This window comes from Spermophilus citellus, assembly GCF_964194105.1.
Source record: "Spermophilus citellus genome assembly, chromosome: 9".
Classification (NCBI taxonomy): domain Eukaryota; kingdom Metazoa; phylum Chordata; class Mammalia; order Rodentia; family Sciuridae; genus Spermophilus; species Spermophilus citellus.
The window spans coordinates 58136687-58362807 of record NC_138191.1 but is presented as its reverse complement, the minus strand read 5'-3'; the positions used below and the strand labels follow the sequence as shown (position 1 = coordinate 58362807).

Below are 226121 nucleotides of genomic sequence, written 5' to 3'. Positions count from 1 at the left end.
TACTAGGGATTAAACCCAGGGCCTTGCACATATTTAGGGCACTTAAAAAAAAATAGCAAATAGGGGCTGGGGTTGTGGCTCAGTGTTAGAGTGCTTGCCTAGCAATAAATGAATAAAATAAAGGTCCATCAACATCTTTTTTTTTTTTTTTTTTTTTTAAGTAAGCAGAGGTTAAATCTAAGCCCATTGGCCAGGAGTGGTGGCACACACCCTGTAATCCCAGTGGCTTGGGAGTCTGAGGCAGGAGGATCACAAATTCAAGGCCAGTCTCAGCGACTTAGTAAGGCCCTAAGCAACTTAGTGAGAGACTGTCTCAAGAAACAAGAAGGCCTGGGGATGCAGCTCAGTGGTAAAGCACCCCTGGGTTTAATCCTTATTGCTGATAAAAAAGAAAAAAATGCCCACCAAGAGCCCTCCTAACACAAACACACACACAAAACAAAACACCCTTTTTTGAGGGGGTTGTTTTGGTGGTGTAAGGTATTAGACTCAGGACCTCTAGCACTGAGCTATATTTCCTTAGCTGCCTCATACTTTTTTAAAAAAAATTGAAATTGGGGAGGCTCACTAAGTTGTCAAGGCTTGGCCATTAACTGGTAATCCTCCCGCCTTAGTCTCCTGAGGCACAGGAATTACTGGTGTACACACCACACCTGGCTGTAAAAATAAGTTTAATGGGGCACAGTGATGCACACATGCAAACCCAGCCACACAGGAGGCTGTGGGCAGAAGATGGAGAGTTTGAGGACATCCTGGACAACATTTTTCAAAATAGAAAGAGCTGGAGATATACCTCGGTGGTTAAAAAGTGCCCCTGGATTTGATCCCCCGTTTAAAACATTAAAGAATTGTTATGAAAGAAATTAACATTTTCAAAAGTTTTACTTTTCATGTAACATAGCATTTTAGAAAGATTTAAGGGCTGGGGATATAGCTCACTTGGTAGAGAGCTTGTCTCGCATGCACAGGGCCCTGGGTTCAATCCTCAGCACCACTACCACCAAAAAAAAAAAAAAAAAGATTTTAAAAAACAACTCCTGGATATTCTGTATATAAGTCACTGATTTATACAGTTTGATATATCACTTTATAAGTAAATTGATTATTAGATTTACTCAAAATGCAATTTAAATTTAATAACAGCATCTAGAATTGATAGTGGGTTGTAATCAATATTGTTTTAATCACTAATTAACGTATTTGTCTTTGACATTAGTGGATGTAAGGTAATCTTTCCTATACAGAATTTGCGTAAATACCTTATAAATACATCTTTTCTTTGAGGAGACGGAACTTGTGGGAGAATTAGGGGAGGCAAAGCCGGTTGACTCATGTAAGACTTAAAGAGGCTCTGTTTGATTTCTACCAAGTTTTCCAAAATCTAAAAGTATTCTATGACAAGTCCCTTGTGAAATTATACTAATTATAATTTTGTAGAACCTTGATTTTGTTATTTTAATTCCAGATATAAATTTCCTGGTGAAGAATTACATCTTTGGAAACCCATTTTTGATACCTGTTTATAAATCACAGTTTGTTCTTTAAACAACTTTAAGCCAATTTAAGACCAGAACATTAAAATGCCTTCTTATTGAAGGGTTTTCTAGAATATATTAAATATTTCATACTTTTAAAATCATTTTTGGCAGGATAGTCTTTCCTAGTTACTGAGATTATGAACATTGAGTATTGTGTGTTACTGTAATATGGTTGTGTTCACAGGGAGCTGGATGTGGATACAAGAATCATCCTTAGATTGTGATTTTTTTTATATTTGTTTTTTCATATATATTCTGTGGGAGTCTTCATGTTTGTTTATATTCACAGTGTACTTAGTGGTTTTCTTTCCCACCTAGTTTCTAAACATTCATAATCTGCTATAGACTGGAAAGGATTTAAGCAAAGTTTTCTGGACAAAGAGTACTCATGTAAATAAACGTTTAAACCTTAGTTAACCTACAATTATGATTTCTTTAGACTTTGAGAGTTTATTTTATAAAGAAAAAGTACATGGCTTTTTAAAAAAAATTTACTACTCAAAAGGGCTTTTTTTATTTTGTTGCTTCCTACTTTATGAAATAGAAGGAGTTGAGGTTCTAGAAAATTGACAGCTGGATAATTGAGATATGACTATAATGTAGAGTAAGTTGACTATTTTGTAGTTCCCTATAGGACTTCACATTACTTTAAGATAACAAAAATTCCCTGGCAGCTATAGCACCATGGTTTTTATTAACTGGTAGCTATAATAAGACTATAGCTTGAATTATTTCATGTGTTCTGTGTGTGATGAGAAAGAAGAAATAGTGTTTTGCCTAGCATGAACCTAGGTAAAAGTAGTACTGCCAGGTGTGGTGGTGTATTCCTGTAATTCCAGCTACTGGGGGGATTGCAAGTTCAAGGCAAGCAAGATCTTGTCTTAGAGTGTTTTTTTTTTTTTTTTTTTAAAGCTCTGGGGAATATAGCTCATCAGTAGACTGCCTGCTTAGTATGTGCAAGGCCTTCTGTCCAATCCTCACTAACACACACACACACACACACACACACACACACACACAGTATCATTTTAAAGAACAGCAAGTTGACATGACATGGTTTTATTTGCATATTTCATAGTCCTAAGCCCAAAGGAACAGAGAGGAGATACGGTGTTTTAGTAGTAATTCAATATTTACACTACTGTATAGATTACATGAATTGTAATAATATTAGTAATTTGGTTATTTAGTATCTTGCAAAAATTATCTGCAATTAGTTGACCACTTGTCAATGAAGACCATGTCAACTTTCAGAGGATAATTTTTATTATTTTATTTCACTTAGTTGTACATGACAGCAGAATGCATTTCAATTCATCATACACAAATGGAGTGCAACATTTCAATTCTCTGGTTGTACTCACCATTCATGCAACTGTACATGTACCTAGCGTAATGATGTCCATCTCATTCCACTATCTTTCCTACCGGCCATTAACCCCTCTCCACCCTTTCAGTTTTGGAAATGGTTAGATGAAAAATTTTGCACTCTTGTATTATTTAATCAAATTTAGCAGTATTACTTTAAATGCTGGTATTGTTTGGCTCTGGAATGTCCCCTAAAGGCCCATGTGTTAAAAGTGTGGTTTGTAGCCCTTGCTACTATTGGGAGATGGTTGAACCTTTCAGAAGTAGGCCTATTGGGAGGACTTTAGGTCAGAGTTGGGAGTAGCTTTGAAGGAAATAGTGGGACTCCAGCCTCTTTTAACTCTTTCTTACGCTCTTGCTTCCTGACCATGAGGTGATTGGTTTTCCTCTGCTACATGCTTCTGCCTTGGTATGTTGCCTCACACAAAGCAGTGGAACCAAATGATCATGGACTGAAACCTCTGAAACCATGGGCCAAAATAAACTTTTTTTATTCAGTTGATTATGTCAGGTATTTGTTACAGTAAAAGAAGGTTGACTAACAGTTGGTACTGAGAGGTTGGGTCATTACCATGATTAAACCTGATGATGTGGAAAAGCTTTTGGAATTGTTTGGCAGGATGAGTTGGGGAAAGTTGGGAGAAGCAAGCTAGGAAACACCTAGAATGTTGTCATCAGATCTTAAATTCTTTTGGGGGCTTTTTGGGGAAGGTCAGAATGCTGATAAGAATGTGGACAAAATGGGCAATGCTGATAGTTTCAAATGGAAATAATTCTTGGAAATTGGACTAGTGGTTACTTGTTTAAAGCCTACATTTTGTCCATATCCTGAGACTGTGGGAAACATGAGTTTAAAAGTGAAATAATTTATCTGGTGGGAGAAATTTCAAGGTAGCACAGTATTCAGGTAGTGGAATAGGGGGAATGAGGGGAAAGAAAAGGGTGGGGGAAAGGGAACAGGGTCTGAAATGGAGTAAATCAAATTGCATACATGTATGATTTTGCCAAAATGAACCCAACTACTACTTACAATACAATGCTCTTAAAAAAAAAAAAAAAGGAGCAAATAGATAAGGGGAAATTTGTGTTTTGACCAGAAAGGGGCATATCTAAAGGTGAACCCAAGGAGTGAATGACTGCAAGAGAGCCAAATGCTTTAAACTGGGACAATAGAAAGAATGCCTTATGGGCACCTCAGGAAGATTTTCTAGGACACAATCCTTTTGAGAAGAAAACCCTAGAGTATATATCATGTAGGGTAAAAAGTACTCCCTTTCTGCATCTAAACCTGACTGGTAGGAAACAATGCTATTTTGTTTCTAATTTGTTGCTTCTCTGCTTAACCCCAATTTGTTGTGTCTTGGCTGGCAACAAAAGAATTACTGAACTAGTTACAAAGAAATGAAAATGTGTTTTAGAAGAATGGGGCAATGTAAGCAGGGAAAACAAGGGAAGAGATCTTTTATCCTCACTGCACCCCCCCCAAAAAAAAAAGGTTTTACTATTTCCTAAGTATGATATAAAAATAGTGCTCAGGGCTAGGGTTGTGGCTCAGCGGTAAAGCGCTCGCCTAGCACGTGCGAGGCCCTGGGTTCCATCCTCAGCACCACATAAAAATAAGTAAATAAAATAAAGATATTAAAAAATATATATTTTAAAAAATAGTGCTCAGTGAAAAAAGTCAGACAACACAAAACTAAGATTCAAAAAGTTCTCCCAGTTGTACAAATCCAGAGGTGGTGATATGTTTAGCTTTAGCCTCCTAGATTTGTGTTCCTGTTAATTAAAAGGAATATTCATGTTTTGAAACTTTACTTTTCATTTAATAATTCAGTGTGCCTAACCTGTGTATCAAGAAATGCTATGTTCTAGATATTATGTGGTGTAGTACCCTCTGCCTTGGCACACATTATATAAGAATTTTAATAATTCTCAAAATTTTCTTATTCTAAAATATTAAAACTTGCTTTGGGTGTATTGTGATGAATGTAGCATGTATTATATGCTGTAGGGATATAAGAGAATTGTACCCTGATCTTACCTTGGGTGGCTAGGCAGGAAATAATTTCCTTTGATAATACATGCACTGTCTACATAATATTTTCTAGACTTTTCCTGTTCTAGATAAACTGTTGTTATTTATTCTTTGCAGTTTGGCCAAGGATATTTCCCAGCATATTTAAAAAATTTATGTCCCTTTGCAATTTAAGAATTGAGTATTTTATATTACACTTAACAAACTGCTTCTCAACTACATGTGCTATATATGCTTTAATTTTTGAGATCCCTTTCAGAAAAAACTTTATAGATGAAGGAATCAATCATCCTATGTTCAAATTTTTCCTTTAGTGTGTATGCCACAATTGTCCCCTGAAAAGTCAATAACCACTTCTTTAGAGATTCACAAAATGATGACTATAACATTTGATAAACAGGTTTGGTCTTTCCATGGCAATGTTCTAATAACCACTTCTAATGATGACAGTCTTTTAGTAATCATATATTATGATACACTTCATCATAGTATAACTTCTGGGTAGTATTTTAGAATATGGAATTGCTTCAAAAAGGAAAACAGTTGAAACTTTATGTGAAAAATGATCAGGTTCAATTCCCCAAGTTCCCTGAAGAACTTAGTATTCACCTTTCTTCTTACAACAGTAACTAAAATCCAACTGATCTAGCACCTAAAATGACAGTTTTTCAATAGGTTCTTTTTGATTTCATTATAGTCTTTATTCATTCAGAAATATGTATATACCAATACTTTAATGCCTGTTTCAGTTATAAAATACTTCTGCCCCAACATTTTTTCCACAATAATTATAGATTCATGGGAAGTTAATCAGTAAAAAAGAATGTACAGGGAGATTCGGTATTTTTCTTTATACAATTTGTTCTAATGCACTATTATGTAGTATATAGTTTTATGGAATTTTATCTCGTCTGTGTAACCAGTGTCAAGAAATGGAATGTTCTACCACAATCCCCCCCTTATACCATCTAAATAAGCTGACAGAAATCTTTAGGTGTCTCTTTCTGCATTCAGTTTTTTTTTTTTTTCTTCTTTTTGTGGTGCTGGGCATTGAACCCAGGGCCTCCTGCATGTGAGGCAAGCACTCTACCAACTGAGCTACATCCCCAGCCCTCTCCATTCCATTTTATGTTTGGGCTTCTGAAAGTCTTGTCATAAACTGAAGCCATCCCTAATCTGTCTTCCATTCCTAGCACATAGCAACCACTAATCTATTTCACATCTCTAAATAGAAATAATATTGTAATTTTTTTTCTTTTTTTGATGGTGCTAGGGATCGAACCCTGGGCTTTGTGCATTTGAGGCAAACACTCTACCAACTGAACAGTATCCCCAGCCCTGTAAACTTTTTGAGATAGGCTTTTTTTTTAGGAAAAATAATTCCTTTAAGGTCAATCTAAATTGTTGCATGTATTGAGTTTGCTCCCGGAACAATGGCAGCTCAATGTTTGACTCCCAGCAACACATGTGCATGCACACATGTGCATACAGAATTCCTTTGAAATACTGCAGAGTATTACATAGTATGAACATACTAAAATTTAATCATTCACTTATTCAAGAACATATGGGTTGTTTTCAGGTTTTTGCTATTGAAGTCAGGTGGAAGAGATAAGGCTAGACAGATAGGGAAATGGGCCCCTGATTGACTTCCTGAGCAGAAGAGCACAAACAACAACTGTAATTTTTTGCCAAGAAACTTGTAAAAAGGTTGGACCATATAAAATTGGGATGAATGTGACTTGGAGTCACAGCCTCTTCAAAGAAATAAAAATGCCCAATCAATATTTTGATTGGACTAAAAGCTGTATGAGTGCCTTATGGACACTGAGTGCCTTACTCAGGATTGGGCAGGGTGCTGCCTTTCTTAAATCTATAGGGACACAATAGCCATCCACTGTTTTCACCTTCTGCTGTCCATGAATTTTATTATTTAAATTTGTGAGACAAGCCATCTGACAACACACTCTCTATTACACTATTACAAATGAAGCTGCTTTGTGTTCAGGTTTTTATTTGAACAAAATTGTCATTTCTCAGGGATAAGTGTCCAGGAGTACAAAATGCTGGGTTGCATTTTAAGTGCATGTTAAATTTTATAAGAAACCACCAAGAGTATTTTCGAGAGTGGCTCTACTATTTCATACCCAATGTGTGAGTACTTCAATATCTTGCATTCTTTAGCAAAGCAACCCTAAAATGTATCTTCTGAAGTTCTGGTCTCTAGCTTTCTCCTACAATGCCAATACTAATCCTATTAGAATTGAATTCAAGAGTAGAAAGGTTAGGTGTAGTCCAACCTCCCATTTGATACTGTATGTACAAATAATCACTTTTATAACATTTGATGATTATTACTATTAATCTTAAACTTACAGTATTGGGGGCTGGGGATATAGCTCAGTTGGTAGAGTGCTTGCCTTGCATGCACAAGGCCCTGGGTTAGATCCCCAGCACATCAAAAATTTTTCAGGAATTCGAAATATAACGTTAAGTGAGTTTTTTTTTTTTTTATCAGTGTTGGATAATTCTCATTGTTCATTTTACTGCTTCCCCATTTTCTTAGCTTATATAGGAAGAAGACACTAATACACCTAAGACTATTTAAATGGAAAAACTCTAGTAAAAGCAGTGTTTTTGTTTTTTAAGTTCACATTATTAAACTGTTGATTCAGTAAATACCTTACAGGGTTTTTTCCTGCCCTACATCTTCTCGTCTTTTTCTTTATGTAGAGACTTTCTTAATATACTCTCTTGCACATAATATTATTCTAGGCCTGAATTCTTGAATCTGTGCCCTTCTCTGGACATAAATTTTAATAAGTGTATATAGCTCTAGTTTATGATACAAGGCTTTCAGAAGTCCAGGCAAGGTCCAGGCTCATACATGCTATATTTTAACAAGTTTTAAGATAAATTTAAAATATTTCTACAAATGAAGAAATAGGCTAAAAGGAGTTTGATTTCCTAAGATCACCCAGTTAGCAAATGTTCACAGGTAACTTATAGAATTCCATATTGTACTGAATAAAAAGTAAGATTTCTGAGCCCTCTTCCAGACTTTATTAATTCCTGGGACAGAGGAGTGGAACAAATTCCCTGGTGGTACATGTCTGTAATCCCAGTGACTAAGGAGGCTGAGGTCGGAGTATCCCAAGTTCAATGTCAGTCTTAACAAGTCAGTGAGACCCTGTCTCAAAAAAATTAAAAAGGACTGTGGATGTAGCTCAGTGGTAAAGCATTCCTGGGTTCAATCCTTAGCATGAACAAAAATCCCAAGAAAACTGATGATTTTTGCCTCTTTATATTTTGAGGCTCCTTTAGGTACAATGAATGTCTAGGCAACAGATAAAAATGTACACACATAAATAGAACACAAACTTGTATAATATAAAGAGATGCAAGGAACTATGGGTATTTAAAATGGGACTGGAAACCCATTTAACTTAGATCGAGATCATGGAAGGATTTAAGGAGTAGACAGCATTTATAATAATTGGTAGAAAAGATTTTCTTTGAAAATATTTTTATTCAGTTTAAATCCCCGGCAACTCCACCAAAAAAAAAAAAAAAGGTGATTTTTATTATACTTGGTACTCGTAGTCCATTGCTCATTTAAGATGGCTGTTCACAAATATAAAGCAAAACTGTGCATTACACTTCAGATGAAAAAATCATTACATGCTGATTAATTTCTTTAGAAACTTCAGATAAAGATTTTCATTTGAAAAGATATATGATCACATGTACTCAGTTTCAATTTTAAGATATGTTTAAGAAAAATAAATATACTTGACATGAAATTACATTTCAATTTGTAGTTTCTTTCAATGCTACTTTAAAACAGTTATTTACTTTCTGTATGTTGACATTCAAATGAAAAACAGCACTTTAATAATGATCTAAATGCAACTCAGAATGAACTTCAGGCCTTAAATATTATAGTACTTTAAGTTTATATAATTAATAAGCAAAGACAAAATCAGCTCTTAAGTGATAAACATAATGTTAGCATAGTTTTAATTTAGAAAGTGACATTAGAAAATGACATGAAACAGATAAAATGCCTTCTAAAAGATTTTTGTTCTTCATTTATAAATTTTAATTTTTTGAGCCAATATAGGTAACATGCTTGTTAAATATTTCACTCTTCATTTTGTTTTGTGTCTATAAAAATATAATTGTCCTTAATAATCCTAAATTCTTTGTTTTCCAAATAAAGCCACTATTATATGGTGAGTAGTTACTGAATCATAGGTTTAAAATCAGTGGCAAAATCACCTATGTAGAAGGTGATGTAACAACTCAGTTTAGGTAAGAAATTAAGTACGGTATACAGTAATAGCCTTATATAAGAGGTAGAATTTTTTAATCACAGTTTTATAGAAAAGATGCAGTAGTTGTATCTGTACCCTGCTTTGTTATTTATGGTACTATAAGTATGCTTCTCATTATGAATTTGACAGAAAGGAGAAAAAGGAGGACTTTTTATTAAGAATGATCTTATTGGCCTTTGTTCTGCATGGGCTTCTCTTAGAGAACCTGAAATATTTTCTTGGCCAAATAAGGTAATTAATTATATATGGCATTTACCTCATTTTTAAAGAGGGGATGTGGCTCAATGGTAGAGAGCTTGACTAACAGGCATGAGGTCCTAGGTTCAATCCCCAATACCAAAGGAAGAAGAAAAAAAAAAAAAAGAAAAAAGAAAAGGTCTCTGAATAGTTTCTAGCCTTCTATTTTTCTAGGGCATAAAAAGTAGGGAAATGTATTTTTTTCCATACCACTGAGTGTAAGTTGTAAATGGAATCACTAATTTTCCTGGGTACTGTTATTGCTTGTCAAGAATTCCTGCAATGTAAATATAACCTATATATTGATGGGTTCTATGCCCAAATTTGTATGTGTAGTACTAGAGATTGAACTCAGGAGCAGTCTACTGCTGAGCAACATCCCTAGCCCTTTTTATTTTGTTCTTCATTTTGAAACAGGGTCTCACTAAGTTGTTAAGACTGGCCTCAAATTTGTCAACCTGTTAGCTCAGCCTCCTGAGTAGCTGGAGGTGTGCACTACCACATCCAGCTATGCCCAAATTTTTCAGTTGTTTCTAACTCATATTTACTATAATACTATCAATGGGTATAACTTAAAATTTGTTTGTTTTATGATGAAGTTAAATTACTATTACTTGAGTAAGATTATATAGACTGTGATAAAGTAGAATAGGAGTTTTTTTATGTATGTATGGCTTATTTAAATATTAGGTGTTTATAACTTGGGACTGTGTTTCTAATCCTTACTTCAACATAAATAAAGTGACTAGAAATGTATAATAAAAATTATAATAAATGTCTACACTCAGTACTAAATTTTATGGTAGAGCTTATGTTTCATAAATTGTACCTGAATACAAATAAAAGACAATTCAAAACAGAAAAGTTATAGAAAATAAAACCCACAAATAGTTTCCTCAGTTAACTGGAACTTAACCTCTAATGATTTATTTTAGGATTGGCATATCATGATAAGTCATCAGATTCCAGATATTTATTTATTTGCAGTTCCATTTAAGTGAACATTATTTTTGGATCAGATATCCTTAAATTGTTTCTGATAACATCCAGAACTCAGGAGAAATTTATTTACATTAGGACCATATCCTTTTAAGCAATATTTCCTTCACAATTGTTGGTAATAATGTATAACTGAAGTCAATAATCATGTTAGAACTAACATAACACTGTTGATAGATAATATAAAAATAAATTTATTTTATCTCATATTTACTGTTAAAATTCTATACCTTAATTAAGGTCTAGACAGAATGCATCCTTATGGATGCTGACCAACCTTTATCTGTAGAACACTTTTAATTCTATATCTTTATTTCAAAGAGAAAACTTGTCCTAATTTTAATGAGAAAGTATGCTTTTGCAGTTTCAAGACATTGAATTAACAAAATGTCAACTTTTGGGAATGTAGGCTAAGTATATAAAACTAATACATTTGTTAATATTTTACATTGAAATATACTTGGTTTTAAAAATTCTAAAAATGTTTGTTTCAGAGCTGTTTCTATTTATCTTTTAGGAGAGATGCATATGTAAAGAGGAAACAATATATTCAATTATATAATTCTCACATGATTTATATAACTTACTATATTAAAAACTTTTACATTTGATTTGTAACTGCCACATTTACAAAGAAGTTGTGGGCAAAAGCAGATTTTTGGTGTTGCATTTAGACCCAATATTCATTTCTTTAATTCACTGTGACATATGAAAAATTTTTTCAAAATTAGGAAAATACAATTATTAATATGGCTTCATTCAATTAAACTTATCTTTTATAAAATATTCCTGGTATACACTTAAAAACAACTGAATTGCTAAGACTATTTGCACAGAAAGTGAAAACTTTCCTTTCACATTAAAATGATACTTGTTTTACACTTAATGATAAAACATTTTGGAAAAGACTACTAATGGTACCAGTTTATTGCATTTTTATGCCTTTTTTTCTCAATGTTAAGTAATCCAGTGGAGTTTTAAGTTCTATTTTTCCTCTTATCTTCAAACAGACTCTTCAGCATATAAACCTGAATGGCTGACACCACTACCATGACCACTAAATTAACCATAGACCAGAAATTGACTCTATCAAAATTGCTTTCTTGTATGTTTCGATCACGAGCTTCAAATGCTCTAAGCAGAGTTTGTATATGACCACTTTTGCTTAGTCTGGACTTGATGCTGTTGATGGATTCCTGAAGATAAAGAAAATTATTTTACTATAAAAGAATATTTCAGATATTTTCAGTGAATGATATGCTTTATGCTAAGTTTTTCAATCTAAATACAATTTCAAGATAGACAGGTACTTGGTTTAATTAAGGGATAGCTATTTTATTACATAAAGAAGCTGTAAGGTTATATAATAATTCTTCTGATGTATTTAAATTATTGTGTTTATAGCTACTTTTAAAAGGAACAAAGATACTATTAGTTGATAATAGATAATATGAAATAGATAATATGAGTGGCATTTTGAATAAATTATCTTTTTATCCTTTACAACTATTTTTTTTTTTTTTTTTTTTTGGTACGAAGAGGGGTGGGGTACTAGGTATTAAACTCAGGGGCACTCTACCACTGAGCCACATCCCCAGCCCTATTTTGTATTTTATTTAGAGATGGGGTCTCACTGAGTTGCTTAGCACCTCGCTGTTACTGAGGCTGGCTTTGAACTCAAGATCCTCCTGCCTCAGGCTCCTGAGCTGCTGGGATTATAGATGTGCACCACCATGCCCAGCTCCATGTTTTTATCTCACAAAGGAATAGTGAAATTAGAAAATATTCCATTTTTAGATGTGCATACTATACAATCAAAATCATAATCAATATTCCAGTATCATATTCATAAAACAAGTCTAACAAAGATGTACTCTAAATTGTACATTTTCTGAATAAAATATTTTTATAATAGAGTCCTGTTGAAACAAGTTATTAAAAATGATACAGCTGGGCACGGTGATACAAGCCTGTAATTCCTGTAGCTTGGAAGGCTGAGGCAGGAGGATTGCGAGTTCAAAGCCAGCCTCAACAGCACCAAGGTGCTAAGCAACTCAGTGAAACCCTGTCTCTAAATAAAATACAAACTAGGGCTGAGGATGTGGCTCAGTGGTCAAGTGCCCCTGAGTTCAATCCCTGGTACCAGAAAAAAATAAATAAATTAAAAGAATAAAAAATAAAAACGATATAAAGGCCATATGAACAGAAAGTAAGATTGAGATTTAAAATGTCAAACTGTTTATGGCAAAGGTAAGAAAATACTAGAAACATATTTTCTTGAATAATAAATACAAAATGCTTAGTTATCAATTTCCATCACACAGTAAGGCCTTTGAAATTAATAATTTTTATTATTTTATTAAAAATCATACTAACCAAAATGTCTTCTAGTTTCATCTCCAACATATCTGTGCCAGTAATATATTTCTTCCAGTCTTCTTGTTCTTGTGCCTGTTCTCCCATATTATCCAGGATTAATTCAAAGAAAATTACTTTCTCAGAAATAGTGCTGAATGTATTGTCAAAGCAGAACATGTAGTCACCAACTTCAGTCTCAACCCTGTATTAAAAAAAGTGCATATTTTCAGTTATCTATATTTCTACTTGGGATCAAAGGAAAAACAACTAAAGGTAAAAGAAAAGAAACAACATGGTTTATAAAAATTGAACAGCTTCCTAATAGATTTCCTTAGTATTAAAAATAATTTTTAGTTTCTTGGGAAAAACCAGCCTGGACATATATACATTCAAGTAACTGCATCTGTTTTTGGAACATAAAATATTAAAAACCTGAGTATATGATAATGCAAATAAACTTAATTCTTTATAAATGTTAAAGGCTAATTTTATCATGAGTTTGTGTATAAACATGTCTTCCAACCTATCTTTCAAGTGAAGTTAATCTGTAAACTGAGTTTTGTTTTCAAAAGTAGCAATGAAATGTCTATACTAAGTGCTTTCTTCCAGTACTCCTAACTAAATACATTTTTATAATACAGTTTTCAACGGTTAGAGATGAGGCCTACAGTCAATAATCAGAATTTTACTCCTAGTGGCATTACCTTTACCGAATAAATGCCATTCATATTATTACCTCACATTCAAAAGAACTGGTAGTTTTTTCCATGGTTCATTCATTCATTCATTCATTCGTTTGTGCGTTTCCTTCCTTCCTCCCCTACTGTGGACCCCAAACAACAAGAAAACAAACAAGAAACAAACACCACTTCTTTGAAAGACCAGCAAAATTAGTTTACATTCTTATATCATTGAAACACCAGTTATTCAGTTAATTATTTCAAAAGAAACTGTTGATTACACTTTAAGAAACTGGCCAAAAACCAACTCAAATACTCTGGTAGGGCAACTGAGTTCATAAAACCTACCCTAAGACAACTACTGACTCAGATGCTATATGATCTAAAATTCAGTCAGAGTAACTGTAAATAACAAAGAATCTTTAACAAAATTCAGTGTACTTAATGTGTACATTAATCTTTTCCCACATGAAACTTTTCTTTATTCTAATGAGATTTTTAAAAAAATATTTTTAAGTTATAAATGGGTCTTTTATTTATTTTTTTATATGCAGTGCTGAGGACTGAACCCAGGGCCTCACACATGCCAGGCAAGTGCTCTATCACTGAGCCACAACTCCAGCCCCAATTCTAATGATATTTCTAATAAAGGTTTTGATATATCTAGCAAGTTTCCTATTTCCTTAGATGAACTTCTAAACCTTCCCATTTGCATTTTATTTTAATTTCATTTATTTATTTATGGTACTGGAGATTGAACTTAGGGTCACGCAAACACTGAGCCACATCCCCAGTGCTGTTTTGTATTTTTTATTTAGAGATGGGGTGATGGGGCCTCACTGAGTTCCTTAGCACCTCGACGTTGCTGAGGCTGGCTTTGAACTCTCAATCCTCCTGTCTCAGCCTTCCCAGCTGCTGGGATTAGAGGCATACGCCACTTGGCCTGGCTTTGCATTTGATTTTATATTATGTCATTTAATTTTCTTTTGCAGTACTGGGGACTGCAAAAGAAAATTAAATGACATAATATAAAACATGTTAGCTACCACTAAGCTCTATCCCTAGTATCCTAGCTACATTTTAAACTGTTCATCATCTGATTCTATTTACTTTCTCAAGAAAGGCTTCAACTGGAATTGGGGGACTTAAGGAGTTGGGGTGTGAGGTCAGAACTGCTATGGATTAATATTTCTAATCTTTTTGTGGTCCAGTGTTACATTTGTAGCCTTCAAATATCCTTTATTTCATCATTTTTATTACACTGGACATTACCTTTTGTCTTAGAATATCTTTTCTATACAACACTATAAAAATCATGCTTGAGAAAGGGAGGATCCAAACTATACTTTTCAGTTAAGATCTTCAGTGAAATTCAGATTAATTTGAGGGCAAGTGTCATATATCAAAGGATGCTAAGTGCTTACTGCAACTTGAAAAGGCATTTCCTGAGGAAAACATTCTATCACAGAAGTCACCATGGCTAAGTTCTGCTGTTAACTTATTGATTTTTATTTAAGCATAACAGATAGCAATGTAAACAGATGTTAACATATGTACTATAAATAGTAATAGTCAATACTTGTATATATACCTTCATAATTCACACACTCCTTTTACATATTTTATCTCTTTTTAAATACTTTTATTTATTTACTTTTATGTGGTACTGAGTGCTGAACCCAGGGCCTTACACGTGCTATGCAAGTACTCTATCACTGAGCTACATCTCTAGCTCCACATATTTTATCTCTTAATCCTTATCAATATTTGGAATTAGGCATAATTGGCCTTTTTCAGGTAAGTAAAATAAGTTTTAAATAAGTTAAGATACTTGCCTATGATCACATAGATGAAGTTTGTTTTCTGATTTTGAAGTTAATTCATCTTTCTATAATACAGCTCAGAGATTGCGTGCATTCTTTGCAATTGCCTCAACTGTGGCAAACTTTTCTTTTGAGCACTTATTTTACCTTTGGAAGGAGCTGAGCAAAGACTGGTGAATACAATGGAGAACAATTTTAAAAGGAAAAAAAAACATATAAACAAACTATAAAGACATGAATCATGAATATTAAGTTACCCACATGTGGGACATTTCCCAGAGGTACACTTTCTATTATTCTCTAATTTATTCACACCAACAATATAACCAATTAACAAAAAATTTCTGACAGCATTTATTCAGACCATGTATCCTCAATGGGTGTGATATTGCTCAGAAAAGAGCAAAATTTCTTTAGCTAATGGCTAATTATAATGGTTTATGACCCTTCAACGTTCAATCCTATCTGAATTTTATTCTTTAAAAATTCAATTTCTCTCATTGGGTTTTTCTAGTATCTTACAAGCAGCATGAAATCATAGAAAATACACAAAATGTATGCAATAACAGTACTATAAAGCAATGAAAATTAGCAGTTTTTGGGAGGACTTTCAATTAATTGACTGCTTGTTCCTGAAATCATACTGCAGAGGTGGTTTACAATATGCCTCTTGATTGCCACTGGATCCTATGTGAATATTTATGTTTAATCCTCAATGCTTCTCTGGGGAATTAACAAAAATGAGTATATTTTGTTATTTAATTCTATAGAGGTTATTTAACCCATCATTAATCATGCCAAATCCTGAAAAAACTATCAATAATATCTGAACAAATAGTAGCTAGTTAAAATTCACTGCCCTTATTAAGCAAAAATTAATTTCTGGGGCTGGGGATGTAGCTCAGTGGTAAAGTGCTTGCCTAGCATGCACAAGGCCTTAGGTTCAATCCTCAACACCATACCCATGCACACACACACAAATAATTTTACTAAAAATCATTTTAAAAAAATTAATGTAATTTTCTAATAATTTTACTTTTGATGAAAAAATGTTTTGAATGCTTTTAAAAATTTTTAATTACATTGCTATTCTTATATATTTATATAAACTGCTTTGCATTGTATAGTTGATATATTACTATATATGAGCAAATAAATTGCATGAAAAATTACTCATAAAGTTAATTTAGCCAAGTGTTGTGGCATGTGCCTTAATCCCAGTAATTCCTGAGGCTGAGGCAGAAGGATTACAAGTTTGAGGACTGTCTCAGCACCTTAGCAAAACCCTGTCTCAAAAAAAAAAAAAAAAAAAAAGGCCAGGTGATGGCACATGCTTTTAATCTCAGTGACTAAGCAGACTAAGCAGGCTGAGGCAGGAGGATTGCAAATTCAAGGCCTGCCTTCAGCAACTTTGCAAGGTCCTAAGCAACTTTGCAAGACTTGTCTCAAAATAAAAAATTAAGGCAGGCATGGTCGCATATGCCTGTAATCCTAGTGGCTTGAGAGGCTGAGGCAGGAGAACTGCAGTTCAAAGCCAGCCTTAGGAACTTAGCAAGGCCCTAAGCAACTGGTGATGTGGCTCAGTGGTTAAGTACCCTGGGTTCAATCCCTGGTACCAAAATAAAATAAAAAAATAAAAAAATAAAAAAAAAAAAGGGCTGGGGAAGTAGCTCAGTTGAACACCCCTTGGTTCAATTCCCAGGACCACACACACAAACACACATAAACACACACACACATAAAAGAAAAGTTATATTTAATCTTAAGAGCTTTCTGTTTTAATTGAATTTAGTTTTGATGTTATTAACTCAACTTTAGCCATTCTTACCCACTAATAAGAAGAGTAACCTTTGCATAAAGTGCAGATATATATGTAGTACATAACCAGATAAGCAATGTATCTGTGGTATTAAAGTTTCATGACATGTTAAGTAGGAAAAAATGTCTAAAAAGGCTTCAAGTGGGGCAAGAAAGTACAAATGAAAAGGTTGAGAAATACTGACTCAGATGTATGAGCTTCAACAGGTATGTTAAAAACAAAGATGCCTTAATACTTTAAGTCATTCCTACATTATTTTTTCTAAATCTATGTTAACAACTTTTAAAAAGGAATTTTATGACAAATGATGCAAAACACTATCCAACTAAAACTGCATGAAGTTCATCCTTGGTATGTAAGGGTGGTTCAACATACGGAAATCAATAAATGTAATTCATCACATCAATAGACTTAAAGATAAGAACCATATGATCATCTCGATAGATGCAGAGAAAGCATTTGACAAAATACACCACCCTTTTACATTCAAAAAACTAGAAAAACTAGGGATAACAAGAACTTACCTCAACATTGTAAAAGCTATCTACGTTAAGCCTCAGGCGAGCATCATTCTAAACAGAGAAAAACTGAAGGCATTCCCTCTAAAAATCTGGAACAAGACAGGGATGCCTTCTTTCACCACTTCTATTCAACATAGTTCTTGAAACACTGGCCAGAGCAATTAGACAGAGGAAAGAAATTAAAGGAATAACTATAGGAAAAGAAGAACTTAAACTAGCACTATTTGCTGATGATATGATTCTATACTTAGAAGACCCAAAAACTCTACCAAGAACCTTCTAGAACTAGTAAATGAATTCAGCAAAGTGGCAGGATATAAAATCAACACCCATAAATCAAAGACATTTCTGTATATCAGTGACAAATCCTCTGAAAAGGAAATGAGGAAAACTACCCCATTCACAATATCCTCAAAAGAAATAAAATACTTGGGAATCAACTTAACCATTTGACCCAGCTATTCCTCTTCTCCAACTATACCCAAAGGCCCTAAAAACAGCATACTACAGGGACACAGCCACATCAATATTTATAGTAGTACAATTCACAATAGCTAAATTGTGGAGTCAACCTAGATGTCTTTCAGTGGATGAATGGATAAAAAAAAATGTTGTATTTATACACAATGGAATATTACTCAGCACTAAAAAAGAATAAAATCATGGCATTTGCAGGGAAATGGATGGCATTAGAGAAGATTATGCTAAGTGAAGTTAGCCAATCCCCCCCAAAATGCCATATGTCTTCTCTGATATAAGAGGGGTGACTCAAAATGGGGTAGGGAGGGACAGCATGGGAAGAAGATTACCTCCAGATAGGGAATGGGGGTGGGAGGGAAAGGGAGGAAGAAGTGGAATAGCATGGATGGTGGAAGGAGACTCTCATCATTATACAAAATACATGTATGAAGATGTGAATTTGGTGTCAACATGCCTTATATACAAACAGAGATATGATACATTGAGGTATAAAGGTGTAATAAAAAATAATAATAAGAGCTCATGTATAATGACATAATTTGGTGTGAACATACTTTATATACAGTTATAAAAAATTGTGCCGTGAATGGATAATTATGATTGTAATGCATTCCACTATTGTCATGTATGTAAGAAAGAAAATGCATAAAGTTCTAGTAGAATGAAGAGTGAACACAAACAGTTCAAAATGTTTAAGTTTTGCTGTGAATCAGGGTAGTACTAACTCAGTTGCCTAGGAAAAAATGCATTCCAGGCACTGCTAGACAGATTTTGCTTATGCTATTTAATGCTCTCTTTAGAGACCTTTTAAATTTACTTTTTAGAAATTGTTTAAAATTACTTTTTGTTTAAATTTACTTTTTAGAAAGTAGATTTTTTAAAGGTAAAACCTACTCAAATGTCCTAAGACTTTAGTTGCCTTTACAAAAAATATAACTAAAGACAAAAATTTTGTTTAAATTTACTTTTTACAAAGTAGGTTTCTAAATTTGGACTGCCTGGGTTTAGATGTGGGTTTTCTATTCATTAGTTGGTTGCTATTCACCTTCAGCAACTTCTTCTATGCCTCATTTACTCATTAGTAAAATGGTATTATTATTATGTACCTTTTAGAATTGTGATGAATAAAAAAAAAAGCTAATACATGAAAAGTACTTAGACTACTGCACTGGCATATTAAAAGAATTCAACAAATATGAACTATTTTAAATGAAAGTCTTGATCTTGCAAGTGTTGTGCAGGGATCCAAAGTATCAATGGCTTCCAGCAGAGTTAAGGTGAGCACTGCCGGCTCTTCAAATGAAGGCCTTGAAATTCTAGACTGGCTCTGAGGAGTCTATTGCTTTTTCATGGATAGGAATGATTTCTAGAGGAACTTGATCCTGAGCTTGGGACTCTTGGCTGCAGGAGTTTGGCTGGCCAGAAACTTGAGTGACATTGACCTAATGGCACAGTCAGCGGTTTAACCAGTAGACAAATGGAATTCCTGTGTTGCACCTAAACCTTCCAAAAACAGCCTACAATCTGTGACTGGCACAAGGTATGCCCTGATGGCAGCTGAAGTTGGATTCACAGGGCACCTTCATCTTCCCCTTACCTGGCTGAATTCCACTCTCTGGTCAACATTCAGCCTCTGCCAAAGTGTTGCCTCTGTTCTGTAAAATTCTGTACATAGTTCCTAAGTTTCTGCAGGGGGTGATTTTGCTCTTGTTCCAAGGAATAATGATGGTGTTATAACAAATACTTGAAATAAAAATCACACAAAGATAAAAAAAGAAAAAATAAAGTCATCTCCCAATGGCTTAATTAGAAGTAATTCTATGGAATAAAGCAATATAATAATTTTCCCCCTAAGAGTTAATTATGATTTATCACTGAAGGAGACCAGTTAATTGGGAAGAAATAAAAAAATGACAGAAATTTTTTATATTCTGAAACTTAGAAGATGAACCACTACTATTCATCTACTAATGTTTTATACAAATATTTCCCCATGTTCTACATAGGTAAAATATCATTAAAAAGCATTTTAAATTAGTATCCTAAAAAATTACAGTTGAGACTTGTTTTTCTTTCATTTATTTAGTGTTTATTGAGTATCAATTACATGCCAGGCACGTTGGTTAATAAAGACCAATAATTATAATAATAGCTAGTCCTTAAAATAGTGCTATGTGCCAGGGATGTTCTAAGCATCAAATGGTAGAAAGCAAGAGTTTGGGTTCATCCTGTCACTGCCCTGAACATGCATCCCTGCAGACTTATTTAACTTCTCTATGGTCCTTGTTTGTAAAATCAGAATTGGGAATCAATCTATTTTGTAGTAGGTTGGAAAAATTAATTTAGAAGATTATAACATGCCAATCTTAATTTATGGAAAGATATTCCATATTTGTTCTTCCTCTTTCTGTAAACTCAGAGTTTAGTTTTAACACAGTAATGATACTGACTAAAGAAAGTGCTATAGTAAAATAATAAAATAGAAAAGGGAAATATATCAGTGAGATGAAAAGAGAGAAGTGAAATATAAGAAGAGAATATGTCAAACTCTGAACTTAAACAAGCAATTTCTGGTGTGAATCAGGGTAGTACTAACTCAGTTGTACGATTTCTTATTGGTCAGATTTTGCTTTTAAACCTTCTAATTATTAAAAAAAGTGAGTTCTGAGTAAAACAATCAATTTATACACACACACACACATACACTCAGATCATTGCTTTAAGAAAACTATGGACATACATGATATAGCTTAGCAGTTCAAGAAATCTGAAGACACAAAACCTGGAACAATACCTTTACAATTAAAATGAAAAGCCTGTGCTAGCCAGAAAAAAAATGCCACAGTATGTTGAAGGTAATACCCAGGAATACTAATCTAGTTAAATACAAAGCAAAGAAAAAATTTAGGATCAAAACAAAATGCCTCGGGGTGGGTGGGGGGCTGGGGTTATGGCTCAGTGGTAGAGTGCTCGCCTAGCACGAGTGAGGCCCTGGGTTCGATCCTAAGCACCACATAAAAATAAATAAATAAAATTAAAGATATTGTGTTCAACAATTAAAAATATTAAAAAAAAATGCCTCAACAAAAAGAAAAACGCTAGTTGCAGCTACTGGGGCAGTTGAGGAAAGATCTTATGAGCACAGGGATCAGGGTCATCCTGGTCAACATAGCGAGACCCCATCTCAAAGGGAATCTGGGGGAAGCAAACGAAAGAAAGGGTAATGGAAGACGTTTTAAGTTTAGAAGATGGTCCACCATCAAGGACTGTTTAAAATCACGTGAAGTTATCTAATATTGATATTTAGTACTGAAAATACTAAATTTCTCAGTCTTCAAGATAGCTCACTGGTATTATTCAGCCAAAAGAACTCAAAGAGATTACTTACGCGTGAACTCCATCTGATTTTCTTTGTTCAAAAACTAAGGTTTTGCCTTCTGGAGAGGCAAGGTAGAAATCAATATCTAATCCAGCTCCATCTAAAACCTACAGATGAGCACACAAGAGAAAAATATATATTATAAATTCTGAAAATAAAATATAATGTAGATCATATGATGTAATGAGAAGGGAGCTGAAAGTTCACCTAGTTCAATTCCATTCATTTTCAGAACTTGTGCTTTCCCTATCCATTCCCATTGCCATAACCTAAATTTAGGCCTTATGGAGGTAACTAAAATAAATATTTCCACAACAGTGGCTTTATTGAGAAGACTCATACAGGGGACAGAAATAGAAGGCAGTTCACACTTGATTTTAGCTAAAAGGCCAAGAAACAATTAGAGGGCAGTTCAAACGCTAGGCCTTTTACTTAAAATTTAGGCAATTTAAGTCAGGTGTGATGGTGCACGCTTGTAATCCCAACAGCTCAGGAGACTGAGACAGGAGGATTTCGAGGTCAAAGCCAGCCTCAGCAAAAGTGAGGTGTTAAGCAACTCAGTGAGACCCTGTCTCTAAATAAAATACAGAATAAGGCTGGGGATGTGGCTTAGTAGTTGAATGCCCCCTCAGTCAATTCCTGGTACCCCACCCCCGCCACACACACAAAAACCAACAACAACAACAAAAAACCTTAGGCAATTTAAGACAAGCCTCCAGGCAGCTGGGGAGGCTGAAGTGGGAGGATCACAAGTTCAAAGGCAGCCTTGAAATTTAACTGAAAGAGCTGGAGATGTAGCTCAGTGGTAAAGCATCTCAATAACACGAAGAAGGGGGAAGGGAAGGTGGAGAGGGAGAAGATTCTAAATAACTTCTTGAGTTTGTTTCCTCTTCAATTAAAAAAAAAAAAACAACATTAGCTACTTAATTCAAGATTCCCATGATCTGACCCCAGTTGACTTCTTTATTCTTTTTTTTTAAATTTTTTTTAAGAGAGAGAGAGAGAGAGTTTTTTTAATATTTATTTTTTTTAGTTTTCGGCGGACATAACATTACTCTAACATCTCTATTTGTATGTGGTGCTGAGGATCGAACCCGGGCCACACGCATGCCAGGTGAGCGCACTACCGCTTGAGCCACATCCCCAGCCCAGACTTCTTTATTCTTTAACATATTTTTCTACTACAACACAAATTGAATATTCCATCTATTGGCCAATGATCATGATTTGTTCCTTTATAACCCTCAAAGGTCCTTATGAGGGTGATGATAGTGATAACAGCAGATAACAATTATAGTTTCTGCCACACATTGTTATAAGTGATTTATGTGGATTAATTTATTCCTTATAAAATTCTGAAAGGTAAGTCCTATTATTCTTTTTTCCATAGGTTTTTTTTTTTAATATTTATTTTTTAGTTCTTGGCGGATACAACATCTTTGTTGGTATGTGGTGCTGAGGATCCAACCCGGGCCGCACGCGTGCCAGGCGAGAACGCTACCGCTTGAGCCACATCCCCAGCCCTCCATAGGTTTTTAAAAAATATTTATTTTTAAGTTTTAGGTGGACACAATATCTTTATTTTACATTTATGTGGTACTGCGGACCGAACCCAGTGCCTTATGCATGCTAGGCAAGCACTCTACCACTGAGCCACAACCCCAGCCCCTTTCCATAGTTTTTTATTGGTACATCATAATTGTGCATAGTAGTGGGACTTGTTGTACATATTTATATTATTCTTATCATGAAAAAAAACCCACCAAACCTCAAACTGAGGCATACGAAGTAATTTTTCCAAGGTGATAAAACAAACAAGTGGCTCAGTCAAAATGTGAATTTGGTAATCTGTCTCCAGATTAATTTTTTGGATTTGAATTGGGGATTGAACCCAGGGCCGCCTCCATTCTAGGTAAGTAACTGTTCTACTACAGAGCTATATCCCAAGCACCCATGCCCACCTCCTAATACCTTTTAATTTTAATTTGAGAGAGGGTCTTAAACTAAGTTGCCCAGGCTGGCCTCAAATTTGCAATCCTCCTGCTGCAGGCTCCCAAGTAGCTGGGATTACTGGCATGTGCTACCTCACCAGGCTTCAGAATAATTTTTATTTTTTGATACTAAAGATTAAACCCAGAGGTACTTTACCACTGAGTTATATCCCCAGTCCTTTCTATTTTAAGGCAGGGTCTCACTAAATTACCTAGGGCCATGCTAAATTGCTAAAGCTGACTTTGAACTTGTACTTCTCCTGCCTCAGCCTCCCAAACTGCTGGGATTACAGGTGTGCACCAGTGTGTCCAGACCCAGAGTAATTATTATTATTTTTAAAATATTTATTTTTCAGTTGTAGTTGGCCACGATACCTCTCTCTCTCTCTCTCTCTCTCTCTCTCTCTCCCCCTTTCTTTCTGGTGCTGAGGATTGAACCCAGGGCTTTTCACATGCTAGATGAGCCCTCTACTACTGAGCCACAACCCCAGTCCCCAGAGTAATTATTAATGAGTATATTGTGTTGTCTCTAGTGTTCTTATGGACTCCTGAATGGTTCCTCATCCAACTGTACCCATTTTCTTCAAGAGCTACCAGCTTAAGTTCTCTGAAAATGGTCTCTGCCTCCCCCTAACCCTATCCCCCACCTAGTTCTTGTATATTCTTTCCTGTGTTCCTACAGAAGCCATGCCTGTCCTCTTTGATTCGTAATCATATATTATCTGGGATCAAAGCATCTTTATGATGGGTGAAAAATTTTTTACATTGCTCACTATTTTTATATTTATAACTCTAAGGGCATTTACAATATTACCAATGTTTTGATTTTGTCACTGATGCAGATATTTAATAAATCCATCTTTTTCCCATCTTATACAAATTAAAGTGTCTTAATGTTTCCCTGTAGAATCTTTCTCTTGTCTTCCTCTCTTTCATTTCTCTCCCTGCCTTTTCTATTTTGTATTTATAGCACTTGTTAAAAATGAAAAAAAAATCTATTTGGAACATAACAGCCTCTTAAAAAATAACCAACACTCAATGGCTATTCTTTTTCATAAATAACACTATTTTATTTTTCTTGTTGGTTTTAATGTAATCTTATAAAAGATCATTCTCAGTAAAAACTATTTCTGCACTCTTAATGGTAACAAAACTGGTTTCAAATGGCTGGTGAAATATACATAATTCTTTATTTAAATGCTAATGAAATATAAAATATACATAATAAAAATAATCCATAAGACTGGAGGAGCTGGGGACGTAGCTTAGTTATAGCACTTGCCTAGCATTGGTAAAGTCCTGGATTTAATCCCCAGTACTGCAACAAACAAGCCAAAACAAACAGCCTCAAAACACCATTTTCAGATTGAAGAGTAATTTCTGGAAGATATTCACCGAACAAAGTGTATATGTAGCCACCAATATTAATCAATTTCAAAATTCTTAAAACAGATTAGAGAAACACCAAATATTTGTTGAAATTGAGATGTTCTCATTTTCACTCACTACTGGTTTTTCTTGGGAATCAAGTTCTATAAAAATAGTTAACAGACTTAAAAACATGTGTCCTCAGATAAATATACTATGTATCCTCAGAAAAATTCAAGAAGATACTATCCATGGGCTGGAGTTGTGGCTGAGGCCCTGGGTTAGATCCTCAGCACTGCATATAGATAGAATAAATAAATATCCATCGACAACTAATAAATATTTTTTAAAACAGTAAAAACAAAAGAATATACCATTCATAAAAAATGAAGATGTTGCTGGGCACAGTGATGTATTCCATAATCCAAGCTACTCAGGAGGCTAAGGCTGAAGGATCACAAGTTTAAGGCCAGCCTTGGCAACATAGCAAAACCCTGTCTCAAAATAAAGGGGGGTGCAGCACAGTGGGGATGTGGTTCACTGGTAGAGTGTCCTGAGTTTAATCCCCAGCATCAAATAAAAATATTTTTTTCTTACAATTTAAAACTCTGTAAGGATTATAATGATCATGATGACAATTATTTTAATTAAAATGAATGAATTAATGAAGAATAATCAAAACTCTCAACCAAGCCCCAAGTGTTCGTATGAGTATGGGAAAAGATGTGGAAGAATTCATATTTAGGAGAATGACAAGTATCCATAAGATCATATGTAATCCCCCCTTTCTCCATGAGAGTGACAGATTGTTTTTTCTTTCATTTTTATACCTTTGACTTATTCTAACAATAATGTATATTACTTTTTCTGGGGGGTGGTACAGGGGATTGAACTCAGAGGCACTTAACTACTGAGCCACATTCCCAGCCCTTTTTTGTAGTTTATTTAGAGACAGGGTCTTGCTGAATTAGCACCTTGCTAAATTGCTGAGGCTGGCTTTGAATTCGCTATCCTCCTGCCTCAGCCTCTGGAGCTGCTGGGATTATTATAGGCATGCACCACCATGCTGGGCTATGTTTTAATATGTATTTTTTTTAGTTGTAGTTGGACACAATACATCTATCTATCATCCATCTATCTATCTATCTATCTATCTATCTATCTATCTATCTATCTATCGTGGTGCTAAGGATTGAACCCAGGGCTTTGCATGTGCTAGGTGAATGCTCTACTGCTGAGCTACAATCCCAGACCATGGATGTATATTATTTTTATAACAGGAAGTAAGAAAGTTAAAAAAATATCAGTTAATGAACCAGGAAATAAAATATTCAAAAGCCAATTTTTTGTCAAAGCTCATTAAAACTTTATCTAGTTTCTACATACACATATAACATTAGGTGAGTATACCTGCAGATAAAATGGAGATAGGATATTCCAAATGGTATTAGGTATAATATTATACTAGTAATTTTTAAAAAATTAGATGAAATAGACAATTTGAAGGAAAAATACTGAAATCTGACACAAGATAACAAAAAATTTAAAAGTCTAATAAAAATAAAACAAATTTGACATAGCTCTTTTCTCCCAAAGACTTACTCAATTATATAAGTTCAGTGAAAATTTGGTTCACCATTGTTAATATTTTTTTAATTAATTTATTTTTTTATATATGACAGAGGAATGAATTACAATTCTTAACCATTTTTAATATTTTTAAGTACCTATTATATACTATGTATTGTTCTAAGCTGAGGGTATATTTTCTTTTAATATTTATTTTTTCAGTTATAGTTGGACACAATGCCTTTATTTATTTATTTATTTTTATGCGGTGCTGAGGATCGAACCCAGGGCCTCGCACTGCTAGATGAGTGCTCTGCCACTGAGCCAAACCCTAGCCCCAAACTGAGGGTATATTTTCTATAATATTTCTGGAGTGCTTATTAGGTGTCAGACACCATGCCTTTTACATGTATTAATATATTTATTTGTCATAAGAACAATAGGAAGCAAGTGATTATTGTGGTTATGTGTATAGGGAAACTGGCACAGAGAATTCAATACTTTGTGGCCAAAATGATCTTTTTCAAAACACAAATCTAATCAGATTAACCTGTTTAAAATTCTTCAATTGCTCCCTAATACTCTGTAAAAGATCCATATCTAACAAGGGTATCCTTAATCCGTATCCTTAAAAGGCCTTACATGGTCTGGTCACTACTGATTTCTCAAAAATAGTCTTGTACCACTTTTTCCTCATTGTACTGCCCTCATTTCTTCCAAGATAGACTGTCTTCTTCCGAAGCTCCTAGGCACAAACTATTCTTCTCACTCATTGTCTTGTTCCACTCACCTGCTTATGCCTAGAAACCTGCTTATTCCACAGGTCTGAACTCCACTTCTGGGATGTCTTCCCTCAATTTCCAGATGAAATTAAAAAAAAAAAAAATTCCTCCTATAAGCACATTCAAGACTCCTGTGCTTGCCTTCATAGCACTTATTAGAGTTACACTTTCAAATTTATTTGAGTAATGTCTATCCCCATACTTGACTGAAGAACTACAATCCTAGCCCCATGGATTATATTTTTACTAAGTTGTATACCTAGCACATAGGATAGTGTTGACACACATTAAGCACTTAACAATGATATAATTTTTAAATGAGTGATCCATTTTATTCATAAGATGTAAGTATGGGAATTAAAAGATTTCAAGAATTTACGTAATATAAAGTGGGGCTGGTCAATTACCCAGAAATAAATCTCCTAAAACCTAAAAGTAAAAAATGATTAAAAATTTTCAATAAATGCTGGCCGCAGTGGTGCTTGTCTGTAATCCCAGCAACTCCAGAGACTGAGGCGGGGGACTGCCTTGAGTCCGGCCTCAGCAATTGAGCAAGACTCTCAGCAATTTAAAGAGACCCTGTCTCAAAATTTAAAAAAAAATAATAAAATTAAGGGTTGGGGATGTAGTTCAGTAGTATAAAGCCTGGGGTTCAATCTCCAACACCAAAAAAACACACAAAAACACACCAGTATGTAACCTGTAGTACCAAGGACAACATTGGAATGTCTATTTAATATTAATAAATACTAATTTAAGGTTCAGAAAATGATACCCCAAAGTAAGTAAAGACCTGAGAAGCAAAGTTTGTCTCTAACCTTCTTTTGTCCTCCTGTTTTTTACCCATTTTTCCCTGAAGTAAGCCATACAAACTAGAATTCTTTCTACCTACAGTGGGGCATGAAAACTAGAACCCCTTTATCCCATAATTAGCTGTAAGACCTAAAATATTTTTCTAATTTCCTCTCATGTTTCTGTGTAAGAGTTGAACATAAAGAAATTCACTTATCCATTTTACTTGACTGTAAACTCCCATTCTAGAAAGAGTCGTACCCCATAACCAGAAGGAAGAAATGTTACATAAAATCCAGGAAGAATCAGACAGGCCTTACTGGCCCCACTACCTACCCCCCCAATCTATTATTATTAGATCATACCTATTTGTCCAGTCATATTTCTATATGGCTTTATCAAACCTAAGCATAAATGTGAATAATACTCTCTGGATTTTTGGTTTTCAATTTGAAGGCTCCTGTGTTATGTTAAACTATGATCAAATGCCTACTTCTCCTATTGATCTACCTATGATCTACCTACTGTCAGTTGACTTCAGGGAACCTTTAGGGGGAGAGAGGAAATCTCCCAACTGTAAGATAAAAATCAGTATCTTGTAGCTATTGAGAAATTAATTGTGGAGTTGGAAAATGTAAACAAAGAGTAAAGATAATCCTCACCCTACAAATCCCTTTAACATTAAGATTATAGATATTGGGGCCGAGGTTGTGGGTCAGTGGTAGAGTGCTTGCCTAGCATGCGTGAGGCACTGGGTTCGATCTCTGGCACCTCATACAAATAAAATAAAGGTATTGTGTTTACAACTAAAAACATATTAAAGAAAATATTACAGATACCAAATGACATAAACAAATTATTTAGAGCTAGGCACAGTGACTCACACCTGTAATCCCCGCAGCTTGGGAGGCTGAGAGAGAAGGATTAAAAGTTTGAGGCCAGCCAGCCTCACCAATTTAGCAAAGCCCTATGCAACATAGTGAGACCTAGTCTCAAAATTAAAAGGATGTGGCTCAGTGGTTAAGCAACCTTGGGTTTAATTCCTGGTACATACCACCCCCCCCAAAAAAAAATTTTTGGAAGAATGCTTTGGAGGAATAAACAAGTCACTTTAAGAGTGACTAAAGATGTCAAGTATAAAGCTAAAGCAAGCTATGTAACTCCAGAGTATAAATGTAAAACTAACATTCACTGAACATTTACCATGTGTCAGGGATGTCTCTGAGCATTTATTAACTCTTCTACTCCCCCAAAACAGACTCCATGAGGTAGTAAATATTATCTCCATTTTGCAAGTCAGAAGTAACTTGTTTAAGACCTCACTAGTTGCAATTAAGAGTCAAGATTCTGAATCCAAGCTCTGAACCCAAGAAGTTAGTAGTTAAAATAGAATTCTTCCCTAATATGTGGATAAATACTGAGGTATTTTTAGATGTTGATGGACCTTTACTTTATTCATTTATTTATATGAAGTGCTGAAGATCAAACCCAGGGCCTCACACATGCTAGGCAAGTGGTCTTCCACTTCCATTGGGCTACCACCCCAGCCCAATACTGAGGAATTTTTGATCAATACAAATTGTTTTCTTTATAGACTCTTTCACTAATCTCCAAGTTGGTTTCCTTTCCTCTAATTTTGCTTCCCTTAAACCCATCTTTCACAATGCATCTAGCAATCTGCTTCAATCTTCTTTAAATTTTTTTTTGTAGTTATATGAATAGAAAGCCTTTATTTTATTATTTTTTTAATGCAGTGTTAAGGCAAATCCAGTGCCTCACACATGCTAGGCAAGCATTCTGCCACTGAATTACAGCTCCAGCCTTTCAATCTTAAATGGCATACAAAACATGGGAACTGTTACTCTGCATGGCACGCAAGGCTATGGTTCATGACCCATGATCCAGCCTCTTGGCCTCTCCAATTTCCTTTTCTGCTTTTCCTACCCTAAACTTTTAGTCTTAAAATCTAATAAATTTTAAAACTTAAACTTGTTTTGTTTTAAAACTTGTTTTAAGTTTTAAAACTTGAAACTTGTAATGTAATACAAGCTCTACCTAATATAAGCCTACCTCTAAATTCTCCTACTATGCATTTTCAGGAATATGTGTCTATTCATTTTGTTCACTTTATGGAAATACCCTCATTTCTTGCATTCATGTCTTATTTAAGCAAGTTTCCAGATTTTGATTTCTTTTCTCCAGGAATCCTTTTCTGAAACTCAAAGAAGTGGCCCTCTGCTAATAGCACTCGACAATATTCTATTGAACTTATCTATTTATAAACCAGTAACCTTTAATTAAGCTCCTTGAAAATAAGGACTCTCTTTTTTACTTTTACTACCCCCCTAACACCCTACAGAATTCTTGGCATATATTAACTGTTCAGCAAACAATTTGTTTTTTTCTCCAGGTGCTGGGAATTAAACACAGACCCTTGCCCAGGGCATACAAGCAATCTACCACTGAATGACACTCCCACTCCCTTATGGTTTAACTTCTGAACATTACTGGAAATCAAGAAATGTTAAGTTCTAGTCTTATTTTGATAGCTAAACTATATGACTTTAGATACTTCACTCTCTATGCTTATCTTAGACACTGATAATCTAATCCTAAAGTTCCTTCAAATAAAAATTCTATATCACTTTTTATTTTTCTCTATGTGTAAGAGTATGCAGTATTTAAAAAGAAATACTCTATCAACTTAAAAATTAAATTTGATTATGTTATCTGTTAAAGATGAAACAGTGCTACCAGTAAACATCAAAATTAGCTCGTGGGGCCAGGCATGGTGGCTGAAACCTGTAATCTCTGCGATTTAGGAGGCTGAGGCAAGAGAGAAGCCCAAATTCCAGGCTAGCCTCAGCAATTTAGCTAGGTCCTTAGTAACTTAGTAACCTTAGTAACAGGACCCTATCTCAAAATAAAAAATAAAAAGGGCTGGGGATGTAGCTCAGTGGTAAAGCCCCTGGGTTCAATCCCCAGTAGCCCCATCCCCCAAAAAACAATAAATTGAAATTTACCCTTTACTAGAGTTACACATAAATTAAGGAAATTCCTTGCAATGGAGTATTAAGCAGGAACTAAAAAGAAAACAGACATGCGGAAAATGCTGACAATGTTCAATGAAAGGTTATAAAGTTTTAATAAACGATTTGATCTTATTGTATTTGAAAATAATGAATATATAACTGGGATGGAAATCCACCACTAAATAAGGCAATAAATAGCTCCTTTCAAGATATTTCAAAATCGCACTCAGTGATAATCACATATTCATAATTCCAAAATCCTTAAATGCAACAAGAACAGGGAACATTAATAATTTCCGAATTGGGTGACAGTGGTGGGAGTGACTCAAACAAGTGTCATCATTCTGTCCAATGATAAAGAACGTGTATCTGTCCTGTACTGTGTTAAATTCTTAGTACTGGAGCGTACACTAGCTAGAAAAACGGTTGGAGAGTTAAGAAATAAAAAGTAAAGCCACCAACATCATCACTTCTGGCCTCTTTCCGACCAGAGGAAAGGGAAGGGGGCGGGTAGTCGTCAATTCTAGGAAGGACCAAACTTCTGGGTCCCCGACACTGGCGGGAGCTTCGTCTCGTGCGCCTGCGCGGCGCGGGCGGGCTTCCCCCGGTGGCCCTCGCCCCTTCACCTCCCTGGCGGTCGGCAAGTTCCTAAGGGGGTGAGGCGACAACGCGGTACAGCAGGGCTAAGGGAAGGAGGCTGGCTCACTCGCTGCACTTACTTGATACTCGATCTCCAGCGAGGCCTTCAGGGGCATGGGCTGGTAGAAACACTCTTTCTGCCCGGCCGGAAGGGTGAAGGTGAAGTCGCTGTCCAAAGAGGGAGTGAAGCCGGCCGCCCCCGGCAGCAGCTCTGGGGTCAGAGTGGCCAGGAGGAGCACAGGGAAGGGCAGCCAGATCTTGTCTCCCATCCCTGCTGGGGCGAGCTTGGGCTGAAAGTGACGTGGGAAGTGTAGATACTGGCGCCTCAGCTCCGCTTTTCTTCCCTGGACTCCTCGTGGCAGGGAGACTCAGAATATGAAGAAAGTTCAGGTGGCGGCCGCGGCGGCGGCAAACGTGCTGTGTGAAAAGTGCTATCCTCCAAAGGGTAGGGACTGAGGGCGGGGCTAGCACTCCTTTTCCTCCCCCCCCCCCCCAGTCCCAGCCTCCTCACGCCCAGCGTCAGGGCCGTCAGCCTCATCCTCAAACCGCCGCAGGTTCTCCTTGCTTCCCCACACCAATGGGCGTCTTGGCTATAATTGTGGGAAATGTAGTCCCGGAAAAGCACGGGGAGCGGGCTCTACGGCTCTAGCTGACCACGATCCCCGGCAGGCCCTGCGATCGCGACGTTACGCTCGCGGAGTCAGCGCGGGGGGCGGGGCTGCGGCCGAGGAGGCGCGTCCCAACGGTTCCCGCGGCTCTTGGAACTCGCTTGGGTTCGCTCGTTCTCCTTTTGGTGTGTTTGAGGCTTCCACGCCGTGGCCCGGGAGAGGGTCCGAGGCCTCCGAGCGCAGACGTGTCGCGCGGCCCTGCGGTGGGCCTGTCCCCAGCTGCGACTTGGGTGGTGAGCGAATGCCCCTTGGCGGGTGGAAACCAGTTTTGTTTCCCTCCGGGCACCTTGGACGCGCTGGGCCCGGGTCCTCGCTCTTGCTGAGCATGCCGCTGTGCAGGGTTGTGTTTGATTTGACAAGAGATCCGAGGCTGTCAAGTTTTGCTCCTCTTCTTTCAAGTGGACGTAGGATCAATGATGTTAAGTTGAGCGTTTTCCTGACAGGATAATACTATAACAAAACGATGACCTCTTTCCACAATGGGAAATCTTTTCCGACTGCAGCCCGATCTTACCAAAATCACAGGGCATAAAGTAGGCGCTCGAGACGAGGCTCCCGCCAGTGTCGGGGACCCAGAAGTTTGGTCCTTCCTGGAATTGACGACTACCCGCCCCCTTCCCTTTCTTCTGGTCGGGGTATAAAATATACCCCTTCCTGTGGTGGGCATGCGTGTGTACCTATAAAACAATTAATTAGGGCTAAAAGATGACGTCGTCTGGGCTTCTAGGTAGGATGATGTACCCTCCCACGTACGTGCAGGCAATGAAGATAGGTTTTTTTTTTGTAACTACTGTTAAGTTGAAGTGAGGAACAATCTTTATTTGACAGTAAATGATCCTCTAGAAAAATGAAAATGTTTGAACATCAGATGTAATCATTGCCACCTCAAAAAAGTTAGAAAATTCTTATATGGAAATACACAGATGTTGATCATAAAACTTGACTTAAATAAAAAATACAGCATCAAACAGCATTTTTTTTTTTGAACTTGTCCAAATTTTCTTTACCTTTTTCTCCACAATTTTACAGGGGACTAGAGATGCTGACTAGATAAAGCAGGATGGAAACCTGATCATTGAATTTTGTTGGGGAAGTTTGAACAGAAACATTTGTGGAAACAGAGAGGAAAGAGGATAAAAACAGTTTGTCTGCTAAGATTACAGAGAATATTTAATTTCCTGCCCCAACTTTTTCCAATAAGGTGAGAGTTTTTTTTCCCCCCTTAACCTTTCACCCTATCTCTGAGAGATTTTGAGTGTGGAATTAAATGTAGCAATTACTTTAGAGAGATGAGGGGAAGGAAAGGCAGTTTAGTATTCATCATTTATATGTACATTTATATGTACATTCAAGACTGTAATGTACAGTCTTAAATATAATACATAGGACTTCTAGCCTTTTGGACCTCAGGATGTGGTCAGAATTTTTAAAAGGGTGATAAAAGAGGTGCTACAATGAAGAAGGTAAGTGGAATCTGAAACAGGAATGAATTGTAAGATTATACAGTAAAATGTATAGGAGTAGTAGGGATTCTAAAGCTTTAGTTTCTCATTTTAATAATTCCAATAATAAAAATGTCTTATGATGATTTTTTTTATGTGTGATGGAATTTAGTAGCATTTCACAACCCTAGAAATACTCAACAGTTGAAGAAATAAGTTTCTTTTTCTTTAATAGTTGTATGAATTGAACTTCCAGATGTAATTTTGATCTCTGTGGTTTATGACTTGTCAATTCGACTGTGTGTATGTGTTTAAATTTTATAACCATTGTGAATGGGAGGAGGGGATAACTTTTATCTGGTAATGAATTGCCTTCTAGGACAATATGAAAGACTGTACTGATTACATTTTATCAGTGATTATGAAAATTCAAATACCTCATATTGAAATTGACATAATAGAGTAGTAAAGGGGCTGTGGTTGTAGCTCAGTGGTAGAGCGTTTGCCTCGAGTACTTGAGGCCCTGGGTTCGATCCTCAGCACCACATAAAAATAAATAAATAAATAAAAATAAAGATATTGCGTCCATCTACAAGTAAAAAAAAAAAAAAAAAGTAGAAAAGAATAGTTGAACGTAATTAAAAGGTCTTTGGATCTTGCTGACCTGGATTAAAATCTTGGTTTCACTCTTTATGTGACCTTGAGCAAATTAATTTGTCTCTGAATTATACCTTCTTCATCCTTAATGTGGAACAAAAATACTTATTTTACGCACTTATTAAGAAGTCTTAAGGGCTGGGATTGTAGCTCAGTGGTGGAGCGCTTGCTTAGCATGTGTGTGAGGTACTGGGTTTGATTCTCAGCACCACATGTAAACAAATAAGTAAAATAAAGGTCCATCAACAAATAAAAATGCATATTTTTTTAAAAAAGAAGAAGGCTTAATGTGCTTAGAAAAGAACGACTGTAATGACTAGACCCTGCTTAAAATAAAAAATCAGTCCACTCAGATTATATTGAATTATCTTTCATGACTTTACACTACAGAGAAATTTATTATTATTGTGTTTGTTTTGTTTTAAATCACCATGAAAGATTTCACAACATTCGAAATAGAAAAATAATGAATTAAATTCCATTACTGTGAGAACCTTTTGACTGACACCACGGAATCTTTCAGGCAAGGTACAAGAATTTTTTTTTTTTTTTAAGAAATGGCATCTAGTTCATCAGACTACTGTAATAAAGACAATGAAGAAGAAAGTTTGCTTGCAAATGTTGCTTCCTTAAGACATGAACTGAAGATAACAGAATGGAGTTTGCAGAATTTAGGGGAAGAATTATCCAGGTAAGTAAAATCACATATAGAATTCAGAGTGTGACTTTAATTTATGAATGTAAAATGTTTAGGTTCCATTATTACGTATTGTGGGTTTTTTTAAAGATTTCTTAAAATGATAAAACTGTTTTTTGTATATCTTTATTTTATTTATGTAATTATTATTTTTTTAAATATTTATTTTTTTTAGTTGTAATTGGACACAGTACCTTTCTTCCATTCATTTATTTTTATGTTGTGCTGAGGATTGAACCCAGGGCTAGGCGAGCGCTCTACCACTGAGCCACAATCCCAAACCCTTATTATTATTTTTTTAAAATATTTTTTTAGTTGTAGATGGACACAGTATCTTTATTTTTATTTATTTATTTTTATGTAGTGCCAAGGATCAAACCCAGTGCCTCATGCATACTAGGCAAGTGCTCTACCACTGAGCTATACCCCCAGCCCTATATATTGTGTTTTTAATATGCCTCTGGAATAAGATATAATTTTCTATGCATTTTTTTTAGGTATTTATTTTTTAAATTTTAGGAGAATATAATATCTTTATTTTGCTTCTATGTGGTGCTGAGAATCAAACCCAGGGCCTCAAGTATGCATGCTAGGCGAGCGTGCTACCACTTGAGCCACATCCCCAGCCCCTACTATGCGTTTTAATATAACTCACAGTTTAGAAAAAAAGGATATTAGAGAATAATTTACATATTAAAAAAAAAGTAATGGGTTAGGAATAAAAGCATGAAATAGTGAGGCATAGTGAGTGGTGAGGCACAGTAGTGCATGACCAAGGCAGGAGGATTGCAAGTTTGAGATCAGCTTGGGTGATTTTAGTGAGACACTATCTCAAAAAAAAATGAAAAATGCCAGGAAGGTAGCTCGGTAGTGGAGTGCCTTTGTCAATCCCTAGGACTGCCAAAAAAAAAAAAAAAGTATACAGTGTATATTTGGAGCTTTATATTAATCTTTCATTGCTGTGACATTTTTTTTGAATCCTAAGTAACCTTAGCATAGATACTCAGGAAGTACATAGATTGCTAGTTTAATGTTAATTATGGTTTATTTATTTGTTTATTTGGGAATAAAATTTTTTAGTTTAGACAGGGTCTTACCAAGTTTCTGAGGGCTTGTTAAGTTGCTGAGACTGGCCTCAAATTCATAATCCTTCTGCCTCAGCCTCCCAAGTGGCTGGGATTATAGGGTGTGCCGCTTGGCCTAATTATGGTTTATTTAAAATTTAGTTGGAATGTTGCCTTACATTTATAACTATAGATACAATTTTAAGCATCATTTCTGAGTATTTCTTTTTCTTTCCTTATTTATTCTATAGGAATTTGTAGTGACTACTTAAACTATCTAAGAACTAAAATATACTTCTCTTTTTGTCTCTAGTGTTAGTCCAAGTGAAAATTCTGATTATACCTCTAATCCCTCAAGGACCGAAAGGCTCATTTTGGAAGATCTTGTTCAGCCTAGCCACCCAGGACTTTCGAACTACTCATCTTATAAAAAACTTTGTAAAATGTCTGGTAGTAGTACTGAATTTCAAAAAAGTGCAAGAGATAAGGTTATTGTTTTTAGATTGTCTACTTAAGTAGTTTTAGTTTTAGACTTATATACTTAAAATGTGTTTTCTTTAAATGCCTGTTCAATTTTCTGTACTCTTTTTACTATAGGGTTCAAGAATTAAAAATGCATTTTTTTTTAATGTTCTAACAAGAACATAGTTATCTTGGTGTATTACTTTATTTTTAAACTTCTATATTTGTTGCCTTTTTGTAGTTTAATGTCTTCTTTTCTCAAGTAAATTATAATTCCCTTGATTTTAGTATTATGCCCAATAGATAACAGATAATCAATTATTAATTAACTAACATATATTCACAATTTAGCTTGAATCAGGTGCTATGTGGTGCTATGGCACTATTCTCCTTTCATTATGCCTAAGTTTGTCAGTGATGTTAGAAATCTTTTCCTGATCTGGAAATCTGTTCCTCTCTTTTACTGTATCTCTTTCTTACTCAACCCTTTCACTGACTTGCCCTCTCTTCTTCCTGTTTATCATGTCCCCATTCCCAAAATTCATGTACATAGACAAGGTTGCATATACATATCATATGTTTTGATAAAAATTTGCTCTTTCTGTTTCAAAAAACCATTCTTTGAGAGATTTTTCTGTAAGGATGCTGCATAATGAAACTATTTGAGCCTACATTTCAGAAAATAAATTCAATTCCATGTCTACAAAGAGTATGTAATTTTGGGACCTTTGATCCCTATCCTGATTTGAATTACTGATAATTCTTATTGTATATATTATATGTGTATAATCATTATGTTTTACCATAAGTAAAATAAAAAGATAGGTCACAAGTTGGAAAGAAAAAGCTTTTAGTAATACCTATCAAAGAGAATGGGTTAATCTATAGTATACATAAAGCTCCTTGAGAGTGAAAAGAAAAAGATAGTAACCCAGTGGTCAAAAAACATGAATGGAAAAGGAAATACAAATGATCTTCAGGCAAATGGATGAGTGTTACATTTCACTTACAGTAAAAGAAATTCAAAATGAAACTGAATTTAAGTACTAGTTGTTACTAATCATATTGTTAAACATCCAGATGTTTGACACTGTCTTTTGTTTTGATATTTGGAGGATATACATTGCTGGTGTGAATGCAAAATGATATAATCCTTATGGAGAGGCATTTGGCAATATTTACCTGCAAAACTATCCTATAGGTACATCTGTGTGAGTACAAAATGAGTCAAAATGAGTCATTAGAAATAACTTCAGTGCCCAGTGAAAGGTGATTGAATAAACTATGGTTCATTCATGCAATGGAAACTTTATTTAAGGGAAAATTTTTTGAGTTTCTCTAAGTATTGATTATGGAGAGATTGCCAGTATATATTGTTCAAGTAAAAAATGCAAGGTGCAGAATAGAGTATAAAATATCCTCATTTTTGCATAAAGAGTCAAGGTAGGTGGGTAATTTGTATTACTTGTGTAGGCATGTGGAATCACTAGAGTACTAAATAAGAAAATTATGAAAATGGTTACCTATCTACTAATGATTGGCTGGACTCTTCTGTGTATGTTTTTTTTTTAAAGATTTTTAAAAAGATGGACATAATATCTTTATTTATTTTTATGTGGTGCTGAGGTTCAAACCCAGTGCCTCACCTGTGAGAGGCAAGCACTTTACCACTGAGCTATAACCCCAGCCCCTTCTGTGTATGCTTTTTCTATTGTAGTTTTGATTTTGAATTGCCTAAATATATTACTCAAAAAAAAAAAAAAAAGAAAGAAAGAAACCAAAACTAACGAGGTGAGGTGGCAACATCTATAAGTCCAATGGTTTAGGAGACTGAGGCAGGAAGATTGCATGTTCAAGGCCAGTCTTAGTAATTTGTCAAGCCTTAAGCAGTGTAGTGAGACTGTGTATCAAAATACAAAATAAAAAGGGCTGGGGATGTAGCTCAGTGGTAAAGCATTTCTGGGTTCAATCCCCAGTGTCCCCTTGCCAAAAAAAAAAAAATACAAATATTGTTTTGAAAAATCACAACCCCCATGAAAATTAAAATGTTTGTTAAGAAGAATATATTAAAAATACACATAATAAGGGCTGGGGCTGTAGCTCAGTGGCAGAGCACTTGCCTGGCTCATGTGAGGCACTGGATTCAAGCCTTAGCACCACATAAAAATCAACAAATAAGGCTGGGTGCAGTGGCTCACACCTGTATTCCCAGCAGCTGTGGAGGCTGAGACAAGAGGATCATGATTTCAAAGCAATTTAGCAAGGCACTAAGCAACTAAGTGAGACTCTGTCTCTAAATAAAAATACAAAATGGGGCTGGGGATATGGCTCAGTGGTGGAGTGCTCCTGAGTTCAATCCTCGGTACCAAAAAAAAAAAAAAAAAAATCAACAAATAAATAAAGGCATGCTATCCATCTACAACTCTAATTTTTTAAAATAAATACACAGAACAAAAAATATTTTAATCTGTTATTTCTCTTTGTTGGTCAACATTTGGGTTCTTTTTATTTACTCTTATGGACAATGTAGTTCTGAATATTTGTATTTGTATATCAGGTGCAAAAGTGCAAATGTTTCTATCAAATTTATACTCAGGAGAGAGATTGTTGATTTTAAAATATTCAATTTTATTGAATAATACCAGTCAGTTTAACAAAATAGCCACTGTTTTCCAAGTCATATTTAATGCATGACAAGCAGTAGAAGAGAGAGTAATGATGTCTCAAGTATTTTCATCAGTAGTCAATAGATATTTTATCTCTTTTTTTAGCTTTTAATTTTGATAATTATGTATCATTTTTCATTTTATGTAGTCCTTAACTAATTAAAAATAGATTGTTCTTTTTTATTTTTCAGATGTCTTTTTCATCTCCTGTGGATCAAGAAATTAAAAGTCTTCGAGAGAAACTTAATAAACTTAGGCAACAAAATGCTTGTTTGGTCACACAGAATCATTCTTTAATGACTAAAATAGAATCAATCCACTTTGAATTAACACAGTCAAAAGCAAAAGTATGTATTTGAAATAATCAATATGCCAATAGGAAATAAATGAAATCATTTTCATCTATTTGAAAAATATTTGAAAAATATTCTTTTTATTGCCTTAATATACAGCAATTTTTATTATGATACTACTGATATGTTAAGAAATTGATTTTAGCTGGGTGCGATGGTGCATGCCTGTAATCCCAGCATCTTGGAAAGCTGAGTCAGGAGTTTCACAAATTTGAGACCATCCTCAGTAACTTAGTGAAGCCATAAGCAACTTATTGAGCAAAATAAAGAGTGCTGGGGATGTAGCTCATTTGTAGAGGACTCCTGCGTTCAACCCCAATAATCCCTCTGCAAATAAAAAAGAAAATTATATCTTAAAATGATTTAGGGAAATTTATAGTTTTTACATTTAGAGAAATCAACTCTTAGAATTACCAGAGTGTAGTATTTCTTATCTTATTATTTATCTTCCTTTTTAAAGAGAATACACTGTCATTGTTGAAACCTTAAGGAGTAGAAGAAAGGAAGAAGAAAGATCACTCAAAAGTTTCTACCATCTAGAAATTACCCTACTGGTTGATTACATAGTTGAATCCAGACCCTTCTTGAATAGTTTTGGGTTTTCCTATCGTTTTTATTTCATGTATAGTCAGAGTTTTTGTTTTCTTCTTTTTTTTTTTTTTTTTTTGATGGTACTGGGAATGAACCCAGGGCCTCACGTATGTTAGTAAGAAGTCAAGCTCTTTACCACTGAGCTATTCCCCTAGCCCAATCTGAACATCTTCTGATGGATTTACTTAGCTTTTTCACTGATCATTTTTATGGTAGCATTATGTTTTATTGTGATTATTCCATAACTTAGTTGATGATTTTCCTATTCGAGTGGTTCGAAGTTGAGTGAGCTCAGTGGTGTATGCTTGTAATCCCAGTGTCTTGGGAGGCTGAGGCAGTAGGATCATAAGTTCAAAGCTAGCCTCAGCAATTTAATGAGACCCTAAACAACTTAGCAAGACTCTGTATCAGAATAAAAAGGGGATGTGGCTCAGTGGCTAAGTGCCTCTGGTTTCAATCCCTGCTTCCAAAAATTAATAATAATTAATAAAAAATCGAAGAACTCAAGATGTCTAAAATTAGAAATATGGTAAATTACATTATGCCTATAAAATGGGTTGCAACAAAAATCTTTTTAAAAATAATGAGATAAATATATCGGTACTAAGAGGCAAAGTTATTTGAATTACACAGAACATTAGGAGGTTCAAATGATATAACGTATGTAAAGACACTTAGGGTAATATCAGCACTCAAAAACATACCCAGGCTGTGGAAGTAGCTTAATGTTAGAACACTGGTCTTGAATATATGAGATTGTTGGGTTTCATACCCAACTCTTCAAAAAAAAAATCTATTACTTCATATATTTAATGATAGAAAAACACTACAGAGCAAAACATGTACAAAGTTCCCAGTTTTGCTTTTTATAAAAAGTGCATAAATATATGTTTGTATGTATATAGTTATACATGTGAAATATGTAAGGATAGAAAGTCTATTGGTAACTTCAAGAGGAACTGAAAGGTCAGAATGGGGCTTTCATTATTTACTTTTATGGTCTATTTGTCTAATCCTTTTTGTAGTCTATATAGTTTTAAGTAGTGGAGTTACGGGAAAGTATTTTTCTTTTCTACTTAAATATAAAGACAAATGACAAGGAGCTGGGGCTGTAGCTCAGTGGTAGAGCGCTTGCCTAGCATGTGTGGGGGGCACTGGGTTCAATTTTCAGCACCACATATAAATAAATGAACAAAATAAAGGCCCATCAGTGTCTAAAAAAAATTTTTTTTTAAATGACAAAATGTTGTTCTTTTCCCAGCTTAGAAAATAGTGTAGTAATGAGCATAAAACTTCGTTGGTATTTGGGATTGTTTCTGGGATAGATTCCCAGAGGCAGAATGAACAAATTATAGGGAACAAGTGTTTTTTAGTCATTTCCTGCATTCTACTTTTTGTTTTTGTCCCCTTGAGGTAAAAAGACCATTTTTCCTGATTTCTTATGAGGCTTATCTTTTCAATATATTTGCCCATTTAGATTTCTGTGATTTGTCTGTTCACTGTTTCTGTTTATTAAAAATGTTTTTAATTTTCTTCAACTATAATCTCTTTAAACTTGTAAATGCTTACTTAAACTCAAAAGAGATATAGATGGTTTTGTTTGTTTTACAAACTGGGCATTTAATCAAGGGATACTCTTGTCACTGAACTATATCCCCAGCCCTTTTTATTTTTTATCTTGAGACAGAGTCTTGCTAAGTTGCTAAGGCTGACCTCGAACTTGTAAACCCTCCTGCTTCACTCATCCCCTAGAGTCGAAGGTGTGTATTACCTTGTCCAGCTAAATAAAAAAAGAGTTTATTAACCACTGAACTAATAAGACTTTAACCTTTTCTTTAAAAGGACTTAAACACAACAGTTTTAAGTGGTAAGATAGGTAATCTCAACATTTTTTAAATTGTGTTTTAGATTACATGTAGTGTATAGGGCCAAAAAAGTAGTTTAGGGAAGTTGTCTTTTCCAGGGCAGTTCACATGTTTTTTGGTTTGTTTGCTCTGTGTGTGTGTGTGTTTTTCGGTATTAGGGATTGAACTCAGAACCTCTCTATTACTGATTTACATCCATATCTGTTTTATATTTTTATTTTTTTCTTTTGGTACTGGAGATTGAACCCAGGGACACTTTATCACAGAGCTACATACCATGGCCTTTTATTTTTTATTTTGAGATGTGGTCTTACTAAATTGCCCAGGCTGGCCTCAGCCCCTTGAATCACTGAGATTACAATGATTACTGAGCCTACTTAAAATTAATTTTTAAAATATTTATTTTTTAGTTGTAGTTAGACACGATATCTTTATTTTATTTATTTTTATGTGGTGCTGAGGATTGAACCCAGAGCCTCGCACATGCTAGGCGAGTGCTCTACTGCTGAGCCACAATCCCAGCCCTAAAATTAATTTTCAAATCATAGAAACTCAATTTTTTATGGTTTGATGTTTTATATTTAATATTCTAATTTATATGAAATTGTTTCTAGATGATGTCAGTAGATAGTCTTCTCCCCACTTGCCTACAGATACTAATCAGTTACATTGGGATATTGAGGATATTAAGGGTAATGGCAAGACCTCACATGCTGAGACTGTTTTGTAATAATGACATGCCCATCTAAATGTTGATTAAAGGAATAGATAGCATTACATTTGACCAGTGACTGAGGAGTTCTGTTGAACCCCCTCATCTGACAGGGAAAAGACTAAGGACCAAATAGATTAATTTATTTTATAAGAGAAAGTGCTCTAAAAGTTGTTTTATGTCTTAGATTTCAGTGCTTGAATCTGCTCAGCAACAGGCAGCCAATATCCCAATATTAGAGGAACAGATTATAAATTTAGAAGCAGAAGTTAAAGCTCAAGATAAAGTTTTGAGGTAAGTATACCTTTTTATAACTTTAAGATTTTTCATTTCCACTTCTTTGTTATATCCTATTAAATCTTGTCCCTCCCCCCACCTCCAATAAATTTATAATAAATGTCCCAGGTAGTGTGCAGGTATCTTAGAACTTATTGAACCTAATTGTAGTCAATCATAACTCCTCTTCACTGTAGATTACATGTAGTATATAGGGACTAAAAAATAGTAAATGTAAATTGAGGGGTTTATTTACATGCTTTTATTAAATATGAATTAGTTCATTTCTCATTGTATAGTAATACATACTCAGTCCTTCAATAAAGTTCAAGAAATAAAATATAAGAGATCAGGTACTTTATCATTTGTTTTTCCTACCTTGGATAAATGGAAAATACATGTATACTCACTAGCATATTATGCTATTTGATTCTCAGAGTGTAGTTCTGGGATTAGCAGTATTAGCATCATGTGGAAACATGTTAGAAATAAATTCTCAGGTCCTATCTCAGATTTACTGAACCACAAATCATGGGAGGTAGGGCCACCAAATCTTGTGTTTTAACAAGTGCTGCAGATGATTCTGATTTATACTAAAGTTGTTTTTCAAGTTCATCAGTTTTGTAATTTTCTTTGATATATAAAATTTTATATATTTTGTAGATATATATAATTTATATTTTTATACATATAAAATTTAACTTCAACACATTTAAAATAATTCTTTGCTATTTTATAATTTTTTAAAATATTTATTTTTTAGTTGTAATTGGACACAATACCTTTATTTATTATTATTATTATTATTTTTAAAGAGAGTGAGAGAGGGGGGAGAGAGAGAGAGAGAGAGAATTTTTTTAATATTTATTTATTTTTTTAGTTCTCGGTGGACACAACATCTTTGTTGGTATGTGGTGCTGAGGATCGAACCCGGGCCGCACGCATGCCAGGCGATGCACTACCGCTTGAGCCACATCCCCAGCCCTATTTATTATTTTTATGTGGTGCTGAGGATCAAACCCAGGGCCTCACACGCGCTATGTGAGCACCCTATCGCTGAGCCACAACCCCAGCTCCTATAATGTTGTTTATTGTGAATTTGTTCCCATTTCATTCATTGTTAGTGTTTGGGAAGGTTACTGAATTTTTTTTTTTTTTTTTTTAAAGAAATAGGCTCTTGGGGCTGGGGTCGTGGCTTAGTGGTAGAGCGCTCTACTAGCATGTGTGAGGCCCTGGGTTCAATCCTCAGCACCACATAAAAGTAAAATAAAGATATTGTGTCCAACTACAACTAAAAAATAAATATTAAACAAAAAAAAGAAAGATATAGGCTCTTGGTATATTGTCAAGGGTGGTCCCAAACTCCTAGGCCCAAGTGGTCCTCCTACCTCAGTCTCCTGAGTAGCTGGGATTAAAGGCAAATGCTAACCACACCTGGCTTGATTTTTTCATAATGTAATTATTTTGTAATTGGACTATTTCACATAATGTTGTTATAACAGTTTTTCATTCTGATTCTTCTTAGTTTTCTAGGTAGTTAATGATATTATCAGGAAATAAAGGAAATTTTGTTTTTTCCTCTCACTATTTGTACTTCTTACTTTTTCACTTTTATATTTTGTATTGGGTAGCACTGTCAGAAACATTGTTGGATGTGGAGGTGATAATAACCATCCTTTCTTTTTCTCCCACATTTTTTTTATTGGTGTATTATAGTTGTATATAATGATGAGATTTGTTACATATTCATACATACACAATATAACGATAACATTTGGCCGATATCACTTTCTAGCACTGCCCCCCTCCCTCCCCACCCCCACCCCTTGGTAATCCTTATTTCTGAGCTATGTACTAATGGTTTCTAGTATATGACCATGAAATGTGAACTTTTACTTCAGATATATTTCTCATTTGATGGAAGCCTTCTTTTGTTCCTTATAAAACTCTTAGTTAACAAGTTATAAATATGCTTTTTCCTTTATCTCACATATTTGTTTCTCTTAACTCTCTGACTTAAATAATAGAACTCCTAATGTTGCATTATTCTTACATATCTGTTTTAATTACTTTAAGTCTTTTTAATGGTACTGGGGATACAGCAGTAGAGTGCCTGTCAAACATGCATGAGACCCTGGGTTTGATCCCCAGCACCACCCACACACACATAAAAAAAAAAAAAAATTAAATTAAATTTATTTTGTAGAGAGGCAGAAGATAAATTAGAGCAGAGCCAGAAAATGGTGATTGAAAAGGAACACAGTTTGCAAGAGTCCAAAGAGGAATGTATAAAGTTGAAGGTAGACTTACTTGAACAAAGTAAACAAGGAAAAAGGTAAGTGTTCAGAAAGCGAGGTACTTTCACATGAATTTGTTTATATATGGGGGAAAAAAAGCCAATAAAGAAAGGACTGAAAATCAGAGAGTAGAGGGAAGTTCCTTTGTGGGAAGAGTAAAGATTCAGAGTATAGATTGAGTAATTCATCTTGGATGAGAGGAAGGTCGTGCATTTATTTACACTAGAAAGAATGTGATGTGAGTAGGTTTAAATATATAAAATGTTTTAGGTATGGGGGTTATATTGATCAAGTTCCAGCTCAGTATTCTCAGTTAAATTTGAGAAATATGAGGAAAGGTGATGGTTAACTTAGAGATGAAATAGCAAGGTGAGGCTTAAGCAGTGCTTGGTGATAGTTGGATTTTATTTTTGTTGTTTTGTTTAGAGTTTTGTATCTTATAACAGTGGAGGTTACTGTTTATTAAAATACCTTTTAGAAATTTATTTGAACAAGTCACAGAATTTATTTGGTACTTTTAATATTTTAACAGTGTAGTAGTTCTGTAATACCTAACCATTGAAAATTTACCATCTAACACACTACTTCTCTAATCTGTCTTTTCCAGCTTAGGAGGAAATATTGCCAATATACAGGAATTTATGTATATTTTAGAGTTTGTTTTGTGTTATACTTTATTTTTTATGTTGATGGGGTATGAAAATGATCATAGTATAGTCTTCATTCTTCATTTTACAGGTTAAGCCTAATAATCTGTTTTACTATTAAAGAAGCTTCTAATTATTACTTGTAATTAAATAAAAATTACTTTGAGGCTGGGATGGTGGCTCAGCGGTAGCACACTTACCTTGCATGTGTGAAGCACTGGGTTCGATTCTTAGCACCATGTATAAATAAATAAAATAAAGATCTATCAACAACTAAGGGAAAAGATATTTTAAAAAATTACTTTGGAACCTAACTATTCAAATATAGAGCATTCTTCACTTGTATTCATTATCTCTTTTTAAATTTTAGAGCTGAACGACAAAGAAATGAAGCATTATATAATGCCGAGGAGCTGAGTAAAGCTTTCCAACAATACAAGGAAAAAGTGGCTGAAAAATTGGAAAAGGTAAAAAGGCAGTTGTACAAATTCAATGTTTTGTACTATGCTCATATTCTGAAAATGAAAATAGTTACAAGCAGAATATGTTTATTTATGGTTAAAGAAGAATACTTTTATGATTTTATTCATAGTAAAATCATTTAAATAATTTTCAAAATTTATATATTTTTCATATAATTTCTTTCTTTTGTTTTTTTAAATGGGGGTGTTGCTGGGCTATCTTGAATCTGTGATCTTCCTACCTCAGCCTCCCAAGTAACTGTTTTCAGGCATATATGACTGTGTCCAATGAAAGAAAGATTTTTTAAAAATATTAATTAAGGATACTATTAAATACATTTATTGTCAGGATAAACTTTTTTTTTTTTTTTAATCCAAGAAGATTAGAGTAGGGACACAATACAGAGAAGTATGGTATGAGTTGAGGTTGGAACTAGAGAGGTAGAAGCAGGAGATTCATTCTCCTCACCTCCTGAAAATGAAGGCCAAGTAGATTATGTAGCCTTCAACTGGTCTCCTTGACCTACCAGCCCAAGAGGAGCCCACTTCCCCTGATGCATGGTTGCTTAAACTGATCCCATATAGGAATATAATGACTTCTTTTTATTATTATTTTTTTTCTCCTTTTTTTTATTGGTTGTTCACAACATTACAAAGCTCTTGACATATCATATTTCATACATTAGATTGAAGTGGGTTATGAACCCCCAATTTTACCCCAAATGCAGATTGCAGAATCACGTTGGTTACACATCCACAATTTTACATAATGCCCTATTAGTAATTGTTGTATTCTGCTACCTTTCCTATCCCCTACTATCCCCCCTCCCCTCCCCTCCCATCTTCTCTCTCTACCCCATCTACTGTAATTCATTTCTCTCCTTGTTTATTTCCCCATTCCCCTCACAACCTCTTATATGTAATTTTGTATAGCAATGAGGGTCTCCCTTCATTTCCATGCAATTTCCCTTTTCTCTCCCTTTCCCTCCCATCTCATGTCTCTGTTTAATGTTAATCTTTTCTTCCTACTCTTCTTCCCTGCTCTGTTCATAGTTGCTCTCATTATATCAAAGAAGACATTTGGTATTTGTTTTTTAGGGATTGGCTAGCTTCACTAAGCATAATCTGCTCTAGTGCCATCCATTTCCCTGCAAATTCTATGATTTTGTCATTTTTTATTGCTGCATAGTACTCCATTGTGTATAGATGCCACATTTTTTTTATCCATTCATCTATTGAAGGGCATCTGGGTTGGTTCCACAGTCTAGCTATTGTGAATTGTGCTGCTATGAACATCGATGTGGCAGTATCCCTGTAGCATGCTCTTTTAAGGTCTTCAGGGAATAGTCCAAGAAGGGCAATAGCAGGGTCAAATGGTGGTTCCATTCCCAGCTTTCCCAGGAATCTCCAAACTGCTTTCCAAATTGGCCGCACCAATTTGCAGTCCCACCAGCAATGTACAAGTGTACCCTTTTCTCCACATCCTCGCCAGCACTTGTTGTTGTTTGACTTCATAGTGGCTGCCAATCTTACTGGAGTGAGATGGTATCTTAGGGTGGTTTTGATTTGCATTTCTCTGACTGCTAGAGATGGTGAGCATTTTTTTCATGTACTTGTTGATTGATTGTATATCCTCCTCTGAGAAGTGTCTGTTCAGGTCCTTGGCCCATTTGTTGATTGGGTTATTTGTTATCTTATTGTCTAATTTTTTGAGTTCTTTGTATACTCTGGATATTAGGGCTCTATCTGAAGTGTGAGGAGTAAAAATTTGTTCCCAGGATGTAGGCTCCCTATTTACTTCTCTTATTGTTTCTCTTGCTGAGAAAAAACTTTTAAGTTTAATTAAGTCCCATTTGTTGATTTTTGTTATTAACTCTTGTGCTATGGGTGTCCTATTAAGGAATTTGGAGCCCGACCCTACAATATGTAGATCCGAACCAACTTTTTCTTCTATCAGACGCAGAGTCTCTGATTTGATATCAAGCTCCTTGATCCATTTTGAGTTAATTTTGTGCATGGCGAGAGAAAGGGATTCAGTTTCATTTTGTTGCATATGGATTTCCAGTTTTCCCAACACCATTTGTTGAAGATGCTATCCTTCCTCCATTGCATGCTTTTAGCCCCTTTATCAAATATAAGATAGTTGTAACTTTGTGGATTAGTCTCTGTGTCCTCTATTCTGTACCATTGGTCCACCCACCTGTTTTGGTACCAGTACCATGCTGTTTTTGTCACTATTGCTCTGTAATATAGTTTGAAATCTGGTATCGCTATACCGCCTGATTCACACTTCCTGCTTAGAATTGCTTTTGCTATTCTGGGTCTTTTATTTTTCCATATGAATTTCATGATTGCTTTATCTATTTCTACAAGAAATGCCGTATAATGACTTCTTTACATTTATTTAATATCTTATTAAATAAGACTTCATGATAGCCAGGCATGGTGGTGCACTACCTGTAATCACAGTGCTTCAGGAAGCTGAGGAAGGAGGATTGTGAGTTCAAAGCCAGCCTTAGCAAAAGTGAAGCTCTTAGCAACTCAGTGAGACCCTGTCTCTAAATAAAATACAAAATATGGCTGGGGATGTGGCTTATTGTTCAAGTGCTCCTGAGTTCAAGTTCAAGTGCCCCTGTTACAAAAAAAAAAAAAAAAAAAGACTAATAAATCCTGTATGGAGAAAGGTCATGAGTTGGATATTCAGATATTGAGCTCAGAACAGGTCTAGTAAAGAGATACCAATATGGGATACTTCCATCTTGGGATAATAATCAAAGAGAACTCAATGATTCTGTTAAAGAGAGCAGAAAAAAAAATCTTTAAGAAAGGTAGAGTAATAAGATTCAGAGTACGGATAACCATAGAGTGTTCACTTATTAAATAATTATCAAGTTCCTTTTACATGCCAGGTTCTATGCTAGTCTCTGGGAGGTTCAGTTATACGTAACACATAATGCCTCCCTAGGGGTCACAGTCTAGTAAGATTTGCAGGTATATAGACAAATAAGTTTAGTATTTTAGAAAGTACAATAAATTGTTTGGTATGGTTGGTGACATAAAGGGAGATTTAACAAAGTGGTGGGCTCAGAAGAGGCTTCATGGAGGAGATATATGAGCTGCTAGAGTATTTCAAAGATGATGGCATATCATTAAATAGTTTTAAGCCGAGGAAATGATCAAACACATGTTTCAGGTTGCTCATTCTGATATCACTGTGAATTGTATTGGAGAGATGGATGCAAGTCAAGGACACTCGAGAGACCAGGCAAGAGTTACTGAAGATGATGAATATGTATAGAGAGATATGAGAGCTGTTAATCAGTGGCATCTAGTAACCACTTGAATATATTAGGAGCAGACAGAAAGAGAGAAAAGTATACTATTGTTAGGTTGCTAGTTTGAGTGCATCATGAATAAAAATACATAATTTGGGGGAAAAGATGAATTCTATTTTGGAATGTCTATAGAATATCTAGAAGTAGATATTTGTGTCTCCCAATCTTGTCTTAGACATTGAAATCTGGACTAGAACTGCATTTTAAGAATCGACAGTATTTAAGAGCTGGGATTGTGGCCCAGCAGTAGGGTGGTTGCCTAGCACATGTGAGGCGCTGAGTTCGATCCTTAGCACTACATATAAATAAATAAATAAAATAAAGGTATTGTGTCCACCTCCAACTAAACAATAAAGATTAAAAAAAAAAAGAAGAAGAATTGACAGTATTTGGGCTGGGGTTGTGGCTCAGCGGTAGAGCACTCGCCTAGTTCGTGCAAGGCCCTGGGTTCGATCCTCAGCACCACATAAAAGCAAATAAAATAAAGGTATTGTGTCCAACTGTAACTAAAAAAATAAATAGTAAATATTACAAAAAAGAATTGACAGTATTCAAGTGGTAGACGGCTTGGATATTGACAGAGGAATTTTGTATATGATAAGAGGATAAAAAATAGGTGGAAGAGCTTTTGAAATATATTGAGAAGAGGTGATTAAAAAAAGAAAAATCATCAAAGTCTAATAAGAAAATCCAATGCAATAGAGCGTTTTTAATGATCATCTTCAGTGCCAGATGTTGCAAATTTGTCAAGAAGGATGAAGAATGATAGAACTATATAGAAGGCACAATCTTAGAAGCGGGAAAATGGGAAGGGAGGTAGTAGAGGTAGTTTTAAAGATATATCATTATACAAGGTAAAGAGTCAATAAATGGTGGTGAGGGGAGAGGATAGAAATATAGAAAGAAGCTGATTAAGAGTTTTTAGAAATAGGGATACCCTGAACACCTTAGTAGGTTTCATAGGCAAGGGTCATTGGAGTGTGTGGCAGAGGGAAACTGAGAGTTCTGGAAGCACAGGGAAATGAAAAACAGCACAAGAGTCTGAAGGACATGAAAGATGATATAGTCCATTTTTAATGAAATAAAGATATTTTTGTTCCTTAGAGGAAAAAAGTGATAAAAATGAAGGAAAAAAAAGTTTTGGGTGGAAGGAAGGAGGAAAATTTAAAAATACTGAATTAAATGCCTTTGGGCTTATAAGTTAAGGTGTTGCTTAAAATGATTTGTATTGCCTGAGGAGACTTGGGGTGAGTGCTTAGCATAGTTTTAGCAAGGGACAAATAAAGTTTCAAAGAGAAAAAGGAAAAAAGCACAGTAAAAAATGAGTTATTAATAAAAGGAAGTAAAGAAAAAAGGTCTATTAAAATACTGCCATGGCAGCTAAAGAATAAAAAAGTTTAAAGGGGAAGTTATTGACCATATCAGGTACTAATATGGAGGAAGATTTCATTTGCCATTCTTTTGTAATAAAACTGTAAATACCATTTAGCAGTATAAAATATTAAGATCTCATTAGATACTGAAATCTTAAGTATGAATTAATTAGATCACTGTTATGAAAGCCTTGGAGAAGGTCCTTGTGGGAATGGAATATCTTAGATGGATTCTTAATAACATCTGTAGGGGAATATCTTAACGAATATCCTCAGGGAGAGAGAGGAAAACTTCTTTTTATACTTTATTTTTTAAAAATCTTTATTTGATTTGCTCATTTATTTTTATGTGGTTCTGGGGATTGAACCCAGGGTCTCACATATGTGAGGCAAGTGCTCTACCCCTGAGCTACAACCCAGCCCCATCTTTTTATGCTTTCCTTAAGATTATCAATTTTTAACTCTGCTGAGTAAAACCCCTATACTTGGGTGAATATAACCAAGGGTAACAAAGGAAGTAGGGCAGATATTCTAGTCCTTCACTGCTCTTGCTCCAACCTGGGTGCTTGAATTTTATGTTTTACATTTCAGACTGTTATTTCAGTGGGAGTATTTTGTGACTAATCTTTCAAAAAGTACTTCTGAAATATTTGCACTGAAATTAGCCTTTAGTAATTTGGGAGCAGCCTTCCTACTTGAGTTGCTTGCTTTGTACAAATGAGACCAGAACATTTATGCTTTTAAGTGACAGTGCAATTGCCCATCTGTAAGTAGCATCCTCCTTCTTGTCTTTCATTACTCCCAGGAACTTCACTTTGCTTCTTTGCACTGTAAGTCTGGGGACTTAAAACATGAAATCACTTAGTTTACTCTCCTGCTTGTGAAATACTACCTACATTTTTAATTTGAAACACCTAAACTCATGACCATATAAGTAGTTGTACTTAACAATAATTTATTGTTTTAGGTTCAAACTGAAGAAGAAATATTAGAAAAAAATCTAGTTAACTGTGAAAAAGAAAATAAAAGACTACAAGAAAAGTGTGGTCTATATAAAAGTGAACTTGAAATTCTGAAGGAAAAATTAAGGTACAGTATTGCAGAAAAAAGAATTTTTGTGTGGAGATGGAAAGAATTAAAACATTTAAAAATAAGATTTTATATACTATAATTATGAACTTAGATATGTAGAATGATAAGCTTTGTGCCTGAAACACTTTTCTAGGTATAAAGTTACAATTTTAAATGCAATAAAACGTGTTAATGGTAACATAGTTGTAAATGTACCATGATGTTGATTAACATATTTGCTTTGCATATATAGTTAGAAAAAATTAACAGACATAATGATTTATAGTAAGATCACATTAACTAATAACTAGTAAAAATGTTTAAAAAAAAAAAAGAACTTTGGAAATCATGAAGAATAACCTTGTCCACCTTCTTGTTATTGTTATCACCTTGTAGTTGTTGGGTTTTTTTTTAAATATTATTTTAGTTATACATGGACACGATATCTTTATTTTGTTCATTTTTTAAATTTTTTATTTATTTTTCTTTTTGTGTGTGTGTGTGTGTTTATTTATTTTTATGTGATGCTGAGGATTGAACCCAGTGCCTCACACGTGTGAGGCAAGTGCTTTGCCACTGAGCCACAACTCCAGCCCTATTGTTTTTAGTTTTTTTTTAATTTATTTTTTAGTTATTGATGGACCTTTATTTTATTCACTTATTTATTTGCAGTGCTGAGACTTGAACCCAATGATTCACACATGCGAGGCAAGTACTCTACTACTGAGCTACAACCACAGCCCCTATTGTTGGGTTTTTGTTTTTAATTTTGGTACTGCAGATTGAATCCATGAGCAACATCCCCAACCCTTTATTTTTTATTTTGTGACAAGGTTTCACTAAGTTACCCAGGCCAGCCTCAAACTTCAATTCTTCCTGCCTCAGCCTCACAAGTAACTGGAATTATAGGCTTATACTACCATGCCCAGCAGTCCTCTTGTTTTATAAGTGAAGAAACGGAAGCCCAGAGAGTGACTAAGGTCAGAAAGATCAAATATGAGAACCAAGGTTTTCTGACTCCTGTACATTCTCTAGGATATCATGTCAGCCTCTTAGAACTAATTTCCATCATCATTTCAGAGGTTAATATTAATCAGCCCTTATAATTTCAGACTGTTAATTTAAGGGTGTGATAGCAATTAAAATAATTGCTTTGTCTAATTTTAACATTTTCCTTAAGTAGTACATGTAGTATTTTTGCGTGGTAGAAGAGGTAACGATAGTTTTTGTAATGGTTACTTTTATATAACCAGAATATTTCCTATCATCTGATGCTATCAATTGCACGATATATTTAGGAAAAAAATACTATTAATTGTACTATGATACAGTGCTTTATCACTTAAATTTTTATTTTATACTTTATGATAAAGAATTTTTAAGACTTTTCTTCTAATACTGGATATCTAGTTCAGGGCCTCACACATGCTAGCCAATCAGTTTACCACCGAGCTATCTCCTGAACCCCTTAAAAATATTTTTTAAAATCATATTACTTGCATAAAGAGGAAAATACTGTAGCATGCTCAAGCCCTGCATTCAATCCTTAGTACTATTTTTTTAAAAAGAAAAATATAAATGAAATAAATTGCTTAAGATGGTTCTAAAACTTTACACTCAGAGATTGACCCTTCAAAGTGTCCACAGTATCTTTCTTCCTTGTGTCATCAAGAGTACTGCTGATACAGTATTTCTTGAAAGAATTCTTATAAGAACTAATAAGCACTGATGCTGGGCTCTTAAATTGATATTGCAATTTTGCTGAGCCAATTTTGGTTCTACATAATTTTGACTCTATTGCCAAGAGTTTTCATATATATAAATCTTTTTTATTTTCTTATTTTTAATTTTTATTACTGGGGATTTAGTCCAGGGGCACTTTATGACTAAGCTACATCACCAACCCTTTTATTTTTTTTTTATTTTGAGACAGTCTCTCTAAATTGATTAGGACCTTGCTAAATTGCTGAGGCTGACCTCGAACTTGTGATCCTCCTGTCTAAGTCTCCTGAGTTCCTGAGATTACAGGTTTATGCTACACTGCTCCTGGCTTCCTCTATATATCTGACTCACAGCTGAGCATGCTGTAATCTCAGCTTCTTGGGAAGCTAAGGCACAAGGATAGCAAGTTTGAGGCCAGCATACGCAACTTAGTGAGGAGACTCTTGTCTCAAAATTTAAAAATAGAAAGGACCAAGAATGTGATGGAGCGCCTCTAGGTTCAGTCCTCAGTAACACACACACACACACACACACACACACACACACACAAAAGTATCTGATTTATCACCTACCCAACTGTTCCACACAACTATTTGTTTCTGTGGGCTTAAAGTGCTCCATTGTTATCTCCTGGTTTTTCTTCCCATTTACAGAAACCCATTCTCCTAGTTTTGCTGAAGGCTCTATTGTTGTTTACAAGTGAATAAGCAATGTAACTACATTGTAACCCTGCTTAGCTGACAACTCTTATTAGAACTATTGATTATATAATTTCAGAGATGTTAAAAATGTGAAAAAAGGGAATTGACAAAATGCAAAAGCAGTTCTGATCATAAGGTTGTTCCCATGGTTAAGTTTTTTTAATAGGTAAATATATATATATATGTGTGTGTGTGTGAAATATATACATATATGTGTATGTGTGTGTGTACGCGCGCACTCGCGCGCATGTATATGTAATTGAAAATATTAGTGCCCTAATAATCTGTTACAGGTAGATTTTAACTTTTGTCCATTGTGAAGAGTTCATGATTTTTCCTTACCCTATCCAAAACTATTTTTTTTTTTTTTTTGGTGTGGGGTTTGAACCTAGGGATGCTTTACCACTAAACTACATCCCCGATTCTTCTTCATCATTATCTTCTTCTTTTCTTTTTTAAATATTTTTTAGTTGCCAATGGATCTTTATTTGTATGTGGTGCTGAGAATCAAACCCAGTGCCTCAGGCAAGTGCTCTACCACTGAGCACAACTCCAGCCCCTTCCAATTCTTTTTATTTTTGATTTTGAGACAAGGTGTCTCTAAGTTGCTTAGGGTCTTGTTAAGTTACTGAGACTGGGCTTCAAACTTGGAATCTTCCTGTCAGCCTCCTGAATTGTTGGAATTATGGGCATATGCTGGGCAACTTACCCAGCTCCAGAACTTTCTCTTCATGCTGCAAAATGCTGTTTCAGGAATTTTGGAGTTAGATTTCTTATACTACATATTTAGAAAGGGAGCAGAAATGATCCCAACATAGTAGGTAGTCTTGTCCTACCTGTGAGACACTGGGCAATTCTGTGCCTCAGTTTTCTCAACTATAATAGCAAGTAATATCAATGTCAACCATAAGATGATGTGAGTCCCTGCCGTGCAAAAAGCAGGAATTTAGTCAGGCCTCATTAGTGCGTACCTGTAATCCCAGCTACCAGGAGGCTGAAGTGGGAGGACGGCAAGTTCAAGGCCAACTTAGCAAAACACTGTCTCAAAATAAAAAGAACTGGGGATATAAGCTCACTAGTAGAGGTTTTCTGGATTTAGTCCCCAGTACTGCACATCTACACAACCATACACACATACACACAAAAATAGGCAATACTTAGATATTAGAATTAGCTTCAAAATTTTTTTTTTAAAGAGAGAGAATATTTGTTTTTTAGTTCTTGGCGGTCACAACATCTTTGTTTGTATGTGGTGCTGAGGATCGAACCCGGGCCGCACGCATGCCAGGTGAGCGCACTACCGCTTGAGCCACATCCCCAGCCCTCAAATTTTTTAAAATTGTTATTTTTAAGCTGATATATTAAAACACAAATATTGTATACATTAATAGGGTTCTACGTGATGTTTTGATACCTGTGTACATTGTATAATCAGAATATACTTAATTCTCCAACATCTCTCTTTTTTTTTGGACTGGGGAATTAACCCAGGAGCACTCTGCCTCTGAGTTACATTCCCAACCCTTTTTATGTTTTGAGACAAGGTCTTGCTGAATTGCCCAGGCTGACCTTGTAATACTCCTGCCTCAGTTTCCTGAGTCACTGGGATTACAAATGTGCACCACTGTGCCCAGCACTACATTCATCTCTTCCTTATGGTGAAAACATTTCAAAATGCTTTCTTCTAGCTTTTGAAATATGCAGTGCTCAATTATTATCTGTACTCACACTCTTGCACAATAACATATTTGAACTTCTTACTCCATTCTAACTACAAATTAGTACCCATTGATCAGCTCTGTTCTTCCCCTTCTCTACTCTCCCCAGACTCTGGTAACCACCATTATACTCTAGTTTCCATGAGATGAACTTTATATTCCACATGTCGGTGAGATCATGTGTTATTTGTTTTTCATGTCTGACTTACTTCACTTAACGTAATGATCTATATGTCTATCCATATTGTTGTAAATGACAGGATTTCATTTTTTAAAAAATTTTTTTTAGCTGTAGATGGACATGAAACCTTTATTTTATTTATTTTTACATGGTGCTTAGGATTGAACCCAGTGCCTCACATGTGCTAAGCAAGCACTCTGCTGCTGAGCTAAAACTCCAGCCCTAGGATTTCATTTTTTTTAAATTTTTTATTTTTTAGTTGTAGGTGGACACAATATGTTTATTTTATTTTTATGTGGTGCTGAGGATCGTACCCAGTACCTCATGCCTGCTAGGCAAGCGCTCTATCTCTGAGCCACAACCCCAGACCGGATTTTATTCTTTTTATGGCTGAATAATATTATTTTGTATATATACATTTTCTTTATGCATTCAGTAGTTGATGGATATTTCATTTGTTTCTATTTCTTGATTACTATGAGTAGTTCTGTAATAAGCAGATGTGTCTTTGACATACTTATTTAATTTCATTTGGATATATACCCAGTGGTGGAATTGATGGATCATATTGTAGTTCTGTTTTAATTTTTTTTATATTTATTTTTTAGTTTTAGGTGGACACAATATCTTTATTTTATTTTTTTTATGTGGTGCTGAGGATCGAATCCAGTGCCTCACGCATGCCAGGCGAGCGTGCTACCACTTGAGCCACATCCCCAGCCCCCTGTTTTAATTTTTTGAGGAACTTTCATATTGTTTTCCATAATGGCTGTACTAATTTGCATTCCCACAACAGAATGTAAGAATTCCTTTTTCTCTATGTCATCATTAGCACTTGTTATCTTTAGTTTTTTTAAAGTAGTCATTGTTAATGGGTGAGATGATATATCATTATGGTTTTGATTTGCATTTTGGGTGCTTTTTATGATGGTGAACACCTTTTCATGTATTTGTTGGCCACTTGTATGTCTTGTTTTTAGAAATATTTGTTTTGATCTATTGCCCATTTTTTCAAAAATGAGAATTTTTTTTTTTTTGGTATTGAGGTTTCGAAGTTCCTTATATATTCTATATATTAACCCCTTTTCAGATGTATAGTTTGCAGATTTTACCTCCATTTTTTGGGTGGTCTCTTCACTATTGATGGTTTCCTTTGCTCTGCAGAAGCTTTTTAGTTTGATATAATCCTATTTGTCCATTTTTGCTTTTGTTGCCTATGCTTTTTTTGGAGGGGGTGGTTACCATGGATTGAACTCAAGGGAACTCGGACACTTGAGCCATATTTCTAGCCCTATTTTGTATTTTATTTAGATACAGGGTCTTACTGAGTTGCTTAGTGCTTTGCTTTTGCTGAGGCTGTCTTTGAACTCACAATCCTCCTGCCTTAGCCTCCCAAGCTGCTGGGATTACAGGCGTGTGTGTGCCACTGATCCCGGCTTGTTGCCTATGCTTTGAGTTTTGTTTTTTTTTTTTAATCCTTGTTCATTTCAGTGACCTGAAGTGTTTTCCCTGTTTCTTTCTAGTAGTTTCATTGTCTTGGGTGTACTGGTGAAAGATAAGGTTCGAGTTTCATAGTTCAGCATATGGACACCAGTGTTTTCCAGCACTGTTTATTTGACTGCTTCTTCTCCAGTACATATCCTTGGTGGCTTTGTTAAAAATTAGTTGACTGTAGCAGGTCGAGGTGGTGCACACATGTAATCCCAGCAGCTTGGGAAGCTGAGGCAGGAGGATCACGAGTTCAAAGCCAGCCTCAGTGAAAGCAAGGTGCTAAGTGAGACCATGTCTCTAAATAAAATACAAAATTGGCCTCGAGATGTGGCTCAGTGTTTGACAGCCCCTAGGTTCAATTCCCGATACCCTCCCCACAAAATTAGTTGACTGTAGATATGTGGATTTACTTTTAGGCTTTCTATTCTGTTCCATTGGTCTATGTAGCTGTTGTTATGTCAACATCACACTTTTGATTACTATAATTTTGTAGTGTATTTTGAAATCAGATAATATAATGCCTCTTGTTTTGTTCTTTTTGCACAAGATTGATTGGGCTATTCAGAATAGCAAGAAATTTGGTTATTGAGCTTTTTCTGGTTCCATATAAATTTTAACATTGTTTTCTCTATTGTTATGAAGAATGTCACTGGTAGTTTAATTGGGATTACATTGAATCTGTAGATTGCTTTGGGTAATGTAACCTTTTTTTTTTTTTTTTTTTGAGAGAGAGAATTTTTTTTATTAATATTTGTTTTTTTAGTTTTTGGTGAGCACAACATCTTTATTTGTATGTGGTGCTGGGGATCGAACCCAGCGCCCCATGCATGCCAGGCAAGCGCACTACCGTTTGAGCCACATCCCCAGCCCGTAATGTAACCATTTTAACAATATTGATTCTTCTAGTCCATGAATACCTTCCATTTTTTTTGTGTGTGTGTGTTCTCTTAAATATCTTTCATCAGTATTTTATAATAATTTTCATTGTAGAGATCTTACACTAATTCAGTTAAATTTATTCTTAGGTATCTTTTGGTAGTTATTATAAATGGGATTGCTTTCTTGATTTAGATTTCAGATTATTCACTGTTGTCATTATAACTATGCTACTTGAGAGCTGAGGAGTAGCTCAGGGTGCTTACCTGGGCATGAGGCCCTGGGTTTGAGCCTTAGCACTCAAAAAACAAAACAAAACAAAACAAAACACCAGAGGAATAATAGTGCTACTGATTCTTGTGTTGATTTTTATATTCTGCAACCATGCTAACTTCAGTAATTAGTTCTAATAGTTTTCTGGTGAAACCTTTGGGGTTTTCTATATATAATAAACTCATTCATCTATAAAGAGTTACATTTTGACTTCCTTTTTCAAATTTGGATATTCTTTATTTCTTTCTCTTGCCTGATTGCTCTGGCTAGGAGTTCTAATACCATGTTGAATAAAAGTGATAAAAGTGGAAATCCTTTTCTTTGTCCAAATCTTAAAGAGAAAGGCTTTAGCTTTCCTTCATTCAGTATAATGTTAATTCTTGGCTTATTGTATATGGCCTTTATTGTATTGAGATATGTTCCTTCTACACCTGTTTGCTTAGCAGTTTTATCATGAAGGGATGTTTATTTTTATCATATCTATTGAGATAACTAAAAAAATTAAAAAATTTAAAAAAATAAAAAATAAAAAAATAAAAAAAATCAAGAGCTGTGTAATGTTTTGAACAACCAATAAAAAAAAAAAGAGATAACTATGTTATTTTTGCCCCTCATTCTATTAGTATGGTATATTTGCCTATGTTGAACCATCCTTTCATTGCTGGGATGAATTCCAATTGATTATGGTGAATAATCTTTTAATGTACTGATGTATTCAGTTTGCTAGGGTTTTTTTTTTGGGCGGGGGCGGGTACCAGGGATTGAACTCAGGGGCACTTTCCCACTGAGCCTTAACCTGGCCTTATTTTGTATTTTATTTAGAGACAAGGTCTCACTGAGTTACTTAGCACCTTGCTTTTGCTGAGGCTAGCTTTGAATTTGGGATTCTCCTGTCTCAGCCTCCTGAGCCACTGGGATTATAGGCATGCACCACCATGCCCAGCAGTTTGATAGGGTTTTTGCATCAATGCTTTTGTTTTTTGTTTTCAATTCTTGGGCATTGATCCCCAGGGGCATTCTACCACTAAGCTGCATCCCAGCCCTTTTTATTTTTTATTTTGAGATAGGGATCTTTTTAAGTTGCCAAGGCTATCCTCAAATTTATGTTCCTGAGTAACTGGGGTTACAAGTGTGTCCCACCATGTCTGGCACTTCAGTATTTCTGTACTTAGAGTATGTAAATATGATTATTAAAAATGAATGCACATTTTATTTTCATTTATTTTTTATAGGCAGTTAAAAGAAGAAAATAACAATGGAAAAGAAAAATTAAGAATCATGGCAGTGAAGAATTCAGAAGTCATGGCACAATTAACTGAATCTAGACAAAGTGTTCTGAAGTTAGAAAGTGAGTTAGAAGACAAAGAAGAAATACTGAGAGAAAAATTTTCTCTGATGAATGAAAACCGAGAATTAAAGGTTCGTGTTGCAGCACAGAATGAGAGACTAGATTTATGTCAGCAGGAAATTGAAAGTTCAAGGGTAGAACTGAGAAGCTTGGGAAAAATGATATCCCATTTGCCAGTAAGTATGTGTGAAAAGAAATGTACTGTACTTGTTGTATCATGGAAAAGAAAAATTTTACTCAAGTGTTTTATGAGAGAACATCATTTTGGAGTTGCTTTATTAGCTTTTAGTTTTGTTCTTACTTGTCTGTACTTTGGCACCAATTTCTTTTCTATTTAATTCCTATTTTTGCCTCACATTTACCTTTCTTCTTCTGTACCCTTTCCTTCTTTCTTTTTTTTTTAAATAGATGAACAAAATGTCTTTATTTTATCTTTATGTGGTGCTGAGTATTAAACCCAGTGCCTCACGTGTGCTACATGAGCACTCTACCACTGAGCCACAATGCCAGCCCTATATACTTTCTTTTATATATGATGCCATATATAAGAATGGCACATTTTTTAAAATATAGCTTTATTAAAATATCACTTATTCTGTAAAATTCAACCATTTGAAATGTTAGTAATTTTTAGTAAATTTACTAAATTATAAATAGTTTTCTATTTGCAGTACTGGGCAAATTTCCTGCATTGTGGTATTTGTTTTAAGACTCTTAATAAACTTGCTAAAAATCTTATAATAATCACCACAATTCAGTTTCAAGTTTCTGCCATCCCCCAAAGATCTCTTGTGTCCTTTTAGAATTAGTGCTCTACCTCCACCACATACCCTTGGGAAACTACTAATAATTTCTGTTTCTATATATTTTTCCTTTCTGGCTGTTTTGAAGAATGAAAACGTAAAAATATGTGGTCTTTTGCACATATTTTTTCTATTATTTTATATTTTTAATATTTTTGAGGTTCATTCATGTTGTACATATCAGTTTTTCATTTCTTATTTATTTCTGAATAGTATTTCATTTCATCTGTTTACCAATTAATGGACATTTGGATTATTTCTACTTTTAGGCTATTATGAATAAAGCTGCTGTGAACATTTTCATAGAAGTCTTTGTCATGTTTTTATTGCTCTTGGGTAGATATCCAAGAATAGAATTGCTGGGTCATGTGGTAAATTTATGCCAAATTGTTTTCCAAAATGGCTACACTGTTTTACATTTTCACCAGCAGTATATGAGAGTTCCTGTTTTTCTACATGCCTGTCAACACTTGTCATTGTCATTTTGCTTAGTGGGTATGAAGTAGTATCACACTGTGGTTTACATTTTCATTTCCTCAATGGCTAATGTTTAGCAACTTTAAATGTAGTTATGAGAATGACATGGAACTGGTTTGGGGGTATAACTCAGTGGTAGAGTGCTTGCTGAGTATTTGAGAGGCCCTGTATTAGATATTAATTATTTGCTAGGATTTTTTTAAACATTTTTTCTTTAGTTGTAGGTGGACACAATATCTTTATTTTATTTTTATATAGTGCTGAGGATCGAACCCAGTGGCTCATGCATGGTAGGCGAGCGCTCTACCTCTGAGCCACAACCCCAGCACTAGGATTTTTAATCTAATGTTTGCTTTTGAAATTAGAAAGTAATCATATACAGATAACTTTCATTTTAAATTAAAATTTTCATATGTGCTTAGAGTTAAGAATTATTTGATATATGACTATGAAATTGATATGATAATATATACTTGATGCTATGTTTCATGAAGTGCTAAGGATGATATAGTTTGAAAAAGTGAACTTTTTTACTTCTGGAGTGTGTAATTAGCTTAGTATTTGTAATGTAGCTTAGCATTTGCAAAATATGGGACACATTGCTCTATCAACTTCAAATGTTTTTAGAATAAATTTTATAGGTAAAACCTTTATATGTACTTTGTCAGCTCTATTCTCCCTCTAAATGCAAAAGTAGCAACTATTCTGAAATTCTTTTGTATCCTTTTCATCCTTAATTTAAATGTTGCCACATATAAATTTCTATATAAATACATATGTTGTTCTCTCTCTCTCTCTCTCTCTCTCTTTTTTTTTTTTGGTACTTGGGATTGAACCCAGGATCCCAAGTTACATTCCCAGTTCTTTTTAGTTTTTGTTTTGAGACAGGGTCTCACTAAGTTGCTTAGGGCCTTGCTAAATTCCTGAGTCTTGCCTTGAACTTGTGATCCTCCTGCCTCAGCCACCAGAGCTGCTGGGATTACAGGCGTGCACCACCATGCCCATACATTTCTCTCTCTCTATCCGTCTACCTATACACACACACACACACACACACACACACACACACACACATATATTTAAGTGTATATTTACTTGTAGTTGGACACAATCCCTTTATTTTATTTATGTATTTATGTGGTGCTGAGGATCGAACCCAGGGCCTTGTACATGCTAGGTGAATGCTCTACTGCTGAGCCACAACCCCAGCCCTTCTTAGTATATTTTTTAAAATACTTTGTGTATCAATGGAATTTGTTGTTTTACTTGGTATTGTAAAATGTAACCATATTAATTTATGTAACTCAAGTTTATCTAACTATTATACTTTTCCAATTATCTGAATTAATTATAGGTTTTCCATTAACCAAATGTTTCCTAATGTACTTGTACATTTTCCTATTGATGGACATTAGGTTGCTTCTATTAAATTTAGACAATTTTTCAAACTTAAAGAGTTCTGAATAAGAAAACAATGGCATCCACATGTGTATTACAATTTACAAACATTTGTTTTTTAAACTTGTAGTTAAAAAGAGAAATACTTGGTTTTAAATCATCCATTTCTAAGCACCAGATGAGTAGTTTGTCAAACAAAGAAGACAATTGCATTGGCTGCTGTGAGGCAAATAAATTGGTGATTTCAGAATTGAGGTATGTTTTTCATATTTTGAATTTACAACAAATAGAATGGTTTTGTTGGAAATTAAATGAAGGTGTTTAGTTGAGAAAATTAAAAAAATACAGAAAGAGGATTGGGATTGTGGCTCAGCAGTAGAGCACTCGCCTAGCGAGGCCCTGGGTTTGATCCTCAGCACCACATAAAATAAAATAATTAAAAAAAATACAGAAGGAAAAGTTCAGAGAGTATTATAACAAATACTGATTCCACAACTAAGATTTGATTCTTCTTAATATTTTGTGATATTTGTTTCAAATCTCTTTCTCTAAATAAAAAATAAAACATTACAGGATGGATAATACCCTTTGATCCTTATTGCGTATCTAATTCTTCCCCTGCTTATCCATTATTATGAATTTGTTGTGTATTTTTCTGTCCATATTGTGAACATTTTTTTTTCTCTTATACACAAATAAAAGTGAACTCTATAGTTGCAGTTTTGCTTTTCTACTCAACATCATTTAAAAATATTTATTTGGTACTGGGGATTGAACCCAAGAGTGCTTTATATCCCCAGTCATTTTTGTTTTTTTATTTTGAGACAGGGTCTCACTAAGTTGCTTAGGGCCTTGAACTTGGAATCCTCCTGCCTCCTTAGTTGGTGGGATAAAAGCATGTGCCACCATGCCCAGACATGCCCACCATGCCCATTTAAAAAAATTCATCCATGTTGGGATAGGTAGAGTGGTTGATCCATGAATAGATTTGGGTGGTTAGTTTGATCTTAATAATTAGGATTTTTTTTCTAGAATGGTGTCAATTTATCTATTCTTTTATTGATAATTACCTTATTTCTAGTCTTTTTCTATTATATAGTTACAAAGAAAATCCTTATACATGGCTCCCTACACATATATATGAGAGCTTCTCTAGAATATATTCCTAAAACTCATATTTCTAGGTTGTAGGTCATCTATATTTTACTAGTTTTACTAGTTTCAATCAAGTTAGAAAGTAGCTAAACTAATTTATAATCCTACTGTTTATATATAAAAGTTTCTATATCCTGCCTAAGAGTTAACTAATATCAGAATTTTAAAATTTTGCCACTTTGAAAGGTGAAAAGTAGTATGAGATATTTTTTACAGAATTACTGTCATATTGGATTCTTTTGTTTTGTGCCAGGATTAAGCTTGCAATAAAAGAGGCGGAGATTCAAAAGCTTCATGCAAATCTGACTGCAAACCAGTTATCTCAGAACATTATTTGTAAGAATAGCCAAGAAAGTGGCAAGTTGACTACTTTAGAAACAGAACCTGTAAAACTAGGTGGTAGTCAAGGTGGTGAGTATATATTATTGAATTATTATTTTTCAATTAATTTTTAAAATTTATATATGACAGTGGAATGCATTATGATTCTTATTACACATATAGAGCACAATTTTTCATATCTGTGGTTGTATACAAAGTATATTCACACCAATTCGTGTCTTCATGTGTGTGCTTTGGATAGTAATGTCCATCACATTCCACTATTATTTCTACCCCCATGCCCCCTCCCTTCCTCTCTCACCCCTCTGCCCTATTTAGATTTTGTCTATTCCATGCTCCCCCTAGGGAGCACTAGATCCCACTATGAATCAGCCTCCTTCTATCAGAGGAAACATTCGGAATTTGTTTATTTTAGGGATTGGCCAACTTCACTTCACATTATCTTCTCTAGCTCTATTTACCTGCAAATGCCATGATTTCATTTTCTTTTATTGCTGAGTAATATTCCATTGTGTATATAATGTTGAATTATTTAATAAATGGTAATCAGAGTTCTTGGCAATACTATTTTATTTTATTCTTTGGACTGAAATACTACAGTACTGGGGATTAATTCCAGGGTTATTCTACCAGTGAGCCATGTCTCCAGCCCTTTTTAGTTTTAATTCTGAGGCAGTGTCTTGCTAGGTTGTTGAGGCTAGCCTCAAACTGGTGATTCTCCTGACTCCTAAGTAGCTGGAATGACAGATGTGTGCCATTGTGTATAGCTGATCTATTTCTTTAAAACACTATCATTAAGGTGGGTATGGTAGCACATGCCTATATCCAGCTACTCAGAAGCCTGAGGTAGGAGGATTACAACTTTGAGGCCAACCTCAGCAACTTAGTAAGACCCTGTCTCAAAATTTAAAACATATAAAGCCTTGGGATGTAGTTCAGCAATAGAGTGCTTGCCTAGTATGTATGAGACACTAAGTTCAACTCCCAGTTCCACAGAAAACAAACAAAAGAAACAAATTAACAGCTGTTTGGTTTCTGTTAAGCACACTTGATAATTTGTTATGAGTAATTATGTTCTGGTAAGAGAGCAAATTATTTCAGAATTTTTGGACTTCGCATTATATTTTTAAAATATATATATATATTTTTAATATTTATTTATTTATTTATTTTGAGAGAGAGAGAATTTTAATATTTATTTTTTAGTTTTCAGTGGACACAACATCTTTGTTTGTATGTGGTGCTGAGGATCGAACCCGGGCCGCATGCGTGCCAGGCGAGCACGCTACCGCTTGAGCCACATCCCCAGCCCCTTAAAATATATTTTAATGAGCTGGGCGTGGTGGTGCATGCTTGTAATACCAGTGGCTTGGGAGGCTGAGGCTGATCATGAGTTTAAAGCCAGCCTCAGCAAATGCGAGGTGCTAAGCATCTAAATAAAATACAAAATAGCCTGTGGTTCAGTGGTCGAGTGCCCCTGAATTCAATCCTCGGTACCAAAAAACCAAATATATTATTGAAATAAAATTTAATAAAATCCAATAAGATGTGCTCATTTTAAATATAAAATTTTGGTAAGTTTTGCTACAAGTGTGTTTTTTTTTAACTTGTTTATACTCTCGGTACTATCACCACAATCAAGACATAACATTTCCATCAGAATTCTTTTTATTCCTTCTCACATTACTTATAAAGGCTCTCCTTCTCCTCCTCCTCCTCTTCCTCCTCCTCCTCCTCCTCCTCTCACTCCCATTCCCAAGGTTTCATGTATGCTAAGCACATTCTTTACCACTGAGCTACCCCCCTCAGCCTTGATTTTATTTTTTGAAAGTACTTTGAATATGCAATGGACTATTACTCAGCATTAAAAAAGAATAAAATCATGGCATTTGCAGGTAAATGAATGGAGTTGAGAATATTATGCTAAGTGGAGTAAGCCAATCCCAAAAAACCAAATGCTGAATGTTTTCTCTGATATGAGGATGCTGATCCATAATGGGGATGGGGTTGGTGGGTAGCATGGGAGGAAACTTTAGATAGGGCAGAGGGGAGGGAAGAGAAGGGAGGAAGCCAGGGGCGTAGGAAAGATGGTGGAATGAAATGGACATCATCACCCTAAGAACATATATGAAGACACGAATGGTGTGACTCTACTTTGTGTAAAACCAGACATGAAAAATTGTGTTATATATGTGTACTATTAATTGAAATGCATTCTGTTGTCCTATATAACAAATCAGAATAAATAAATAAATTTAAAAACAAAAAAGAAGAAAGTACTTTGAGACTTTGTTTATTGGCTGGCATGTCTTAGTGTTCTAATTGCTCTTGAAAAATTGTTTATTCTGTGATTGTTGGGTGGGATTTTTTTTACTATCAATCGTAAGGTTGTATTTAAGTTTTCTTTATCCCTAAGGATTTTCTGTGTATTTATTCTGTCAATTACTGAGAGACTGGTATTGAAATCTTCAGATATATCTGTATGTGTGTTTATTTATCCTTTCAATTCTGTCAATTGTTGCTGCTTGTATTTTGAACATATTATATACATATTATTTGAGATTGTTATACCTTCTTCTTGAATAGACCCTTTTATTATATTAAATGTCTCTTTTAGTTCTTAGTAATACTTCTTGTAGGAACGCTGCTTTGTTTGAAATAAATATAGGCCCTTCAGTGGTGGTTTTTTTTAATCATTTTTTTCATCCTTTGAATTTGTGTCTTTATAGATAGTGAGTTTCTCATAGAAAGCATAGAATTGGGGGCTAGGGTTGTGGCTCAGTGGTCGAGCACTCGCCTATCATGTGTGAGGCCCTGGGCTCCATCCTCAGCACCACATATAAATAAATAAAATAAGGCTAAAATTAATAAAATAAAATTTTTTTAAAAAGCATATAATTGGGTCCTGCGTTTATATCCATTCAGTCAGTTTTTGTGTTTTAAGTAGAATTTTATTGGGGTGTTTAGATTGCTTATAGTTAATGTAATATTGGTATTTGGAGGGTCTAATCTATCATTTTTTAATGTTCCATTTTATTCATTTTTTTTGCCTTTTTTGGGGTTCAAGTATATTTTAGCATCTCATGTCTTATTTCCACTCTTGATTCATACACTATACTCTTTGTATACTTTTACTTTTTTTAGTGGTTGTTTGCCCTGGGTATTAATAAATATCACAATCTATCTTTAAATACAAAGGGCTGTTAGCATTAGAAGTGACATAAAATTATGTATCTAAGTAATTAGAATGGGAAGAGAATGATGTGATTAGCAGAGGGAATGGTGGTCATTATAGGTAGTGATAAATATAATGTGTCATATAGTCTAACATCTAAGAATAGAGTCAATGTCATGGATAGCTTAGAAAGTAAAATATTGTGGAGATGGGGGATTGATGGGAAATAGCCTCTTATCCAACCCTTGAGGGCAAAGTGTATCTCTCCTTGTTTCCATATGTGTATTCTTATATAATCACCTACATTTTGCCTTTTAAAGTGCTCTTGAAAATTCAGGTATTGTGGAGTAGGAGAAGGTATAATGTTTATAATGGAGAGAAGACATAGTCAGAAAGCTACCTGTGATAAACCTTAGTAGTTTTTAAAATTTCAGTGTATTTTCTTCAGCTAGTTTGTAAGTAAGGAATATAAGACTAGAAAGGGTTCACTGTGTGTACCTTTTGAACCTGTATCTACAAATAGTACATAAAAATATTCTTAATGGTTGGATGCAGTGGCATACCCTATAATCCTGTGACTTGGGAGGCTGAGGCAGGAGGATGGCAAGTTCGAGGCCAACCTTAGCAATTTAGTGAGAACTTATGCAACTTTGTGAGACTCTTTCTCAAAATAAAAAATAGAAAGCACTAGAGGTGTAACTCAATGGTAAAGTACCTCTGGGTTCAATCTTCACTACCCCTTTAAAAAAAAGTTCTTAAACTCAAATTGTCCTCATAAATTTTATGATTATCTTTAGTTTAGGGGAACAAAGCAACTTTTTTAAAAAATAAAGCATTTTATAATTATTTCTATTAAAAATAGTATCTTAAAAAGTGGGAAGCATTCTTAACTTTCTGGTATAAGGAATAGTCTTTAGATACCTAGTAAAATAAATGATTCAGAAGAGCTTTTTCACTCATTGTTATATATTTAACTTAGAAAGTGCTTTATTTACCATTTCCTTATTGCATGTCTCCTTCTACATTCTTTTTATTCTTTAAATCAGAAACTAAACTTTATGGTTAAATATTTCAACTATTTATATTTATTTTTGTATTTGAAGTTTTATCCAGAAAATTTTTCCTTTTGTGTTCATCAACAGAAATTATAAAAGACCGCAATCAACAGACTATGAACAAGCAATATGAAAGAGAGAGGCAAAGACTTGCTACTGGAATAGAAGAATTACGTACTAAGCTGATGCAAATAGAAGCTGAGAATTCTGATCTGAAGGTTAACATGGCTCACAGAACTAGTCAATTTCAACTGATTCAAGAGGAGCTTCTAGAGAAAGCTTCAAACTCTACCAAACTAGAAAGTGAAGTAAGCTTCAAATTAGCTGGGCACGTGTACTAAGTTTGAAGATAGAAAATACCTTGTGGGATTTTGTAACAATTTAAGTCTAGATTTATAAATTTTGCAAAATGGTACCACATAGATATATATTGGGGACTGAACCTAGGGGTACTTTAACACTGAGCTCCATCCCCAGCCCTTTTTATTTCTTAGTTAGAAACAGTATCACTAAGTTGCTGAGGCTGGCCTTAAACCTGTGATTCTACTGCCTCACCCTCTGAGTCCCCTTCAACCATGCCTCTGGATTATAGGCATGTGCCACCGTGCCAAGCTTTAAACTATTTTAGAAATTATATTTGGAAACATGTTATTTTAACTTAAATTAAAATAGGAACATGCTCCCTATTGGCTAAAAGGTCCTAAATTTGGTGAAACTAATACTGCATTGCAGTTTATTATTTCTTCCACAGTATAAGTTGGCAAGGTAAATGCAAATTTACAAGAAGAGAATTTGGGGTCTGGGGCTGTAGTGCTTGCCAAGCATGTGTGAGGCACTTGAGTTCAATCCTTAGCACCACATAAAAAAATAAATAAAGCATGCTGTCCATTTACAACTATAAAAATTTTTAAAAAAAAAAGAAGAGGAGAATTTGGATTATGTAGTTGAAAGAAAAGAAGTGGTAGAGGATTTAAAATTTTAGCAAACATCAGAACTATTATGGTAAGATTGTAATCAATGACTGAGTCAGTTTCAAAACAGGAGATGGAACCTTTATTCACCAGCAAAAAGGCAGACTGCAAGTCTGCACTCCTCTAATCCCTAAGGGGATTAGAGCGAATCTTTTATAGTTCAAAACCACAAATAAAGCATATCAGTACATTTATCATAAGTGGTTGTGGCTATGATTCCTGAACAAAATCATGAGGTCTAAAATCATAAGCAAATGGGAAAGTGGGTCAAAACGACCCTAATTGAATACAATTTAAAGAATGGTTACTAACGTCTAGACAAACATTCTATGCAGTTATGGTACATTGCACAAGTTTAGTATATAAGGACAGAAAGAACAGTTTTACCATTGTGTTGCCGGTATGCTATGCTAAGCAAGCCTTGGTGGGTTCAGAGGTGGGGTTTTCCCATGAGAGAAGTCACAACATGGAGTCTTAAGGTAAAATGGAGTCTTGTTTAGTCATTGCCCATTATAGCTTGGCCCATAATAAAGCCACCTAGGAAGCCTCTCAAACATGTACATTTCTGGGTACTATTCTAACAATTTTTATTCAGCAGGCTTTGGGTATGGCTCAGAAATTTACATTTTTTTTAAAAACTGCATGTGAATCTGATATAGATATACTATGGATTGTATTCTGAAATGTTTTATGAATATCTGATCTTGATTTTCACTTAGGAAAGGATAAGGATGCCTCATTAGGTAATTGCAGACCAGGATTACATGGTATGTATTAGATACTCAACCTTCAGGCTTACGGATGAAGCCTGCGATTTTTTTTTAAATTTATTTTTTAGTTTTTTTAGGTGGACACAATATCTTTTATTTTTATGTGGTGTTGAGGACCGAACCCAGCGCCCCGTGCATGCCAGGCGAACACGCCACCTCCACATCCCCAGCCCAGGATTTTTTTTTTTTAATATTTATTTTTTAGTTGTAGTTGGACACAATACCTTTATTTTATTTATTTTATTATGTAGTGCTGAGGATTGAACCCAGGGCCCTGCATGCACGAGGCAAGCACTCTACCGCTGATCCACAACTCCAGGCACCATAAGGATTTTTTTAAAAATATTTTTTTTAAATATTTTTTTAGTTGTAGATGGATACAATATCTTTATTTTCATTTATTTATTTTTATGTGGTGCTGAGGATCGACCCAGGGCCTCATGCATGCAAGGCAAGCTCTCTACCACTGAGCTACAGCCCCAGCCCAAGGATGTTTTTTAAATGTCTAATTTTGTGTCTTAATGTTTATAGTCAAGTCCATGGAAAAGACTTGTAAGATAGGAAATTCAGTTAATAATCGAAAAGGAGATTTAGTGTATAATTACAGGCTGCCACTTAGAAAATTCTCAAGTACTGAGATTAATAACTTAAAAAAAATAACAGAATAGTCTTGTTGAACATTAAAATTCAGAAACAGAAAAAGAAGAAAATAAACATTGATAATTCTACCACCAGAAATAACTACTGTTAACGTTTTGCAATATTAATTTCAATCTGTAAGAACTACTTTTAAAAAAATGGGTTAGGAAAAGGTAGAGACCTCTGAATTCAGTCCCCAATAGTACAAGGAAAAGAAAAAAAAAAGAAAAAAAGGATTAGGATGCAAATTAAATTACTTATGTATTTCCTAATGGAAGGAGTGATATGATATGCCTGGCTTCCTTTCACTATTTTTTTTTTAATTTTTTTTGTAGTTGTAGATGGACAGAATGCCTTTATTTATTTATTTTTTTTTTGTGTTGCTGAGGATCAAACCCAGTGCCTCACACATGCTGGGCAAGTGCTCTGCGGCTGAGCTACTGCCTCAACCCAACACTATTTATTTTTTTTCTAAATTGTCACTTGTTTTAATAATTACATGAATTAAAAGGTTATTCACTTTGTGCCTTAATTGTTTATTACCATAAATTTGCCCTATTTATCTAGACACAATGTATTTAAACTTCAAAAAGAGGAGCAAGTATTTGATTTTAGGATGTATATTCTTAAAAAATTAATTTTATACTTTATTGTATTTTCAGATGACAAAGAAATGCTCTCAGCTTTTAACTCTAGAGAAACAGTTAGAAGAAAAAATAGTTGCTTATTCATCAGCTGCTGCAAAAAATGCAGAACTTGAACAGGAACTTATGGTAAAATTTACCTTTTTGCTACAAGTTTACTCTGACTTTTAGGTACTGGTGATAGCTTGTTTGTTTTTGTATCATTACTATAAAACATACTAAGTAGGAAATTAAAAATTCTACTGAATTTCTTGTCATTCTTTTTTTTTTGTTTGTTTCTGTATTTTCAAGTTAATAGGCTAATACAACAAGTTGTTATTCAAGTTTTGTCTTTTTTTTTTTTTACACAATACCTTTATTTATTTATTTATTTTTCTGTGGTGCTGAGGATCGAACCCTAGCATCTTGCACATGCTAGGCGAGCGCTCTATCACTGAGCCACAACCTCAGCCCCTCAAGTTTTGTCATTTTTATCTTAATAAAATTAAAATAGTATTTTTTTAATATGCTTCTTTTGGGGTGTGGTATTAGGGATTTAATTCAGGGGCACTCGACCGCTGAGCCACATCCGTAGCCCTGTTTTATATTTTATTTAGAGACAAGGTTTCACTGAGTTGCTTAGCACCTTGCCGGTGCTAAGGCTGGCTTTGAATTCGTGATCCTCCTGCCTCAGCCTCCCGAGCCACTGGAATTACATAGTGTGTCACTGTACCTGGCTTAGTTATATTTTAAACCTGTTTTATATTTCTAGGAAAAGAATGAAAAGATAAGGAGTCTAGAAACCAATATCAATACAGAGCATGAGAAAATTTGCTTAGCCTTTGAAAAAGCAAAGAAAATTCATCTTGAACAACATAAAGAAATGGAAAAACAGATTGAAAGAGTAAGTAATGCATAGTTAGTGATGAAGAGAACCTCATTACTAGCACAGTATTGGTTATTTTGTAGGTGAGGAAACAAGGACAAAAAACTTAGCAGCACTATAATTATAATCTCACTTCAGATCCATTTTATAATGCTCATTTTTTGTGATGCTAGGGATTGAACGTATGGTTTCATACATGCTGAAAAAGCATTCTACCCTTGGGCTACATTTCTGACCCACCAATGCTTTTCTTTTTTTTTTTTTAACTTTTTTTTTTTAATGTGTGTGTGTGAGAAAGAGATAATTTTTTTAATATTTATTTTTTAGTTTTTCGGCGGACACAACATCTTTTTTTTAATATGTGGTGCTGAGGATCGAACCCGGGCCGCACGCATGCCAGGCGAGCGCACTACCGCTTGAGCCACATCCCCAGCCCCACCAATGCTTTTCAATACAATATGCTTTCCATTTCAACTGTAATCATCTTTTTAAAAAAATATTTATTTATTTATTTTTAGTTATATGTGGTGCTGAGGATTGAACTTAGTGCCTCATATGTGCTAGGCAAGCATTTTTCCACTGAGCTCCAATCCCAGCTCGGGGCACTCTTAATGTTGAGTTAAAGGTAAAAATGTTATTGGGGCTGGGGTTGTGGCTCAGCGGTAAAGTGTTTGCCTAGCCATGTGCAAGGCCCTGGGTTCGAACCTCAGCACCACATAAAAATAAATGAAATAATGGTATTGTTTCCAACTACAACTAATAAATAAATATTTAATTTAAAAAGTAAAAATGATATGATACAGAGAACACAAGACTAAATAAAAAATAGAAAATTTGAATGAGCAAATGGAGGTGACAAGAAGAGTGTAAGCTTAAGTATAGAGCAGTAGATATTATTTTCTCTGAGTAAGAGAAAGAAAAACAAAAGATTTGAGAAAAATACTGAACAGAGTTTAAAGAACATTATCAAACGTTCTAACATTCTTGTCATCGTAATCCTAGAAGGAGAGGAGCATGAGATTTGTGCAGAAAAATATTTGAAAAAATAAGACTGATAGCTTTACAAATTTGATCACAGAAAAAATTTACATTTTCAACAATATCAAAGAGAATAAAATCAGAGAAGACTACTTTCAGACACATCAAAATCCTTGCTGAAAACTTAGAAAAAAAAATCTTTAAAGCACCAATTGAAAAAAAATAAATGAATAGCAGGAAGACCAGTAGAACAGAGGAAGTGGAAAGGGGGGAGGAAGGGAAGAAGGAAAAGTGGAAGTACCAAGGAACAAACTGAAGCAAATTATATTCCATGCATGTACGTATATGTCAAAATGAGCCCTAGTCTTCATTTTTTTTTTGAGAATTTAACTTTATTTTATCTTTATTTTAACTTTATTTTATCTATTGGTTTTGTATGGTACTGATAATTGAATCTAGGGCCTTACCTTTGCTATGCAAGCACTTTACCTAAGAACATAAAAAAAGGATACAGCTCAGTTGGTAGAGTGCATACCTCATATGCACAAGGCCCTGGCTTCAATCCCCAGCACCACAAAAACAAACAAACAAACAAACAAATAAAAAAACCAGGGCTGGGGTTGTGGCTTAGCTGTAGAATATTTGCCTTCCACGTGCGAGGCCCTGGGTTCGATCCTCAGCACCACATATAAATAAATATGTAAATAAGTAAGTTGATAAATACATACATACATTCATACATACACACACAATAAAGGTATTGTGTCTAACTACAACTGTAAAATAATATTTAAAAAAAAAGAAAAAACCTTGAAAGCAGCCAGAGATAAACATAAATAAATAAATAAATAAATACGTGTACACACACACACACACACTCTAAAGGTATTGTGTCCAGCTACAACTAAAAATTAAATATTTAAAAAAAGAAGAAAACCGACGGAGGGTCGCATTGCCTGATCTGCGGACCGCCCCGCAGCTGGAGTCTGTGCCGCGCGCTCGGAAGCGGCGAGGTGCCGGAGCAGGAGTGCAGCGATGCGGATTCTGGGGGCTCCTGCCAGTGGTGCAATGGCCGTGCTTAGTGCTGAGTTCCGGCTTTGAGACAGAGGAGAGAAGCGGTCCAGTTCGATTCTCGACACCGGTCGGACCACGGAGGAGGACAGCAGCCGCCATCTTGGAGAGCTGATGTAATCATCCCTGTTTTCTACTGATCTCAGCTCATTCAGCTACGGAACAGGTGATTTCAGGCTGGTATTTGCCTGCGTCTCGCAGACAGATCGCTCAGGCTCGGGGCTGGAGAACCTGTGGAGAATACTCCTTGGGGCTCGCTCCTGGCAAGGCATGCGCCGGGCTCTGAGCGGCCGGATTCTGGTTCCCCGGGCTGCTTTGGCCCAGGGCTGGGGAACCTGCGGAGACTGCGTGTTGAGACCAGCTCCAAGTGGAACGTGGGCTGAGCTCGGGGCGGCTGGGCTCTGACTCCCGGAACAGTTTTGGCCCGGGGCTGGGGAGCGCGCAGGGACTGTGTCTTTGAGCCTGCTCCCAGTGGAGCGTGCACCGAGCTCGGAGAGCTTGGAGCGGCCAGGCTATGGCTCCCGGGGCAGCTTTGGCCTGGGGCTGGGGAACCCGCGGGGGTCGCTCCTTGGAGCCTGCTCCTAGCGGAGCGTGGCCGGGATCGAAGAGGCCGGGTTCTGGCTCCCGAAGCTGCTTTGGCCCAGGGCTGGGGAACCTGCGGTGACTGCTTCTCGGTCCGGGTCCTACTGGGTGCTGTGGGGGCCAGGGGGGCAGAGTGGAGCTGCTGCCTGCGCCCAGAGCAGGCCAAGTGACCCGCCGGCGTGGTATCACGACACCCCAACTGCAGCTGGGGCCGAAGAGAGTAGCCGCCCACGCCTAGAACAGGACCAGCGACCCGACTGCGCGGTAGCCAAGTCACCCCATTTGGAGTAGGGGCTGTGCAGAGCCGCCGTCTGAGCCTGCAAGGTAGGCAGACCTGCGACCCACTGGCAGGACAGGCCCGGTAGCCTGCCAGCGTGGTGGACAAGTAGCACCGAGGCAGTCACGTCACACTGGTTGGAGTGGGGGTGGAGCAGAGCCGCCGCCCGTGTCTGGAAAAGGCCCAGCGACCCGTTGGAGAGGCAGTCAGGTACCCCCACTGGGAGTGGGGTCTGAGCAGAACTGCCGCCCGAGCCCGCAAGGTAGGCAGACCTGTGACCCACCGGCGGAACAGGCCTAGAGGCCTGCCAGCATGGTAGACATGTCACACCAATTGGAGCAGGGGCCGAGCAGAGCCGCCGCCCACATCCGGATCAGGACCAACGACCCGAGGGTGTGGTAGTTAGGTCACCACAATTGGAGTGGGGGCAGAGCAGAGCTGCCACCCGCGCCCGCAGGGTGGGCAGACCTGCGACCGACCAGCGTGGTAGACAGATCACCCTAATTAGAGGAGGAGCACAGCCACTACCCGCCCTGCAAGGGAGATTTCCCAACTATACAAGAGCAATATAAATAAATAGGGGGAAAATTTCAAAAACACAACAGTTTCACCAAGCAGAAAGAAACGCGAGCAGTATGAAAAGACAAGGAAAGAAAGGACCACAAGCAATGCAGGTCAACTCAACTTTAGAAGAGGTAATAGCTGCAACAGATGGAATGTCAGATAGAGTTCAGGATATACATGCTTCAGATGATCTGGACTCTCAAGGAAGACATGAGACAGCAAAATCAGACAATGAAAGATCACTTTGACAAGGAACTACATAAACAAATCCAGGAAGTAAAAGATAATTTCACAGGGAGATAGAGGTAATAAAAAACAAACAAATAGAAATCCTAGAAATGCAGGAAGCAATAAACCAACTTAAAAATTCAATTGAGAATACTACCAGCAGAGTAGATCACTTAGAAGATAGAACATCAGACAATGAAGACAAAGTATTTCAACTTGAAAAGAACATAGACAGCTCAGCAATCTGCTAAGAAACCATGAGCAGAACATCCTAGAAATATGGGATAACATTAAAAGACCAAACTTAAGAGTCATTGGGATACAGGAAGGCACAGAGCTCCAAACCAAAGGAATAAACAATCTATTCAATGAGATAATACGAGACAACTTCCCAGATTTGAAGAATGAAACAGAATCCCAAATCCTAGAAGCCCACAGGATGCCGAATGTGCAAAATCATAAGAGATCCACACCTAGACACATTATAATGAAGATGTCCAACATACAGAATAAGGAGAGAATTTTAAAAGCTACAAGAGAAAGGAAGCAGATTACATTTAGGGGTAAACCAATCAGGATAACAGCTGATCTCTCAACACAGACTCTGAAAGCTAGAAGATCCTGGAATAACATATTTCAAACACTGAAAGAAAATGGGTTCCAGCCAAGAATCGTGTATCCGGCGAAATTAAGCTTCAGGATGGAAGATGAAATTAAAACCTTCCACAATAAACAAAAGTTAAAAGAATTCGCAGCTAGAAAACCATCTCTTCAAAACATCCTTGGCAAAACATTACAGGAAGAGGAAATGGAAAATAACATTGAAAACCAACAGTGGGAGGTAGGACAGTAAAGGGGGGAAAGTAATCAAAGAGGAAAACAAATCAGGTTTAGTAACATTAATAAACAAATATGGCTGGAAGAACAAACCATATCTCAATAATAACCCTAAATGTTAATGGCTTAAACTCACCAATTAAGAGACACAGGCTAGTTGAATGGATCACAAAACAAGACCCAACAATATGCTGCCTACAGGAGACACATTTGATAGGAAAAGATATACATAGACTGAAGGTGAAAGGTTGGGGAAAATCATACCACTCATATGGACTGCGGAAACAAGCAGGAGTGTCCATACTCATATCTAATAAAATAGATTTCAAGCCAAAGTTAATCAAAAGGGATAAAGAGGGACACTACATACTGCTCAAGGGAACCATACACCAACAAGACATAACAATCATAAATATATATGCCCCAAACAATGGTGCAGCTATGTTCATCAAGCAAACTCTTCTCAAGTTCAAGAGTCTAATAGACCACCATACAATAATCATGGGAGACTTCAACACACCTCTCTCACCACTGGACAGATCTTCCAAACAAAAGTTAAATAAGAAAACTATAGAACTCAATATCACAATTAACAACCTAGACTTAATTGACATATATAGAATATACCACCCAACATCAAGTAGTTACACTTTTTTCTCAGCAGCACATGGATCCTTCTCAAAAATAGATCATATATTATGTCACAGGGCAACTCTTAGACAATATAAAGGAGTAGAGATAATACCATGCATCTTATCTGATCATAATGGAATGAAACTGAAAATCAACGATAAAAGAAGGAAGGAAAAATCATGCATCACTTGGAGAATGAACAATAGGTTACTGAATGATCAATGGGTTTTAGAAGACATCAAGGAGGAAATTAAAAACTTCTTAGAGTTAAATGAAAACACAGACACAACATATCGGAATCTATGGGACACATTGAAAGCAGTTCTAAGAGGAAAATTCATTGCTTGGAGTTCATTCCTTAAAAAAAGAAAAAACCAACAAATAAATGATCTCATACTTCATCTCAAAATCCTAGAAAAAGAAGAGCAAAATAACAGCAAAAGAAGTAGAAGGCAAGAAATAATTAAATTCAGAGCTGAAATTAATGAAATCGAAACAAAAGAAACAATTGAAAAAATTGACAAAACTAAAAGTTGGTTCTTTGAAAAAATAAATAAAATTGACAGACCCTTAGCCATGCTAACGAAGAGAAGAAGAGAGAGAACCCAAATTACTAGCATACAGGATGAAAAAGGCAATATCACAACAGACACTTCAGAAATACAGAAGATAATCAGAAATTATTTTGAATCCTTATACTCCAATAAAATAGAAGATAGTGAAGGCATAGATAAATTTCTTAAGTCATATGATCTGCCCAGATTGAGTCAGGAGGATATAGGCAACCTAAACAGACCAATAACAATAGAGGAAATAGAAGAAACCATCAAAAGACTACCAACTAAGAAAAGCCCAGGACCAGATGGGTATATAGCAGAGTTTTACAAAACCTTTAAAGAGGAACTAACACCAATACTTTTCAAGCTATTTCAGGAAATAGAAAAAGAGGGAGAACTTCCAAATACATTCTACGAGGCCAACATCACCCTGATGCCTAAACCAGACAGAGACACTTCAAAGAAAGAAAACTACAGACCAATATCTCTAATGAACCTAGATTCAAAATTCCTCAATAAAATTCTGGCGAATCGGATTCAAAAACATATCAAAAAAATTATACACCATGATCAAGTAGGATTCATTCCTGGGATGCAAGGCTGGTTTAATATACGGAAATCAATAAATGTTATTCACCACATCAATAGACTTAAAAATAAGAACCATATGATCATCTCGATAGATGCAGAAAAAGCATTCGACAAAGTACAGCATCCCTTTATGTTCAAAACTCTAGAAAAATTAGGGATAACAGGATCATACCTCAACATTGTAAAAGCAATCTATGATAAGCCACAGGCCAGCATCATTCTGAATGGAGAAAAATTGAAGGCATTCCCTCTAAGATCTGGTACAAAACAGGGATGCCCTCTCTCACCACTTCTGTTCAACATAGTCCTCGAAACACTGGCCAGAGCAATTAGACGAAAGAAATTAAAGGCATAAAAATAGGAAAAGAAGAACTTAAATTATCACTATTTGCAGACGATATGATTCTATACCTAACAGACCCAAAAGGGTCTACAAAGAAACTATTAGAGTTAATAAATGAATTCAGCAAAGTGGCAGGATATAAAATCAACACGCATAAATCAAACGCATTCTTGTATATCAGCGACAAAGCCTCTGAAACGGAAATGAGGACAACTACTCCATTCACAATATCCCCCCAAAAAATAAAATACTTGGGAATCAACCTAACAAAAGAGGTGAAAGACTTATACAATGAAAACTACAGAACCCTAAAGAGAGAGATAGAAGAAGACCTCAGAAGATGGAAGAATATTCCCTATTCATGGATAGGCAGAACTAACATCATCAAAATGGCGATATTACCAAAAGTTCTCTATAAGTTCAATGCAATGCCAATCAAAATCCCAACGGCATTTCTTGTAGAAATAGATAAAACAATCATGAAATTCATATGGAATAATAAAAGACCTAGAATAGCAAAAACAATGCTAAGCAGGAAGTGTGAATCAGGCAGTATAGCGATACCAGACTTCAAACTATACTACAGAGCAATAGTAACAAAAACAGCATGGTACTGGTACCAAAGCAGGCGGGTGGACCAATGGTACAGAATAGAGGACACAGTAACCAATCCACAAAACTACAACTATCTTATATTTGATAAAGGGGCTAAAAGCATGCAATGGAGGAAGGATAGCATCTTCAACAAATGGTGCTGGGAAAACTGGAAATCCATTTGCATCAAAATGAAACTGAATCCCTTTCTCTCGCCATGCACAAAAGTTAACTCAAAATGGATCAAGGAGCTTGATATTAAATCAGAGACACGGCGTCTGATAGAAGAAAAAGTTGGCTATGATCTACATACTGTGGGGTCGGGCTCCAAATTCCTCAATAGGACACCCATAGCGCAAGAGTTAACAACTAGAATCAACAAATGGGACTTACTCAAACTAAAAAGTTTTTTCTCAGCAAAAGAAACAATAAGAGAGATAAACAGGGAGCCTACATCCTGGGAACTAATCTTTACTCCACACACTTCAGATAGAGCCCTAATATCCAGAGTATACAAAGAACTCAAAAAATTAGACAATAAGATAACAAATAACCCAATCAACAAATGGGCCAAGGACCTGAACAGACACTTCTCAGAGGAGGACATACAATCAATCAACAAGTACATGAAAAAATGCTCACCATCGCTAGCAGTCAGAGAAATGCAAATCAAAACCACCCTAAGATACCATCTCACTCCAGTAAGATTGGCAGCCATTATGAAGTCCAACAACAACAAGTGCTGGAGAGGATGCGGGGAAAAGGGTACACTTATTCATTGTTGGTGGGACTGCAAATTGGTGCAGCCAATTTGGAAAGCAGTATGGAGATTTCTTGGAAAGCTGGGAATGGAACCACCATTTGACCCATCTATTCCCCTTCTCGGTCTGTTCCCTAAAGACCTAATAAGAGCATGCTACAGGGACACTGCTACATCGATGTTCATAGCAGCACAATTCACGATAGCAAGATTGTGGAACCAACCTAGATGCCCTTCAGTAGATGAATGGATAAAAAAAATGTGGCATTTATACACAATGGAGTATTACTCTGCATTAAAAAATGACAAAATCATAGAATTTGGAGGGAAATGGATGGCATTAGAGCAGATTATGCTAAGTGAAGTTAGCCAATCCTTAAAAAACAAATGCCAAATGACTTCTTTGATATAAGGGGAGTAACCAAGGACAGGGTAGGGACGAAGAGCTTGAGAAGAAGATTAACATTAAACAGGGATGAGAGGTGGGAGGGAAAGGGAGTGAGAAGGGAAATCGCATGGAAATGGAAGGTGATCCTCAGGGTTATACAAAATTACATATAAGAGGAAAGGAGGGGTAAGAGAAGAATAATACAAGTGGAAGAAATTATTTACAGTAGAGGGGGTAGAGAGAGAAAAGGGGAGGGGAGGGGAGGGGAGGGGAAGGGGGATAATAGAGAATAGGATAGACAGCAAAATACATCAGACACTAGAATGGCAATATGTAAATCAATGGAAGTGTAACTGATGTGATACAGCAATCTGTATACGGGGTAAAAATGGGAGTTCATAACCCACTTGAATCAAACTGTGAAATATGATATATTAAGAACTATGGGGCTGGGTATGTGGCTCAAGCAGTAGCGCCCTCGCCTGGCGTGCGTGCGGCCCGGGTTCGATCCTCAGCACCACATACAAACAAAGATGTTTTGTCCGCCGAGAACTAAAAAATAAATATTAAAAAAATTCTCTCTCTCTCTCTCTCTCTCTCTCCTCTCTCAATCTCTCTTTAAAAAAAAAAAAAAGAACTATGTAATGTTTTGAACGACCAACAATAAAAAAAGGAAAAAAACTTTGAAAGCAACCAGAGATAAACATTGTAACTAGGGAACAAAGATTAAAATTACTACACATTTCTCATCAAAAACCATGGAGTGGGAGCTGTGATTGTGGCTCAGCAATAGAGTGCTTGCCTAGCATGTGCAAGGCCCTGAGTTTGATCCTCAGCACCACATAAAAATAAAATAAATATTCAAAACAAAACAAAAAAAACATGGAATGGTACAGTGGTGCATGCCTATAATTCTCACAACTCGGGAGACTGAGGCAGGAGGATTGCAAGTTCGAGACCAGCCTCAGCAACTTAGGCCCTAAGCAACTTAGGGAGACCCTATCTCAAAAAATAAAAAAGGACTGTGGTTATGGCTCAGTGGTTAAGCATCCCTGGGTTTAATCCCTGCTACCAAAGCAAACAACAACAACAAAACCCTCGGAAATAAGAAAACAGAAGAGTAACCTTTTTTTAGTCCTCAGAGAAAATTCGTCACCTTAGAATTTCATATTTAATAAAAATAATTCTCTAGGAATGAAGGTAAAATAAAGATAATGTTATATATAGGACATTTTAGAGAATTTGTCACAAGACTTGTTCTAGAAGAAATACTAAAGATAGTTCTTCAGGTAAAAGAAAAATAATACAACAGGGAATCTTAGGACCTCAGAAATGAAAAGCTACAAAAATAGTAAATATTTGAATAAATTACTTTTTTGGTACCAGGGATTGAACTCGGGCACTCGACCACTGAGGTACATCTGCAGCCCTATTTTGTATTTTATTTAGAGAGAGGGTCTCACTGAGTTACTTAGTGCCTTGCTTTTTGCTGAGGCTGGCTTTGAACTCACAATCCTAGATAAATTACTTTTTGACAAAGTATGTTGGTATAATATTTGTGAAAACTACAATATAAAGGAAGAGGGTAAAGAGACTTATTTTCTTGTAAAGTTCTATTCGACATTTACTTTGGCAGAAATACTCTGAATAGACTGTGAAAGGTTAAATATGTACATTATAATCCCTACAGCAACCAAGAAAAAAATTGTTGAGATAAAGTAGAAAGATACAAAATAAAATGGAAATCTGAACATAGCCTAATAATGAAAGAGACTTGTGGAAGAGAGAAGCAAGTGAAAAAAAAAAGTATAAATACCAAAGTAGACTTCAGATCATAGAAAATTATCAGGAACAAAGAGAGACACTGCATAACAATAAAAGGCTCAATTCACCAAGGTTATGTAACAGTCATAAAAGTATGTATACTTACCAGTAGAATTTCAAAATGCATGAAGAAAATTAAGAAGGCTGAAAGGAGAAACTAACCCAAAATTAAAGTTGAAGATGTCAACATTACTCTTTTCTATAGTTGTAGAACAAGTAGACCAAAAAACCAACACCACCAAAAAATTAACATATTTCTGGGCTGGTGTTGTGGCTCAGTGTAGAGCAGTTGCCTGGCATGTGTAGGTCCTGGGTTCAATTCTCAGCACCACATATAAATAAATAAAAAAAGGTCCATTGCCAACTGAAAAAATTAAATAAAAAGAAAAAAACATTTTATTTCTAATAATTTTCCTGTGTACATGTATTACTATACCATAGTGAATCCCACCCTTGTGCATATCCATAAGAATGGGTTCCTAATTAAAATAAGATATATTTTATATAAATTCATTTTGATATATGTATTTTTAATTATATCAAAATGAATTTTTTTTAATTATATAAAAATGAATTTCAGTGTCATGTATAACTAAAAAGACCAGTAAAATTTAAAACTTTCAGGCTGGGGTTGTGGCTCAATGGTAGAGCTCTCGCCTAGCAAGCGCTAGGCCCTGGGTTTGATCCTCAGTACCCCATAAATATAAGTAAAAATAAAGGTATTGTGTCCAACTACAAGTAAAAAAATAAATAAATAAAATTTTAAACTTTCATATTTCTGTATACTAGCAATGAACAATTGAAAACCAAGAACTTAAAAATAGTACTATTTACAATCGCTCCAAAAATATAATGCTTAATATAAATATAACAAATATGTAGAGGATCTATATGTGCAAAATGTTGAAGAAGACCTAAGTAAATGAAGAGAAATACCATTTCTGTGGTTGGAAGTATTTAGGGAGTCAACCTTAAATGGATCTATAAATTTAATGTGTTCCAATCAAAATTCGTGTTTTTATAGGTACATAGCTGGTTTTAAAATTCATAATGGAAAGGCAAAGGAACTAGAACAGCCAAAGCAAGTCTAAAAAAGAACAAAGTTGGAGGACTTATGCTGCAGGATTTTTATTAAAGCTCTAGTAATCAATACAATATGATATTAGCAAATAGGTAGGTACTGAAGAACAGATTAGAGTCTAGAAATAGACTCAGCTGATGTGATCATTTGATTTTTCTTTTTTTTGCAACGATGGGAATTAAACCAGGGGCCTTGTACATGTAAGGCAAGTGCTCTACCACTGAGCTATATCCCCAGCTCTGATCATTTGATTTTTGATAGAGGCACAAGGGCAATTCAAAAGAGTTAAGTCCTTCAACCTGTGATGCTTGAATAATCGGACATCCAGATACAAAATAATGGATCCTCGATGAATGTATACCTTAATATGAAAAGTGCTTAGAAATGGGTTACAGACTGGGCTAGGAACATAGCTCAGTTGGTAGAATGCTTGCCTTGCATGCCCAAGGCCCTAGGGTTCAATCCCTGGCACCACCAAAAAAAAAAAAAAAAAAAAAAAGAAAAGAAATGGGTCATAGATTTTAATATAATTTTTTAAAAAACTGTAACACTCTTAGAAGAAAGTACTCATGACCTCAGGTTAGGATAAGAGTTCTTAGGTATGATACTAAAACCACCATGAAAAACAACAACAGCAACAACAAAAAACGGATAAATTGGAATACACCAATACTAAAGAGTTTTATGCTGTGAAAGAAAATGAAAGATAAGCTAGGGTGGAGAAAGTATTTGTAAATCCCATTTCCAGCAAAAACGTAAATAAAGAACTCTCAAAACTTGTCAATAAACACGAGTTTTTTATTTTTAAAAAATGTTTCCACTTTTTTTTTTAATACCAGTGATTGAACCCAGGGGTACTTAACCACTGAGCCACATCCCTAACCCTTTTTAAAAATATATATTTTATTTAGAGGTAGGGTCTTAATAATTTGTTCATGGTCTCACTAAATTGCTGAGACCAGCTTCGAACTTCTGTTCCTCCTGCCTCAGCTTCTTGAACCACTGGGATTACAGATGTGCGACACTGTGCAGGCTCACATTTTTTATTGGGGCATTATAGTTGTACATAATGATGGGCTTTGTTACATATTCATACATGCACACAATATAATTTGGCCAGTATTTCTCCTTTTTCTTTTCTCCTTCCTCCCTTTCCTCTATTCTGATCTTTCTTTGATTTTCATGAGATTCTGCCCCTACCACCTTTCTTTTCCTTTTTTCTCCCTAATTTCCACATATGAAAGAAAACTATATGACCCTTGACCTTCTGAGAGTGGCTTATTTTGGTTATCACAATGTTTTCAATTTCCGTTCATGTTCTTACAAATGACATACTTTCATTTTTCTTTATAGTCGAATAAAACTTCATTGTATATATACATATACCACATTTTCTTTATCCATTCATCTGTTGGTGGACGCCTAGGCTGCTACAAACATGGGTATACTTGTATCATTATACTATGACAACTTTAATTTTTTAGGATGAATACTGAGGAGTCAGATAGCTAGGTCATATAGTGAAGACTATTCTTAGTCTTCGAGGAACACACACACACACACACACATATATATATATATTGTGGTACTGGGGATTGAACTCAGGGACACTTGACCACTGAGCCACATCGCCAGCCCTATTTATTTATTTATTTTTATGTGGTGCTGAGGCTGGAACCCAATGCCTTACACATGCTAGGCATGCTCTATTGCTGAGCCACAACCCCAGACCCTCAGCCCTATTTTTTGTATTTTACTTAGAGACAGGGTTTCACTGAATTACTTAGCGCCTCAATTTTGCTGAGGCTGGCTTTGAACTCATGATCCTCCTGCCTTAGCCCCCCAATCTGCTGGGATTACAGGCATGCACCACCGCACCCAATATAAACATTATTTTTAATAGCTTCATTTTATAGAATAGTTGCCATTTGAGTTGTTCCTGTTCAGAATTATGACTTAATATTTTGTCAACTTTATTGTAAAGCTGTTTTCCATATTTTAAATTATTTTATAATAGGTCCTTAAAAAGTGGATTACTGATTTAGAAGATAAAAAATATCTTTCAAATGAGTTCATCCCTGAGGGTTTCTTCAGTGATTAATATGAGAGTGGCAGAAATTCTAGGAAAACATTATATTTGAAATTTCCATTGGAGTTAATTTCAACCCTCTTTTTAAAAATTTCCTTCTCCTTATTTAATAGGATCCAGAATTTATTTTCCTTGTTTGCTTACTAGGAAGTTTAACTTGCAAATACTACTTTTTCAATATTATCTTATATTGCTTAAAAAGCCTCTAATTTTTGATGTGTCCTTTTGTTGTTTTCATTTGCTCATTTTCATTTCAGAATTCTTTGGTTTTATATATTCCTGTTAATCCTGTGGCTGCCATATTCTTATTGTATGGATGGATGGATGTGTGATATATATAGATCGCTAGATATAACATCTTTTATTTATTTGTGTATAGCTACATGATATATATACATAAATATATGCATATTGAGTAATTTCATATTTTGTTCCAAGTTTTTTGGAACTTGGATGATGCCAATTATAGGTGAAGTTGTGGGGAGTGAGAAATCTTACATACGTCTAATGAATGTAAGAATCTTGATTCACTTTGAAAAGAAATACCTACTGAAATTGAAAATGTGCATCTCATTATTGGGGATTGAACCCAGAGTCTCATAAATGCTAGGGGAACAGTCTACCACTGAGCTACATCTCTAACCATTCATTTCGTTTTTTTAATAGGAGAAAATGTTTGAAACATTTTAAAAATATAATATGAAAATTAATCCTGATTTTATGTTTAGCTTGAAGCTCAACTAGAGAAAAAAGACCAACAATTTAAAGAACAAGAAAAGACTATGTCGATGTTGCAACAAGATATAATATGTAAACAGCATCATCTTGAATCACTAGATAGACTCTTGACGGAAAGCAAAGGGGTAAAGTCATCTTTATAAAAGTATTAATAGTTTTATCTTTCTATGACATATGTTAATTCTAATCAAATCACTTGTGTAATAACCTTTACAAATGTAAAAATGTTTACTCATATTACTATGTTTTTCCTACTTCTCCCTCCACACCTCCCCACCTCCCGTTTTTAGGAAATGGAAAAGGAAAATATGAAGAAAGATGAAGCTTTGAAAGCATTACAGAATCAAGTATCTGAAGAAACAATCAAGGCTAGTATGCTAATACTTTTTGTTTTTCTTATTGAAGACAGTTCACACATAAATTATAAAAATTATATACATAAATGTTGATTAATTGTTGAAGATTTGACTTGATTCAGTGAACTTTGTTTCTGTTGTTATGTTTACTTTCTTTCTTTTCTAGTACTGAGTATTGGACCCACGGTGATTTAGCATTGAGCTATATCCCTCATTCTTTTTTTTTTTTTTTTGAGACAGGGTCTTGCTAAGTTGATGGAGTTCTCACTAAGTTGCTGAGACTGACCTGGAATTTACAATTCTACCTCTGCCTCCTGAGTTGCTGGAATTAGAGGAGTGCACCACTATGCCCAGCAGCATATTTTCTTTACATTGAATTTTAATCTTAATCATTTGATAGTTGATAATGTGATTTATGGATTATCTAGCCTATTTGGTCCTATGATTTTTTGAACCATTAAAAAATTGTCTTTTGGGCTGGGGACAGCTCACTTGGTAGAGTGCTTGCCTCATATTCACAAGGCCCTGGGTTCAATCCCCAACTCCACAAAAAAAAAAAAAAAAAAAAAAAAAAAAAGGTCTTTTAACTTTAGCTATAATTGCAACTTATTAGCATTACCAGTAAAGAATTAACAAAGCAAGTAAATCTAGTTTTGCTTCTTTTTACCAGTTCTGCTGTAAGGTTAATTAAGTGATAAATCCATAATTTTCAGCTAAAATATGGATTTGTGGCTAGTATATCTTAATGATTAAAAACATGGACCAGTTTGCTGAATTACCTTGGGTTTCACTTTTGGCCTCAAGATGCCTGTTAACTGGATATAACTTAGTTTGAGATTATTTAAGGTATCTGAAATTTAATTTTTTCCTCTCTAAAATAGGGATAACAACACCTCAGAAGAATAGCAGTGTATTAAACAAAACTAGATATATAAAATGCTTAGCATATGCTAAGTTCAAAATTTAATAACTAATTATTATACAGTATCATCTCATTTGTGATTTCACTTTCCATGGTTTCAGTTACATGTAGTCAACTGCAGTTCAAAAATATTAGAAAAATTGAGAGACAATTCATGAGTTTTACATTGTGCATTATTCTGAGTAGTATGATGAAATCTTGTATTTGTCCCCATCTGTTTCATTGTCTCTTTCTCATTGTATCCACTTAGTATGTACTAACTGCCCATTAATCACTTAGGAGCCATCTGTGCTATAAGATGAACTAGTATTATATGTTTAAGTAGCTCTTACTTTATTTAATAGTGATCCTAATCTATGAAAGTAGTGATGTTGGCAATTCAGATTTGCCCATACTAAGGTATAAAGTTCTCCTTTAAGGGAAAAGGTGAAAGTTCTGGATTTAATAAGAAATGGAAAAATATTATATGCTGAAGTTGCTAAGATTTATGCTAAAGACAAATCTATGTGTGAAATTTTAAAGAAGGAAAAAGAAATTTATGCTGGTTTACTGTAGTACCTTAAACTACAAATGTTACAGCCATACTGCCTGATAAGTACTTAGTTGAGATCAAAAGGGCATTACATTGGAGTATTTATATACAGGAAAAAATAGTATATATAGGATTTAGTACTATCTGTGGTTCTTAAAATATATCCTCTGTGGATAATGGGAAAAACTCTTATATATTCAATATTTTCTCCTTTGCATTTTTTAGAGGTTCAAATTTGATATGTCCAAATATACTGCTACCTTATTCTATCATATTGTTTTAAAAAATACATTATTTACTTTTTCCTTGGTGTTTTGTTTTTAGTTCATTTTGTGACTGTATGCCCATGTAAGTATAATTATGCTTATTCATAACTATTCCTATGACATTCTCAATTCTTTAATAGTAAATGCCATCTCAATTTATTTCCTCATGTAAGAAAAATCTCAAAGTTCATTAACATTGAAAAATCATTAGTAGTTGGGCACAGGAGAATTGCAAGTTCAAGGCCAGCCTCAGAAACTTAGCAAGGCTCTAAGCAACTTAGTGAGAGACCGTGTCTCTAATTAAAATATTAAAAGGGCTATTTATGTGGTTCAGTGGTTAAGCACCCCTGGGTTCAATTCTTGGTACCAAAAAAAAAAAAATCTTTAGTATATAAAGGTCATAGTACAGAAATTATTTCATGAAATAATCCCCCCACCAAAAAAAAAAAAAAATAGCGACTTCATTAAACTACCTAAACATCTAGGCAGTTATCTAGTAAGGTATTTCCATATATTTCAAGCCAGGTATGTGATGGAAAGAAAATTAGTAAGGGAATGAAATCTGATGCTGTATTTTATTCCCTTAATACCTTTAACAGGTTTGCTGTTTGGGTAAAAAATCAAAATAAGAAAGAAATATAGAAGCAGAATTTCCATGATTCAAGTTATACTTAAATGATTCTTAACCTCTATTATCTGTAGCATCGAAACAGAAATCTGAAGCCTACTTTTCCTGATTATGTCATTATTCCTTTTATGATTTCCGTCTATATCCCCTTGCATGCCTCAGTTGTTCTCTGCAAGGAAGTACTATGAGTTTTCTATATACAGGAAAGTTAAGAGGATGAATTTAAAGTTCTATCAATTATAAAATTATGATTAATGATAGCTAAATAGTTGATGATAAAATTCTAAACAGGTAACAAGAGACCAATAAATCAAGCAAATTATGTTGCCTCTTACACAGAAAATTGATACAGTACTTCTTAAGATTTTGTTCATTTATTTTCTATTGTTTGGAGGCTGGGAATGTAGCTCAGTGTTAGACCACTTGCCTAACATGCATGAGATGTGGATTCAATCCCCAGTACCAAAAATAAATAAATAAAGTAAGGGAGGTATTAAGGTATTTTTCTTGTTTTCTGTTTATTTTCTACTCTGGATTTTTTCCCTGCTCCCTCAAAAAAAAAAAATCTTAAGTGGAAAAATAAACAGAAGAGCTTAATTGCTGTTATTGAAGATATACAGCCTAATGCCCCACCTACTTGTCCCCAGATGGTGTATTTGAGAAGTTTCTTTGGCTTCATGCCTTTATATACATGTATATCTGTCAGTATGTTTTGATTTCGTTCATTCGTGTATGTGTATGTTTGCAAGGGATGCATATACAGTGCACAATGTATTCATATGTGATTCAGACTCTCAAGCTCTGATTAAATCAGAAAGCCCATCAAAATTTGTTTATTATTAATTTTAATTAATTTATTAATTTAAATATATTTTTAAAATTTCAAACCCTAAAAAAATTTGAAATACTACTACAGGGAGCATCTGTGTACCTTTCATCCAGATTCATTGTCCATTATACTCTAGGTACACTCACTTCATTTCTCTCTATGCACACATACATGCATGCTTATGTGTACACCTACCTCCTTCTACACAAATACTTCTTTTTTGCCAGCCACCTGAGACAAGGTTGTACATGTCATAATACTTTTAATTTTCCTGAATACATAAACATGCATTTTCTATGAGCAGAAACTTTCTGTTATGGGGTCACACTACACCTTAAAGAAGATCATAAATTCAGCAACATCATTCAATATAGTTCATAATGAAATTTCCCCAGTGTTTTGAAAATGTTCTTTATAACACTACTACTATAAGTATGGTTTATGGACTAGTAGCATCAGCATCACCTGGGAACTTGTTAGACTTGCAGAATATCTGGCTATGCTGCAGACCTGGAACTAAGGTAAATCAAATGAGATGCCATTAGTGCAAAATTTAAGGAGACACTCTTAGGATTATACACATAAAGAGCCAGTATTTGTGTGACCCTGAGAGTGAGTGCCTTTTTAAATTTTGATCTGTAAGTATTTCCCTTATCTCCCCCAAGTCCTTAACCTATTACTGAGTTAAAATCTATATTTCAATTGGATATAACCCATTGAAGCATTAAAACTTTTTAACAAGGGTCAAACCAATTGAATCTAGGGTTATCCCACCACTATGCTACATCCCTAGTGCTACATTCCCCAACCCTTTTTTTTTTTTTTTTTGAGATAAACTTTTGATCAGTTGCCCAGGCTGGCAAATGAACCCAACTGAACTTGAGCTTCTCCTGCCTCACCCTCCTAGGTAACTGGGATTATAGCCATGTTCCACCATTCCCAGTTCAAGATTCCCCTTTTAGAAATAAGAGTTGTGGGGGGATAGTAGAGGATAGGAAGGGCAGCAGAATACAACAGACACTAGTATGGCAGTATGTAAAAAAGTGGATGTGTAACCGATGTGATTCTGCAATATGTATACGGGGTAAAAATGGGAGTTCATAATCTGCTTGAATCAAATGTATGAAATATGATATGTCAAGAGCTTTGTAATGTTTTGAACAACTAATAATAAATAAATAAATAAATAAAATCCAAAAAAAATTAAAAATTAAAAAAATAGAAATAAGAGTTGCAAGGATAATTTCATGATGGAGATTAATATCTGCAAGTGGAACATTTTTTTCTTTTTCTCCTTGTCTTGTTGAGATTTCTTTGACACTTTGAAGGCTGCCTCCTTGAATGTTACTAGCAGTAAGAGAAAAAAACACTCCTCAGGTCAATTTTCTGCCAGAATTTTTTAAAAAATATTTATTCTTAAGCTTTAGGTGGATACAATATCTTTATTTTACATTTATATGGTGCTGAGGATTGAACCCGGTGCCTTGTGCATGCTAGGCGAGCACTCTACCACTGAGCCACAACCCCAGCCCTCTGACAGAATTTTTTTAAAAAGGAAAAAAGAAAAACCACTTCCAGAAGCTCAGAATTACAACAAGGAAAAGAAAGGATTAAGACAAGAATATTATTAATAGATGGGATATGGAACATATGTACAAATTGAGGAGCTTGAATTAAATATTTTCATATACTTATTAATGTCAGCATTTCAAAATATTATCTTAACAGCATTAACAATATACTGATTTGTAAATTGGTTCTTACTTTCCTATTTTTCTTGTTTAAGAGGGTTTAAAATGTGTGCTTAGGGGCCAGGGTTATAGCTTGGTGGTTGAGGGCTTGCTTGAGGGCTTGCTTGAATGCTTACCTTGCATGTGTGAGGCATTGGGTTTGATCCTCAGCACCACATAAAAAAAATAATAAAAATAAATAAAGATATTGTGTCCATCTACAACTTTAAAAAATGTGCTTAAAGACTGCTGTACCTTTTTAAGAAAATATTTTTAAGTGTTTGACTTGAAGATTCTTGACAATTGGCTCCAGTTTATCTTATCATTCTTATTATTCAATGACCATGTCCTACAATTTTATACTCTTGATAACTCTAACCTCCTTCCAGCTTCTCCATTCCCTTTCACAGTGCCTTCCTCTCTGAATACTTCCTTTTCCTAGAATGTCCTCTATTTGTCCATCACTTCTTTGTTCTTCAGTATTCCATTTTCTGGTTTCCCTTTTGTTTTCTTACAAAGAATTAGTTTTCGTAATATTATCTCTTCTGTAATAACATTTTATATTCTAACTATGACTGTATATTTACTGTTTGAAGCAGTGAGGTAAACTTTAGGAGATAAATCTGTAAAATATTGAGTGTGTAATAAGCATTTATTATATTAGATGATTTTCCTTTTTTTTCCCCCCTTCCCTTTTCCTTGCTTAGGTTAGACAACTAGATTCAGCATTAGAAATTTGTAAGGAAGAGCTTGCCTTGCATTTGAATCAATTGGAAGGAAATAAGGAAAAGTTTGAAAAACAGCTGAAGAAGAAATCTGAAGAGGTAAGTTATTTCCTTTATATGTAGCACAATTTTCATGTGATTTCTTTAAGTTTTATTTACTTATTTTTGGTACCAGGGATTAAACTACAGAGGGCATTTGCTCACTGAGCTGCATCCCCAGCCCTATGTTGTATTTTATTTAGAGATAGGGTCTCAACTGAGTTTCTTAGCGCCTTGCTTTTCCTGAGGCTGGCTTTGCAGTCCTCCTATCTCATCCTCCCAGCTGCTAGGATTACAGGCATGTGCCACCATGACCGGCCTCTTTGAGTTATTTTTAAGATACTTTATGGTGTATTTTTTTTTTCTTAGTGGTTTTGGGGATTGAACCCAGGGCCTTGTGCATGTAAGGCAAGCACTCTACCAACTAAGCTATATCCCTAGCCCCTAATATACTATATCCTTACGTAGCTGATATTAAAATGTACATTCCAAATTTTATATTCTTTAAAGAACAACCTTTATTTCAGTGCAACTTAAAATATAAAACCATGGGCTGGTGTTATGGCTCAGTGGTAGAGTGCTTGCCTAGCACATACGAGGCCCTGGGTTCAATCCTCAGCACCACATAAAAATAAATAAATAAATAAATAAATAAATAAATAAATAAATAAATAAGGTATTGTATCCAACTACAACTAAAAAATAAATATAATATATATATATATATATATATATATATATATATATATATATAGGAGCTAAAGTTGTGGCTCAGTGGTAGCGTGCTTGCCTAGCATGTGCAAAGCCCTGGGTTCGATCCTCAGCACCACATGAAAATAAATAAATAAAATAAAGGTATTGTGTCCAACTACAACTGAAAAACAAAATATTATATATATATATTTTCTCTTAAAATTCTAATTATTTATTGTTTAGAGAATCAGATAAATTACTAATATCACAGAGCAATTCTAATATAAAATAAATAACATCTAATATAAAATAAGTAATATTTAGATTTAGAGTGAAATTATTCAAAACTTTTCTATTTTGTTTTTGTTTCTTCTCATTGTCTGAAGAATTAAGAATTAGATTTAGAGCTGGGTGCTGTGGCACATGCCTACAATCCCAGCATTTTGGGGAGCTGAGGCAGGAGGATTATGAGTTCAAAGCCAGCCTCAGCAAAAGCGGGGCACTAAGCAACTCAGTGAGACCCTGTCTTTAAACAAAATACAAGAAAGAGCTGTGGATGTGGTTCAGTGGTTGAGTGCCCCGAGTTCAATTCCACCCCCCGAAAAGAGAATTAGATTTAGAAATTAAACTTTCTATATTGAAATAAGTTTCTCAGGTAATAGATTAAAGACCTTTCCTTGAGTTATCTTCTCTCTGTATCCTTAATGTCTAGCACTTTGCTTATTATGTCGAAAGAATTCAGAATTTTTCTATTTTATTTTTGTTCCTCAGTCTTGCTAAGTTGCTTAGGGCCTCACTAAGTTGCTGAGATATTGTTGAACTTATGATTCTCTCCTACATCAGTTTCCCTAGTCACTGGGATTACAGGCATGTACCACCTCTATTTACTTTTTCTTTTTTTAAAATTTTTTTTGTTCTTTTCCCCTATATTTACTTTAAAGTCAAGCTATCTAGAAGTTTAAGTACAGTACAATGAAATGTTATAAAATATCTTTATTTATTTTTATTTATTGATGGATAATATTGTAAATTATTATTTGGATACAGCTAACATTATATACATCAACGTATATATTTTTAATTTTTTTTTTTGATTGTAGGACACAATATCTTTTTTTATTTATGTGGTGCTGAGGATTGAGCCCAGTGCCCCATGTATGCAAGGCAAGCATGAGCCACAAACCCAGCCCTATAATTGAAGTTTTGCCAGTGACTAGATTACTGAATAAAATAAAATTTGTTGTTATATGATGTGACTTTCTTCGTGTTTTGGGTTAGATCTTCTTTTTTTTTCTTCTGTTTTATCATATTTAAATATTTTGCCCATTATCTCTTTAAATAGGAAAGTAAGTGTGAGACAGGATGTTCCAGTAAAGAAAAAACCATATTTAAACTTTTTTTGTAGGGACATTGGTTTGATATAAAATAAACCACTACAGAAGTGTGATCTTTAGTTTGTTAGGAGCTGATAAAGAAAACAGGTAGGGATGGGGCTGCAGCTCAGTGGCAGAGTGCTTGCCTAGCATGTGTGAGGCACAGGATTTGATTCTCAGCTCCGCATACAAATAAAATAAAGGCATGCTGTCCATACACAACTACAAAAAAACAAAAAGAAAAGAAATTAAAAAAAAGAAGAAAGAAAAAGAAAACAGATAATACTTGTGAATATTTGCACTACATTATTTTCAGGCAGACTTAAGTAAAATGGATTAGCATAAAAATGAGTATTAAAATCAGAATTAGAAATTAGCCAGTTGCCTGTAATATTAAGATTATTCCAGGTTTCCAATATCATTATATAAAGAAGCTTGAAATTTTAAAAGAGCTTCTTTCTCATCATGAGCAAAGAATATGTGGTTCCTAAGTCCTTTATGATGCTTCTGAGTGTTCATCGGCTGGATAATTAAAAAAAAAAAAAAAGAACCAAGTCATGATTCTCTTGTGCTATGTCTTGCAAGGAATTAAAATTCCTTTCTTCTGGAAAGAGTCTTTGCTTTAAAGGAATAGCTTTGTTTCCCTTCATTAAAAAAAAAAAATTATTACATAAACAATGATAGGAAAACTTTCAAAGAAAATTTATATACACCTTTCTCTGTGGTACTATCTTTTTTCATTTATCTTTTCATAATTATATTGATGCAATGTGATTTTCAAACTTAATTTCATTTTATAAAATGTTACATTTACTACTGTCTTGTAAATTATGGTTTTAAATGGACACATCATTTATAATTAGATTGATATATATCATCTTTAATTAAAACTTTGCCTTATTGTCAGAGGAGGTGAAAAATGTTATAAAATATATTTTAAATTATGCTAGGTTATTTATATTATTTTTTAAATGATTTCTGTTAGCAGGTTTTTAGGATTTGGATTATTATGGCAAAGGACAGGTTTTTTTGGTTTTTGTTTTTTCCCTTCTTAATACCAGTGCTACTAGATAGTTTTAAGAATATCTTTTAAATCAGTTTTAGAGACCAGCATATTCAAATACTAAATATTTGGAGTGAATGAGTGAAATCTCTCAGCTGATAATGTTATTCCTTGTATGTGTTTTTTGGAGCAAGAATATTCCCGGGTGCTTTGCTGGAATAGTCTTTTATAAATAACAACAATAACCTAATAATAAATATTGACTAATATTTTTGCAGTACTTCATGGCAGTGATTTATTATCACAAAGCAGAAAAAGTGCATTAGCTGAAATGTAGAGAAATCCATAGCTACCTATATTTTTCACTTCATCTAGGAGGAGTCATATAGAACATATTCCTCTCCATTGCAGTGAAATATGACAAGAGGTATAGTTTTTCTGCCTAGGGAAGACTGTTTATGATTCCGAAGTTCTGAGTTTTCTGGTTTTTTTGGTAGGGATGGGTTAGGTCAGATATGAATAATGACCAACCTGTAAGCATCAAAATAATTGCAGGCTCCCAGAAAGAAAGCATGTTTCAGTACCTCAGCCCAAATAACCTAATCACACAAGACAATCTTAAAAGATACATCTCCAGACACCAACCAGGTCCTTATAATATACCTCTCCATCAGAAAAATGAACCCCACCCTTCTATGTAATAAACTGTGACTACTATTGACCCTCATGACAATTGCTCCACATAATAAATGAAGATAATTAAGACAGATTTGACATTTTATTGCTTTTTATTTGAAACAGTTCATTGTAATGAGAAATATATGTATTTGTTAGGTATACTGTTTGCAGAAAGAGCTAAAGATAAAAAATCACAGTCTTCAAGAGACCACTGAGCAAAATGTTATTCTGCAGCATACTCTTCAGCAACAGCAGCAAATGTTACAGCAAGAGACAATTAGAAATGGAGAGCTAGAAGATATTCAGACTAAACTTGAAAAACAGGTATATATTATTGGATGGTTTTATTTTATGAAATAGAAATTTTAAAAATCATTAACAAATTTTTAGTTATAGAAATTGTTATTTAACTTTAAATATTTCACATGATAAGAAATACTCTGTATTGATATTGTAAAAATGAAGTTCTAATCCTCCATAATCTGACCTGAATATCTAATTCTGTCACCACATATTTGTTATCTAATACTGCAGCCACAATTTAGTTATAATTTAGACTTCTCTACTCAATCTCTTTTTTTTTTTGAACCCAAATATATTACCTATCTGGATCATTATTCCTTCTAATGTTGACATTTTGGATCAGCACATGGTGTGATATTCTCTAAAGAAATGGCAAAGTGTATACTAAAACAAAATTCCCAAAGGAAAATACTCTTCCTACTTAGTTCTGAGGATAAGTTATGGGACTGGGGAGGTAGCTCAGTGACAGAAGCATTTGCCTTGCATGCACAAGGCCCTGGGTTTGATCCTCAACACTGCAAAAAATAAAAATAAAAAATAAATAAAATAAGAACAAAATTATTACTTTAGTGAAAGAGCCCTCGAGAATTTATTATACTAGAGTACTAACCTTTTTTCTTTCATTCTTTGCCAAATTTATCTGAATTATTTTTTCTTCTTTTTTATTATTTTTTTATTTATATATGACAGCAAAATACATTACAATTCATATTTCACATGTAGAGCACAATTTTTTATTACCTCTTATTATATACAAAGTATATTCACACCAGTTCGTGTCTTCATACATGTACTCTGGATAATGATGTCCATCACATTCCACCATTATTTCTACCCCCATGCCCCTTCCCATTCCCTCCCACCCCTCTGCCCTGTCTAGAGTTCATCTATTCCTCCCATGCTCCCCCTCCCTACCCCACTATGAATCAGTCTCCTTATATCAGAGAAAACATTCAGCATTTGGTTTTGGGGGATTGGCTAACTTCACTTAGCATTATCTTCTCCAATGCCATCCATTTACCTGCAGATGCCATGATTTTATTCTCTGTTATTGCTGAGTAATATTCCTTTGTGTATATATGCCACATTTTTTTTTATCCATTTATCTACTGAAGGGCACCTAGGTTGGTACCACAGTTTAGCTATTGTGAATTGTGCTGCTATAAACATTGGTGTGGCTGTGACCCTGTAGTACGCTGTTTTTAATTCCTTTGGGTTTAGACCGAGGAGAGAAATAGCTGGGTCAAATATGGTGGTTTCATTCCCAGATTTCAGAGGAATCTCCACACTGCTTTCCATATTGGCTGCACCAATTTGCAGTCCCACCAACAATGTAGGTGTGTACGTTTTTCCCCACATCCTTGCCAACACTTATTGTTTGTATTCATAATAGCTGCCATTCTGACTGGAGTGAGATGAAATCTTAGAGTAGTTTTGATTTGCATTTCTCTAATTGTTAGTGATGATGAACATTTTCTCATATATTTGTTGACTGATTGTATATCATCTTCTGAGAAATGTCTGTTCAGGTCCTTCGCCCTGATTGAGTTGTTTTTTGTTTTTTGTTTTTTGTTTTTTTTTTTTGGTGTTTAGCTTTTGAGTTTTTTATATATCCTAGAGATTAGTGCTCTATCTGATGTGTGAGGAATAAAATTTGCTCCCAAGATGTAGGCTCTCTCTCTCTCTTCACCTCACAGAATTCTTTACAGATATTTCATTTCTTTTGTTTTTTCTCTTTTCAAAAGAAAATTTGCAGAAATAAACAAATTGAAAAATTTATACATTTTGCAATGTAATCTTTTTTTAAAAAAACATTTTATTTTTTTAGTTAGAGACAATACCCTTACTTATTTATTTTTATGTGGTGCTGAGGATCGAACCCAGGGCCTTGCAAGTGTTAGGCAAGCACTCTACCACTGAGCCACAATCCCAGCCCTCCAATGTAATCTTACTACATTTGTAAGATTAGTTTTTTGTCAAATGGATGATCTTTCATTATTTCAAATTTATCCTCAGCCTCTGCTGTGCTTTGAATGCCCCCATCAAAACTCATGTTGAAATGTAAGATAAGAGTTGGGACCAGATGGGACCTTTAAGAAGTGATTGAGCTGGACGCAGTGATGCATGCCTGTAAATCCAAGTCTCTTGGGAGGCTGAGTCAGGAGGATCTCGAGTTCAAAGCCAGCCTCAGAAACTTGTTGAGGCCTAAACAACTCAGCAAAATCCTGTCTCTAAATAAAATACAAAAAAGGGCTGGGGATGTGGCTCAGTGATAAAATTCCCCTGGGTTCAATCCCCAATACCAAAAAAAAAAAAAAAAAGAAGAAGAAGAAGAAGAAGTGATCAAGTTATGAGAGCTCAGACCTCAAGAATGAATGAATCTACTTATGGACTGATGAGTTATCTCGAGAGTGGGGGGTGTTATAACAGCCATTTTGGCTGTTTCTTCTATGTTCTCCTTTCACGGTAATGTGATGCCCTGTACCACATTGGGACTCTGCAGAGTCCCCATTAGTAAGAAGGCCTTCAGTTTCAGCATAGTGACTTTGGACTTTGCCCACTTCAGAACCACCTCCAAAAACATGAACAAAATAAACCTTTATTCTTTTTAAGTCAGCCAGTATATGATATGGTATTCAGTTATAGCAACAGAAAACTTCTAAGATAGCCTCTCCAGTGGAACTAAAGACTCCTTTCAGTGCATTCAATTGTGTGTCATGCAGTTATTCTGTGTTTTATTTTTTAGAGACATCTTCTGTAACTTTCCATTCCTTTCATTAAAGTCTAGACCTGTTGCTTACTAAGCCTACTATATAGCCTCACCCTGAAATATTTCTTCATCTCCTTGGTATTTGACTCCTACTACCTAAATCCTTGTAATTCACTCTGACTTTGGCAGGACTGATTATGATTCTTGTTCCTCTTAAAGTGGTTTTATTTCTGTAGTGATGTTATAGGTTTCTTCTTTTTGTTGTTGTTGTTTTCCCCTTAACTTGACTAGTTCATTTGAAAAAAAAAATTTTTTTTTTTTTTTTTGGTGGAGGCAGTACTTGGGATTGAATTCAGGGGCACTTGGACACTGAGCCACATCTCTAGCCCTGTTTGTATTTTATTTAGAGACAGTGTGTCACTGAGTTGCTTAGTGCCTTGCTTTTGCTGAAGTTGGCATTGAACTTAGAATCCTCCTGCCCCTGCCTCAGCCTTCTGAGCCACCACTATGCCTGGCCTCATATGAATTCTTTGTATGATAATTATCTTTGTTCTTTGTTTTAAGTCAATATTTTGTTCTCTTTAACTTCTTCTTTTAGAAAAAAAATTTAGTTGTAGATGGGCACAATACCTTTATTTTATTTATTTTTATGTAGTGCTGAAGATCAAACCCAATGCCTCACATGTTCTAAGCGAGCACAGTCCATTGAGCCACAATCCCAGCCCTTTCTTTAACTTCTTTAAGAGTCTACAGAAGTTTGCATCCAACAATTTCTTAAGTATAAATTTTCTTTCTGGTTTTCTTTTATATATACATTGATTCATGTTGGATCCTTTCAGATTATTACTTTAGATTCCTTGTGTTTATGTGTGTGATGTTTAATCAAGAATTCAGGAGGTAGATTTCCTTGTTTCCCTTCCCTATTTCCTGAGTACTGGAGGTATTTGGTTTGGTTTTGCTTTTGTTTTGGTTTGTTTATTCTTTGTTGGTACTGTGATCAAACCCAGGGCTTTGCACATGCTAGGCAAGCACTCTACCATTAAACTGTACCTTCTGCCCTTACTGCTGTTTTAATATTATTTAGTTATTTAGTTCTGTGAGGGGTTTTAGGAAAGCTGGGAGGATACTAAAGTCAAAAGCAAAGGTTATCTTTGAGAACCACAGTCATATAAATGTTCATTGAAAACATGAAATAACAGATTACAGAATACAGAATGAGAAGTGAGAAGATTGGCTTGGACAGATCCTGGAGGGATGTGATAAATAGAAGCCAAAGTAAATATTTTATGAAGAAAGGGAGGACATTGTCATAGGCTATTGGAATCAATGGGAAGTAAAATGGACATTAGGAAAAGTCCATTGATGAATTGGCAACTTGGAAGCTACTGGTGATTTAATCGCAGTTTATATGGAACAGACAGTTTTTCTTTAGATTGAGGTGTAAATGAGAAATGAGACAGTAATATAGAAATTGGGCTTTGCAGGGGCTGAAAGAAAGGGTGGTAGGTGGAGGAAGGTATAGGTATGAAAGACAGTTTTTTTACAATGGGAAACATGTTTAAGGGCTGTTATTTAAGAAAATAAAAATAAAATGTTGGGGTTGTGGTGACACCTGCCTGTATTCCCAACTATTCAGGAGGTGCAGCAGGACTGCATGTTCAAGGCCAGCCTCAGTAATTTACTAGGAACCTATCTCAAAAAAAAAAAAAAAAAAAAAAAAAAAAAAAAAAAAGGTCCAGAAATGTAGCTCAGTAGTAGAGTACTTGACTAGTGTTATGTGAGGCTCCAGGTTCAATTCCCAGTACCACCACAAGAGATGGGAAAGATAAAAAGAAGAAAAATACTAGAGATTGAAGATACAGGAAGGAGAAAAGAGTGTCAATAGTATGAGGTTTCTGAGAATGTGGATAGGAATTGATTCCAGAACACATAAGAAGCAATTTGACTTACATAGGTAGAAAATGACCTCTTTTATTGTAAAAAGATAGACAGGAAAAATGCAGGTTATAGAGTTATAGTCAAATGGGAATTAGGAATATTTCACTGAATTAGCCAATTTATGAAGAAAGAAAGGAAAACACACACACACACACAAGATTATTTCAAAGGTAGAGAGTGAGAAGGAGAATATTTACTAAATTATTTTTTTTCTTTTTCCATGCTGGGAGTTAAACCTAGGACCTTGTACATGCTAGGCATGCACTGTACCTCTGAGCTATACCCCAAGCCCTTTTAATTTTATTTTGAGACAGGGTCTTGCTAAGTTCCCCAGGTTTTCCTGGAACTTAAAATCCTCTTGCCTCAGCCTCCCAAGTTGGTAGGATGACAGTAATGCATCACTACACTTAGCTATTTATTCAATTCTTGTTCCTTTTTATTTACAGTTCTGGGGATAGAAACTAGGACTTTGTATGTACTGGGCAAGTATCCTATCACTGAGCTATTCCCCACTAGTCTTGTTGGGGTTTTATGTCTTATTTTAGTGTTTATGATGTTGCCACTTTTTTAAGATACATGTGAATAGAGTATCTTTATTGCTAAAAAGTAAGTTATGTTTTTGTATTTTTTTAAAACATTGCTTCATGGTCTATAATTTTGCTTTTTTTAATATTTATTTTTTAGTTGGACACAATACCTTTATTTTGTTCATTTATTTTTATGTGGTGCTAAGGATCGAACCCAGGGCCCCACACGTGCTAGGCGAGCGCTCTACCGCTGAGCCACAACCCCAGTTCAATACAATTTTGTTTTTTTAATCATTTATTTTTATTTTTAAAATTATTTTAAATTTTACTTGTTTACTTTTGAGATGGGGTCTTACTATGCCCAGGTTGGCCTCCTGTTCCTGAGGTCAAATGATACTTAACCTATCAAGTAGCTGGGACTATAGGCCACCCCTCTAATGCACAGTTTACTTTGATTTTTAAAAATACATCTGAAATGGAATAATATGGTAGGCTACTTATTTATAAAAGTGTTTTTCTTTTGACTAATGTTTATCGGTAATTTAAAATACTTACTGAGAACTGCTTTACAAGGTATCAAAGCTGGAACAAGAACTTCAAAAACAAAGAGAAAGTTCAGCTGAAAAGTTGAGAAAAATGGAGGAAAAATGTGAAACAGCTGCTCATGATGCAGATTTGAAAAGGCAGAAAGTTATTGAGCTTACTGGTACTTCCAGGTAAAATGTGAATATGTTCATTTTACTTACCTTCCCATTTTTATATCAGTAATATCTGTTTCAAAATTAGTAACCACTGAAATATTTGCATGAAGAATTTATTTCTTCATAATCTGAATTCATATAGTATTTTTTTATCTCCCTCATATCCTTCATTATGCCTTTTTTTGTATTATAGTTTAATACCTTAACCTTTCTGCTATATTGAAAGTTCTTTAAGGCAAAGGCCGTATCTAGTTTACTTTAGAATTCTGTATAACAATTAGCACAACTAGCATTAAGTCCTTATGTCTCATAGGCACTCAGCAACTGTTGTATTAAATGATGAATAACATTCAAAGTTATAGGCAAAGTTTCCTCACCTAGAGACTTGCAGAGACTCTTAACTGTATAAAGGAGGGAGTAACAATAAAAGAAAACAGTGTCTCTCAACCTTGACTGAACATTAAAATCACATAAGCAGTTTGTAAAGAATACTGATACCTGAGTCGCACATTTATATTAAATTACATGTAAAGATTATGATTTAGTTTAACTGGATTGGGCCCCGGCATCAATAGTTTAATTGGTCAATAAAGGAACCCATGAGCTGAAAGCAATACCCTGCTTCCGCAGACCCTCTTCTATTTAATCAACAAGAATTGGCATATAGTACTACACTCATAATTAGTCTACTCTTCTGCCAACAGGAGTCAAGAGTGAACTTACATGCTAGAACTAAAAACTTGTCCCCAGATTCCCTCTGCACATTGTGTTTATGGCTAACCATAGTCCTTCAAGCCTTCTTTTTCTCAGTGACAGGTGTCTACCCATTAACACAACCTTACTGTTGTTGTTTACCTTGGGTCCATGAAGACTCATCACATTATAACTTTATGTTTATACACCACAAGACATGTTAGATTTCCAGGTCAACTCTCATCCCTTCCATGAATTCCCAAAAAGATCTCCACATATTCTCCTTTTTCTCACCCCATTCCAATTCCTGAAGGACTGGAATGCACAGTCTATCTAAAAAGGCATTCCTATATTCGCTATCTCTTCTTTTCTCTTGCTGTACCAGAAACGTGATACTCCCTGAGGACATTGCTTCTTTCCCTGCAGCTCTCTGAAGTAAAACTTTTACCCATAGCTCTTATACCATACAGTCAGTGCCTGGAATAGTGTACTCTGATCCTAATGTCAATATATTATATTATCCCTCACTGTTGCTGATTCTTACAGGCCACCTGGCTTACTGCTGCTCTCTCCACCACCACTCCTGATTCTTAAAGGATTTGAGGGGTAGGAGTATTAACTGGGAATTGAACCCAGGGACACTTTATCCCAGATATACCAGACCCCCACACACACACTTTTTTTTTTTTTTGGAGATAGTATCTCTTTTAGTTAGTTGCCCAGGCTATCCTTGAATTTATGATCCTCCTGCCTCAGCCTCCAGAGGTGCCAGGATTACAGGCATGTGCCAATGTGTTTAGTTCTTAGGGGTTTCAGTATACACCTAACAGATGCTTCTGACATCTTGCCTTCTGATTTTTTTTTAATCCTCTCCTCTAATAATCTCCTCTAATAACCTCAGACACTCCCATGGTTTGCCCTAGATCTTATTATTTCCAGTATCTACAATTTCTCCAAAATTTGACAATTATGTGTCATTCCCTATAATACTCTAACAAGTCTTTGACCCAACCAGGACCTCTAATCTATCTATCAGTTCTAGCACTGTCTAATTCCATGATGCCCTCTCTCCTTTTTTTTTTTTTTTTTTTTTTTTTTTTTGTGGTGTTGGAATTGAACCCAGGGACACTTAACCACTGAGCTACATCTCCAGACCTTTTTTATTTATTATTTAGAGACAGGCTCTTACTAAGTTGCTGAGGCTGGCCTCTAACCCTCCTGCCTCAGACTCCCCAGTCACTGGGATTACAAGTGTGCACCCTCCTCCCAGCTCCTTTCTTGACTGAGTTTAAGTTAGTCATTTAAATCACTAATATGCTTATATCCGCAACTCCTTTCAGTTCCCTCTATAAAGCAGGAAGGTTGTACAATCCTGGAATCTTTCTTCTCTATATGCTAACAAAGATCATTCTAATAATAAAGATCTGAGTAAAAATGATTGATTTGGCTCCCCTGTGAGTAGTATGATCTTTTTTTTAAGTATTAAGTTGTAAATGGACACAATGACTTTATTTTTTAAATTTATTTATATGTGGTGTTGAGGATTGAACCCAGTACCTCACACGTGCTAGACGAGCGCTTTACCACTGAACGACAACCCCAGCCCTCATCTATCTATATATATATATTTGTAGTTTTTGATGGACTTTTATTAATTTTTTTTATGTGATGCTGAGGATCCAACCTAGTGCCTCACACATGCTAAGTGAGTGCTCTACCACTGAGCTACAACTCCAGCCTGAGCAGTATGATCTTTATGATGAATAATTTGATTGGTTGGCTTCATTATGATCTGTGTCAGATCATAGAAATTCCAGATTAAGTGAAGTGTCTATCCCTGGATATTCTCAATACATATGAAGTTTTATTAAGTTAAGTCAAATGCTAGCCTTGTTAAATATTACAAGGTAATACATTTGAATTTAGTGGTATGTAGAGCACAAAGAAAAATTTTAAAATATAATAGGTGAGTTAAGATTCTGAGTAGATAGCCTTAAAAAAGAATGAAATGATGGTATTTGCCAGTAAATTGATGGAGCTAGAGAATATCATGCTAAGCAAAATAAGCCAATCCAAAAAAAACAAAAGCCAAATGTTTTCTCTGGTATGCAGATGCTAATTCACGATAAAGTAGGGGCGGTGACTATGGCGGTGACTAGGGAAGAATAATTACTTTGACAGAGAGGAATGAAGGGAGGGGGAAGAGGGGGTATAGGGGAAGGAAGCATGGTAGAATGAATTGGATATTATTACCCTATGTGCATATATTATTACACAACCAATGTGATTCTACATTGTGTACAACCAGAAAAATGAGAAGTTATACTGTTTATATGATGTGTCAAAGTGCATTCTACTGTCATGTATAACTAATTAGAACAAATTTTAAAAATTAAAAAACCCTAAAAGAATGTTTGTATTTAAAAAATAACCAGAATGATGGATATAATATCTAAGGAATATCAGATTCTGCGGAATTTCAGGTTAGTTAAAAGACAATGATGTTTTTTGATGATCCAACCTTTGACATTTATGTTGATAAGAAAAACTCTAGACTAAGTGGTCCAGAGAACTAAAGCAGTAGGTTGGTTCCCATATTCTCACAACTCTAATTAATCCCACCAATTTCCTTATGAAACCAAACACAAACACGTGATTTAAAACTGAATAAAATGCCTTGTAATCAGAAATATCTTAAGAGAAGTCTACATAAAATATGGGGTGTAGGAATATGTTCTGGTACATGTATTTTTGTTGTTGTTTGTTTTGTTTTAATAAATTAATTGAAGTAGTTTATTATTTTACATTTCTTCACTCACAGATTCCAAAGTAAACAACCACTATCAAATGGAAGAAAAGATTCTCAATAGACATTTTGCTAATATTTTTCTTTATGTAATTTTCAGGCTTTCTTTAGTCAGAAACAAGTCTAATGGTTTTGAAGTTTCCAGATTACCTGTTCTATTGTTTGTTTTTTATTAGGCAAGTAAAGCTTGAGATGGATCAGTACAAAGAAGAACTGTCTAAAATGGAAAAAGAAATAATGCACCTAAAACGAGATGGAGAAAATAAAGCCATACATCTCTCTCAATTAGATATGATCTTAGATCAGACAAAGATAGAACTAGAAAGGAAAACAAGTGCTGGTAAGCAAACAGTTGACTGAGTTTAGCTCCTTGTATATTTGTACTTAAGAAGTTGAATAAAATGAGAATTTGAGGTGGTGGGGCTGGAAGGGACCAAGAGTGTTCAGTATTTTGCCTCATACAGATGAATAAAACTGGATATTCTCTTTTTTTTAAGTCAATCTTGTTTTTATTTTATTTTAAAACCGGATACTTAATTATAATTATTTAAAAGTTCTTAGTAAAAAAAATGGTTTGTATATTGTTATAAAGCTATTCTTTCCTCATAATAGTGAAGGAGTTAGAGAAGTTACAACACCACACGGAAACTGAACTAACAGAAACTTTGCAGAAACGGGAAGCACTGGAGACTGAACTACACAATGCTCATGGAGAATTAAAAAGTACTTTAAGACAACTGCAGGAATTGAGAGATGTACTACAGAAAGCTCAGTTATCGTTGGAGGAAAAATATACTACCATAAAGGATCTCACAGCGGAACTTAGGTAAGTTAAATAATAAGAACTGAAAAAAAAAAAAAGAACTGATATCACAATTACAGGTATTTCTTTTATTACTCTGAATCCTTGGGTGATACAATAAAATTTATTATTGAATTCTAGGTTTCCAAACTTCTAACTGCCTTTGGTTTGCTGTGGCCCATCTAGTCAACTATCCCATGTTCCATCTAATTGATTCAGCTGTTGTTATTGGCTGCTAATACTTCTACCCTTATTTGGATCATTTTACACTGGCTGTAGTGGCAAAGAGAAGGAAAAAAAGGAACAGTTGGGCAAGCATATAGCAGTGGCTAATAGCAAATTATTATTAGTAGTAGTATTACTCTTTATATTAACTCCATATTTTATGTTAGGACTGTGTCAGGGACTTCATATATGTTCTCACTCATTTCCTTACAACATATATACTTCCACCTTTTTTTTTTCTTTTTTTATAGATAAGATGATGAAGTCTTGGGCTGGGGATGTGGCTCAAGCGGTAACGCGCTTGCCTGGCATGCGTGAGGCACTGGGTTCGATCCTTAGCACCACATAAAAAAATAAAATAAAGATGTTGTGTCCACTGAAAACTAAAAAATAAATATTAAAGAATTCTCTCTTGGGGCTGGGGATGTGGCTCAAGCGGTAGCGCGATCGCCTGGCGTGCGTGTGGCCCGGGTTCGATCCTCAGCACCACATACAAACAAAGATGTTGTGTCCGACGATAACTGAAAAATAAATATTAAAATTCTCTCTCTCTCCTCCCTCTCTCTCCCTCTCTCACTCTCTCTTTAAAAAAAAAAAAAAAAAGAATTCTCTCTTGGGCTGGGGATGTGGCGCAAGTGGTAGCGCGCTCGCCTGGCATGCATGTGTGCGGCCCAGGTTCGATCCTCAGCCCCACATACAAACAAAGATGTTGTGTCTGTCGAAAACTAAAAAAAATAAATATTAAAATATTCTCTCTCTCTCTCTCTCTCTCTCTCTTTCTCTTTAAAAAAAATTCTCTCTCTCTCTCTCTTAAAAAAAGAAAAAAAGATGATGAAGTCTTGAGAAAAATATATATAACTAAATGCCCAAAGTAATACAGGTGGGGTCTAGAGAAGGGAATTAAATTTAAGTCTGTCCAACTGTGATACTATGATTAACAATAATATCATAGAATACTATCTAGCACTCATGTATACTGAGTAGAGGTGGAGAGCTAGACCACAGCCAAAGCATTCCCATAGACCCAGAAAAGGAAAAACGTTACAAAGCAGATGTGAAATGTGGAATAAAGAACAAGATAAAGAACAAGATGACCCCCCAAAAATTAGATAACATACCCTAGGATTCTGTTTCCATGTACTTATCCTTAATAAATTTCCTATGGCTTTAAATATTATCCCACAGACATTTCCAAACCCATATCTGCAGTATTGATCTCTTCCTTAAATTCCAGATTAAATACCCAACTACTAACTTGTTATTTCCACTTTGATATTTTTAAAAAGCATCTAAGGCTTGATGTTGGCCAAAATACAACTCATTTATTTCATCGTAATGCTGCACCCCTTATTTAGGTATCATGCAGTTGCTCAAACCAGAAATCTGGAAGATTATTATATCTTTCCATCTCTTTTTTTTTCAGGTCATTATGCAACATTGTTTGTAAAATGTATTTTTAAATCCATGGATTTATTGGCCTCTTTTCTTTCCCACTTTACCATGAGCTATCATCTCTCACCTGTTCTTGCTGTGGCTTCCTAATTGGTCTCCCTGCCTGCATTCTGGATTCCCTCAATCTTCTATTTTCCACAGAATAGATAACTTTTTTTGTTGTTGTTTACAAGGGATTGAACCTGGGGCACTTTACCACTGAGCTACAGCCTTAGTCCTTCTTTTTTTTTTTTTTTTTTTTTTAAGATAGGCTTTCACGGGTTGGGGATGTGGCTCAAGCGGTAGCTCGCTCGCCTGGGATGCGTGCGGCCCGGGTTCGATCCTCATCACCACATACCAACAAAGATGTTGTGACTGCCGAGAACTAAAAAAATAAATATTAAAAAATTCTCTCTCTCTCTCTCTCCTCTCACTCTTTCTTTAAAAAAAAAAAAAAAAAAAAAAGATAGGCTTTCACTAAATTGCTAAGGCTGGCTTTGGACTTTCTATCCTCCTGCCTCAGCCTCTTGATTTGCAGGGGTTACAGGTGTGCACCACTGCTCCCTGCTCAATTTATAATTTGAAACATTTAATTAGCTCATCTTATTTCCCTATTTAAACTTTCTGTGGTTTCCCAAAACATTCAGAATAAAAGTCAAACTCCTTTAGAAATGAAAATCAGAACCACAGTGAGATACCGTTTCATAGCCAGTAGGACAACCATTTTTTAAAAAAAGAAAGAAAAAAGAAAAACCAGAAAATAACAAGTGTTGGTAAGTGTGTAGAGAAATTGGAATCTTCATATATTGCTGGTGGGAACATTTAAAATGATGGTAGCTGCTGTGGAAAATAGTTTAGTAGTCTTTAAATAAATTAAACATAAAATTAACCAGATGATAGAGAACCAGGAGCTCTCTACTACTGAGTTACATTCCCTAGCCCTTTATTTATTTTGAGTCAGAGCTTTGCTAAATTGTTCAGGCTGGCCTTAAACTTAAGATCCTCTGCTTTCAGCCTCCAAAATACTTGGGATTACAGGCATACGCCATCACCCCTGGCTAAAACAGTGAAATCTTAAATTCTAGCTAATAGATTAATTTTATAAGCTCAGCTCTTTTCAAAGAAGATTTCCTTAGAATTAATTTCATATTGTTTTTAAAATATTAGTTTAAGGGACTGGGGGGTGTGGCGTGGTGGTGGAAATGGTTACCTTAGCATGCAGAAGACCCCTGAGTTCAATCCCTAGTTCCACAATAAGATAAAATTAGCTTTAGAATCTGCTTTTAAAAATGAGTACCTTTATCATGGGGTTCAATCTCCAGTACCACAAAAAATAATAAATAAATGTCAGTATCTTTATTAACATTGTTTCATGTTTCTGACTGGAAGATCATATGAAGATTTTTAAGATCAACCTTTTCATCCTCTGTAATATCAGAACTAAGAGTTCCATGTTGAAATTCTCTTAAAAGTATATTAATATTAAGCATTTTATAATATAAAATTATATATGCTAATGTTTTAGAAAGGCTAGAATTCATTAAAACTTTATTTTAAATGTTTTGTATTAGACTTTAGTACTTCATTATGTGTAAGACATTTTGAGTATAATCCCCCTGTGAAATACAATAGTTAGGGTTGGGGATACAGCTCAGGTAGAGTGCTTGCCTAGCATACAAGGAATACAAAACTTGAGAATAAATATCTCACTCTATAGTAATAAAGTCACAGCTATTACATGTAAAAGATTTTCAAATATACCCATGATCTATGTATGAAAAAACAATGGATTTTTTTTTGGGGGGGGGGAACCAGGGATTGAACCCAGGGGTGCTTAACCACTGAGCCATATCCCTTTTTTTATATTTTGAGACAGCATCTCATTAAGATGCTCAGGGCCTCACCAAGTTGCTGAAGCTGGCTTTGAACCTACTATCCTCCTGCCTCATCCTACAAAGCCACTGGGATCATAGGCATGCATTGCACCTAGCTGGATTTTTTTTTTTTAAGAAAAACTCTTAAATCAATTCAATCTTAGAGCCCTGGGAGTTATTTAACAATTATCTTAAATTGTCCATAATAGTACATTTTTTTGTTAACTATGTGTTGTCATTTTCTTTATACATCATTCCTTTAATTTGAACCCTTCAATTTGTATTAATTACATATATTTCTTTGCTTTTACTTTATAGGCAAAATAACCCTGTTGGCCTAACTTTTTAAAACTATAGTATTCCTACTATCTGCTTTGATCTGTTTTTTTTTTTTTTTATAAATTGCAGAGACTGTAAGATGGAGATTGAAGACAAAAAGCAAGAACTCCTTGAAATGGATCAGGCACTTAAGGAGAGAAATTGGGAGCTAAAGCAAAGAGCAGCTCAGGTTGATTTTTAAAAATTGTGTACACACACACAGAGACGTATATTTTTTAACCACTGAGTCATATCCCCAGCATTTTATTTTATTTATTTACTATTTAATTTTTTTGAGACAAGAGTCTCACTAAGTTGCCTTAGGGCCTTGCTAAGTTGCTGAGGCTGGCCTTGATCTTATAATCTTTTTTTAAAATAAATTAATTAATTTATTTTAACTAGGTATATATGAAAGCACAATGCATTTTGATTTATTATACACAATTGCAACACAACTTTTCATTTCTCTGATTGTACATGATGTAGCATTGTACCATATGTGCAGTCATACGTGTACCTAGGGTAATAATGTCCATCTCATTCCACCATCTTTCCTGCCCCCACGCCCCCTCCCCTTTTCTCCCTTCCCTTTGCCCAATCAAAATTTCTCCATTTTTTCCCACATCCCCCTTGAACTTGTAATCTTCCTGCCTCAGCCTCCTAAATTGCTGGGATTATAGGCATGCACCATCAAACATGCATCTTAATTATATTTTAATATATTTTTTTTAGTTGTAGATGGACATGATACCTTTATTTATTTATTTATTTTTATGTGGTGCTGAGGATTGAACCCAGTGCTTCACACATGTGAGGCAAGCACTCTCAACTGAGCCACAACCCCAGCCCTTAATTATATTTTAATGAAATTTTTTGTTATGACAAATCATATAGGGTTTCAGAAGTGACCAATTTTTGGTAAAATGTGCATTTTATATTTGTTTTATCTCTGCACATAAACGCTTTTTGAGTTAGAAATATATTATTTCTTTATTTTGATGTCTTTATAGCAACTGGTTTTTGAGAATAAGGGTTAGTTTAGCTTAGTTTCCGAGTGTTTTAATATCTTATTCTATATCAGAAGAGAATGGGATAAAAGAAGTTATTTTATCAATTAAATGTTGGAGGAACAAAAATATTTGGAAGGCATTTAGCAGTTTTTATCCAGCATAAGATGGAGTCTTAATCATTTGATTTGTTATTTATGAACAATCATTATAAGCTGGGCGCCGTGACACACTCCTGTGATCCCAGCAGCACGGGAGGCTGAGACAGGAGGATCGCAAGTTCAAAGCTAGCCTCTGCAAAAGCAAGGTGATAGGCAACTCAGTGAGACCCTGTCTCTAAATAAAATACAAAAAATAGGGCTGGGGATGTGGCTCAGTGGTCAAGTACCCCTGAGTTCAATCCCCACTACCAATAACAATAATAATAATTATTATATATGTGGGCTCAAGCCCCAGTATTAGTAATTAATCATTATTTTTCCTATTTAAAAAAAATGTTTAGGGGCTGGGATTGTGGCTCAGCAGTAAGAGCACTTGCCTAGCACAGGCGGGACCTGGGTTCGATCCTCAGCACCATCTAAAAATAAAGGCATTGTATTGTGTCCATCTACATCTAAAAAATGAATATAAAAAAATGTTTGACATGAGTTTCAATTTGTTATATCCGCTATAAATAATTCCAAAGCACATTCTAAGCATATAGATTTCACATCAGAGTAAAATTGAACAACAGTTTAATATTGCTTCTGTTTTTAGGTTACCCATTTGGATATGACTATTCGAGAACACAGAGGAGAAATGGAACAAAAAATAATTAAATTAGAGGGTAATCTGCAGAAATCGGAATTGGAACTTAAAGATTGCAACAAACAGGTAATTATTGAAAGTTTACACATCTTAAATTGTTTAAAAAATTACTTTGGGCTAGCTAAGTGATAATTCCAGCTACTGGGGAAGCTGAGGTAGGAGGATGTCAAGTTTGAGGTTAGTCAAGGCAACTTTGTGAGAACCTTTTTCAAAATAAAGACTAAAAGGGACTAGGGATGTGGTCTACCATGCACATGGATGTTAGTTCATCCTCAGTGTTGCAGAAAACAAAAACAAAACACACTAAAACTGTAAGCAATCTGGGACTGAGGTTGTGGCTCACCAGTAGAGTGCTCGCCTAGCACTTGTGAGACACTAGGTTCAATCCTCAGCATCACATAAAAATAAATAAGTAAAATAAAGGTATAAAAGGCCCAAACTTTTTTAAAAATTATTTTTATTCTAATTTGTTATATTTGACAGCAGAATGCATTACAATTCATATTACACATATAGAGCACAATTTTTCATATCTCTGGTTGTATACAAAGTATATTCACACCATTCGTGTCTTCATATATGTACTTAGGGTAATGATGTCCATCTCATTTAAAAAAAACTGTAAGCAATCATTCACATAAAACAGCTTTTTGTTTTGTTTTGTTTTGAGACAGTCTGGTCTGAAACTTCTTAGGTTCAAGTGATCTTCCTGCTTCAGCCTTCTGAATAGCTGGAACTACAGATGATGACATTGATGACATTTTTCTTTTTTTCTCCTTTTTATGTAATTTTGAGTGTAATGTTTTTTAATATCCTATAATATGTCCCCATACTACTTATAATATGTCTGAATATGAATAAAATATTTCTGGAAGAATTTGTAAGTAATTCTGGAAACTGGTTGCTTCTAAGGAAGAATAAAATAGGAAGGATACTTTTTCTTCTTTAGAGTTTGTTTTTTTGTTTGATTTGGAGGTACTGGGATTTGAACCTGGGGTCACTTTACCACTGAGCTACATCCCAGTTCATTTTATTCTTTTTAAATATTAATGCAGGCTCTTGCTTAGGCTGGCCTCAAACTTGTGATCCTCCTGCCTCAGCCTTTCAATTCACTGGGATTAAAGGTGTACACCACCACAACTTTGTCTCTATATTTTAACCTCATGCATATATTATATATAAAATTATTTGTAAGGTCATGTAACATTTGTTGTTTTAATGTACACTTTTTTCTTATACAAATTATGTTTGAAACTTTTATCTTTTTAATATATTTTAAATGTAAACATAAGCTTTTTATTTTTATTTTTTAGTTGTAAATGAACACAATACCTTTATTTTACTTTTTTATGTGGTGCTGAGGATCAAACTCAGTGCCTCATGTGTGCTAGGCAAGTGCTCTACCACTGGACCACAATCCCAACCCCCACATAAGCATCTATTTTTTTTAATTGTAGTTGTACACAATAATTTTATTTTATTTATTTATTTTTATGTAATGCTGAGGATCAAACCCAGTGCCTCTCATGTGCTAGGTGACTGCTGTACCTCTGAGCCACAACCCCAACCCCCATAAGCATCTTATTAAGCACAAAAATTCATATGCTTATTTCTAAATGATGATTGTCTTAATAATTTTTTACTTTACTTTTGATGTTTTAGATTTGAGTATTTAAAGTTTGAATTATTCAGAACATAACTATGATTGTTCTGTTTCCTTTTTTCCATTATTACATTAATAATGCTCATCTGTTTAAAATTAAGATAGAAAATTTAAATGAAAAATTGCAAAATGCCAAAGAACAGCTTCGAGAGAAAGAGTTCGTAATGCTACAAAATGAACAGGAGATAAGTCAACTGAAAAAGGAAACTGAAAGAACAAATCAAAGATTGAAAGAAATGGAGAGTGTAAGCAAAAATTATTTTCCACCTAAGGAAGAAGTATTCTTGAAAGAGTGAAATGAATATTTATGTTTTAAACTGTGAACTTTAATATATAGAAACAGTGCCATAAGTATTTTTAGGCCATGTATTTATACAAAATGCCTTAAGTTTCTTCTTTAACTTTTAAAAATATTACAATGGTTTACAATGTCTTATTTATCTTTTTATCTCCTACCTTTCCTTTACATGTTATCTCTCATGCAGTCCGCAGTACATGCTTATAATATGTACTGAGAATCTACCATGTAATAGACTTGAAGATACAGATATTAGTAAGAGTCTTTTTTGTACTTGAGGAACTCCATCCAGAGAGTGTGTAAAAAGATGATAATTGTTCATTATTAAAGCTAAATACATTGTTACCAGATGAAGTTTGATGACTTTATATCATCAGTTTGCATGTGTGTTGATTTGTAAATCCATTCATCCCACTTGCCTTTTTAAAAAGTGAATTTGTTTCCAATGTCTGTAACTTTTTCTTGTTTTTAAATACTCAACTGTTAAATCTTCAGATATAACTCTTTTTTTATATTTATTCTTTAGTTGTAGATGGACACAATACCTTTATATAATTTTTATGTGATGCTGGGGATTGAACTCAGTGCCTCATGCATGCTAAGTGAGTGCTTTTCCTCTGAGCCACAACCCAAGCCCCAAATATAACTCTTTATTGTATTGGACTCTCTCTCTCTCTCTCTCTCTCTCTCTGGCATATACATTCATAAGGGTAGCCATTTTTTTAAAAAAAATATATTTTTTAGTTGTAGTTGGACACAATATTTTATTTATTTATTTTTATGTGGTGCTGAGGTTCAAACCCACAGCCTCATGCATGCTTGGCAGAGCGCTCTACCACTGAGCCACAACCCCAGCCCCAAGGGTAGCCATTTTGACTCCTTTATTCACTCCTGTATCCCCAACACCTAGAACTGTACATATCATATAGTAAGTATGAATAAGTATTTGTTTAATTAATTACATATATAAATCAAGCAGGGTCTTTGAGAGTAAGTTTAGGCCCCAGTAGAGATGGGGAAAATGATTATTAATCCTATTATTACCAGCTCTATTATGTCTGATCTCTAACAAGGAAGGGCTAAAAATACTTATATAACATTTATATTTATTTATAACCTGTGCCTCCATTCCAAACATCAAAGCCCTAGTGATCTGTACTGGTTTCTTTCCTTCTTCGTCCTTGAAGTCAAGTGTCCTTACCTACTGTATAACCTATCTCACATGGGTGATTTAGAACTAATTTTCTTCTCTTTTTTTTTTTCTTTTTCTTTTCCCCCTCTAAGAAGCAATACTGGTTGAGTATTCCTTATTTAAAAAGCTTTCGACCAGAAGTGTTTTGGATTTTGAATTTCTTCTGATTTTGGAATATTTGCATACATATATGGGACATCTCTGTGCTTTGTACACATAGTCTGAAGATAAATTTAATATAATATTTTCAATAAATTTGTATCTGAAACAAAGTTTAATGTCATGGAATTTTCCACTTGTGGTTTCATGTTAGTATTCAGGAAGTTTTTCATTTTCAGAATATTTTAGATTTTGGATTTTCATAGTAGGGATACTCAACCTATACTTTATGAGGGATTTAATTGAATAATGTAAAAAATATTTCAGAGGGAGGAGTAGCCCCAATAACATGTCTTTATAAAGAGTGAGATCATAACCTTAACCCAGCTATGTCTATTAATGGTAGATTTTAATTATCCATGCAAATATATTCTTCATTTTTACATGAATAATCAAATATTGACTTCTTTTTTCTCTTTGTAGTATAATATATATTCTTTCATAAATGTTATATTCATAATGGTAAAGGATTATAAAGCTTGATATATTAAGTCATGCAAAATTAATCACTAATAGTTTCAGACTTATTGTACTTTTACCATTTGCTTATTAAAAATTTTTTTTCTGAATATCAGTTTCACAATGGGTAATACACACTGTATGTTAAATTTTATAGGGATTTAGTTTGGAGGGGAAATTTCACTTAGTAAAAAATAATCAGAATAAGAAGTACATTGTGTATTTCATTTTGAAACCACAAATTTCTTGTGCTTTTCAGGTTATGAAAGATCAGGAACAGTATATTGCTACTCAGTACAAGGAGAGCATAGATTTGGGGCAAGAATTGAGGCTGACTAAGGAGCAGAAGCAAACCTCTCAAACAGAATTGGTGGAGGCTCGTCGTCAACAAGTCCAAGCACAGAGAGAAATAGAAAGGCTCTCCAGTGAACTAGAAGATATAAAGCAAATCTCTAAAGAGAAAGTAATCCCTATTCTAAATAGTTTCATTATTATTGAAAGATTTTTTAAATTTTTAACACTTTGAACTGTATTATATAGTTCTTGCAAAAAATGAACCAAGTTTCAGAAAAATGTGAATGTACAGAGAATGGTTTAGTGCTAGAGCACTTGCCTAGCATGCCTGAGGCCTTGAGTTCAAATACCAGTAGTGCAAACAAAACAGTATGATTATACTTAATACCACTAAATTATACACTTAAAAGTGGTTAAGAAGGTAAATTTTATGTTTTGTACAATTTTACCATTTATTTATTTATTTATTATAGTATTAGGGATTGAACCCAGGGGTGCTTTACCACTGAGTCACATCTTGAGCCCTAATTTATTTTTATTTTGAGACAGGGTCTCACTAAATTGCTTAGGGCCTTGCTAGGCTGCTAAGGCTGGCCTTAAACAATTCTCCCTGTTCAGCCTCCCCAGTCACTGGGATTACGGGCACACATCACCACACTCCACCAATTTACCACATTTTTAAGAGGAAAAAAGTTATCTGTTATACTTTTATAACTTTGTAATTATAACTAGTAAGTCCTTCAGAACTGTTTGGACTAAACTAATAAGTTCTTGATAAATTGAATTATAAAGCCCTTTTAGACTTTCAAGAGAGTATGAGCTATTGAAGAAAAAATAAACAAATCTTTTTTGAGTAAAAGTTTTTACATTTGTGGCCACTTTTATCTAAATTTGTAATTGTTGGAAATCTTCAGTTCAGAACATTTGGGGAGGTAAAGTGCTTTTATATCTTCTCATATTTACTATGAGACTAACAATTTGTCTTAAAAAAGTATTTAGATTGGGGCTGGGGTTGTGGCTCAGTGGTAGAGTGATTGCCTTGCCTGTATGAGCCCTGGGTTTGATCCTCAGCACCAAAAAAAAATAAATTAAAAAAATAAAGGAATTGTGAAAAAAAAAGTTTACATTAAAAAAAGTATTTAGATTGATTTACTTGTGTTAATTAGACTTTGAGGAAATGTGTTTATTGATATTCTAAAATTTTAATTTAGCATAGGAACTTAAATATTTTTACCTTTAATTTTGATTAAAACCTAACTGTGCTCTGAGTCACATTTCTAAATGATTAAACTAATAAAGAATATATAGAAATTTTTATTGGAGATATATCAGATATTTGGGGGGTCTGTTAGGAAAAGGGAAGCTGTCAACTTTTATCTTATTTCTGACCTTATCAGTAGTATTTAAGTATAGTAAAATTAGATTTATTTGGTAAGATAAGCTCACTTTAAAAGTGAGTTAAGTGCAATTATTTTCTTTTTTAATTTTTTTTTTTAGTTGTTGAGGGACCTTTATTTTATTTATTTATTCATATGTGGTGCTGAGATTCAAACCCAGTGCTTCACACATGCTAGGTAAGTGCTCTACCACTGAGCCACAACCTCACCCCAAGTGGAATTATTTAAGTAGTGTTTTTAATGCCAAGTATGGTGGCATACACCTAATTTAAGCTGTTTAGGAGACTGAAGCAGGAAGATTGAAAATGAAAGGCTAGCCTAGGCAACTTAGTGAGACCTTCTCTCAAAACTAACTAAATAAATAAGGATTGAGGATATAATTCAGTGGCACAGGGGCCCTGAGTTCAATCCCCAGTAATGCTAAATAAATAAATATACATGTGTATATATGTGTGTGTGTGTGTGTGTGTGTGTGTGTGTGTGTGTGTGTGTATATATATATATATATATATATATATATATATATATATTTAAAAATGCCTTTTTTTCTGAGAAAAAAGGTAAAAAGTTTTTTCTGGTCCAGGGATTGCAACCAGGGGCACTCAACCACTGAGCCACACCCCCCGCCATTTTTTATATTTTGTTTAGAGACAGGGTCTCGCTGAGTTGCTTAGGGGCTCACTAAGTTGTTAAGGCTGTGATCCCCCTGCCTTAGCCTCCCAAGCCACTGGGATTACAGGTATGCACCACATAACCCAGTGGGAAAAATTTTTATTGCTTTGCTAGCAAAGGAGAAACAGGAGATTCCTGTCCTAGAAGCTGTGATCCTCCCCATCAGAGAGAATAGAGGGTTTTAAAAGAAGTCATATAAATACTTTTTAATATTATGTTTTAACCTCAAACTGAACGTAGATTCATATATTTGTTTTTTGATGTTATTTTTATTGATTCTTTTTAGTTGTACATAACATTAGGATTTATTTTGACATAATTGTAAAAGCATGGAATACAATTTGTTCCAGTTCAGTCCCCAGTACTTCCTTTTTCCCTTCCCTCCTCCCTCACCCTGTTCCCTTCCCTCTATTGATCTTTCTGCTATTCACTTATGGATTTTTTTTTTTTTTTGGTGTCTTGTGGATGTGCATTCGGGGGAGATTTACCAGTGGTATATTCATATATGTACAAAGGAAAGTTAGGTCAGATTCATTCCACTATCTTTCCTTATCCTATTCCTCTTCCCTTCCTTCCTTCCCTTTCATGTACTCCACTGATCTTTCTTTTATTTGTTTTTCACCCTCCACCTCCCCATTTTGGATTAGCTTCCACATATCAGAGAAAACTTCAACCTCTGACTTTTGGGGACTGCCTCATTTCACTTAGCATTTTAGTCTCCAGTTCTATCCATTTACTGGCAAATACCATATTGTCATTCTTCTTTATGGCTGAGTAATACTCCATTATGTATATATACCATGTTTTCTGTATCCATTCTTCTGTTGAAGATCACATAAGTTTGTTTCATAGCTCAGCTATTGTGAATTGTGCTGCCATAAACATCGAGTGGCTGCATCATGTAGTATGTTAGTTTTAAATCATTTGAATATATACTGAGGAGTGAGATAGCTGGGTCATGAAGTTGTTCCATATCTAGTGTTTTGAAGAGTCTCCATACTGTTTTCCAGAATGATTGCACTAGTTTGCAGTCCCACCAAAAATGATGAGTGTACCTTTTTCCCTACATTCTCGCTAACATTTATTGTTATTTATATTCTTGATAATATTGCCTTTCTTACTGAAGTGAGATGAAATCAACATTCCAACATGTTGGCACAGGAACCAACTTAACAGACTTCTAAAGCTTAAGAATTAAAATAAAAAATTAATAAGTGGGATGGCATCAAATTAAAAAGCTTCTTTACAGCAAAGGAAAAAAAGAGTGTGAAGAGAGAGCCTATAGAATGGGATAAAATCTTTGCCACCTGCTTCTTCTGAGAAGAAGTATTCATATACAGAACTCAGAAAATGTAACAGATAACTCAATCAGTAATTGGTTCTTTTTATATTAGTCATTTGATTAGAATTAGTCTTTCTTGCATAAACCATACTCATTCTATCATCTAAAGTTTATTTTGGTTTCTTTAGAGAAAGAATAAAAAGATATTTGTAAATCAAAGTATGTTATATTTTTATAGTGCTTCCCATAATAATTTTTAAAAATTTTTCTTAGTTATACACGGACACAATATCTTTATTTTGTTTATTTATTTTTATGTGGTACTGAGGATCAAACCCAGTGCCTCACATGTGCAAGGCAAGCACTCTGCCACTGAGCCACAACCCGAGCCTGTGCTACCCATAATATCTTACAACTATCTTTTTTAAAAATATTTTTTTAGATGTTGATGGACATTTATTTATTTATTGTGCTGAGAATTGAACCCAGTGCTTCACACATGTGAGGCAAGCACTCTACCATTGAGCCATATAATCCCAGCCCTTTACAACTATCTTGACTGCTTCTAATTGTGTACCAAATGTGTGTGACTCACTTATACAATTGTTTCAAAACATACAATTTACTTTGCACAAAAAAGTTTTCAGTGTTTATAATACTGTATACAATATTTCTGGGGGATATGTTCCAAGACCCCCAGTGGATGCCTAAAGTCACAGACAGTATCAAACTCTATATATACAGCACTTTACAGCTTATCTTTGGCATATGTGGCATTTTGGGGTCATTATTAAGTAAAATAAGTGTTACTTATACATAAGCACTGAAATACTATGATAACCAAGATGGCTACTAGCTAACAGGCATAAACAATAAACAATTTAAGATAGACATGATGGCTATATAGCATATATCGTGTGGATATTTTAGACAAAGTGATGATTCACCTACTGAGCTGAATAGAGCAGAATGACAGATTTCATTATGACACTCTGAACATCTACATTTAAAACTAACTTTTCCTTCCTTCCTTCCTTCATTCTCAGGGATTGAACCCAAGGGCATTTAGCCACTGAGCCACATCCCCAGCTTTTTTTTTTTTTTTTTTTTTTTGAGACAGGGTTGAAGGTTGAAGTCTTGCTAAGCTCAGGCTCATTTTGATCCTCCTGCCTCAGCCTCCCAAGCTCCTGAAATTACAGGCATGTACCACCACATCTGGCCACCTACCTTCTTTCCTTTCTTCCTTCTCTTCCTTTTCTTTTTCTTTATTGAGCTATATCCCCAGTCCTTTTCATTTTTTATTTTGACACAGTCTTGCTGAGTTGCTTAGTGTCTTACAAAATTGCTGAGGCTAGCCGCCATCTTGGGATCTTCCTGCTTCAACCTCCTGAGTCACTGGGATTACAGGTGTGGGCCACCATGTCTGTCTTAAATTATTTATGTAACTTTCCATTTAGTATTTTTGAACTGGGTTTTACTGCAGATTATTGAAACCACAGAAAGCAAAACCATCAAAAGCAAAAACCTAATTCATTTAAGGGGGGGACTTCTGTGTATAATAAAATTGCTTAATTAAAATAACAAGCACAGGTAGTATAAAGTACCATTAAATAAGTTTGGATAACAACAACTCATGGGCTGGGATTGTGGCTCAGTGGTAGAGCACTCACAAGGCACTTGGTTTGATCCTCAGCACCACATAAAAATAAATAAATAAATAAATAAATAAATAAATGTATTGTGTCCATCTACAACTAAAAAAAAAAAAATTTAAAAAACCCTCATTCTTATTAAGCAAATAATGCAACTAGTGAGCAAAAATACAGAATCATACCTAAGAAGGCACTATTATCTGCCAAAGTCCAGCATGCTGTGGTTATTAGTTTGTTTTTACAGAAAGTATTGGTTAGTGAACTTATGGTACCAAATGATACACTAATACTTTCTTACTCGTTGTCCCTGAAAAGTCTCAAAAATGTACCATTTAATTAATTGATTTTGAAGTATGTTTATATAAAGATTAAACTGCTTCTATTAATGCACTGGATTTGTTTAGCTATACTAACAAGATAAACAAATTATATAACCTTTACTCAATATGTCATTTTTTTTTATTTTAATATGTCATTTTTTAAGGAAGCACATGAAATTCACTTAGTTGAAGAATTGGGGGCTTCTCAAGTACGTGAAGCTCATTTAGAAGCAAGAATGCAAGCAGAAATCAAGAAATTGTCAGCAGAAGTAGAATCCCTCAAAGAAGCTTATCATTTGGAGGTAAAGAAAATTTTAATTTGTTATGATATCTCCCACTAAAGTGGGTTGACCTATCTGTACAAAAGTATGAGTCTATCTAGCTCTTAAGTGTTCAATACAGAATAATATATTGTGAGGTTTTTAAATTTTTTAAATATTTTTTAGTTATAGGTAGACACAATATTTTTATTTTATTTTTATGTGGTGCTGAGGATCGAACTCAGTGTCTCACACATGGTAGGCAAGCACTATCTCTGAAACCCAACCCCAGCCCCTTTATTCTTTATTTTGAAATAGGGTTTTACTTAGTTGCTTAGGGCCTTGCTAATTTGGTGAGGCTGCCTTTCAACTGGTAATCCTCCTGCCTCGGCCTCCCCAGATGCTGGGGGACTACAAGTGTGTGCTACTGTGCCTAGCTGTGGTCTTCATTGCTTATAGCTATGCACACAATTTTACATATACAGTGAACTAATATACTGTAAGATTAAGAGCTTGAGTTCCTGAACCAGGCATTCTATGTCCAATACTTGCTTATGGCTAAGCACATTTATGACCCTGGACAAATTACTTAACCTTTCTGTCTAAAGTGGGTATAATGGTTCTATCTCATAAAACTTTGGTGAGAATTAAATGAATTAATACAGTAAAGTTCTTAGACCAAAGCCTGGCCCATCATTATTATGAATTCTAAAATAGTACTTCCAGAAAACTAATTGGAAATATTTAATAGCTGACATAAACAGTTTCATGTGATGTCAGTCTATAGTGCTTTGTAATTTCCAACATTTGTTCTAATAGTAAATTAGAGAGGCAATATTAGGGCTTTTGTAATCTATCAGTGTATCATGAGCCTTTATGGACAAAGCAAGTATTATTGATTAGAATAGTATTTTTCAACTTTTAAAAACTACATTTGAAAATATTGCCCAAAATCTTTGTATATGATCTAAAAAATTTCTCTTTGAGCTTGGTCCTAATAAAACATTTTTCAATAAAATAAGGGTTGCAGATACACTTGTATTAAATTTCTTTGGTAGGGATTTGATAACATTTTTGTGAGGGATTGGTAGGTCTGTATCCAGTTCTCAGGCCAAGATCTTATAACTCTTGGTCTTTAGAGACAAATGTGAATTTTATTAGACTTAAAATAATTATTTAATTGATATTATCTACTCAGTTTAGTGACTCTCAGTAATAATTAGTTCATCTCAAGTGTTTGACCTTCACTCATCATTACACTTTTATATATGACCTTTATTCCGTTTTTATCTGTAATTATCCAGTTGTGTACTTTTAGTTTTATAATTACCTGAAATTATTTAGGAAAAATTGCTTATATAAAATAAGCTGTAAAAATTTGTTCTAGTGTTGCTGTTTAGTATTTGATGCTAATATTTTTATGTCTGTCATAAAAATGTATAATATAGTTTTCTACATTTAGATGGCTGACAAAGATTTATTTATTTTTTGTGGTGCTGGTGATTAACTTAGGGCCTCACACATGGTAGGCAGGCACTGTACTGCTGAGCAATATCCCCAGTCCAACAAAGATTTGTTTTTAAAGTGTGTGTTATTTGAATGTAAAGCTGAGAGGATACAGTATTATCGTAATAATTAGAAAAAGGGATCTTAATTTTTAACAATATTCTTTTTTTAAAATGCAGGCTTCAGAACTGCCGGAAAAGTTACTTAATAATTGCAAAACTCCTGATTTTTTGAGATAAAAATGAGATTGTTTTAACCTTTCATTGTGGAAAATTTTAAAGATATTCAAACTAGCATAGCATAAATAGTGCAAATCCTCCTACGTTTACTGTTCAGCAGTTATCAACTTGTGACCAATTTCATTTAATCCATCAATATGTTGCCCACTTCTTTAATCTAAAAAAGGGAATACTTTAGGGAATGAAAAGCAGTGTTGTTAATAATGACAATAGGACATCAGGCATAAAACCCAGAAAATAAAGAAAGAAAATAAAGGAATTGTGTCCATCTACAACTAAAAATACTTTTTTAAAAATGCCTTTATAGCCATCTTACTTCAGTTAGAATGGCAGTGATCAAGATTACAAACAACAATAAATTCTGGCAAGATTATGGAGAAACACTTGGACATTATTGGTGGGACTGCACACTAGTTCATCCACTCTGGAAAGCAGTTTGGAGATTACTCAAAAAACTAGGGATGGTGGGGCTGGGGTTATGGCTTAGCGGTAGAGCAACTCGCCTGGGTTTGATCCTCAGCACCACATAAAAATAAATAAATAAAATAAAGTTAAAAAAAAAAACTAGGGATGGAACCATCATATGACTCAGCTATCCCACTCTTGGATATTCTCGCAAAAGCTCTAAATCGGCATACTAGAATGAGGCAGCCACATCAGAGTTTATAGTAGCACTATTTGCAATAGCTAAATTATGGAATCAACCCAGATGCCTGTCAGTAAATGAATGGATTAAGAAATTGTGTATATATATGTTCAATGGAGTTCTACTCAGTTATTAAAAAGAATGATGTCATGGTATTTTCATGAATGAAAATGGAGAATATGCTAAGTGAAATTAGCCAAACTCAAGAAACTCAAGGTTGAATGTTATCTCCCCAATGGTAAGCTAGGGTAAAATAAAGGAAAGGTAGAGGAAAGGATAAGATTACATAAAGAGCCAATCAAATGCAAATTAATGAATGAATGAAAGGAAGTCTAGTAGAGGAAGGAGAAGAGAGAAGGGGAGGATGGGAGGAAAAATGGGGAGGGAAAAGGGGTGATGAAGAACTGAAATTGATTTACATGCATGTATGAGTTTGTCAGGATGAATCCAACTACTATGTATAACCATAAAGATCTAATTAAAAAAAGGGACACATTGATAATATAACATGCAAAGGTCAAAATTTAAATAAGTATGTTTTGTATAACTGAACAATTAATTATAATAAAGACCTTTTTAATACTAGATAAATTACCAATAAATTCTCAAATTTAGAATTATCTAAAAAAATGCCTTTATAATTTAATTGTTCAAATCAGGATCCAAATAGAGTCCACTGCATGTGATTAACTGTTAAGTAAATGGAAAACAATGTGTTCCTTCACTCCCTTTTTTCTACTAGTATTTTATTTGTTGAGAAATTAGATGTTTGTGTATTTAAACAGAATTTACTTTCTTTTAAGAAAAAGTGGTAATAGCCAAGTATTAGAATGTTGTTGAAACCAACTCCACCCTATTTTCATTCTTTTTTATTTTTACAATTTGGGGGCTATGTAGATGATTTCACATCAGGAGAACCATACAAAGTGGAAAATATCTGCTGACTCTCAAAAGACTTCTGTTCAGCAGCTAAATGAACAATTAGAGAAGGCAAAACTGGAATTAGAAGAAGCTCAGGACACTGTGAGCAATTTACATCAACAAGTTCAAGATAGGAATGAAGTAATTGAAGCCGCAAATGAAGCATTACTTATTAAAGTAAGTAAACATCTAAGCAATGAAACATGTCTATGAAAAAGTAAATTTATGGGCTGGGATATGGCTCAGTTGTTAGAGTGCTTGCCTCGCATGCACAAGGTCCTAGGTTCAATCTCCAGCACTACCAAAAAAAAAAAAAAAGTAAATTTATGGCCTTTTTTTCCTGTTCTTATAGTTTGTAAAGGACTTTATGGCCAATTATTGACCTGTTTGAATAAAAAGCATTTATTTAGAAGGTAAATTTGAGAAATTATTAATATGCTGTATATCATATTACCCAAAATAAATAATTTGTATAATTTATTTTTATTTTTATTTTTATATTTTTCAAACTTATTTTTTAGTTGTAGTTTGACAGAATACCTTTATTTTATTTATTTATTTTTATGTGGTGTTGAGGATTGAACCCAGGGCCTCACACGTTCTAGACAAGCTCTCTACTGATGAGCCACAACCCCAGCCATAATTTGTATAATTTAAATATAAACCCATGTAACAAATAACAATGATGTTTGAGGGATTTTTACTAAGAAAGTTGAAGCATTTTTCAAAACCAATAAAATTTCTGTAAAATTTATAAAGTAGAAGTACAAAATTATACTTAGAACTTTTTTAGTGGACTTAAACATAATTTTTAAAGTAGCCTGTTGTTATTTATTTACTGTTGTTATTTATTTGTTCATCTTGAAAGTTTGGAATTTGATTTTTTGGGAGGTGCCAAAAAAAGATGTACTTTACCAGCCCTTTATTTTTATTTTTTATTTTGAGACAGGGTCTCAATAAGTTGCCAAGGTCCTTGCTAAGTTGGTACGGTTGACCTCAGACTTGTAATCCTTCTGTCTCAGCCTTCTCAGTCACTGGGATTACAGGCATGTGCCACTGCACCTAGCTGGAATTTCAAATTTATATCAATAGAATGCATAGAGATTAAAAAGTTAACATTGGTTCAAAACTGCCAATATATAAGGTAGAGTTATCAGTGAAGTCCTTTAAAAAAATAACAAATAATAAATAACTTTTATAGCAAAATGGAAGTTATAGAAATGGAAAAACTTAACCAAATAATATGTTAGAAATCTTTCTAATTCTGTACTAACCTGAGCATTTAAATTCTTTTTTGTCATACAGTTGATATTTATGGTAGTAGATGAAAGCTGAATAGACATAGTCTAAAATTATATTTAGGGGTTTAAGGTATAATCAAGGAGTAGAGTATGTGCTTAGCATATGTGAGACCCTGCTTCAGTCCCCAGCACCAAAACAAAACCAAACAAAAATATGTTTAGGCTGAACACTCTATTAATACTTTTATTAAAATGCTAACATTCTGTTGGGCATGGTGGCACACACCTGTAATCCCAGCGGCTCCAGAGGCTGAGGCAGGTGGATTATGAGTGTCAACGCCAGTCTTAGCAACTCAGTGAGGCCCTAAGCAACTCGGTGAGACCCTGTCCTCTACATAAAATACTAAAAGGGCTGGGGATGTAGCTCAGTGACTGAGTACGCCTGGGTTCAATCCCTAGCACCAAAAAAAAAAAAAAAAAAAAAAAAAAAACACCTCTAACATTCCTAGTATTCTGGAGATGCATATGCATAACATACAAAATTAGAAAGCTTCATTGTGAAAAATCAATCTTAAAAATTAAAAGATTCTGCATCGTAATCCCTTATTACAGTAATTATTTCTGCTTACTTGCTGAATATTATCAATGAGGTTAATGCAATTTGACTGTAGATATTAATCATTTACAAGATTTTTAAGTTTATCTACTTAGGAAATTGCAAAAATAGTGGCTGTGTTTAATAGCCTTGCATGTGTGTTATGGAGATACTAGGGATTGAACCCAGGACATTTCACATGCTAGGCATGTGCTCTGTCACTGAGCTACCCTTTTTATTTTAACTTTTTTTTTTTTTTAATTTTGAGATAGAGTCTTGCTGAGTTGCCCAGGTCTGGAATTTTTGATCCTCTTGACTCAGCCTCACAAATAGGTGGGACTATAAGATGTGCCACCATGCTGGGTCAGGAGTAGCCATTCATAAATGAACCATAGATATAGAGAGATCTTTTTTTTTTTAAGTATTGTTTAGTTGTCAATGGACCTTTATTTTATTTATTATATGTAATGCTGAGAATTGAACCCAGTGCCTCACACATGCTAGGCAAGCACTCTGCCACTGAGCCATAACCATAGCCCCTAGAGAGATCTTACAATATGTACTGTAATTAGGCAGTAAAGCAGTCAGAAAATAGAATTCCTTTGTTATCTGACACAGCTCTCAAAAACAACCTCAATAGGCTTTAAAGTCTAAACTGAAGAGGAGTTTGGAAGATAAAAGAGAAAGAAGAAAGTCTAATAGAAGTGTTGAAACAGACCAAGTACAAGTAGCTATAAATAACAGGAAGCAGTTCCATTGACAGCATATATGCTAGTATTTGAGTGCAGTTGGAACATAGGCAAAGCTAAGACAGTGATGGCACACTACAGTAATATTCACACAGTGACCTTCTTTTTGGGGGGATGGGGGGCTTTTACCCGGGATTGAACTCAGAGGCACTCAACCACTGAGCCACATCCTCAACCCTATTTTGTATTTTATTTAGAGACAGGGTCTCACTGAGTTGCTTAGCACCTCACTTTTGCTGAGGCTAGCTTTGAATTCACAATCCTCCTACCTCAGCCTCCCAAGCCATTATGATTACAGGTGTGCACCACCACAGCCAGCTCACAGTGACCTTTGAGTCTTAAGAAAAAGGTTAACCAGATATGGTGGCACACACCTGTAATCCTAGCAATTTGGAAGGCCGAGGCAGTAGGATTACAGTTTCAAGGCTGGCCTTGGCAATTTAGTGAAACCCTGTCTCAATATAAAAATACATACATACATATTTATTTATGTAAATGAATAAATAGCGCTGGGGATGTAGCTTAGTGGTATAACACCCCCAGTACTTGGAAGAAAGAGAGAGAGAGGGAAAACAAAAAAAAAAAAAAGGAAAAGGTGAATTGTTTTTAGTATATTCAATATGCTTCCTTTTATTGAAAAGTTATGTTTTCCTACTTATCTGAGAAATGTTTCTCAATTATTGCAAGATAACGCATGACAGGAAAACATACTCTAACTCTAGCTGTGTACAATCCTATGTCAACTCTATAACTACTTTATTAATTGTAGCCAAAAAATGTGAACTTAAGGTTTACTATAAAAAATTCTCAAGAGCTGGGGTTGTGGCTCAGCATGTGTGAGACCCGAGGTTCCATCCTCAGCACCACATAAAAAAAAAATAGGGGCTGGGGATGTGGCTCAAGTGGTAGCACGCTCGCCTGGCATGCGCGGGGCACTGGGTTCCATCCTCAGCACCACATAAAAATAAATAAATAAATAAAATAAAGATGTTGTGTCCACCGAAAACTAAAAAATAAATATTAAAAAAAATCTTCTCTCTCTCTTTCTCTCTAAAAAAAAAAAGAAGAAAAAAAAAAGACCCCACCAAAACAAAAACTTGTCACTCTTTCTAGTCACTTAAAAGTAAGTTATTTAAGTAAAATAGTACAAAGTCCTAAAAGAACTGGAATGTGGGAGTTAAAAGTTTCATTTTGTTTTGTATACTGTGGTTATAACAGTTTCAGTTTTAGGGACAGTGTTTTTAGGGAACAAACTTAAAAATAGAAACTATCAGATTAAAAGTGATTTAAAAATATATATCTTAAATATACCTGTAAAAAAAGGAGATTCATTTAAACAGGAGGCTACTATTATTTGAGGGGGGAGGGGTTACTGGGGATTGAACTCAGGGGCACTGACCACTGAGCAATATCCCAATATTAAAAATAGAAAATTTTAATATTTTATTTAGCTTTTAGTTAAAATTAAAATACCATCCTTTTTTTCTTTTTCTTTTTTTTTTTTCTTTAGGCTTCTTGATTTTGCAGTATAGGTCTCATTCTCAGTATCCTGGTACAGCTCAGAGTACCCAATGAAAGACATAGGAAAATAACAGAAATATAATGTTTAATAAGATTGATTTATTAAAGATTATGACCCTCTAATTTTTTTCTCAAAATAATTCTAATTTACGAAAGCAGAATAGCTGATAATATATTTATTTCCTTTTAGAAATTCTGAAGGTAGTCTTTGTGTATACCATGTATCTCTATATATTTGCAGAGAAATTTTTAGGTGTAAGATTTTTATTTTTGAATAGAAATTAAAATTGTCATTAACACTAAAAAAAATTCTATAAGGAAAACCTAGTATTTATGGAATTCCATAGGCTACTTTAGACATATTTTGAATGAACATATGTAATTGTCTCAAAATGAAGCTATCTTAAATAGTAGAGTGTTTAAATAGCCCTTGGAAAATTCTTAAAGAGTTGCTGTCAAGATCTTAAGTCCTGTTCTGAGATGAAGGTTGACATAGATGACTTCTAAGAGTTTGATTTTTCTAGGTTGTTTATTCACTTAACAAAAATATACTGAGCACCTTCTATGTACTGTGTTTAATTTTTCTGTAGGAATCAGAATTAACCAGATTACAAGCTAGAGTTTCTGGACATGAAAAGGCAGAAGACATCAAGTTTCTACCAGCTCCCTTTACACCTCTACCAGAAATTATGCCTGATAGTCAAGATCCAAAGTTTACTAAACATTCTCACACATCTGTTTTCAAGTGCAGAAAACTACGTCGCTCTATTAGTGCCAGTGATCTTAGTTTCAAATCTCATGGTAATGAAGATCTTTCTGAAGAATTACTACAGGACTTAAAGAAAATGCAATTAGAACAGCCTTCAACATTAGAAGAAAACCATAAGGAACTGACTTATACCCAGTCAGACTCATTTAAATCTCACACATATACCATAGAGGATGATAGTTCTGAGAGTAATGATTTTACTACTCTTAGTGGGATGCTGAGATACATAAACAAAGAAGTGAGACTATTAAAAAAATCTTCTATGCAAACAGGTGCTGGTTTAACTCAGGTATGTATCTCATTATAAGTTGTAACAATTTGTCTCTGATAAATATAATTATATTACTTGGAAGAAAATATATACATTGAATATTATATATATATTATATATATGCATTATATATATAATTATATATTATGCATATATATATATATTTTTTTTTGAGTATCCTTATCCAAAGTGCTTGGCACCAGAAGTGCTTTGGACTTCTTCAGGTTTTGGAATATTTACATGTACATAATGAGATATTTTGAGGATGAAACTCAAGTCTGAATTTCAAATTTACTTATACTTCACATATACCCATCCTAAAAGCAATTTTATAAATAGTAATTTGTGCCTAAAACAAAAACTTCACAGTGTGGAATTTTCCACTTGTGATGTCATGTTGGTACTCAAAAATTGTCATGATTTAGAGCATTTTGGCATATGTGGCTCAGTGGTAGAGCGCTCACCTAGCATGCACAAGGCACTGGGTTTGATCCTCAGCACCACATAAATGTAAAATAAAGACATTGTGTTCACCTAAAACTTTAAAAATAAATATATTTTTTTAAAAAATTTCAGATTTTCAGGTGAAAAATACTCATCCTGTATGTATTTGTGTATGTATATGCATTTTTATTTTTTATTCTTCAACCATTATTTAAGTCAAGCATGCCATGTCATGAAAATCTTCTTGTATGTGTTTGTCTTAGATCAGTAACGGTCATATAATGTAAGTGCTAGAAAAGAATGAGAATAGGTACTTTTCTTTTGTGATAGACAAATTGAAAAAATTTAAGACTTAAAATTCACAGAAAAACAACTTTAAAGTGTCTAGGAAAAAACTACTAAATTTTAAAAGGAAGATTTTAAATTTTATACATAAAGTATAAAATATATTTGTTAAAAATATATATATTTAGCTGGGTGCAATGGCACATGCCTGCAATCCCATGCAATACACATGCCTGTAGTCTACATTATGTAAATACTGTCCTTCAGATAATGTCAGCTATTTTCAGATGCTCTTTTGCCTCATTTTCAAACACATTAAGGTAGCTTTTTAGAAAAAGATTTTTAAGAATAAACCTAAGACAAAGACTGTTGCAGCCTCTTTTCATGTCTTCATATCCCTCCTTATATTTAAAAGAGTATAATTTTCTATTCATAGCAAGAAAACTGTATAAAATAATAATAATATTAGTAGTAATATTTTGAAATTTCAAGTATTTAACAAACAGTGCAAGTGGCATAATAAGTAAGGCAATACTGAGTAACATTTTAAAAAATTAAGTTCAAAATGTGATTTGCAATAATGAAAATACCTGTAATTTCTTTTCCATCTTTTAACTTCTTGGGTTTCTCTGCTGAATAGAGCTATTGAATGTTACTATTCCCTGCATGCCTTCAAGAGTTTTTAATCAGCTTTAATTTTGTTAAAAAAAAAAGGTCTTTTGTTAATATAGAGATAGGAATTGTGAAATGTAAACTTAACTCCCTTTAGAAAAACTTGTTAATTAAGGGATAGCAATTTACAATGACTTCTACCAAATTTATTATCCATTTTATTTATATTATTCTGTGTAGATTGGTAATTGCCCTAATTGTTTTTTGTTTTGTTTTTGTCTTTTTTGGGAGGTGTACTGGAGATTGAACTCAGGGGCACTCAACCACTGAGCCACATCCCCAGCCCTATATTATATTTTATTTAGAGACAGGATCTCACTGAGTTGCTTAGTCCCTCACTTTTGCCAAGGCTGGCTTTGAACTCGCAATCCCTCTGCCTCAGCCTCCAAAGCCACTGGGATTACAGGTGTGCGTCACTATGCTTGGCACACTAATTGTTTTTATAAGACATTTTTGTACATTCTATATGTTTTTGTAGTAGAGTTTTCATTCAGTTAAATTTATGAAGTGAAAAATACAAATGCAAACAAGTCAGTACCATCATTGTCCCTGCCCATTTTCTTAAAAGACTTATGTCTAACTGGATAGCTACTATATCAATTATACAATGAAAAATGTTGAGCTATGTATAAAAATTCCTGTACTTATTAAACTGCCTAAGATTTGATATCTGCTGTAATAACTTACAACCTTTTAATAAAGCTAAGGCAAATAGTAGAAATTTTTAAAATATAACTCCATCTCGGTGAAATTTTCCCTGTGAAAGTCTGATAAAATATAGCATTTGAAACTGTGGTTGTGTTTATTAGATATTATTTATTCAGATATTTAATTTATTCATAGACATTTCTTTTTTTCTTTTTTTTCGTTGTCTGATTTTTTTTATATAAAGAATTGAACTCAAACTTTTTGAATTTTTTTATTACTATTATTTTATTTTGAGACAGGGTCTCTCTAAGTTGCTCAGGGCCTTGCTAAGTTCTGAGACTGGGTTTGAATTTAGGATCCTCCCAAGCCTCTGAGATTACAGGCATGAGCCGTTGTACCCAGCAATTGTCTGAAATTTCTATAATCTTGATCTGGATGGATCAGGGCAAGGCCTCAAACCACTTCAAAACTGTTATGGCAAGCACACTTGTGCACAGGGTCGTTGCAGACCCAAATATGTAAAGATTTGTTATCAATAAATATTTATTGAGCACCTACTATATACCAAGCACTGGGAGTATAGAAACAAATAAAAATGACCAATATCCTTTGCACATGGAGCTTACATTTTAGTGGGGTAGACAGTAAATAAGTAAATAGATATGTTATAATGCCAGAGTTTTTTTAATACTTTCAAAGGGATTTTTTAATAATTTTATTATTTTTTTAAAATACACAACAACAGTGGAATGCATTACAATCCTTATTACACATATAGAGCACAATTTTTTGTATCTCTATATAAAGTATGTTCACGTCACTTTATGCCATTATACATGTACTTTTTTTGCATTACAATTCTTAATACACATATATACCACAATTTTTCATATTTCTGTTTGTATAGAAGGTATGTTGACACCCAATTCAAGTCTTCATACATGTACTTTGTATAATAATACCAGGTTTAAAAAAAAAAGTGTTAGGAAGAAAAGCCGATAAGAAAATCGAATGGGAGCCAGGTGCCTATAATGCCAGCAGCCTGGGAGGCTGAGGCAGGAGGATTGCAAATTCAAAACCAGCCTCAACAACTTAGTGAGACCCTCAACAACTTATTGAGACCCTGTCTTAAAATAAAAAGTGGCTGGGAATGTGGCTCAGTGGTTAAGTGCCACTTGGTTCTGGGTTCAATCCCTGGTACCAAAACAAACAAACAACTTTAGATTTAGTTGGGTGTGATGACACATGCCTGTAATCCTGGCTACTTGGAAGGCTGAGGCTGGAGGATTGCAAAGTCAAGGCCAGCCTGAGTAATTTAGCAAGACTTTGTCTCAAAAATTTAAAAAGGGTTGAGAATATAGCTCACTGTTTGAGCCTTGCCTAGCATGTGGCGGTTCTGCCTCCAGTCCTCAATACCATGAAAAACAGTGACCAAAAAAGATACAATTAGAGAGATAGAGGGACTGGTCTTAAGTAAAAAGGAAGAAGTTTATTGACTGTAGTAAGAAGAAGAGCAAAAATGTGGGAATAGAAACACATGGACTAGAAGGTTTGGTGGTGGTAGAAGAATTTATTGATTAATAAACAGGGCTATTATCTAAGTTAGGATAAGGCATTGGAGATTTAAAAGCAAAGAAGGTATATGAAATAGTTAACTTGGAGAATGGGAGAGTATAGGTAGAATAGGAAAGTTTAATAGAGTTACTAGCCAGATAATTTTGTCATGTGAGACCAACCCTGTAAATCATAGGACCAGATCTGGCATTGTTTGTCCCTGCCTATTACATTGCAGAAGCAGGATTTCCCTTTCTCTTCAATTTAGTGACAACTCAAACTACCCTCACAGATTTCTGAATGTTCCCTACACGTCAGTACTGTTCCTTTCAAGAACCTCTGCTCTATTCCAATGACCCTTAGAATCAGGTGTGTAAGGGTCTATTTTTGGTAGAAACAAAGCCTAATTTGTGCAGGATAATTTTGATAAATGTAGTGACAGATTATGATCATAACAAGACATAGCATTTACTATATATTAGGCACTAAATAATTAACACAAATGAACTCCTAATCTTTATAATAGCTCAGTAATAGTACCTGCAGTGGTTATTATTATTATCCTAATAGTACAAAGTAATAGTACTTAGTAGGGCTGGAGGTGTAGAGGACTTGCCTGGCATGTGCGAGACACTGAGTTCTTGCAAAACACACACACACAGAGAAAACCTAATAGTTCTTCTGTTGTAATGAATAATGTCATTGTCCCCATTATTACACATGAGTAAACTGAGTCCCTGCTCTGTACTATACTGTTTACATTGATTGTGTTTATATCCTCTTCAGTAATTTCTGATTAAATAGATTGGTCTTGAAGCTGCTTAGTCAATTAGGGGTTAGGAGAGTAGAACTTAAAAGTTAATACACAACTGATAGAATGATTACTTATTCTGTAGGTTATTGGAATATGCAGATGTATTTGAATATCTTGTCATTTTATGTTTTATCAAGGAATTTTACCATTCCATTATCATAGAAGCTTAGTACTAAACTAAAATATTCAAAATTCTGTACCAAATTAGATTCATAAAATCAAAAGTTAAATTCTGTGCTCAAATAGTTTTGTTTATTTTGAATGATGTTCTACTGAATTTTAAATTCATTAACCACAGTCAGTACTTAGAATTTAAAGGTCACGTGGAATTCTTACACCTCATGTGCCTCAATCACAATTTTGTCAGCTCAATTTTGTCTTTGATAGAAAGGACTGGCTCTTTGGGTTGCTCAAAGCTCCGTTCATTGCTCCATTTTTTTCATCTCTACGTTGTTTACTAGACAAATGCTCATCTTGACTTTTTAGTTTTCAAGTGACTGCTCCTTGTATATTATACCTTTTTCTTAAGGGGCAAGGGTAATTGAAGACATCTTCTTGCTGCTTTTTCTGATGGGTCTCTATTTCTTTCTTCTCTAATTTCACTATTCTTTATTTTTTGTCTTTTTTTTTTTCTTTAATGGAAGGTAAGAAAATTCAGAGATAAAACTGCTATTGTTGAATGAAACTTTGACTTGCTCTACTTTTACTGTTAAATGACTTCATGGTCATTTACATGTATGTTACCTTAATAAATGTATACCACTTGTAAATTTTTTAAAAAATAAGAGATTTTTTTTTTAAATTGGAGTGTAGAGACTTGATCTGCAGTCTAGTTCTGATCTTCAGTGTATTATGCCCACTATTAAGTATGACATTACATTGATCTCTAATTTACAGGGAGGATTTTAAAACTCTTTTAAGGGCTGGAGTTGTGGCTCAGTGGTTGAGCACTTGCCTGGCACATGTGAGGCGACTGAGTTTGATTATTAGGACTGCATAGGAATAGATAGATAGATAGATAGATAGATAAAGAAAGAAAGAAAGTGTTGTGTCCATCTACAATTAAAATAAATATATATTTAATTTATATATAAATATACATAAATATATATGTCTATATATAAATTTATATAGAGAAAGACATGTATATCTTTATAACAAAAACTCTTTTAAGCCAGGCATGGAGGCGTTCACCTGTAATCCCAGTAGCTTGGGAGGCTGAGACGGGAGAATCATGAGTTGAAAGCCAGCCTCATCAACTTAGAAAGGCCCTAAGCAACTTAGCAAGACCCTGTGGCTAAATAAAAAAGGGTTGGGGATGTGGCTCAGTGGTTCAGCATCTCTGGGGTACAAAAAAAAAAAAAAAAAAAAAAAAAACTTTTAAGCCAGAGAGACTCCGTTTAAATGAAATGTGAAGAAACCAATTATGCCAAACAGATATGAAAGTAGTTAGTTTGATTAGTGAATTGTGCCTGAACTCATTCATCTCTTTTCATGGTGCTTATACAAAGGCCCTAGAATAGTCCTGAATTAATCATTAAGAAAAATAAGCAAGAATTTCAGGCACCAAGAAAGGGGAGCTCCATAGAAATTTTTGTCCTAATTATGGTGTCTTTAACTTCTTCACTGCTATACTTGACTTTTTAAATAATTGTCTTTATCTGCTATGTTAAAAAAAAATTTTTTTAGTTGTCAATGGACCTTTATTTTATTGATTTATATGCAGTGCTGAGAATCGAACCCAGTGCCTCACACATGGGAGGCAAGTGCTCTACCACTGAGCCACAACCCCATCCATGTTCAAATTTAATCTGCACTGTTAAAAAATCATTAAGTGATGAAAGTTTAAAAGTTTAGTTTGAAGTTGTCATGAGATGTTACTGCTACTCATGAGATATCGCAAGTTGTTTCCTACACATGCTGTAACTTTAATTTCTGTCAAAAATCAAATCAGCCAAGTCTATAGAGAATTTAATTCATCATCTGATTTGTGTAAAGAGCCCTTAAGCAATGCAAAGGCTGGGGTCATTATTGTTGGGCTCTATGTAGAAAATCAACTGCTCAGAATGCAGCCCTGCTCTACAATGCATTCCAAAAATCCACTGGTACAGTACTGGTTGTGGTGGCGCAAGCCTGTAATCCCAGTGGCTGGGGAGGTTGAGACAAGAGGATTACAAATTCAAAGCCAGCCTCAGCAATTTAGGGAGGACTTAAGTAACTGTGCGAGACCCTGTCTCTAAATAAAATATTAAAAATGGATGGGGATGTGGCTCAGTGGTTAAGTGACCCTGGATTCAATCTCCAGTACCAAAAAAAAAAAAAAAAAAAATCCCCTGTACAATGGAAAAAACATGGAAATTGGCACATGAGAAGGGCTTAATTAATGTTAGTTTCCTTTTTTTGTTGCAGCTCTAATACAGATTTTCTAATGGTTAATAATTCATATTCCTATCTTGGCAATTCTATTCACAATCAAGACTATAACATAGAGCTTCTAACTGAGAAAAGCTCAGAACTTAAAAAGTTATACAGTTTTGAACACAATTTCAGAGAGCTCAGAGACTTCACAATAAGAACTATTCTAATCATTTTTTTTATTAGAACAGTGGATGTTTATTAGGAATTTATAAAAAAGTATTGTTTATATTCATTTTATTCTAAAAGGGGGTTGTACATAGTTTACAAAATATGGTACATATGAAAAGCTAGAAGTGAGAAAATCGGCTATAGGGAAAGCAAAAATAGGCAAAAAATGAGATGAAGCAGGAATATAGGGAAATACCTATGTACATGATAATATTTTCAAATTCATAGCCCAGGTAAAGTCCAAGACAAAAATATTTAACTTGTATTTTTTAAATCTCCTTTTCCTCTATCTTCCTACTTTTCTTTGTTGTGCATACAAACATCTATCTTTTTCTTTCTATCCTTAAGACTTTTTTCTTTTTCATGTGCCTTTGAACTATAAGAGGACACTGATGCCTACATCTGTTACTTTTATATGCCATTTTGAGTTTTAAAATCACTTTAGTTTAATCTGTACTCCCATCTACTCCTCCAGAATTACTTGCTATCTGTATCCATGTGGCCTATTATTGACTTTTTCTGATTCTTATTTTGCAGTTGACTTAAATATTTCTCATTCTTGCTTTAAATTATGTTTCTGACTATTATAGTATACTTTTAATGTTAAATCAATATAAAAATATTTCAGATATTAATCAATTATTTTGCATTACTCTAGGGAGAAAACTTGTAATTAAAAGAAGATGTCGTGATGAAAAAAGTGGAATTGTTGGTACTGTGCTGTGTTTACTTATTATATGTAGCTCATATTGCATAGAAGCTGTTATTTATTGCTTTTGAATAAATTTTATATTTTAATTTTTTAAAGAAAGCCCTTTCTTTTAAAAGTTAATTACATTTTTAGAGAAAATTAACCCTTTTTTTGGTTTAAACTTACTGCTTTCTTTGTCTTTATTATGCAAAGATCATTGTTAAAATCTGTAATACTTATTTACATTTTTAATCATACTACTATATTATTTGCTATTTTTCTAGTAATACTTAATTTTTAAGTTAATATGAATTTAAAAGTCATTCTGTGACAGGTTCATAATTATATAATAATTGGTAACTTGTGGAGTGTTTACTATTTATCAGATATTATTCTAGGCACTTTATATTTAAACTCATTTAATCCTCATAACAACTTATGAAATAGATTATTATTTTAGTTTTATAGGTAGAATTATTTAACATAATGATAGAAGTTAATATGTTCTAAAGAAACTAAGTATCAAGAGATGAGCTTTGGGCTAATGACTTTATATATACATGGTTAGTTAGTTCTGTGATAGAATAAAAATAGTGCAGCACAAGTAAGGTGAGATGTTTAAGCCTTCATATTTAAAAATTTCTCAAGAGTCTTGATGTCTTTATACCAGATATTAAATTTATAAATGAATATAAATGTATCCTTAAAAAGTTGTATGGGATTAATATTTTCTAAGAGTTAGACATTAAAACCATTAATATATTGATATTACTATTTTAACAACACTAATTTAAAATTTGTAATTATTTGTCAGGAGTAGAATAAACTTTTATCTTCTTGTTGCTATTTACTAGTGTATTGATCCAAAGAGTCACTTGGTGATTCAGTCTTCTCTTCTAGCACTCTTATTTCCCTGTCTTTCTACCATGTGCCTTGTCACTTCTTACTCCAGGACTACTTAGTGTTAATTAATAGCGTCACAATGTATATCTGATACCTTTATAAATTTGTAGTTTCCACTCTAAGTTGGACTCTTAATTCTTGAAAAACATGTACCTTCAGGGTTCAGCTTTTTCTTCCATCCCATCTCTAAGGGCTTATTTACTTTCAGCTTCTTTCTCTGAATTCTTTCATATACTTTAGCCCCATCCCTTTGGCACCTTCTGTTCATATAAACATGTTTAAATCCTTTCCCTAGCCTAAAATAAACAAGCAAAAAAGCAAAACAAAATAGAATGTACTACCTACCAGTCAAAAAAATTCTGCCTTTCTATGTTGCATACTCTTGTTTGGTCCTTTTCACATTCCACTTGATAGTTGCCTCTCTTATTTATCACCATTTTTTTAATTTATCACCATATTTTTTAGAAGAAAAAAACAGATACAAAAAGATTTATCTTCTCATGGTCATATAGCTTATAACATCTAAAATTTGAACCAAATATATTTGCCTTTAACTTCTCTGAACATCATTCTCAGTATTTAAGTATCTCAGTATCTTTGTCTGCCTGACTCTAAAATACTGGGATCCTTTGGTTTCTACCTGTACCTCCCTTCTTATGGTACATGTCCTTCCTAGATAATCTCATCCAGTTCTGTTGCTTCAATAAGAATCTTTATGGTAATAACTCCCAGATCTATATCTCCATCTTTGCCTTACAACAGACCTTACTTTTTGCTGTTAACCCAACAATTCCCTGGATATCCTATAGTTGTAGTTGTTTTGTTTTTGTCCTTGGAGGATTGGGTGGTGGTACTGGAGATTGAACCCATGTTCTTGTGCATGCTAAGCATGTGTTCTAACACTGCACTATACCCTCAAATCCCTGTAGTTATTTTTTTAAGAAGAAAAATTTAAATTTGATTTTCCTCAATTTGCTTTTTTCTGCTTTTTTAAATTTCCATTTTGGTTTGCTTATTTTGTATCATTTTTTACCCATTCTTGCCATCAAAGATCATGATGGTGGTTATCAGATCATTCTTTTCCCTTTTTACAAAATGTAGAAAAACTACTGTGGTTCAGCCATCCATACCTGTGGCTATATCAGGGGCTTGTTATCATGTCCTTCATCTCTCAAATCTTATATTTCAGCATTCCCATTCATTATTTGACAACTTCATATCCTTTCAGTTTTATTACTCCCTAACCCCTGTTAATGTTTTTCCACATTATTAATAATTATTTTCATTTACTATTTTTCTCCAATAAAGAATCCCAGTATAGAAGTAATTTACAAATTATTTAAGAATATACACTTTGAATAGATAAACTTAGGTTTCTAACCATGATGAAATAATTGGTAATAGTCTTGCCCTCATGCCCTACATAATTAAAAAACTGGACAAAATATGTATGAAGCTCTTTCCAGGCATGGAATTGCAGGAAGCACAAGACTGTAATCCTTGAAAGAAAGGAAATATTCACAGTTAGCCCCATTATTTGCCTAGGCTCTCAAATTTGCCTACCCCCAGTATTTGCCTAGACTTATTCATTAAAACTGTGGTAATATCATGCTGAGCTAAGTAGGCATATATCAAAGTTCAGTGTTGCTACAGTGGAATTTTTTAGGCAGAATACCAGAGATAAGGAATCTTTTCAGAAAGGTTAGCCAAAGACTGAGGGTTTCCCTCAACTCCTTTGCAAAGAGCAAACCAAACATATAATGGAAAAAAAATTGCAGCTTAAAAACTGGCTACTATGTGGCTGAGTAGAAAGGAAATTACCAGAAATTTCAAAGTTCTGGGCAATGTTGGAGTTCTGACCCAGCCATAGACACAGGTAACTTGCTGAGTACCTCAGCATGCAGTTGAAATATCATAAATGCCAAAGTTTACAAATAAAACCAAGCCATTGAGTTAAGGTCACACCACTGAACTAAATCAAAGCCAAAATAGATTCACCCTAGCAAAGGAAAAACCCAAATCTAAAAGGATTAAGAAGTTCTGCCATAATTTGACTCAGTGCTATTTAAAGGAAGGCAAAATAATACTTTAAAAAAAATATTTTTAGTTGTAGATGGACACAATATTTATTTGTTTGTTTGTTTGTTTTTTTTTTATGTGGTGCTGAGGATCAAACCCAGTGCCTCACATGTGTGAGGCAAGCGCTCTACCACTGAGCTACAGCCCCAGCCCTAAAATAATACTTTTTAAAATTCCAGAATCACTATTATGTGTCAGTTTAGTGTTCAGGATGCAATAAAAATTTGCCTGACATGAGAAAAAATATTACTTCATAACCTAAAGAAAAGGCAGTCAATAGAAATCAACCCTAAATGACCCAGATATTAGAATCAGCTAACATTATAATGTAACTATTGTAAAGATTTTTTAGAGGTGCAAGAAAAATATGGACACTCTGAATGAACAAATGGAGAGGAATATTAACAAACCAATAGAAACTATAAAGTAATCAGGTGGAAATTCTAGAACCAAAAAAGGTATGATATCTCAAATTATAAAATCCCTAGTATGAGCTTAACAGAAGTTTGGAGATGACATAAAAGTCAATTGACTTGAAGACAGTTTAATAGAAAATATCTCTTGAAGAACAAAGGGAAAATGATTAAATAGATATGAACAGAGCATCTAAGACCTATAAGACAAGATGAGAAGAAAATAGGACAGGGAAAAAAGGTATTTTAGCAGTATGGCTGAAAATAGCCCAAAATGGGTGAAAAAATTACAACCAGTGGGTTAACCAGTAGATCTGAGTTCAGTTAATCATAAGTAGGATAAATTAAAAAGAAAATCCTAGGCATATAGTAGTGAAAATCTTGAAAAATCAAAAATAAAAAGAATTATCTTAAAAGCAAACAGAAAAAAAGCCTCAGGTAGGGAAACAGTGATCCAAAGGAGGATAGTTTCTAATCAGAAATAGTGAGACATACTTTAAATATAAAGACACCAATAGATTTAAAGTTAAAAGGATAGAAATAGATATATTAGGGAAACAAGCATAAGAAAGCAAGCTTAAGAAAACTTCAGGGTCATATAATATTGAACAAAGTAGACCTCAAAAAAAACCAACATAGTGCCAGAGATAAAGAAGGTTGTTTCAGCTGGATGTGATGGCTCATGCCTGTAAACCCACTGCTGTAGGAGGCTGAGGCAAGAGGATCATAAGTTCAAAGCCAGTCTCAGCAACTTAACCAAGACCTTGTCTCAAAGGGGGAGGGGCCACTAGGGATGTAGTTCAGTGGTTAAGTGCTTCTGGGTTCAATCCCCATTACCTAAAACAAACAAACAAAAAAAGTTTTTTCATAATGATAAGAGGATACATTCAGTAGGAAGATGTATTCCTAATTTGTGTATACCAAATAACAGACTTCAGAATACCTGAAATAAAAACAAATAAACTAAGGGAGAAATGGAAAAATCCACAATCATAGTGAGAGAGTTCAACCTCCATTTTTCAGTAATTGAAAGAATAAAAGACAAAAAAAAATCAGTAAAGATACAGAAGATTTGAATAACATTGACAACCAACTTATATTTAAAGAATATATTCAACAACTACATAATACACATTTCTTTTCAAATGCACCCGGAACGTTGACAAACCATGTGCTGGTCCACAATTTAGGTCACTATGAATTTCAAAAGACAAATCATCTTGCAAAAGTTCTTTGATCACAGTGTAATTAATGTAAATATTAATAACAACGTATCTAGAAAACCTTCAAATATTAAACAACTCTGCTGTATAATCTTCATGTCAAAGAATGTATAAGTATTTTTAATTATTTTTAATTGATTAGTAATACAGACACAACAGTTAAATTTGTGAGATGCAGCTAAAGTAGATTTTAGAGGGAAAATTATGACTTTAAATGTTTACATCAGTTTAAAAAAAAGGTTTACAATCAGTTATCTAATTTTCCACCCTAAGAAAATTAGCAAGAAACTACCCCTAAAGAGCAAGTTAAACCTAAAGTAAATATAAAGAAGGAAAAAAAAAAACCGAAAGTTAAGAACAAAGGTTGGTAATAGAGAAAACAAAATAATAATAAATTTGATAAAACTCTGACAAAGCTAATCAAGAGAGAATATAAATTACCAAAATTTAGAAGGAAAGAGGATATGAGTGTAGGTCCTACAGACATTTGAAAGTATAATTAGGGAATACTAATACATCTTTACATCATTAACTTTGATGGGTGAAATGAAATAATTCCTTGAACAATACAACTTACAAAAACTAATACAGGGCTGGGGTTGTGGCTCAGCAGTAGAGTGCTCACCTAGCACGTGTGAGGCCCTGGGTTCGATCCTCAGCACCACATAAAAATAAATAAATAAAATAAAGGTATTGTGTCAAACTATAACTAAAAAATATTTTTTAAGAAAGGAACTAATACAGATGAACTAAAACATCTAAATAAGCTTTTATCTGCAGATCAAGATGTATTTGCAGTTATAAATATTTCTATAACAATTACTTCCAGGGCTAGGGATATAGCTCAGTGGTAAAGTGCTGACCTAGCTTGTAATGAGGCTCTGGGTTCAATTCCCAGCACCACCAAAAAAAAGTATTTAAGGTTCAGAAAGTTTTACTGGTAAAGACTAGCAAACATTTGGAGAAGAAATAGTATCAATTTAAAACTTTTTCAGTAAAGAAAGGAGGAGGAAAAACTTACACCTCAAAATTAACCATGACATGAAAGTCTAACAGGAGCATTACATGAAAAGAAGATATCCCTTGTGGACATAGACTACAGGTCAGCCTCCTAAATCCCGCCGGCCACATGACCCATTTCTGACTTGAAAATAAAATTGTCTATGGCTGTTTTTGCACTATAACTGCAGAATTAAATAGTTATGACAAAGACTATTAACCAAGTTTAAATAATGTACTATTTGACTTTTTATTGATTTACTATTTAAGTAAATCAATCCCTGGTACCAAAAAAAAAAAAGAAAATTATATGGCTAACATTACACTAAATGTTTAAAAAATTAATGCTTTCTCCCTTAAGATGAGAGCGAGGTTGGGCTGGGGCTGAAGCTCAGTGGTAGAGCACTTGTCTTGCAGGTATGAGACCCTGAGTTCGATCCTCAGCACCACATAAAAATAAATAAATAAAAATAAAATATATTGTGTCCATCTATAACTAAAAAAATATTTTTTTAAAAAAGATGAGAACAAGTAAAGATATCTGCTTTCACCACTTCTCTTCAATTATATGAATGTACTATACAATACAATATGGTGAGAAAAAATATAAGGGAGGCAAATGATAAATGGAGAAGTAAGTATTTATTACTAATTAGTTTATTAACAAGCTCTTAAGGTGTAGATAGTATGCAAAATTAAATATATTTTAAGCAGCAAACAATTGGAAAATAGTGTTAAGTATTTACAACAACATCAAAAGTGGAGTACCTAGTGAAAAAAAAAAGAAGACTTATACAGTAAAAATTTATTGCCAAGACAAGTTAGAAGTGGATGTAGGTATGTATCATGGTCATGAATGGATAGGTGCTTCCCAATTGATTTGTAGATTAATGCAAACCCAAACAAAAATCCCAGTAAGTTTTCCCTTTTTTTAATTAAAGAAATCAACAGTCTTAACTCTAAAATTTAATTGGAAATGTCAAGGACCTAGAGGAGACAAAATAATCTTGAAAAAGAATAAAATTGGAAGACTTGCATGATATGATTTCAATAATTATTATTACGTTACAATATTAACAGAACCAAAAGGATAGTTCATATATATGTAATGGAACAGAGTAGACTACATATTTTATCACATATATAATTTAAAGTATATTCACATATACAGTCTGTTAAAATATATAGTTATTTTATTGATTTTTAATTAGGGGTGAAAGCTATTCAGTGTCGAAAAGAAAGTCTTTAGCAAATGATAATGGTACAATAGGGAAAAAAGAACTTCAATCAGTTCCCTCCTCATATTACATATAAAAATTAGGTCAGAATGGATCTTAGACATAAATATAAATACTAAAACTATAAAACCTATGAAAGAAATATGAGAATAATTTCATGAACTTAGGATAAAGAGACATATCTTAGGACCTAAAAGCATTAATTATACTAACTATAAAAGAAAAAGTTAAGGGGCTGAGGGTATAGCTCTGATAGTACATTTTTCTAGTATGCATAAGGCCATGAGCCCAAACCCCAGAACTGCAAAAGAAAAGTAAGAAAGGAAAGAAAAGAAAAAGTTAATAAGTTGGACTTGATCAGTATTCAAAACTGTGCTCATCAGAACTCACCATTAAGAAAATGAAAAGAAAAAAAAGATAATGAAATGAGTGCTATTAATATATATATGACAGAAGTTATAAGTGAAAATTCAGAGTTCACTTTAAATCAATATAAAAAGACAAATGCCCTAATTTTAAACAGGGAAAACACTGAAACACTTTCCAGAATGGATGGGAATGGTCATATACACATTTAAAAGTATCCAACTTCTTCAATCATCAAGGAATTACAAATTAAAAGCACAAAGAAATACCTACGAGAAGAGCTAATATTAAAAAGATTGGCAACACCAAATGATGTAAAACATCTGCAACAACCTGGAAAGTTATTTGGAATTTCCTTTTAATACTGTACATGCATCTACTGCTTAATCCAGTATATTTCTACTCTTAGGTATTTAGCCAAGAGAAATTAAAATATATATACCCACCAAAAAAATGAACATTAATGTTTATAGTATCTTTTTTCATCCATAGCCAAAAATTGGAAGCAACTCAGATGTCTATCAGTACAAGAATGAATAAGTAACTTGGTATATTCAGACAACTAAATACTGTAAAAACAATGAACTGTTAATATCCAGTAACATGAATAAATCTCAAAGACATATTGAAAGAAAAAAATCTACACACAAAAGTAAATAGTACAAGATTCCATTTATTTGAATTTCAAGAATAGACTAAACAGATCTATGATAATAGATACCAGAACAGTGATCGCCTCTGCGGGAAGAATTTAATGGAAAGAAGCAGAAATAAACTTTCTGGAGTAACAGATATGATTTATATCTTGCTTATGTTGTTGGCTACACAGGTATATATTTGTCCAACTCTTAATTATATGCTTACAATAGCTGAATTCTACCTCAATAAAAAATTTAGAAATTTAAACATATGAAATGGACTTTACAGTCACACAGAGGTGGATTTGATCCTATTTTTCTTTTATAAACTATATGGCCTCGAGCAATAATTAACTAAATTTAAGGCGCTTTAAATGTAAAATAAAAGTAATACCTACTTTAGAAGCATCTAATCCTTATCAGGATTAAATAAGGTGAAAAATGTGAAATACTAGTATGCTATCTGAATAGACTAAGTACTCAAAGATAGTAGTTGTTATCATTGAGGCAGTGTAATCCTGTGGTCAAGAATATGGTCTCTGGAACCAGATTAATTCTGACCAGTTTTGAACCCAGCTCGATTTCTAATTTGCTGTATCACTTTGGGCAAATTACTTAATCTCTGTGCCTTTATTTACTCAAATGTAAAACAGAATAATGGTACCTACCTCAATAATTATGAATATTCAACAAGTCAGTATACTCTTAGTCCTTTGAATAATACCTGACACATAATAAATGTTAACTGGTAGCAGCTATTATTATTGATTTCTTATTAGCCTAGTTATAATAATGGCCTGTGACTTCAAATCATTCCCTTTCCATTATCCTAAGATTTCTAGTTCTTTAGTTACACAGGAAACTACCAAACTCATTAACTGTCCTACTTTTTTTAAGGTATTGTATATTGCTAAAGAAAAGCATACAACCATGCTGTGGTGAAGACTACTCATATTTTTACAAATATCAGTTCTTTTCATAATAACAGAGTTTTAGCTGGGCCCATTACTAGATAATAACATTTCACAGGCCCTCCAGTGACTAAGTTCTTACCAGCAGAACAAGAGCAGAAATGATGTGTGCCACTTCAGACCAGGACATCAAAATTTTAAATATGTGCTTCTCCAAGGTCTTTCCCTTTCCCTAGAGCTGGAATTGCCTGCAACCAAACTTCAACCATGTGGATGAGGAAAACACCATAGGCGAAAAACAAAATAAAAGGAACGTGGGTGCCTAAGTGACCTGGAATGTGCTCCTCGGACTACTACATAAGTGACAAATAAACTTCATTTTTAAGCCACTCAATGTTGAAGATCTCTGTTAAGTAGCTAAACTTTATCCTAATTACTTATTAAGAATCAGTATGGAAGTACAGTGCTGGGCACTAAAGAGCAAGACTGAAACATTTATTCTTTTGTAAGATTTGCATTATATTGTAGTCTTAGTTTCTGCTGTATGTGGGATAAGGGACATGGAGAAGTACAAGATGCTTTGAGTGTCATATCTAGGAGGTCAGAAAGGCCTTTCTGGAAGAAATTGCTTTTACGTTAAGACCAAAAGATGAGAAGTAAAGTCAGACAAAAGGCAGGAAACCTGGGGAGCAAAAGGGTGAGGAGAGATGCCAGGTGCTATCAAAGGAGAATAAAGACAGAAAGGAAGATGTTATAAATACAGGGGAGATTACATTAAAAGATTTGGATGAAAGAGAGGATGGTACATTTGAACACTTTCACATCTTCCTTGCTAGACTGTAAGAAACACCTTTCCCTTTAATATAAAGCAACAACAGTAATTCTAGCCCCCTTTCTCATATGTCTGTAAGAAGTCCACTTCTTTTGGTAGTTCTTTTTCCCAGCCATATCTTAGAATTCCCCACAAATGCTTTATGTTTTACAGATTCACCCTGTTGTCACGTATCACCTTAGCCACAGAGGGAAAATTAGCAGTATAAGTACTCAACCCAGCCAATCTAAACATGTCATTTACTTTTCAGCTAAAAGCCATATTGGGGATACATGTATAGTAAATGAGAGCATATTCTTGTGTTTTCAATATATGTCTGATTAATTCTACCTTGTTATGATTCCATGGTTACTATGTGAACATTTGCTTCCTACACAAATTTCATTACTAAAATGAGAATGCAGTAATAGATCAGTATAAATCTTTGCTCATAAAATGCTTTACATTTGGGGTTAAATAGCCATCTTTGGTAAATTTGATTACTATGAATCAGTTTTTCTAAAGGGCTGGGGATGCATCTCAGTGGTAGAGTGTTTGCCTAGAATGCATGAGGCATTGGGTTTAATACCCAGTATTATCAAACAAAACAGTTTTTCTGAATGGTTAGATTTTTGGGGGAATGTGTGTGGAAATTTGTATATTATGTCAGTGCCTTTAAAGGAGAATCTTTTTCCTAATCATTATATTAAAAAGTGTATTTTCTAACAAATGTAATAAATATACAAAATATTATTTAACATTTATTATACATACATGTATACATATTTTTTGTGTGTATATATATATGACATATATATGTATATATGATAGCTGATAATTATTTCCAGATTTTTTTAAATATTTATTTTTTAGTTTTCGGTGGACACAACATCTTTATTTTTTATGTGGTGCTGAGCCCTGCGCATGCCAGGTGAGCGCACAACCGCTTGAGCCACATCCCCAGCCCTATTTCCAGATTTTATAAATTGTTCAAAATTGTTCAGTGGATTTATGTATTTATTTATCTATGGTGTTGGGGATAACCCATGCCTTGTGCATGCAAGGCAAGCACTCTATCAAGTGAGCTGTATTCTCAGCCCTGTGGATTGATTTTTTTTAAGTTGTAGTTGGACACTATATCTTTATTTTACTTATTTATTTTTATGTGGTGCTGAGGATTGAACCCAGCACCTTGCACGTGCTAGGCGAGTACTCTATCTCTGAGCCCCAGCCCCAGCCCCTTGTGGATTGATTTTTGACACAACAAATAGAACAAGTACACCATCAGTCCCCTCATATTTCAAAAAGCTCATTTTTCATTCACAAAAAAACTACCAACTATAAACTTAGATTGTTAAACATTACAGAAATTTGCAGAACCATAATACTTTTGCTGACCATATCCCTTAAAAAAATGTTTAAAGTTGTAGGTTCAAATATTTATATGTGAAAATAAATAACCTTTCTTTAAGCATCATTTTGTATAAAGTTATACCATTTCCATTATCAAGCTATTAATATTATTTTGTAGATCAGTAAATTTCTTAAAATGGTGGCAATATTGCTCAAAAAGTTTTGTAATTCTATAATTGTCTCATTTTGTTTTCTGTACCTATTAACATGGGTATAGGGCTAAGAACTAGGAATAGGAACAGAAATTGGGTAGAAGGCATTCTAAAGCATTCTGAAGTGTCAGGTTCTGACAATCGAATTTTTGTTATTTATGACCATGTAAGAAAATTTTTTACTTTTTTTCTAAGCAGTTTTACTGAGGCTTGGAAAATAATATTCATCTGTGAAATGTATTACTGTTTCTTCTAATGAGGATTAGGTACATAAAAATTAACATAACTTAAGAATTTATACTACTGAGTGTAAGAAATCTGGGGAAGCATGATAGCACACATTTGAATGAGGATAAAATAAGAGGTAATCAGAAGTGACTTAATTGTAGGAGGTACCAAAGCAATACCAACTACTATGGTTAATTTTTTGGTACTAGGGATTGAACCTTAGAGTGCTTTAATACTAACTTAATCTCTGCCCCCTCTCCCCCCTTTTTTTTAATTTGAGACAGGGTCTAGCTAAGTTGCTTAGGGCCTTGCTAAATTGCTGAAGTTACCCTCGAACTTGGAGTCCTTCTTTCTGCCTTAGCATCCCAAGTGGCTATGATAACAGGTGTGTACCACCACACCCAGAACTCAGTGGCAGTTCTTAATACTGATCAGGAAACTGATAGAGATGTGATACAGTAATGATGGATGACTTCAATTTTCTAAACTGCTGCTGAACATTTTATTCTGCTAAAAACAGCAAATGGTTAAAAAGCAAAATGAATAACAGGCTAATGATACAAGTAATGTAGAGAACAGTTACTTTGGATTTTATTCTGATGGACAGCTAATGGATATGGAAATAATGAAGAAGTAAACATGTCAGCTTGGAGTTAGTATCAGCTGAGCCTGTGTGACATGATCAGAAATATGCCTTCAGGTTTAGGAAATAATATTTCCAAAATTGGGAGAAAGGCCTGACATGATTTTATGAATAGTAATTCCACAATACACTATATCTTGAGAGGCATGGAAAGCTCTCAATATAATTATAAAGAAGAATAAGAATAACAGGGTGCTTTGTGATTGAATCTCAACAATTTTTAAAAATTCATATACTTGGAACTAGACTTTTCTAGGGCCATTAGATATAGGGTGTAAACTGACATTATTGCTAGAGACCCAAAGTGCCATCACTGGCCTCTCTAAATGGAGGCTTATGAAGACCAAGTCATAAATTAAGTCCAAGCCTGCATTACATACCATGATTGTGGTAGAGAATGTTCAACTAGAGTGAAATTAGCCAGTTGACTGCCATGTCAGATATGGTATCTACTTAAATAGATAAGCATAGGCTGGTACTTAATATGTAGCCATAAATCTACAAAAGCATGCTTTTCAGCTCAGCAAAAAGGATCAAAAGTTTTAAACATATTTTTGATGTCAGTAGTACATACAATCTTGTCTGAGGTCTAACTTAACTCTGCTTTTTATTAAATTGGTCTGTAGAGACTATGATTGACCTAGCATTCCAAATGCTCAGTGGTAGAGCATTTGCCTTGCATTCCAGGGGCCCTGGGTTCTGTTTCTATGCCAGTACCATTGTATTTTGATTGCTATAGCTTTGTGATATAGTTTGAAGTCAGGACATGTGATGTCTCCTGCTTTGTTCTTTTTTTTCAAAATTGCTTTGACTCTTCAGGATCATTTGTGGTTCAAATTTTAGGATTGCTTTTTCTATTTATGTGAACCTGCATATTATTTTCAGTAAAAAATTTCTTCCAATTCATGAGCATGTGCTGTCTTTCCATTTATTTATGTCTTCTCTTACAATTTTCTTTGTACAAATCTTTCACCTCCCTGGTTAAGTTTATTCCTGAGTATTTTATGTATATTACATATGTATTATGAATGTTAAATAATATTTTCAATGCTATTGTAAGTGGGATTGCTTTCTTTATTTTTTCCAGAGAATTTGTTGTTGTTACATAGAAATCCAAATGATTTTTGTGTATTGATTCTATATTCTCAACTTAACTAAATTTGTTTATTCATCCTAGCAGGTTGTGTGTGTGTGTGTGTGTGTGTGTGTGTGTGTAGTATTTAGAGTTTTATATATATAAGATCATATCATATGACAACAGAAACAAATTTACTACTTTGTTTCTGATTTGGATGCATCTTGCAGTATTTCCTTTTCTTTCAATTATTCTGGCTAGGACTTTAAGAACTATGTTAAATACAAGTGAGAATGTGTAGCTTATTTTTTTACTCATCTTAGAAGAAGCTTTACGCGTTTTACTGTTGAATATGTTAGCTGTGGTTTGGTCACATTTTACCTTTATTATGTTGAAGTGCATTTCTTCTGTACCTAATTTTCTTCCTTCTATATCATGCATTTTTATCATGAAAGAATGCTAAATCTTATCAAATGGTTTTTTTATGTGTGTTCGTCTTTTAGCCTTGATTCTGTTAATGTGGCATATCATGTTTATTCATTTATGTATGTAACCATTGTTGCATCACAGGGATAAGTCTCACTTTATCATGATGTATGCTATTGAATTTGGTTTGCTAGTTTGTTTGTTTGTTTGGAGAATTTTTTTTTTAATCTATGTTCATTAGGGATATCATGGCCAAGAGGTAAAAGAGAGTAGGAAGAGGCCAGGGTCTCACAGTTTCCTTCTAGAGCATGCCTCTAGTGATTAAAGACTTCCCACTGGGCCCCCACTTTCTAAAAGCTCCACCACTTTTCAACAGCACCACTATGGGGACCAAACCTTTCAGGACATCAAGATCCAAACTATAGCAGTTACATAAAATATCTTACAGTTGTAACTTTTTACTTTAAGCATATTATTTGATTACATACATTCTGTACTTTTCTCTCTCTTCACATTTATGTTATTCATGCTGTAATTGCATCATTTTTATGTGTACATTCAATAACAAATATAGTTATTTGAATATACTTTTAAATTCTTAAGAGTTAAAAGTGATTTATGTACCATCATCACAATATTAGAGAATTTAGAATTTGCCTATGCATTTATCTTTATTGGTGAGTATTATTCATTTGTATATTTTTGCATTAAATAGCATTTTTTGGGGCTGGGGATGTGGCTCAAGCGGTAGCGCACTCGCCTGGCATGCGTGCGGCCCGGGTTCGATCCTCAGCACCACATACCAACAAAGATGTTGTGTCCGCCGAGAACTAAAAAATAAATATTTTTTTTTTTTTAAAGAGAGAGGAGAGAGGGAGAGAGAGAGAGAGAGAATTTTTTTAATATTTATTTTTTAGTTCTCGGCGGACACAACATCTTTGTTGGTATGTGGTGCTGAGGATCGAACCTGGGCCGCACGCACACCAGGCGAGTGCGCTACCGCTTGAGCCACATCCCCAGCCCTAAAAAATAAATATTAAAAAAAAAATTCTCTCTCTCTCTCTCTCTCTCTCTCTCTCTCTCTCTCTCTCTCTCTCTCCTCTCTCTCACTCTCTCTTTAAAAAAAAATAGCATTTTTTCATTTCAGCATGAACTCCCTCCTATAGTTTTTTGTTAGTTTTGTTTGTTTGTTTGTTATGTACTGGGGATTGAACCCACAGCTACTTAACTACTGAGCCACATCCCCAGCCCTTTTTTTAATTATTATTTTTTATTTTGAGACAGGGTATCACTAAATTGTTTAAGGCCCACTAAATTACTGAGGATGGCTTTGAACTTGAGATCCTCCTGCTTCAGCCTCCCAAGCCACTGGTATTATAGTTGTGCACCAGCATAACTGGCACCATTTCTTTCTTTTATTGGTGCATTATAATTGTGCCTAATGAATAATTTGGCCAGTATCATTCCCAGTATATTCTTTCCTTCCCTTCCAGCCTTCCTGTGGTCTCTTTACTGAGCCCAAGGAATGTCCTTTAATATTCATGAGATCCCCATTTACTTCCTTTTCCTTTTTCCTCTCTACCTTCCATATATGAAGGGAAAACATATGACCCTTGATTTTCTGAGTTTGGCTTTTATTTAGTTTTTGGTGGTAAGTTTTTTGAGTTCTTTATATATTCTGGATATTAATTCTTTGTCAAAAAAAGTAGCTAGCAAAGGTTCTCTCTTCACATTATTTCCTTTGCTATACAAGATTTTTAATTTGATATTACTCCATTTTTTAAATTTTTTTTTAAATTTCAATATTTATTTTTTAGTTATCGGCGGACACAACACCTTTGTTTGTATGTGGTGCTGAGGATCGAACCCCGGCCGCGCGCATGCCAGACGGGCGCGCTACCGCTTGAGCCACATCCCCAGCCCCTATTCCATTTATTTTTGGTATTATTTCCTAAGCTTTTGGGATCCTATTAAGAAAGTTGTTGCTTGTGTCTGTATGTTGAAATGTTGACCCTACATTTTCTTTTAGGAGTTAAATGGTTTCTGATCTGATTCTTAGGTCTTTGACCCATTTTGAGTTGACTTTTGTACAGGGTGAGCAATAAGGAACTAATCTCATTCTTTATGTATGTTTAACCAGTTTTCATTTATTCAAAGGATGTCTTTTCTCCAGTGTGTGTTTTTGGCACCTTTGTCAAGGATTAGACAACTTTCTCTGTATGGATTTGTCTCTCTTTTATTTGGTTCCATTGGTCTATATGTCTGTTTTATGGCAGTACTATGCAGTTTTTGCTACTAAAGCTCCATGGTATGAAGTAGATATTGTTATGCCTCCAGCATTATTTATTTTTTTATTTTTATTTTTTTTACTTTGAATTCTTTTGGCTATTCTAGGTCATTTATTCTTCCAGACAACTGGACTGTTTTTGTTTGTGGTTCTATGAAGAATGTCATTTTTATTTTGATAGGGATTGCACTGAATCTGCATATTGCTTTCAGTAACATGGCCATTTTAACAATATTAATTCTGCCTACCAATGAACATGGGACGTCTTTACGTCTTTTTGTCTTTTTCAGCATTCTATAGCTTTTACCTCCTTTTATTACTAGGTTTGTATCTGGAGGGATTTTTGTTTTTATTTTAAGGCTATTATAAATGGGATTGTTTGCCTGATTTCTTTGTCAGCAAATTCATTATTGGTGTATAGGAAAGCTATTGATATTTGTATGTTGATTTTGTAACATGCTCCTTTGCTGAATTCATTAGCTCTAGCAATTTTGTGGTAGAGCTTTTTGGATCTTCTACATATAAGATCATATTATCTGCAAACAGCAATAATTTGACTTCTTCCTTTCCTATTTTTATTTATCCCTTTCATTTCCTTCTTTTCCCTAATTCCTCTGTTTAGAATTTCTAGTACTGTATTGAATAGGAATGGTGAGAGTGGTTATCCTTGACTTGTTCCAGATTTTAAAGGAAATCTTTTTTCCCCATTTACTATGATATTAAGTTTAGGTTTGTTTCATCTTTTAGCATATCATTGTAAGGAAGATCTAGTGGTGATGAACTCTCCAGCTTTTGTTTGTTTAGGAAAATCTTCCTCTCTCCTTTATTTCTGAAGGAAAGCTTTTCCAGATACAGTATTCTTAGTGGGCAGAGTTTTTTTTCTTGCAATATTTTGAATTTATCAACCTACCCTTACTTGACCTGCAAAGTTTTTGATGAGAAATCTGATGGTAGTCTATGGAAGCTCCTTGGAATGCAATGAATTCCTTTCTCCAACTGCTTTCAAATTTTTCTTTTTTTGTCTTTGTCTTTTTTTTTTTTAGTTGTAGATGGATACAATATCTTTATTTTATTTACTTATTTTTATTGGTGCTGAGGATCAAACTCAGTGCCTCACACATGCGAGGCAAGTGCTCTACCACTGAGCCACGATCCCAGCCCTTGTCTTTGTCTTTTTTTATTTGTTTTAATTAGTTATATATGACAGTAGAATACATTTATGGACTTTTATATATCATACATGGATGGGATATAATTTCTCATTTTTCTGAGTGTACATGTTGCAGAATCATACTGGTCATGCAGTCATATATATATATACATATACATACAGTAATAATGTCTGTTTCATTCTACAGTCTTTCCTATCCCCACATCCCCTCCATTCCCCTCCCATCATTTCCCTCTACCTAATCTAAAGTAACGCTATTCTTCCCTAGTGCCCCCCCCCCGCCTTATTGTGAATTAGCATGCACATATTAGAGAAAACATTTGGCCTTTGATTTTGTAAGATTGGCTTATTTTGCTTAGCATGATATTCTCCAACTCCAACCATTTACTGTCAAATTCCATGATTTTACTCTTCTTTAAAGCTGACTAATATTCCATACCACATTTTCTTTATCCATTAATCTATTGAGGGACACCTAGGTTGGTTCCATAGTCTAGCTATTGACAGTATAATAATAATATGTCTCAGTGTATATCTTTACAGGTACAACCTTTTCGTTTGTTTTTTTATATTTATTTTTTTATTTGCAGTTGGACACAATACCTTTATTTTATTTATTTTTATGCGGTGCTAAGGATCGAACCCAGGGCCTTGCACATGCTAGGCGAGAGTGCTCTACCACTGAGCCACAGTCCCAGCCCCTTTTTGTTTGTTTTTGATACTAGGGGTTGAAACCCAGGGGTGTTTTATCACTAAATATATCCCAACCCTTTTTTTATATTTTGAGATAAAGTCTCACTAAGTTGACTAGGCTGCCCTCAAACTTAAGATCCTCCTGCCACAATCTCCCAAGTCACTGGTAACCACTACATCCAGCCAAGTACAACCTTTTTTGGAATCTTTGGATCTCATGTATCTGGACATCTATTTTTATTCTCAAATTTGGAAAGTATTCAACAATTCTTTTTTAAAAAAATTTCTTCTAATTAACTATACATGACAGTAGAATGCATTTTGATACATAATACATAAATGGAATATAACTTCTCATTCTTCTGGTTGTATGTGATGTAGAATTACACCAGTCATGAAATCATATATGCACATAGTAATAATTCCGAATCATTCTACTACCCTTGCTATCTCCATATTTCCTCCTGTCCCTTCTATTATTTCTTTAAATAGATTTTTTCTATATATATATTCTCCTTGGATTTCTATTATTTGTGTATGCGTGTGTATTGTATGTGTAGTTTTGTTTGACGGTGTTCCATAAATTCTATAGGCTTTCTTCACTTTTTTAATTCTTTCTTTCTTTTCCTTCTCTGAATAATGTCAAGTACTATTGAAATTTTTCATTTCAGTCATTGTATTCTTCAACTCTAGTGTTTCTGTTTAACTATTATTATTGTTTTAGTGTTTCTATTTGTTGGACTTGTTTTATGTATTATTTTTTTTCCTTTGGAGTAGAATAATGATTTATTATAATGTCTAATTTTTATAATTGTTGTTTAGCATATTCTTTTTTACATTTGAATCAAATGGGGTATAATCTCTCATTTTTCTGATTGTGCAGGTTGCAGAATCACATTGGTCATATAGTCACCTATAAACATACTATGTATTATTATTAACTAATGAAATTAGTTCTCTATTTGTAGTTTACTGAACCTCTTTTAAAGGATTATTCAGTTCATAGATTTTCATTTCTTTAGAATCAGTTATTAGAGGCTTATTAGTATCTTATAGTGGTTTTGTTTCCCTTATTCTTTATGATCTTATATACTTGCATTGATGTCTGAGAATCTGAGGAAATGGTTCAGATTAGCCTTTACAGGCGTACTTTAGTAGAGAAAGAGTTTCTGGTTTTTCTCCTTGTATGGGATGGCTAAAGGCCGCATTTTGTGCTAGGCTAGACCACTAGCTAGGGACCCAGGACAGGTAGAGCTGCCTATCATGTTCCTTGGCCAAATGGGGTCACCAGCTTTACCATTTCGGTGGGAGGCTTCTGATGGGGCTCTTAGTTTATGTGCCACTATTGTCAGGAATGCTGTGCCATTGCCAAGATTTATCTGTTTCTTTTTATAATTTTGTAAATTTTTCCAATATTCAAAAATTGGGGACAAAGAAATCTGGAGGAAACCATGTAGATGGACCTATAATGCAGACCTTAGTGTTTTCATGTCAATGCCCACTAGAAGGTATCCAGTATAGAGTAAGCATCAAACAACTGAATAAACAGGATAACTTAGGTGGCTATCACCCAGTTCTTTCAGTCACCCTAGTGCTTATGGAATGGCCCCATAGCTGTAATTTCCCTGGTGAAGGAATAGAGCCTATGCTTGACTCCCTCTCACCAAGAGGGATCTGTCTACCTCTCCTGCTGAGTGTCAACAGCAGATACTATTGCTGACTCTTGATATGGTGCCATACTTCAAGGAAACCATAAAGCCCTTTCTTTGATCATAAATCTATTATGCCTATCCTTTCTGAAATACATACTCTGTATATGGGATTGCCTTCTCTGCCCACAACACTTCTACCAGCTGTCAACATTGGAGTCCAAATAATATCACCTTAGACCAACGGTCCTCGTCTGTGGCAAAGGAGGCACACTAGTATGCATGTGTTCCCAGGATCCACTATTTATACCATATGCCACATCACCTAGAAGCAACCAACCTGTTAGAATTAGAATGACCTCTTAAACATTCAGTATCCTATTGAAGATAGCTTTTACTAGAGTACTCTTCACTGGGTGTGGTATAGGCTTTGACTGATAGATTATCCTCTAGTCCCAAAAGCTAGAATATACAGGCCCAGAAGGTAAAAGGAGAAGTAGGATTGACCAATGCAATGGGTTTAGTGGCATGCTTATAATCCCAGGGATTCAGGAAGCTGAGGCAAGAGGATTTCAAGTTCTAGGTTAGCCTCAGCAACTTAGAAAGACCCTGTCTCAAAAAAAAAAAAAAAAAAAAAAAAGGACTTAGCTCAATGCAAAAGCACCTTAGGATTCAATCCTCAGTACCAAAAAAAAAAAAAGATTGACCTCCTTTTCCCATCACTTCTAATAAATCATTTATGCTTTTCATCTGTATATCTCTAGGGTCTGTTGCATTTAAAAGTCTGCATTCTGGGATGGTTTGTTAAGGGAATGCTAGCCTTGGGTATAGTAATCATTCCATTGAATCTAAAACTGTGTTGTCACTAGTTATTATTTTCAGATCATCAGATATAATTCTCAAGAATTTGCCTTCTAGTACCACCTAAGAGACATTAAAAACAAGACCTAAAGGGTAAAACTATTTCCAATAACCATGCCCAAGAACAAGAGCCAAGAATATTTATAAAATGTTCAGCATCTAATAAGCTAAGGTTCAGAATGTTTTCAATCCAAAATTATCAACAATGCAACGATGCAAGAAAATATGATCCAATAATGAGAAAATTAATTTAAACCAATCAGAGAAGATACACACAATATAATTGGTAAGTAAGGACTAAAATAGTTAAAAGTGTATTTTTTAAATTTTGTTTTAGTTGTAGATAGACAGAATACCTTTATTTTATTTATTTCTGTGTGGTGCTGAGAATGCAGTGCCTTACATATGCTAGGCAAGCACTCTACTGTTGAATTACAACCCCAGCCTTAAAACTGTACTTCATTTGTTTAAGAAGCTAGAGGAAACATTGAACATGTTCAATAGGGAAAGACAAAACACAAAGACAAAACAGTGAACTTTGAGGGAGAAAAACTAATTTTGTTTTTTAAAATCTTTTTTTTTAAATATATATATTAGTTGTAGATGGACACATATCTTTATTTTTATTTATTTATATGTGGTGCTGAGGATCAGACCCAGGGCCCGCATGCAAGGCAAGCACTCCACTACTAAGCTACAACCCCTAAAAACTTCTTTTATATTTTTTTCTGGTGCTGGAGATCAAATCCAGGGTCTCACAAATGCTAGGTAAGCATTCTGCTGTTGAATTACATCTTCAAAATATGTTTTTAAAACCTTGTTTAGAGGCTTGCCTGACTGGGGAACCAGGAGAAATAATACCAGGCTGCCCAGTCACAACAAATACAGACACAAGAAAGAGGTGTCCCTTATGAGTATATTTGTTAACACACATGCATACACTTAACACTGAATGGAGAGGGAGGATGAGACAGAAAGGACATCCTGGTAGCACAGACAAGGGATGGAATAGGAACAACAATATTTGTGTTGAAAAAATAGGTTGGATATAGTGAACAACAGATTATATATTAGAAGAAACAAATAGTATATGACTAAAATATCATAAAAATTCTGGGAAAAAGATGAATAGAGCATCAACAAGGTATGAGGAACCTTGAAGAGAATATAATTGGAGATCCTGAAAAACAAAAGATAGGAAGCAAAGACAAAGTTTTGAAAAAATATTAGAAAAACATCTCCAAATTTTGTGAAAACTATAATAGTCATTTTTACTATTTAAGTCTCTAAAAGAGAACTATTTAAAGTAAAAAATAGCCTGGCATAGTGGTACATTCCTGTAATCCTAGCAACTTGGGAAACTGAGGCAGGAGGATCTCAAGTTCAAAGCCAGCTTCAGCAATTTGGAGAGACCCTATCTCAAAAAGAGTAGGGGATGTGACTCAGTAGTTAAGCACCCCTGGGTTCAATCCCCAGTACCAAATGAATAAATATATAAATAAAATAAAGTAAAAAATAGCACTGTGTTGTGGGATTTATAATCTATGTAGAGGTACAATATATGACAGTAATAGCACTAAGACGATGAAGGAAAAAATGGAATTATGGCCATATGTCACTTAACAGTAGTGATACATTCTGAAAATGTATTATTTGATGATTTTGTCATTGTTAAACATCAAAGTGTATGCTTACACAAACCTAGAAGGGATAGCCTACTAAACAAACACCCAGGTTCTACAGTTTAGCTTATTGCTTCTTCTAGTCTGCAAACCTGTGCACCATGATATTGTATGTAGCACAATGGTAAGTATACATGTATCTAAATAAACATTAAAAGGTACAACAAAATGTGGCATACGAGATTAAAAGGCCATATCTATATAGGACACTTACCATGAATAGAGCTTGCAGGACTGCAAGCTACCTACACTGGGTGAATCAGGAAAAGTGTGGACAGTAAATGTGAAAGATATAATAAATATGTTCTCTGGATATAATGGAATTAAATTAGTAACATAATAGAAACAGGTTATTTGGTGTTAAAATTTGGATCTGGAATGTCCCCCAAAACTCATGTGTTGGAAGCATGGTCCTCAGAGAAGCAAAGTTCAGAGGTGAGGCTTTAGGCAGTAATTGTTATTATGAGGATTCTGAACCCATCCATCAAGCTAAATGGACTACTAGAAGGTAAGACTTAGTTGGAGGAATTAGGTCTCTGGAGGCGCGTTCCACAAGTTGATCTTGTCTCCAACCCCACCCACAAGCTTCCCAGCTGCCATGAGCAGCTTTCCTCCATTTTATCTTTCTGCCATGATATGTCTATCCTGGAGCCAGTTTGACCATGAATTTTGTGAAACTGAGCCAAAATAAATTCTTCCTCTGCAAAATTGTTCTTTTCAGGTATTTTGGTCAGTGTTGAAAAGCTGACTAATCTGGAAAATCCCTACATTTTAAAAAAATTAACATACTTGTAAATGAATTATGGGTCAAATAACTTAAAAGGAAGTTATTAGTAATTTTGTACTAAATGAAAATGAAAACTACATATGACTACATGTATATGTATATGCTAATGCAATATATATATAGTCATATGTAGTACTAAATACCTATATTAGAAAAGAAGAGGGGTCTTAAATCAGTAACTTAAGCTTTTACTCTAAAAAGTAGAAAATAAAGAATATATTGCTTCCCAGTGAAAGAAGAAGGGAAATGTTAAAGATCACATAGTGAATATTAATGAAACAGAAAAACAGTAGAGAAAATCAGTGAAATTTAAAAACTGGTTCTTTGAGATGGTTAACAAAATTGTGTAAATGCCAGATTGATTTTTTAAAACATACATATTACCAATATTAGGAATAAGACACATAATATCACTAAGGGTTGTAAGATTATTAATAGAATATTAAAGAAGTTTTTTAAAAGGTTTTTTAGTTGTAGATAGACACAACACCTTTATTTTTATGTGGTACTAAGGATCGAACCCAGTGCCCCCCACACGCGAGGCAACTATGCTTTCTACATCTCCATGGCTTATAGATGTTTCCCTTAAGATTCAGTATTTCTCTCTATCCTAAACCCCTGTTGCACAGGTATGCACCACTACACACAGCTGAATTTTTTACAAGTTTTTAAAGCTTTTTAATAAGCAACTCTGACTCTACCACTGAGCCATACTCCTAGCCCCTAGAGAAATGTTTTAAACTACGTAATGCTAATAAATTTGGCAACTTCAAGTGTGGAGCTCGGGATATAGCTCAGTGCTGGTGTGCTTGTCTGGTATTTAATTGGTAATTTGATATTCTATACAAACTCTTCTGGAAATTTTAAAATTTAAATACTTACCAATTAGCAGGATATAGTAGCACATACCTGAGATCCAAGCTACTTGGGAGACTGAGGCAGGAGGATCGCAATTTAAGACCAGCCTCAGCAACTTAGTAAAACCGTGTCTTAAAATAAAAAATGAAAGGGGCTGGGAATGTAGCTCAGTGTTAAAAGCACCACTGACTTCAGTCCCTAGTAAAACAATTCTTTGATTTTATGGCTTCAGTAAATTTGGAGGCAGGGAATGAAAACCTATGAAATAACATACCGTACTAAGATTTAAGATCCAAGCTAAATCTATTCCACCCACACCCTAGAATTGAACCCAAGGCCTTGCACATGCTAGACAATTGCTTTACCAATGAGCTATATTCCCAGCCCTGCCGAATGTTTCTTGATATCAGAAGTATTTTTGTAATGCAGGCATTTCATTAACTTCCTGTACAAAATGCCAATTCTCATTTTAAATGAACTAAATAGAAATATGCCACAAGACTAGAAGGAAATCAACTAAGTGTTTAGTCATTTAATAAATAAATGCATTTCTCAGTGTATTTTTCTAGTCTGGCCATAATTCCATTCACTTGATTAAGTTTGGATATCCTCATATATTGTGATTCATTTGCGATTTAATAGCTTCAGAATTTTACAAGAGTCTCTGTGTCTATAGTATTTAGGAAGATGGAGGCTTTCATTCAAGTAATTTTCCCTTGAGTAGAGACCTCAATAAGCCATTTCCTTATCTTGATAGAAAATCTGTTCATTAAGAGTACAGATCAAGGGGCTGGGTGTGGCTCAGAGGTAGAGCACTCACCTCGAACGTGCAAGACCCTGGGTTCGATCCTCAGCACCACATAAAAATAAATAAGTGAAATAAAAGTATTGTGTCCAACTACAACTAAAAAATATTTTTAAAAATAGAGTACAGATCAAGGGCTGGGGGTTGTAGCTCAGTGGTAGAGCACTTGCCTAGTATGTGTGAGGCCCTGGGTTCAATTCTCAATACCACATATAAATAAAAGTCCATCAACAAGTAAAAAAAAAATTTTTTAAAGAGTATAGATCAAATTTTATTACTAGAAAAGTGTGTGAATATGGTAAGCCATGCAAACAGTATTTGATATATCTGAATTTTAGTAAAATAAAAGTATTTTGACAAGCATTTTTTTTTCTATACTGGAAATTGAACCCAGATATGCTCTACCACTGAGCTGCATCCCCTATCCTTTTTTAATTTTTTAAGTCAGTGCCTTAGTTGCCCCAATTGCCCTTGGGCTTGAGATCTTCCTGCCTCAGCTTCCCTAGTTTCTAGGATTACAGGTTTCACAGGAGAAGAGATGTCTCTGAGAAGTACCCAGAGGAGAGGGGGAACTCAACTCAGGACGAGTGGGGTTCTTGGCATACATAACAGAAAAGAATTTCAACACAAACCAGTCAAAGGCATAGCCAGGTTTATTTAGGAAGGTAAGTACAAATTCAAGGGAGAATGTGGGCTGTCTAGAGTGAGAAGCAGCTCTGACTTGGTTTGGGGGTCCGATATTTATAGAAGGGCTATATCAGGAGCTGAACTGGAGGTGGATATAAGGTGAAGCCACACAATTTGATGCCAGTTTTCCCTGCACTGGTGTATTTCCCTTGTTTTAAAAAGGCCTGGGCCAAGGGCATATTGCTCAAGATTTATAACTATGCTTTCTACATCTCCATGGCTTATAGGTGTTTCCCTTAAGATTCAGTATTTCTCTCTATCCTAAACCCCTGTTGCACAGGTATGCGCCACTACACACAGCTGAATTTTTTACAACCTTTTAAAATTCATTTGACATATATCATCATGATCGGTATGCTTATTTTTTTCACACTTTTCAAATGTATTAGGGATCAGAGTAAGCTTCCCAAGTATGTCACTTTTGCATGAGAATTATTTTGAGCTGAAATCAATTGAGGAACAGCAGATGCAACAGAAAAAGTTCTAAAAAACAGAGCAGATGGTTCCCCTTTGTAGAGGAAATTTCTATGTACATAGAAAATCTCTATTTGTAAACATACCAGAAAGAGGACACCACCTTCAGAGAAAACTCCTATCACCTGAGATGACTTCAGTCTGCATAATAAAACTTACTAAATAATGCTTATTTAGCTCACATTTCCTACTTTCCTTCCTCCAGCCTACTCTCTACTCCAAGTCCCAAATCCCTTTCTTCACACATCATTAAAATGTTAGCTCCATGGTCTGTAATTCTCCATGGTCTGTTATTCTCTTTGGACTTTCACAACTTTTCTATGAAGCTTTCATGTGCATATGAAATAAACCTTTTATTCTTGTTAATCTTTTTTAATTTATTCATTTTTAAATTAATTTTTTAACATGCAGTGGAATGCATTACAATTCATATTATACATATAGAGCACGATTTTTCATCTCTGGTTCCATACAAAGTATATTCACGCCAATTCGTGTCTTCATACATGTACTCTGGATAATGATGTCCATTACATTGCACCATCATTTCTACCCCCATGCCCCCTCCTTTCCCCTCCCACCCCTCTGCCCTATCTAGAGTTCATCTATTCCTTCCAAGCTCCCCCTCCCTATCCCACTATGAATCAGCCTCCTTATATCAGAGAAAACATTCATTCAGCATTTGGTTTTGGGGGATTGGCTAACTTTACTTAGCATTATCTTCTCCAGTGCCATCCATTTACCTGCAAATGCCATGATTTTATTCTCTGTTATTGCTGAGTAAGCTAACCTTTGTGTATATATGCCACATTTTTTTTATCTATTTATCTACTGAAGGGTATCTAGGTTGGTACCACAGTTTAGCTATTGTGAATTGTGCTGCTATAAACATTGGTGTGGTAGTGTCCCTGTAGTATGCTGTTTTTACGTCCTTTGGGTATAGACCCAGAAGAGAGATAAGTGGGTCAAATGGTGGTTTTATTCCCAGTTTCCCAAGGAATCTCCATACTGCTTTCCATATTGGCTGCATTGATTTGCAGTATCACCAGCGATGTATTTTTCCCCAAACCTCGCCAACACTTATTGTTTGTATTCATAATAGCTGCCATTCTGACTGGAGAGATGAAATCTTAAGAGTAGTTTTGATACTCATTTCTGTAATTGCTAGAGATGATGAACATTTTCTCATATATTTTTTTTCCCTTCAACAAATATGCCCTTTATTTTTTATTTTTTTATTAATATACAAGACAATCTATTTTTTATTGGTTGTTCACAACATTACAAAGCTCTTGACATATCATATTTCATACATTAGATTGAAGTGGGTTATGAACTCACAATTTTTACCCCAAATGCAGATTGCAGAATCACGTCGGTTACACATCCACAATTTTACATAATGCCCTATTAGTAACTGTTGTATTCTGCTACCTTTCCTATCCTCTACTATCCCCCCTCCCCTACCCTCCCATCTTCTCTCTCTACCCCATCTACTGTAATTCATTTCTCTCCTTGTTTATTTTCCCATTCCTCTCACAACCTCTTATATGTAATTTTGTATAGCAATGAGGGTCTCCCTTCATTTCCATGCAATTTCCCTTTTCTCTCCCTTCCCCTCCCATCTCATGACTCTGTTTAATGTTAATCTTTTCTTCCTGCTCTTCCTCCCTGCTCTGTTCATAGTTGCTCTCATTATATCAAAGAAGACATTTGGTATTTGTTTTTTAGGGATTGGCTAGCTTCACTAAGCATAATCTGCTCTAGTTCCATCCATTTCCCTGCAAATTCTATGATTTTGTCATTTTTTATTGCTGCGTAGTACTCCATTGTGTACCGATGCCACATTTTTTTTATCTATTCATCTATTGAAGGGCATCTGGGTTGGTTCCACAGTCTAGCTATTGTGAATTGTGCTGCTATGAACATCGATGTGGCAGTATCCCTGTAGTATGCTCTTTTAAGGTCTTCAGGGAATAGTCCGAGAAGGGCAATAGCTGGGTCAAATGGTGGTTCCATTCCCAGCTTTCCAAGAAATCTCCATACTGCTTTCCAAATTGGCCGCACCAATTTGCAGTCCCACCAGCAATGTACAAGTGTACCCTTTTCTCCACATCCTCGCCAGCACTTGTTGTTGTTTGACTTCATAGTGGCTGCCAATCTTACTGGAGTGAGATGGTATCTTAGGGTGGTTTTGATTTGCATTTCTCTGACTGCTAGAGATGGTGAGCATTTTTTTCATGTACTTGTTGATTGATTGTATATCCTCCTCTGAGAAGTGTCTGTTCAGGTCCTTGGCCCATTTGTTGATTGGGTTATTTGTTATCTTATTGTCTAATTTTTTGAGTTCTTTGTATACTCTGGATATTAGGGCTCTATCTGAAGTGTGAGGAGTAAAAATTTGTTCCCAGGATGTAGGCTCCCTATTTACCTCTCTTATTGTTTCTCTTGCTGAGAAAAAACTTTTTAGTTTAAGTAAGTCCCATTTGTTGATTTTTGTTATTAACTCTTGTGCTATGGGTGTCCTATTGAGGAATTTGGAGCCCGACCCCACAATATGTAGATCCAAGCCAACTTTTTCTTCTATCAGACGCAGAGTCTCTGATTTGATATCAAGCTCTTTGATCCATTTTGAGTTAACTTTTGTGCATGGCGAGAGAAAGGGATTCAGTTTCATTTTGTTGCATATGGATTTCCAGTTTTCCCAACACCATTTGTTGAAGATGCTATCCTTCCTCCATTGAATGCTTTTAGCCCCTTTATCAAATATAAGATAGTTGTAACTTTGTGGATTAGTCTCTGTGTCCTCTATTCTATACCATTGGTCCACCTGCCTGTTTTGGTACCAGTACCATGCTGTTTTTGTCACTATTGCTCTGTAATATAGTTTGAAATCTGGTATCGCTATACCGCCTGATTCACACTTCCTGCTTAAAATTGCTTTTGCTATTCTGGGTCTTTTATTTTTCCATATGAATTTCATGATTGCTTTATCTATTTCTACAAGAAATGCCGTTGGGATTTTGATTGGGATTGCATTAAACCTATAGAGAACTTTTGGTAATATCGCCATTTTGATGATGTTAGTTCTGCCTATCCATGAACAGGGTATATTTTTCCATCTTCTAAGATCTTCTTCTACTTCTCTCTTTAGGGTTCTGTAGTTTTCATTGTATAGATCTTTCACCTCTTTTGTTAGGTTGATTCCCAAGTATTTTATTTTATTTTTTTGAGGATATTGTGTATGGGGTGTTTTTCCTCATTTCCGTTTCAGAAGTTTTGTCACTGATATACAGAAAGCCTTTGATTTATGCGTGTTGATTTTATATCCTGCCACTTTGCTGAATTCATTTATTAGTTCTAGTAGTTTCTTTGTAGACCCTTTTAGGTCTTCTAGGTATAGAATCATGTCGTCCACAAATAGTGATAATTTAAGTTCTTCTTTTCCTATTTTTATGCCTGTAATTTCTTTCATCTAATTGCTCTGGCCAGTGTTTCGAGAACTATATTGAATAGAAGTGGCGATAGAGGGCATCTCTGTCTTGTTCCAGATTTTAGAGGGAATGCCTTCAACTTTTCTCCATTCAGAATGATGCTAGCCTGAGGCTTACCATAGATAACTTTTACAATGTCAAGGTAAGTTCCTGTTACCCCTAGTTTTTCTAATGTTTTGAACATAAAGGGATGCTGTACTTTGTCGAATGCTTTTTCTGCGTCTATCGAGATGATCATATGGTTCTTATCTTTAAGTCTATTGATGTGGTGAATAACATTTATTGATTTCCGTATATTGAACCATCCTTGCATCCCAGGGATGAATCCTACTTGATCATGGTGCACAATTTTTTTGATGTGTTTTTGTATTCGATTCGCCAGAATTTTATTGAGGATTTTTGCATCTAGGTTCATTAGAGATATTGGTCTGTAGTTTTCTTTCTTTGAGGTGTCTTTGTCTGGTTTCAGAATCAGGGTGATGTTGTCCTCATAGAATGAATTTGGAAGAGCTCCCTCTTTTTCTATTTCCTGAAATAACTTGAAGAGTATTGGTATTAATTCTTCTTTAAAGGTTTTGTAAAACTCCACTGTATACCCATCTGGTCCTGGGCTTTTCTTGGTTGGTAGTCTTTTGATTGCTTCTTCAATTTCATCCATTGATATTGGTCTGTTCAAATTGTGTGTATCCTCCTGACTCAGTCTGGGCAAATCATATGACTTAAGAAATTTATCGATGTCTTCACTATTTTCTATTTTATTGGAATAAAGGTTTTCAAAATAATTTCTAATTGTCTTCTGTATTTCTGTAGCATCTGTTGTGATATTGCCTTTTTCATCCCGTATGTTAGTAATTTGAGTTCTCTCTCTTCTTCTCTTCGTTAGCATGGCTGAAGGTCTGTCTATCTTATTTATTTTTTCGAAGAACCAACTTTTAGTTTTGTTAATTTTTTCAATAGTTTCTTTTGTTTCAATTTCATTGATTTCCGCTCTGATTTTAATTATTTCTTGCCTTCTGCTACATTTGCTGTTGTTTTCCTCTTCCTTTTCTAGGGCTTTGAGATGAAGTGTGAGCTCATTTATTTGTTGGTTTTTTCTTTTTTTGAGGAATGACCTCCAGGCGATGAATTTCCCTCTTAAAACTGCTTTCATTGTGTCCCATAGATTCCGATATGTTGTGTCTGTATTTTCATTTATCTCTAAGAATTTTTTGATTTCCTCCTTTATGTCTTCTGTAACCCATTGATCATTCAGTAACATATTGTTCATTTTCCATGTGCTGTAGGATTTTTCCTTCCTTCTTTTATCATTGATTTCCAGTTTCAATCCATTATGATCAGATAAAATGCATGGTATTATCTCCACCCCTTTATATTTACTGAGGGTTGCCCTATGGCATAATATATGGTCTATTTTTGAGAAGGATCCATGTGCTGCTGAGAAAAAAGTATATCTATTTGATGATGGTTGATATATTCTCTATATGTCAGTTAAGTCTAGGTTATTGATTGTGGTATTGAGTTCTATAGTTTCTTTTTTTTTTTTTTAGTGAAAGAGGGGGGGAGAGAGAGAGAGAGAGAGAGAGAGAGAGAGAGAGAGAGAATTTTTTTTAATATTTATTATTTTTTAGTTCTCGGCGGACACAACATCTTTGTTGGTATGTGGTGCTGAGGATCGAACCCTGGCCGCACGCATGCCAGGCGAGCGCGCTACCGCTTGAGCCACATCCCCAGCCCCTATAGTTTCTTTATTCAATTTTGTTTGGAGGATCTGTCCAATGGTGAGAGAGGTGTGTTGAAGTCACCCATAATTATTGTGTTGTGGTCTATTTGATTCTTGAACTTGAGGAGAATTTGTTTTATGAATGTCGCAGCACCATTATTTGGTGCATAAATATTGATAATTGTTATGTCTTGTTGGTGAATGGTTCCTTTTAACAGTATATAATGTCCTTCCTTATCCCTTTTGATTAACTTAGTCTTGAAGTTGATTTTATTCGATATGAGGATGGCCACCCCTGCTTGCTTACGAGGACCGTGTGTGTGGTATATTTTTTCCCATCCTTTCACCTTCAGCCTGTGTATGTCTTTTCCAATCAGATGTGTCTCCTGAAGGCAGCATATTGTTGGATTTGTTTTTTTAATCCATGATACCAGCCTATGTCGCTTTATTGGAGAGTTTAAGCCATTAACATTTAGAGTTACTATTGATATATGGTTTGTACTTCCAGCCATGTTTGATTATTTATCCTTTTTTTTTTTAATTTAGTTTGTTTCTCCATGATTATCTTTCCCCCCGCCCTCTGTCTTTACCAGGCACTTCCCACTGATGGTTTTGGTTATTGTTTTTCATTTCTTCCTCGTGTAGTGTTTTGCTCAAGATGCTTTGCAATGCTGGTTTTCTGGCTGCAAATTCTTTTAACTTTTGTTTATCATGAAAGATTTTTATTTCGTTGTCATACCTGAAGCTTAATTTTGCTGTATACAGAATTCTTGGTTGGCATCCATTGTCTTTCAGTGTTTGAAATACATTGTTCCATGACCTTCTTGCTTTCAGCGTCTGTGATGAAAAATTCGTTGTTAACCTTATTGGTTTACTCCTGAATGTAATCTGCCTGCTTTCTCTTGTAGCTTTTAATATTTTCTCTTTGTTCTGTATATTGGATATCTTCATAACAATGTGTCTTGGTGTTGGTCTACTGTGATTTTGTGTGCTCGGTGTCCTGTATGCATCTTCAATTTGTATATCTGTTTCCTTTTTTATTTCTGGAAAGTTTTCTGTAATTATTTCATTCAGCAGGTTACTCATTCCCTTGGTTTGAATCTCTGTACCTTCTTCTATCCCTATGACTCATAAGTTTGGTTTTTTTATGTTATCCCATAACTCTTGGATGTTTTTCTCATGATTTTTTACCAGCCTTTCTGAGTTGGCTAAACTCTTTTCAAGATAATATATTTTGTCTTCATTATCTGACGTTCTGGCTTCTACTTGCTCTACTCTGTTAGTGATACTCTCACTTGAGTTTTTAATTTGGTTTATCGTTTCCTTCATTTCTAGAATTATTGTTTGATTTTTTTTATAATCTCTATCTCCTGATAAAGATGCTTAACTTCTTCTTTTATCTGTTTATGTAATTCGTTTTCAATGTGTTCTTTCACTGTTTGAATTTGCTGTCTCATATCCTCTTTAAGGTTCCATTCCATCTGTCTAAGGTGTTCCTTGAGTTCTTTATATGACCATTTTTCTGATGACTCTAGGTCCTCCTGTATATTTAGGTTGTCCTGCATTGTTTGTACTCCTTTTCTTCCTTGCTTTTTCATGTGCTCATGTTACTTCTTTTTCTGTTTGACTGCTGAGTTACTGTTTACTTCTGTAAACTTATTTGATGCTTGGGAGGAAAGGTATTAGAAGGGAAGGGAAGAAGTCACTAAAGAAAATGAGAGTAAGCAGGTAGAATTCAAGGAAGGTGGAATAAGAAAATTGAAAAGAAATGAAAAGACAAAAGAAGAAAAAAAAGGAAATAAAAAAGAAAAAAAATTAAAATAATAAAAATTTAAAAAAATTAAAATTAAAATTAGAAGAAAAAAATAAAAAAAAATTTTTTAAATTTAAAAAACAACAAGAAAGAAAAATGAAAATGAAAAAAAAACTCAAATCAAAAAAAAAAAGAAAAAAACTAATAAATGCAGTCTTAGAGTTTGATTAAGTTCTCTTCCAGTAGGTGGAGCTGTGCCCACCAGGCCAAGCTTCTCCTGTCAATACGCGGGAACCAATCACTGTGCAGCAGTTCCTCCTCCCATACTGGGCGAGTCTCCAATCCTGAGTGCCTAGGGCCTCCTCTTGTGTCTAGTCACTTCCCCACTTTTCCTCTAGCCAGGCCCCTCTCACCGGTGACGCTCACCACAATACTGGCTACACGCCAGGTCTGCTGCTCCCAGGAGCCCTGTTTTCATGAACGACTGGGCACACTCTCCCTGTTTGCCATTCCCTCAGACCCTAAGTTTATAGAGCTTGGGGCTGAGAATCCTCAGCGAATTTTACTTGCCCTCCGGTAGCCACGCCCCCGGTAGCTGGTGCAAGAGACCTCAGTTGTCAGCACTGGTGGGAGCGGTAGCCGGGAGTTCCACGCCGCGGGTCCCACACCACTTCTGATTCCCTCGGTCTGGCTGTCGCGCTCATGGGAGAGCTGGGAGGAGCCCTTACGGGAGAGCTGGGAGGGGCCCGTAAGGTTTCCCCAATGTGTGGAGAGGGAAGGCTAGGGAATTACACACCTGTAGCCGCAGGTTTCAATGAAGTTATCTCCTCCACCACAGTCTGGTGACGTCAGTTCTCTGCCATGGTGGTATCTCTTGCAAATGGCGACAGTTCGTTTCCCTTTGCTGGGTGACCAATGCAACGGGTGGGTCCTTACTGTCTCTCCCAAGCCCCGTTTCAAACCTGTGGCCACTACCTATGAAGGCTCGGTTGGCATTTACCTCTGTAGGAACAGAAGGGCCGACCAGTTGTTTCAGCCGGATGGATTAGTGCTGAGTCACAGCTGTTTGTCTGCAGGAAGCAGGTGTGGAGAGGTGTGAATTCAGCCGATCCTGGCTTAGTGTGTGTTCTGAGAGGCCCAGACTGTTCGCCCCAGATCCACGTCAGCTCAGCATTGCCTAGTGATCCTGAGCGAACGGAATTTAGACTGTTTACGACTCCCTATGCCCGCACAGCTGAAGAGGTCAGAGACTTGATCTCTCTGCACCCGCCGCCATGTTGGATCTCTTTCTCATATATTTGTTGATTGATTGTATATTATCTTCTGAGAAGTGTCTCTTCAGGTCCTTGGCCCATTTATTGATTGGGTTATTTGATTGTTTTGTTTGTTTGTTTGGTTGGTTGGTTGTTTTTTTGTTTTGTTTTGTTTTTTGGTGTTTAGTTTTTTGAGTTCTTTATATACCCTAGAGATTAGTGCTATATCTGATGTGTGAGGGGTAAAAATTTGCTCCCAAGATGTAGGCTCTCTATTCACCTCACAGATTGTTTCTTCTGCTGAGAAGAAACTTTAGTTTGAATCCGGCCCATTTATTGATTCTTTTTTTAAAATTTATTTTTATTATTTTTTAGGTGTAAATGGACACAACACAGTGCCTTTTAATTTTATGTAGTGCTGAAGATCGAACCCAGGTACTGCCCATGCTAGGTGAGCGCTCTACCACTGAGCCACAATCCCAGCCCCCATTTATTGATTCTTGATTTTAATTTTTGTGCTATAGGAGTCTTATTAAAGAAGTTGGGGCCTAATCCCACATGATGAAGATTAGGGCCTACTTTTTCTTCTATTAGACTCAGGGTCTCTGGTTTAATTCCTAGATCCTTGATCCACTTTGAGTTGAGTTTTGTGCATGGTGAGAGATAGAAATTTAATTTCATTTTGTTGCATATGGATTTCCAGTTCTCCCAGCACCACTTGTTGAAGAGGCTCTTTTCTCCAATGTATGTTTTTGGCACCTTTGTCTAATATAAGATAATTGTAATTTTGTGAGTTAGTCTCTGTGTCCTCTATTCTGTACCATTGGTCTACCAGTCTATTTTGGTGCCAGTTACCATGCTATTTTTGTTACTATTGCTCTGTAGTATAGTTTTTTTTCTGTTTGTTTAATTTGTAGATTTCCAGCCACTGAATGTAAGAAAATAGAGGAAAAGACTTTACCTCCCCTACAAATTTATTTTTATTATTTATTGAATTTATTGTCCAATGGTTGTTTTTTCATGCACAGTCTACTTTCTTTTTCTGCCCTCTGTGATACTATAGACTACTACCGTGCCTTGATGGCTCTCTCATCTCTTCTCAAATTTTCTAATGCCTTTCTACCTCAGATAATTCTTATCTTGGGCTCCTTCAATGCCTAAGATGTTGTAGTGATTTCCTTGGACCTCTTCTTTTCTCTCTGGTGTACTTGCCTTACCCATTCTGTGGCTTCATTAATAGACATTGATCCTGGTATGGTTTGGGTGAATGTCCCCCAAAGGTCTGGTTCCCAGGGTGGTGGTATTGGGAGGTACTAGGGACCTTTAAGAGGTGGGACCTAGTGGGAGATCATTTGGTCATTGAGGGTATGCCCTTGAAATGGATTGGGAAAACCTAATCCTCTCTTTCTGTTTTGTGGCTTGAAATGTGACTGCTCACTGACATACAGTACAATATGCTGTACTCACCAAAGACCCAAACAATAAATGCCTGATCTTGGACTTGACCCTCCAGAACTGTGAGCCAAAATAATCCTTTCTTTTCTTCATATCTAGCCTGTGCCTGGTATTCTATTACAGTGATAAAAATCTGACTAATACAGATCCCTGATATATTTCTTAAATTTCAAACCAACTTGAACTCCAGCTTTTTTTTTTAACTCTTTTCTGAACACTTCTATCTAGATATACAAAACACCAAATACCCATTCCTCTTTCTACAACCTTTTCTTAGTTAATGGTGTCAGTATCCAACCCTTTTCCAAAGCAGGAAATCCCAGTGTTATCCTCAATTCCTCCCTCTCTTACTTCTCTCATATTCAGTCCCTGAATATTTCAGAAATATCTTCAGTCTAACCCATCTTTTCCAGCCTCTTTGCTATTGCTCCAGGTTAGGGTTATATCCTCTTTCACCTAGACTATCCAAACAACCTGCTAACTGGTTTCCTTCCTTACTCCCTCTGATCTAGTCCATCCTCTATAGCACCAGAAGTGTAACCTGTGTTTAAAAGAGTCATGTCAGTTCCACAGCTTGTTTTTGCCATATATCCTCATCAGTTTGGGTTGTTGAAGCTGCATCAAACATAACCACTATACTGATCACTAAAGATATAATAAAGAATAAAATGGATGGTTTTTACTGTCACAGTTAATAGCAAATCCACAGGTTGTGGGGAAAAACTGTATGTAAAGACATTACACCTTGAGTGTTTATAGATATTTTTCCTAAAGATGTTTTTCTCAAAATGCGTTTTAAGATCCATATGCAGAAAACACAAATAGCCACTAGAGGGCCCCATCACTTACATAATGACTGTTAATAGCCTACATTTTCTTTCTCTGAAAAAATCAAATGTTCTTGGTAAACTCCTTTTTTGTTTCTTTGGTCCCGGGGATTGATCTTAGAGTCACTTTACCACTGAGTTACATCTGCAGCCCATTTTATTTTTTGAGACAAGGTCTTGCTAAATTGTTTAGGGTCTTGCTAAATTGCTCAGGCTGATCTTAAACTTGTGATCCTCCTGTCTCAGCCTCTTGAGTTGCTGGGTTGGTAAACTCTTTATTAAGTATGTTTGTGTTCTCTCATTTGTGATGTGTAGTAATATATAAACATGAAACTAGAGATAGCTGTGGTCACATATATTTCTTCCTAGTGTAAAAAAAAAAATGTCTTCTGTGGTCTTTATCATAAGGCAAAATGACCAGTTCAAAATTAAATTTCTTTCCCAGCTTTTCTTTCCTTGCCCCTCTGCCACTTTTTCAAAATTCTAAGTGGTGAAGTTTATCATGTTCTTTTATCACTCAACTGAATGGCTCTAATTATATTAACTAATTTTTAAGTGGTGAGAGTTCTCCATCCATTCTCTTTCTGTTTTTTTGTACCTTCCTTCTTCTTTCCTCATATATTCCACAAGCATTTTCTCTTTTTATATATATATATATTTTTTTTTTAAATTTCACTCCTGAAAGCACTGCTACAAGAAATGGCAAGATCATGCTATACAGACCTTTAGGAGTAAGAAAAGCCAACTTAGGAGTTAGATGGAAACAGAATCTGCCTTTTTAGTATAACTTTGTTGTGGGACTGGTCTTCCACAGTGGGCTTAGGTGAATGAGGTTCTTCATCAGTGGGACAGAAATGAAGCCTCTCAGAGCCTTCCTAGACTGGGAGATAAATAGGGTGAATGGTTCTAAGAATCTAAAAATGAAGCTTACAGTAATGTACTATGTTAAGTGAATAAGAAAAATCTATTATTAATGTAGAGATAAGATCAGAGTCTGTAAACTCAAGCAATTGTAAGAAAATGCCACACTGATAAGACCTAAAATCATTTTGATCATGTTTCGTTCTTGAAATAATGTCACAAAAGTAGTTTTGATGTAATATATAGTTACATCCTCTCACCATCCCCATATCAATCCATCAGCAATCTGTGCCAGCCCCATCTGCAAAGTAGAACCTCTTCTCACCACTGTGACTGCTACTACAAGTCACCATCATCTTTTGCCTGGGTGACTGTAATGGCCATCTTCTTATTTTCCAAGTTTATACTCTTGCCTACTATAGAAAAGCCAGAGAGAATTTTTTAAAAAATCACATCTCCATCATACTTAAAATCCTGTGATAATTTCACATTGTCATTAGAACTAAACTGAAGTTTTTTTTCCAAAGCCTTTAAGACCTGGATGGCTTTCTAGCCTCATCTCCTACCACTCTCCCCTTGTTCACTGCACTCACACTCAATTACATGGGCCTGTATTATAGCCCTCATTTAATGCCAAAAGCATTTCATCCTCAGGATTTGCTGTTGTTTCCTATGTTTGTAATGTTCTTCCCACAGATCTCCTCCATGGCTGACACCTTTACTTCATTCGCTTCTCAGAGTTGTCAGTGCATATGTTGTCTTAGATACCCTCACCATCCTGTCCAAAATATTCTGCCCACTTACCACACACCTTCAATGGCATCATTCTATATATCATTACCCTGTTCTATTTCCTCATAGAATGTGCTGTAATTTGAAAATATTTATTTGTCCACATTTTTGGGGGTCCCTTCTCACTACAAAGAACAAGACTCATGTGTTTTACTCATACCTGTATCCCCAGAATCTGGCATATAGAGGTATTCAACAATTATTAAATAAGTAAAAAATCGAATGGATAAATGAGTGGGAAGACACGAAAGGCAGTTTGTAACAATACTTAATGTCATCTAAGCTGTGACAGAGATAACCAGCCAAGGAAATGGAACATGAAGATAAATAGCTAGTTGCTGGATACTTTTTATATACCTTGATCTCAGTAAGATTACATTTTTATCATCCAGATCTTGAATAATTAGTTAAGTACCTTTTATATAAGAAATCTCATTTTTAAATATATAATGCAACCAAGTTTTATAAATATTTGCAATGATGGAGTATTTTATTTTATTTTTTAAATTTTTTAACATGTCCAAAGAATCCTTATTCCTTTTTTAATAGCCTCTTATGCTTTCTTGCCAGATGCCTTCAGAGCAGGTGCTTTCTGGGCTGGAGCTTTCTGACTCTTCTGAGCTTTTGGAGGCGGCGGCTGCCTTCTGGCCTGAGGCTTTCTGGGAAGGAGCCTTTTGGACCAGAGCCTTCTTGCCTGCTGGAGTTACCTTTTTTGCTGGAATTTTAGCTTTAGCAGCAGCAGCAGCTTAGCAACTGCAGCCTTAGCAACAGGTGCCTTTTGGGGAGAAGCTTTCAGGATAGCTGCCCTCTGAAGCTTCTTAACTTCATTCTTGATTATTTTGTTCCTCATTTTCTTCACCTTCATTACTTTATAACGATCAAAATCAGTCATCTTGGCTTTCTTTTCTCTGGCTTCAATCTTCTTGGCCCATCTTGTGGCTGCCCATTTTGTATTGATATCTGCCTTCTGCCAGGCTTGCCGAACATACTTCTGGCAAGCACTGTGAGGAAACTTGAGGATGAAATCAATGAGCTGCATACATTTGAAAGGCCTGTCTCCTTACCTCAGTGCAAGGTCCATCAACCAAAGCCCTGTTCTGATCAATAACATCTACAGTTGCAACCAGCTTTCCAGCATGAGGCCCAAAGGAGACGTAGGCCACCTGGCCAACCTCCACAAAATGCCTGAAAACCATGTTGGAGGCGTAGGACGAGAAAGGAGTATTTTATTTTAATCCAACTTAAAATTACAATGTCTAGGGCTGGGGATGTGGCTCAAGCAGTAGCGCGTTGATCCTCAGCACCACATACAAACGAAGATGTTGTGTCCGCCGAGAACTAAGAAAAAATAAATAAATATTTTAAAAATTACAATGTCTATTAAAAATGTCCAAATAAACAACTCACATCACAAAGATATATCAATTTTTGGCCTTTATGTTTTTAAGACATTGTAAACTCAGTAAAATGAAGCAATGGCAAGAATATCTGCTGTAAATCTGTTGTGTAACTTGGTATAAGATAAATCTACTAAATGTGAGTTTACCTAAGTAGAGTTCAAAAAAAGCAGCCAGTGGTTCCCAGAAAAAAATTCAACTATATAAACAAGTGAGCAAGCAAAGACAAAGAGAACATTGGGACTGGTCCATGGAAAAGGTTAGGAGTAAAAATTCTCCATTAAGCCTGTGGTTCTCAGATGACAGTGGAGCTTGTGTAATTTACATAAAGAACGTTCTAAAAAATAAATCATAGTTCATTTCAATACAATGTTATTTAAGTGTGGCTTATAATACAATTGATCATGACATCTCTATTTTCCCCGCCTTTGGGCAGTACTGGTGATGGAACCCAGGGCCTTGCACATGCTAGGCAAGTACTCTACCACTGAGTCAAACCATCAGCTCTGGATGATATTCCTAAACCTAAGAATCAATATTAAATAGAATAATCATATGTCATATAAAATCTCAGTTCAATAACCTCTTCCTTTAAATAAAACCTTTAATACTTTTCCTAATAATTCCAACTTCTTCTTAAATTAACTAAAATATATATTCCTTAATTCCTGTCCTGCCTTTGTACCTTTCCTTGACATACAAGAAGTCTCATTTTCTACTTCTTTCCATTTCCCAGCTTGTGTTTCCTCCAAATTCAAACTCACTTGTCATTTTTCACCTCTTTGTTAAACATACAAAGCATTCTTCACAAAAACTGTAACAAATGTATAGTTAGAATTATCTGTATCTTTGAAATGCTATGTTGTTAAGTGATGTTTTAGACTTTGCTATTGGCAGAACAATTACATTCATAATTTTGTGAAATACTCTGAGCTACCTGAAAATTAATAGGTAAACTTTAATTATATTATCAAAGAGCATGGTATATAATGATCTTTATATCTTCCTTTGTTTTTTAGTCAGGTTTATTGAGTCATCATTTGTGTACAGTAAAATTTACCCCTTTAAAAAAGACATACTTCTGTGAATTTTGACAAAGGTTTATATAATCCCACTGTAATCAAGATACAGAACATTGCTGGGCACAGTGGCACATGCATGCCTGTAATCCCAGCAACTCAGAAGCCTGAGGAAGGAGGATTGTTAGTTAGAGGCCAGCCTCAATAGCTTAGCAAGACCCTTAGCAATTTAGCAAGAACTTGTCTCAAAAAATAAAAAGGACAGGTGATGTGGTTCAATGGTAAGGAACCCCTGGGTTCAATTTCCATTACCAAAAAAAAAAAAAGATACAGAACATTTCTGTCATTCCAGAGTTTCCCTATGCTTCTTTATAATTAATCACCTTCCTCCTATCCCTGATTTGTTTTCTGCCGCTACAGTTTGGCCTTTTGATAATGCTTTTGAAATTCATTTGTGTTGTTAAATGCTTCAGCTGTCCATTCCTTTTTGTTCCTATGTAGTAGTATATTATAGGACTACTGTAATTTGTTTATTCCTTTATATTTTTTATACTGAGTTTTGAGGAATTATATCTAGACATATGGTTTCTTTATAGAAGACACTGGGGTTTACTAAATGAATATTTATTGAGCCTCCACAGGGTACATGTGGGTTCTAAGGGTGAATAAGATGTGATGGGAAAATAACAGCAGGTGGGAGAACAGAGTGTATGACCTTTTTATTGTTTGTTTTTATAAATTGTAGAAAGTTTTAGACTGAAAACTCCTTGAAACATAAACACATATAATACTTCTGTCTTATTTTTTAATTCTCTTAACACGCTATCATGTGTGTTCAACTTTATTGATTATAATATTTGGAACTAAAATTTTAATGCAGTAATTAATAATTCAAGTCTTAGACCCAGAGTAACATGGATTTCATCTTTATGTTAACTTCTTCTTAGTGTTGTAGATATTTGTAGTCTTGCCTTTGCAATACAGCAATTTGTATTCTGTGAAATGCTACTTCAAACTGTATGATCCCACAGAAGCTGCCATCCTTTAGGCACTGACTTCTTGAATCCTGGACCCTCTTGGTTTTCTATTTAGTCTCTTCTGTCTCTCCTCACCAATGAAGGGTCTGGTGATTAAATTTTCTGGTGAAAAATTTAATCACCAGACCCTTCATTGTCCATTTTATGACTGATTGAGTTATTTATTTTACTAATAACTAAATTTTTATTAACAAATGTAGTAGTGGTGTTCAATGTGATATTCCATACATTTATACAACTTGCACTGAACAAATCTAACCACCCTTTTCCCACCATCCCATCCCCTACACACTTCCCATAGTAATCACTAAATCACTAGTTTACTTTCTGTTCAGCTTTTTTTTTTAATGTTTCTACAAATGAGAGAGAACATTTGATGTTTGTCTTCATGTCTCGGGCTTATTTTACTTAATATAATGTCCTCCTGTTCCACTCATTTTGCTGCAAATGACAGGATTTCATTCTTCTTTATGGCTGAGTAATACTCCATTGGGTATATATGTCAATTTTCATTTTTCATTCATCTGTTGATGGGCACCTTGTCTGATTCCATATCTTAACCTTTGTGAACAGAGCTACAATAAATATGGGCAGTTATCTTTTGGATAGGCTGATTTCATTTCTTTTGGATAAATACCCAGAAGTGGGATAGTGCCTTTCATATTGTAGGTCCATTGTTAGTCTTTTGAGGAACCTTGTTTTCCCTGTTTAAGATGTTATGCCCCGGCTCCTGTTGCTTTGTTACTTCTTTTCAGTGTTGTAACATTTTTTCAGTGAGCAACAACCACATCTTTATCTTATTTTTTTCCCCTTGTTTTCACAGCTAACCTCTTACATTATGCCCCCTAGTGAACCACATTTCCCAATGTTCATATACTTGTACAGTATGTGCAGTATCTTTTTTTTTAAATCTGGGCTAGGCCTGAGATTTGCTTCAGCCAGTACCATGTAACAAAAGTGACACAGGCCATTCTAGGTCACAACTTTAAGGAGGCCTCACAGGTTACATTTTTGTTATTGGAAGCTTTGCACCACCATGTAAGAAGTCCGACTACTCTGCTGCAGCAACCACAAGAGCTGTATGTAAGTGCTAAGGAAAGAGGAAGAGGCCCTGAAACTACATGTGGAGAGGAAAATACCCAATTACACTGTCCCAATGTTCTAGCTAAATCCAGCCTAGATTATAAAATCATGAACAAATTAATGAGTTAACTGATTAGGTAAGGAAGAAACAATTGAGTGGTCCCACCCAGAATACTATTGCTAACCCCTTCTTCTTGCTTTCAAATAGTATTTCTCAAAGTCTGGCCTGAAGACCATCTGTATCAGGATGACTTGGCATGTTTATTTGAAAGGGAAAATTCTAATCCAAGCCCAGAATCTCTGGGATAAGTCAAGGGAATCAGCATCTTTCATGAAACTTTCCCAGTTGATACATAGGCTTGATAAAATTTAAGAACTTCCTTAAGGACTCTTTCCTGTCTGCTTTTACTCTGTTCTCAGGAGTTCAAACTCCTGCTGTTGCTCACAGGCTGGCCCAAAATTCTAGATCAAAGACTTTCTCAGTGACAAATGTGGTGGTGCATGCATGTAATCCAGAGACTTGGGAGGCTAAGGCAGGATAATGGCAAGTTCAAGGCCAGTTTGAACAACAATGACATACTGTCTCAAAATTAAAAAAAAAAAGAATAAGAAGAAGAAAAGAAAAGAAAAAAGAAAGAAAAGTTCTGGGAATGTTGTTCAGTGGTAAAGCACCCTGGGTTTAATCTTTGGTTCTAGAAAAAGTAAATAATTTCTCATGGTTGGTGTTTTCCTCTCACATGCCCAACTCTGTTCTACATGGTTCACTCTTGATTCACCTTGTGATCCACCAAAGCAAAAACTGTAAAACTTAAGGTTTTGTCTCTTAGATCCCAGAATGTCACTTCTGATTAATTCTATTAAACTTCACTGACCTGAGTGACTCAGAGGCAAATCTTTTGTATTTTCTATGATCTTGTGGGAAGGGGAATTAGACTTCATCTGTTGGTAAATCATTTGCAATCTGCTCCGGAAGGGGCACATTGGATAAGATCCACAAATGTGGATCTCTTTGAGGTATTGAGATGCTTCTCTTGCCCCAGATGAGTCAGCTCATGCTGAAGACCTGGAGTTCCTGGCCGTGCAAACTACTTCTGGTTTTCCTTTCTCGGGCACATCAATTATTCTCATCCTTAAATAAATAAATAAATAAAATAATGAGAAGAGCTTTAAAAACTAGATAATTAGGGTGGGGATCTGGCTTAGTGATAAAATGTTTACTAGAGAGGCCTTGGGCTCAATCCCCATTACTGCAAAAGGAAAAAAAAAAAAAAACTAGATAGAGTTGAAATATAAGAACAGAAAAATACCTTATGGCTTTGTCAATTAGGAGGTCATTCAGTGATATTAATTGTAGGGACCTGGTAAAGGAAAAAGCCAGATTTTACAATAGGTTGAAGAATGAATGGGGGATGAATATTAAAAATTTTTATCAAGATAAAATAGACTGAGCTTGCTTGCAGGTGGAAGAGAAAGAACCAGTAAAGAAGGAAAAGTAACAAAATAATGTGTGTGTTGAAAAGATGGCATGAGCCATAAGAGATAAGAATTGATTTTAAAATAAGGTCCTAGAGAAAGAAAAGGTACTCCAGTTTTCTACTACAGAAAAAAATTATACTAAAATTTATAACCATTTTATCAGAGTACATGATTTTGAGAGTCAGACCAATAGGAGGAGGGGTCACATGGGCCAACTGTTCTGCCTCCATATGATATCATGTGGAATTATTTTCTAGATCTGTTAGAAGATAAATTAATCTGGACAGTCCAATATTGCTTCATTCATGTCTGATGTCTTAGTAGAAGTAATTGGAAGGTTGAGATTAGCTGAGAATGTCAACTAGAGCAACTGTAGGTGGCTTTTCCAGGGCAGTCTCAGAGTGATTAGCTTTTTTTTTTTTTTTTTTTTTTTTAGAGGGAGAGGGGGGGGGGAGAGAGAGAGAGAATTTTAACATTTATTTTTTAGTTTTCGGCAGACACAACATCTTTGTTTGTATGTGGTGCTGAGGATCGAACCCGGGCCGCACGCATGCCAGGCGAGCGCGCTACCGCTTGAGCCACATCCCCAGCCGGATTAGCTTTCTTTACATAATGGTTCAGGCTTCCCGAGAGAATGTTCCAAAATTCCCTGAGAAGAAACTGTAAGACTTCTATGGCTTTGTCTCTTAGGTCCCAAAATGCAACTTTTGATTAATTCTATTGATCAAACAAGTCACTGATTCAAGGGGAGTAAATTAGACTCCATCTTTTGATAAAGGGAATATGAAAGAATTTAGTCATTTTTAATTGGCTACAGAAGGGGTGGATTGGATAAAATCATAGAAAATACAAAAGATTTGCCTCAGAAAATATATAAAAGATTTGCCTTTGGGCAGAGTGCTTGCTTCACAAATGTGAGGCACTGGGTTGAATCCTCACCACCACACAAAAAATAAGTAAACAAAATAAAGATATTGTGTCCATATTTTTTTAAAAAAAGAGATTTGCCTTAGCCAGATATTGTGGCACATACCTGTAATCTCAGTTTCTCAGGAGTCTGAGGCAGAAGGATTGCAAGTTTAAGGCCAGTCTAAGCAACTTAGCATGTTGTCTCAAAACTTAAAAAATTTTAAAAAGGGACTGGGATATAGCTCAGTAGCAAAGCACCCCAGGATTCAATACACAGCAGTGTGCATGTGTGCGCACACACGCACACACACACCCACACAGAAAGAAAGAAAAACAAAAATGAAAGGAAGAAAAAAAGACTTGCCTTAGACATGAAGAGGAACCATCTCTCCTATGCTTCTATGTTGGAGTACACAGAGCTCTGTCCTCAACTCTTCTTCTCTCTATTCTGTCTCAGTAGATTATCTTCTTTGTCCCATTGCTTCAAAGACCTTTTTGTATCTTTATATGCCTTTCAAGTTTATATCTCTAGGTCCAACCTCCTGCTTGAACTTGAAGCTTCAATGTCTAAAAAGCATCTCAAATTTAACATGACCAAAACCAAGCTGTTGGATTTCTTTCCCACCCCAGTCTGTTTCCCCCTAGCCTTCTTCGTCTTATAAATGGGATTAGTACATACCCAGTTGCTCAGGACACATATCTAGGAGCCCTACTTGGCTCTTCTATTTTCTTTGCACAGCATGTTCAGTTCATCAATATCTGCTTCCAATTCATCAATAGGTCCCATTGGCTCCAGCTTTCAAAATATATCTTGACCCTGACTACTTCTTTTCATCTCTTTTCATCTAAGTCAGTACCATCAACATCCCTGCTGCACTCTTGATGTCTCACTGCCCTTCTTCCATCCATGTAGCAGCCAGAATAATCTTTCTAAAGTATAAATCAAAAAATATAATTTTCCTGATTAAAATTCTCCAAAGACTGCCCATTGCAATATAACCAAACAGTTTTTTCATCAGGGTCTACGAGGCCCTCCAAATTTTGTTCAGTCTGCCTGTCTGACCTTGTCTCCCTCTACCCTTACTCTTATTCCTTGAGCTGCAACCACTCTGATCTCCTTTCTGTCCCATGTACACATCAAGCTTGTTCACATCTCCTATCCTCTCACCTATTGCTTATTCTGCTTAGAAAGCTTTGCTGGATCTTCATTGCTTTCTCCTTTTTATAATTTAGGTGGGGAAAAAAAGTACACAGATGTCACTGTCTCAGGGAGACCTTCCCTGACAGATACAGCTGAAATAGTATCACAGCTCCCTGAGTCACCTTAATCAGAGTACTGTTAGAGCTTCTTCATAAAATGTATCAGTACTTGGGGCTGGGGTTGTGACTCAGCCGGAGAGCGCTCACCTAGCACATGCGAGGCACTAGGTTCCATCCTTAGCACTACATAAATACAAATAAATAAAATAAAGATATTGTGTCTAACTACAACTAAAAATTTTTTTAAAAAAATTTATCAGTACTTGAAATTCTTGTTTGTTTGCAGTACTAGGGATCAAACCCAAGACCCTGTGCATGCTGGGCAGTGCTGCACCACTGAGCTACATCCCCAGCTGTTTTCTTTCTTTTTTTTTTTTATTTTTTTTATTAGTTGCTCAAAACATTACAATGATCTTGACATATCATACATTTGATTCAAATGGGGTACGTAATCTTAATCTTATTTTTCCACGTGTACAGATTGCAGGATCGCATTGGTTATACAGCTACGTTTATACATAGGGCCTTACTAGTGTCTATTGTGCTGCCCTTCTATTCCCCCCCCTTCCCTCCCCTTCCCTCTTTCTACCCAATCTACTGTGACACGTTTCTCTCTCTTTTTTCTTCCCCCTCACATCATCTTATATGTAATTTTGCATAACAATGAGGGTCTCCTACCATCTTCTGTGCAATTCCCCTTCTCTCTCCCATTCCCACGCACCTCTCCTCCCTATTTAATGGTAATCTTCTTCTCATGCTCTTCCAGCTGTTTTATTTCTGACAGGGCCTCACTAACTTGCTGCAGCTGGCCTTGAACCTGGATCCTTCTGCCTGAGCCTTTTGAGTAGCTGAGATTATAGGAGTGTGCCACTATGTACTTATTCATTTCTTTCTTATTTGTTTCTTTCCTGTTCTCTCTCACTAGAACATAAACTTCTTTGGGGGACTATTACTTTTTCCACAGTGGATTGTCCAGTACCTAGAACAATGTAGGCCACAAAATAGATACACAATAAAATTATGTTTAAATTTGCTATTTCTTTCTTCTGCAAGGAGTTTGAGAGAAAGTATAGAGAGGAAGATACTCTTTTGTGATTTGGGACATAAAGTGTATGGCAGATAGTGAAAAACAGGTAAAACAGAGATTTCTAGAAAAGTGAATTATTCTAAACTCTTCTCTCATTAGTCAAAAGTTGAGGTTTTCTTTTTCTTTTTTGTTACCAGGAATTGAACTTGGGGATGCTCTATCATTGAGCTACATCTCCAGCCCCTTTTTTTTTTTTGTTTGTTTGTTTTGACACAGGGTCTTTTTAAATTGCTAAGGCTGAATTCAAGCTTGCAACCCTCCTGCCTCAGCCTCTTGAGTTGCTGGGATTACAGGCCAGCACCACCGTATCTGGAAAAAGTTGTTTTAAAAATATCAGGGACTGGGGTTGTGGCTCAGCAGTAGAGCACTCACCTAGCATGGGTGAGGCCCTGGGTTCGATCCTCAGCACCACATAAAAAATAAATAAGTTAATTAAACATTTTGTGTCCAATTACAACTAAAAATAAATATTTTTAAAAAATCAGAAGTCGAAGGTTTTGTTGTTTCAATTCTAATTAATGTTTCTTAAAAAGAAATTTTGCAAAAGAAAGAGAGAAAAGAAGGATGGATGGACATTTTACCAGCTGAGCACAGTGGTGCATGTCTATAATCCCAGCAACTCAGGAGGCTGGGGCAGGAAGATTGATAGCAACTTAGGAAGACCGTATCTCAAAATTTTTTTAAAAGGGGGGGGGTGGTTTGGAGGTGTAGATCAGTGGCAGAGCACTCCTGGGTTCAATCCCCAGTATCAGAAAAAAAAAGAAAAGAAAGAAAGAAGATAACTTTATGGAAAATTGAATTTTTACCCTTTGGTAAGAAATTTGGCTTTCAAAAATATTTTTATCAAATATTGTCAATCTCAAATCTTTTACACCTTTGACCTGGAATTGACTTATTTTAATCCACTGTTTTTGTACTCCCCTTTTTAAATTTTGTTTTTAGTTGTTGTTAGACCTTTATTTTATTTATTTATATACAGTGCTGAGAATTGAACCCAGTGCCTTACACATGCCAGGCAAGTGCGCTACCACTGAGCCACAGCCACACCCCCATCCTCCTTTTCTTTAAAGGATCTGCTATATCTGGCCCTGACAATACAGGGTCAGATCTAGGAAAGCACAAACGTCAGTGCTTCCTTTCCTCGTTGCCCTCCATCATAGCTTTAGCAAGTCCCTTCATGCATTCATATCCACACTTCTATCTCTGTTTTCCACCAATAAAGCCTCGGTGTTTTGCAAGCTTTAAATTCTTGCTTTTACAGCCATGTTTCTATCTCTTTCTCATCAGCAAAATCTATATGTTTTGCAAGATTTTTTTTTCCTTGGGTACTGGAGATTGAACCCAGAGGTGCTTTATCACTGAGCTACATTCCCAGCCTCTTTTGTTTTTAATTTATTTGGTGGGGGGTTTACTGGGGACTGAACCCAGGAGAACTTCACAACTAAGTTACATCCCCAGATTTTTTTTTTTTTGTGTGTGTGTGTGTGTGTGTTTTACATTTTTTAGTCGTCAATGGACCTTTGTTTTATTTATTTATATGCGGTGCTGAGATTCAAACTCAGTGCCTTACACATGCTAGGCAAGCGCTCTATCACTGAGCCACAACCCCAGCCCCTTTATTGTATATTTTGAGACAGGTTCTCACAAAGTTGTTGAGGGCTCATTAAGTTGCTGAGTCTGGCCTTGAATTTGTGATCCTCCTGCCTCAGCCTCCCAAATCTCTGGGATTACAGGCATGTGCCACCACATCCAGCTGTTTTGCAAGATTTAAATAGACATTTTATCTTATATATGATGGATGGTTATTTTCTACGTTGAATAAAAAGTTCTGCTGAAGGTTTATCTGGGCTGCAGAATTTATTTTCTTACTCATGTTTTTAATGGTGCTGAGAATCAAACCCATGCCTCACCCATGCCAAGCAAGTGCACTACTGCTAAGCCACAGCCCCAGCCCTTAAAATTACTTTTATAACACTTTTTTGATTTTTATTGGCTCACATATATCATTCCTCAGGAATGTTGCTGTGAACTAGACATGAATTTATGAAGGTGATGAAAAGAGTAAACAACTACTTCTTTACTGGTGAAGACATTATTTTCCCATAGAGAAATGCATACATCTATGCATAGCAAAACAAGCCAGAGCAACTTGTTAGACATGCTTAACCAGTTCTAGTCTATTCCAAAAGTAGAAGGCAACATGTATGAGGCATTTTAAAGAGCCAAATACATTTCTACGTGATACGACATGTCAATAACTTCATGAGGGCTTTTGACTTGCCTTTTTTGCAAAAACTTATATGCTGCTTACAAGTGTGGTAAAGAACCAGAATGATTATGGACATGCAACAATAACAAGTCAACACCCATAAAAATTCCTGTAGGGTCGTTGCACTTGACCCAAAAAAGGGACTTCTCACTAAGAATTCACCACCAGCTCTAAGAAATTAACCTTTGATCAAACTTCTTTTAGCTTATACCTGCACTGGAATCTTGATAGAGAGAGCTTCTTTTTAGAGTTGTCCACATTTGGTTAATCACATTTAGGGGAGGAATTAATACAATATTGCTTTGAATGTGTGCCTGTGATTATACTCTCTTCTTGACCAGCAATTGGGGGCTGGAAATTTCCCTGATCTATTTACTCACCTCCAAGCAGATCTGAATATAAATGATTCCTAGACTGTTTAATTTATTCTTGTGAATCTCCAAAAATTCCACTGCATGTATTGAAATGCAACAATCACTACCTCATCCCACCATATGAAACCTTCAGTGGTATCTGGCCCTAAGCTCACACATTATGTTTGTTTAAAGGTACTAGGGATTGAAACCATGACACTCTACTACTGAGATAAATCTCCAGCTCTTTTTATTTTACATTTTGAGACAGGGTCTCACTAAATTTCCCAGGCTGGCCTTGAATTTACAATCTTCCTGCCTCAGCCTCTGGAGTTGCTGGATTACAGACATGCACCTGGCTGGCCTGGTTTCTTTTAGAGAACACCAATTTCTGAGGTTTCTTCTATTTCCATAGGTCCCAAATGGCCATAATTAGCCTCCTGCCAAGGCTCCTGCTAGGACTCTGCATTAGTTCTTCCCCTGTTCCTGCTGTGATTCTCTCAAACGTACACAAGAGGACTATGGTTGTAGCTCAGGGGTAGAACGCTTGCCTAGTATATATGAGGTTTGATGGTCAGTGCCACATAAAAATAAATAAAGGTATTGTGTCCATCTACAACTAAGTAAATAAAAAGTACCTTAAGAAATATAAATTGAAATTTTAAAAAAAGGGGCTGGGATTGTGGCTCAGTGGCAGAGCGCTTGCCTCGCACATGTGAAGCACTGGGTTCGATCCTCAGCACCACATAAAAATGAATAAACGAAATGAAGATATTGCATCCATCTATAACTAAAAAATAAAAATAAAAAGTTTATGGGAGCCATGTTAATCCCATCACTCAGGACAGTGAGAAGAGGATTACAAGTTCAAAGTCAACTAAGGCAAAGCCCTACGCAACTTAGTGAGACCCTATCTCAAAATTTTAAAAAGAACTGGGGATGTGGTTCAGTGACTAAGTGCCCACTGGGTTCAATCCCCTGTACAAAAAATTTTAAAAAAAAAACATGGGAATGGGATAGGAATAGGAATTCCTACTCCATTCCTTTTAGTGATTATTATAGCTCCCTTAGCTAAACTACCTTTTAGGTTAATTCCGTTTAAACTTCCAAGAGACAGACTTATTCTTTCAGCAACCCTGTTTTGTTTATTGTTGTTGTTTTGTTGTCACGAACTTAAGTTTCCTCAGAAACTAGGCCAGAGAAACATTAATCTGTGTCCTAACAATCAATTCCTCACATGCAGACAACTTATGTCCTATGACTAGCCATATTTCTTACTTTTCTGCTACTTTAATATGAATTTCTTGCCCTCCCAAACAGCTCCATCCACTTTCCCCCAAAATGGCCAGGAAATGTTTCTTTTCTCTTGTTTGATTAAGAAATATAATCATGGTAGTCAAAAAAATTGATCATCAATTCCAGATTCTTCCAAATTCTTGTACTGTTTCCTCCAGGAAGTTTTGAGACCCTCATACAAATAATACCATTCTAGATATTCTAGATCTCATACTTTCTAAAGTGGACTTTTATTTTTTTATTTGTTCTAATTAGTTATACATGACAGTAGAAAGCATTTTGACACATCATACATAAATGGAGTATATCTCATTCTTCTGGTTGTACATGATGTAGAATTACACAGGTCATGTAAACATATATGCACATATGGTAATAATGTCTGATTCATTCTACTATTAAAATGAACTTTTAGATTATACATCTTTATTTTTCCCTACTTAACCATCATGGGCCTTGTTCATACAGCAATTCTAATGCTTTCCCAAGACTGACAGTTTCCTGGGAGCCACAGTATGTGCCTCTGCCTATTCTACACAGCAACTTGTTATGAGTCTACTTTTCACTAGTCTCAACTCGTTGCAGCTACCACTACCACCTTGTACAAGACAAATAGCAACAATAAGAATGTTTGGGACCCCAAGTAGCAAAGATTGAAAAGAGTCTGCTTTGAAAGAAAAATAAGCAAGATTTTCAGGTCAATATTTAGAAATTCTTTTTCACTATTAATTGCAAACAAAATAGGATTTTAGAGTTTACTAGTAGCATAATCCAAGCTCCAATCATCTCTTGCCTGGACTCCTAAAACAATTTTCCAACTTCTACTCTTCCCTACCTCTGAAATATTCGCCACACAATATCATTGTTCTTTAAAATTATATAATGTTATTTCCTTGTGTAAGTCCTTTTGATGGCTGATCATTTGACATAGAATACAATCCAAACTTCATACTTCAACCTCCAAGACCCTGATTTTTCCACCCCTCCCTACTCATCTCATGCATTCCCTCCTCACTGGTTGACTCTGCTCCAGTTGTACCAGTCTTATGTGAGTTGCTGGGATATCACCGCCCTTTATTGAATCAGGATCTTGTGCTTGCTGTTTTACTGCCTGGAGAGGCTATTCTCCTGGCTCAGTCATTCTCATTCTTCACATTTCAAATTAAATGCTACCTTCCTAGATAGGCCTTCCTTTTTCATCCTATCACAGTAATGGTAATTATTATATCATTACTACTTCTACACTAATAGTAATAGTACTAATTAATAGTATAGATAAGAATAGATTCACCCGTTATTTTCTATCATTGAACTTTATTATTTTTAAATAACATGCATTGCATTCAACTTGTTTGTCATTTGTGTCCGCAGCTTAAATGTTAGCTTTCCAAAGTCATCAGCATTGTTTGTCTTATTCACTGTTAGGTTCCTCTCTCCTGGCATGACACCTGGCAAATATGAAATAATCAGTAAATGTTTGTTGAAGGAATAAAGTTTTAGGATTAGAAAGTAATTTAGAAGTCATCTAATTAGTCTAATTCAGGGCTTAATTTTCAGTCTTTTGTAATGCAAAGACTAAGTGAAATTTATACTGGTAGAGAACAAAAGAAAAACAGTAGCAGGAAGCTATTTCCCTTTCTCTAAATTATTTTACCTTATTTGTTCTTACATCATCTGTGTCTTTTTCCACATAGACAAAGAGTCATATAAGTCATATTCTTAGCTAATCACCTAATCATGCATATGGCCACTCCTTTGTTGGAGGAGGTTATAACCAAGTGGGTTCCAGATTAATGTTCATCTAGTTGTTCATGGAATCTTGCAGATTTTTGTCTATGGAGATTTCTAATTATCTTGTAATATAGTATTTTCCAAACCATGGGTTTGAATCATTACTGCTTATTGTAAAGGCAAGTATAGCATAGTGAACTTCTTGTTTCATTCATATATATGACTGTGTGTGTATGTGTGTACTGTGTTGATGTAAAATATATTTCTTACTGTAGAAAATAACATCAAGAAGTATCTGAAAGCCACTGCCTAAATGAATATTCAGTGTCTTATATTAGAAAAGAAGGGCTGAGACTATAGCTCAATGATAAGAGTGTATGTTTAGCATGCACAACACCCTGGATTCAATCCCCAGAACAAACAAACAAACAAAAAAACAAGAAGGGAAAAGAAAAAAGCCAAAGTTATCTGACAGCCCTAGTATGGTACACTTGTTGAACTCAGCCCTCTTCAGCCAAAACTCTGAGGCAGAATCAAGTGACAATTCTGCCTTATTTCTGAATGAAAGCACAATTCACCTTTTAGCCTGACACTGTTAGAAAAATCTTTTAGACATAGAGACTACATTAGCTATTTGAAATAAACTACAAATACAACAAACACTTTTATCATTTTAATTGTTAGTTTTCCCTTACTTCTCTATTCTAACATTCGAATAACTTTAGTCTGAAGCCAAAATGACCAGGAGTGTAGTAAGACTTGGGGTGAAGGGGAAGTGAGTGAAGAGATTCGGGAATTAGACCAAAAAAGAACATTGTGCCAGTTTTTTTCTGATGACTTCTCCTTTTATAGTAGAATAGGAAGCAAGATCATCCACTGAGAATGAGGACAGGGAGGAGATATTGAAGATTTGAATTAAGAGGAGACAAGAAGTATTGGGAGAGTAAATGGACTAAGGAAATAAAACATGGCTGTGGGCAATATTAAGGGACATGTAAAATGGCCCAAGGAGTAGTTAAAGCTTTCATGGGGCAAGTAGGCCTGTAGTCATCAGAGAGTTGGCTTTAACCAGAAATGAAGAGAAATTCTTTTTAAGGAGAGAACATCATAAACAAAATGAAGTGTCTAAAATTACATGGTGTGTAAATACATTTTAAAACAATCTCCTATGAATCAAAAGTAGTTCCAATTTCCACCCAGAAAGTTGGGAAATAACCTAGTACTCCCCTTTTACAAATGAAATGTGACCATACAAAACTGGAATAAGGAGGCTGAGAGGAGGCTATTTCCCTGTTCTCCCAATTCTAGGTTGTAGAATCCAGCTACAAGTGTCATTTAAGGTGTCTGATTCAGCCACTTCTGTTTGTGAATTATGATACCAGAAGGGCCTTTTATAATAACATTAACCAGAAATAGCTGAAAAAGGCTGAGTCCCCATTATGGAGTAAGAACTGTGAACAGTTCACTGGACAGTTGATTTTTGCAAAATTTCAGAATACACCAACAAACCATAATTCATATTTAGTGGGGAGTTACATTTTTCCTCAATGGGAAGATAGTGGAGCTATGGACTTGCCTCTTGTCTAGTCCTTTTTTTGGGGGGGGAGGGTACTGAGGTTTGAACCTAGGGGCGTTCTACCATTGAACTACGCTACTGTACCCAACTTACATGATATCTTCTTTTCTTGCATTAATCAAATCCAGATTTTCTTAATTCTCTTCTGTGTGATCTTCTATTTTTATTTCAAGATGTTCCACCTGAAGAATTTTATCCTATTAAAATGAGTCTTTAACAGATTTTTTATAACTTTATTTTATTTGTTTATTCATTCATTCATTCATTTATTTTATGTGGTGCTGAGGATCAAACCCAGGGCCTTGCAAGTGCGAGGCGAGCGCTCTACCGCTGAGCCATAACTCAGCCCTAAAATGAGTCTTTATAACCATTTACAAAAATGTGTATTCTCTACATAAATGTTGCAATCATTTTTTTTCTTTCATTCCACAAATCTTTATGAAATGCCTGTTATATATCTAACACCATGCCAAGTCCTAGAGGTACAAATAGTACCCAACCTTGCAGAACTTACTGCCTTCAATAAGTCGTCACAGTGAAATATGGGAGATGCTTCAAAAGGGAAAGATAATGAAATATAGGTGGGATTGCCAGATGAAATGTAGAATGCTCAGTTAAATTTGAATTTCAAACAAATAATGTATAATATATTAATTTGTGTAAATATGCCCTGTACAATCCGGTGACCCTGTGGAAGTTCAGATAAAAAGCTTTTAACTTAGTTTAAAAGATGAGAAAAAGTTTCCCAGAAAAAGGGACATTTAAATTGAAACTTAAATTTTACTTTTATGCCAACTCCTTATCAGTGGTATTGCTAAGGAGGATTAAATTCTCTCTGCAAAATGCCTTCTGCCCATTTTTGGGGGGGTGTAACCATTGTCTGTCTTTTGGAGTATTCTTCCCATAGTGTGAAAAGAGGAAGGGGCTTAAACTCTTTTCTTTTTATTAAGAATAACTTAAAAATTAGAGTCTATGCTGAAAATTATTTCTCCCCATTGGACAGAAAATGCTGCGTTGCAGCTTTCTGTGTCACACTGTAAACTATTCTGGGTACTTGGAGTTTTAAAGATTTTATGGTTTTACTACTTTCTGCCTGTACCCATTTAGGCCACACAAGCTAATAACTGGTGGCATAATTTTCCAAGTGAAATATTTTTGTATGTGCTCCAAATAGAGTACTTTTTTGGATTTTTTTGGATTTTGACTGGTGTTTTTTTTAATATATTCTAAAAATAAATATTTCACCTTTGTCCCTGCATGGGGCTCCTGTTCTTTTTTCCAGTGCAGTTTCTAGCCAATGTTCATTAGAAGGTTAGTGGTGCATGCCTATAATCCCAGTGACTCAGGAGGCTGAGGCAAGTTTGAAGTCAGCCTCAGCAACTTAGCAAGACCCTGTCTCAAATGAAAAATGAAAAAAAGGAAGGGCTGGGGATGTAGCTCAGTGATAGAGCACCCCTGAGTTCAATATTCAGTACTGCAGTGGGGCAGGCCAGCATGGGGTGGAGAACCAAAACCATAAAAAGAAATCTAGATATTTTTGTGGGAGAACAACCAGCAAACTTTTGCTGCTTCTCAGTAAGTATAATACTACAAATACAAATATATTTTTCAGTGAATTGATTATTTTAATCAGCCTATTTATAAGCATTTAAGCTTTTAAAATGTCAAGAAAGTAAAATCATTTTTTTAACAAAACTGATCATTGTCACTTGTAGAGAATTATAACTGCTTATTTTTTCTAGGGAATGTTGTTACAGACACACAAAAAAATGACAATGCTTCTCTCAGTTATTTTAGTCTGATCTTCAAGGTCACGAGATCCATCAAGAAACGTCTATATAACTGCAGAAAATCACATCCCTGACTGCCCCTCAACACATTTGCTTTCCCCAACGGAGGAGGATCATTCCCATCAGGTTCCACAAGAGCATAGCACTGCACTTACATAGTGGACACTATGAAGCAGAACTCCTGTCTGGTGGAGAATAACAAATATCATTACAATGCTAACCACCAATAATAGGGGTCCAGATACTTCCACAAGCTGCATATAAGTTGCAGTTTTACCAATTGGCAGAGTCCAACAAGACATAATGTACTCAAATGTACAGGCATTTCCATCTTATTTGAAGATGTTACATTCCCTAGGATCCAGGCTGTTTAAGGTTCTTGAGAACTAAAGTTCTTGAGAACTAAAGTTCTTGAGAACTAAAGCAGGAAAGGGGAGGAGAACTGGGTTTGTCAAAAGCCACCCAGAGAATTATCTTTCAGACACATTTCTGGAATACCTTGATGGCTCTCAATGAACTCTTTAACTGATGCCCTCATGGATGGCAGAATTGTATACAACATTCCCTAGCTCCCATCTGGCTACAGTGATTAGGCTGGTGGTAGGCTACTGACTCAAGCTGAACAAGGCGTCTTCCCAGGGAATTTGTAAGTAGGGATGGCAGCAGAGAGAGAAAGAGTCTATCCATGTGGCTGGAATTATACAAAGTAAATATGGAAGCTGTGGCTACCATCTGCTAGTAGCCTATGGCTCAAATGACTGAGAAAGCCAGAATACTGAGGGGAAAAATGAAGTGAGAAACAAAGTGAGCTTTCTCTCTGAGCTTTTGCTGACCTTTCTATCCCATCCCAGCTCTGCTGATATGTCTGACTACTTACATTCTGTTTGGCTCAGTGAGGTACCCCTATTTTCTTATAATTTCCCCATTTTAACCTAAAATAGTTCAAGTTGTTTTCTAAACAATAACACCCCGAGAATCCTGAGGGCTGGAGGTTGTTGCCTTCAAAACCTTCAATAAGGCAGTTGTTTCTCCAGTTACCTTGTGATATGCACACTGCATTTTCTTTAGTGATGTGTTCCACTTATCAATCCTGGTAAGCAAGAAAAAAGAGGAAAGATGCTTGAAGGAAAATTGGAAGAACAGAACTGAATTTAAATCTAACCACATTACTTATTCACGATTTGACTTTAAACCAGTTTCTTAAGCTCTCTGTGCCTTCATTTATTTATATGTTAATATCTGCCTTATAGGACTGATTAAATATAAAATATTTATGTCAAAATTCTAGAACAGGGTAATGTACACAGTAGGCACTTAACATGTGATGGCTACAAATAAAAGTGGCATGGTGACCTATAAACATTTAAGGATGCCAGGTGCAGTGGTGCTGAGGCAGGAGGATCTTAAGTTTGAGGCCAGCCTTAGCAACTTATCAAGAACCTGTCTCAAAATTTAAAAAAATAATAATAAAAAGATCTGGGAATGTAAGTCAATGTTAATGGCCCTGGGTCCAATCCCCAATATCAAAAAACAAAAACACAAAGCAAAACAAAAAACATTTATGGATTATGGCTTTTGACCTAGTCACTGTGATGACATTATCACTTGGTATCCATTGCAGAGATAAGGCTCTTATCCCAGTAAGCAATGAGATAAATATTTAATTTAGATGATTTTCTGTTAACAACTCTGCAATGAATATCCTTATAACAAAATATTTGTGCATGTATCTATTTTCTTATGATAAGTTAAAGCCCAGGTATGTTGTTCTGGCTTTTAGTGCCTACTGCTAACATTCCTTCCAAAAACTATACCTAGTTATACCTCTACCAGCAGTGTATGTTTACGTATCAGTGCTGCAGCTGAATATTGTTTCTCAAATCCATTCTCCTTTTCTTCCATAAGAATTGACTTTAGCTGTACACATGGCTGCCCAGGCTGACTACATCTCCCAGCCTCCCTTGCCAGTAAATATGTCCATGAAACTTAAGTTCTTACCATTGAATCATGAGATTGCACAACTTCCATATTGTTTACTTAAAAGAAAACTTCTTATCCAATCATTTTATTTCTCCCTTCCTACAGAATGGAACTCAAACCCTACTTGAACCACATAAATAAGGACAGTATTGTAGGGGATTACAAAACAGAAAGATCAAAGGACCTAGAGAAATTGAATGACTTCTGTGAAGTAGAACCTGCTGGCATGGCAGCTTGAAGCATTTATCTTTGATCTGGTGTATGAGATGCCTTTTTTGCTACAGTATCTCAGTTTATCTTTTTTTTTTTTTTTTTTTTTTTGGTACTAGGGATTGAACCCAGGGGCACTAACCACAGAGCCACATCCCCAGCCCTTTTTAGTGTTTATTGTGAGACAAGGTCTTGTGAAGTTGCTTAGGGCCTCCCTAAATTGTTGAGGATGGTTTTGAACTTGTGATCTTCCTGCCTTAGCCTCCTGAGCCAATGAGATTATAGGTGTGCATTACTGTCCCCAGCTTAGCCTTTATCTGAAAAGCAAGAAGGAATTATAACATCTTTTATTAATATCTGTATTAGGGTTCTCTAGAGGAACAGAATCAACAGGAAGTATAATTATAAGAAGGGGATTTATTAGACTGGCTTATGCAACCAGAAGCTGGATAGTCCACAACGGCCATCTGCAGGCTGGAGAGCTAGAAGAACTCATAGCTGCACAGCTCAAGAGGCTGAAGCCCCAGTCCAACAGAAGGCTTCTAGAAACTCCCTAGAGAATCACTGGCAGAGTCTGCTTTGGAAGAGTAAAGAAGTGAGGGTCCAATATCCTCAGGCAACAAATCGCAGCAGCAATTAAGAACCCATTCAAGAAGAATCCAGCTTGCATCTGCTCCTGCTTCCTTGTTCTTCCAACTTTTATTCTATCTAAACTACCATCCTATTGGATGGTGCTGCACATGCTTAGGGAGGGTCTCCACATCAGTTAGCTATCCCACATGCCAATCATTTCTCGACATACATTCATTGACACACACAGGAGCCTCTTTAATCATCAGCATTTCTTGATCCAATCAAGTTGACAATTCAAATTAACCATTAAGATAAGTAATTTTGTCCTTTGGTGTACTAATTAGTTTTACACAATGAGCAGGTTACAGATGACAGCTTCCTCCATAACAACCCAAACATTTACATGTTCAATTATTTCATGTATTAATAAATATTATTCACGTGTGCATTAAGAAAATTTTCCTCCACTGTAAAAGTGCAGTGGTTTCAGTGCCAATCACTCTACCCTTCCTCTCTACAACAGTTCTTTAGTGTTAATGCACAGCATATCTTTCCTCACAGCAAGCTATTGAATTTCAAGTAATATAATTAAACTAAGCAGATTTGAGCAAATACACTTCAATTCTTTTGTTTGTTTATTTCCAAGTCTGAACTTACAGTTGATATTTTATAAATATTTTGTAGGATTATAGGTCAGATTTCTAGAGAGTTAAATTAGTTGTACAATCCATTATGAAGAATGTAGTCATTTTTATAAAAACAACTCCCTTAGCTGGGTACAGTGGCACTCGCCTGTAATCTCAATGACTCTGGAATCTGAGGCAGGAGGATTGAGAGTTCAAAGCCAGCCTCAGCAACAGTGAGGCACTAAGCAATTCAGTGAGACCCTGTCCCTAAGTAAAATATGAAAAAGGATTGGGAATGTGGCTCAGTGGTTGAGTACCCCTGAGTTCAATCCCCAGTGCCCCCCCCCCGACCAAAAAAAAAAAAAACTCTCTTAGTATTGTAGTGGGCCCCATGTTAATTTTTTCTTTCCTATGTTCACTTGTGGAAACTTTTAATATATTATATTGTTATACTATTATTATGCATAAATGTTGGATTACACTAGAGAGCTCCTAGATTATACATGAATGGTTCTAGAAAAAAAATGAATATTGAGTATTTGTGCAAACTATTTCTAAATAGCTGTCTAATATTTTATATTAAATAAATGTTAAATTTCTCTGTGATTAACACCTTTGTTCCTTTTCTGAAGGATCATAGTTCTGTGCTATTGTCCATTTTCTGGACATTCATTTATTTTATATAGTTTTATGGTTATTTATTGTGGAAAAGTAAATCCATTATTTTGTCTTGGCAGAACTAGAAATTTCTATGAAATTCTGAGTCCTTTTTTTTCCACCTTAATGCTATATTATAGGGATTGTCTTACAATAAATAAACATTCAGGAATCAAGAAAGCCCTAAGAAGTGGATCATATTATTGACCATCTTTATGTTGCAGTTCATTGATCCTCCACCATAATGGTAACCATGATTACATTTTTCTTCTTTCTTCTCCTGCAACTACCAACTCTTCAGCTTCTTCCCTGTTTATGTACTACAAGTCTTCTCCTTTCTTGTAACTTTGATCTGTTGTAAACTTACAATAGCATCTCTTTATAAATCCTTTCAGCATTAACTTCAGATCCTATTAACTCATCCTCTGTATGCCACATTGGAACTCTTGAAGAGACAACCTGATCACTACCCTTGTCCCTCTTTAGAAGGAGTTTTTGAACCAAGGTGTTTTTTTTTTCCCCCAGCTATGTCAGGGAAAGCAAGTAGGAAGAGATGGGATTAAGATGACCATCCAAGATTGCTTATTCATCAGGGACTGTGGCCACAGAAGTTCTGCTAGAAGGAGCAATGGATGTGGCAGTCTCTGAAATTGGCCAAAAGCAATAATTTATTTATACATCTATCTCTCTTTCTAAATGTAAATTTTTTAAGGGGACACATTTTAGATATTCTTTAATGTCTAATGTTTAGATATTCTTTAATGTTTAACACTAGTTCAGTACATTGCCTTGGCATGTAGCAAATTAAATTTTATTGAATGAAAGAAGGAATTGATGAATGGCTATCTTGACTACTCAATAAAGCCTTTAACTTCCTCAATAAAGCCTTTAACTTCCTTGATTGGCTCTAGAATTTAACATAGATCCTTAAAATGAGCAAATCACAGCACGACTTTGGGGATTGTTTTTTTTTTTTTTTTTTAAGAGAGAGTGAGAGAGGGGGGGAGAGAGAGAGAGAATTTTTAATATTTTATTTTTTAGTTATCGGCGGACACAACATCTTTGTTTGTATGTGGTGCTGAGGATGGAACCCGGGCCGCGCTGCATGCCAGGCGAGCGTGCTACCGCTTGAGCCACATCCTCAGCCCGATTGTTTTAAAAAGTAACTGAAGGGTTGAGGATATAGCTTAGTGGTGGAGCACTTGCCTAGCATATGCAAAGGCCCCAGGTTCAATCTCTAGTACTGGGGTGAGGGGAGTCGGGATGGTGATGCAGCTCAGTGATACAGCACCCCTGGGTTCAATCCCCAGTAATACAGAGGTGGGGGGAGGAGAGAGAGAGAGAAACTGGGCCCTACGGTACATACCTGCAATCTTAGTGACTCAGGAGGCTGAGGCAGGATGATTTCAAGTTCAAGCCAGCCTCGGAGACCCTGTTTCAAAATAAAGAGAAAAAAGACTGGGGGATGTAGATCAGTGGTAGAGTGCCACTGGATTCAATCCCCAGCTCTGCAAAAAAAAAAAAAAAAAAAAAAAGTAACTGAAGCTCTTATAGAATTTTGTTTTAATGATTTTAATTAGCATCAGTATCAATTCTTAGTCTGTACATAACACTTCTTGAGTGACTTGGGATAAGAATTTGTCTTCCCATGCATCTTAAACACCTCCCTCAAAAGAATGTTTAAAAGTACTAATTTAGATTGGTTTTCCTTAATTTGTGTGAATAATATTTTATAGCAGTTTTGAGATAAGAATTACTTTGTACAAAAGAGTAGATATATGCTTAATTATTTGTTGATATCATTTGAACCTAGTGTGTCATTGACCTGAAACTGGAGAGGGGTTGGTTTGCACCATGGAGAATTTAATTGTCCCTGTGGTAACACAGAGCCTTCTTGCCTGCCACTTCTTCCCACATCCTTATTATATTTAAAGTAAGGAATCATTATTTACTTCATATTTCGTATGATATGTCTTACAGGACTTGCATTCCTAAATCAGGCATTCTTATACTTAAAACATTGCCATAGTAATGATAAAAATAGTGATTATAAGTAATATCTTATGAAATGAATAACAATCTGATAATGTACCAGCATTTTAGGATTCAAAAATTTCCCACTGGGCTCAATGGCACATACCTGTAATCCAAGTGGCTCAGGAAGCTGAAACAAGAGAACCGAGAGTTCAAAGCCAGCCTAAGCAATGGTGAGGCACTAAACAACTCAGTGAGACCCTGTCTCTAAATAAAATACAAAATTGGGCTGGGGATGTGGCTCAGTAGTCAAGTACCCCTGAGTTCAAGAACCAAAAAAAAAAAATTCCCCCTCAATTTTGCATCATAATGATCAATTAAAACATATATACTCAACCAACAAACTGATGATTCTTTTTTTTTTCTTCTTTTTTTTTCCCCCAGTACTGGGAACTGAATCTAGGGGTGCTGCACTACTGAGTGATATCCCCAGGCCTTTTTAAATTTTTTATGACAGGGTCTCTCCAAGTTGTCCAGGCTAATCTAGAACTTCCAATTCTCCTGCCTCAGCCTCCCAAGTAGCTGGGATTACAGGTGAATACCACTATGCCCAGCACTGATGATTCTTATATATTTTGAAAAAGCAACCACTAAATCACATCATATGTTTAAATTCAAAATATTTGTTTATAAAAGATAATTTCTGTTCATTATAAAGTTAGAAAATAAAGACAGGGAAAAAGAACATTTAAGAATTTGTTTGGGGCTGGGGCTGTAACTCAGTTGGAGAGCGTTTGCCTCACAGGTGTGAGGCCCTGAGTTGGATACTCAGCACCACATAAAAAAAAAATAAATAAAAAATAAAGATATTGTGTCCATCTGCTAGTAAAAAAATAAAAATAAAAAAAGAATTTGTTTGCCTATAATCCCAGTGACTCAGGAGAATGAGGCAGGAGGATCACAAGTTCAAACCCAGCCTCGGCAATTTAGTGAGGCCCTGAGCAACTCAGTGAGACCATGTCTCTAATAAAATATATTTTAAAAAGGGCGGGAGCTGTGGGTTGGTGGTTAAGCATCCCTGGTTTACAATCCCTGGTACAGAGGCAGAAGAATCCCTAGTTCAAGGCCACCTGGGCAATTTGGCAAGACCCTAAAAAAAAAAAAAAAAGAATCTCATAGTTTGTCTTCTCATGGTTGATTATGTATTTCCAGTACATGTACATATAGGGTCAGTGGACAGAGAGAGTGAGATATAGAGACCCCGCCCCAATACATTTTGTTCTGTATCCCAATATTTGTGTTTGGTTAATAGATTGTGAATATCTTTCCAAATATATTAACTATGGGATCATTTTTGTTGAATAGCATACATGTTCTGTTAAATGAATTTACCATACTTTATTTGACCAGTCCTCCTTTTGTTAGACAATTTTTTTTTAAATTTTTCACTAATATCAAATACAAACCAAAGAGAAAGAAGAAAGAAAAAATGGGGGTGGGAAGGAAGAAATTGCAGCAAACAATTTATGACACACATGGTTGATTATTTTCTTTGGCATAGATTTCCCTCAGTATTATTTTTGAAATGCAATTGCTAGTTAAAAGGTATACACTTAGCCAGACATAGTGGATTACACCTGAAATCTTAGTTATTCAGGAGGCTGAAGCAGGAGGATCACAAGTTCAAGGCCAGCCTGGACAATTTAGCAAGACCCTATCTCAACATTAAAGAGAGAGTTGGAGATGTATTTCAGTTGTAGAGAGCTTACCTAGAATGTGTGAAGCCCAGAAATTGATCCCTTGTACCCCCACCCCACAAAAGTATATAATCTTTAATCATTTTGTTAAAGAGTCCTCCAGATCAGATGTAGTATCTTCTCTAATGTTGGATAATATTTCTTAATACAATCCTTACCAATTAGGCAAAAATTATGTTTTGTGGTTTTGATTATTGATAAAAACGAAAAAAAATCATTTTTATTCCTTCTTTTCTGACTTCCCATAGAAGTCTGTTGCCCATTTCTTTTTTTTTAATTGATTTTATTTTTTAAATATAGGACAGTGGAATGCATTACAATTCTTATTACACATATAGAGCACAATTTTTCATATCTTTGTTTGTATATAAAGTATATTCACCCCAATTCATGTCTTCATACATGTACTTTGGATAATGATGTCTATCACATTCCACCATAATTGCTAACCCCCTGCCCCCTCCCTTCCCCTCCCACCCCTCTGCCCTATCTAGAGTTTGTCTATTCCTCACATGCTCCCCCTCCCTATCCCATTATGAGTCAGTCACCTTATATCAGAGAAAACGTTTTATTTGGCTGGTTTTGGGGAATTGGCTAACTTCACTTAGCATTATTTTTCTCCAACACCATCCATTTACCTGCAAATGCCATGATTTTATTTTTTTACTGCTGAGTAATATTCCATTGTGTATATATGCCTCCATTTGCCCATTTCTATTTTCAGCTATTTTTCTTTTCCTTATTGATTTTAACTAACTCTTTGTCTCTTTTTATTCCTCTCAGTTTGGCATTATACCCTTTGAATTTTTTTTTTTTTTTGGTAATTTCTGAAGCACAGATTTTAGTTTTTTTTAGGTTTTTAAAAACTCAGTCTTTTGCTTTATATTTCATGTAATATAATTCCAATTCCCAAGATCATATACTTCTTTTCTGTGTTTTCTTCCAGCAAGTCTATGGTTTCATTTTTATACTAAAATCTTTAAATTGAGTGTGGTGATACACATCTGTAATCCCAGCAACTCAGGAGACTGAGGCAGAAGGATCCCTAGTTCAAGGCCAACCTGGGCAATTTGGCAAGACCCTAAAAAACAAACAAACAAAGACAACTTTCATCCACCAGGAATTTATTTTGGAATATGGTGGGGTTTTTTCCCCTCAAAATAATTGGCCAATGGTCCCTTCATTTGTTGCATAATTTATACTTTCCTCGCTGATTATGAAGGCTACTTTTGTTATCTATCTACTTGGTTTTGAATACCATTGAAGTTCAATGAGAAAATATAAAGATGCTTTGTAGATTTAATCATTTCCCCTGTTTTGGTCGTCTGAGACTTCTTCTAGAGCTGTATTCTTTTTTGTTGTTTTGGTTTTTTTCGTACCAGGAATTGAATCTAGAGGCACTTAACCACTGAGCCACATCCCCAGCCCTTTTCTACATATATATTTTTAGAGACAGGGTCTTGCTAAGTTGCTGAGGCTGACTTTGAACTTGAAATTCTTCTGCCTCAGCCTACCAAGCCACTGGGATTACAGGCATGCCCCACTGCACCTGGCCTAGAATTGTTTTTGATCAATAGTTGTCTAGAGAGTGAAAAAGTGACAGTTAAAATGCCAGAAACATATTGAATGAATGTTTCTTAAGTCAGGAAATATTGCAAATATTATTATTAGTAGTAGTAGTGGTAGTAGTAGTAGTAGTAGTAGTACTAGGGATTGAACCCAGAGGCACTTTACCTCTGAGTTATATCCCAGCCCTTTTTCTTATTTTTTATTTTGAGACAGGCTATTACTAAGTTGCTGTGGGCCTTGTTAAGTTGCTCACATTGACCTCAAACTTGCAATCATTCTGCCTCAGTCTCCCCAGTTGCTGAAATTACAGGCATGTGCCACCACACCTACCCAGCAGAGGAAATACTATATTTTATAACAATGTCATTGCTAATGTAGACTTGTGAAATATTCTAATTCAATTACTTTTCTAAAGCTACACAACTGGGGTATAATGGCATATACCATTATGATTGTAATTTGCTTGATAAGCCAATAAAATATTCTTAATGAATTATAGGTGATTTGTGCATAAATGTATATATTTGCCATCACTATTCAGAAGCTAAACATTATTTATGAATTTAAACTGCTCAACACTTAATATTCATGGGTAACCATATGCATGTGACCACTTAGTAGATCTTGAAGCTAAATGTAGCTGGCATGGTGGCAAAGACCTGTAATTCCAGTTACTTGGGAGGCTGAAGAAGGAGGACAACAAGCTTGAAGTTGGCCTTAGCAACTTAGCAAGAAACTTGCCTCAAAATATTTTTTAAAAGGTGGGGGGAAGGGGTGCTGGAGAAGTAGCTCAATGGTAGTGTACCCCTAGGTTCAATTCCCAGTACCACAAAAATAAAAAAAATTAAATGTGTTGGTTCATGTTTTTCAAAACAATCAATTATACCACAGAAATTGAAATTGTTATTCTTTTTTTTTTTTTTTTTTTTTGGTACCGGGCACTTAACCACTGAGGCATACCCCCAACCCCTTTTTATATTTTATTTAGAGACAGGGTTTCACTGAATTGCTTAGTGTCTCGCTAAATTGCTGAAGCTGAATTTGAACTCATGATCTTTCTATTTCCCCACTGCACAGTCTATTGAGAATATCTATCTACCTCTTCCTCTCCATGGCTGATTGTTACTATTTAATTTGAAGCTGCAAACACATAGAGAAACAGCTGTGTGAAGAATGGATTTATCTTTATGCTTAAGTTGTCCCTTTCTTCCAAACAAAGCAATGATCCTAATTTTGGTTTTGTGATGGTGGTAGATTTGATGGTGAACACTGAAAACTGGGATTTGGGAATAATGATTTTCTCAATTACTTTGCCTATAATTTAGCCGTGATTAAGCCACTTACCATTAGGTACTCCTGAAAAATACTATAATTGGTAAGTTAATTATTATCTTATTGTGATAAATGTTGGCCTTAACTATGAAAATGACTTAGATCAAATTATATAACCAAGCTTAGTAAATCTGCAGAATTGTATATTAGGTCAACACAAAGATTGATATATGTAACTCACTCTTCTTCCCCTACATTCCAATAACACAGTTTTGGACATATTTTGGTGCATTTGGTATGTTAAAAATGGCACTTGCTATAAAAAATCAGAATTAAGTCCTTTGTGTGAGCCTAACTAAAAAAAAAACGAGCTGTGGGCTGGGGTTGTGGCTCAGTGGCAGAGCGCTTGCCTAGCATCTGTGAGACACTGGGTTTGATTCTCAGCACCACATAAAAGTAAACAAATAAAGGTATAAAAAACATTTTAAAAAGAAAAAAAGAGTTGCACTGTGATTACCAAGAAAACATCAGGTGAATTGCTTGGGTAGTCTCTCTAAAGCCTGTTCTTTTCCCAGTGCTCATTTACAGTGCTGAAAACAAGCCAGGTAGCTGGGGAATTCAGCCTGAAAAGAGGCTTATTTTCCCCTCCTAAGAGACAGTTTTAATTTTATCTCTTGGCTCATATTATAAGGTATGGCTATCCTCCAAATCAGCATTTGAGGATAATTAAAAAAAAAAAAAGTTTCTTCCTTCCTTCCCCAGGATCGTGCTTTCTGTAGTCTATTGAGAATTTCTATCTACCTTTTCCTCTCTATAGGTCTTTCATAGATCCAGTCTCATTTCACCTACTCTGACTTTCTGTTCTGCAACCTGAATCTCCTGATTAATTCATTCTACTTATAAAACCCAAACTTTATAAGCTAGGTTTAAGAAAACCAGGTGATATTCTTTCTCTTGGGAGTATTCCTGATTTCTCTCCTGTTCCTTATCTTGCTCCCTTTTGATTGTTCCAGACCTTTTTTTTTTCCCCTTTCCTTTCCTTATCTGTCTGTCCTCTTCAGTTCACAATCACCACTGTGTTCCCACATGTTAGTCTTGGTATTCATAGTCCAAGACAAGAGAGGTACATGTGTGAGCCACACACATTGATAACTTCATTTTATGGTTTAGTTCAGATTCTTGTTCTTGGAAGATCCATGATCACAAGAATGTGTCCACTGTCCTGTTACCAAATGCTCAGTACTTTTTGTTGAATTAATAAAAATAGCCACCATCATTTTTATTAATCTCTTTTTCTGGGTATACAAAGGGTGCAAAGGGTATGTCCATTTTATACATGAAAAGACTGAACTTAAAAAAAATTAAATAACTTGTTCTTGGTCCCAAAGCCAGTAAAAGTTGAAGAGTCAAGACATGACTTAATCCTGATGGGAAGCCCAGTGCCCACACTCAATCTCCATTCTAACAGAGCAGAGGTAGCATAACAGAACTATAAAGAAGAGTCGTTCTGGAGTCAGAGAACATGGGTTTAAATCCATGCTTTATTACCTAATAATTTATCTAAAGTCTGTGTTTCAGTTTTATCATTTAAAAACTGGAGATAGGGGCTGGGGATGTGGCTCAAGGGGTAGCGTGCTCAACTGGCATGCGTGCAGCCCGGGTTCGATCCTCAGCACCACATACCAACAAAGATGTTGTATCCGCCAAGAACTAAAAAATAAATATTAAAAATTCTCATTCTCTCTCTCTCTCTCTCTCTCTCTCTCTCTCTCTCTCTCTCCCCTCTCTCGCTCTCTCTTTTAAAAAAATTAAAAAATAAAAAAAAATAAAAACTGGAGATAATTTATTGCATAAATATTCATTGGCTACCAGTCATTCCTACTCAGATGTTCTCCAATCTGCTTCAGTTTTACACATTTGATGCTGATGATCACTTATAGAAATAAAAGCTGAGTAAATCACCATATAAGGCAAAGCCCCCAGTCAGATGAGATTTTAGCTACAAGCAAGGAAACTTGGAATGGGTAGTCATACATGCCAGACATAGACTTATTAACAGGAGAGGAAATAGTCTATGTACAATGCTGGAATGTCTGCACATGAACATATTCTCTAGAGAGCCATGCCCTGATTAATTATCAGATTAAATATCCTGGTTTTTTTTTTCACTTTTAAAATAAGAACTATTACTGTTTTTGTCTCCTTCCTTCCTTTCTGTAGCAATTGTTGCCACCCCTGGCCTCAACAATTATTTATTGAATGTGCAGGTAGTAATTATACTTAGTTTGTCCATGGATTGCAATGGTGTCCATCATAATCCTGGAAAACACAATCCCAAACACCAAAATCCCACAGTTGAAATCCCAAACCATTAAAATCCCTGAAGTCTAAAATCCCAAATGGTGAAAATCTTAAAATGTTTAGATCATGAAAGCTGAAATCTTAGAAACCTTAAATCCTATGGTAGAAAAGAAAAAACTACAAAAGGGTTGAAAGCCAAAATCCGAAGAGGGAATTGGCCACACAATATAGTTACAATGAAAACTTTAGTTTAAAAATGTGTCATTTGAGGGGCTGGGACTGTGGCTCAGCAGTAGCACACTTGCCTGGCATGTGTGAGGCACTGGGTTCGATTCTCAGCATCACGTATAAATAAATAAAGGTCTATCAACAACTAAAAAATTTTTTTTTTAAATTATTTTATTCTTGGTTGTTCAAAACATTACATAGTTCTTATTATACCATATTTCACAGATTGATTCAAGTGGGTTATGAACTCCCATTTTTACCCCGTATACAGATTGCTGTGTCACATCAGTTACATTTCCATTGATTTACAAATTGCCTTTCTAGTGACTGATGTATTCTGCTGTCTATCCCATTCTCCACTGTCCCCTCACCCCTCCCCTCCCCTCCCCTCCCCTACTCTCTCTCCATCCCCTCTACTATAAATCGTTTCTTCCACTTATATAATTTTTCTCCTACTCCTCCTTTCCTCTTATATGTAATTGTGTATAACCCTGAGGCTCACCTTCCAGTTCCATGCAATTTCCCTTAACTCTCACTTTCCCTCCCGCCTATCATCCCTGTTTAATGTTATTCTTCTTCTCCAGCTCTTCGTCTCTACCCTGTCCTTGGTTACTCCCCTTATATCAAAGAAGACATTTGACATTTGTTTTTTAAGGATTGGCTAGCTTCACTTAGCATAATCTGCTCTAATGCTATCCATTTCCCTCCAAATTCTATGATTTTGTCATTTCTTATTGCAGAGTAATACTCCATTGTGTATAAATGCCACATTTTTTTAATCCATTCATCTATTGAAGGGCTTCTAGGTTGGTTCCACAATCTTGCTATCGTGAATTGTGCTGCTATGAACATCGATATAGCAGTGTCCCTGTAGCATGCTCTTGTTAGGTCTTTAGGGAATAGACCGAGGAGGGGAATAGCTGGGTCAAATGGTGGTTCCATTCCCAACTTTCCAAGAAATCTCCATACTGCTTTCCAAATTGGCTGCACCATTTTGCAGTCCCACCAACAATGAACAAGTGTACCCATTTCCCCGAATCCTCGCCAGCACTTGTTGTTGTTGGATTTCTTAATGGCTGCCAATCTTACTGGAGTGAGATGGTATCTTAGGGTGGTTTTGATTTGCATTTCTCTGACTGCTAGAGATGGTGAGCATTTTTTCATGTACTTGTTGATTGATTGTATGTCCTCCTCTGAGAAGTGTCTGTTCAGGTCCTTGGCCCATTTGTTGATTGGGTTATTTGTTATCTTATTATCTAATTTTTTGAGTTCTTTGTATACTCTGGATATTAGGGCTCTATCTGAAGTGTGTGGGGTAAAGATTTGTTCCCAGGATGTAGGCTCCCTGTTTATCTCTCTTATTGTTTCTTTTGTTGAGAGAAAACTTCTTAGTTTGAGTAAGTCCCATTTGTTGATTCTGGTTGTTAACTCTTGCGCTATGGGTGTCCTATTGAGGAATTTGGGGCCTGACCCCACAGTATGTAGATCATAGCCGACTTTTTCTTCTATCAGACGCCGTGTCTCTGATTTAATATCGAGCTCCTTGATCCATTTTGAGTTAACTTTTGTGCATGGCGAGAGAAAGGGATTCAGTTTCATTTTGATGCAAATAGATTTCCAGTTTTCCCAGCACCATTTGTTGAAGATGCTATCCTTCCTCCATTGCATGCTTTTAGCCCCTTTATCAAATATAAGATAGTTGTAGTTTTGCGGATTGGTTACTGTGTCTTCTATTCTGTACCATTGGTCCACTCGCCTGTTTTGGTACCAGTACCATGCTGTTTTTGTTACTATTGCTCTGTAGTATAGTTTGAAGTCTGGTATCGCTATACCGCCTGATTCACACTTCCTGCTTAGCATTGTTTTTGCTATTCTGGGTCTTTTATTATTCCATATGAATTTCCTGATTGTTTTATCTATTTCTACAAGAAATGCTGTTGGGATTTTGATTGGGATAGCATTGAACTTATAGAGAACTTTTGGTAATATCGCCATTTTGATGATGTTAGTTCTGCCTATCCATGAACAGGGTATATTTTTCCATCTTCTGAGGTCTTCTTCTATGTCTCTTTTTAGGGTTCTGTAGTTTTCATTGTATAGGTCTTTCACCTCTTTTGTTAGGTTGATTCCCAGGTATTTTATTTTTTGGGGGGATATTGTGAATGGAGTAGTTGTCCTCATTTCTGTTTCAGAGGATTTGTCGCTGATATACAGGAATGCATTTGATTTATGCGTGTTGATTTTATATCCCGCCACTTTGCTGAATTCATTTATTAACTCTAATAGTTTCTTTGTAGACCCTTTTGGGTCTGTTAGGTATAGAATCATATCGTCTGCAAATAGTGATAATTTAAGTTCTTCTTTTCCTATTTTTATGCCTTTAATTTCTTTCGTCTGTCTAATTGCTCTGGCCAGTGTTTCGAGGACTATGTTGAACAGAAGTGGTGAGAGAGGGCATCCCTGTCTTGTACCAGATCTTAGAGGGAATGCCTTCAATTTTTCTTCATTCAGGATGATGCTGGCCTGTGGCTTATCATAGATTGCTTTAACAATGTTGAGGAATGATCCTGTTATCCCTAATTTTTCTAGAGTTTTGAACATAAAGGGATGCTGTACTTTGTCGAATGCTTTTTCTGCATCTATCGAGATGATCATATGGTTCTTATTTTTAAGTCTATTGATGTGGTGAATAACATTTATTGATTTCCGTATATTGAACCAGCCTTGCATCCCAGGGATGAATCCTACTTGATCATGGTGTATAATTTTTTTGATATGTTTTTGAATCCGATTCGCCAGAATTTTATTGAGGATTTTTGCATCTAGGTTCATTAGAGATATTGGTCTGTAGTTTTCTTTCTTTGAAGTGTCTTTGTCTGGTTTAGGAATCAGGGTGATGTTGGCCTCGTAGAATGAATTTGGAAGTTCTCCCTCTTTTTCTATTTCCTGAAATAACTTGAAAAGTATTGGTGTTAGTTCCTCTTTAAAGGTTTTGTAAAATTCTGCTGTATACCCATCCGGTCCTGGGCTTTTCTTAGTTAGTAGTCTTTTGATGGTTTCTTCTATTTCCTCTATTGTTATTGGTCTGTTTAGGTTGTCTATATCTTCCTGACTCAATCTGGGCAGATCATATGACTTAAGAAATTTATCGATGCCTTCACTATCTTCTATTTTATTGGAGTATAAAGATTCAAAGTAATTTCTGATTATCTTCTGTATTTCTGAAGTGTCTGTTGTGATATTGCCTTTTTCATCCCGTATGCTAGTAATTTGGGTTCTCTCTCTTCTTCTCTTCGTTAGCATGGCTAAGGGTCTGTCAATTTTATTTATTTTTTCAAAGAACCAACTTTTGGTTTTGTCAATTTTTTCAATTGTTTCTTTTGTTTCAATTTCATTAATTTCAGCTCTGATTTTAATTATTTCTTGCCTTCTACTTCTTTTGCTGTTATTTTGCTCTTCTTTTTCTAGGATTTTGAGATGAAGTATGAGATCATTTATTTGTTGGTTTTTTCTTTTTTTAAGGAATGAACTCCAAGCAATGAATTTTCCTCTTAAAACTGCTTTCAATGTGTCTCATAGATTCCGATATGTTGTGTCAGTGTTTTCATTTATCTCTAAGAATTTTTTAATTTCCTCCTTGATGTCTTCTATGACCCATTGGTCATTCAGTAACCTATTGTTCATTCTCCACGTGGTGCATGATTTTTCCTTCCTTCTTTTATCATTGATTTTCAGTTTCATTCCATTATGATCAGATAGGATGCATGGTATTATTTCTACTCCTTTATATTGTCTAAGAGTTGCCCTGTGACATAATATATGATCTATTTTTGTGAAGGATCCATGTGCTGCTGAGAAAAAAGTGTAACTACTTGATGTTGGGTGGTATATTCTATATATGTCAATTAAGTCTAGGTTGTTAATTGTGTTGTTGAGTTCTATAGTTTCCTTATTTAACTTTTGTTTGGAAGATCTGTCCAGTGGTGAGAGAGGTGTGTTGAAGTCTCCCATGATTATTGTATGGTGGTCTATTAGACTCTTGTACTTGAGAAGAGTTTGCTTGATGATCGTAGGTGCACCATTGTTTGGGGCATATATATTTATGATTGTTATGTCTTGTTGGTGCATGGTTCCCTTGAGCAGTATGCAGTGTCCCTCTTTATCCTTTTTGATTAATTTTGGCTTGAAATCTATTTTGTTTGATATGAGTATGGACACTCCTGCTTGTTTCCGCAGTCCATATGAGTGGAATGATTTTTCCCAGCCTTTCACCTTCAGTCTATGTATATCTTTTCCTATCAAATGCGTCTCCTGTAGGCAACATATTGTTGGATCTTGTTTTGTGATCCATTCGACTAGCCTGTGTCTCTTAATTGGTGAGTTTAAGCCATTAACATTTAGGGTTATTATTGAGATTTGGTTTGTTCCTCCAGTCATATTTGTTTATTTATGTTACTAATCCTGATTAGTTTTCCTCTTTGGTTACTTTCCCCCCTTTACTGTCCTATCTCCCACTGATGGTTTTCAATGTTATTTTCAGTTTCCTCTTCCTGTAATGTTTTGCCAAGGATTTTTTGAAGAGATGGTTTTCTAGCTGCGAATTCTTTTAACTTTTGTTTATCGTGAAAGGTTTTAATTTCATCTTCCATCCTGAAGCTTAATTTCGCCGGATACACGATTCTTGGTTGGAGCCCATTTTCTTTCAGTGTTTGAAATATGTTATTCCAGGATCTTCTAGCTTTCAGAGTCTGTGTTGAGAGATCAGCTGTTATCCTGATTGGTTTGCCCCTAAATGTAATCTGCTTTCTTTCTCTTGTAGCTTTTAAAATTCTCTCCTTATTCTGTATGTTGGGCATCTTCATTATAATGTGTCTAGGTGTGGATCTCTTATGATTTTGCACTTTTGGTGTCCTGTAGGCTTCTAGGATATGGGATTCTGTTTCATTCTTCAAGTCTGGGAAGTTTTCTCGTATTATTTCATTGAATAGATTGTTCATTCCTCTGGTTTGGAGCTCTGTGCCCTCCTGTATCCCAATGACTCTTAAGTTTGGCCTTTTAATGTTATCCCATATCTCTTGGATGTTCTGCTCATGGTTTCTTAGCAGTCTTGCTGTACTGTCTATGTTCTTCTCAAGTTGAAATACTTTGTCTTCATTGTCTGATGTTCTATCTTCTAAGTGATCTATTCTGCTGGTAGTATTGTCAATTGAGGTTTTAAGTTGGTTTATTGCTTCCTGCATTTCTAGGATTTCTATTTGTTTGTTCTTTATTACTTCTAGCTCCCTGTGAAATTGATCTTTTACTTCCTGGATTTGTTTCTGTAGTTCCTTGTCAATGTGATCTTTCATTGTCTGATTTTGCTGTCTCATGTCTTCCTTGAGAGTCCAGATCATCTGAAGCATGTATATCCTGAACTCTTTATCTGACATTCCATCTGTTGCAGCTATTACCTCTTCTAGAGTTGAGTTGACCTGCATTGCTTGTGGTCCTTTCTTTCCTTGTCTTTTCATGTTGCTTGCGTTTCTTTCTGCTTCGTGAAACTGTTGTGTTTTTGAAATTTTTCCCCCTGTTTATTTTTGTTGCTCTTGTATATTTGGGATATCTCTCTTGTAGGGCGGGTAGTGGCTGTGATCCTCCTCTAATCAGGGTGATCTATATACTACGCTGGTTGGTCGTAGGTCTGCCCGCCCTGCGGGCACGGGTGGCTGCTCTACTCTGCCCCCACTCCAATTGCGGTGATGTTCCTACCACGTCCTCGGATCGTTGGTCCTGATCCGGACGTGGGCAGCAGCTCTTCTCCACCCCTACTCCAATTGATGTGACGTGTCTACCACGCTGGTCGGCCTCCAAGCCTGTTCCGCCGGTGGGTCTCAGATCTGCCCACCCTGCGGGCCTGGGCGGCAGTTCTGCTCAACCCCCACTCCCAGTGGGGGTACCTAACTGCCTCTCCAACGGGTCTCTGGGCTCCTTCCGGATGCTGGCGGCGGCTCTGTTCAACCCCCACTCCAACCAGTGTGACGTGACTGCCTCGATGCTACTCGTCCACTACACTGGCCGGCTGCCGAGCCTGTCCTGCCAGTGGGACGCAGGACTGCCTACCTTGCAGGGTCAGACGGCAGCTCTTCACGGCCTCTACTCCAAGTGGGTTGACTTGGCTACCCTGCCGTCGGGTCGCTGGTCCTGTTCCAGGCGTGGGCGGCTACTCTCCTCGGCCCCAGCTGCAGTTGGGGTGTCGCGATACCACACCGGCGGGACCCTTAGCCTGCTCTGGGCACAGGAGGCAGCTCCACTCTGCCCTCCAGGCCCCCGCAGTACCCAGCAGGACCCGGACCAAGAAGCAGTCCCTGTAGGATCCCCAACCCTGAGCCAGAGCCGCTTCGGGAGCCAGGAGCCGGTCTCTCCGATCCCTGCCACTTTCTGCTAGGAGCAGGCTCCTCAGGGCAACTGCCGTGGGTTCCCCAAACCCAGGCCAGAGCTGCCCCGGGAGCCCAAGCCTGGCCGCACCAGACTCTCCCTGCTAGGTGCCCAAGCCTGGCCGCACCAAACTCTCCCTGCTCGGTGTACGCTCCCCTTGGAGCAGAGTCTAAGACGCACTTCCCGCGGGCTCTCCAGCTCCGGGTCAAAACTGTTCCAGGAGACAGAGTCCCGCTGCCCCTCGTTGCAAGTTTCACTTGTGGCTGGCCTCAGCTCGCGGTCCCCGCAGGCTCCGCGGCCCTGGGCTCAAGCAGCCACGAGGGCCAGAACCCAGCCTCTCCGATCCCTGCCACACTCTGCTCGGAGCAGGGTCCACAGAGGTACCCCAGCCTCAGGCCCAGGCGGCCCCCGCCCGGGCCTGGCAGCTCCAACCTCTCCCAGCTCAGTGTACGCTCAGACAGGGGCAGGGTCAAAGACACAGTCGCCGCGGGTTCCCTAGCCCCGGGCCAAGAAGGATCTCCCGCCCTGGGCCAAAGCAACCCGGGGAACTAGAATCTGGCCGCTCAAAGCCCGGCGCCCGCCTTGCCAGGGGTGAGGCCTGAAGAGTATTCTCCTCAGAGTTTCCAATCCCAAGCCTGAGCGATCTGTCTGCGCGACGCAGGCAAATACCAGCCTGGAATCACCTGTTCTGTAGTTGAATGAGCTGAGATCAGTAGAAAACAGGGATGATTGCGTCAGCTCTCCATGATGGCGGCTGCAGTTCTCCTGCGTGTTCCGACCGGTGTCGGGAAACGAACTGGACTGATTCTCTCCTGTATTTCAAAGCTGGAATTCAGCACTCAGCGCGGCTAGTGTGCCACTGGCAGGAGCCTGCAGAATCCGCTTCGCTGTAATCCCTCTCTGGTACCTCGCGGCTAATTAACTCGGGCGCGTCCCAGACTCCATCCACGGGGCGGTCCGCCGACCAAGTACTGCTTGGCTCCATGGGGAGAAATCGCCCGCTACCAAGCCCCTGCAGCCGAATCCCGCGCGCTGGAATTTTGACCTCTAGATTCTGGAGCACTTCAATTTCACTGGGGATTCCCACCAAGGTAGCCTTCAGCCATTTCCGCAAACACTTCTTAAATGCAGACTAGCTGGCATATCTTCTTAGGCTCTTTAATTCCCAGCTCCGGAGTCTAAAAAAATTTTTTTTAAATGTGTCATTTGAGCCAGGCATGTTGGCACACAGCTATAATCCCAGCAGTTTGGGAGGCTGAGGCAGGAGGATCACAAGTTCAAAGTCTGTCTCAGCAATTTAGTGAGGCTCTAAACAACTTAGGGAGACTCCGTCTCAAAATTTAAAAAAAAAAAAAAAGAAATGGTATAGGGATTATCCCAGTGGTAAAGTATCCCTGGTCTCAATCCCCAGTACCAAAAATGTGTGTGTGTGTGTGTATGTGTGTATGTGTGTGTATGTGTGTGTGTGAGACCCTGGTCTCAATCCCCAGTACCAAAAATGTGTGTGTGTGTGTATGTGTGTATGTGTGTGTGTGTGTGTGTGAGAGAGAGAGAGAGAGAGAGAGAGAGATTTGTCTGAACTGATTTTTTTTTTCCAGTTTTTGTGAAATTCTAGGAGCTGGCTAGGTGCAGTGGTACACCTCTGTAATCCCAGCAACTAAGACAGGCTGATGCAGGAGGATCCTAAATTGGAGGCCAGACTGGACAATTTAGGGGGATCTTGTGTCAAAACAAACAAACAAAAAATGGCTAGGGGATGTAGCTGAGAGGTACATGTCCCTAGGTTCAATCCCCAGTACTGTGGGGTGTGGGGTGGAAGGGGGGAGAAGAAAGGAGAAGGAAGGGGAGGAGGAGGAGGAGAAGAAGAAATCATTCCAGGAACTGTTAATAAATTAAAGCCACAGTTGCCAGAAGAAGCCAGCCAATTTCCTGTCTGGAAAATGACTATGTGCACAATAGGATAATAAGACACACTACATATTGTGGTTGGATCATTAGTATTGTTCCTGACAAATTTGTCATCTATATGAATGCATGTGGAGTGGATTTCTACATACCCAAACAACCAGAATCATGACACAAAAGGTGGGAAAATTTAATAGAGAATGTTTATGTTGGTGTATATCAAATTACAGACTTTCTGAAAAGCAATGCCACATAGAAAATGCACATGAACGTATTCTCTAGAGAGCCATGCCCTGAAAGAAAAAAAGTAGTTATTCATTGTGATGCAAGACTTCAAAATACAATGATTATGAGAAGTAAGCCAGCTCTTATGTATACCTATATGCAAGTGCTCATGATCTATCTCTAGAATAATCCATCCTTCCTTCCTACCTATATGCAAAAGCTCATGATCTATCTCTGGATTCCTCCCCTCCCCTCTCCTTCCCTCCCTCCCTCCCTTCTTTTTTTCCCTCCCTTTCTTTCTCCCTCACCATCTATCTCTGGATAATCCATCCTTCCTTTCTTCCCTCTCTTCCTTCCTATTGAACCCCGGGTGCTCTACCACTTAGCTATATCTCCAGCCCTTTTTAAAAATTTTGAGACAGGGTCTAAGTTGCCCAGGCTGGCCTCAAACTTTCAATCTCCCTGCCTTACCCCCCTTAGTAGCTGGGATTATAGGTGTATGCCATCATGCCTGGCTTTGTAATAAACTTTCTTCATACACCAAGTTTTCTTTTTAGTTATTTAGGGATTTTTCCTCACCATTTGTAATTGTCATCATTAGTTTTTACAATTCTCTATGCTATGTATTTCATCTTTGCATCATTTCCAATTCTGGAAGTGTAAGTTGTATAAAGGCTTTTAGAGTCCTAATTTGTTTTGTGCAATTTTTTTTTGCAAGTTTGACTCCTTAAAAGTGCATTATCACAATATCAACTTTGTATAAAAGCATTGTGTATGTACATAAAAATGTCGACGTTTCCCTAAAATTGATTCCCTTTTTCTACATCTACTTTTGTGAACTATAAAATTTCTAAAGCTCTTAACTATTTTTTGGCAACTACATTTGCACTGGTGACCCACTGGCTTTGAATGATCTCATCAAGATTTAGATTGTTTATCACAGTGTTTCAGATGACAGCAGTTATAAAGTTGGGTACACAGACTTACTAACCATAGTGACATGCATTTATACTTTTCACTTTCTGACTTTAATAAATTTTGGTTTGTCTTGCCACAACTGCTATACCCATGTGACTCTTTTTTAAAAAAAAATATTTTTTAATTGTAGGTGGGTAATATCTTTATTTCATTTTTATGTGGTACTGAGGTTTGAACCCAGAGCCTCAAGTGTGCTAGGCGAGCCCTCTACAGAGCTACAACCCTAGCCCCAATATGTGACTCTTATTAGTATACCTGAGTGTTTATACTTGGAAAAATAAGTACCATTGCCTGTTTTAAAAAAATTTTTTTAGTTTAGTTTTAGATGGACCTTTATTTTCTTTATTTATTTTTATGTGGTGCTGAGGATTGAACCCAGTACCTCACACATGCTAGAAAAATGCTCTACCACTGAGCAATAGACCCAGCCTCTCATTGCCTATTTTGTTGCATAAGGTGGCCATGAAGTGTTTCGTGTTTTTAAGTGTTTCTCATATAAATACCTTCTTAAAATGTAAATTAATATCTTTTAAATATTTTTAAAAATTATTTTTCCAGAAATAAATTTTGGGGATTTTTCTTTTTGAGGTACTTGGGGTTGAACCCAGAGACTTGCACATGCTAGGCAAGTACTGAGCTACATTTCCAGACCTTTTTATATTTTTGAGACAGGGTCTCCTCTAATTGGTTATGCTGACCTCAAACTTGTGATCCTCTTGCCTCAATCTTCTAAGTAAATGGGATTACAGATGTGCAGCTAATTTTGATCTTTCAGAATTTTAGACTTTAGAGATTTTGACCTTTTGGGATTTAAATATTTATGATGTGGCATCTGGGATTTTGTCTTTCAGAATCGTGGCCCTAACTCACATTGAAGGACCATAAGGAGTCATACTTGGATGAGATTATGCTGGAACTAGAAGAATAATAGGCATTTTATACCCAGAGATTAGAACCAGAAATAATAACCCAAGACATTCCTTCCACTAGTTCAAAGTAGGTTTGAATTGGAAAGACGTATAGGGACTGTTGTACTAGAACAGTAGGATCAAATAGGTTGGAGGCATTTTTGTCATTATATAGGTGGGGAAAGGCAGCCAAATAATTAGATGTACAGATATTTCTTAAGTCAGCCATAGAGCTCACAGTGACACTATTTTCTTCAGCACAAGGGTGTAACAGCATCAAATATTCACCCACATAACAGTGATATGGAGGTGGCTGTTCCTCCCTTGTGCTGGATTTTCCCTATAAGCCTTATGCTAATCTAATAGGTATCTTACTTGCTCTGCAGGAAAAGTAGAATTTTGTGGTGAGCTGCAGAGAAATGGGAAGTTGTTTACAGCTCACCAGGACAGCTTATAAATTCCCACTACACAGTTCCACAGTTTCCCTGGTTCTTCAACAATTCCTAAGATTCCAGAGATACCCACTTCCTTCCAGAAAATCCAACTTACCTAGCTGGAGTTTTTATTTGCATCCAGAAGAACCTTAACTACTATATTTCCTTGAATATTTTTTCTCACACTACTTATTCATATGTTCCTTTCCTTGCAACCCTCAAAAAAATATCACACTTCACCAAGAATGCCATGTTTTGACTCATTGAGCTTTTGCTGTTCCTCTGCATAAAATTCCCTTCATCTTACTGAAACCTTACTCAAGAATACTCCTTCATGATACTTTCCACTGTCACCCTGTATTAATCTCCTTTATGTTCTCAATAACACAATACCACAGACAACGTATATTCTAAAAGAGGTTTACTTTGGTTCACAATTCTGGAGGTGCAAGGCCTACCGAGCCTAATCGGGTAATGACCTTCTGGCCTAGCAGTCTAGTAGCAGATTCACATGGAAAGATATAGGGACTATATATGGGTAAGTGTGTGTATCTGGTCTCTCTCTCTCTCTCTTTTTTTTTTTTTTTTTTTTTTGGTACCAGGGATTGAACTCAGGGGTACTCGACCACTGAGCCACACATCCCCAGCCCTATTTTGTATTTTATTTAAAGTCAGGGTCTCACTGAGTTGCTTAGCATCTTGCAGTTGCTGAGGCTGGCTTTGAACTCTTTTAACTCGCAATTCTGTCTCAGCCTCCCAAACTGCTAAGATTACAGGAGTGCACCACTGCATGGGGCCTCTTCCTCTTTTTATAAAGCCACCAGGATTTAATCATTGGGGCTCCACTCTAATAACTTTAACCTAATAACTTTACAAAGTCCCCCACCTATAAACACATAATCAGAATGTGTCAATCCTCTTAACTACCTCACAATGAGGATTAAATTTTAACACATGAAGTCTTAGGGGACACTCAAATCATATCAGAATCACAACAAACCAAATACCTGTTTTGATTTAGAAGTCCTTCGTTGTGCCGATATGGCTACTCATACCACAATCATGGCACTTAATCATTGCACTTTGTCATCTCTGGTTTTCTTACCTGTTTAAATGACAAGCTCTTCAACAAAGACAACTTGTTATGTGACTCTTTTTCTCCTGTTCCTTATTATTACAATGCCTAACACATTGAAGATTTATTAACTAAATGAATAAATAAGTAAGCAATTTCTGCATCATCATGAGGATATATGCTTAATCATACTGCTGGAAAAATAAGAGACAATGGACAATTATCAAGAATACTAGTAACAATATTGGCAAGGATGTGGGGAAAAAGGTCCGCTCATACATTGCTGGTGGGACTGCATATTGGTGCAACCACTCTGAAAAGCAGTATGGAGATTCCTCAGAAAACTTGGAATGGAACCACCATTTGACCCAATTATTACACTCCTCAAGTGTATACTCAAAGGACTTAAAATCAGCATATGTTAATGATATGGCCCCATCAATGTTCATAACAGCTCAATTCACAATAGCTATGGAACCAACCTAGGTGTCCTTCAATAGATGAATGGATAAAGAAAATGTGGTACATATACACAATGGAATATTACTCAGCCATAAATAATGAAATCATGGCATTTTCTAATAAGTGGATGGCACTGGAGGCTATCATGCTAAGTGAAATAAGCAAATTCCCCCAAAACAAATGTTCTGATAAAGATGTTCTCTCTATATGAAGATGCTGACTGACAATAGTCGGTGGGAGGGGCAGAGTGGAGGTTCACAGGCTTGGACAGGGGTGAATGGAAGGAAGGGAGGGAAGATGGCAATGAGAAACATAGTAGAACGAATCAGATATAACTTTCCTTTGTTCATATATGAATACAAGACCAGTGTAACTCCACATCATATACAACCACAAGAATGGGAAGTTATCCTCCTTGTATGTATGATGTCAAAATACATTGATATGTCAAAAAACATTCTACTGTCATATATGACAAAAAAGAACAAATTTAAAAAAAAAAGAAAACAAGACAGGCTGCAGTAGCCCATGCTTATAATCCCAGCGAGTCAAGAGGCTAAGGCAGGAGGATCACGAGTTCAAAGCCAGCCTCAGCAAAAGTGAGGTTCTAAACAACTCAATGAGATCCTGTCTCTAAGTTAAAAAAATTCAAGCTGTTTTTAATGATGTTACTCTAGAATGTTTTCTTTTCAGATGATGATTGAGAAGCTAATAAAAAAAACATGGTGCCAGGTATCACAACAGTAAAAAAAAAAAAATCAAAATAGGGCTGGGGATGTGGCTCAATGGTCAAGTACCCCCAAGTTCAATCCCCAGTACCCCTCCACAAAAAATAAGACAATGGAAAAGAGCCAGTACCTTTCTAGATTTGAGGATAGCCAGTTGGTCCCCCAAAATGTGAGAGTCCAGCCAAAATGAATAAATCTACCTACCTAGCTCACAAATGGCTCAGAAAATAATCCCAGAAGAGATGCTTTACTAATGCATACGTTCCAAAGAAATAATACATGGCTATTGTTTTAATCTAGCCTTTGGTGTGGCTTCTTAGGCAGCATTTTTTGTGGCAATAAACAGCTGGTACAATATCTGCGGGTTAGAGTTTACCTGAGGATCACCAACTTGAGAACTTTGCTCACTAAAAAAATTTTTTTTAATTCAAGGATTGCTTTTATAAGTCTCGTTATGCATATGAAGTAGAGATATTTATCAGAGCTTGCAAATGTTCTAAAATTAGTGTAAGGGGCTGGGGCTCAGTGGTAGAGCACTTGCCAAGCACATGTGAGGCACTGGGTTCAATCCTCAGCACCACATAAAAACAAATAAATGAAATAAAGATAAAAAAATAGAATCATCAATAATCTTTTTTATTCCAATATACATATTAATTTTTGCATTTCTGTTGAGACTTTATTAATGCACATATGTATTTACATGTAGTTCTAATAACAAAATGTTGCATTTTACTTTAATATTAGAGGGGAAACTATCATATTCCTACTTTAGCCTTACAAGTATTTTAATGGCTCCATAATAGTTCTAATAGATTTACAAAAATTAATCATCTCAATTGTTAAAGTTAAATTATATTTTTTCCTATTATCAATATAATTTTTCTTCTTTGGGTATTCTTTTAAAAAATTTTTTTTAATTGTGGTTGGACACAATACCTTTATTTTATTTGTTTATTTTTACATGCTGCTGAGGATCAAACCCGGGGCTTCACACATGCTAGGCAAGCACTCTACCGCTGAGCCAAAACCCCAGCCCCTGGTATTACTTCTTCAGGCAATAGACTTTCTTTTTTCTTTTTCTTTTTCTTTTCTTTCTTTTTTTTTTTTTTTTTTTTTTTTTTGATGTGTGTGTGTGTGTGTGTGGTACTGGGGATTCAACCTAGAGACACTCTACTACTGAGCTATATATCCTCTGCCTTTTTTATTTTATTTTATTTTGAAATAAGGTCTAACTAAATTGCTGAGGCTGGCCTTGAATTTGTGATCCTCCTACTTTGCCCTTCCAAGTAGCTGGGATTATAAGCATGCAAATAATCCCTCCCAGAAAATTTTTGTTAGTGATAGAGTTGACTTATGAAAATTTATCAGCTTTAACTGAATAGACAAAAGAAAGAACTTTCAGGTTTTGGTTCATGAACTGCTTGTACTACTGGGTAAATACCATTTATTCCCTGGCTTCATTCTCTTTTCTGTAATACTTAACACTTTTGGCTACTCCTTACTTTCCTCAAAATGTGGATATCCTACTATGTGATAGTGAATTTTCACAACTCCTCTTGCTATTTCTCTAACCACTCCTTTGCCCTTGCCTGTTACATGCCCAGGACTTTTTTTTTAAAGAGAGAGAGAGAGAGAGAATTTTTTTAAAAATATTTATTTTTTAGTTTTCCACGGACACAACATCTTTATTTTTGTATGTGGTGCTGAGGATCGAACCCAGCACCGTGCGCATGGCAGGCTAGCGTGCTACCACCTGAGCCACATCCCCAGCCCTGCCCAGGACTTTTTATTTATTTTGAGACACCTTCCCAAGTTGCTGGGATTGCAGGTGTGCACCACCATGATGTGTGTTTTATATTTTTAAAGCATTATCAGGACTATAGCTTTTTTTTTCTTTCCCTTTAGAGACAGTTACCAAATTGAAAATAGCACAGTTTTGGAGTTAGATAACCTAGTTTCAAATGTCAACTCCATTACTTATTATCTGTGAAATTTTGAATAAATTAGTAAACCTGTCTGAAATTTTACTGACCTATCAAAACACCTATTTTTATAGGTATGTGGAAATTAAATAGTGAATACAAATAAATTAAGTACTACTGAGTTAGCTAACTCATTATAATAAATAATATACATATTTTTGTGGTACTGGGGACTGAAGTCTTCTGGGGTTCTCTACCATTCAGCCACATCCCCAGCCCTTTTCTTAAAATTTTGAGACAGTCTTGCTAAGTTGCAGAGGTTGGCTTGGAACCTGCAATCCTCCTACCTCAGCCTTCAGGGTCAATGAAATCATAGCCATGTATCACCATGCCCAGCACAATAAACAATTACTAGAATAACAATTTAACATAAAAATATTAATAACAATTTAACATAAAAATCTGATTTTTATAGCATGTTGTATTCAAAAAGGAAAAATTATTTTGGGGGGGAAGGAATGAGATTTGAGTTAGTGAAAATATGACAACACTGAGGACATTTTTTGCTAAGTGGCTTTTTTCAGACTGATAAACTTGTTAAAGCCAAGATAAGTTTATACAATATGATATTCAAACCAATAATAAGCACACAAAAAATTCATGAAAATGATACATTTGAGCCACTCATTCATATTTTTTAAAAAATTAAAATACTGTGTGGGAAGCCATTCTAACATGTGATTGGGTGACTCCCGTTAAGGGCCTGAGGCGCTTTGGCTCTGTCGAAGCTTTCCCAACCCTTTCCTGATGAGAGAGCCCATCCGTGTGGGGGTGTGCCTGACCACTGACCCCGGGGACCCAATCACTGACCCTGACCTTGGAGTGCAGCACCCCCTCAACCTTCATTGGATGGAATTCTCCCCTGAATCTCTTGTTCCCCAATAAAGGGCTACTCCCAGGCGTGTTCGCTCTCTCTCTCTCCTGCTAGCCCTGAGTAATCCTTGCTGCCCTGCTGGGCGGCTAGAGGTGGGAACCAGAGAGGTGAGCCGTCTCGGACCTAGCAATATAAATAAGGTAACTGAGTTTGTGTGTTTTATTTCGATCTCTTCTAACTAACTTTATGCCTAGAACCTCATTAATGAAACCATTGTGCAGGCCGCGTGGTAGAATTGGCGCCCACGAGGGGGGCATTCTAGATTAGTTAGATTGAGTGGGAGCGCTATAAAGATAAGGAAAAAATAAAGATAAAGGAAGATAAGGAATAAAAATAAAGATAAAGGAAGAGGTGACAATTGGGTCACAAAAGTACCTGGAGATGAAGGAAAGAGACGTTAAATTACTTAAAATGGGAAATTCAACTTCTATGGATAAGGAAATGTATCTAACTATTTTAGACAGTATAATTAATCAGAAAGGAAAACAGATAAAGAAAACTCAGTTATTACAATTCTTAAAGATTGTAGGTGAATATTGTCCTTGGTTTTGTGACCAAGAGTCTCCAAATTTACTTACTTGGGAAAAATTAGGAAGGAAGTTACAGAGAGTCTATCTTTCTAATGAACTACCTGGAGGCATAGAAAATATTCAGAAAACTTGGACGGCCCTAGAAGTTTGTCTTTTTGAATATATGGGCCAAAGTTCATGGCCCCCTGAGAACCTTTTAAAAGGCATTCAACGAGCTGTTAAGTCTATTCAAATGGAAAATCAGCCTGAGGCTAAGTTAATTCCCTTTCCCTTAAGCCGTTTAAAACCAAAGGCACTAAAGACCAAGCCAAAGGTTAGAAATGTGAACTTAAACTCGCAGCCCCATGCGGAGGATTCAGATGGCCCGAATCAGCCCGCCTTCTCGCCGCCATCATTTCCTCCTAGCGGGAGCCGAGCAACAATACGGGGAATTTCAGGGAAGGTCGCACAGTGTGACATCACTGGCGCCGACCAGGACAGCCCGCGATTTTTACCGGGACAGAGATCGCAGACAGTTTTCTTGGGACCTTCAAAGACAGTTGAATTAGATCCTGAAACGGGGCCGGAACAAATCCCTACTGGGATTTTCGGGCCGCTTCCTGATAATACTGTAGGTTTGATTTTGGGATGTAATGAATTAAAGGGAGCCATTGAGGTAATACCTGGTGTGATAGATTCAAAATTTAAAGGACAGTTATATGTTACTGTAAAATCCAATTATGCCCTAAGGCTCACCCCAAAGGATATTTTTGCTCAATTAATATTATTGCCTTGTGTCTCAGAAATGCACCTGCTGGTAGATTCAGTTTCTAAACCGCCGGACAAAGTATACTGGTCCCAGTTAGTACGGCAAGAATGCCCTTTATTGAAACTTAGAATTAATAATAAAAATTTCCTAGAAATAATAGACACAGGGGCTGATATCTCGGTATTGTCTAGTAGGTTTTGGCCTAGGAACTGGCCTTTGCATGTAGCACCAGCTAATCTAGAGGGAATAGGACAGGTTTCACAGCCTGCTCAAAGTGCCAACTATCTCCGTTGGGAAGATTCTGATGGGAACAGTGGAGTAATTAAGCCTTATGTGTTAGAGTCTTTACTAGCTAACCTATGGGGAAGAGATATTTTAACCAAAATGGGATTGTTATTAGTTACTCCAAATTCTATAAGGTCAGTTGAGGAAGTTAATCAGAGGTATTTTCCTGGAGATGATAAGGAGACCCTTCAGGAAGAGTATCTGTTTACAAGCCAGTCTCCACGTCCAAGATTAGTAAATGTTCCAAACCAAAATTTTTACTAGGGGCCCTGAGTACTTCCCCTATCCCTAAGACAGCTGAAAAAATCACGTGGCTCACAGAGGAGCCTATATGGATTGCTCAGTGGCCCATCTCAGGGGAAAAGCTTAAAATAATTCATAGATTAGTTGAGGACGACGGCAGGGTAGCCAAGTCAACCCACTTGGAGTGGAGGCCGTGAAGAGCCGCCGTCTGATACTGCAAGGTAGGCAGTCCTGCATCCCACTGGCAGGACAGGCTCGGCAGCCTGCCAGTGTGGTGGACGAGTAGCATCGAGGCAGTCACGTCACACTGGTTGGAGTGGGGGTTGAACAGAGCCGCCGCCAGCATCCGGAAGGAGCCCAGAGACCCGTTGGAGAGGCAGTTAGGTACCCCCACTGGGAGTGGGGGTTGAGCAGAACTGCCGCCCAGGCCC

General features: G+C 35.5%; 2 protein-coding genes and 1 pseudogene across 3 annotated transcripts; 1 reads left to right on the top strand and 2 right to left on the bottom strand.

The window, feature by feature from the left end:
• Window positions 1–9574: 9574 nt before the first annotated feature.
• On the bottom strand, window positions 9575–32268 carry TMED5 (transmembrane p24 trafficking protein 5). The gene is made up of 4 exons (XM_081306886.1): window positions 31828–32268; window positions 21584–21681; window positions 12891–13074; window positions 9575–11710 (listed from the first exon to the last, which is right to left on the bottom strand). The coding sequence occupies exons 1-4, from the start codon at window positions 32014–32016 to the stop codon at window positions 11492–11494; spliced, it is 690 nt and encodes a 229-aa protein (XP_081163012.1). The 5' UTR covers window positions 32017–32268; the 3' UTR covers window positions 9575–11491.
• A 187-nt stretch (window positions 32269–32455) lies between these two features.
• Window positions 32456–148128, top strand: CCDC18 (coiled-coil domain containing 18). The gene is made up of 31 exons (XM_081307403.1): window positions 32456–32648; window positions 33445–33616; window positions 35070–35205; window positions 36589–36763; window positions 39595–39750; window positions 43112–43218; window positions 45407–45535; window positions 46515–46611; window positions 52281–52402; window positions 60579–60870; window positions 63503–63627; window positions 64781–64938; window positions 69187–69407; window positions 72142–72252; window positions 72875–73006; window positions 87114–87248; window positions 87414–87491; window positions 93094–93210; window positions 97054–97221; window positions 102949–103091; window positions 106752–106915; window positions 107188–107401; window positions 111316–111415; window positions 112989–113105; window positions 114804–114947; window positions 117070–117273; window positions 122592–122729; window positions 125976–126176; window positions 130696–131163; window positions 138807–138860; window positions 147846–148128. Exons 3-30 carry the CDS (start codon window positions 35072–35074, stop codon window positions 138819–138821), a joined length of 4365 nt encoding a protein of 1454 aa, XP_081163529.1. The 5' UTR covers window positions 32456–32648; window positions 33445–33616; window positions 35070–35071; the 3' UTR covers window positions 138822–138860; window positions 147846–148128.
• A 28891-nt stretch (window positions 148129–177019) lies between these two features.
• LOC308656448 (large ribosomal subunit protein eL14-like) lies at window positions 177020–177685 on the bottom strand (annotated as a pseudogene). Its single transcript has one exon. The product of its transcript is annotated as a large ribosomal subunit protein eL14-like (transcript).
• Window positions 177686–226121: the final 48436 nt, after the last annotated feature.

Bases quoted from the DNA above. Each gene is read 5' to 3' on its own strand.
- CCDC18 (XM_081307403.1), top strand. From the start codon at position 35,072: ATGGCATCTAGTTCATCAGACTACTGTAATAAAGACAATGAAGAAGAA. The intron at 69,408-72,141 runs GTAAGCTTCAAA...TTGTATTTTCAG, and splicing joins CTACCAAACTAGAAAGTGAA to ATGACAAAGAAATGCTCTCA. The intron at 126,177-130,695 runs GTAAGTAAACAT...ATTTTTCTGTAG, and splicing joins ATGAAGCATTACTTATTAAA to GAATCAGAATTAACCAGATT.
- TMED5 (XM_081306886.1), bottom strand. From the start codon at position 32,016: ATGGGAGACAAGATCTGGCTGCCCTTCCCTGTGCTCCTCCTGGCCACT. The intron at 21,682-31,827 runs GTAAGTGCAGCG...GCTCATCTGTAG, and splicing joins CGCTGGAGATCGAGTATCAA to GTTTTAGATGGAGCTGGATT. The intron at 13,075-21,583 runs GTAAGTAATCTC...TTTTTAATACAG, and splicing joins AAATCAGATGGAGTTCACGC to GGTTGAGACTGAAGTTGGTG.